General features: G+C 42.7%; 9 protein-coding genes and 2 pseudogenes across 19 annotated transcripts; 9 read left to right on the forward strand and 2 right to left on the reverse strand.

The window, feature by feature from the left end:
* The first annotated feature begins 2521 nt into the window (after nucleotides 1-2521).
* Nucleotides 2522-172016, forward strand: LOC147333804 (uncharacterized; annotated as a pseudogene). The gene is made up of 9 exons (XR_015125898.1): nucleotides 2522-2637; nucleotides 131142-131486; nucleotides 134748-135080; nucleotides 135158-135256; nucleotides 135601-135927; nucleotides 139459-139789; nucleotides 142145-142474; nucleotides 143517-143834; nucleotides 171925-172016. The product of XR_015125898.1 is annotated as an uncharacterized LOC147333804 (transcript).
* On the reverse strand, nucleotides 14769-27785 carry LOC147333805 (protein NLRC3-like). Its single transcript, XM_086287727.1, has 4 exons — nucleotides 27731-27785; nucleotides 25789-27574; nucleotides 15843-15889; nucleotides 14769-15688 (listed from the first exon to the last, which is right to left on the reverse strand). Exons 1-4 carry the CDS (start codon nucleotides 27783-27785, stop codon nucleotides 15141-15143), a joined length of 2436 nt encoding a protein of 811 aa, XP_086143853.1. The 3' UTR covers nucleotides 14769-15140.
* On the forward strand, nucleotides 57952-59612 carry LOC147333806 (uncharacterized). Its single transcript, XM_086287728.1, has 3 exons — nucleotides 57952-58533; nucleotides 59086-59187; nucleotides 59532-59612. The coding sequence occupies exons 1-3, from the start codon at nucleotides 57952-57954 to the stop codon at nucleotides 59610-59612; spliced, it is 765 nt and encodes a 254-aa protein (XP_086143854.1).
* Nucleotides 69251-70853, forward strand: LOC147333807 (nuclear factor 7, ovary-like). The gene has a single exon (XM_086270504.1). It carries the CDS (start codon nucleotides 69251-69253, stop codon nucleotides 70637-70639), a length of 1389 nt encoding a protein of 462 aa, XP_086126630.1. The 3' UTR covers nucleotides 70640-70853.
* Nucleotides 118466-119854, forward strand: LOC147333808 (nuclear factor 7, ovary-like). 2 transcript variants are annotated; one of them, XM_086270488.1, is made up of 3 exons: nucleotides 118466-118699; nucleotides 118886-119152; nucleotides 119186-119854. In XM_086270488.1, exons 1-3 carry the CDS (start codon nucleotides 118466-118468, stop codon nucleotides 119852-119854), a joined length of 1170 nt encoding a protein of 389 aa, XP_086126614.1. The 2 variants fall into 2 exon arrangements, with proteins under 2 accessions (XP_086126614.1, XP_086126612.1); XM_086270486.1 differs by having other exon boundaries at nucleotides 118466-119854.
* Nucleotides 172017-173533: 1517 nt separating the features above from the next.
* On the forward strand, nucleotides 173534-227297 carry LOC147333809 (uncharacterized). Of its 4 annotated transcripts, XM_086270161.1 has the most exons (11): nucleotides 173534-173767; nucleotides 180215-180565; nucleotides 180935-181267; nucleotides 181350-181457; nucleotides 182874-183197; nucleotides 183739-184068; nucleotides 184937-185245; nucleotides 222808-223140; nucleotides 223732-224061; nucleotides 226844-227152; nucleotides 227206-227297. In XM_086270161.1, exons 1-11 carry the CDS (start codon nucleotides 173737-173739, stop codon nucleotides 227295-227297), a joined length of 2850 nt encoding a protein of 949 aa, XP_086126287.1. In that variant the 5' UTR covers nucleotides 173534-173736. The 4 variants fall into 4 exon arrangements, with proteins under 4 accessions (XP_086126287.1, XP_086126298.1, XP_086126309.1 ...); XM_086270172.1 differs by lacking the exons at nucleotides 222808-223140; nucleotides 223732-224061; nucleotides 226844-227152; nucleotides 227206-227297 and adding an exon at nucleotides 185320-186313 and having other exon boundaries at nucleotides 173554-173767; XM_086270183.1 differs by lacking the exons at nucleotides 173534-173767; nucleotides 180215-180565; nucleotides 180935-181267; ... (2 more) ...; nucleotides 183739-184068; nucleotides 184937-185245 and adding exons at nucleotides 218407-218539; nucleotides 219932-220282; nucleotides 223238-223342.
* On the forward strand, nucleotides 187266-191288 carry LOC147333810 (nuclear factor 7, brain-like). Its single transcript, XM_086270484.1, has one exon. It carries the CDS (start codon nucleotides 189716-189718, stop codon nucleotides 191105-191107), a length of 1392 nt encoding a protein of 463 aa, XP_086126610.1. The 5' UTR covers nucleotides 187266-189715; the 3' UTR covers nucleotides 191108-191288.
* LOC147333811 (uncharacterized) lies at nucleotides 200001-207764 on the reverse strand. Of its 3 annotated transcripts, none has more exons than XM_086270742.1 (3): nucleotides 207488-207764; nucleotides 203170-204271; nucleotides 200001-202810 (listed from the first exon to the last, which is right to left on the reverse strand). In XM_086270742.1, exon 2 carries the CDS (start codon nucleotides 204143-204145, stop codon nucleotides 203171-203173), a length of 975 nt encoding a protein of 324 aa, XP_086126868.1. In that variant the 5' UTR covers nucleotides 204146-204271; nucleotides 207488-207764; the 3' UTR covers nucleotides 200001-202810; nucleotide 203170. The 3 variants fall into 3 exon arrangements, with proteins under 3 accessions (XP_086126868.1, XP_086126860.1, XP_086126852.1); XM_086270734.1 differs by lacking the exon at nucleotides 207488-207764 and adding an exon at nucleotides 206247-206313 and having other exon boundaries at nucleotides 200001-202807; XM_086270726.1 differs by lacking the exon at nucleotides 207488-207764 and adding an exon at nucleotides 206247-206313.
* LOC147333812 (nuclear factor 7, ovary-like) lies at nucleotides 213217-214798 on the forward strand. Of its 2 annotated transcripts, XM_086270685.1 has the most exons (3): nucleotides 213229-213465; nucleotides 213652-213918; nucleotides 213952-214798. In XM_086270685.1, exons 1-3 carry the CDS (start codon nucleotides 213229-213231, stop codon nucleotides 214615-214617), a joined length of 1170 nt encoding a protein of 389 aa, XP_086126811.1. In that variant the 3' UTR covers nucleotides 214618-214798. The 2 variants fall into 2 exon arrangements, with proteins under 2 accessions (XP_086126820.1, XP_086126811.1); XM_086270694.1 differs by having other exon boundaries at nucleotides 213217-214798.
* Nucleotides 227298-231732: 4435 nt separating the features above from the next.
* Nucleotides 231733-246187, forward strand: LOC147333813 (uncharacterized). 2 transcript variants are annotated; one of them, XM_086270389.1, is made up of 9 exons: nucleotides 231733-231810; nucleotides 231940-231980; nucleotides 235589-235939; nucleotides 236543-236878; nucleotides 236966-237061; nucleotides 237234-237566; nucleotides 238504-238830; nucleotides 241876-242202; nucleotides 244915-246187. In XM_086270389.1, the coding sequence occupies exons 2-9, from the start codon at nucleotides 231950-231952 to the stop codon at nucleotides 245301-245303; spliced, it is 2190 nt and encodes a 729-aa protein (XP_086126515.1). In that variant the 5' UTR covers nucleotides 231733-231810; nucleotides 231940-231949; the 3' UTR covers nucleotides 245304-246187. The 2 variants fall into 2 exon arrangements, with proteins under 2 accessions (XP_086126515.1, XP_086126507.1); XM_086270381.1 differs by having other exon boundaries at nucleotides 231784-231980.
* Nucleotides 246188-247030: 843 nt separating this feature from the next.
* LOC147333814 (uncharacterized) lies at nucleotides 247031-256100 on the forward strand (annotated as a pseudogene). Its single transcript, XR_015128355.1, has 8 exons — nucleotides 247031-247468; nucleotides 249424-249771; nucleotides 250141-250476; nucleotides 250553-250661; nucleotides 252034-252357; nucleotides 253034-253349; nucleotides 254078-254386; nucleotides 256021-256100. The product of XR_015128355.1 is annotated as an uncharacterized LOC147333814 (transcript).
* Nucleotides 256101-259007: the final 2907 nt, after the last annotated feature.

Here is a 259007-nt window from a genome sequence, read left to right on the forward strand (position 1 = left end):
TAATAGAACTAAATAAGCTCAGAGTTGAAAGGCTGGAGTATTATGTACGTGCTTCACTGTCAGGATCTTCAGGGGGATTCAAAGGGAAACATCAAACTGCTGTAATGAGATAAACTAGTTGGGCTGAACACACTTATCTGTAGTTTGTCTCCATCCAGGATCATCAGAATATAATGAACATGTGTGAAGAGCCACAAAATGCTGCTGCCCTCTCAGCATGATGAGCTCCAGCCTTTGTTAGCAGGACAACAGGAAACATGAGACAACTTTCAGAGACAGTAACCAACTGTGGCCACAAGATGGCAGCAGCTGATCTGAGATCCTTTATTGGACAGAAGGACTCTGCTCTGTGACGTCATCAGAGAGACGGCCTTCACTCTGATAGATCTGACGTCATGTCTGCACTGCGATGATGAAAGCTGATAAACACATTGTTATTGATCCATGAAATCACCTCTGTCCTCTCAAGTGTAGCTGTTTACAGAGCTGAAGAAGTCCTTCATCATCAAAACAGACAAACATGTATTTCCTGTATTAAGTGACGTCATCCTCACTCTGACCTCTTACATACATTCTGTTCAGTTTTCCTGCTGTAAGAAATAAAGTGTGTGAAAATAGAAATGCAGGGAAACATCCATTAATCACAGCTGAGCCGTTTGTTTCTGACTCACATTCAATGAGGCTTCAGGTGTAAATACCTCAGAAGTGTTTGTGAGTTCAGTAGAAGCAGACCCAGTCGACCATCATGGCCTCCACAGCACTACACAATGCAACAGAAAGGCCTTCATCATCTGCTGAACCACCTCTGAACCACAACGCTCTCCCTGCATCTAAAAGCTGTTAGTCAGGATGAGATGCTGCTGTGATCGCTCACAATTTACCTGTGAGACCTTTGTAAATATTGTCTTTGTTTCTGGAGGAAACACCTTTAGTTTGTTTGTATTTGGAGTGCAGATCTGGGCGTCCATCACAGTATATACATGTGTATATAAGCACCACTGAACAACACAGGAAATCTTTCCTGCCTGTGGTCATCTCCCTGTACAACGCATCCACTTAACACACTGGTTACTGCTACAACTACACGCTTCTTTTCCAGCTATTTATTAATGAGTGACTTATGTATATATGTGTATATATTGTACTATTCTTAGTTAGCGTATTGTCTGTCTTGTCTTAATGTTGGTTTATGTTGGTTTATAATGGAGCACTGTAACAAAAAAATAATTTCCCCCAGGGATCAATAAAGTATTCTGATTCTGATTCTCATATATACACTCAACAAAAATATAAACGCAACACCTTTGTTACTGCTCCCATTCCCCATGGGATGGACGTAGAGACCTAAAATTCATTCCAGATACACAATATAACCATCCCTCCCAAACAGTGGTCACAAATCAGTCCAAATGTGTGGTAGTGGGCACATCTGCCATATTGAGATAATCCATCCCACCTCACAGGTGTGCCACATCAGGATGCTGATCTGACATCATGAGTAGTGCACAGGTGTACCTCAGACTGCCCACAACAAAAGGCCACCCTTTAGAGAGTGGTAAGTGGGACCCTTGTGTTCATCATAACGTGGCATATAGTAGGGTGGACCTTGACAACTGTTTCCCTCTTTTGTTGCAGGTTTGCACTATACTGCTGCTGTCTTGTCACATGCTGTTTTGTTTGTTATGTGATGCTTTTATAACGAACAGTACTTTGGGGTGTAATTGTTTTATGTAATTCTTTTATTTATGTGTGTAACGTTTTATGCTCTGTTTTATTGTTTTAGTGGAGGTGCGGCCGCTTGCTGAGGGGCTAGGCACGTGAGGTGGAATCCCCTTCCCGATGCATGCGAGTGTATGCACCGGGCATAGGTAGATTGCACCATTTAGAGTTTAGTGTGAGTGACAGTGAGGTCTGCAGTGAAGTTGCACAGGTGAGTAATTGGTGGCACCCTTGGGCACTCCTCCCTGTAGGTTGCCTCCTCAAGTGGCCGGTCTCCACTATTTTGTTTAGTTATTCTTTTAACATGTTGTGATTGTTTTTAGGGTAGCATCGTGGTAGGGAGTCTGGTCGTTTTGTTAATAAAGTGTTTTAATTATCTATTTTGCCGTCTCAACCCTGCTACCTTAGGTGCCTTTTTGATTTTACAATTCTATGTTTTTAGTAGTAGTTCTTAATAAACTTTGTAAAATTCATCTGTCTCACCTCTGCCGTTAATAACGAGTCTGTGGGCTTTGGTAGCTAGTGTGATACTTTGGCTAGAGAAATCTTTCCTGGGGTGTAACTCCCTCCCCCAGGTGGCATTGTCAACATCTTAGTTACCGTCCCCGGTTATTCCTCATCGCGACACCACATTATGCTGTGGTGTTTGAATGGTTCTACGTGCTGAGAAGCAAAACAAATCCTGTTTGTCCCGTTTTCTAGAATGTAGTCCGTAAATCCGAGGTGTTTTGAACGCAGCAACTGTCAGTACTTACAGCTGGAGGAAAGCGGGGTGTTTCCCCGCATATACAAAACACAAGGAACAGGAGCCACAGTGAGGCGTGTGTGGGAGCTCTGCTTCATCCAGGGTTACCGGACTTTGTGGCTGCTGTGGTTTTTAAAGGAGGATGAAGATGCTGCTGTTTCTCCTCCTGAGCGGTAAGAAACTCTGAGCTCAGTTAAACTGTTTAATCTGCACTCAGTCACATCACAGCGCCATAAATTCACTCAGTGTCGGAAAACAGCGACCTCATGATGTTGACTTTACCTGTGAGAGTGTGAACGATGTCTGAGAGGGTCAGGACTAACGGACTGCGGGCTTTCAGGTGAAAGCTTGAGAGTTTCTACCATGGGGGAGGCTAACTATGTGCCAAAGTAGCTCAATGTGCCAGAGTGCAGGGCTGATAAGTGTTAAGTCACATCAGAATATTAACAACTTTTGGAGAAAATGACATCAGGTCATTCTCAGATTATTACCGCCCACAGTTTAACCCTCTGGATTTGTTCAAAATCAATATCTGTTCGGCTTGTTTTTGGCCACAAACAGATTAGGTCTGTGACCGTTGTGATCCAAGATGGGGCCGATAAGAACGATCACGTTCTCATTGTGGGAGATTTTAAAATCCATGTCTGCTGTCCTGACAAACCTCTGGTGAAGGAGTTTTTAAGCCTTATTGACTTTTAATCTGGTCCAGTCCGTATCTGGTCCCACACACGAATACAGACACACACTAAACCTGGTCTTGTCACACAGTCTGCCTGTGTGTAACGTGGAAATGTCTGACACTGCCTTTCCTGACCATATAATTGTATTATTTGATGCTGTGTTTTAACACACTACCGTTCAAACTACTGTTCGCCGCTGTCAGATCAGTAACTCTTCCACTGCCGCCCAGTTTTCCTCTGCTTTTAGCCTGTCTGACCCTGCTGATCTCACTCCCTTGGACACAGAGGACCTCAGCTCCTGGTTTGAATCTTCTTGCCTAGCTATCCTGGACTCTGAGGCACCATTAAAAACCAGTGTTAAGTACCAACACTTCACCGAGTTCTTTTGATTCCTCAGAGGCATCTGATGGAAGACAAAACACGGCTCAGTAGACCATTTAACTCTTTATTTCTCTTTCACATGACTTCCTGAAGGGAGATGCGTCCTGCATGACACGTTGCTGCAGATCTCAAAATAGTGGTGTGCCCCTGACAGTTTTATTACAGGGCGTCCCACTCTAGTCTAAACAACAGTGTCTCAGTAACTTTCCACTAGAGATGGTCCCTCTTATCTACTTTTTCCCAGGCAAGCGTGAGTGAGAGTCTGCAGCTTTCTACTCCCCAAGGACACATGGTCTCATGCCTTTATTTTTCAGGGCTGTATCCACTTAATACTACACTATATAACTTTATAACACCTATTAATAAAAAGCATAGCATTATTGAGGCACTGCAAATTAGCTAATCTCAACACCAGGCAGCCCAAGGCTAAAACCGAGCCTTGGTTTAACCTCCTAGGACCTGACATGTGGACATCACACTTTGGGTTGTCTAGACCAAAATAATAAATTTTGCTCTAAAGGGCCTGATATCCACTCACGAGGACATTTTACCGCCACTGTTCTATTGAAATTTAAAACGAATGTCCTCACATGTGGATATCAGGCCCCTGTAGAGCAAAATCAGGTAAAAAGATAATTCTTTGTTTTTACATTCATCAAGTCCCAATCAGCCCGAATAGCAAAGAGAAATTAAAAATGCATGACATGGAAGAGTTCGGGTCTTAGGAGGTTAATGACACCACTCGGGCTGTGAGGAGTAGTGTTGTAGAGCTGAACGCAGATGGAAGAGGGACAAACTGCAGGTGTGTCTTCAAATCTTAAAGGACTGCTGACGTATCAGGATATGGTCAAAGAGGCTAAAATAAAAAAACCTATCTAAGATCATTTCCTCCAACAGTAATAATCACGTGTGTTATTTAACTCCATTGACTTCGTTTTAAAGTGACTGTTTGGAGGCCTCTCATAAACTGTCTAATGATTTTATGTGTTTTTTCATTGAGGTTACAGCTACTCTCTCATTTCTTCCCCTGAGTCTGACCCCTCTGTCTATTTCCAATTGATGGATTTTTTTTTTTTTTTTTAAATGAGAACAGTATCTTGGAGGTCTTCCAATCAGGTTTGAAAAACCTCTATAGCACTGAGTCAACACTCTTAAGGGTTTTTCATGATATCCTCCTTTCCTGTGATTCTGGTAATCATGTTGTTCTTGTCCTCCTTGACCTAACAGCTGCTTTTGACATTGTAGACCACAACATTTTACTGTCTCATTTACAACATCTTGCAGGCATTCGTGGTACTGCTTTGAATTGGTTTAGGTCTTAGAACTTTTAGTGTTAACTTTTTAGGGCATGAGTCCTTTTCTGACGCCCTTCAGTTTAGGACCTGCAGGACTCAATATTAGGGCCACTGCTTTTTTCATTATATTTACTAGAGATGGACCGATCCAATATTACGTATCGGTCCGATACTGACCTAAATTATTGGTACTGATTGGTACTGATACTGACGTAAATTACTGGATCGGGTATTGGAGAGAAATAAAAAAATTAATCCGATCCATTAAATATCAAAAAAGCACACACAAAACTTTTGACACGCTGTAACTCGGCTCATAACCGTAGCACGTCGGAGCAGTGTGCTCACGTGATAGAGCGGCTGTGGCGTGGAGACCTGTCGGTGGTCTGGTTCAGTATTTGGAGCCTCACTACCAACCTGGCATTTCATCTCCGAGAAAGTTATCCCAGAGAGAAGTAAAGCAAGTGTGTAAGTTCATCTCTGAATGTTTGTAAAGCATTCCTGCGTTAAGCTTAACAACCGATATATGGAGCGACTGCCTCTTCTCTCTCCCTCCCTCTCCTGCTGCTATTTCAATCATGAAACTGATCAATGATCAGCTGATTGGCTTTTCCGTCGCGAGTCCGTCTCTCTTGTTTGTTTATCGCCCACTTCGCGCCACAAAGAGGAAACCAGCAGCTGAACAACAGCAGCACGTTTAAGCGTGATAATCTGTGGTTAGAATTTATTTAATATTACTTTCTACACCAGGATCTTTTTCTACGTAGCTGACGGCTGTAACTGTGCAGGGGCGGATCTAGCAAAGTTTAGCCAGGGGGGCCGATAGGGCATGAACAGGGAAAGGAGGGCACAAAGACATTTCTTTCTTATTCTCATTTAAAATATCAAGCTTTTAATAAAAAATTATCTGAATCTTACAACCAAAGTTTTAATCTGATGTAAAATGTAGAGATGGACCGATCCGATATTACGTATTGGTATCGGTCCGATACTGACCTAAATTACTGGATCGGATATCGGAGAAAAATAAAAAATGTAATCTGATCCATTAAATATCACGAAAGCACCTCACAAAACTTGCAACACGCCGTAACTCACCTCAGAACGTTAGCACGTCGGAGCAGTATGCATCACATGATAGAGCGGCTGTGGCATGCGGGACCTGTCGGTGGTCTGGATAGCATTTGGAGCTTCGCTAGCAACCCGGCATTTCATCTCCAACAAAGTTATCCCCGAGAGAAGTAAAGCAAGTGTGTAAGTCCATCTCTGAATGTTTGTAAAGCATTCCTGCGTTAAGCTTAACAAACGATATATGGAGCGACTGCCTCTCCTGCTGCTACTTCAATCATGAAACTGCTTAACGATCAGCTGATCAGCTTTTCTGTCGCGAGTCCGTCTCTCTGGTTTGCTTTTGGCCCACTTTGCACCAGAAAGAGGAAACCAGCGGCTGAACAACAGCAGCACGTGATTGTGTTTGGTCCTAGTGGACCTTGTGATCCCTCCACTATTGATTTGGGACCCCTGGCAGAGTATTTTAAAGCTGTTGTTACTAACTTGGGTTTTAAGATGGTCAGTGATTTTAAATTAACTCAAATTAGAACTACTGTCAAGTCCAGTTTTTATCATTTAAGGCCCTTGGCAAAGGTAAGACCTATGTTACTCCATGCTTTTATTTCGTCTCATTTAGATTACTGTAATGCTCTGTATTGTGGAGTTAGTCAGTCTCTTCTCTCTCGTCTGCAGCTGGTCCAAAATGCTGTTGCACGACTCTTAACCAGAACTCGTAAAAGAGAGCACATAACTCCCATCCTCGCTTCAGTCCATTGGCGGCCTGTATATCTTAGAGTTCATGTTTGTTTTTAAATGTTTAAAGGTCTTGCTCCGCCTTACCTCTCTGAGCTTCTTCATCCCTACTCACCCCCCAGGTTTCTCAGGTCAGCTGACCAGCTGCTCCTGTAGGTACCAAGCAGGTCCAAGACGAAGCTCAGAGGGGACAGGGCTTCTCTAATGCTGCTCATAATCTCTGGAACAATCTGCCCCAGCACATTAGAGAGGCCCCTTCATTGTCCACTTTTAAAATGTGTCTTAAAACCCATTTTTACTCCTTGGCTTATGACACTGTATGACCCTGGTTTTATTGTTTTAGCTCAATCTAATGTGCTGATTTTATTAAAATTTAATTCCAATCATTTTATTATTTTTTTCTTTTTATTCAGTGTATCGTTTTTGGCATGTCAAGTGTACAGCACTTTGTTTTCAGCTGCTTGCTTGCTTTTTTTTTTTTTTTGCCAGTTTTACTGCAAGTTTTTAAACTAACATCAGTTCTTTTCACAAGTATAAAATAGTAATTACTTTTTACATTTTTAACCCTTAAAACACCAGTTTGTTTGTACAATGCACTTGTTGGAAGACGGCCTCAAAAATACCCATTTCCTATATTTGCAGTGCTACTGGATCTTGTATTGTTAGTAGTAGAGTCTGGGACATGTAATCGATTAACAACAACATCGATTATTATGCTTTTTTTGTTGTTGTTTTTTTTGTGCAGACAAAGAAAAGTCTTTATTGTACAGTGAGGTGAAGAGGCACTACAGCTTAGTTGTTCCCCCCTCCTTTGTCCTCCTGTTTCCCCTCCCTCTCCCCTCCAGAGAGGAGTTAAACAGTCTGATGGCGTGTGGGACAAAGGAGTTTTTAAGTCTGTTAGTTCTTATCTTTGGGAGAAGCAACCTGTCACTGAACAGACTCTTCTGGTTGTTTATGGCCGTGTGCAGAGGATGCCCAGCATTGTCCATAATGTCCAGCAGTTTCTTTAATGTCCTTTTCTCTGCCACTGTCACCAGAGTGTCCAGCTTCATGCCGACCACAGAGCTAGCCCTCCTGATCAGTTTCTCCAGCCTGGATGAGTCCTTCTTTGCTGTGCTGCTCCCCCAGCACACCACAGCATAGAAAAGTACTCCAGCAACCACTGACTGGTAAAACATCCTCAGGAGCTTCCTGCAGATGTTAAAAGACCTCAGCCTCCTGAGGAAGTACAGTCGGCTTTGGGCTTTTTTATACAGGTGCTCTGTGTTGCATGACCAGTCCAGTTTATTGTCCACCCACAGCCCGAGGTACTTGTTGACCACCTCCACCTCCTCCCCCTCTATCTGAACCGGCAGTGGACCTTCTCTGGACCTCCCGAAGTCCACAACCAGTTCCTTAGTCTTTGAGGTGTTGAGTTGCAGGTGGTTTGTGTGACTCCATGCGACAAAGTTCCTCACCAGACTTCTGTACTCCTCTTCCTGATCATCCCAGATACACCCCATGATGGCCGTGTCGTTTGCAAACTTCTGAATATGGCATAATTCAGAGTTGTAGCAGAAGTCAGAGGTGTACAGGGTGAAGAGAAGAGGGGACAGCACAGTTCCCTGTGGTGCTCCTGTGCTGCTGACCACAGTGTCAGACGTGATGTCCTTCAGCCTGACGTACTGTGGTCTGTCGGTGAGGTAGTCGGAGATCCAAGCCACCAGGCAGGGGTCCACCTCCATCCTGTTCAGTTTTTCCTGAAGCATACAGGGCCGGATGGTATTAAAGGCACTGGAAAAGTCAAGAAACAGTATCCTGACCGTGCCTTTTCCCCCATCCAGGTGTGAGTGGGCTCTGTGTAGGAGGTACAGGATGGCATCCTCCACTCCGACACCCGCCTTGTATGCAAACTGTAGTGGGTCCTGGGCATGTTGTACCTGTGGTCGGAGGAGGTTGAGGAAGAGCCGCTCTAGAGTCTTCATAAGATGTGACGTCAGTGCCACCGGTCGGAAGTCATTCAGCTCATTGGGCCGGTTCTTTTTGGGGACCGGGACGATGCAGGATGTCTTCCATAGGGCGGGCACTCTCCCCAGTCGCAGACTGAGGTTGAAGACTCGTTGTAGCGGCTCCCCAAGTTCAGCAGCACACGCCTTAAGCATCCTAGGACACACCTTGTCTGGGCCTGCTGCCTTTCTGGGGCGAAGCTTCCTCAGTTGTCTCCTGACCTGATCCACTGTGACACGGGAGATGTTTGGAAGGAGGGGAGGGGGGGAGATGTCTTGCTGCTGAGAGAGGGATTGGAGGAGGGGGGTGTCATGGTGTCAGGAAGGGGGGGAAGCGAGGGAGGTAGGAGAGTGGGGAGAGGACTCTGTAGTGAAGGTGAGGGTGAGAGTGGGGGGGTTGTGGGCTGGTCAAACCTGTTGAAGAAGTTGTTGAGTTCGTTTGCCTTCTCCACAGTCCCCCCCACTGTGCTTTTCTTGGTGTTGTGGCCTGTGATGGTTTTCACACCATTCCAGACCTCCCTCATATTGTTCCTCTCCAACTTCTGCTCCACCTTCCTCCTGTAGGTGTCCTTTGCTTCCCTCAATTTAATTCAAATTCAGAACTTATACCCTTCAAATACCAGTTAAATTACATATTACTAACTTTTTAGGGGAAAAAGCAATAAAGTTAAATTTTTTTCAGCGTTTTAATGATGAAACCTAATATCCTTTAATCTTTGCAGGCCAGTAACAATAACAATAAGGTTTTTTTTTTCAAAATTGGGCAGACGTAAAGTACTTAAAATAGCAGTTTACCATTTTGAAAATGTACTTAAAAATATTGTCTTTAAATAATAATAATACAAATTTCCAAATAAAGTGCCAGCTTTTGGAGTTTTACCAGCTCGGATGGAGTTAAAATGACTAGCTTGTGCTTTTGTTTGTCTAAAGCAGCAAAAACAGCCTCTTGACTTATCCAGCATTGAACTCCACCGCATGGAAACATCCTATATGAGTGGCTCTTTCTGTTGCCCCACTCTTGTTTGCTCCCAGTGTAGTTCCTCCATATTAGCAGAGCAGACCATGTGTTGAGTTTAGAATGAAAACAATTTAGTACTATAAATAACAAGGAATTATAAAAATGCCATTTAATGAGTAGCTCATTGTGGCTTGTTGATCACTTCAAAAATTCGTTGCGGCATTTAGTCCAAGAAAATGCAGGTGACGTATTGTTACCTTCAGAATAACATTAAAAGACAGACATTTATGAGGGTTTGTTTGCTGGTTGAAAGTGCATGTAGGTGGACTGATGCAGGTATCAATAATATCGATGCGATTGCTGGTATTTCTATCTGATCGATACTTTAATTGTAGGTTCAGTGTGTTGCTGTTCTTCATTAGAAAGAAGACATGTTTGTGCATCTTCTCCTCCCTGCTCTGCTGTGTGGTGACTCGGCAGCTCAGAAATTTGCCTCAAAAGCGTTCAGATGTAGATGATATGATCCCAAGCGTAAACTAAGATGTACAAATGTGTGCAGCGATGTGTGTGCTATGTTTGAGGACTCACAAGCCCATGCTTCAATCCACACACAGATAGGAAACAGTCTGAGAACACATAAAATTATCTTACACATGCGTACATCCTGCATAAAATGTTACTTTTCATTCGTCATTTAAACTCTGGGTCAAACCCAAAATATTTGATTTGAGTTTCTCTTTGTGTGTCCTCAGTTTCCCAGCATGCTCTGGTTGTGGTGGTGGAGGTGAATGAGGGGGAAAGGTCTGTCCTGCTGCCCTGTCTTTTCTCAGGTATTACACCTGAGGACACCACAGTGATGTGGACTCGCAGTGACCTCGATCCCAAATCTGTACATCAACGACGAGAAGGAGGAGACGATGTTAGAGGACAAAACCAGCGTTACAGCAGGCGCACATCAATGAATCGTTACGCTTTCATCATTAAAGACTTCAGCCTCACTCTGAGGAATCCCACAAAGACTGACCGCGGCAACTACACCTGCTCCATCAGTGCTGGAGGGAAAGAACGGAGACTCAGAGACATCCAGCTGCAGGTCAAAGGTCAGTAACAAACCCAACACCTGCTGTAATTACAGGGCAAAAGGCAATACTGCATTCAGAGGTCAAACTGAAGAAAATTACTTCCTTAAGTGTTTAAAAAGTACTGATGAAACACGCAGCATAATTTAGCACAGATGTAACCTCAGTGGAAACACAAACAACAAAGCAGAAGATGACTGAAGAGAATGATATCTTTTAATGATATAAGTTTGCATATGGTAGAATACTGCATGTAATCATTTGTGTTTAGAAGTATATTGTCATGGTCTGGCTAGCAGAACATGAGGAGTTGGGGAAATAGGACCCAAACGCCGGACTCTTCAGTGCAACAGTGTTTATTTACAAGGTGGTGAAGTAAACAACAATAAATCCCCCCATTTCTCAGACTCCCGTGTAGTGTCTTCTTCCAAAAGTCCCCGTGTAGTGCTCTCTGCCCCAGTGTCCCTGCACTCCCCGTGCTCACTGCTCCTTCTCGTCCCACACTCCTCCTGACAACCCTCATAGATGAGGAGAGAGCAGCAGGACGTGAATTTGGGTCTGGGCAGGTGTTTTTAGTCTTGTCCGCGGCGCTGGGATTCAGTCTGATGATCCGAACCACCAGTGAGACGTCGGAGGGTGAGAAACACCATTTTGGTATATAAAACGGCCACAAAGGTTTAACCCTTTAAGACCTACCATAGAACCAAGTCTGCCAGAGCTTACTTTATACTTTTACATGCTGTAGTGCCATTTTTGGGAGCATTTCAAGTTGATATACATCAATACAACCATTACAGCCCAAATTTTAATAATATGTATTCATTAAGTGCATAGTAATTACATACATTGCAAAAAAGTGCAATAAACTACAAAAAAATTTAAAATCGTTTTTGTGTTTTTAACATATATTTCTAGTTAGAGAAATTTAAGAGGCTTATCCCTCAAAACTGTAAATACAAAAAAGTTGCACAAAATAGTTTCCCACCACAGGAAATTTATTTTAAGTGTCTTCATAGTTTTATTTTTGAAATACACCAATTTTTATATACTGCAGGAAAAACGAAAATAAATATTATAGTGCAAATTTGCAAAATAACAGCATATGCATCAAAATAAACTATTTCCAGCAGTGCAATATGAGTCCTAAGCATCCCAGAAACGACACAGAAAGTCATAAAGTCAAAGATAACTTTTAAAAACACCAGTAGAGGCTCATAAGGCCACGATGGTAAAAAAAACTACATTTCCGCAAAATGACGTCACTTCCTGTTTCGGGCAGGTTATGGCGGACATGCGATAGTTCACGCTGATGGACGTAGGAAGTGTTATGAACAGCTGATCGGATCGGCAAAGCGTGTTTCTGGAATATTATGTTTTTGTTGCTGCAAGTGCTTTTTATGCAGTTTTTGCAAAGCTTTATGTGGAAGGAAACCGTGACCGAGGACAAGCTGATGGCATAAGATGTAAGTACAACTCCGGTTTCATATGCAAAAAAAATTATTGCGCTAGCTCATATGGTTGCAGTGCTACCGGGATTTAAAAATAGTTATGCAAAATGGAGCGTGCCCGCTCCGACCGGCTTTAAAGGGTTAAAGGCTTTAAAACCAAGCTGACGCTGAAAGTACAAACATCACTAATGTCACATAACTTTGCCGACATGTGGCCAACAGTAATGTTTTAATGTTCTTCATTATTAAACATTCACACATAAATAAGTGACATGATATTCAGTACTTACTTTTGACAGTTCACTTTTCGGCCGCTCTGCTTTTGCCGTCTGCCATATTTTGCAGCAAAATTATCCACACCCACCGCCGCGGGATGGGGATATTGTGGGAATTGTGGGATATATGGGACCATGAATTGCGCACCGGACCACGCTTAATATTTGGGGAAAATCGACGGCGCATTTGGAGTACGCATTTGAAGTACACTTCAAATTGGAGCAGCCGTTGTCGCGTGGCGGTGACATAATCGCACTCAAAATGCGTACTTCAAGCTTGCGGTCTCTTAATTTGGACACAGCCACTGAAGAACACACTGATCAGAGATCAAATGGTCACATGACCAAAGAGAAGCATTCAGACTGCAGTGATTGGTTACTGTTCTGTTACTGTTACTGGCAATTTGTCCTGAAACAACAACTTTATTCTCAAAATGATCAATAATATTTGTTTTCTTAATGTGGTCCTAATACTTCTTGGTATGGTTCTATATCTAAGATACATCAATAAAAAAGAACAAAGTGCGCTGTCTGTCTCCTGCTGTGCCTGCAAATATAGAGACCCGGAGCTCAGCAGCTCTCCAGACGTGTTTCTAGTCTGATTTACAGCTCTGTAAATGTATTCCTGCTCGGAAACTGTGTCCAAACTCACATTTGACTATTAAATGTCAACTCCCACGAAAATAAGACCTTTTGTTTATTATTAATGATCTAATGAGTGAAAATGAATCAGATTGAATGTTTCTTGTGTAAACCTGGCTCACAGAGGATGGTGTCCCAGTTAGAAATTAAACCTGACCCCCAAACATAGGTTCTTTCCAAGCTGTGAGACACCATCAGAATAGTGGAGGCATTGGAGTTCTTCACTCAAACCAACCTGTGTGTAAAATGATGGCCCTCGCTACTTTGACTTCATTTGAATACTTAGCTGCTGATTTACACATGAATTTGAATGAATGAATTGAATGAATCATTTACACATGAAACAAAGTATCCTCACTATCCTGTCCTCACTATTAGAAAAGCACCAAGACAAACAGCTTGCCTTCAAGATCAAAATAATATATTTGATATCAAACTTGATTCTGAGTATGATGATGATAGAGTGGTTAAACTGATTCAAGTGACTCTTTTCTCCACTGCAGAACAACAGATTTTATTGAAAACTCAGAGTTTTTTCAAGCTGTTTCCTGGAGCAGGACCCTGAAAATTTTGAAAAAGCAGATTTAAAAACACTTCATGTCATCTGTGTTCATGAAAATGACATCATGCAGTATATCTTGTCACTAGCAGAGGGCCACAAATCACTATCAGTGACGAATTCAAGGAGATGTTAGTATCTTTTTCAGCCATGGAGCATCCACACAGTTCTAAGAGGGTTAGACAGAAAATAAAAGCAAAAACCATGAAAATGTTCTCTTAATGTGAAAATATACTCATTTTGAGAGCTTTCTTCTTTTCCCGTTTCAAAAGCAAGTGAGCACATTTGGAGAGGTTGGTTTAAAAAATTTAAAAAAAAAGAAAAGAAAAAAGAGAAATATAACATTTGGATTCTGTACATCCTCTGCTATGATTTGTCAGTCAGCTAAACTCCTTCCCCACATCAAGACTCTAATGACACAGTTCCTGGTTCAAAGGTTTATTGACAAAGGGAAAGCTGAAACTGCAACATACAGTTCAAGGCATATGTACAGATAAAATGATGAAAATAAAATAACCACTTTTTTAATACAAGTCAACATATATTCCTACAATATTTATGTGAATTTCTTCCATTTCTAACACACATATAAATATTAAATTATGATTTTAAACAACTCTTGCTGTAATTAATTGCTTGCACCTCTATTTTGTTTTTCCGATTGCCCTTTAACTAACTCAGTGATCGATCGCTAGTATAAATTGTAGGAGATTGTTTTTTTATCATTATACTTAGAGAAAATTACCTTCTTCAACAAGAATGATCCATACATGAGCATAAAAAAATAAAACAACTCTGTATATACATACATACCCACAAAGCCACCAAAGGCAATGGATGTATCCGGACAAAGCTGGATTTAACTAGCTGAGTAAAATCTTTCTCCTCAATTTACTGACTACCTTCTTGTTTGCTTATGACATAATTTCCTATTACAGATTCGATTTTAAGGTGGTGGAAGTCAGTTCTGATTACATATTTAACATGTAAGAAATTAAAATAATATACCCACCATCTACCTTAAACTGACTTTTCTTTTAATATCATATATCAATAATAGTTTGTGTGTTCGCTCAGACACATGAAAAATTAGAGGGAAGACTGATGTCAACCCCCCACTAAAGATCTCAGTCAGTAAGCATGAAACATACAAACTTGCTTTCATTTTCAAATGATGAGCTTCCAACAATGAGTGAAACAGTAAGAGCATGTGGAGAGTTTGAAAACATTTAGATTCATTTTAATGAGCTCAGACTTGTTGAAAATGCAGAGGAGCTGGTTGTGAACTGAGCTTCAGAGAAACACAACATACTGAGATTCACTGTGAAGCTTTGAGTGGAAAAAGACAGAAAACAACATGTGGATCCGGGAATAATGGGAGCTTCCATCTTTAAAGGACTGAAGAGGAAGAAGTTTACAAGGAATCATTCAGAACAGTTTCAAACATCAACTGATTGAATCCATGAATCTGGAAACGTGTTTGTGAGTGAAAGAGACAGACATGTACAGACTGAACTATCTGTTCAACAGTCAGAGTGTTTCTCTAACAGGAGACACTCTTTACACTCCACTCAGCACAGGGACACTGAGGCACCAGGAGACCAGAGCCAAAATCCAGGATAAAGAGTTTCAGTGAATGTGGTGTTGAAGGTGTGGAGGTGGATCAGAGTATCAGAGGAGACTCTGTAGAAGGACAGAGTGCCAGCAGGACAGTCCACATACACTGCTACTCTGTTAGAGACAGAGGAGGAGGAGGAGGAGGAAGAGGAGGAGGATATGGATGTGTGGCTGTTATTGTGACAGATATAAAGAGGACCATCCTCAGAGCAGATCAGACTCCAGGAATGATCGTTCCATCCAAACGCGCAGTCCTTACTGCCTCCTTTCCTTCTGATTCTTCTGTAACTCACTGATATCTCAACTGTTTCTTTCCACTCGACCTCCCAGTAACAGCGACCAGTCAGACCATTTCTACACAGCAGCTGTTCACAAACATCAAATCTGTCTGGATGATCAGGATATGACTGAACCTCCTCCACACGTGTCACCTTCCTGTTGTTGTCAGACAGTTTAATGTGTCTGTTCACTGTGTTTGTGTCGATTTTGAGTTGACAGGAATCTGATGGAGAGAACAAACACAATCCAGCTGCAGTTATTGATCCATCATCTGTTCATTGATTGACACTTTGATGATGACTCCTGACATCAGAATGATGATGATGGTTGAATGAGTGCTGCTTTGTTTTCATGAATCACATTAAAAACACACTTACACTTCCTCAGACCTGGTCTCAACCATTGGACTCCAGCAGGCTCCACCCTGAAAGGAGGAGGGGGGTCAGACCAGCACAGTCAGCATGCACACATGGACATTACATTGCTGTCATACACATACTGTTAGACACTGTATAAAAGGCCCCAAAGTTCATAGAATAGTTTTATTGGTGTTTACAAGTTTATTTGCAGTTCATTTAATATTCAGTCTTCTGTCGGTTTGGGTCAGCCCACCGTCTAGTGACATCATCCGGTTAGTAAGGTGGGCAGTTTAATGTCAGATGAGCAGTGTTGGTCCGGAGAGGGTGCACTTAGGGTTGCCAACCGTCCCTTAAAAAACGGAATCGTCCCATATTTAGAAACAAAAGTGCACGTCCCGTATTGAGCTAATAAGGGACGCACTTTGTCCCGTAATACAGTGAGAATCAAAAGTAGTCTATAAATGTTAATGGAATCAACGCTTTGTTTGAAAACATAATTCCCAGCCCCTCTCCTGCTTTGTGACCAATGAGCTGACAGCACACTTATGACAATTCGAGTATGACAATTCAGATTACCGCTCATCTCATTGGTCGAGGAAAGGTCGCTTACGGAGAAAATACCGGAAGACAACAGATGACCACAACAAGAAGCATGGCCAACAGGGAAACAAACGCCGACACGGCGGTGCAAGTCTCGGACGACAGTACACCTAAAGCTGGGCTTACACTGTTTTTTTCAAACTGCACGATTGACTCGCAGGGGTTAGAAGTTCATAGGTCACGATGCAGGGTCTCACACTATACGGCCTGATGCTGTGATGCAACCTGAGTGCTCACACTGTGCCTCCATAAAACGAAGGTTATAACCAATGTTCCCTCTAATTTTTCATGTGTCTGAGCAAACACACAAACTCCCTGAGCGTCCCTTGGACCACTGTGAGCAACAGCAGACGTGTGCACTGTGGTCACGCCAGCATCGAATCCATCCAAGTTACATGATTTATTAAAATAATAAAATTACAGCATTTACATTTATGTTAGACTACTTTTAATTAACTCCTTTAGCCCCACTTACAATGAAAATTAAAAAAATAAAAATCTAGTCATTGACCTGTGTAGTATGTTAACACTATTGGAAGTAAAAATAACTTGAACTCCAATTTTGAAAACACAACTTTCTTTTATTTATTTATTTTTTAAATAAAGCTCTGACTTATTATGAGTCTGAGTCTGTGGTCTGGGAGAGAGTCCTGTAACTCTGTCTGCAAAATACCATATATAATGACCAATGTTGGGCAATTAATTATATAGTTACTACTTCAAAAAAGTTACTGAGTTTTGCAAACAACAAAGTTTTTTGCAGCTGTTTAACTAAAAATGCAGCCAAGGCGTTTTTTAAATAAACATTTCAAACTATTTACAGAACAATCAGCTGTTCTGCATCAAATCTGATGCCACACAAATTATTTGTGCCACTCCAAAAAATAATTTGTGTCCACTGTGAGATAAAGGAGAACAGCCTGATACCTGCAGGCCTGACAATAGGAGATGTATCACTGCTGTAGCACCTGTAACATTCAGCAGTCGCCTCATTGTTCTGACACACACAACAAAACTATTGACTACACTACACACTAACTACACTGGACTGTTTCCTGATTGATCTGTGAGCTATTTCCTGTCTGTGTCAGCAGACCTTGTAGGAGAGTCTGATTGGTCTGCAGTGAAAGACCCAGGAGGAAGCGGAGGAACAAGTCCAGGTGTCCATTTGGACTCTGTAAGGCCTTGTCCACAGCACTCTGGTAGAAGTGAATCGCTGAAGATTCTGTTGTTTCAGGCTTCTGGGAGGTGGTTTGTTGTTCTTGCAGCAGATTGAGTCCAGAGTTGATGAAGGTCAGATGGACATGAAGAGCAGCCAGAAACTCCTGAACACTCAGATGAACAAAGCAGAACACCTTGTCCTGGTACAGTCCTCTCTCCTCTTTAAAGATCTGTGTGAACACTCCTGAGTACACTGAGGCTGCTCTGATATCGATGCCACACTCTGTCAGGTCTGATTCATAGAAGATCAGGTTTCCTTTCTGCAGCTGATCAAAAGCCAGTTTTCCCAGAGACTCCATCATCTTCCTGCTCTCTGGACTCCAGTGTGGATCTGTCTCAGCTCCTCCATCATACTTGACCTTCTTCACTTTGGCCTGAACCACCAGGAAGTGGATGTACATCTCAGTCAGGGTCTTGGGCAGCTGTCCTCCCTCTCTGGTTTCCAGCACATCCTCCAGAACTGTAGCAGTGATCCAGCAGAAGACTGGGATGTGGCACATGATGTGGAGGCTTCGTGATGTCTTGATGTGGGAGATGATCCTGCTGGCCTGCTCCTCATCTCTGAATCTCTTCCTGAAGTACTCCTCCTTCTGTGGGTCAGTGAACCCTCTGATCTCTGTCACCCTGTGAACACAGTCAGGAGGGATCTGATTGGCTTCTGCAGGTCGTGTGGTTATCCAGAGGCGAGCAGAGGGAAGCAGTTTCCCCCTGATGAGGTTTATCAGCAGCACATCAACAGAAGTGGACTTTCTAGGGTCAGTTAGGATTGTAGTTTTGTGGAAGTCCAGAGGAAGTCGACACTCATCCAGACCATCAAAGATGAACACAACCTGGAAGTCTTCAAAGCTGCAGATTCCTGCTTCTTTGGTTTCAGTAAAGAAGTGATGAACAAGTTCCAGCAAGCTGAACTTTTCCTCTTTCAGCACATTCAGCTCTCTGAAAGTGAATGGAAATATGAACTGGATGTCCTGGTTGGCTTTGTCTTCAGCCCAGTCCAGGCTGTATTTCTGTGTTAAGACTGTTTTCCCAATGCCAGCCACTCCCTTTGTCAGCACTGTTCTGATTGGTTCATCTCTTCCAGGTGAGGCTTTAAAGATGTCTTCTTGTCTGATTGTTGTTTCTGGTCTGTCTCGTTTCCTGGATGCTGCTTCAATCTGTCTGACCTCATGTTCATCATTGACCTCTGCAGTCCCTCCCTCTGTGATGTAGAGCTCTGTGTAGATCTGATTCAGAAGGGTTGGGTTTCCTGCTTTAGCGATCCCCTCAAACACACACTGGAACTTCTTCTTCAGGCTTTGCGCTAAATGTTGCAAATTTCTCACATCCCCAAACACCGCCGTCACTCCTAAAACTTCCTCCCGTTTCTTAACAACTAAATGCCATGTTTTGATTGGTCGACATGGTACATTTTTTGACCAATGGGAAAGGGTGGGATGTTTTGGTTTCGTCTTTGCTCACAGGTGGAGAGTGCTTTCAAGCATTTTCCTTATAAAACGCCGTTTTTACTGTTTCTTCCCGCAGTAAATATAAACAACGATGAATAAAGTATTCTGATTATTCAGGAAGAAAACCAAACATTGCAGATATTTTTATCATAACTCTGGTTTTACATGGCCGATCAACACAATTTAAAAACTGGTATAAAGTCCACACTGTTTCCGTCAATTGTTCCGTCTGTCCTGCTCACATCTCCAATGGTTGTACACGTTGTCATTAACGTGGCTTCACCCCACATCAGCCACGCCGCTTTGCTAGCTAGAATACCGGTGTCGGCAGATAAGAGCACTGTCATAGCCTTCTTTATTTTCAATTCAGGTTAGAATTTGTTTTCTGTGCGCAACGCAGATTTTTTCTGAGCAGAGACCGTGCCAACTCACACTTTGACTCACACAGACACACCACCATCAACTTTGCTAAATTGCTAATGAAAAGCATTGATCGGGCAGCTGGGATTGAGCAGCAGTGTAAATCGAACTATTTTCACGGTTGTTGTGGTCATGATAATAATTTTGTGAGGCCGCATCAAAAAGGCTCGGATGAGCTTTCCAAAGTTCTACAAGTTGTGCCTCCATCGCTTGTGTCCAGATCACAGGCTGCACAGCAGTGCTGCTCCATCTTTTTCACTGACGTTTACATGTTTGCGCATGAGCAGTGTGAGCGGCTGTGGTGACACCCTCACGAGCGATTGATGATCGGGAGCTGCTCGAGGTGTTAATCGCTTCTCGTTACCTCACGTATACTACACGATGCACGATGAAGGCCAAAATCGGGCCGATCACGAAATCGGTCGCACGACTCAAAAATCGGCTCAAAATGGGCCAAAAATCGCACAGTGTAAGCCCAGCATTAGAGCAGCAATGTTTGTTCCCCTCAGAGAAAGAAAAAAAGGCGGCAAAAGTACAGGAAGGAATGGGAAAAGGAAAACACCTGGCTGGAAAAGTGCATGATAACACCTTTAAAGCGCACTGCACTGTGTGCCGGCGCACTTTTTCCATAGGCATGCTTCTAATGGTGGGCACATGAAGAACACGAGGGGCGTGAAAGCTCGGGGAACCCTTAACCAATTTTCCATCCACCAGGCCACGGCAGAAGCAGATATGGTATGTAAACATTGGTTTGTTTTTTTTAAACCCTCTGGTTAAGGTTAATATGGGCATGTTCAGTGAATATCAGCGCTATGTGGCCAGAAGTGTGATAATATAATTTATTTGATGAGTTATTATGCGTAATCATGGGAACAAGCAGGTTTACAAATGGGAGCAGCTGATTAGCATTAGAAAAGCTGAAATAATGCCTGAACTGAAGCCAATTGTACTAAAAACACTATATGTGCACTGTTACAAGAATGTTTTTCGTTCTATTGTTTTCTATTAATTTATATAATTTTAAGTTAAGCAGGACAGAGTTCTTTTAAATAAAGATTTACTTATATTCTCAAAAGTTAAGCATGACAGGCTTCTGTTTAAGAAAGAGACCTGTTTTATTGTGTTAATGTTGTCATTTTGAGCTAAAAATAAATGGCTAAATGATCATTTGTTTCCCATATGGTCATATCACAAAGAATATGCATCTGCTTAAATCAAATTCAAGTCAAATGGTTAAAAATATAATTTCACACAAAAAAGAGCTACCACACTGGGAAGGGTGAAGACAACTGGGTTGCCCGGACCTGGCCACGAGGTGTCCATTATTTATTTTTCAGGGAGTTGGCAACCCTAGGTGCACTGATTCCAGGGGGATGTTATGTGTGTGTGAATGGCAAGTAAGTAGTGACCTGTGTTGTATTTTGCCTTTGTTTGTGTCAGTACTGTAGTATGTTACCATTTAGGAGCTAATATAGTCCATAGTTGGAGCGGTAGGCCACGCATGCAACGCGGGAGTTCACTGTCATTTCATATGCTAATTTATGTTGTTAGCCTATCCCGGTTTAGCTTTGTTGATGCTCGTATGTCCATAATGTCATTCCTGTGTTATCGGACCTTCTATGTACAATTAGGTACGAGGATTAATAAAATAGCGATCGTAGTTTGACCGGAAGGATCGCGTTCCCGCTTAGCGTTCACAATAAGAGCATTACGGGTCGGGTGATTATAATGGGCTTTTATTCATTTTTTTTTTATTTAACGCTTTTATATTGTACCACTGCCGGAAGTAGTTCCTATGTCCCCACGGTGACTTAACCTCGCACTAATGCAGTCTAGTTGCATAGTGTGAGCAGTTTGAAGTGTACTAAATTGTTCTGATATATATATATATATATATATATATATATATATATATATATGAGATTATATTAACTATATTGTATTATATCTATATTTGAGTATTTTACTTCTCTATTCTCTTTATTTATCTTTTATTTGTATTGTTTATTTCCTTTGTAGAAAACCACACATATATGTGCTGTGTTTACAGCCCCAGAAATTGAGTGGTGACAATAAAGTGTCTCAAACAGTACCTCAAGCTCCCTTCTTCTGTCATACTCTGGGACAATTTGGCCTTAAGTGGTGTTCTGGCCGACACACCAGGGTGACCGTAGTGCTCAAAGACTGAATCAGTGCCACAGCCGTGCCTATCTTTGATATCTCCACTATAGACACTGATAAAGAAACAGTCCAACATTTTCACAAATACACTTCAGTCCATATGTGGATCGAACTGCTGATGATTTCGAGTGGCTACCGGCTCGGACATTGTCTGGATCGACAAGGCCAAAATCAAGATGGTACGGAGGGAGGTTAGCCAAGTACCGAAGCTGCAAAAAGGTGCAATAATAAAAGTGGCTAAGAAGTACAGCAAGCTGTGCATATCAGAGGAAACTGCCTTGCAAAGACTCACAACCTTCACCAGCCTCTTGAACACTGCAGAAACTCAAAATCTTACCAAGTATATTTGTCTTATTTTTGAGTCAAAATTATCTCATTACTCATAAAATAGAACACAATCAGCTAAAGCGCAACATTTCAGTAGGCTAAAGGAACTTATTTCAGGACAGTGAATCTTAAAGCTAAAATATCTTGTATTAAGTGAAAAAAATCTGCCAGTGAAACAAGTGAAAATACTTGGTCACATTACAGCCACAAACATGAATCAATTTTATTGGAATTCCACGTGAAAGACCAACACAAAGTGGTGCACACGTGAGAAGTGGAACGAGAATCATACATGATTCCAAACATTTTTTACAAATAAATAACTGCAAAGTGGGGTGTGCGTAATTATTCAGCCCCCTTTGGTCTGAGTACAGTCAGTTGCCCATAGACATTGCCTGATGAGTGCTAATGACTAAATAGTGCACCTGTGTGTAATCTAATGTCAGTACAAATACAGCTGCTCTGTGACGGCCTCAGAGGTTGTCTAAGAGAATATTGGGAGCAACAACACCATGAAGTCCAAAGAACACACCAGACAGGTCAGGGTAGTGATGGCCAAATGAAGCTTTCTGAAGCACTGAAGCTTGTATTGAAAAACAGTTCATTACTAGAGGCTTTTCAACATAGTCCTCTCTGGTGACATCTGGTGGCCAAAAATATGAAGAGCAGCTTGAATCCACAAAATAAAACCAACTGCTTCATTATGATTGCCCACTCTACAGAGTGGAATCCTGTCTGATATTGGGCCGCCGTTGTGTTGCTTTGAACGTGTATTTTTTGGTGGTTAAAAAAATGTGTTTTATTTGTTTAATAAATAATTTTGACCTGTAAAATTTCCTTGTTTAAACATGCACCATGGTGTGGTCTTTCTTTGCTTGTGATTTCTTGATGTTGGTAAATGCAATATTTGAAAAATACCACGTTACATATAATAATGCACATTATGGAGTATGCTTCTGCTGTGAGGTCCTGCCTCCATGTACTTTTGCAATTAATTGCTAGACGGGTTAATTTATAAATAATATTATATTAGGGAAATTTTCCTATACATATTTTTGACCTGGGGGTAGAATTGATTGTGAAATGGAAAGGGAAAATGCTTATGAACTTGCAAATTAAAAACATGATGCATTGACGGTAACCCTTTTTCATTTTTATTTAAGAAGAGAATTTGTTCCTCTGTGCGATGGCCGAACCTGTTCCTTTTCGTGGAGATAATTTCTCCTGCCTTAAAGAAAATCTGTTCACATGGAACAGAGGAGGCTGGAGTGCAGAGAAACTGGTAGAGATGCAGTTATACAGTCTACCTGGGCCCCACAAACTATCAGCTAAAGAGAATAAATACATTAAATTGCTGCACATTTTGTAGACTAACATTTTAAGATTATTTTAAAAATAAAATATATGTTTTTATAACATTAAATGTTACGAGTCAAATGGAAGTCTTTCTAAAGTTATTTAATGATATTTATATTATGGAAGCAGATTTTTGACATTTTAAGTTTTTCCTGTTTTCAGATAAAATAAACACGCACAAAACAAAAGCAAACAGCCAGAACACAAAGATGGAAAACCAAAATCAACTCAAAATACTCCCACACAACAGAACCTCCTCTGTCAGTGCGCCCCAGGGTGGCTGTGGTTACAATGTAGCTTGCCATCACCAGTGTGCGAATGTGTGTGTGAATGGGTGGGTGACTGGATATGTAAAGCGCTTTGGGGTCCTTAGGGACTAGTAAAGCGCTATATAAATACAGGCCATTTACCATTTACCATATTCCTCGCTGGCTCCAAATCTCTCAGTGGAATGATCAGTGGTTTGCTATCTGTCACCATCAAAACACTCCACAAATCCCGCGAATGATTCACCTGCTTATAATCCAGTGAATCAGATACCGAAGCAGTTAGGTTCTAAATGAAGCTTCGGACGTCACTGATCACGTGACTCTGGCAATACAAATCAAGCTTCGACACAGTGCTTCTGAAGCAGTGTGTTGATTTATTTGACACACGCACCGGAGCTTCAGCTTCAAGCGAGCCATTACTAGGTCAGGGATAAAGTTATTGAGAAATTTAAAGCAGGCTTAGGCTACAAAAAGATTTCCCTTGAACATCCCACGGAGCACTGCTCAAGCCATCATTCAGAAATGGAAGGAGTATGGCACAACTGTAAACCTACCAAGACAAGGCCGTCCACCTAAACTCACAGGCCGAACAAGGAGAGCGCTGATCAGAAATGCAGCCAAGAGGCCCATGGTGACTCTGGACGAGCTGCAGAGATCCACAGCTCAGGTGGGGGAATCTGTCCATAGGACAACTATTAGTCGTACACTGCACAAAGTTGGCCTTTATGGAAGAGTGGCAAGAAGAAAGCCGTTGTTAACAGCAAACCATAAGAAGTCCTGTTTGCAGTTCACCACAAGCCATGTGGGGGACACAGCAAACATGTGAAGAAGGTGCTCTGGTCAGATGAGACCAAAATGCAAAACGCTATGTGTGGCGGAAAACTAACACTGCACATCACTCTGAACACACCATCCCCACTGTCAAATATGGTGGTGGCAGCATCATGCTCTGGGGGTGCTTCTCTTCAGCAGGGACAGGAAGCTGGTCAGAGTTGATGGGAAGATGGATGGAGCCAAATACAGGGCAATCTTGGAAGAAAACCTCTTGGAGTCTGCAAAAGACTTGAGACTGGGGCGGAGGTTCACCTTCCAGCAGGACAACAACCCTAAACATAAAGCCAGCGCAACAATGGAATGGTTTAAAACAAAACATATCCATGTGTTAGAACGGCCCAGTCAAAGTCCAGATCTAAATCCAATCGAGAATCTGTGGCAAGATCTGAAAACTGCTGATCACAAACGCTGTCCATCTAATCTGACTGAGCTGGAGCTGTTTTGCAAAGAAGAATGGGCAAAGATTTCAGTCTGTAGATGTGCAAAGCTGGTAGAGACAGACCCTAAAAGACTGGCAGCGGTAATTGCAGCAAAAGGTGGTTCTACAAAGTATTGACTCAGGGGGCTGAATAATTATGCACACCCCACTTTGCAGTTATTTATTTGTAAAAAATGTTTGGAATCATGTATGATTTCCGTTCCACTTCTCACGTGTGCACCACTTTGTGTTGGTCTTTCACGTGGAATTCCAATAAAATTGATTCATGTTTGTGGCTGTAATGTGACAAAATGTGGAAAAGTTCAAGGGGGCCCAATACAATTGCAAGCCACTGTAACTAACTGATTTAGGGAAAGCTGAACAAAGAGTGACTTTTTTTTCGAACTTGCAAAGGGAACCCACTGACAACATTAAGAAAATTATTCTGTTCACCACAAACTGCAGAAATTGAGTGATCATACAAGTAACGCCAATTACAGCACATAAGAATTAAAATGTCTTTTAACTTAGCATTGTCACAAAACATTTGGAAAATGCGGGACAACTGAATATAGACAGTGCAGTAACAGAACAATGGTTTGTTCCATGTATTGCATTTTGAAGAGTTGTTTTCACTACAGGCTGGATCTGGGTGTCTCTTTAATAATAATTACACCAAGGAATATTTTAGAAATTCTGAAAATTTATCCTGCTACATGAACATTCACTACTGAAATGAGTATTGACGAACACTTAAAATTGGATCCATTTTCCAGACACTAGCACCCATGACAGTTTTTTTTTTTTTTTTTTTTTTTAAATTGTACACACCAGCTTTTTGCTTATTAGAATAAATATTAACAAAATAAAAGGATGAGAGCATCTTTACTTACAAAGAGTTATTAGAGGCACTAATCACTGGCGGCAGCCTCAGAGGAGTCTCCTCTGCAGAGAATTTCTTCTGGTCAAAAAAATGTAGGTCTTTTCTTGATGACATTAAGATGAACAGCAGAGCTGACCACTGAGCAGGAGAAAGAAGTGAGAGACTTCCTGAACTCAAGTACCGCTGAATCTCCTCCACTAAAGAACAATCATTTAGTTCATTCAGAGAGTGGAACAGATTGATGGTTTTCTCTGCAGACAGATTCTCACTGAGCTTCTTCTTGATATACTGGACTGTTTCCTGATTGGTCTGTGAGCTACTTCCTGTCTGTGTCAGCAGACCTTGTAGGAGAGTCTGATTGGTCTGCAGTGAAAGACCCAGGAGGAAGCGGAGGAATAAGTCCAGGTGTCCATTTGGACTCTGTAAGGCCTTGTCCACAGCACTCTGGTAGAAGTGAGACGCTGAAGATTCTCCTGTTTCAGACTTCTGGGAGGTTATTTGGTCTTCCAGCAGATTGAGTCCAGAGTTGATGAAGGTCAGATGGACATGAAGAGCAGCCAGAAACTCCTGAACACTCAGATGAATGAAGCAGAACACCTTGTCCTGGTACAGTCCTCTCTCCTCTTTAAAGATCTGTGTGAACACTCCTGAGTACACTGAGGCTGCTCTGATATCGATGCCACACTCTGTCAGGTCTGATTCATAGAAGATCAGGTTTCCTTTCTGCAGCTGATCAAAAGCCAGTTTTCCCAGAGACTCCATCATCTTCCTGCTCTCAGGACTCCAGTGTGGATCTGTCTCAGCTCCTCCATCATACTTGACCTTCTTCACTTTGGCCTGAACCACCAGGAAGTGGATGTACATCTCAGTCAGGGTCTTGGGCAGCTGTCCTCCCTCTCTGGTTTCCAGCACATCCTCCAGAACTGTAGCAGTGATCCAGCAGAAGACTGGGATGTGACACATGATGTGGAGGCTTCGTGATGTCTTGATGTGGGAGATGATCCTGCTGGCCTGCTCCTCATCTTTGAATCTCTTCCTGAAGTACTCGTCCTTCTGTGGGTCAGTAAACCCTCTGACCTCTGTCACCCTGTGAACACAGTCAGGAGGGATCTGATTGGCTGCTGCAGGTCGTGTGGTTATCCAGAGGCGAGCAGAGGGAAGCAGTTTCCCCCTGATGAGATTTATCAGCAGCACATCCACTGAGGTGGACGTTCTAGGGTCAGTTAGGATTGTAGTTTTGTGGAAGTCCAGAGGAAGTCGACACTCATCCAGACCATCAAAGATGAACACAACCTGGAAGTCTTCAAAGCTGCAGATTCCTGCTTCTTTGGTTTCAGTAAAGAAGTGATGAACAAGTTCCACCAAGCTAAACGTTTCCTCTTTCAGCAGATTCAGCTCTCTGAAAGTGAATGGAAATATGAACTGGATGTCCTGGTTGGCTTTGTCTTCAGCCCAGTCCAGGGTGTATTTCTGTGTTAAGACTGTTTTCCCAATGCCAGCCACTCCCTTTGTCAGCACTGTTCTGATTGGTTCATCTCTTCCAGGTGAGGCTTTAAAGATGTCTTCTTGTCTGATTGTTGTTTCTGGTCTGTCTCGTTTCCTGGATGCTGCTTCAATCTGTCTGACCTCATGTTCATCATTGACCTCTGCAGTCCCTCCCTCTGTGATGTAGAGCTCTGTGTAGATCTGATTCAGAAGGGTTGGGTTTCCTGCTTTAGCGATCCCCTCAAACACACACTGGAACTTATTCTTCAGGCTAGATTTAAGGTTACGATGACAAGCGGCAGCTTGAAGTTCTAAATTAGAAGAAATATGTAGACTATCACGTGAAAGTGGAAACAAAGACTTAATTCCAAAATGAATGAATCTTTAAAACCTGTTGGTCCGTCTCTTAAGACATTAGAAAACTTTCATTCATCCAAATGTTTAAATCTTTATAGAAATCCTCTTACTGCTCTGCAGACGGTCAGCCAGCTCCCCCTGCTTCATTCTCCTTAGGAAGTCCATTGTGATCTTCACAAATGCCTCTCTGCTGCTCCTCCTCTGCTCCTCCTCCTCCTCCTCCCCCTGACTCGCTAAGCATTCTGGGTAATCTGGACTCAGAACCTTCTGGATCTTCTTCAGCTCGTTCTTCACAAAAGTGATGATGTTGTCCTCTAGCAGCTGGAACAGAATACTTTATGAATGATCCAATCAGAGTGAAATCATGGAGTGAAACATCAGATCCATGTTGGACACAATGACATTCCAATGGTCTACAAAGAGCAGCATGGAGATGACTGTGAACAGAATAGATGTAACAGTAGTTGTTGTACATGTACAGACCATAAATATGGAGTCCAGCTGTGTTTGATGCTGCTTGGCAGACTGACCACTGGGAACCTCTGAGCTCTGCTGGTCCACTCTGTGGAGGAACCATGGACACACACACACACACACACACACACACACACACACACGTTAATTATTGAAATTTGAATTTAGCCTCTAAAAGCTGTGTTCAGTCACTTTTGCTGCTTCCCTTGTTGCATCTGTATTTGTAGTTTTGCTGTCAGAGATCAAAATGATCAATAATACAAATTACACTCCAGAGTCCTTCCACTGTTATCCTGACCACTGACACTTCTTTGTTGGGTTTTTCACTCTACAATCATTTTTGTTTTTTTTCCAAACTTAATAAAAAGTTAAAATATATCAGGAGGTCAACAACAGTTTGTTAAACTCACAGCTGAACTCTGAACATCACACTGCTGGAATCAAAAAACTACTTCCTGTTCAGCTGCTGCTTGCTGTATTTCATTAATAATTAATGAATTGATTGAAGGAATTTTTCTGCAGTCACAGAAATTTTCATTAAACACTTCAGTTCATGAAAATGGCAGCACTGCTAAGGAGCAGGAAGTGGGCATCAGACTGAGTGAAGAGTTTTAGGACAGAGAGTTTGAGAACATCTCCCCTTCCTAAAAATAATCTGAGTTACTGCTGTGTTTGTGGAAACACTCCAACACACACCACTGCACATATGAACATTAGTGATGGGATTTCCGGCTCTCTTTAGAGATCCGGCTCTTTCGGCTCGGCTCACTAAAAAGAGCCGGCTCTTTCGGCTCCGAACCGGCTCTTCAGGTTGTTTTGTTGCTTTAATTAATTTATTATTCACAATAATATAAAATTATGCACAAAAGGAATTACTAACGTTAAAAAAAGTGGTTTTATTTATATATGTTTATATATAAATATATGCGGTGGCCCCTAGAGACAAAACACGTACAAACTCCAAAACACATTTCTAGCATGAACTGAACTTCCAAAGCAGAGCTACTAGATCACTTAAATTACACAATTGAAAGCATGTGTGTATTGTTTGTGTATTTATACACAGGCACTCCAATATATTCAAATAATTAAAAAAAAAGTTCATCTACCTGTTACTATCACACACCAAATCCGGTCGTTGGTACTTGCTGGATTGTGTAGCCACAAGATAACAAAAGCTCAACACTGCGCCCAGCATCCTGGAGCACTTCTGTTGTCTTTTGTAAGTGTTTTGAGTTTTTATGTGCTTCTGAGTTTTTACGTGCTTCGGAGTTTGTACGTGTTTTTACGTGTTTTGGAGTTTGTACGTGTTTTTACGTGTTTTGGAGTTTGTACATGCTTCAGAGTTCGTACGTGATTTGAAGTTTGTATGTGCTTTGTCTCTAGGGACCACTGTAAATATATTTTTATTTATTCACGCCACATAAAATGTAATAAATAAATCATATAATACAAAAATCAACTATTCACATTTCAACTTTTAACTATTTAAATTTTCAGCTGTTTCCTTTTACAAATTTAAAGTGAAAACAACACAAAACACTGCAAAACACAATTAAATATAAATTATAATATGAAAACAAAAAGAACATGCACATTCTCTGTCATATGGGCCCGCATGAATCCGCACTTTCTGAATCCTTTATCATCTGCAACCGAAAATAGTTGTGGATGATTACTATACCGTTTCTAATGTGAAGTTGTTGTCCCTGGCTCTTTTTCTCTCTCTCTCTCCCTCTGGCTCTGTTCCTGTGCTACTGAGTGTAACTACCGCCCCTCCCCCCTCTGCCCAGCGTAAAGCACAAGGCTCGAGTGCAGAGTGAAGCGGAAAAAAAGTGCGAGAGAGAGAGAGAGGGTGAGAGAAAGAAAACAAAAACAAAAACCCACAAGCCGTCACGGCTCGCGATAAGGAGCCGGCTCTCGTCGTTCACGTCAAAGAGCCGGCTCTAAGAGCCATTTCGTTCGCGAACGACCCATCACTAATGAACATGTGTGTGAAACAGAGCTGACATTAAACATGGAGGATTTATTCACAAACACACAACCACATTTACACACACATTACCTCTCTTTAAAGTCAATACCATAACCTTTAGACTGGTCACTCTGTAAGGACGCAGAGCTGGGTGGAGGTCCAGGCTGGTCCCTGTGAATAATGATGGAGCAGTGATGTGAGTGCTGAGCTGTGACATGGAGAAGAGTCATGGACAGTTAGAGATGGTCATCTCACCTCTGAGCTTTGGTCTGGCTCTCATGTTCCCCACACAGAGTGGTTTTAGAGGGAGGGGCTCCCTCCTCTCTTTCCTCACACTGATCCATGCTGCTGAATTCACATCAGCTCACACACAATTTCTGCCTTCACCTGCAGAGGAAACACAAATCATTCATGTGCACATTAACTGAAATCCTCCTTTCCATCATGTGTGCTGTCCAAATATCAGCTGCTTCTTTCCTGCTTCATCTCAGTGTCAGCTGAATGCAGTCAGACAGCAGTGTGAGGCAGAGGAAGCTGCCATCAGCTTCTCTACTTCTACTATCAGTCCACTTGGCTCGAGCCACGAACCACACATGATGCATTCAGGGCACAACCAGGCTCTACCATCAGCCAGCAGGCCACAGCCCAGCTGCAGCATCAGCCACCAGGCCACAGCCAGCCTCCACCATCAGCTAGCAGGTCCAGCCAGCAGGCCACAGCCATGCTCTACCATCAACCACCAGGCCACAGCCAGCCTCCACCATCAGCTAGCACAGACCTTCCCAAAGTGTGGGGCCCGCCCCTAGGGGGGGCACAGAGCCATTGTAGGGGGTCGCGGCATGAAAAAAAAAAAGAACAACAACGTTTGGACACTGCTAGCATGGGGCGCCTACACAAACGCAAAGCAGGAGATGAAGCATGGCTGAATATGTTTCCAAACCAACTTCATTCTAAGCCAAAGACTAGAAAATATGGTGAAGCAAATCTTCCCTTTGGTTTCACCTGCACAAGTGCCGAGGTAGGTCTCCCTGCAGGATTGGTTTTCCCTTTGTCGCGAGCGTGGGCTTGGCTCTTCAAATCATGGACAAACCATATTCCACATTCTTGATTTTTAGTTCACTAACACTTGTTGTAATGACTAACTACTCCTGATATTTTGGAGATGTTAGCTCTTTATACAGTAAAGTTACAGCGGGATATCTCTAAGGCTAGGCGCTATATCCCGCATAAAGATCTCGAAAAGCTCATCCACGCCTTTGTAACGTCGAGGCTAGACTATTGTAATTCACTTTATTGTGGTCTCCACTCTTCCCTTTTACAGAGATTACAGACAGTTCAGAATGCTGCAGCTCGCATTCTAACCAAAACCAGCAAGTTTGCCCACATTACTCCTGTCCTTGCCGATCTGCACTGGTTGCCTGTCAAATATCGTATTCAATTTAAAATTTTGTTGTTTACTTTTAAAATTACTAACAACACTGCACCCAGCTACCTTAAGGACCTTTTAAACCCTTATGCTCCTGCCAGGGCTTTAATGTCATCGTCACAGTTACTGCTGGCTGAGCCCAGATCTCGACTTAAGACTAGAGGTGATCGATCGTTTGCTCTTGTTGCACCTGTGCTGTGGAACAATCTCCCGATTGGCATCTGGGCATCTGATTCTATTCATTCTTTTAAATCACAGCTTAAAACATATCTTTTTAAACTTGCCTTCTCCACCTTTTAATTGCTGGTTTGTTTGTTTGTTTGGTTGCTGTGACCTATTGACCTCTTGTATTAATTCCCTCCTATCTTTCTATTGGTGTCTTTTATTATGGTGGTACAGCTTTTATCTTGCTATTACCCATGTGCTGTAGTCATTCTTATTGGTAGCTTTTATCTATGAACATAACTCGTTATTTTTTATTTATCCGTTATCAATGTTTGAACCTTTTATTGTTTTATGTAAAGCACTTTGGTATGCCCAAGGCTTTTAAATGTGCTCTATAAATAAAGATTGTTGTTGTTGTTACAAATAATATCAGGCTGATCCTTTCTTTTTTTTTTTTTTTTAAATAACATTTTAATATCTAATACATGTAATTAACTCACTTGCAAAATAGTGGATTTCCTTTTTTTGTTTTTTTTTTGGCCTGTCCCGTTTGGCTCTTTTGCCATCAGAATTGTTGTCTAAAGGCGAAGAAAGATGCCCAACGGATTTACTTTACCAAATTGACCATCCCAGCCTTGCCGTAATGGTCCATTTGATTCACCTTTTATTGTTTATTTTATTTTCACTTACTGAATACGGGACAGACTTGACTGGGGGAAAGAAGGGGAGAAAGAAAGAGGGAAAGAGAAACAGCTGAGAAGAAGGACGGGGGAGAAGGGCAAAAGACAAAAACCAACAGAACGGGCAGAGAAAAAAAATGCATATATCAATCACCTGGGTCACCTGCTGAGAAAGAAAAAAGAAAGCAAGCAGAAGAGAACAAGAGTAATAGAATAAACAACATCACAATGATATATGGGAATATGACAGTAAATACTAAATGTTAAACATTATTGTGCAGCACATAAGATCAACAGAACACAGTGTGCTTTGAGGTAGGAGCCAAAAAGGGTGTAGTTTGTGGGTGTGATCACCCGTGTGTACACCTGTGAGCATGGACGTGCTTGTTTTTTGTTTTTTTAAAAGGTTCCTTCATGTAATAATCTGCTAGAGGGTGTGGGGGGGCTGATCCTGCCACGATTTGTTCCCTCGGTTCAAATCACGGACAAACAGGATCCCACAGCTGTTTATGTTTTTAAACCCATTTTGCACAGAGAGGCATTTTTTTGAAAAATGTATTGATAGCAATGTTGAATATTATTACACAGGAAAAAAACAACTACATGTAAAATAATTACACCGTGACGCCTTTGTAAATGGAGGGACAGTAACTGCATGTTTATGTAAGCGTGTAAAACCTGCAGATAGTCAGATTAACAGTATTTTGTCTCTATCTGCCATTCTGCAATTCATCTCATGTAAACAATAACATGGCACACAGTGTGATGTGAAAAAAAGGCACATACCTTTGACGTTGTGTGACGAACTCTGTATTCCTCGTCCACACGTAAACGCAAAAAAAAGGAGTTTTAAAAAATCTCAGTTTTCGGTGATTCGAAACGCCGTTTACGTGTGGACGAAACAGCTGCGTTTTCAAAATCACCCGTGTAGGTGCGGACGTAGCGTAAAAGATTTAGTAGTTTATTTTCTTACTACCTGCAGATTACTTGTATTTGCTTAATTGTTTACTAAATGTTTGAGGTGTGAAATAAACCGCAATGGAGCAAAATATCGGCGTGTGTGGTTGGAGGATGTGTTAGTGCGTACGTGTGTGCGTGCGCGCGCGGGGTGTGTGTGTGTGGGCTTGGGGGACAACATTTTTCTTTTAAAACAAAGGGGGGCCCAGCAAAAAAAGTTTGAGAACCACTGAGCTAGCAGGTCCAGCCAGGCTCCACCATCAGCTAGCTGGTCCAACCAGCAGGCCACAACCAGGCTCTACCACAGGTCTACCAGGTCTACCTTTTTTTTTTTCCTCTTTCAGTCAGCATGTTGTACTCAGTAGCCTTTTTTTCCTTTATTGCTTTTATTGAAAGCTTTTTGTCTACATGAGGTGCAGGAACAGTCTGCAGAGCAAGAGAAACCATACTTCTTACTCCTCTCAAAGGGAACAAGGTGGGATCTTACATCTTTTAGAAGCTTCTCAAATGTGATCATCAGCAGAGATCTCGATCCAACTGATTTAACTGATTTATTTATTCCATATCACTGGTTTATTTCCCAATTCTCTTACCCCCCAAAGAGATCGGGCACTAAGAGAAATCAGTCTGTAATCCTACGAAAAAAATCTGTGAAAAGAAAATGTTTCATTGTTCTTCTGCTTCTTTTATCTGGAAATGTGCAACCTAATCCCGGTCCAGACTGCAAATGCTTAAGTACTCCTTGTGATTTTAAAGCTCGAACAGGTCTTGGTATCACTCATTTAAATGTCAGAAGTCTTCTTCCCAAACTTGATTTTGTGAAAATTTGAATGAAAGAGTTAGATACTGATATTCTTATATTATCAGAAACCTGGCTTACAAAATCAATTACTGACAAAGACATTGCAATAACAGGCTATAATCTTTTCCGTTGCGACCGCCCCAGAAAGGGTGGCGGTGTTGCAATTTAGGTAAAATGCAAATTCCATGTTACTGTCGATTCATCTGTATCTGTTTGTAAACAGTTTGAACTTCTTGCCCTCAAGCTCCAACTTTTCAAGGGCTATTTTATTACCATTTTGGGCTGTTATAGACCCACCTCGGCTAGTAGTGAGGCTTTAGTTTCACTTAGTGAAAAACTATCTACCTTAGATTTTAATGAAATTGTTCTGGCCGGAAATTTCAACTGGGACTGGTTGTCCTCTGCCTCAGACAGTTTTAAATCCATGTGTGATTCATATAATCTCACACAACTAATTTACAGCACAACTCGTCCAAATCTTAACTGTCCAGAAAAGTCATCACTTATTGATTTATTTTTAACTAACATGCCGTATAAATATTCTCACACTGGGGTTTTCACAAATGATATCAGTGACCTCTGTGTGGTAGCTGTAGTCAGACAATTAAAGCTCCCAAAATCAAGGCCACAAATAACTTTTAAACATGATTTTAAACATTTCTGTGAGCAAGCTTTCTTTCATGATTTATGGCACTATAACTGGAGTAGAATCTACCTGATAACTGATCTTGAGCTGGCATGGAATTATTTTTATGACACTTTTATCAAAATTATAAATAAACATGCCCCCATGCGCAAATAGAGTAAAATGCAGAAACAACCCTTGGTTTTCTCCTCAGCTCTCCAGTTTACTCAAAAAAGGGATGCTGCCTGGGCTAAGGCCAGAAAAACTAAATCTGAAGCGGATTGGCTGATTTTTAGACAGCTCAGAAACTGTGTCTGTAAGGTCAGGATTAATGTTAGCAGCAAACAAAATGAAGGCAGATTTTCACAATAAGAAGAGTTTGAATTTTCACTTAAGTCTGCATTTTTTCTGTATGTGTAGCTCTAATTTAAACTAGGGGAAAATAGTACTGAAAAGCAAGCTGTAACTCCTAAAAGTTTGAGGTGTAAGATTATCATTGAAAGAGACCAACAGGGACACAATTAGAAATGAGTATATCAGATGGACAGCTAACTGCAAACACTTTGGAGAGAGAGCGAGAGAAAGACTGGCATCTGCACTTTGACTTAAATCATGTCTTTGTACAAAATGAAATCAATAACTGTCATTTGATATTATCATATAGAATTACACCATTTTATAGTACAAGCAACTGTATTTTTATATCGTCCATCTCATCAATATGATCTTATTAAAACATATTTTGAAAAAAAAAATGTTTTCAAAATCTGACACATGATGTGTCAAGGTTGGCATAGTTTTTTGACATACTCATATGTTAATTTTCTGGGAAGTTAACAGTAATTAAACGACACATGCAAATGTAATATAATATTTTTGGTTGTTCTAATGAAGTCAGTTTGAATAAATAAACGCATAAACCTTTTTGTTATTATTATATAAAGAATGGTGGTCATAATTACCTCTTATTGAAGCAGATCCAACAGTTTGTGACGCAGTATTTTTATTCACACAGAAGCCAATTCAGCTAATTCAGTTCTTTACCACATCTATGCATCCACCTACACTGTAATTATAAAGACCCCCAACCTCCAACAGCTGTTGACACAATAACTGGTAATGGTCAGACAGCGGCTCCTCTACACCTCCTCCACAGACTGAGGGAGGCAGGAAAATCATTCTGGATTCAACTGATGAACACATCAGACCTGAGTTTACAGTCATGCAGCCCACATTTACTGAATCCTGAGATCACACAAATTAAGAATTCCACTAAGAAGTTTTCCTTTATCTAAATGCAGCTTTTTACTGTCTGTGTGCAAACTGATCTTTGTGCCTCACTTCAAACTGGATTTAACTGTGTGTGTGTTGGTGCCACAACTCATGTGTTCACTCCAAAAATATGTCGTCTGACTAGTCAGACTGAGCCAGAGTAAAGTTTCCTTGCTGACGTGCACTGTTGAGGTTATTACTGGAGAAAAGTAATTATTACTGTATTACACATTGCTCATTACTTTCTTAAAATAATGCAGTACATTATTTATCACAGGAGTAAGTATTATTGTTGTTGTTATCATTATTATTATATTAGTATTATTGCACTACCTGTCATATTACATTCATAGACATCAGAGTCCTGGGGGGTCCATGAACCAACTGTTTATACACATTTAGAGGTGATAAAGTCTTTTTTGTGATGGATCCTAATCTTTAAACTACACTTTCATATAAGAGCTGCCCAAACTTTCAATAATTTAATAACACTTTAAAACCAGTTCATTTTTACTGGTATTTAGCTATGTGATTAAAAGTTAAAAAATAATCCTTTATTCTCTTTATTTTAACTGTGTTCATACTCTGTCTGAAAGCCTTTTGGTGTTTTCATCCAAGGAAACATTCTTCATGGAAGTTTAAACTAGAAAAACTAGTAACTGCATGCAGCATAGTTTCAGTTTACAGCACACCTGATCTTTGTGAAGCATTAACAGTAACAGTATGTTATTTAACAGAGCTGTAAAAACACTAACACACGTCAGGAGTTTGTTTGATTATACATTATATGATTTATTTTATGTTACGTAAATAAAAATGTCTCACTTTCTGTTTTGCTCCCAAAGTTCATAAAGACAAACTGTTAAAGGAGGAAACAAAGAAAACTTACAGTTTCTTCACACACACCAACAACAAGGTCCACTCCACACCTGGACAGCTGCTTCCTGGAGGGAGGCAGGACTCCACCTGAAGCTCAGCACAGGTGGGAGGAGGGAGGGGTCAGAGTTTCTGGCTGTTTAACTTTGTCTCATGAGATTTAAAGAGGAATTAAACTTCTCACCACAGTTTAAGTCCACATTGACAAGACTGTCTACTACTAGGGATGAGTACCGATATCCGGTGCCATTATTGCACCAGTTCTGATATAAACTCGTTTCTTGTTTGGCTCTTAGCGAAGGCGGTCTGGTTTGGTATAACCCTACTTGTGAAGTGAAATTTCCCAGCCTGTCAGTCTTAACATGACCCCAAGATCTATGCACCAAGTGGTTTAAGATATTTTTGAAATCTGGACTCAAACCCGAGGTGAGTCTTTAAGTTAGTGGCTTATATGATTTAGACCCGCCCTTTCACATAAGTACTGCCTAATCTGTCAGTAATTGAAAACTACTTATTCTCACTGGCTCTCAGCTTTAGTTGAGCAGGACAGATTTGTTTTTGTTCTGTAAATAGACTCTGATTTACTTCTTTTATCGTTTGATATTTCTTTTGTAACTGAGTGTAACCCAGTGTTAAAAACGGGATTAAAAGCATAAATATTAATACTCTTTTAATTAAAATATGATTTGATAATGGGAATAAATTTTGATAAAATACAACGTACTTTGTCCGTTAGAGTGTTTTTGTTAGATCCACTGAGCAACCAATCATTGGCTGGTCTGACCCTCCCCCAATCTGTGTGCGCTGCTCTAACACCTGTGTATGCCTTTGTGTACTAGTCAGCTACAACAGAGATACAGGCAGAGAGAGATCAATTACTCGGGTTGTGAAGAAGCCAACTGGATTTAAAAGCTTTTCCGGTGAAAATAATAACAGTGATAGCGTATTCCAGAGGCCGTGAGCCAGCATGAGCACTGTGAAGTCCCGTGTAGCATTTGTTGCTTTTGTTGCTTCACATGGTTTTTTTCTTTGCTTATTTGGATTGGTTTTGAGGACTCAAGAAGAATCGAGAATCCCTTTTCCAGTACTGGATGGCGAGCCCAGTTCAAAGAGCTGGTAGATTGTAACCCGACTGGTTACAGACACACAATGACTGTTGAACATTGACAGACTGAAACTGACTTTAAAAAAGGACACAAAAGACAATATATCCTTGGGTCGACTATTTGTGGGTTTATTTTATTTTATTTTCAAGAAGCCCGCTCTACTTTTGTTAATTGTGCATAACCTGCTAATTCCTCTGTTGTCATACACCCTTGGCTTCCCCGAATCTAGAACCTGTCTGATCTGGCCCATATTTCCCTTCTGTCCTCGTACTGCGGTTAAAGGTAACTATACTGCCGTACTACAGGTAAAGAAGGCTAGAAGTAGCGCTAACAGGTCTTACATGCCCACTACCAGTATTACACCACCAGTGCTACATGAGGTTTATATTTCAGTCAATATTTATTGAGAATTTAGTGATTGGAGTAACTCTGTGATTCAAAGTTTAAAAAATAATAATTTCTATGCCCTCTTTAAACTAACTAAGATTCATTCTATCTCATCCTCTGTCTAAAAGCCTTTTCAATTCTCTTCTGCTTGAAGGCTCCATCTCCTCCACCCACTGCAGTGGAGAGTGAATAAAATATATTTGAATCCAAGAAAAAAAACAGATTTTCTCTTTTTTTAAATCCAGTTGGTTTTTTTTTTGTTTGTTTTTGTTTTGCTTTTTTTTTAATGGCATAGAAGAGATTAGAGATAGACCATCTCTAATAGACCAACATCTTTGAACACACCAGAAAGGAGGAGAGAGTGTTTGGTTGTAATTTCTCTTTCATCATCATGTTTTGGATTAAAACACAACCTTTAGTAACATCCCCATTGTGAGTGGAGGAAGCTAAATATTAAGCAGACAGAAAGACCAAGATTAACTATAATACCATCAGAATTAATAGTCTAGACCAAGGGTCGGCAACCCTTCTGATGACGAGTGCCATCTAAAATTTCCTCAGAAGTCAGTGTGCCATATTGCACATATTGCATTAGCAATAAATTTAATAACGCTCTATATTAACAGTTACACACTATATAGAACCACTTTATAGAATTATATTTGTTCACAGATGTTGGCAACTATCAGCGAATAGGTATCAGCTGTTTTGAAACAAAAAAAAGACACTTTTTATCCATAACAAGAACTCAATAACAGCAAATGAACTATACAACAGAAAATACAAATGCTATTTATGGTCTCCTCACAACAATGATAAGAAAAATAAACTGAGCCAATATGGCATGTTTGTTAATACAGGGATACATATGTTAATGTGATCTCTGGTCTCCCACTCATAGACACCGAGTGTCCAGCATTCAGACGTTTAGAAGTTTAACAAGTATCAGTTCTTCTAAATGTACCAATTAGGAACTATATAAATGTCTTTAACATAAAATTATTGGCATTAGCTGGCAGAGGTTTGTAACCCAATCCAGGAAAACTGACTGAAATAAGATCAAGCTTTAATTGAGACTGAAAACATTTCGAAAAGAACAAAATTCAAAGTGTTAAACAAAGAAAATCCAAAGACTTGGGACCTCAAAACAGGGAGAAACACTATTAATGATTAAAAGCTTCAAACACTTAAGAACAAAACTAAAATCTACTGATTAAAAACACAAATTACAAAGTGAACATGACAGCAACACGAAGACATGAAAAAACTGCCAAGGTAAAATACTTTTCTGCACATCTGTGAAGGTTCTCAGTCATTCAGGTCATGCTAGTCTAAGGAGCTTGGAAAGAAAAACGTCTGGACTTCTTTAAGTTGCTTGAAGATGTTTCACCTCTCATCCGAGAAGCTTCTTTAGTTTTAAGGTCAAATGGTGGAGAGTCCCAGACCTCTACATTGGAGAGACCAAACAGCCACTTCACAAGCGCATGGTACAACATAGAAGAGCCACCTCCACGGGACAAGACTCAGCAGTCCATCTGCATCTAAAGGTCAAAGGACACTCTTTCGAGGATGCCAATGTTCACATTTTGGACAGAGAGGACAGATGGTTTGAAAGAGGAGTGAAAGAAGCCATGTATGTCCACTGTGAGTGACCATCTTTGAACAGAGGCGGTGGTTTACGACACCAACTGTCTGCCATCTATAATCCAGTTTTGAGATCCTTCCCAGACGCCTTAACGCCCACTCACATCCTGGGCCATCTGACCTCAGGAAATCACATGATAGGGTGGGGGCCAGGTTTCACACCCGAAACCCTGGCTGATTGTGACCCACACCCGCTTTCACACCTTGGCTCATGTGATTAGGTAGAGGATCATCAGGGGGTGCTTTGTCCCTCTCTGGGGGGGATACTCCCACGGGGTTTAAATCTGGGACTCTTCACCATTTGACCTTAGAACTGAAGAAACTTCTCGGACATTTTCTTTCCAAGCTTCTTAGACCAAGCTACTTTTCTGCACATTATGCATGACTCAAGTAACAGCCTCCACATACAGATACTATCAGCAGGTACAGGATTTAAAACATGCTGTAAATGTTCACGGTGCTTGTGAGAATCTATATTTTCTTCTGACATTCCTTGTAGTAACCCTGAACTGAACTGGAGCTGCTTTGTTTCCTGTTTTTCCAATGGCACTTAAGTAAAACCTGAATGTCAACTTCTTAAGAACAAACTGATTTTATCTAATTGTTTCCAGTTAAAGGGCAGAACAATGTTCCATCAGATCACGGATCAGCGTCTGATGTGTCTAAAGTTTCATACTGATCAATTTAAACTGTTCATCACAGTAACCGGTGTTTTTATGCAGAGTTACTGACTGCTAACCAGTGTGGATTCAGTCAATCAATAATCTATTATCATGTAGATTTGTCTTCAAACACAAGAGTGATCAAAGTTTGTCCTGAAATAAGAGCTGAACATCAGGTCCAAACATCAAAAGAAACAAACAGTCAAACTGTTAAAGGAGGAAACAAAGCAAACTTACAGTTTCTTCACACACACACCAACAACAAGCTCCACTCCACACCTGGACACTAAACACGGACACACGGGTAACCTGCTTCCTGGAAGGAGGCGGGACTCCACCTGAAACAAGACAGGTGGGAGGGGCTCAGCAGGAGCAGCAGCCGAGTTCATTTATCAACATACTTGAAGTTCCTGACAAACAGACTCTGATGTGAAAAGTGAGGCTTCCTTCAGGTCCCTTTCCCTTTTTTCTTTCATCCTTTCCAAAGCTCCATTTACACTGAGCTTTGATTTCAGTGGAGGTGGACGTGTTAAACATAATCATTAGGAGAACTAAGAGACATGATTTGTGGTTATCAAACTGACTTGTTGTTTAACTTTGTGTGTTTTTTTTCTTTTCAGGTTTATAAAGGCAGTTACTTTTCACTCGGTTACATCACCATTCCAACACACTTTTGCACACCAACAACATTGCACACTGTGAATAATCAGGAGTGACTGTCCTCATCACCCTGATGTCCTTCAGCTGTGTAAGCAAACATAAACAAAATGAAATGACCTGTTAGTTTTTTTTATGCTACAGCTCCAACATCCAACTGTAAATACTGAAACCTGATGTTGCAGTTTGAGGGTAAAGGCTATTAAACCCCGATTCATTTGTCCCCATGACAGAACAGAGAAAACCGACTCATAGTGTGTTAAAATATTGATATTTCTTTTATTCAATCATCTTCCGGAAGAGAGAGACCTCTGCACAGCTCAAACGCCAGTTGCAAGAGCTCTCTAACATTAGAATCATAAACTGTGCTTCATATAGGTGTTATTTTGGTACTTTACACATCACACAGTCTCAAACATTGCTTATATGGCAAGTTCCTCATTTCAGTGTCTTATCTATTAATATGGCTGTGCACTAAAACTTCCTGTTTTTCAGTCTGGCTGAGCACTTAGTTTGTGAGTTAAAAGTGGCCTTGCTCTACAAGCCTTTATTAAAGTACATAAAACAATATAATGAGCAGATACACATTAAAAAATATTTCTCTTATCCCTAACAGTCCCCCTTTTTCATTTCTCACTTGAGGAATGAACTAATTCCTAATTTAGCACATTAAGTTTACTTAAATACAATCCAATTCAATTTTATTTATATAGCGCCAAATCACAACAAAAGTCGCCTCAAGGCGCTTAATAGGTATAGAGAAAAACCCAACAATCATATGACCCCCTGTGAACAAGCACTTTGGCGACAGTGGGAAGGAAAAACTCCCTTTTAACAGGAAGAAACCTCTGGCAGAACCAGGCTCAGGGAGGGGCGGGGCCATCTGCTGCGACCGGTTGGGGTGAGATAACAGAGACTTTTACGAGAGAGACCTAATATTTAATAATCCACATTTCACTGTTTTAATCTTTGGTTCAGATGTGGATTCTGTGTTGTTCTTTCTTTGTGATTGTTTAAGTTGTTTATTGCTGGCTTTTAGTTTGTTTTTGTCTGTTTGGGAGCTGAAACAATCTCTATGGATAAGGATTTTTTGACGGGGTAGCATCAGGAGAGAAGGTCCAGACAGGCGTGTTCCATGTTAAAAGCTAAAATATAACCAAAGAGATTATGTTAAACAAACAAAACCTTTCAATTGCCCAACCCTATCTTACCCCTCAATGGGTTGTATGTTTTCAATGTTTCCTTATTATTTTGTCATAAAAATAAATCAAACAATTAAATCAAGCTGTGAGACAGCACCTTGCATCTATGCCAGGCTGTGAGCTGCCCTAAATCTACTTCCTTCACCCCCTTTTCAACTAGTTTAAAACCACTCCTTACTTCCCTCAGAGCTCACTGTAAACTCCCAAAAGATAGAATTAGCTTTTCCTGGTAAAGGGTCCTAGATTATTTTGTCAACCTTTGGAAACATCCTCTAGTTAAACCGTTTCATCTTTAAAACTTAAGCCTGGTTTCTTCGCCCCCTTTAACGGGTAGCGCATATCCGGCCTGAACACTGTGTTTGGGCAATTTACATAACATATAAATCCTGCAACTATTCCTAAAGTCCCTCTCATTACTTTTATGCTCCCATTATAACCTGTGTCTAACAAGCTTTTGATCTTCTTTGCAATGTAAACAACTAGGTGTCTTTATGCTCCGTTCTTCTCCTTTCTCTGGTTGGTTCCGTTCGGTCTCGGGCTTCCTTACTTTTCCTGCCTATGGTGTGCCACAAGGTTCAGTTTTGGGGCCTTTATTGTTCTTACTGTATTTACTTCCTCTTCAACACTTATTGAGCATTTTTAAGGACATTTCGTATCACTGCTATGCAGATGATATTCAGGTATATATCTCCTTTAAGGCCCATGATGTTTCCAAGCTACAGATTTTGCACAAGTGCATAGACTCCATTAGATGTTGGATGGCTGGAAACTTTCTTCAACTAAATGAGGAGAAGACTGAAGTTCTTGTTTGTGCTCCTAAAAATGTTGTACCTAGTGTTATGGAAAACTTGGGTCCACTTGCTACATTTGCAAAACCGTCTATCAGGAGCCTTGGTGTTAGTATTGACTCAGCTCTGACTTTGGATGCCCATGTAAAATCTTTGGTTCGCTCCTGTTTTTATCACTTGAGAAACATTGCTAAGCTGAGTCCCATTGTATCGCGCTCCGAATTAGAAATTGTCATTCATGCATTTGTTTCATCTCGTCTGGACTATTGTAATTCTTTGTTTACTTGTTTATGTAAAGCCTCTTTGGAGCGTCTGCAAGTTGTTCAGAACGCTGCTGCAAAGCTTCTGACCAAGTCCTCCAAGTTTTCCCATGTCACACCCCTGCTGATTCAGCTGCACTGGCTCCCCGTTAAATTCAGAATCCAGTTTAAGGTTTTGACCTTGACTTTCAGGGCTCTGCATGGACAAGCACCAACCAAGTGAACTTTTACATCCATACATTCCCAGCAGGTCCCTGAGGTCATGTGACCAGGGCTTGCTTGCTGTCCAACACACGAGGCTGAAAACAAAAGGCGACAAAGCTTTTGGAACTGTGGCCCCCAGATTATGGAACTCTCTCCCTTTGAGCCTGAGATCTGTGGACTCCGTGGTCGCTTTTAAAAAACAGCTAAAAACCCATCTTTTTAAACTTGCTTTTGGTTGATTTTTATTTTTAGGTTTTAGCTTCTGTGAAGCACTTTGTGATTTTTATCTTGAAAGGTGCTATATAAATAAAGTTTTACTTACTTACTTACTAAAAATGAGAAAAAAGAGAGAGCTGATTATTTGCTCATCAAAGCACAAAACAAAATCACCTGCCAGGTTTTCTGTAAGTGCACTTTTACAAAAATAATGGGCCCCTCTTAGACATGTCCGTGTTCAATGAAACTCCCTCTATTAAAATAAGAAGAACACCCAAAGCAAACTAACCGAATCAACCCATCACTACAACAACAACCTCAAAAATCTTAAACACACAAAAGTTTTGCCACAAGTTCTTCAGGGTCCTGACACTCTCAGGTCAACTGACATAATTTCACCTGCTCAATACACAGAAAATCTTGTTAAACGCCACACAGTCACAGTGTCTCCTCCAGTGCAAGCTTCACTCCTTCAGTCAGACAGGAAACCCAAGTTCCTCTTCTTCTTTTCCTGTCCCGAGACATGTTTAAACATTACCACCTTATTAAATTATTTTATTTCTTTCTACAGTGATCACTTTTTTTTTGATCCATCTGTACAAGAGCACTTCTAATCCGCTATTCTAAAAACTGCTCCACACTAAGCGATTTGGACAAGATGATAAACAGACTCACATGCTCAACATGCTGTCTAGTCTTCATGAGCTCTCTTGTATTTCTAAGTGCAATGCATTTTCTGTTTGTGTGTGAGTTTGTATATGTTTCTTTTTGCAGTGTGTCAGACTCCTTCACAATTTTCCAACTTGAGCAGTCAGTTTTCTCTTTCCCAAATTTTGATTTCCCACATTAAATAACAGCATTCCTCTGTGTTCTCCACCTCCTCCTCTCACTCTGTTGTCCTCTCTCACTTCAACTGTCCAGTACCAGGCAGTTCTCCTTCCGAGACAGAATCCACTCTTGGGTTTGGTCTCCTCTGTGTACACATGGCTGCCGTTAATGCACAGGTTGTTCAGGTCGCTGTTGCTCTGCTTAGAGTGGCCCATCAGTGAGAAAGGACCCAAAGACACCTTGCTGTCAGAGCTGCCGGTTCGTTTGTGTCCTGTGGAGAGCAGGGAAATTATTTTACTGCTATTGTTAATAATCATCAACATTACTATTGCATTAATAATATAATCGGCAGCATTGATATTGCATTCAGATGTTTAAACAGTGTGTGTCTTTCAGAAAGATTAAGTTGCAGGCTGACAGGAAGTTGCAGGCTTTGTAGAAATGAAACCGAGAGCAGAGTCTAAGTTATTCTGAGGAGCTGGTTAGACGAGGCTATTTGAATTACTAGGTTATTCAAATTGTCTGGTATACTTTTATATTCTTTTATTAAGCTTTTAGTAGAGGTTCTTGATTAAAACATTTATTCAATATAGTACATATAGTTTCAGTTAGGTTGTTACACATAAGGATGAGCCTCTGTTCTGGTGAAAGGTCAGAAGTGCAACGGGTGTGATAAGAGAGCATTTGAGGACGACACATACACACACACACACACAAACACACACACACTGAGTTAGAGGGAATAATTTATAGGTGAGAGGTTAGTTATGTTTACTCGCAACTGTGAAAGAGGAACAGTTTCTTGTTGTCTCTGCAAGAAAGAGGAACAGCGTCTGGCAGGATGTGGGGCTCGTGTTCCAGACGAGATAGAAGACAATGTTCTTTTAAACTGTGTTAAAAGTCATTGTGGTTTTGATTTGACGTATGTATATATTCTGTCTGTGACGTATGAAGGGGCGTCATTAATTCAAACCCTGATGCTATAAAAATCTGTGTATGCTTTGATTAAGTTGAAGATCAAACCCTGTCTGCGTACGGACTGGTCTTCCCACGCGTGTATTCATTAAAATCAATTGTTTGACCAAGATCTTCTGGACCTGGTTGTTTGTACTCTCCTTCCTCAATATTTGAACCTCAACAGTCCCAATTTGCATTTCTTCTTAACATCAGGAGAGTTGATACTGAGGAGGCAAGATGAGCGGCTGCCACTCAGAGATGAATCCTTCTCAGGTTGAGTCCCCAGTGTGGACATGGACTGTGAGATGTTACGCTGCAAGTTTGATTTTCGGGCAAAGAGCTTTTGAGCTTAGCTTTCTTTTTCTCATCCATGTTATTGCTCTTTGGAACTGCATTCCTTGTCTTCAGCCAGGGGTGAGAGCTTGCTGGTGAGGTTTAGTAACACATGGCGCTGTAAACAATTCAACCAAAAACTTGGCCTGAACATTTCTAATGATATTAACCTATAACTTTCTTCCGACCGCTGCATGTGGAAAATCGATCCAGATCATGAGTGCTTAACCGACCCGCTTCTCTCTCTCCGGTCAGAAATACCAATTCATGTCATGTCTATAAGTGTAAGCGTGTTCTTCATTGCATTTATGTTATGTGGTAATATTAATTGAAGCTGCTTCTTCATTGCATGTGTATTTTATAATCAGGTTTAATTCATGCCTCTTTGCCTCTTTTTTTTGATGTTGTGGACAATCCTAAACCTCCATGATTCAGCTTCCATTTTCAATCCAATTATATCCTGTATTTTCGCACTCGAGTAGTGATGGTAAATTTGATTCTTTTTACTGAATCGAGTGTTATTGAGTCATTCACCAAAGTGAATCGGGTGTTTTGAGTCATTTGATTCACTGAGTCAGTTGACCAGAGAGCGCAAAAATTTTACATTTTCACTCAAACTTAATTTGTTTCTCTTTTCATGTAAATCCCACTGCTAAGATGAATGATAAAAAAACCCCAAAAACATTTCTAAAATTAAGCAATTTCTTATCAAAATTGCTTAATAAACATTTATTTTGTTTATTTGTATTTTATTAGTATTTTCCTTAAGTGTGTCAAATATATATTTTCTCATCTAAATGTCCACTGCGCTGTGAGCCAGGGGGCGGTAATGCGCCTTAAAATTGGTTGCCAACCAAGAAGAAGAAGAAGAAGCTGTGAGCCAGGAGGGAGGGGGTGAGTGAGTGATTCGTTCGCTCGCTCTATGATTCAGCACAGGAGGGAGGGGGTTAGTGAGTCCTGAGTGATTCGTTAGTGAGTCCTGAGTGATTCGTTCGCTCGCTCTTTGATTCAGCACAGGAGGGAGGGGGTGAGTGAGTCCTGAGTGATTCGTTCGCTCTTTGATTCAGCACAGGAGGGAGGGGGTTAGTGAGTCCTGAGTGATTCGTTCGCTCGCTCTTTGATTCAGCACAGGAGGGAGGGGGTTAGTGAGTCCTGAGTGATTCATTCGCTCTTTGATTCAGCACAGGAGGGAGGGGGTGAGCGAGTCCTGAGTGATTCGCTTATGCTTACGATTCAGCACAGGAAGGGAGGGGGTGAGTAGCTCAAATGTGCTGTTAGCATGTTAGCAGCGCGATGCTACTGTGAACCGAGGAGCTATTTTCTTGATGTGAGCTTCTACTCAGGGGTTTTTCTTCCAGTTCAGAGCACAAATGCTTTTGTTACGAAACTGGCTGTTATTTCCCCCCCCCCCCCCCCACAATTTTAATTATAAGCTAGATATATTTCTACTAGTGGAATTAGTTTGCTAACAGCAACAGGGATGAGTCAGTGAGTCAGTTGGGCTTGTGAATCATGACTCACGAGTCAGTAAAGTGATTCTCGAGTATTGAACGATTCGTTCACGAATCGAACATCACTACACTCGAGCTCGTCCGAGCTTTACCTCTCACTGGTCCCTGTCCCTCTTCTCACAGTGTCCTGTGTGGCCTTCAAATCTTCAAATCTCCAGCAGGTAATAACAGGTAATAACAGGCCCAACTCAGCTGTTTCTTCTTCTCTGTTTCTTCTCCGTTGATCTTTTCAGTCTTTTCTTGTAGGTCAACTCCCAGCTTGGCAAATATCCCGTTCAGTGCCTTCAAACAGTCATGTCACTTGTCAAGTTTCCAGCTTGTCATTCAAAGCTCATGTTCCATCAGTGGTATTCATACATGCTGTTGCTTGACCCTTCAGTGTTATAGGTCAGTTGCACTGACTTTTGCCTGCTGTTAACTCTTCAAGTCCATGGTGTTCTGTCTGTCTTCATCAGGAGATCGACTGTCCTTTAAACTTCTTCGTAGGATTGGGACAAATTGAGAGGTCAAGCTGTAAAATTTTAAGCCAAAGGCTGGCCTGTTTCTCATCCCAATTCTGTTAATCTCTCCTTTTGCCGCTGCACTCATGTTTTGAGGTTGAGAAGACTCCACCTGTATTGTGTTACCTTTCCACAGTTTCACCCGGTTCGTAGATTCCTCAGGCCTCCAGAAAGAACACCGGGGACTCAGTAGTCAATTCACAACACTTTTATTAATCCACACTCATTGATCACACTTATTGATTATACCTATTGATTACACCTTCTAGAAGGGAGATGTACAGGACCCCGGAACTCCTCTGCAGATCTCAACTTCTTTGTCTGTTACATGCAGTTTTGTATCAGTGACCCCCCTTCTAAACCCTCTACAAGGTGCCATAAAACTACGTACTATGTTTACATACTTTCACTTGTGTGTGTACGAACCTGTAAATGCCTACATGTGCGCGTTCCCGCGTGTCTATATGAGTGCTCGTGTGTGACTGTGTACGTATACCTGTGTGTATGTGTGAGTGCACATGAGTGAGTGTGTGTGTGGATGTGTGTGTGTGTGTGACAGTTAAAACACTGTGGGGGTAGGTGACTCCCTAGAGGTCATAAAAACCCATCTCCCTTCCAGACCACAGTTATCCAGTTACAAATGTTGAGACCCCCACCCAAACATCCTCTGGGGAAATTCCACTCAGCATTAACTCCTCTCTGTTTTACTTTCACAGTTCAAGTGGGGGAGGGGTCTCCTACAATCTACTCCTAAGTTCACAACACAATGAGCCCTTTATTATATTAAGGGCAGTATCAGTATCTCTACAATAGTTCGACATTCTATGTTTACACGTTTCTAAACTCTAAATCAGCTAAACATTCCTACAATTGACACACTAAAACATGTAATTAATATCATTTTATTACTTTTTCTTAAGACATTCAGTCTCTAATTCCTCTGTTTTCATGTTGCAACGTCTCTCACCAGCTCACAAGCTATATTCAGACTTGCTGTTTGACACACACACTCTCTTCTCTCAGACTTCCTCTTTTTCCCGCACTATGAACCTACGTAGTGTTATTATTACTTATTTATTATTTTGTACAAATCACAGAATCACTCAAGTCCAGTACTCACAACATTCACCCACTTAGAATCACTTAAAATACGCTTCCCTAAGAGGATTTTATGAAACATGCTTTTTAGAATCAGAAAGAGAAAGTAGACAACACCCAGTAACTGCTTATTCAGCCTTAAACTAAAAGAAAAAACTATTATAAAAATTAAAACCTCACACACCAAAATGGAAAAAAATAAAACACACCAGCATTTATCACTCAAAATCTTCTAAATCACTCTAGATCTTCTGACTGAAATTTCACAGCTTCCTCATTCCTCACATTCTCCCGTGCCTCTCTTATGTTTCCTGTTTTACTTTGACAGTCTTGTGTCCTGGGTTCAGTTTTCAATTTTTCTTCCGCCCTGCCTCATTTTGTCAGATTGGTCCCACCTGTGTTTCCCGCCTGTGTCCCATTGCCTCATCACTCTCTGGTGTGTTAAAACCCTGTGTTTTCCTCTGTCCATTGTCACATCATTATCCTTCGTTGCTGTGTGTTTCTGCAGAGCGCCACGTAATTCCAAGTTGTCTGTCTTAGTTTTCCAATTTCCTAGCTTTAGTTCCACGTTTCTAGTTCCTAGTTTCCTGAGTTTTGGTTATTGGGGCTTTTATATTTGAATGGCTTGCTACACTAATACAGCTGCCTCCCTATCCCCCTGTGTCTTGTGAGTCCTGCATTTGGGTCCTCATCTTGCTTGCCACAGCACTAACCTTGACATATAAGCAGAAATCATATCGATCCAAAGGCACATTTATCAATTCAAGTAGACACAAACCTCAAGCTTATTGTTAGAGTGAATTGTTAAATGTTGTCATTTCTATGCTTGCCAACTCTGATGAAAGAAATTCCACTGTCCTTACCCCCAGATTCTCGAGATTCTGGGTGGGGGGCTGTAGTATTTTATTGCAGATACATCCTATCTGGAAGATCTGTTTTTTGTGATGTTGCTCCTGCGTTTATGACCCTTTGGTCAGCAGGAGGTAACACACACACACACACACACACACACACACACACACACACACACACCACACACACAGTGCCTTGTCTTTGTAACCAAGGGGGGTTACGTGGGGAAGGTACGTGTTGTAAACTATTGTTTATTATGTGAACGTTGTCAATAAAAGGCCGCAAGCGGAGGTCGTAGTCGGGGTCATTTGTGATGAGCTGAGATACCGACAAGACCTCCCTTGCAAGTGAAACGATCGATCGCTGTTGTCTTGTTTTTCTTTCACGGGAATGAGTCCTGGATACAGCGGGGTCTGAGTTTAGACCCAACATTATTTGGTCCTTCGGAGCGGGATCCTAACACATCGCATCCACCGAGGAGAGGGAGAGGACGCCACCGCAGTCTGCTAGCAGCCATCGTCTGGGACGATTGACCAAAGCCCTAGTACTTTGCTTTGCTACCAGGCCGGACAATTTGCGCCTAAACTCCCCTGGGGATGGATGGTGATTCCCATGAATGGAAACAACACGAACAGTGAGTAGAAAAGGCCTTATGCGTCACTGAGACTGTGCGTTTAGGACGCAGGTCCATGAGAGCTGTGCGTGTAGACGCAAGTGATAGGCCTATGTTGTGCGTGTGCGGGCCAGACGTGGTCTGCGTGAGTGTGGATGATTGTTGTCTTGTAATGGAGAATTAACTGTAAGTCTGTCTTGAAAGAGGATGAAATACACTGCAAAGTTTTTATTGGGCAGCATGTGGTGTGTGGATTGTTGACGAATGAAGTGAAATTGTGCTCTAAGCAGAAGCGAGTGTGAGTGTGTCTGACGTCACGGTGTGTGTGAAAAGGTATCCAGCTGGGGCAGACGTGATTATGCAGATCACCTGCCCAGTGGATAAAAAGAAATAAAATAGTTGTGTTGGTGAATGATAGCATGAAGAGTGTTTGGTGTTTCTCAGTCTGAAACAGCTGTAATGCTACTTTCTGTTTTGGAGAAAAGGACAGTTTTAAAAAAAAAACAGAGAGAGAGAGATGTGTGTTGTTTTAAGCAGTGATGAGAATAATGAAAATGTGATGAGAGAGGAACACAAAAACGTACAGAAAATGCATTACCTATACTAACCCTATATGCATACACAAAACATGATACTCATGAAGACCAGACAGCATCTTAAGCATGAGATTCTGTTTGTCATCTTGTCCAACTTTCATCCAAGTAAGATGAAAGTGATACATAGACTAGTGGACTGAATATTATAGGAGGACAGATGGTTGCATCATAGAGTAGAAAACAGAATGCTGATGAGAGGTCTTAAATGAGTGAGCTGATTGTGAGTTTCTGGTGTGTGAAGTTTTACCATGGCACACATTTAGTTACATGAGAAGAAACTTATTATGTGATGAGATAACAGGGTTATGCTGTATGTTGTGTGTGATTGGATGAATGCTGACACAAAAACACACAGGCATAATCTGAAGGTACGACGCGACACCGAGCACAGGAAAACACAGGGCTTAAATACACAGGGTAGTAATGAGGGAATGGGCAACAGAAGGAAGACACAGCTGGGAGAGATCAGGGCTAACGAGACGGGGGGAACCAAGCTGCACACACTAAAATAAGACAAAGACTTTCACAATAAAACATGAATTACTAAAAAAGAACGCAGACTCAACACTGAGAGACAAAATAACATGGAATACATACATGGAACTCAAACAATACATGAAGCAGAATAAAACCAAAATATAATAAACTCAAAATACTGGGTCCAACGGACCCAGAACCATGACAGTACCCCCCTCTAAGGGCTGGCTCAGCCCTAAACAAAAAAAGCACAACAAAACAAAGTACCAGGCCAGGGTGGGCAGAGTGGGTCCAGGACAGAGGGACAGAAACCAAACAAAAAACAAGGAGCAAGAGTCCAGATACACAAAACAAGACCGATGCCAACGGCGGCAATGAACTCTTTCCGGAGGCCGTCCCCGACAGAGGCTGGACCAGGCGGCAGCGGGACGGGACGGCTGCGGAACCTGACGGTGGTGATGCTGCAGGCGGTGATGCTGCAGGCGGTTATGTAGAAGTCACGGGGGATGATTCAGCAGGTGACGGCTGAACAGACCTGTCCGGACCATCAGCAGATGTGAGGATGTGCTGGCTTGGTCCTCTAGGACCCTCAGCTAACAAGGCGTGGTGCTGTGTGGGCTCCTCGAACCTGCCAGCAGACGTGGCATGAGGCTGGACGGGCTCCTCGGACCCTCCAGCAGACGTGGCATGAGGCTGGACGGGCTCCTCGGACCCTCCAGCAGACGAGGCAGGACAATGGCTGGGTTCACCCGAACCCCCAGCTGACGACACTTGAGGCTGGACGGGTGACTCGGGCCCTCCAGCTGACGACACTTGAGGCTGGACGGGCGACTCGGGCCCTCCAGCTGACGACACTTGAGGCTGGACGGGCTCTGCGAGCTACAGGTGGCTGCTGAGCAGCTAGCTGAACTGAAGGTGGTTGCTGGTCAGCTGAGTGAGCTGAAGATGGCTGCTGATTGGTTAACTGAATAAACATAGCCCCAGAATAAAGAGTTCCAGACGAAACAGTCCTAACTCCTGGGTCCGAAGGAACAGTAGGAGCACAGTCTCTTGAGCCAGGGGGAAAATAATCGTTCTCAAAACTAATACTGTTATTTTCCCCAAACAGGAGCAACACGAGCTCTAGGGTTCACGAAGCTGGCATTCACAGCCTTGGGGGAAACAGTCTGTTTATCCCTAGGCACAAAAGGTGAATGAAGGGCAGGGATAGCTCAGTAGGTAGAGTGGTGGCCCCATGATCGGAAGGTCGGGGGTTCAACTCCACTGAACGGCTACCCTGAGGTACCCCTGAGCAAGGTGCCGTCCCTACACACTGCTCCCTGGGCGCTGCATTGGTGGCTGCCCACTGCTTCACTGGGTGAATGGGTTAAATGCAGAGGAACCATTTCCCTATGGGGACTAACACGCACACTTTACTTTACACTTGAAGGGAGACTCTGTCACTCACCCTAGGCGGTTGTTTGAAAAGAATCCCAGGCTCCTGCTGGGGCTGTGAGTGCTGGCGGCGTGTTCGCTGCCTCCCTGTTGAAGAGGGAGCAGCGCTGGCGGAATGTGACGAGGGAGGACTCGGCTGTGGCTGCTCCTGCTGTGATGTGGAAACGCTGGGTGAGTCAGGTGGCACGATAATAATCCCTAAAATCCTGTAAAAAGCTTGTGCAGGTGTAAGCTGATTGCTTGCGGTCTCATAGTAATCCTCCCGGGACCGGCTGGAGCGTTTTCTGTGAGACCAGGGCATCTGGGGGGAATAAGCAGGTACGTGGGCCTAAGGGTAGGCTGCTAGCGAGGAACGGCAGCATGGGGGCCCTCCAAGCGCTAGCCGGGTCCCGTCAAAACGGGAGCTGCGCTTCCTCAGTGAGTCCGCTGGATCCAATACTGGTTGCGTCGTTCTGTCAGGGCTCTGTGTGCGAGCAGGCGGAGAGGAGGATCCAAGCGCAGGACTCAGACACTGAACTGTAACTCAAAAACCTCAGCTTTATTTGCTGGCAGAAAACAAACATAAACTGAGCAATGGCAATGACCGTGAAACACTGACACAAAAACACACATGCATAATCTGAAGGTACGACACAACACCGAGCATGGGAAAACACAGGGCTTAAATACACAGGGTAGTAATGAGGGAATGGGCAACAGAAGGGAGACACAGCTGGGAGAGATCAGGGCTAATGAGACGGGGGAACCAAGCTGCACACACTAACATAAGACAAAGACTTTCACAATAAAACAGGAAACATGAATTACTAAACAAGAACGCAGACTCGACACCGAGAGACAAAATAACATGGAATACATACATGGAACTCAAACAATACATGAAGCAGAATAAAACCAAAATATAATAAACTCAAAATACTGGGTCCAACGGACCCAGAACCGTGACAGTCTTACTGAATCTTTTATTTCACCTAATGTTCATGTTTATTTGATCCTTTTGTGTGAAGCGCTTTGTGACCGCTGTGAAAAGAGCTTAATAAATAAACTTTAATTATTTATCCCTTAAAATCAATCAATCAATAATCAATCAGTGAGTTTGTGCGTTTGAGTTTGTGTGTTTCAAAGATGGAGGCCACGCTGCTCTCAGAGGACTGTGTGTGGTTGTGGTAAACGTGTGAGCTGCTGCTGCTTCTTCCTCACATGTTTGATATGTTTCATGTTTCCAGCTGATGCTGATCACCCTAACCTTAACATCACAGACCATCCTTTGGTTCTTCTTCTGTTCCTCTGAAACTTCCTGTGTGGTGCCTTTCAAATTAAAAGCCCTCCCTGACTGTAAAGACTGGACTGTGCTGCAGCTGGTGGAAACAGTGTGTAGGTGTGTTGTGTTTGATGGAGGACTGAAGTGTGTGTCCAGCTGAGCTCTCTGTGTGCTCATATATACAGATGCTGATAAACAAATGTTTGTATTTGGACCCTGTTACTGATCAGGACCTGCTGTGTGTTTCCTGTCCACATGTCTACAAAGAGTCGCACTTCCTGCTGTGGTTCAGATGTTCAGCGTGTTGCTTTGTTTCTCACATGTTGGCTCCATGGTCTCTGCTGCTGTGGGCTGATTGTTAGGATGCCTGGGTCGTTGACCCAGGGTTTTTGAGTTTATTATTATTATTATTTATAATTTCTAGTCTTTGGGTTTTTGTTAGAGTCATGTCTTATGGTTTGTCTCTGTGTAATCCTTAGTTGCTGTCTCCCATGTCCACTATATCCCCGTGTGCAGTCAGTGTGTGTGTCTGCCCTGGTCCCACGTCTCTGTTCCCTCTGTTGCAGTGCCTGCATGTGAGTCTGTGTCTTTTGTTCAGTCTGTGTTATGTGTTTCCTGTTTTACTTTGAAGGTCTCTGTCTTATCTCAGTGTGTTCAGATTACGCTTCCTTGTCTCATCAGTTCTGATTTGCCCCAGCTGTGTTTCCCTCCTGTTACCCATTCCCTGATTGCTCCCTCTGTGTATTTAAGCCCTGTTTCTTTGTGTCTCTGTCGCGATCTACCTTTAGCGTGCTCTGTGTCTGTGTCTTCTTAGTTTTTGTTACCCTTTTGAGTTCAGTAGTGATGGCCAAATGAAGCTTTCTGAAGCACTGAAGCTTGTATTGAAAAACGGTTCATTACTCGAAGCTTTTCAACAAAGTCCTCTCTGGTGACATCTGGTGGCCAAAAATATGAAGAGCAGCTTGAATCCACAAAATAAAACCAACCGCTTCATTATGATTGCCCACTCCACAGAGTGGAATTCTGTCTGATATTGGGCCTCCGTTGTGTTGCTTTGAACGTGTATTTTTGGGGGGTTAAAAAAATGTGGTTTATTTGTTTAATAAATAATCTTGATCAGTAAACTCTCCTTGTTCAAACATGCACCATGGTGTGGTCTTTCTTTGCTTGTGACTTCTTGATGTTGGTAAATACAATAATTGAAAAATACCACGTTACATATAATATACATATAATAATGTACAACACATTATGGAGTATGCTTCTGCTGTGAGGTCCTAATATAATAAATAATATTATATTAGGGAAATTTTCCTAGACATATTTTTGACCTGGGGGTGGAATTGATTGTGAAATGGAAAAGGCAAATGCTTATGAACTTGCCAATTAAAAACATGATGCATTTAAGGTAACCCTTTTTTCATTTTTATTTAAGAAGAGAATTTGTTCCTCTGTGCGATGGATGAACCTGTTCCTTTTCGTGGAGATAATTTCTTCTGCATTAAGGAAAATCCCTTCACATGGAACAGAAGAGGCTGGAGTGCAGAGAAACTGGTAGAGATGCAGTTATACAGTCTACCTGGGCCCCACCAACTATCAGCTAAAGAGAATAAATAGATTAAATTGCTGCACATTTGGCAGACTAACATTTTCAGATTAATTAAACAATAAAATATATATTTTTATAACATTACATGTAAAGAGTCAAGTGGAAGTTTTTCTAAAGTTATTTAACGATATTTATATTATGGAAGCAGATTTTTTGACATTTTAAGTTTTTTCCCATTATAAGTTAAAATAAACACGCACAAAACAAAAGCAAACGGCCAGAACACAAAACTGGAAAACCCACCCAACTGATCAAAATCAACTCAAAATACTCCCACACAACAGAACCTCCTCTATTCCTCGCTGGCTTCAAGTCTCTCAGTGGAATGATCAGTGGTTCGCTGATCAAAACACCACAAATCCCGCGAATGATTCACTTACTTATAAACCATTGAATCAGACACCGAAGCAGTTAGGCTCTAAATGAAGCTTCGGACGTCACTGATCACGTGACTCTGGCCAAGCGAATCAAGCTTCGACACAGTGCTTCTGAAGCAGTGTGTTGATTTTTTTTGACACAGGCATCGGAGCGTCAGCTTCAAGCGGGCCATCACTAGAGTTCAGCATTAAAGCTGTTTTGAGTTACTTTCTGTCTCCGGAGTCTGCACTTTGGGTCCTTCTCCTGCCTGCACACAGCCGTTCCATGACACTGATGACATGCAGCAATACAGCTGCTCAACATCTGGCCTTGTTTTGCTCCATCAGCAGATATTTGACTTTTAGATCACATGATATTTGCATGCAACTGTAGCAGGTTGAAAAAACTACATGTTTATTTTTGTAAGAAAACCAATTACCCCCTTATTTTTTGTTTATTATTTTGACATTGTTATGTGTTGCCAGACCATAGTCATATTTCATCATGCCAGTAGATGGTGCTCTTGCACTGCTGTGGAACTACCAGAGAGACTCTAGCAATAGGCTCTGCACCTGCGCAGCTCAGAAATAAATGAGCTCCGGCCTGAGCAAGATGCTAACTTCGGTGTCCTCTCTATTAATCCACAGGTACTGACAAACAAACTCTTATGTTACCAAACTGGTTCTAAATGTCATGTAAGTTGATTAACAACTGTTCGGCTATATTTTGAGATGATAGTGATGATGTTGTTTTGTGGCATTTTGTTGTAACGAGTATTAGTGTATCATCGACATAATGCTATAATGCTACGTAGCACTATAAGTATATGCTATGACAGTCGCAACCTGCGGCTTCAGAAAATGTGTTGTAGTGTTTGTTTTAGTGTTAGCCAAGCAGTACTGAGTACATGTATTAAGGGGAAAGCTTTTTGTTGGTGAAACAATGTTTGCAGTCGTCTGCCGCCATGTTGTGTTGCGTTCAGGGGACGCCATGTTCAAAAGTAATAGCGTATATGGTGCGAATGTGGGGAAAGGTTGTATGAATGTGAGATGGGTTATTTTGGTATGTTGTTATGCTTTAACCGTGAGTGTTTTGTTTAAGTTGTGAGTATGTAAAGTCATTTTGAATTAGTTTGTATTTATTTTGCTTTTGAGAGAATGCTTTTTGTAACTTTATTTATGTTTATGAACTCTGTTATTTTATGGGAAGAATGCATGGTCTAGTGTGATTTGTATTGTGTATATGTAGAAATAAATGATCTCCGGCCTGAGCAAGATGCTAACTTCGGTGTCCTCTCTATTAATCCACAGTTGCTCATATTTGGCTACGCAGTGCTCTCTAGCCTGTGTGCCGCTTGCTGCCGGTCCAGATTCCCCTAGGTCTGGTGCCGGTAACAACTGGGGGCTCGTCCGGGATCGTCTAGTGGTGACGTGTGTGCCAAATGACCAGAACTGGTGTCCAAAGTCTCAGGGAAGGCTGCATTGAGTGCGTCATCCAGGGAGCCCAGGTCACAGTCAAAACGTCAAGATGGCCACTGTTACCCCACGGCGGTTGTTGATAGTAAAGATCCAGAAAAGACTTTGTGATTTGAGTGTGATCCAGCTGCGCACTGTTGTTTCTTCAGTGGAGGATGGCAGCATGACTCGCAATCTTGATGGCTTAAGTGAACCAGAACTGTATGACCTGATCGTTGAGTACATCAGAGGTGAAAAGTTGAGAGCGTTGGAGGATGAAGGTATGGCCCAGCTCTTGCTCCTCGACGACATCGTGAGTGACCTGCTGTCAACGGACGTCAGAGGGGCTGGAGATCATCTGGCCGTGCCGCTTGAGATGGAAGATATTCCTAACCAGCAGCAGGAGTGCCCTACTTCACCCCACACTGACCCCACACATCCTGACAGACACCTGGCTATGCCAGCTGACCACATCCCCACTCCACCATCACACCCTAACACAGACTCTCACACACAGCCCATTCTACCGCAGGACAGAGACATCCCCACCTTTCCCTCATCCATGCTAAGAGACACTGATACGCCCACCAAGAACTTCAACATCCCAGCTTCAGTGTCACTGGCGCCTAGTGTCGCTGGGGTTTCCCCTGGCAGGGTGAGTCGTCCGTCCAGAGGATATGACCAAGTTTTGAGTCTCAGTGATGTGGCAGCTTTGTTTCCACACAGAGAATTCAAGTTGCATGGTGGACAAATTTCAGATCTTGGCTCGGATATGTCCTACAGTAGTCTGTGCAAACAAATTGATGAGGGGTTACAAGAAGGGTTTACTGAGTGTGAAATAATCAGAACCGTGCTAAAGATAATGAAGCCTGGTACTCTCAAGGAAATGTTAACCAACAAAGATGATTTGACAGTTGATGGGTTGAAGAAAGTTCTCCGCTCTCATATTCGAGACAAGAATAGCGCTGAACTCTTTCAAGAGCTAAGTAATGCTAAGCAGCAAGACAAAGAGAGTGCACAGCAGTTTTTGTACAGAATTATAGGGTTAAAACAGCGTGTACTATTTGAGTCACGGCAGCCTGGTGCAGACTTTAGCTATGACAAAAAGCTTGTGCAGGGCACATTTCTTCACACACTGTATCAAGGGTTCAATGAAAAAAACAACTATTTGAGACAAGACCTCAAACCTTTTCTTAATGACTTGCAGGTTAGTGACGACTTTTTGCTTGAACAGATTACAAAGTCCACCAGTGAGGAAGCTGAGAGACTGAGGCAACTGGGTACAGCATCTAAAATCAGACCTGTGACTGTAAGTGCCGCTCAGCTTGCTAACACTGAATGGTAATGGTAAATGGCCTGCATTTGTATAGCGCTTTTCTAGTCCATAGGACCCCCACTGACTTGACTGAGCAAGCGAAGGTTGACACTGAGCTACAGGCTAACCGTGCAGCTATTAGAGAACTGACTGCCCAAGTGTCTTCATTGACCAGACAGCTAACTAAAGTGGTGAGCCAGACTGATAGTGTGACATCTGGAGACTCCTGCTCACCCCTGAACCACCCTCCAACACCTCCAGCTGAGAACCGGGGCAGATGTGGTGATTGTGTACAGCAAGGCAAAGTGAGCTGCCCCCACTGCTTTGTGTGTGGCCAGCCAGGACACTGGGCTATTGGCGGCCTGTGGCGTAAGGTGTCGGGAAACAGGGTGAGGTCACTGGAGAGGGGCTGCCAGTGACCGAACAAGCCGAGGAGTCCCCAGCACACACCAGTTTTGCTAAGACTTCAAGTGTGGTGAGATCAAATGCACCCAGTCCTGCACCACCAGTGAAACCCGCTACACAGCTTATTGGGAACAGATGTATGGTCTCATGTGCCATCAATAGAGTACCACTTAAGATGCTGCTTGATTCAGGGGCCCAAGTGACTATGGTATCAATAGCATGGATAGAGAAAAACATCCCCCACATTAAGATCAAGCCACTTGAGTCCCTCCTTTCAGACCAGCCTCTGGAAATAGCGGCAGCTAATGGTACAGACGTTTCATTTGATGGTTGGGCAGACACGGAACTTCAAATTCAGAGTGTGAACTATGGGCATGTCACCATACAAGTGCGAGTGCTTATCAGTCAGCACAACCTTAACTGTCCTATTTTAGGCAGCAACGTAATAGCTGAAATCCTAAAAACCAATAAAGAACAGAGAGGTGGGGCTGACCTTTCTGCGCTCCTCAAAGAAGCTTTAAGTGTCAGCAGCAGTGCAGTAGATGCTCTAGTTTCAGTACTTCAGATGCCCACCCCTGATGAAATAGACCCTGAGTGTAGTGTGAGAACAGGAAAAAAAGGTGTAATAATTCCTGCAGGACAGATTTGTGAAGTAAAGTGTAGAGTCAGAGAATGGCCAAGAGGTGGCCCACGACTCTTCCAACCAAATCTAGAGAACAGCTGCCCTGAGGGTTTGGAGTTGTTCCCAGCTTTGGTAGATGTCCCCAGTGGGTTGACAAAAATTGTTAAGATTCCCATTCAGAATCCTACCAAACATGACATTTTTCTCTCCAAAAGAACAGTCTTAGGTACATTGGAAGAGCTGACTGAAGTAAAACCTGTCAAATATCTCTCTGCTGACGCAGGGTCATCAGCCCATACAAATGTAAAAGTGTGTTCAGTTCAGCTAGGTAACGAAAAGCACCAGACAGAAGTCAATGAAGGTCAGAGATGGCATCCACCTATTGATTTGTCCTACCTGACAGAGGATGAACAAAAGATAGTTAGAGATATGTTGTATGAACAGTCAGATGTTTTTGCCCAAAGTGACTCTGAGATTGGTTGCATCCCAAGCTTGCAGTTGAAAATTAATCTGAAAGACGATACGCCTGTCCAGACATCCTACAATTCGGTCCCCAAACCTTTGTATAAAGAGGTAAAAGAATATGTTCAGAATTTGCTGGACAACGGCCGGATCAGAAAGTCCACATCACCCTTCTCATCTCCGGTGGTGTGTGTCCGAAAGAAAGACAAAAGCTTACGCTTGTGCATTGACTTTCGGGGCCTCAACCGTAAAACCAGTGCTGACCGCCACCCACTACCACGCATCCAAGACCTGCTGGATAATTTGGGGGGCTATTCATGGTTTTCAATACTCGACCAGGGTAGTGCTTACCACCAGGGCTTTGTTGATGAAAGCTCAAGACACCTGACAGCATTCAGCATGTGTCATGAACCGAAGTTCCGAGCGCAGGCAGGACCCAGTAGCAGAACACACACACTAGGGAATGAGCGAATAAAGAAAGTAATTTTTTATTGAAACTAAAGGTGTCCCGTGAGGGTAGCCAGAAAAACAACGGGTGAAACCAGACGAAACCGAGGGACCGCACAGGGAACGCCGAGAGCGGGGCTGTGAGAGGCTGTAAAACAAAAAGAGAGACAGATTACTGGGGTGCGGAAAAAAGGCAGCATACGAGGGAAGGTGGAGTGTGCGTCTCACGGTGATAGCCGGGCCGAGTGAACCAGAGGGGGGTGGAGCTCCAAAAGGGGTCGAGACGGCGAAGCTGAATGTGAACCGAATCTCAGGCGGACAGGTGGACAGGCAGGTGGCTCAAAAACACGCCGAGTTGTGATCGCTGAGAGGCGACTACGGACTGGCGTGGAGCAGCAGGTAGGGCAGGATTAAGTAGTCCACCTGGTGATCGCCTGGGATGGGATGCAGGTGTGGGGTTAGCAGCCACGCTCGTGGGCGTGGACATCCCAGCAGCACCCCGGACGCCGGGCCGCGGACCATGACAGCATGTCTTGGGGGTTGTACGAGTGGATCCGCCTCCCATTTGGCCTTACCAGCGCCCCAGCAGCATTTCAGAGATGCATGGAGGGGGTCCTTGATGGTCTGAGGGATGAGTGCTGCTCACCATATTTAGATGATGTGCTTTGCTTTTCCAAGACTTTTCATGACCATGTTGATGATCTGAGGCGTGTGCTTTGCCGCCTGCGAGAGCATGGTGTGAAGCTACGTCCCAAAAAATGTGAATTGTTTAAGCATCAGGTCAGGTATGTTGGGCGCTTGGTGACCAGTGAAGGTGTCCAGATAGACCCAAAAGATCTCGAAGCAGTGGAACATTTGAGAGACAGAGAGCCAAAGAACGTGGGAGAGGTCAGAGGACTCCTAGGGTTTCTAGGTTATTACAGGACGTTCATTCAGGACTTTTCTAGAATAGCGAGACCACTGTTTAAGCTTATTGAGAGTCCCAGTGATCCTAGCCTGCAATGTAGCTCAACTAGAGCCAAAATCAAGTTAAAGCGCACCAATGGTGGTCAGCTTCCTTCCAAAACACCAGTGCAATGGACAGCAGAACATCGTACTGTGGTGGCACGTCTGGTGGATATGTTAACCAGTCCACCTGTCCTGGCTTACCCAGATTTCAGTTTGCCCTTTGTGCTACACACAGATGCATCAAATGAAGGCCTGGGGGCTGTGCTTTATCAGCAACAGGGGGGAAAGCTCTGTGTCATTGCTTATGGTTCCAGGACACTCACGCCTGCTGAGAAAAATTACCATCTCCATTCTGGCAAGCTTGAATTCCTTGCCCTGAAGTGGGCAATTTGTGATAAATTTAGGGATTACCTCTACAGTGCACCCACTTTCACAGTGTACACAGATAATAATTCCCTCACATACATCTTGAGCACAGCAAAGTTAAACGCTGTGGGACATCGGTGGGTGGGCGAATTAGCTGACTTCCATTTCACTGTAAAGTATAGACCAGGCAAGTCCAACACAGACGCTGACATGCTCTCCCACTATCCATTGCTACTCCAGGAACACCTCATGGAGTATACTGAGACACTGCCCCCAGAAGTGGTTTCTGCAATCTGGCAAGGAGACAAATCCATGAGAGACGGTGATATACCATGGGTGGCTGCACTGCACTGTGTTGATGACACACCCCCTGAAGGTGCCCCTGTCATCACCCCAGAAAACATCAGGGCTGCGCAGAGGGAGGACCTCCCTATCTGTGAGGTGATAAACTTGAAAAAGACTAGATGGAGTCCTAATAGTAAAGATAAGAGACAGCTAGGACAAGAGACACGTAGGCTAGTACATGAATGGAACAGACTTGTACTTGAGGAAGGAATACTGTACAGACAGACTGGACAAAGAAAACAGCTGATTCTACCCAGTAAGCTGAAGCAAACTGTACTGAAACACCTGAATGATGATATGGGACATGTTGGTGCTGACAAAGTCATTCAGTTAGCAAGGGAGAGGTTTTACTGGCCTTTTATGCAGCGTGAAATTGAGGACTATGTCATTCGTCAGTGCCCTTGTATCAAACAGAAACGGCCAAGTGTCCCAGAGAGCGCACCGATGGGCTCGATAACAACCAGTGCCCCCTTTGAACTCATTTCGGTTGACTATTTACATCTAGAACCAAGTAAAGGTGGCTTTGAGCACATTTTAGTCTTGGTAGATCACTTTACCCGTTTTGCCCAAGCTTACCCGACTAAGAATAAATCTGGCAAAACAGCAGCTGAGAAAATCTTTCTTGACTTCATCCCGCGCTTCGGGTACCCTGAAAAGCTGCATCATGACCAAGGCCGGGAGTTTGAGAACAACCTTTTCCAAAGACTCAAACAGCTGGCAGGAATAGGCCACTCTTGAACAACCCCCTACCACCCACAGGGAAATCCTGTTGAGCGTCTAAATAGAACACTTCTACAAATGCTACGGACTCTTCATGAGGAGAAAAAGGCAGAATGGAAGGATCATTTGCCCCATATAGTCCATGCATATAACTGCACAAGATATGAGGCAACGGGCTATTCACCTTTCCTCCTCCTTTATGGAAGAGCCCCACGCTTGCCTGTTGATCTGCTTTTTGACTTAAAACCTGAAAAAGAGTCACAGTCCAGACAGGAGTATGCACAAAAGTGGGCTGCACGCATGCAGGAAGCCTATAAAATTGCTTCAGAAAACAGTGTAAAGTCCTCTGCAAAGGGGAATAAGCATTATGATCAGCACATCAAAGGCATCACACTGCAACCAGGAGATCGAGTGCTTGTCAGAAACCTCTCCGAGCGAGGTGGTCCAGGCAAACTCTGTGCCTACTGGGAAAAGAAAATTCACAGAGTTGTTGAGAAGATTGGAGATGGACCTGTATATAGGGTACAATCAGAAACAGGAGACAAAACCTTTAGTGTCCTGCATCGAAACCTCCTGCTGCTTGTGACTGATTTGCCGGTAGAGCAAGATCAGCAGGGACGTCAGAAAAGACAAACGCAAAGACTGGGAGAGACAAACCCCAATGAAACAGTGGAACATGAGTCTGATCATTCGGATGAAGAGGAAGGGTACACATACAGCCTGAGAACTATACCTGTGTATCAGTGGAGGAGAATTAACCCCAAAAGGCCTCAGCCGAGACCACACAGTGAACTGAGAGCTGTAGCTCCTGAGTTTCAGCCAATAAGACACGAAATGGAATCAGTGGAAGTGCAGCAGGGAAGTGCAGTCCCACCAGCCGGATCTACAGAACCAGCAGATTTCCCAATGCCTGTTGTTTCATCACCAACTGTGGAAACCCAGGAGGAACTTGCAACTCAAATCAAATCAAATCACTTTTATTGTCACATCACATGTGCAGGCACACTGGCACAGCACATGCGAGTGAAATTCTTGTGTGCGAGCCCCACAAGCAACAGAGATGTGCAAAACACAACAACACAAACGAGCAAAATACAAGAATGGCCAACCTGAAACTAATAAATATATGTACAATATATAATAGTGTATGCATTTCTGGATATGTATACTAAATGTTTTTCTACGTGTGTGTGTGTGTGTGTGTATACACATTTTTACAAATTAAATAGTAAACAATAATAAAATAAGATATATAAAAATATAAAAATATACAGAGTTGAATATGTGCAAAACAGCGGCATTACTGTACGGTATGTAGTGCATAATGTTGAAGTTCCAGTAGTGAAGCTGAGGTGTCTATGAAGTGTTCAGCAGTCTGATGGCCTGATGGAAGAAGCTGTCTCTCAGTCTGCTGGTACGGGACCGGATGCTGCAGAACCTCCTTCCTGATGGAAGTAGTCTGAACAGTTTATGGCTGGGGTGACTGAAGTCCTTGATGATCCTCCCCGCTTTCCTCAGGCACCGCTTCCTGTAGATGTCTTGGAGGGAGGGAAGCTCACCTCCAATTATCCGTTCAGAGCACCGCACTACTCGCTGGAGAGCTTTGCAGTTGTAGGCGGTGCTGTTGCCATACCAGGTGGTGATGCATCCAGTGAGGATGCTCTCAATGGCACAGTGATAGAAGGTCCTGAGGATGCGGGGGCTCATGCCGAATCTTTTCAGTCTCCTGAGAAAGAAGAGGCGCTGCTGCGCCTTCTTCACTGTTTTGTTTATGTGTACTGACCACGTAAGATCCTCAGCCAGATGTACACCAAGGAACCGGAAGCTGCTCACTCTCTCCACAGCAGCGCCGTTGATGGTGATGGGGGTGTGTACTTCTCTGCACCTCCGGAAGTCCACTATCAACTCCTTTGTCTTTGCGACGTTGAGGGTGAGATGGTTGTCTTGACACCAGTGGGTCAGGGCGCTGACCTCCTCCCTGTAAGCCGTCTCATCACCGTTGGTGATAAGACCCACCACTGTAGTGTCGTCCGCAAACTTCACAATGATGTTGGAGTTGTTAGTGGCCGTGCAGTCGTAGGTGTAGAGTGAGTACAGGAGAGGGCTCAGTACACACCCCTGTGGAGCACCAGTGTTCAGTGTGACGGGGGATGAGGTGATGCTGCCCAGTCTGACCACCTGGCGTCTGTCAGACAGGAAGCTAAGGATCCAGCTGCAGAGGGAGCTGCTCAGTCCTAGATCCTGCAGTTTCCTGTCCAGCTTCGAGGGAACGATGGTATTGAATGCTGAGCTGTAATCTACAAACAGCATTCTCACATACGTGTCTCTCTTCTCCAGGTGCGACAGGGCAGTATGTAGTGTCAGGGCTATGGCATCATCAGTGGACCTGTTGTGGTGGTATGCAAACTGTAGAGGGTCCAGTGAGTCGGGTAGTGCAGAGCAGATGAAGTCCCTGACCAGCTTCTCGAAGCATTTGCTCACGATGGGGGTCAGGGCTACAGGTCGCCAGTCGTTCAATGAGGAGATGGTGGAGGATTTGGGTACAGGGACCATGGTGGCCATTTTGAAGCAGGCTGGGACTACAGACAAAGAGAGGGAAAGGTTGAAGATGTGTGTGAACACTCCAGCCAGCTGAGCCGCGCATGACTTGAGGACGCGGCCGGGAATCCCGTCCGGACCAGTAGCTTTGCGCGCGTTCACCTTCCTGAAGCACTTCCGCACATCCTCCTCAGACACAGTGTGCGCACTGACGTCATCCGCGGTGCGCACACTGTCCGGTCTCATGGTGTTCGCTGTGTCGAATCTAGCGTAGAATACGTTTAGATCCTCACACAGAGAGGCCGTGGTCTGCGGTGTGCTGGTTTTCCCTCTAAAGTCTGCGATCGTGTTTAGTCCCTGCCACATACTCCGAGGGTTGTCAAACTGTTGCTCCACCCTGTCCCTGTACTCACGTTTGGCTGCTTTGATCGTCTTCCGGAGTTGGTAATGTGCGTGTTTGTAGTCCGATGTGTTCGCGGAGGCAAAGGCGGTGCTCCGTGCCGCCAGTGCCGCGCGAACATCTCCGTTAATCCAGGGTTTTTGATTTGGGAAGGATTTAACTGTTCTGGATGGGACGACATCTTCCACGCATTTCCTAATAAATCCGCAGACTGAGTCTGTGTATTCATCAATGTCCCTAGCGGCCACGCGAAACATTTCCCAGTCCGCGTGATCAAAACAACTGAGGATCTTATGGAGGACACAGGGTCGGAGAGCTATGTGGTAACAGGGACCCTGCCCCAGAGACACCAGAATGGGATGTGCCACCAATACGGAGGTCGACCAGAGCTGTGAAACCGAGAGAGGTTTTTACATATAGCCAAATGGGACAGCCTTCATATCAGCTCTGGAGACCTGGAGCAAACATGATGCTTGCGTATGTTCCCTGCCACATGCCACTTTACCCAGCTGTTCCTGACTGTTATTACCCCACACCAGTATGGACATGTTAGACTGGTGACCAAAAGACCTTTTGACATTACTCCTGGAACTGTAACAGTTTTGACTATTAGACTTTAAAGACTTTGGGCAAACGCCATGAAGTGTGTTAGTTTGGTTCCAGATGTCCGGAGCCATCTCTTAAAGCAGGGGAGAGTGTAGCAGGTTGACAAAGCTACATGTTTATTTTTGTAAGAAAACCAATTACCCCCTTATTTTTTGTTTATTATTTTGACATTGTTATGTGTTGCCAGACCATAGTCATATTTCATCATGCCAGTAGATGGTGCTCTTGCACTGCTGTGGAACTACCAGAGAGACTCTAGCAATAGGCTCTGCGCCTGCGCAGCTCAGAAATAAATGAGCTCCGGCCTGAGCAAGACGCTAACTTCGGTGTCCTCTCTATTAATCCACAGGTACTGACAAACAAACTCTTATGTTACCAAACTGGTTCTAAATGTCATGTAAGTTGATTAACAACTGTTCGGCTATATTTTAAGATGATAGTGATGATGTTGTTTTGTGGCATTTTGTTGTAATGAGTATTAGTGTATCATCGGCATAATGCTATAATGCTACGTAGCACTATAAGTATATGCTATGACAGTCGCAACCTGCGGCTTCAGAAAATGTGTTGTAGTGTTTGTTTTAGTGTTAGCCAAGCAGTACTGAGTACATGTATTAAGGGGAAAGCTTTTTGTTGGTGAAACAATGTTTGCAGTCGTCTGCCGCCATGTTGTGTTGCGTTCAGGGGACGCCATGTTCAAAAGTAATAGCGTATATGGCGCGAATGTGGGGAAAGGTTGTGTAAATGTGAGATGGGTTATTTTGGTATGTTGTTATGCTTTAACCGTGAGTGTTTTGTTTAAGTTGTGAGTATGTAAAGTCATTTTGAATTAGTTTGTATTTATTTTGCTTTTGAGAGAATGCTTTTTGTAACTTTATTTATGTTTATGAACTCTGTTATTTTATGGGAAGAATGCATGGTCTAGTGTGATTTGTATTGTGTATATGTAGAAATAAATTGATCTCCGGCCTGAGCAAGACGCTAACTTCGGTGTCCTCTCTATTAATCCACAGTTGATCATATTTGGCTACGCAGTGCTCTCTAGCCTGTGTGCCGCTTGCTGCCGGTCCAGATTCCCCTAGGTCTGGTGCCGGTAACACAACTTTCAAACAAGTGTGGAGAATTCATTATTTCTTTGAGAGGTTTTTTAGTAAATAACAGAAAAAAGAAAGTAAGAGAAATTGTTATTCTATAAAACAGTAAAAATTCCACACACATGTAACTCACCACTGTGTGAACATCACAGGGGAGAAATCATTTCTCTGAGTCAGAGATGAGTGTCAGTAACACAAAAGTAACACTCAGTGTCATGCAGTGACTTTTACACAACCACATCAGATGAACCAACTCACACTAAAACATGCATTTTGCTGCACTCTTTACACTTATTTCTTTTCTTTCTGCTCTTTTATATATTTTGTAAAACCACAAAAAATATTTTATATCAGCAGCAATTTTCCTCAAACTGCTGCATCACAGCTTTCATGCTCTGACCTGCATGTGAAATGAGATAAAAGCTCTTTATTAGTAACTTTTACAACTTCTGGCAGGTTAATGTCTGAACTTTGGAGTGAAACACACCCTTAGTTACAGGAAATAACACCACTGTCTGTAACTAAGTGAATCCACCTTAACACCACCTGTGTGTGTGTGACTGCATTACACTCCCACTGCTGGGAACCTGAACAAGAACCAGAACAAAGTCTAAAATAGAAGCTGACAAACAGCTGCACCACCGAGTGACACTTTATTTTCTAACCTTCACAACAGGTTTCATGTTGTGACCTGTGGAGGTGAAAAGACACAAAACCTGTTTTACAGCTTTTGAGCTGCAGGCAGGATTGAAACACACCTTAGTTAAAAGTCAAACAGCAACATTTTTCTCCTCCCCTCACGTCACTCAAATGTGACAAACCAGGAAACAGGTAGATCTTCTTCTTCAGTGCAGAGAGACGCACAGACGATCAGACTGAGCTCAGACCAAACTAGCAGCTTCCTCTGAGTGAGTCCAGCTACAGGAGAGAAAAGTGGAAAACTCCAACACTGCTGCTTCAAGCTGCTGACGCTCCACACACTGAATGTGAGTTTGAGCAAAAACACGACTCAAAGGAAGTTTCAGTGAAGGTGGTAGAGGAGGGAGGGGAGCCAGGACTGACTGTACTTCCTGTCTGCTGTTTTCAGCTTCACTCACAGACTCAATGGCTTCCAGATCAGAGGAGGATCTCTGCTGTCCGGTCTGTCAGCAGGTCTTCAGAGATCCTGTTATTCTGTCATGTAGCCACAGCTTCTGTAAAGTCTGTCTGAATAGATGGTGGATAGAGAGACCAACACACGAGTGTCCAGTTTGTAAGAGAAGATCTTCAAAAGAGAATCCACCTTTAAATCTGGCTTTAAGGAACCTGTGTGAGTCGTTCTTACAGGAGAGAGATCAGAGAGCTTCAGGGGCTCTCTGCAGTCTGCACTCTGAGAAACTCAAACTCTTCTGTCTGTACCATCAGCAGCCAGTGTGTGTCGTCTGCAGAGACTCAGAAAAACACACCAACCACAGATGCAGACCCATTGATGAAGCTGCACAACAACACAAGAAGGAACTTCAGGAAACTCTGGAGCCCTTAAAGAAGAAGTTAAAGGTTTGTGAAGAAGTTCAAGTGAAGTTTGATCAAACAGCAGAACACATTAAGGTCCAGGCCCGACACACAGAGAGGCAGATTAAGGAGCAGTTTAAGAAGCTTCACCATTTTCTAGCAGAGGAAGAGGAGGCCAGGCTGGCTGCACTGAGGGAGGAAGAGGAGCAGAAGAGTGAGATGATGAAGGAGAAGATGGAGGCTCTGAGCAGAGAGATAGCAGCTCTTTCAGACACAGTCAGAGCCACAGAGGAGGAGCTGAGAGCTGAAGATGTCTCATTCCTGCACAACTACAAGGCTGCAGTGGAAAGAGTCCAGCGCTGCCCCCTGCTGGATGATCCACAGCTGCCCTCAGGAGCTCTGATAGACCAGGCCAAACACCTGGGCAACCTGACCTTCAACATCTGGAACAACATGAAGGACATGGTCTCCTACACTCCTCTCATCCTGGACCCAAACACTGCTCATCCAGAACTCATCCTGTCTGAAGATCTGACCAGTGTGAGAGGAGGAGATGAACAGCAGCTTCCTGATAATCCAGAGCGGTTTGAGTTATACATCTCTGTCCTGGGCTCTGAGGGCTTTAACTCAGGGACTCACAGCTGGGATGTTGAGGTTGGAGACAGTACAGTGTGGGTACTGGGTGTCTTAGCAGAGTCTGTGCAGAGGAAGGGAAGCATATGGTCTGGATTATGGGTAATAGGGTTTGATGAAGGTAAATATTCAGCATGTTCACCACCAGGTCTTCTCACTGCTCTCTCAGTCCAGAAGAAGCTCCAGAGGATCAGAGTGAATCTGGACTGGAACAGAGGAAAGCTGTCGTTCTCTGATCCTGATACTAACACACACATACACACCTTCACACACACTTTCACTCACAGGATGTTTCCATACATTGAAACAGTTGATGAAGTGAAGGTGTTGCCGTTGAAGGTGTCAGTGTCAGTGCAGCAGATGAGTTGAGGATGATGATGTTTCTAATGTTGTTTCCTGTCAGTGAGTTGAAGCTGTTAAACTGCAGCTGTCCTCCTGCTGCCTCGTTGTTCCAAAGCTCTTTGTTTCTCTTTTAGTTTCACTCTTTCTTTCTGTTTCTGCTGTCCACCTTTTCACATGGAAAATCATTTCACTGTTTCTCACTGAATGACTCCCCAAACTAGATTTGAAATTCTATCAAGTTTCTAATCATTACAAGTGATTCATGTTTCTATTTGATGTGTAAATGGAGATGATTTAGTTTGCTGGGATATGGACTGACATGTGTTGAATGGGAGGAGCAGTTTGTTGTTGTCTTCTTGTCTGTTTATGACAACAATAAATATGTTGTTGAAACAATGATTCATGTTTAACTCCATATATGAAATGTTTCTGATCTTTGAATTCTGTTTGATTAAAGACTTTCTTCATGACACAAATGAGATTTCAGTGTATTATTGGACACTGCTAGCACGGGCGCCTATAGAAACACAAAGCAGGAGATGAAGCATCGCTGAATATGTTTCGAAACCAACTTCATTCTAAGCCAAAGACTAGAAAATATGGTGAAGCATATCTTCCCTTTGGTTTCACCTGCACAAGTGCCGAGGTAGGTCTCCTGCAGAATTGGTTTTCCCTTCGTCCGAGCGCGCTGGGCTATTATCCTGTTTACGTTTTTAAACCCATTTTTCACAGAGAGGCATTTTTTGAAAAATGTATTGATAGCAATGTTGAATATTATCACACAGGAAAAAACAACTACATGTAAAATAATCACACCGTGACGCCTCTGTCTTTGTAAATGGAGGGACAGTAACTGCGAGTAAACCTGCAGATAGTCAGATTAACAGTATTTTGTCTCTATCTGCCATACTGCAATTCTTCTCATGTAAACAATAACGCGGCGCACAGCATGACGTGAAAAAAGGCACATACCTTTGATGTTGTGTAACAGTGTTTATGTGGTATTATTCCACTTGCCACAAATGTCAGTGTAATGGGAAAACAGCGCCCCCCCCCCGGTGTGGCTGGTTAGGTGAGGCTGGCTGCAGTAATCGCTGCCAGTCTGCCGTAGCCATACGAGAGGTGAGTTGTATTGTTCCGCACACGATATAGCTAAGTAGTACAGACACATAAAACATGTTTGATTAGCTGATGGGCACCGAGTGTAATAAGTGCTTAGTGGACACATGTCTAACATCAGTTTTATGTACTTTTCATTTGTTTATTAATGTGTGAAACTGTATGCTAAAGCGGAATGCTAATGGGATGTTCTGCCGCAGTGTGCTGTGCGGAGTGGTGTGTGGCGAGCCTGTGCACTGATACAACACCGTTGTTTCCATTCAGGTACATCATTTGTTGTTGCTGTTATTTTTTTGTATATTAAAAATTTTAATATTGCTGCAGTAATCGCTGCCATTCTGCCGTAGCCATACGAGAGTGTGCTGTGCGGAGTGGTGTGTGGCGATTTGCACTGATACGACACCGTTGTTTCCATTCAGGAAATAAAGTGGCAACGATCGATAAGAGACTCCTTGTCTTTTTAAAAAGCACAACACAACGCAGAGTCGAGGAGTCTGTTTGGGCTGAACTGTTGCAGCGGGATGAAGCAGAAACCGGTTACACTGGTGCCGTGACCCAAGGTCCTGCAATCCTGCGACCGCAACGGGGCCGTCTACTTCCTGGAAGGTGGAAAAGTCGTGGGAGACTGGCTTTTCTTAGTCCCGCCATTTTCTGCGTTCTTTAGAGACACCGAGGTGGGGCTCTGTGCTTTCTGTTTTTTTGGAGAGCAAGAAAAAAAAAGGGAGGGGCACATTGCTGAGCCATGGCAGATTTTCCCAGTTTTGGCAGGGGAAGGGGGGCAGTTGGTTTTACCCCTCTGAATTCATTTGGTAGAGGCAGATCAAGGTTGCTGACAGCCCCAGTTTCATCCACACTTAAGCCTTTCCTTGCTGAGTTAAATGAAAACCCTATTGATGGGAATTGTGATGATCTACAAAATACTAGATCAGAAATCAGTCCCACGAAAGAGAACCTTTATGCAGAGATTGCAACGCAAATTGTGTTTTCTACTGGGGAAAGCATTGCCTCTTGTCAGGTTGCATGACGATTTAACTTTTAAAGGCTACTTTCTGTGTTTGTGAAAGTGTGTACATACCTGCGCAGCGTTAACACTCTCTTTTAATTTGACAAGTGGTTGATGTTTGCTGATATTGTTTTCCTACTACAGGATTTCTGGGCTTATGTGTGAAGAAACGGTGTTTATGGGGCTATGATTTGGTGATGCGATTAAACGGCGGGAGACACATCCTGTCTTGAAAACAGTGTGATTCGTTTTACAGGAAATGTTTTTACAGGACCTCGGGAAGGTGGAGGGCTGACGCCTAACCCGAGATGGTCAAATGTGGTTTGTTAATGTTGGTTTTGCTTTTGTTAAGAAGGCGTGAGGAGGATGCAGGAGAAAACAGACAAGTGACATGAAAACAAAGAGTAATAATAAAACAAGTAATAATAACAAATAACAAATTTGGGGACAGTTTGACATAGAGCTCACTAACTGGCCATTAGGGGGCTCTGAGTGATAAACTAGTGGAGTAACATTGCCCAAGTGTGAATAAAACAAATTGCGGCAATAATAGTGATTTAATGATCGGAGAAAACCTGAACATGATACTTGTCTGTTGTGCTGAATCTTTCATTACTGTTATGATTTACAGGTGGTTGTAAATAAGCTGTTTGATTTAACAGGTTTGCTTTTTAGCTGAATTGGGAGTTAAAGGAGCGTAACAGGTAACTGCTGACTAATGTTTTCACACAGGGTTACAGGTTGGCGGGAGAGTGTTTTAGAGAGGATGTGTAGTGTTCTTGTGCAGTTTGCAGTGGGAAGATTGCAAAATACAACTAGAACGATTAATTGAGACTAATTAAAACTAACCTGAAACTGAGGAGGTTCTATATAAGGAAGAATTAAAACAGGTATAAAGTGCATCTGATCTTTAATTGCAGGTGTAACCATGAAGATTTTTGGTACATATTGCAGGTTGTTGCTCATTATAGAATTGTGCTCAGGTTCATAAAGGCAAAAGCTATATAAGGGGTCTATGATTTAGTTTGTGTCTTAATAATTAGGTATGGCAAAATTAATGGTTTTTAGACAATTTAGGGGACCAGTGAGAAGCATAATTAGATGATCAGAAACTGAGTACTGCCCTTAAGTGGAAGTTAGAAGTAAGAATGCCCCAATTTGTTTTGAGGTCTGTTGTTCACTTTTATACACACATTGCACATGTGCTTATAGGGAGCTGGCACTTGGTCATGTGAAGGTCAAAAGCTTCATCCGACAACGGATCGGATTGATATATTGGAGCTATTGACTTCACGTGCAGAGGGTTAAATGCATGCACGCTTACACAATAAACAAAGTCAACAACATTAGGTGTGGAGAGCCAGCGAGGGAGAGGTGTTGGCTTTCTGTCTCTTGCAGTGAAAGGAACAGACACCAGACGGGGACACGGAGATATGAGGACCCTTCACAGCAACTGGGGTCAAGTGTCATGGCCTTTGGGCTCCTTGAGAAGATGGATCCCATAACCACAGCAATAACCAAGAAGCGGTTGGCGAAAACTAGGAACACCAGAGACCAACGAGGTTCGAGAGGCTCTGGGCAAAAAGGGGGACACGGCGGTGACAACGGACAACAAGCACACAGATCTTTGTTTGAAAGTGGGGCAGAATAATCCCCAGATCTGTGTAACGACTAAAGGGTGGTCTAACCCCGGAAGTCGAAGAAAGAAGCTGAGAATCACCCAACTGGAAGATACTGGTAGCTGCACCAATAAAATAAAGGTTAAAAGCCCGTTAGACAGAGGGGCTATTCTAAGTACATTTGAAGGGTATAAGTGGTAAAAAGGGGGTGGAAAACCGGAGCACCAAAATAAAGCTGTGGGAGAATGGGGGACTGATGGGAGTGTCATCTGTAACTGCTGTCATGGGTGTAAATCTAACTTTGCTTGCATCTGAACTGCGTAAAGGCAGAGGTCATCCCCCATATGGTCCACCCGTTAAAGGGGGACAGAGGGTCTCAGGACCAAGGAGATGTGGACGTTGCAACATTGGAGTGTATGATGTAAGGAATCTCTTTGGGAGAAGAGATTAAAGGGGGAAATGTGAGATTATTTTGTTATCATATGTTACCTTATATGTGAGATCAAAGTAGTTGCATTATGATATGGTATGTAGTTTTAGTTTGCCTTAGACCTCTGACTTTAAAGAGTGCGAAAATCATTAGATCTGTTGGATTGACCTGTATTATGTTGAATGTCTTACATTGTTTCAAAGGAGTTGATAGGATAAAGTATGTTATTTTAATCTCACTGATATCATTTACATGCACTGTTATTATTTCATTATTACTTCATTAGTCTGCATCAGTTTATCAGCAATATATCATTGTATCATTCATCATATCATTCTTAGTAAATCGGCTACAAGGTAATTCTCTACCAGCAATAGCTGTAGCTCCAGGCGGACCCAGTAAGTCAGATAAGGACACTAAACTTTCTTTGGCCTAAACCCACAATTACACAGAGTACACACATTTAAGTCCACACTACACGCACTTACATAGTCATGTAGGACACGCACACACTTATGGAGAACTGTGGGGTCGGCTCAGGACATGCTCTCTGTTTGACATACACACACAATAGACACGAATAGAGATACACACCACACACACACTGTTGTCTCTGAGTGCTGGGCTGAGTGGAAACATCTGGAGGCCATATAAGGTGAACTTTTGGAGGGAACTTCCTGAGTTCTGAGAACTGACTGATACTTAACATGTGACTTGACGTCATCATTGCGATAAAAGCCTTGGGAAGTGATTGTTCGGGGGAGATCGGCTCTAAAAGGCTTGTGATGCTCATCTTCCCCATATGTACATATGTATAATAAAAATCACTATTCTGACATCTACTGAGACCATGCAGTCGTTTGTCTTCTCCTCAAAACTCGAATCATGACATTTCTGGTGCCGAAACCCGGTTTGAGGGGAGACTAATGGAGCTTGGCTGACGGTCTAATGGTGTCAGACGGACGGCCAGGAGCTACACTGAGTGATGGGCCCCGAAATATGAGAGGTAAGCACCGCCTGTTGATGGATCTCCAAAGGTGCCGAATTGGAAATTAAGCTAAATTAAAGGTTCACTCAGTGGGGTTTCTGTTCTGTCCGTGGTGATTTTGGGGTAATTAGTGTTAAATGTTTGGGGAATATTTTACTGATAAAAGTTATGGCTGTTTATTGTGGGAAGCGAATTTTGAGTTAAGAGGTTAGATGTGTTTAAGACAATACGGTTTAAAGAGTTTTAAGAAGAAGTGGGTTGACTGGATGCCAGCCAGTCACCCGGTAGTGTAGGGCATTTTGTTTAATCGATTAGTAGAAACGCGGTTTCGGGCGTCAGATAATTAAACTGGAGGCGGAGACCTCGCAGTGACGCTTATAATATATTGAGTAAACTTGTTTAGGACTGGGGACGCGGTCCCCTAAGGGCGCAGTGGCTCAGCGCTGTGGCGGTGACTCCTGATCGTGGACGCATGGTTAGGCTATTTGCTCGGTTGGTTGCCGGGGGAGGTCGAGCACCCCGAAGAACCAAAGTGGTCGACGGAGATCACTTTCTTTACTGCGCCAGATTGATTGATAAGGTCAGACCTGGCTGCATCCTATCTAACGTTGGGCACACTGTGAGCTTTAAGTAAAGCCAAAAGCGTGATCTGGGATATGTCACGTGGCTGGTGGAGCTCCGTGTTTTCCTGGCGGGGAAGTAGTTATAAATTAATTAGTGTTTAGAAATCTGACGCGGCCGGTGAGGGCGTTCCCGACGCGGGGATTGACCAGCAAGGCGCGGCCTGGGCTGAAAGATGCTTTTAAATTGGTCTAAAAGTTAGGAATATCGGTATAGAAATAGAGAAATAAATAAGATAGCTGTTCTGGCATATAGTGTAGAGAAAATATGATTTGGAGTGTTGTGGAGGAAAATAATTAGTAACAACATCAAGCAGTTTTTGTGTTTGCAGTCAAGAATATATGAAATTTTTACTTGTGGGGGTTTAAAGTTAGTAAAGAGTTAAATCAACCCTCCTCAAGAGTAGGAGTGAGTGATAAATACGGGAAATGAAGCAGGATTATAAGGTCTTCAACTGACCCTTGGTTCAGTTCAATAATATAGGTAGTTATGTTTATACAAATACTAAATGTATGTTTAGTGTCTTTATACAGGTGGTTTTTTCTTAACCTGGAAACCTGAGTATGGCAGCAGACGACAGGCCAAGCTGTGGCTAAAAATTCACGGCTGGACACCAGAGTTGTCCCCACCGGGGAAAAAGAAAGAATGAAGTGTTAGGCAGGTTTTTCTCGCTGAACTGCTCCTGGTGCTGTGTCCCTGAATCTCACCAGTGTTAACCTCTGGCGGAAGACATGGAAAAAAGGAAAAGATGTTCCTGGTAAATGACTGAAACAAATAAAATCACACACAACCAGAGAAAGGTATGAGAAGTGTGAGGAACAGACACATGTGCGTGTTAGGGAAATGCCTCGTTTGAGAAAAAGTTAAATTAACCCAAATACAGACGCACCCACACATGCAATGAAGAAAGCAGCTTACACTCACTGAACATTAACAAAATACATAGGAACTGCAATGAAGACCTGCTTACACTTATACACATGACATAAGCTGGTATTTCTGACCAGAGAAAGGGAACCTGGTAGTTTAAGTGCTCATGAGAGTAATAAAATGTCTCAGTTGTGTTTTTTCAGGGGCGAAACAGACCTGGATCAATTCTCCACGTGCAGCGGTCGGAAGGAAAAACCTACAGGATATGACTGGATATGTTAAGGCAAGTTTCTGGTTGAATTGTTCACAGCGCCATGTCTCGATAAACCTGACAAGTGGGCCCTAACTTCTGGCTGAGGACCAGGAATGTTGTTAATAAGGTGGGAACTTAAAATGTGGGTTAGCAAATTGGGGAAAGAAAACCGACAGCTTAAGTGGAGAAGTGTGCAGGAGTTTGAAACAAGGGTTTGCAAAAAACAATATATGCAAATTAACATAGACAAGCAGAAAATGCATTAACCTTATAAGGACAAGCTCATAATAATTAATGCAGAGACATTGATTAAACCTGGCTAAGAACACAAACATACACAATGAAGAAACAGCTTACATACATGTGCATGTACAAGCAAAGTTAAAGCAGCGACACTTAACATACACCTGTTTTTAAAGGATATAGTTTATCCACTAATGATAAATAAACTCTCTGGGTTGCAGAACAACAACTTAACTTCAAAAGAAAAAGACACTGGTCTGACGATCCAGTGAGGACACGACAAATTTAGTGGTTAAAGGAGTCAAATTGTGACATGTTTTTGTTGATTGCTTAAGACAAAAAGATTACTGAAGGATAGTAAATTCCTTTTTAGGTTTTAAACTTGATCTTTAGAATTTTAACACGTACCTGTGTTGTCCTGCCAACTTGGGGGGGTTATGAGTTGATTATATGGTGAGAAAAAACAAAAAGGGGGGAGAGGAGGCCCCGTTGTTTCTCCCCTCTCCGAATAACACAGCCAACACAACATCATTTTCCTGTTCGCCTGTTTTTGTTTTGTTTTTGTTTTTTCTTTATGAAAAGCCGAGGCTGGCCTGGACTCCTACCCTCCCCTCTACCATCGTTGCCCTTTCCGCTACCATCTTTGACCCTTTGACCCCTGAAGGCCACAGCAGTTGGACTCATAACAACAACTTGAGGATGTCAACAGTGCTGCAGAAAACAATCTCATGCAGCGGAGATGGAGAACGCTAAAGCTTCAGCTGACAGAGCTGTGACGAGACGCGCATGGAGCTAGGAGGAAAAGGGAGGGTGAGCAAAAGAATGCTGACCTCTGAGAAGAGCCGAACAGCAGAGCTGCAGAAGGCCGTGGAGCAAAGTAAGGACAACATAAATAGACTCTGATCTGACGTGGAAGGAAAAGACTCTGAGGTTTTTGCCCTCAGTAAGAGCTTAAGGTATCAGAAGCAGAAACTGAGCATGGCTCCGGAGGAGCTGGCTGCTAATTGAACTCATCAGTCAGATGTGGAGTTTCAAGTACAGGACTTGAAATCAGGCGGCAGCTTGCTGGAGCAGGAGGTCGCCAGACCTGACCTAAAGCTCCAACAGCAGGAGCAAGCCCTGAAGGAGCTACAGGAGCAAAAGGGTCAAGTTACGAGGAGAAGATGCAGGCAGCTGCAACAACGGATGCAAACAGATCCAAAGAGGAGGGGAGGACCCCAGGGCAGGCTTCAGGCTGCTGGTTTACCTAAACAACAGAACAGGAAGGTGATGAACACAAACATACACCAACACACAAACACACACTTCTGCATGCGCCGACTTAGAATGAAGAGAAACACACACATGAATACTTATGCACTCGTTGAGTGAGTGAAAAGTGATACACACCCATGCACCAAAATCAAAATGTTGATTCAATTCACTAAGAAGTGACACACAATGCTCCAGCTGTTGCAATGAAGAATGCTTTACTGACAAAGGCTCAATGCTGCACACAACAAATTCAAATATAGAATCTGTTACAATAATAAGCCCAGAGGGCATTTGTGTGGTCTGGGGAGCAGAGTCCAGAGCGGTTAGGTTATGAAAACGATGCCCGTGCGAGATATCTGGGACTTAAGGCCTCGACTCAATTGTTTACTGTACACTAAAAAAGAGAAGAAGAGAAAGCTCTGTTGTTGAACACGATTGCCTGAGGTATTAAAGATCTGTACTAAATTCTGGTTTCCAGTGTGAGAAAAGTCACGCAGTGCCAGTAGTAGAGCTGGGGTGAGTGATGATTCTAAATTACTGTAAGTAAATCATCGTAGACCCGTTTAAGTTTCATGATAACTAGGATGTAGACTTTGTTGAACCCTAGGCAATTTGAACAGGTAAAATTTGAGTGACCAAGTAGCAGTTGAATAAAAGTTATTGAATGAGTGTTGAGGTAAACTGGCAGAGTTAAGAGCACTAAAACATTTCAAGAGCTCGAATTACTTAATATGGAAATGGTTCAATTTTGTTTCACGAACACAAAAACATATAGGTCAATGGATATGAAAAGGTTGAGGTGGTGTTGAGTTGACTCTGTTTAGGTTTAGGTTTGGCATTTTTACTGATAGGAGGAATATTCAGTGACCAGTCCTAAGACCCGGGCGTCTGCATTTTTGCTTTTGTTATCTTTCATTTTATTTTGATTTATATTTTGAACAGTGCACTGATTTTTGTCTCTGGAATCTTTTCTTTAACCAGATCTACACATCGGAAATTACAAGCATTTTTCTTTTGAAATGAGCTCATTTTGCTGAGGGCGGAAATCTAAATGCGGCGATGGTTTCCACTATCAGCAAAGAAAGAAAGAATGGATGAATGGAAGAATGAATGGATGAAAGACTGGAAATAAAAACAAACGGACTGACTGGTAAAAGATGACAAGACTTGACCATGACTCAAGGTTAACCACCTCCACCTAGATAGGACAAGAGGGTGGATGAATTTATGTGTTTCTTTCTACAGGAGCAGAAAGATGACAGCGACATCTGAGGTTGCATGACGATTTAACTTTTAAAGGCTACTTTCTGTGTTTGTGAAAGTGTGTACATACCTGCGCAGCGTTAACACTCTCTTTTAATTTGACAAGTGGTTGATGTTTGCTGATATTGTTTTCCTACTACAGGATTTCTGGGCTTATGTGTGAAGAAACGGTGTTTATGGGGCTATGATTTGGTGATGCGATTAAACGGCGGGAGACACATCCTGTCCTGAAAACAGTGTGATTCGTTTTACAGGAAATGTTTTTACAGGACCTCGGGAAGGTGGAGGGCTGACGCCTAACCCGAGATGGTCAAATGTGGTTTGTTAATGTTGGTTTTGCTTTTGTTAAGAAGGCGTGAGGAGGATGCAGGAGAAAACAGACAAGTGACATGAAAACAAAGAGTAATAATAAAACAAGTAATAATAACAAATAACAAATTTGGGGACAGTTTGACATAGAGCTCACTAACTGGCCATTAGGGGGCTCTGAGTGATAAACTAGTGGAGTAACATTGCCCAAGTGTGAATAAAACAAATTGCGGCAATAATAGTGATTTAATGATCGGAGAAAACCTGAACATGATACTTGTCTGTTGTGCTGAATCTTTCATTACTGTTATGATTTACAGGTGGTTGTAAATAAGCTGTTTGATTTAACAGGTTTGCTTTTTAGCTGAATTGGGAGTTAAAGGAGCGTAACAGGTAACTGCTGACTAATGTTTTCACACAGGGTTACAGGTTGGCGGGAGAGTGTTTTAGAGAGGATGTGTAGTGTTCTTGTGCAGTTTGCAGTGGGAAGATTGCAAAATACAACTAGAACGATTAATTGAGACTAATTAAAACTAACCTGAAACTGAGGAGGTTCTATATAAGGAAGAATTAAAACAGGTATAAAGTGCATCTGATCTTTAATTGCAGGTGTAACCATGAAGATTTTTGGTACATATTGCAGGTTGTTGCTCATTATAGAATTGTGCTCAGGTTCATAAAGGCAAAAGCTATATAAGGGGTCTATGATTTAGTTTGTGTCTTAATAATTAGGTATGGCAAAATTAATGGTTTTTAGACAATTTAGGGGACCAGTGAGAAGCATAATTAGATGATCAGAAACTGAGTACTGCCCTTAAGTGGAAGTTAGAAGTAAGAATGCCCCAATTTGTTTTGAGGTCTGTTGTTCACTTTTATACACACATTGCACATGTGCTTATAGGGAGCTGGCACTTGGTCATGTGAAGGTCAAAAGCTTCATCCGACAACGGATCGGATTGATATATTGGAGCTATTGACTTCACGTGCAGAGGGTTAAATGCATGCACGCTTACACAATAAACAAAGTCAACAACATTAGGTGTGGAGAGCCAGCGAGGGAGAGGTGTTGGCTTTCTGTCTCTTGCAGTGAAAGGAACAGACACCAGACGGGGACACGGAGATATGAGGACCCTTCACAGCAACTGGGGTCAAGTGTCATGGCCTTTGGGCTCCTTGAGAAGATGGATCCCATAACCACAGCAATAACCAAGAAGCGGTTGGCGAAAACTAGGAACACCAGAGACCAACGAGGTTCGAGAGGCTCTGGGCAAAAAGGGGGACACGGCGGTGACAACGGACAACAAGCACACAGATCTTTGTTTGAAAGTGGGGCAGAATAATCCCCAGATCTGTGTAACGACTAAAGGGTGGTCTAACCCCGGAAGTCGAAGAAAGAAGCTGAGAATCACCCAACTGGAAGATACTGGTAGCTGCACCAATAAAATAAAGGTTAAAAGCCCGTTAGACAGAGGGGCTATTCTAAGTACATTTGAAGGGTATAAGTGGTAAAAAGGGGGTGGAAAACCAGAGCACCAAAATAAAGCTGTGGGAGAATGGGGGACTGATGGGAGTGTCATCTGTAACTGCTGTCATGGGTGTAAATCTAACTTTGCTTGCATCTGAACTGCGTAAAGGCAGAGGTCATCCCCCATATGGTCCACCCGTTAAAGGGGGACAGAGGGTCTCAGGACCAAGGAGATGTGGACGTTGCAACATTGGAGTGTATGATGTAAGGAATCTCTTTGGGAGAAGAGATTAAAGGGGGAAATGTGAGATTATTTTGTTATCATATGTTACCTTATATGTGAGATCAAAGTAGTTGCATTATGATATGGTATGTAGTTTTAGTTTGCCTTAGACCTCTGACTTTAAAGAGTGTGAAAATCATTAGATCTGTTGGATTGACCTGTATTATGTTGAATGTCTTACATTGTTTCAAAGGAGTTGATAGGATAAAGTATGTTATTTTAATCTCACTGATATCATTTACATGCACTGTTATTATTTCATTATTACTTCATTAGTCTGCATCAGTTTATCAGCAATATATCATTGTATCATTCATCATATCATTCTTAGTAAATCGGCTACAAGGTAATTCTCTACCAGCAATAGCTGTAGCTCCAGGCGGACCCAGTAAGTCAGATAAGGACACTAAACTTTCTTTGGCCTAAACCCACAATTACACAGAGTACACACATTTAAGTCCACACTACACGCACTTACATAGTCATGTAGGACACGCACACACTTATGGAGAACTGTGGGGTCGGCTCAGGACATGCTCTCTGTTTGACATACACACACAATAGACACGAATAGAGATACACACCACACACACACTGTTGTCTCTGAGTGCTGGGCTGAGTGGAAACATCTGGAGGCCATATAAGGTGAACTTTTGGAGGGAACTTCCTGAGTTCTGAGAACTGACTGATACTTAACATGTGACTTGACGTCATCATTGCGATAAAAGCCTTGGGAAGTGATTGTTCGGGGGAGATCGGCTCTAAAAGGCTTGTGATGCTCATCTTCCCCATATGTACATATGTATAATAAAAATCACTATTCTGACATCTACTGAGACCATGCAGTCGTTTGTCTTCTCCTCAAAACTCGAATCATGACATCTTGAATCTCGGGTGGGCTCTGGAGTGGGAAACAGTGTTGTTGGGTCTGCCAATAATGTGTTATCTGAACCCTCACTATTGAATGTGATTGTAAAGTCTGATGTTAAAGAACCTGTGTGTTTTAGAGGGGATGGCTGTGATACATGCAGTGTTCAGGAATGGGAGGAAATGATGATGACTTTTTTTAAGAGAAGAGGGGTACCAGTTGCTGAACAAGCTGATGATGTGCTAAGTAAACTGCTGGGGAGATATAGTCAAGGTGGGCATACGTAGTAAGCCATCTGTGTGTCTTGAGAGGGGCCCAGAGCCCATTTTTGAGATCTTAAAGCAGCACTTCAGTCACACTGCCTGTTCAAACATGCCTTTAGCTGACTTTTATGCAACACTACCCAACTCAGGTGAAACACCGTTTGATTACTGGCTCAGGTTGAACAGAGCCATGGAGGTGACAGAAGACTGTCTGAAGAGACAAAATAAGTCCTTTGCATATCTGACAAAATAGCTGACTGCTATGTTTATCCGTCACTGCCCAGACTCAGAACTATCTCTTATTTTCAAGTGCAAGCCCCTGCAGCAGTGGACGGTTGCTGATGTGCATGAGAAATTGCTGGAGCATGGCAAGGACTAGAAGTGCACCCCTCAGTTTAGTGCAGTCAGTGCCTTGAGTTTTCAGCAACAGGAGGTGAGTCCTAATGTGTAGCAGGCAACAGGCAACAGTAAGTGTATTACACCAACCTCTACCTCAGCATCACTTACTGACCTTCATGCAAAACCACCTACTGATCGTCTTGATCATGTGATAGCCCTGTTAGAGAAAGTCTTGGAGGGACAGCCTCGACGAGCAGGCAGCCTGCTAAGGATGATGTAAGGGTCCCCCGGAACCAAACACACAAAATTGTGCCTTGCGTGATTTGTGGTGACACTGAACACTCTACGTATCACCACTGTAGAGCCCCAGGGCCGTGTCTGTCAGAGTGAGGGGGCCTGAATCGGCCACCCAGCAGCTGGGAAACTAGATGGCCTACATGTGGAGGGGGCAAGTGTTAGGCCTGAAATCGCCCCCAAAGAGGATGATTCTGATGATTTAGAATCTGTATTACACACTGTTTGTGAGGAGCGCCAGCTAGGCCGGACACCCATTCTGCAGAACTCACACAGACTAAAACAGCATGATGAGCTGTTCTATGAAAATGTGACCCTGGGTGGCAAAGTGTCTGTTAAAGCCATGCTTGACAGTGGCTCTATGGCCTGCACCCTCAGCACCAATATGATGCCCCAACTATTACATCATGCAGTGCTGCAGACCCCCACCTTGCAACCCACGGATGTCGTCCTGATTGGCTGTGGTGGTTCGAGGACCGCTCCATCAGGTGTGTGTGACATTAGGGTGGAGATGTATGGCTGTAAAGTTGTTGTGCCAATGTTGGTGATTGCAGGGCAGGGTGAGGACCTCATTTTGGGCAGCAACCTAATGAGGTATCTGGGTAATTGCCTGAGGGAAGAGGGACATTTAGGAGAGGAATGCAGCAAGACCCTGAGTGGTGAAGAACAGCCTAATGTCTGTGAAGGTTCTCAGTCATCCAGGTCATCGTAGTCAAAGGAGCTTGCAAAGAAAACGCGTCTGGACAGCCTAATAAAAATCTGCTGAGTTCAATGTCAGGAGTGGTGGCCCCAGGACATGTTGGTGATAAGATCGGAGCTGTCAAGCTAAAGAGAGCTCTAACATTAGAGCCCTTGACAGAACACCTTGTTTGGGGCAGGCTGCAGCTAATGAATAATGGGGAAGTGGGCAGTGCTGTCGTTGTAGAGCCCACCGGGTCAAGGTCTGGACCGAGGTCAGTTATGGTTGGGAGAACTGTAGCGCATCTAAACAGTGATGGGTGGCTCCCTGTGAAAGTGCTGAACCCCTTTGACAAGCCGATAACAATGAAACGGAACATGAAGTTGGCTGACGTGTCCCTCTGTGCAGCAGTGGAGAACTTCAGCCCCACTGGCTCCTACTTGCAACAGAACATGCAACATGCAACGGTCTACTTTCTCAGCTTGGTGCCATGATGAGCAGAGTCTAGTCACTGATGTTTCCACTCTGCCAGATGATCCACCCTCACAGGAGGTGACAAGTGGTTGTAGCCCCTTACATGCAGTGCTGCAAAATCTGGGGCTGTCTAATATCGAAATTGATTCATGTGCAGTTTCGCCGGCTGGCAAAGTAAAACTGGTTGGCCTTATAGCCCAGTTTGAGTCTATCTTCTTAAGAGACAAGCTGGATTGTGGCAAGGCTAACGGCTGCCTACATCGAATTTGAGTTGTAGCCATGCCGACGGGTGCCGCCGATTCATTATGAAAAACTAAGACAGGCTCTGAATGACATGGAGGAACGGGAAATAATTCGGAAGTCTTGCAGTGAGTTTGCATCACCCCTGGTCTTAGTTTGGAAGAAGTCCGGTGAGTTGAGAATCTGTAACGACTTTCGCTGGCTTAATGCTAGAACTGTCAAAGATGCTCACCCACTCCCACATCCGGCTGACGCACTGGCAGCTTTGGGAGGGAACGGATTGTTCTCCACAATGGACTTGACTTCGGGTTATTATAATATGGAGGTGCATGAGGAGGACCGTAAGTACACGGCATTTACGTCTCCATTTGGGTTGTACGAATATAATCGTATGCCACAAGGACTGTGCAACAGTCCGGCCACCTTCATGAGGATGATGCTAGGCATTTTTGGGGATCAGAACTTCCTCAGCGTGCTGTGTTATCTTGACGATGTTCTGGTTTTTGCCCCAACAGCAGAAGTGGCACTGGAGCGCTTTCATATGGTCTCCAGGTTCACAACCTCAAGTTGGCTCCAAAGAAGTGCCATTTTCTGAGACAGTCTGTGAAATTCCTGGGCACATTGTAAATGCTGATGGGATACAGTCAGACCCTGACAAAATAGCATCCGTTACATCCCTTGGAGAGGCAGACCTTATGGAAGAGGGTTTGAGTGTCCCATCCCAATGGAAGGTCCGCTCATTTTTGGGGATGGTAATGTTCTACCAACAATTTATTGAGAACTGCTCATCCATCGCAAAACCTCTGTTTCGGCTGACATCTGGGAATAAAGGCCCTCGTGGTCCACGGCGAAAGCACCGGCTGGTGCATACAAAGCTGTGTGAGGAGGACTGGACAGATGAATGCAGGGCAGCTTTCAATGAGCTGAAGCCGGCCCTGTTGGATCGAGTGCTCCTGGCCCATCCTAATTTTGAGGAGCCCTTTTTGCTCTTTGTTGATGCCTCCAGCAGCAGCCTTGGTGCCGTGTTGTTGCAAGTTCCTGCTGGGGCTTCTACATCAAGACCGATTGCCTTTGCTAGTAAGACACTCAATCATGCACAGTCCAAGTACCCAGCGCATAGGCTGGAGTTCTTTGCATTGAAGTGGGCGGTGTGCGACAAGTTCCATCACTGGTTGAGGGGTCATCAGTTTACCGTATGGACAGATAATAACCCTCTCACTTACATATTTTCTAAGCCAAGACTGGATGCATGTGAGCAGAGGTGGATCACAAAGCTAGCGCCTTTCCAGTTTGACATAAAGTACAGTGGGGCAAAAAAGTATTTAGTCAGCCACCGATTGTGCAAGTTCCCCCACCTAAAATGATGTCAGAGGTCAGTAATTTGCACCAGAGGTACACTTCAGGATGTGAGAGACAGAATGTGAAAAAAAAATCCATGAATCCACATGGTAGGATTTGTAAAGAATTTATTCGTAAATCAGGGTGGAAAATAAGTATTTGGTCAATAACAAAAATACAACTCAGTACTTTGTAACATAACCTTTGTTGGCAATAACAGAGGTCAAACGTTTACTATAGGTCTTTACCAGGTTTGCACACACAGTAGCTGGTATTTTGGCCCATTCCTCCATGCAGATCTTCTCGAGAGCAGTGATGTTTTGGGGCTGTCGCCGAGCAACACGGACTTTCAACTCCCGCCACAGATTTTCTATGGGGTTGAGGTCTGGAGACTGGCTAGGCCACTCCAGGACTTTCAAATGCTTCTTACGGAGCCACTCCTTTGTTGCCCGGGCGGTGTGTTTTGGATCATTGTCATGTTGGAAGACCCAGCCTCGTTTCATCTTCAAAGTTCTCACTGATGGAAGGAGGTTTTGGCTCAAAATCTCACGATACATGGCCCCATTCATTCTGTCCTTAACACGGATCAGTCGTCCTGTCCCCTTGGCAGAAAAACAGCCCCATAGCATGATGTTTCCACCCCCATGCTTCACAGTAGGTATGGTGTTCTTGGGATGCAACTCAGTATTCTTCTTCCTCCAAACATGACGAGTTGAGTTTATACCAAAAAGTTCTACTTTGGTTTCATCTGACCACATGACATTCTCCCAATCCTCTGCTGTATCATCCATGTGCTCTCTGGCAAACTTCAGACGGGCCTGGACATGCACTGGCTTCAGCAGCGGAACACGTCTGGCACTGCGGGATTTGATTCCCTGCCGTTGTAGTGTGTTACTGATGGTGACCTTTGTTACTTTGGTCCCAGCTCTCTGCAGGTCATTCACCAGGTCCCCCCATGTGGTTCTGGGATCTTTGCTCACCGTTCTCATGATCATTTTGACCCCACGGGATGAGATCTTGCGTGGAGCCCCAGATCGAGGGAGATTATCAGTGGTCTTGTATGTCTTCCATTTTCTGATGATTGCTCCCACAGTTGATTTTTTCACACCAAGCTGCTTGCCTATTGTAGATTCACTCTTCCCAGTCTGGTGCAGGTCTACAATACTTTTCCTGGTGTCCTTCGAAAGCTCTTTGGTCTTGGCCATGGCGGAGTTTGGAGTCTGACTGTTTGAGGCTGTGGACAGGTGTCTTTTATACAGATGATGAGTTCAAACAGGTGCCATTCATACAGGTAACGAGTGGGGGACAGAAAAGCTTCTTACAGAAGACGTTACAGGTCTGTGAGAGCTAGAGATTTTCCTTGTTTGAGGTGACCAAATACTTATTTTCCACCCTGATTTACGAATAAATTCTTTACAAATCCTACCATGTGAATTCATGGATTTTTTTTTCACATTCTGTCTCTCACAGTTGAAGTGTACCTCTGGTGCAAATTACTGACCTCTGTCATCATTTTAAGTGGGGGAACTTGCACAATCGGTGGCTGACTAAATACTTTTTTGCCCCACTGTACATTCCTGGTCCTAAAAATGTGGTTGCTGACGCGCTGAGTAGGGAGCCCTTCGTGCACCCCAGGGCCTCCCACCGGTTGATAAGAGTTCCATATAATGAACTTCTTGCAGAAGCAGAGGCATTCGCCACTGGTGGGGTTCAGGAGGCCTTCAGATGGACTGTTCACTCAGCTGATAAGGCCTCAAGCAATGACCAGCCTGTTGTTTTGCAGTGCACGGCTGTTGCACAGACAGGAATGCTGACATCTTCTGAGATGGGAGCTGTCTTCCAAGCCCATAGTGAACATGAGTTCAGGGTGTGGCCACATGCTCTCCTTCTGCCCAATGCTCGCAGCCTGTGCGTACGCCAAACCAGTCTGACTCTGAACCCTTCTCACATGATGACCTAGTGAGACACTGTTTGGGCCGAACTGTTGCAGCGGGATGAAGCAGAAACCGGTTACAGTTGTGTGATGAACTCTGTATTCCTCGTCCACACGTAAACGCAAAAAAAAGAGTTTAAAAAAAATCTCAGTTTTCGGTGATTCGAAACGCTGTTTACGTGTGGACGAAACAGCTGCGTTTTCAAAAATACCCGTGTAGGTGTGGATGTAGCATAAAAGAGTTAGTAGTTTATTTTATTACTACCTGTAATTTATTGCAGATTACTTGTATTTGCTTAATTGTTTACTAAATGTTTGAGGTGTGAAATAAACGGCAATGGAGCAAAATATGGGTGTGTGTGGTTGGAGGATGTGTTTGTGCGCACGAAGGGGAAGGGGGGCAAATTTTTCTTGTAAAACAAAGGGGGGCCCAGCAAAAAAAGTTTGGGAACCACTGGTTTAAACGATGTTAGCACAGAAATATTAGCTTCTGTCATGACTGATGAAGTTACTAGTTAATAAAGTTTCCAGTAAAGTGTTTAATCGCAGCCACAGACTGACAGCAAATATCTCGATTAGCTTCAGTACATCTGTAATAAATATGTGCAAGTTTCAGTGCTTCGTTTAAACTGTATGATACTTATACTGACCCAGGGTCAGTGTAAAATACAATCCTAGCTGTGTGAACAAAGCCTGGCTCCTTTAATCCTGCATGACAAACCTCAGGATGCAGGTTATTATTACTCTTTCCTGCTGGCACACCTGTCACACCTGAGAGTCAGCTAGAAACTTACAGTGACGTGGACATCATGCAAAGACTGCCAGACTCTGTAATACTGCAAATGATCAGTGACTCAGGTTAACACTAAACTTTAAACAGTACCTATGTGTCTCTGTGTGCTGAACATTTAGGATTGAGTCAGGCTGCATCAGCTGAAGCTGTTATTTGTATATATCAGTATTTTTTTATTCAGGTGTGGGGAAAATACTGCAGTGAAGCGATGCACCAGATTAATCCCTGGCCAAAGGTATCGTACTTAAATCAGACTACTGATCCAGCCACATCCACCACATTCACCCAGTGTATATACTATATGTGTGTATATATATATATATATATATATATATATATATATATATATATATATATATATATATATATATATATATATAATGTTCTTCCTCTACACCCCCACCCCCCCCACCCCCAATTTTTGCACATGTCGAGGAGCATGTCAGGCTACATTTCACTGTGTGTTATACTTGTATAACTATGCATGTGACAAATAATAAAGAACCTTGAACCTTGAATCAGCCTTTTGTGAGGTCTGTTTAAAGTTGACTAAAAGTGAACTGCAGGTTCCTGAGAGGTGGACTGTGAGCACAGAAACACATGTTCATACATACAGCTGCAGCAAACTTACATTAATTTTAAATAGATTTGTTACTCTGGTGTCTGTCTCTGTGTTAGTCCTCTGACAGACTGGTGACCTGTCCAGGTGTGCTCTACCTATGACTACTGGGACAGGCTCTAGCCTCTGTAATAGAAATGTTCTGTTATTCTCATTTAAAGTATTTAAGTGCTTATGCATATGCTTAGTTGTGACACTGTTATAGACTGTTCAGTGAAAGTTTCTATAACTAGATGAACTTACTTCAGCATCAGCAGTTTGAGAAAACAACTCCCTTTACAGGTGCTGATAAGGCCAAGGGCACAAAACAGCTTAACCATCGATGCGTTAGGTTTCATAGCGAGACACGTGAAGTGTGGTAGGATCAGTTTGTAACTTCTTCCCTCTTCCTTGGAATGCATAAAGGAGTAGGAGCACCACTTCTGTGGCAGCGCTGACATGACTGAACTGTGATGTTTGATGTGTGTTGGCTCTCCTGTGCGTAGTAATAAATAGCTTGATCACAGCTCTTTCTGTGTTGCAGACTTTATTTACAAAAGGAGCCTGGTCATATTTAATTGTAATATGAATCAATGATTTTCTGATTGCTGATTCCAAGAGAGTCGTGGAAATCCTGTTTGGCTTTTTGTCATATCCTGGGGTCACAGATGTGTCCCCCAGAGAAAGGAACAGGAATGTGTCCCCCTTTTGACCAAGAGCCTCTCGAACCTCGTTGGTCTGGTGTTCCTGGATTTCCGCCAACCCCTTCATGGTTATTGCTGTGTTTATGGGATCCATCCAGGTTCACTAATCGGAGCCCAAACGCCATGACACTTGAACCCAGTTGGTGTCTCGGCAGTCACTGTGTCTGTATCTGCTGCGAAGGATCCTCGTATATCTGTGACCACCCTTGCTTCATGTTAAAACTCAACTCCCCCCCTTTTTTGACACATTCCCATGTGTCAATCCAACGGAGCTAGAAAATTAAAAGAAAAGGTTAGTGACCTCATATCTTAGAAAGTATCAGACTTTCTCCTATCCAGTGTCGTTGCTCCAGTCCTGTCATCCTGTGCCAGGGAATGAAATCAATTTAATTGTCATGTTAGATCTGTTCAACTCTTGGCTCCGCCCAGAGCCTGCATCCGCAGAATTGCCTAGAAACAAAACCTGCATTAATATGAACTTCACTTGAATATGAACTTGTTGACTACTTTTGACAAAGCAAAGGAGCAATCTCTCCTTCTCGAGGACAGGCACTGACTCCCACTTATCTCCTGGGGCCCGTTCTTCGTACTTCGCTAAGTAAGTTAGCTGGATTAGATTGTTGACGATTTCGCGTGATCTTGGATCGTTCGGTTCCCCGAAGCTCATCCGGGACTTGCTGTCATAGCAACAGAGCCGTAAGCGTAAACCTGCTCGGGAGCAGGTTTACTTTATGTAAACAGGATTAGATCACGGCCACGCAGGTATGCCCGCTTCATTTATACGAAAGCAACAGCGATATTCCACCACTGTTTCACCATAAATAAATATTATCAATGTAACTAAAGATAATGCAGCACCTGATCCATTTATTGATGTCACACAGATACATACAGGTCATTTCCTAAAAAAGGGAAATGTACTATTAACATTCTATTACATGTATGTGATTATTACAGATGTAATTCATATTTCAGAGTAGTAATTGCAAATTACTTCGTGTAATCAAGATGAGAGACCACGGCTATAAAAGCGAAGGTGGATTTGGGAAGCCTGTCGCAGCCATGTCCTGTCCGTATACGCGAGCCACCCATTGCGGAAGCTGCAAGATTGATAAGGAGAGTCCTCAGAATTCAGCGTATATTGCGGGACAGACAGGATCCTTTAGCTCAGCGCGACAGTGTGCTCATTGAGAGATATCGACATTCCCGTGAGGGTATTATTTACTTAACCAACTTGTTGACGAGGGGGTGCAGGACCACCACCTGTCTTTTTTTGCTCTGCCCTTTTCTTGGTTGCTGTTATAAACAAACAAACAGATTATTTCAGGGTCTCTTTCCAAGAGACGAAAAGCAATATAAGTGATAAATATTACCATTCTGTAGCTATATTTATAAACTTCACACATACATGTTTATAAATGCCTCTTTTAAATTTTATTTCCCCGTTTTCCCCTCACTGACCACAGCAGGGGAATCTTTGTCTTGATCCAGCCATGAATCCAGCTCACCTGATTCATCAGTGAGCCCCACCATCACTGGCGTCTGACAGGGTGGCGCTGCATACTCTTCCTTTGATGTCACTATTTTCAACCTGTTAATTAGAGTGCTTAAACATGAAGTAGACTGCGTCCACAACAAGTCAATACAGCTGTAAATGTGGCCAATTATCAATCTATTACCAATCAATAACAACAGATAACTTTTATTTTATGCATGCTTTTAGTCAACCACTCACCCAGAGGATCTCCAATCCCAGAAAATTCCTTCTCCTCATTTAATGAGTCCGTCCTCCTTCCATGCCCTGGTAACTGGTCCACCCAGAGCTGTATCATCTTGAAATATGCATACAACAAGCCAAACCACACCTTGGTCACACCAACCCTTTTCCGCCCTGAAGATGTCCAACGCCATCTTAGACTGGACTGTCAAAGGTGACTTTAAAGCTGACTGTTCCGACAATCCATTTTATAACATTTCCTGGTCAGATTAGCCAATCTCTGCACACTGGAATAAACATAAGGATGGAGCATTTGAATCGATAAGATGGTGAAATATCATGCAGGAAAAATGTTGATCATGTTGATCATGTGGTTTGCTACATTATGTTTATCTAGAACTCCACTCTGTCTCTAAATGTTTGAAGAATTTTTCATGTTTGGGGTCAAATTTTAAGAATTTGACCATAAGGGAAAATTTATGGTGTTATCACCCCTATCGGGGCTTACCTTTCCAAGTTTTGATGATATTCCTCCTTATTCTCTATTCTTTGCAAGTACCCCTTTTGGTGGCGAGAAACTGTTGGTGTGGTCAAGTGGGTGCTGTAAAAACAAAAGCTCAGGACAGAACAGTCACCAGTCATGTACTTCATTCAAAATTTGCATATATTGAATTTCATATTGATCCTCTGAGTGTAATGGTACATTTTAATTTGAATTTATCAAAGCTAAACACAATAATTTTGTGCAGCACCATCTCTCAGCACCTGCCCCTGTCGGTTCTATCCTACTTTTAAATTGCTGACTATTTCAAGAAAGCACCTAAACGACGGGGACCAGTGTTTATCATTACATATCTCCATTTTGAATGTGACAAGTCTACCATTTCCCTGTTATCCATAGATATTAATAGAGTTTTTTGGCTTTTTCTTCCTCTATAAAAGTTAATTGACTCTTTACAGTGACCCGCTATGGTTAATAATAACATGTTCAGTCATGAGTGAAATCAAACCTTTTCTTCACTTTAGCATTTAACATTCTGTGATCAGGAGATATTTTATTTTGTATTCTCATAATCAGTTATCATTGATTAATCATTTACCATTGTGGAATCTGATGACAGTATAATCTTTGTTTTATATCTATGGTAATCTGAGTAAAGATTAATGTATGCATATTATCATCATTGTAATCAAGTCTCAAATGGTATCCACAGCATTGTATTCACCGTCCATAACTGGAGGGTCCAGCAGGACCTTGTTCTAATTCATTTGCAGGCCTACATCAGAACATGCACATAGAGAGTTATGTAAACACGCACCCTTATTTACACAGGGAGGTCATGTCAGGACATTCTCTAGTTGGACACACAGGCTCACAGAACTGCACAACATGACATGTCACACACTTGTTTTTCTCTAAAGTATCATCTGATGTTTGTATAAGGAGAACTTTGGACTATGGGGAGACTGTTATCATTTCCAGTAAGGTCTAACTGTGTGATGTCATCAGGGGTAATATAAGGATGGGGAACGGTCCACTCTTTGGAGATTGTTGCTGTACGTCAGTCTTCCCATACTTCTGGTTCAGAAGTGTGTAATAAAGATCACTATTCTGACATCTACTGAGACCATGCAGTCGTTTGTCTTCTCCTCAAAACTCGAATCATGACATTTCTGGTGCCGAAACCCGGTTTGGGGGGAGACTAATGGAGCCTGGCTGACGGTCTAGTGGTGTCAGACGGACAGCCAGGAGGCCGACTGAGTGATGGGCCCCGAAATAAGAGAGGTAAGCACCGCCTGTTGAGTAATGTCCAAAGGTGCTGAATTGGAGGAATTAAGCTAAATTAAAGGTTCACTCAGTGGGGCTTCTGTTATGTCCGGGGTGATCTTGGGGTAATTAGTGTTAAAGGTAGGGAATAGTGAACTGAGTAAATGTATTGCTGTTTATTTTGAGAGTGAACTGAAGTTAATACGGTTTAAAGAGTTTAAAGGAAAGTTGACTGGGTGCCAGCCAGATCAGCAGGTAGTGTAGGGCATTTGGTTTTAATTGGGTAGCAGAGACGCGGTCTTGGGCGTCAGATAATTGAACTGGAGGCGGCGACCTCACAGTGACGCTTATAATATATTGAGTAAACCTGTTTAGGACTGGGGACCAGGTCCCCTAAGGGCGCAGCCGCTCAGCGCCGTGGCGGCGACTCCTAATCGCGGACGCGTGCTTAGGCTATTTGCTCGGTTGGATTGCCGGGGGAGGTCGAGCACCCCGAAGAATCGAAGTGATCGACGGAGATCGCTTTCTTTACTGCGCCAGATTGATTGAGAAGGTCAGACCTGGCTGCATCCTATCTAACGTTGGGCACACTGTGAGCTTTAAGTAAAGCCAAAAGCGTGGTCTGGGATGTGTCACGTGGCTGGTGGAGCTCCGTGTTTTCCTGGCGGGGAAGTAGTTATAAAGTAATTAGAATTTAGTAATCTGACCGTTTTCAAGGCGGCGTACTTGAAACGTGTATTGACCAGCAAGGCGAGGCCTGGGCTATAGGTGCTTTTAAATTAGTCAAAAAGTTAGGTGTAACCTCTTCTGGCATATGACGTCTATGCGGGCCCGTGTGTATATAGATTATAAATTACCTGTGTGTGTAAATAAGTTCTATAAATCTGTTAAATCTGAAACTCCTGCTAAAAACTTCCTCTCTACAAACTCTTTTCTCTTCTCTCCCTCTTTCTCTCAGATGGGATTCTGTGTGTGTATGTGTGCTGGAGAAAAAAAAAAAAGGAAAAGGGTCTCTCTCTCTCTGTGAGAGAAAAAAGGTGAGGGCCGAGTGAGCCCGCGGGGCCGAGCGGGTCCGCGGGAGCGAGCGTGTATGCTGTATGGGGAGAAGGAGGAAGAAGGGAGTGAGAAGGAGCGAGTGAAAAGAGTAACCGAGTGTTTGGTGATTTTTTATTATTTCAGAGGCTCTGGGTAAGAGTTTTGGCTATATTGATTTAATTCTGTGGTTTTGGAGTTGGTGACTTTAGCTGTGAGAGTTGTGAAAAGAGCAGGTTTTTCTTTTGTTGTGATGTTAAGTATAAATTGAATAGACTGTGATTAATCGGTGTTTTTCTGCCTATTGTGCTGCGTGGAAGACACAGAAGTGTAGAAATGTTTGTGGTTTATCTTTGTTTGACGTTTTATATAGAGTGGGTTGATTCAGGGTGATTTCTCCCGTTTAAGGGAGGAGTTGGATTGTGGGTATGTTAAAGCTTTGCTGTAGGGGTATGAGTGTGAATTTGTGCTGGCTTCACATGTTTAAATGGATGCATAGAAGTTTGTGAGTGAGAAATTGTTATGGTGGGGTTTAAAGTTAGTAAAGAGTTAAATCAACCCTCCTCAAGAGTTCAATAATTTAGGCAGTTTATACGAATACTAAATGTATGTTTAGTTTTTTCTTAACCTGGAAACCTGAGTACGGCAGCAGAAGACAGGCCAAGCTTTGGCTAAAAATTCACGGCTGGACACCAGAGTTGTCCCCACCCCTCCCGGAAAAAAAGAGAGAATGTAGTTTTAGGCAGGTTTTTCTCGCTGAACTGCTCTGGGTGCTGTGTCCCTGAATCTCACCAGTGTTAACCTCTGGCGGAAGACATGGAAAAAAGGAAAAGATGTTCCTGGTAAATGACTGAAACAAATAAAACCACACACAACCAGAGAAAGGTATGAGAAGTGTGAGGAACAGACACATGTGCGTGTTAGAGAAATGCCTCATTTGAGAAAAAGTTAAATTAACCCACATACAGACGCACCCACACATGCAATGAAGAAACAGCTTACATACGTGTGCACGTACAAGCAAGGTTAAAATAGCGACACTTAACATACACCTGTTTTTAAATGATATAGTTTATCCACTACTGGCAAATAAACTCTCTGGGTTGCAGGACAACAACTTAACGTCAAAAGACAAAGACACTGGTCTGATGACTAAGTGAGGACACGACAGATGTAGTGGTTAAAAGGGTCGAATTGGGACATGTTTTTGTTGATTGTTTAAGACAAATGACTACTGAATGGTAGAAAATTCCTTTTTAGGTTTCTAAACAGGATCTTAAGAATTTTAACACGTACCTGTGTTGTCCTGTCAACTTGAGGGGTTATGAGTTGATTATATGGTGAGAAAAAACAAAAAAAAAGGGGGGAGAGGAGACCCCGTTGTTTCTCCCCTCTCTGGATAACACAGCCAGCACAACATCATTTTCCTGTTCGCCTGTTTTGTTTTGTTTTTGTTTTTTCTGAAAGCCGAAGCTGACCTGGACTCCTACCCTCCCCTCTACCATCGTTGCCCTCTCCGCGACCATCTTTGACCCTTTGACCCCTGAAGGCCACAGCAGCTGGACTCACAACAACAACTTGAGGATGTCAACAGTGCTGCAAAAAGCGATCTCATGCAGCAGAGACGGAGAGCACTAAACCTAAAGCCCGTTTCACTACACGGGGGAAATTCCCAGACTGCGTCAGCTGACAGAGCTGTGACGAGACGCGCATTAAGCCCGGAGGAAAAGGGAGGGTGAGCAAAAGAATGCTGACCTCTGAGAAGAGCCGAACAGCAGAGCTGCAGAAGGCCGTGGAGCAAAATAAGGACAACATAAATAGACTCCGATCTGACGTGGAAGGAAAAGACTCTGAGGTTTTTGCCCTCAGTAAGAGCTTAAGGCATCAGAGCAGAAACTGAGCATGGCTCCGGAGGAGCTGGCTGCTAATTGAACCCATCACTCAGACTTGGAGTCCCACATACAGGACTTGAAATCAGGCGGAAGCTTGCTGGAGCAGGAGGTCGCCAGACCTGATGCAAAGCTCCAACAGCAGGAGCAAGCCCTGAAGGAGCTACAGAAGCAAAAGGGTCAAGTTACAAGGAGAAGATGCAGGCAGCTGCAACAACGGATGCAAACAGACCCAAAGAGGAGGGCAGGACCTCAGGGCATGCTTCAGGCCGCTGGTTTACCCAAACAACAGAACAGGAAGGTGATGAACACAAACACACAAACACACACTTCTGCATGCGCCGACTTAGAATGAAGAGAAACACACACATGAATACTTATGCACTCGTTGAGTGAGTGAAAAGTGATACACACCCATGCACCAAAATCAAAATGTTGATTCAATTCACTAAGAAGTGACACACAATGCTCCAGCTGCTGCAATGAAGAATGCTTTACTGACAAAGGCTCAATGCCGCACACAACAAATCCAAATACAGAATCTGTTACAATAATAAGCCCAGAGGGCATTTGTGTGGTTTGGGGAGCAGAGTCCAGAGCGGTTTGGTTATGAAAACGATGCCTGTGCGAGATATCTGGGGCTTAAGGCCTCGACTCAATTGTTTACTGTACACTAAAAAGAAAAGAAAACAGCCTGAGCAGTGATGCAGAGTGAAAACGATGAATTAACAGTGTGAGTCTTATTTCAGAGCGCCACATCATTGTGATGGAGATTTAATAAAAGGAGGAACATACGGACAAAGAAGAAGAGAAAGGGGGGGGCAGCCCTTGACCCCGATTGCCTGAGGTATTAAAGTTCTGTACTAAATTCTGGTTTCCAGTGTGAGAAAAGTCACACAGTGCCAGTAGTAGAGCTAGGTTGAGTGATGATTCTAAATTACTGTAAGTAAATCATCGTACACCCGTTCAAGTTTCATGATAACGGGGATCTAGACTTTGTTGAACTCTAGGTAATTTGAACAGGTAAAATTTGAGTGACTAAGTAGCAGTTGAATAAAAGTCATTGAATGAGTGTTGAGGTAAACTGGCAGAATTAAGAGAACTGAAACATTTCAAGAGCTCAAATGACTCAATATGGAAACGGTTCAATTTTGTTTCACGAACGCAAAATATATAGGTTTATGAATATGAAAAGGTTGAGGTGGTGTTGATTTGACTCTGTTTAGGTTTAGGTTTGGCATTTTTACTGATAGGAGGAATATTCAGTGATAAGTCCTAAGACCCGGGCGTCTGCATTTTTGTTTTTGTTATCTTTCATTTTATTTTGTTTTATATTTTGAACAGTGCACTGATTTTTGTTTGTGAATCTTTTCTTTAAGCAGATCTGCACATCGGAAATTACAAGCATTACACGTCGGCGAGAAAATTGTTGTGAGTTTCTCCGCATTAGAATTGGCTCTGGAGGAAACCACTTATGGGGACAATTAGAAAATGAGAGTCCCTGCCCAAAAAAGGATTCAGCGAGGTAATCCGATCTCAAGTTCTTCTTTTTCTTTTTGAAATGAGCTCATTTTGCTGAGGGTGGAAATCTAAATGCGGCGATGGTTTCCACTATCAGCAAAGAAAGAAAGAATGGATGAATGAATGAATGGATGAAAGACTGGAAATAAAACAAACGGACTGACTGGTAAAAGCTGACAAGACTTGACTACGACTTAAGGTTAACCTCCACCGAGATAGAACAAAAGGGTGGATGAATTTATGTGTGATTCTTTTTACAGGAAATGTTTTTATAGCACCTCTGGAATGTGGATGTGCTGCTAATGTTTGCTTTGCTTTGTTAAGAATGTGTGAGGAGGGTGCAGTAGAAAACAGACAAGTGACATGAAAACAAAAGAATAATAATAAAACAAGTAATAATAACAAATAACTAATTTGGGGACAGTTTGACAGAGCTCACTAACTGGCCACTAGGGAGCTCTTGGTAGGGATACACAAGTGGAGTAACATTGCCCAAAGGGTGAATAAAACAAATTGTGGCAATAATAGTGATTTAATGATCAGAGAAATCCTGAACATGATACTTGTCTGTTGTGCTGAATCTTTTATTACTCTTATGATTTGCAGGTGGTTGTAAATAAGCTGTTTGATTTAACAGATTTGCTTTTTAGGTGAATTGGGAGTTAAAGGAGGTTAACATGTAACTGCTGACTAATGTTTTTACACAGGGTTACAGGTTGGCGGGAGAGTGTTTTAGAGAGAATGTGTAACGTTCTTGTGCAGTTTGCAGTAGGGAGATTGCAAATACAACTAGAACTATTAGTTGAGACTAATTAAAACTAACCTGACACTGAGGAGGTTCTATATAAGGAAGAATTAAAACAGATATAAAATGCATCTGATCTTTAATTGCAGGTGTGACCATGAAGATTTTTGGTACAGATTGCAGGTTGTTGCTCATTATTGAAGTGTGCTCATAAAGGCAAAAGCTATATAGGGGGTCTATGATTTGGTTTGTGTTTTAATAATTTAGGTATGGCAAAATTAAAGGTGTTTAGACAATTTAGGGGACCAGTGAGAAGCATAATTAGATGATCAGAAACCGAGTACTAGACTTAAACTTAAGTTAGAATTAAGAATGCCCAATTTGTTTGAGGTCTGTTGTTCACTTTTATACACACATTGCAAATGTGCTTATAAGGAGACGGGATGGTCCAGTTGACGAAGGATCGGATTGATATATTGGAGGTATTGACTTCAAGTGAAGAGGGTTAAATGCATGCACGCTTACACACATAGAATCGGAATCAGAATCAGAATCAGATAAATCAGTCACATAGGCATAGCATAGGATTGGAATGAACAAAGTCAACAACATTAGGTTAGGAGAGCCAGCGAGGGAGACGTGTTGGCTTTCTGTCTCTTGCAGAGAAAGGAATAGACACCAGAACAATGAGGTCTCGGGGAATGCTTGGATGAGACGTGAGCGGAGAGGCGTCAGGGATCATCTTGAGCAGAACAGCGGAAATGGCACAGAGAGCTGTGCTACTGAGCTTCCAGGAGATGGAGGGAGCGTGCCAAGCTCCGGAAGTAATAGTTCTGTTTCCGGTGGTCTCAAGGTGAATGAGCCGAGGGGAGCTCAGGGAAAACTCATTCCAAGTCACAACACGGGTGGTAAAACAGAGGCAGAATAATCCTCTGCAACGTGGCTAGCTCACTCAGTAGTCTACCTGGGGAGCTGAAGAAAGAAGAATCCGAGGGTGTTTCTTCACTCCAAGAGGAGGTGGCGAAGAGGCCTGAAGCGTGACAGGCTGAGACTCGAGTCTGAAGCTAAAAGCTCAGCTGGGTTGTGGGGAAATTGGAAAATAAAGGGGGAGTTGACATGTATGAGTGTTGCTACATGTTTGTTTGTTTTTTTGACAGACGGGTGAATTGCCCAGACGCAGAGGTCTACCCGCTCGAGAGTCCAAATTGATTGAGTCGCCGGATGGGATGGCTCAAATTGCTAAAGAACAGCAAGTAGATGATTGACACAGTTTACTGAGCCCGCTCCTCTGTATCCAGAGGATGACTGGGGTTATCAGTGTATTTTGAAATTAACTAGAGAGGCTGTGGACACAGGTAACTGCATCACCTTATCAGGTTTATATTCGCGAATTGACAAATGTACGCAAACACGTCGATCCACGCCTAAACGAAAATATTTACACATGTGAAAAACACTTTAACAATGTATGTACATCCAAGTGTGAACACGGCGCTGGAGGATCGGATGACGTCTGTTTTTGGGCAATGAAAAGGGAGTGTTTATGTCTGCCATGTTTTCTTTTATGGTTTTTCTAGGAATGTTGATGATCGGGTGTTGTTTCATTCCTCTGCTAAGGCGTGTCTTGGTAAAATTGGTAAGCAGGGCCCTAGACTCTGGTCCAGCTGGGTCAGCTGGTCCGGAACATATGATGCCGTTGCGAGAAGCCGCTTGGACGGAGGAGTGACACAATATCTCTAAATGTTGGCCTTTTTTCTAAAGGCCAAAGAGGAGGAGTGTGATCAGGAGATATTTTATTTTGTATTCTCATAATCAGTTATCATTGATTAATCATTTACCATTGTGGAATCTGATGACAGTATAATCTTTGTTTTATATCTATGGTAATCTGAGTAAAGATTAATGTATGCATATTATCATCATTGTAATCAAGTCTCAAATGGTATCCACAGCATTGTATTCACCGTCCATAACTGGAGGGTCCAGCAGGACCTTGTTCTAATTCATTTGCAGGCCTACATCAGAACATGCACATAGAGAGTTATGTAAACACGCACGTTCACCCTTATTTACACAGGGAGGTCATGTCAGGACATTCTCTAGTTGGACACACAGGCTCACAGAACTGCACAACATGACATGTCACACACTTGTTTTTCTCTAAAGTATCATCTGATGTTTGTATAAGGAGAACTTTGGACTATGGGGAGACTGTTATCATTTCCAGTAAGGTCTAACTGTGTGATGTCATCAGGGGTAATATAAGGATGGGGAACGGTCCACTCTTTGGAGATTATTGCTGTACGTCAGTCTTCCCATACTTCTGGTTCAGAAGTGTGTAATAAAGATCACTATTCTGACATCTACTGAGACCATGCAGTCGTTTGTCTTCTCCTCAAAACTCGAATCATGACAATTCCCAACAATATAATCTGATACATTAATCGAAACACAGCTACTAAAACACAATTTTCTTAATGCAAACATCAGTAACTCAAAATTAGCAACCAAAGGGTTCAGTCTGCAGTTCACATACATCCACACACATTCATACCAGATATTGCTGATAATGGAGTCTCACGCGCAACCTATTCGAGGCTCCATCACCAGCAAGATGACGTCATCAATTTAAAGGAAAACAGTTCCTTGTTTTTTGGACTGGATTGACTCGCTGCAATCCTTTTAGGCTCAGGACTTCTCATGTGATCACTTTCCCCTATAAGTGAATTTCTCCCAAGCCCATTATAATCATGGAGAAAAACACTTTTCCAGTAAGAATATTTTATAGCGCTTTAAAGTTCAATCTTTCAGGTCTGGATTAAAGAGCTGATTTGTTAAATCAGGAACTCACAAAATACCAAAATATCACCATCGGTGGATCACACCTCTCAGATGTTCTTATCTCAGTGCACTGTAACGAAAGCAAAAACAAACATAACCAATAAAACACTCATATAATAACAAATACTGGGGCCCATTGCAAACATGTCCAAGTATAAAACTATCCTTCTTTCTCTTAGAGAAGGAAAACAATCCAAACCTCACTGATAGAATCAACCTAGTGTCAAACAAAACCCAAAAATCAACCAAAGCTTCACCAGAAAGTTTGTCCCTCCCGGGACAATATTGTGTAGGAATACAGGCACCGTAATCCTTTTTGCACTGAAAAAAACCCCATGTTGGATTTACTTGATTCAATAGTGGACACTGGTTGCACACAAAGGTTTTGCTTTGGCAGAAACTTAACTGAGTTAAATCAACACAACCTTTTCATATTCGGTAAACCTGCATTTTGTGTTCATAAAACACAATTGAAACATGTTCAGATAAAGTAATTTGAGCTCCTGGAATATTTTAATCCTTCACCATTCTGTCATTTTATTTCAACACTATTCAATAACTTTTATCCAAATACTACTTGGTCACTTAAATACTACATGTTGTCTTCATATTGCATACGGTTCAACAAAGTCTAGATCCTGGTTGAAGGGGTCTACAACAACTACTGTCCTCCTATCTTTATCCTGGTTGCAGCAGGGCTGGGAAGTAACCCTGAAGTGATAGGCTATGTAGAATGTTTAGCTGATTTAGAGTTTAGAAATGTGTTATCATAGAATGTAGAACTATTGTAGAGATACTGATACTGCCCTTAATATAATAAAGGGCTCATTGTGTTGTGAACTTAGGAGTAGATTGTAGGAGACCTCTCCCCCACTGAGTGGAAATTCCCCAGAGGATGTTTGGGTGGGGGTCTCAACATTTGTAACTGGATAACTGTGGTCTGGAAGGGAGATGGGTTTTATGACCTCTAGGGAGTCACCTACACCCACAGTGTTTCACGCACACACATCCACACGCACATTCACTTATGTGCACTCACATAGGCACATAGGTATGCGCACACAGTCACACACGAGCACTCATATAGGCACGCGGGAACGCGCACATGTAGGCATTCACAGGTTCGTACACACACAAGTGAAAGTATGTAAACATAGCACTTAGTTTTATGGCACCTTGTAGAGGGTTTAGAAGGGGGGTCACTGATACAAAACTGCATGTAAAAGACAAAGGAGTTAAGATCTGCAGAGGAGTTCCGGGGTCCTGTACATCTCCCTTCTAGAAGGTGTAATCAATAGGTATAATTAATAAGTGTTATCAATGAGTGTGGATTAATAAAAGTGTTGTGAATTGACTACTGAGTCCCCGGTGTTCTTTCTGGAGGCCTGAGGAATCTAACCGGGCGAAACTGTGAAAAGGTAACAGTTAACAGGCAGGGTACACCCCGGACAGCTCACCAGTCTATCAGATAGAAACAAACAGCCGTTTACCCTTACATTCATGGATAATTTAGAATCATCAATTAACCTAGCTCTAATAACTGCATGACTTTTCACTGTGGGAGGAAACCAGAATACCCAGAGAGAAACCACTGCAAACTAGCCAGACTGTGGAATTGCACCCAGGACCTTCTTACTGTGGAGCAACAGCACTAACCAGCATACACAGCAAATTCAAAAGTGTTAAATTTTTTGGTGTTAATAGTCTTCTTGCAAAAGTAGAGTTAATTTTACTCTAAGTAGAGTCACATTCTTTTAATGTAACTCTGAGGTGTAAAATGATAGTAGTTAAAATCGAGTGTTAAAAATGAGTGTTTCGCTGTCAAATCTGGAGGTGTTAAAATGGAAACATTAACTCTTGACCTCTTAACTCTGAACTCCTAGAGGGGCTATGACACCAATAGAGTAAATTCACAGACTCCGCCCCCAGCACGGCTCCAATCGAAGCTGAAGTGAAGCCGTTTCAGAACATTTTGCTCTACATATTTGAGTTGTTTGCCATGCTTGGTAAGTCATTTTTTCAAAGATTGTTTCAATTGTTATTAGCTTTTACTTCTGTGGCTCTTTGGAGTTGAGACAAAGCTGTGTGAAAGGCATTAGCCATGTTGCTCGGTGATAGCATAATATTCTGTTTTAGCTAGCTGAAAGGTATTGTTTGCAGGCAAATACCACAGCCTTGAAAAAAAGCTTGCATGTGAATTTTCAGTCAAACCTTTGGTCAAATACACCTAAAACAATGTCTAGAATGTGAAATGTTGGTATAATGGTGCTACTTGAAGCCTGAAAACGATCGCCCATAAAAAACAAACAAACGAGCAAACAGCAGTAGCAGACATCCTGACTGGATTCTACGTTAGCATATTCCCTCCAGAGTTTTGTGCACACGGTTTAGGTAAAAATGAAAAAGGTTGAGGTTTTACATTTAGTTCAGTATTACCTGTTGCCTGTGTCCTTGTCTTTTGGGAAAATACTTTACACAAGTAATGGCTCAAAGAGGATTCCTTTTTTTTTTTTTACTGTGCTGCAATTGTTTACTGGATTATTTGTGCCATTAATTAATGTCAACTAATTTTTATTCGATCTCCGCACAGGATATGCTTGTGAAGATGGAATATGGGGGAGAGCAGAAGTGCGTTGAAGTTCCACAAAGTGATGAATGAAGGACATGCATATTGTATTGAAGAAATAAGTGATGAGAATGCTGTTATTTGCATTTACCATGTCAGACCTTTTGATAAACAAAATTCTAATGAAAGTGAGAACATGTATACTGTTACATCTTTCAGAAAATGTTTTGAAATTGTGGTGCACAGTTCAGAATAAATGTTTTTCAACAACCATTGCATCTTTTTAGTAAATGTTTATTTCCAAAAGAAATTTCTAGAAGTTCAGAACAGTAAAATTCCCACTTTTTAGAATGAATTAGAAGATAACTCTTACGTAGTTAAACTAAAATACTCTTTGAGAGTTAATATATAAACTCTTAACACCAAGTGTTAAATGATCAACTCCAGACAGATTTGGTGTTTAACACTAAATCAGAGTTAACGTACCAACTCTCCAAAAAGAGTTAAATTAACACTCTCTGGTGTGGACCCATATAGACACTTTAATAGTGTTGAAATCAAATCCGACAGTGTTAATTTGGACATGCTGGATTTGCTGTGTACCAACAATGTAGGAAATACAGGAAAGCTATGATTTCCTGTATTTGAGGCAGAATTCTTTTGTTCTTGCCCTTGACAGGTTAATCCAAAATAAATAGCAATAGCATGCATGTGGTGTGTGTGTCGTTGTCTGCCTCTTATAACTCCAGTGATTTTCCTGCAGTTTGAAATCTTATGCGGTGTTGTAAATTCCGTGAGTTCAGCAACTAACCACTCTTATTAGATTGTATCGTGTCATCTCAATGAGAACAAATCGAGTTGTTGAATTTCGTACAGATCTTTAAAGCCTGAGGCAATTGTGTTAAATACACGCGAGATGCTTACGTAAATCCAAGGGCTGGCCCCCTTCTTTTTTTTTTTTCAGTGTGTTCCTCCTTCAATTAAATCTCACTCACAACAATGTGGCACTCCGAAATAAGGCTCACATCGTTAATTCATCATTTTCACTCTGTACCACTGCTCCTTATCAGGCTGTGTGAAGCACAGTAAACAATCCAGTCGAGGCCTTAAGCCATAAACAGACATCACGCACAGACATTGTATTCATAACCAAACTGCCTTAGACTCTGTCCCCTAAATCTACACAAATGCCCTCTGGGTGGCATGAAATGCATTTAACCGATAAACAATCAATGGCTTCTTGTTGTTGTAACAGATTCTGTATTTGGATGTTTGTGTGCAGCATTTGTTAGTAAAGCATTCTTCATTGCATCAGCGTGTGCATATGTGTGTGTGGATCACTTCTCAGTGAATTGAATCAGCATTTCGATTTGTGGGCGTGTGTGTGTCATTTCTCACTCAATCAACGAGTGAATTCTGAGTCAGTGTATGTAGATGTGTGTGATAATGTGTGTTTGTGTTCATCACTTTCCTGTTCTGGTGTTCTGGGTAAACCACGGCCTGAAGCGTGCCCTGGGGTCCTGCCCTCCTCCTTTTCAGTCCGTCCATTGATGCTGCTGCTCAAAGTTCTGTCCATACTGGTTCTGGCCCCAATTGAGGCAGTCCTTTTCTCCAGTGTCCTGCATCTTCTCCTTGTTCCGCTCCTCCTTAACTTGACCCTTTTGCTTCTGTAGCTCCTTCAGGGTTTGCTCCTGCTGTTGGAGCTTTTTCGTCAGGTTTGGCGACCTCCTGCTCCAGCAAGCTCCGGCCTGATTTCAAGTCCTGTGTCTGGGACTCCAAGCCTGACTGATGGGTTCGATTATCAGCCAGCTCCTCCTGAGCCATGCTCAGTTTCTGCTCTGATGTCTTGAGCTCTTACTGAGGGCAGAAACCTCAGAGTCTTTTCTGTACAAGTCAGATTGAAGTCCATTGATGTTTCCCTTGCTTTGCTCCACGGCCTTCTGCAGCTCTGCTGTCCGGCTCTTCTCAGAGGTCAGCTCCTGGCCGAGCCCCGACACCTGTGCCTTCAGCTTATTTTCTTCTGGTGCTTTTGTTCATTCTGAGGTGCCTCCTGACCTCAGTTACTCCTCCTGTCTCTGGCACGCCCTTTTTGCTGCCCGATCATCTGTGTTGGTCCGTCACTGTCCTGCACAGTTTTAATGCAGAGTTGTTAAGGTCAGCATTCTTTTGCTCGGCCTCACTTTTCATCTGGGCTTAATGGGCGTCTCGTCACAGCTCTGTCAGCTGAAGCTGTCTGAGAATTTTCCCCCGTGTAGTGAAACGGGCCTTGGATTTAACGCTCTCCGTCTCCGCTGCATGAGATCGTTTTCCTGCAGCACTGTTGACATTTTCAGGTTGTTGTTGTGGATCCAGCTGCTGTAGCATTTGGTCAGGGTCACATCAAAGATGTTAGAGGGGAGAGCAGGAGTCCAGGTCAGCCTCAGCCTGTAATCAACCATAAAGAGAAAAAACAAAACAAAAACAGACGAACAGGAAAATGATGTTGTGTTGGCTGTTATTCAGAGAGGGGGAAACAACGGGGCCAGGCCCTGTGTCAGCCTTCTCTCCCCCTTTTTTTGTTTTTTCTCACCATATAATCAACTCATAACCCACCAAGTTGACAGGACAACACAGGTACATGTTAAAATTCTTAAGATCATGTTTAAAAGCCCAAAAAAGGAATTTTCTTTCATTCAGTAATCACTTGTATTAATCAGCAGAAAACATGTCACAATTTGAATCTTTTAACCACTAAATTTGTTGTGTCATCACTGGTTGGTCAGACCAGTGTCCCTGTTTTTTGAAGTTAAGTTGTTGTCCTGCAACCCAGAGAGTTTATTTGTTAGTAGTGGATAAACTTTAACATTCAACAACAGGTGTATGTTAAGTTTCGCTGCTTTAACCATGCTGGAAAATCTTCACGTGTTCATGAATGTAAGCTGTTTCTTCATTGCGTGTGTGTGCATTTGTAGGTGGTTAATTTAACTTTTTTCTCAAACGAGGCATTTCTCTAACACGTGCCTTCCTCATACATTTCTCTGGTTGTGTGTGTGTTTTTATTTTGTTTCCCAAAATTTGATTTCCCACCTTAAATAACAGCATTCCTTGTGTTCAGCCAGGAGTCAGAGCCTGCTTGTGAGATTCAGGGACACATGGTGTCAATAACAATTCAGCCAAAAACTTGCCTGAAAATTTCCAGTGATGGTAACCGATAACTGGAGGAGAAGATGTCCTTTAAGCTTCTTTTCAGGGTGGGGACAAAGTGAGGTCAAGCTGTAATTTTGAGCCAAAGCTGTCACGGCCTGGGGGTTCAGCTGGTCGCTGATCGGCTGTCTCTCCCTCTTTCTCTCTAGTCCTCTCTCTCTCTCTCTCGCCAGGGCTGAACTCATTATGGGTTCACGCCCTTGGCCCACGCCCTCAGAGGAAGAAACACCTGTGCCTCATCAGTGTGGTATTTAAGACGGGAAGCAACGGCTGTTCTTCGCTGGATCGTTGTGAGAATTGCGTCAGTGAAAGTCAAGCGCCCCAGCAAGTATTTTCCCATGCAGTGTGTGTTTAGCATTTAACAAGCGTCTCTTTGTGTACAGATTCCCTGGACTGTTTTCCTGGTGTGCGAGTGGATTCGTGTCTGGATTGTGTGGAGAGAGACGAGCGTGTTCCCCTGGATTTTCCCCGGAGCCCTGCCCCCCTCACCTTTTGTACATAGCACTGCCCCGCACCCTTGTAAATAGCACTGCCCCCTATCTGTGTATATACACTCATTGGACATTGTTCTGTAATAAATTCTCTTGTGTGCATCATCCCCGGAGTCCAGCGTGTGAGTCCACCTTGTACGTCGTGACAATAATGATCCAGCCACACCATGGACTCAGCGGACTCAGCCCCCACCCAGCAGCCGGTCATCTCCACGGAAGCTATCTTGGACCGCCACGAACAAATGTTACTGCACATTAATCAGCAGCTGACAGCACTAACTCAAGTCATCGCTCAACGGATACTGCTGGTAAGCTCATGAGCCCTCTGCACCCGGGACCTCCGCTCCTCCACCGCCGGCCCATGCGGAGCCTCCGGAGCGGTCGCTGCCCATACCGGAGCCATTCTCTGGTGAGTTCCGCAAGACCGCGGGTTTTTTAACACAAGTGACATTGCAGTTCAAACAGCTACGGAGGACTTATGAGACCGATGCAGCTAAGATCGCTTTTTTCGTTCAGTTGCTACGTGGTCAAGCATTAAATTGGGCGCAGGCTGTGTTAAGAACGGATCCTGAAATAACCTATGCTGATTTTCTCGCTAAGTTTAAGAATGTCTTTGAGAGAGGCACCGGGGCCGAAGCGGCGGCTCACCGACTGCTTAATTTGAAGCAGGGAAGACGGAGCATGGCCGACTACTCGATTGAGTTTTGGACTCTGGCAGAGGAGACCAGGTGGGGGCAGTCGGCACTAATAAGTACTCTGTTGAATAACCTGTGTGATGAGCTAAAAAGGGAGCTAGTTATGAAGGAATTACCTGTTACTCTTTCTGATGTTATGACCCTGTGTGTGAAGGTGGATGAAAACATGCGAGCGCGGCGCGGCACTAGAGACCAACTCCCAGAAGCCTCTAGGACGAGAGGAGATGGCCTCCGGCGGAGGTACGGCAAGTGGAATGGGAAGATGGGACAGGAACTATGAAGATGAGGGTGAGCAACCCATGCAGATAGGGCGCTCCAAACTAACGCCGGAAGAGCGACAACAGCGTTGGAGAGCTGGTGAGTGCTTCTACTGCGGCCGTAAGGGTCATATGGCTGTTTCCTGTCCTTACCAGCCAAAAGACCGCGCCCGCCAGTAGAGGGGAGAGTACGGGTGGGCGAGGTTTCCTGTTCACAATCTCCCCCTCGCTTGATGCTTGCGGCTAAGCTAATGGTTCGTTCGGTTTCTCATCCACTCCACGCACTAATCGATTCAGGCGCAGAGCAGAATTTCATTGACGAGTCCCTTGCTCAAGACTTAAAACTAAACACTGAACCGCTGCCTCACTCACTCCAAGTTACCGCCCTCAGTGGGCAGCGTCTCCCGGATATCACCCATATTACGGAGCCAATATCATTAACCCTCTCTGGTAATCATTCTGAGACGTTGCAGTTGTTTGTGTTTAAGGCTCCTCTTACACCACTGGTCTTGGGGTTCCCCTGGTTACTTCTACACAACCCAGTCCTGGATTGGAGGAAGGAAAGCATTCTGGGGTGGGGAGAGGAATGTCATATGTCTTGTCTAAAAGCTGCAACTCCACCCGCAAACCCTGTGAGTAACCCCCCACCATCTGAGCCGCCCGATCTCTCGTCTGTACCCTCAGTCTATCACGATCTTAAGCAGGTTTTTTGTAAAGATAGAGCACCTTCTCTTCCCCCTCACCGGCCGTACGACTGCGGAATTGATCTCCTCCCAGGTGCCCCTCTTCCTACCAGCCGCTTATACAGCCTGAACGGGACAGCATGGAGAAGTACATTAACGAGTCACTCGCCGCAGGTCTGATCCGCCCGTCATCATCCCCTGTTGCGGCGGGGTTCTTTTTTGTTGCTAAGAAGGACAAGAGCCTACGGCTGTGTATTGATTATCGAGGTGTCAATAATATCACCATCAAGAATAAATACCCACTACCACTACTAACATCAGCCTATGACCTGCTCCAAGGGGCTACAGTTTTTACTAAGCTGAATCTGCGTAACGCGTACCATCTGTTTAGGATACGAGAGGGGGACGAATGGAAGACGGCTTTTAACACACACTTAGGCCATTTCGAATACCTCGTCATGCCGTTTGGTCTAACCAATGCCCCAGCCGTGTTCCAGGCCTTTGTCAACGACGTGCTTCGAGACTTCCTTAACCACTTTGTGTTCGTCTACCTTGACGACATCCTCATCTTTTCACGCTCCGTCTCTGAACATGAACGCCACGAAAAGCTTGGCCTGTTTGTCGTCCCAATTCTGTTTATGCTTTTGCCGCTGTACCCGGGTTTCCAGGTTGAGAGAAATCCACCTGTATTAACACAATAAAACATTCACTTAGTATTTCTTTTCTGAAAACATCCATTCGCTTCATCTGCCAAGATTTTACTCTCTCTCTCTCTGAGTGCATACTTCACACAGTCAGGAAGTTGTCTTTTATGGGCATGCAAAGTTCCTGTAACACACACACACAGTTACTCACTCCAGCAGCTGCAAAGCCGTCTTCAAGTCCTCTCTCCACACTCTCAGCCGCAATCCTCCATTAATATGAATGTTCAAAACCAGTAATAATTATCCCTAGAAACACACCCTCAAGAAAATTCGTTGTATTTAGTCATCTATTCATACGCACTGTGACCAATGCAATTCATGTAAAGAAGATCCCCTATAGGTGAAATTTTAATTCGGCACGACTCCAAAATAAGCATGCCTTTTATCTAAATAAAATGAAATTACTACACCACATCTAGTGCTGAAATTCGTGCTTGATCACACCCTATATTATGATAAAACCAAATCTAAATCTAAACTGCTTATATTATTGAACTGAACAAAGAACCACTTAAAAATCTTATAAATCCTGCTTCACACCACAAAAATGAAACAAATCACCCTGTATTTATCACTCAAACTCCTCTACTCAATCTTACCCTGAAATGCCGGTCTAAATTGCCGGTCATGGATTGCCGGTCTAAATCATGCACGATTTGTCTCTTCTATATCAAAACCCAGCCAAACATCAAACATTCACCTAGTCATTCAAAACTTTATTTGTAATATTATAATCAGCAAAATCAGCGTATTAATTACAGACATGTATCATTGTTTGCAAATCATAATTATAAAACTCAAAAACACGCTAAACAGGAAGCAAAAGTCCTCTGTGCGCTTCACAGCAGCCACCTCATTTGCATGTTCACGCACCGTCTAAAAATAGCTCGCAGCGCTGCAGTGTGCTGTCGTCACACACAGCCTCGTTTCACACTCAACTCTATTATTTTATATTACAAAGACGTCTTATATTTACAATCACTCTCAGGCCTGACAGCTTTAGTGCCTACACAATTTTGAAAAATTTAAGTTAACGGGTCCAACCGAAGAAAGTCCAACTTTTTTGTAATCAATTAACCAGTATCTGTCCAACAGTTTCTGGCCTCATCTCTTGTCAATGGAAAATTGTACTTAGTAGTCAGTATAATCTTTTAATGATATAAGTTTGCATATGGTAGAATACTGCATGTAATCATTTGTGTTTAGAAGTATATAGTTGGTGGCATATTGAAAGAATGTCTCATCCTAGGAGGTCTGTAACATTCCAAGGTGTTCTGGCGTTCACGTGGGGGATTAACGTGTCAGTTTTAGTCTAAGTGCCTTTTGTTTAGATGAACTGCTGAACTTCTTCACTGTGTTATCTAGGGTGAACCATCTAGGGCAGGGGTGTCAAACTCAAATACACAGTGGGCCAAAACTCAAAACTGGAACAAAGTCGCGGGCTAACGTTAATATTTATTGAAATATATTTAATCCTCCAGATATAAGAATGAATCTTTTCTTATGGACTCAAACACGTTTTGCTGAAAAACTGAATATGGAACAAGCAAAGCTTAATACTAAACAATATATATATTAGCTGTATAATACCAGTAGGCCAGCTAGTAATTTAGTTTGGCTTCGCGGGCCAAATGTAATTAGGCTGCGGGCCAAATTTGGCCCGCGGGCCAGAGTTTGACACCTATGATCTAGGGTGAGGGGAAGACTACCCTCTTTATGACCAAGGATGTTCCTCTTGTGCTTTTATGTTATATGACCCTTTGATCAGCAGGACACACACACACACACGCACACACACACACGTACACACACACACACACACGCACGCACACACACACACGCACACGCACACACACACACACACACGCACGCACACACACGCACGCACACACACACACACACGTACACCTCCACATTCCAATGTAAGGAACAAACGCTCACTGAAGCATATAAATAAAGACCAGGGCAGTCCTCAGGGCGAGTCTCAGTCTGGAGGCTGCCCTTGCTAGCAAGAAGTTCTGTGTGTCTCTTCTCTGAGTCTCTACTGAAGAAGTGTTTTAGAGTATACCTATTAACAAGTCCCTAACTCAATATAAAAGTGTTCAACACCCAAGGTCCAACCTCAAAAAAACCCAAAAAAGCACAGATACCCTTCCAAACGGTAAAGTGATCCAACCACTAGTTATCCTGGAGTGCCCCAAACTCCACAGTGACCAACTGACTATCCCTCAAAGAGGACAAGGCCTAGGCATCCCCGGCCTTGTCAAGTGTTACCTCTGAGCACTGCGCTTCTTAGCGGGTCCACCGCCGTTCTATAATAATTTATAACACTTTGAAACAGCAGTCAACACCCCAAAACAAGAGTATGACTGAGGCAGGTGCAACCCTATGATCAACGGAGCCTCTAACTCACAAAATGACCAATTCCCTATCAAACTACTTCGGCCTCTAACCCAATTTCACTGTTTTCCTTTACCTTGGGCCTCTAACCCAGTACTGTAACTTACAAACTTCAACTTTCAAATCTCATGAGATTTTTTCATCAAAATCAAAACAGGCCATCCACCAGTAATTTCAGTGAGTAGACTTAAATTTTTTTCATGTCCAATTTGGCACACTTTGGAAATAGATTCAACAGCTAGGGCGTTACCTTTGTATAAGCCGGCTTATGCCCACTCACGTCAGACCACTGGCTCGTGCCTGTCCGTTCGACAACCTCGGACCGTCCAAACCTCCATCTTCCACCCCAATACCATAGGACGAGCCCCCAAACTGTCATGGATTCAAAATATTGGGGATGGATACAAGAGGAAAAACCAAAGATAACAACACTGGTCCGGCTGGGTTGTGTCAAACGATGATTTTAATGATCACACGCGTGGGAGATGGACGCCGTACGCAGACAGCATCAGATCTCAAAATGGTGGAGCATTGATCAAACTCTTATAGCCTCTGGTGCCCCCACCTAATCATAAAAGCCTAAACATTCACATTCTTTCTCTCACACGGTGCCTAAGCTATGACCTTGGCTCCCTGTTTATCTGCTCCTGCTGAGATGGGGCAGAAAACCTCTCCAGTATGTTCTGTTCTCTTCTAATCAGACAAATAAGGCGATGACTTTCTGCGAACAGTATTTCTTATAACTCAGCAGTATAATGCATCAAATTCAAATTCAAATTCAAATTCAAATTTTATTTATCATAAAACAATATCATTCATTCACAATAAATCAGCAGTCTAATGTAATGCAAATCAGTTTAACAAATGCAATAGTTATCACCTTCTTCTAATTCAGGAGAATAATGCCAACTAAAACTACATAATAATTCACAATCTTTAATTAGTGGTCTAACATGGCATAAGATAATATTATAATCCCACAATGGCTTTTACTTATTTCATAGGACTCTGTTAATAGAAACAAGTTCACCTCTAACATTGCCTCCCTAACCTGCAGGGTTCAAGAGGGTTTAGTTTGGGTCCATTTTTATTTTCTTTTTACATGCTTCCTGTTCGATGCTAACATAGCTGTGTCGCTAGCGATCACGTAGCACATCATTATATACCAGCTAGCCCAACTTCAGTAACCTTACAAACGTCACTGCTGTTTAGTTGTCTGTCTTCGTTTATGTTGGAGGTGATAGCAGAGCTGTACGTTTGAATTCTTTCAGAAATCTCTCAGTCAGAACATGCTATATCATGCTTAGGTAACTAGGGAGCCAACTTCTAACTCCATTAAATGTAATGAATTCTATTTTCACAGATGCCTGGATGTTAAACATCATAGTTACACTTGGTAAAGCAGCAACGCTGATCGTTTTATTAAAGATGGGAGAATTTAGACAGTTTTTAACTCTCAGTGATGCTGCAGTGTTTGTTTGACTTTGGGACCTGGAGGGGACCTCAAGTGGATGGAGTTTTCGACCCAGATTACTCCCAGATTTACGAGCACCTTAGTCTGACAAATACGTCAATAACGACAGCCCGCTTGCATGTTCTACAAAAAAAATGTGCTTTGTTGTGTATCTGGCGGACAAACACCAAACCAGTTAAGTTACACCATTTTTCTGGTTTATCCATTTCACTCAACAATCTGCTTTTCCCATTCTCCTTCTCCGTTACCGCCGTGCTTTTTTGGCACTGCCCATGCGCGTTTTACCCATATTCTATTGCGATATTTTATTTTCTTATCGTAGCCTAGCATTGTACCGGTATTACCGTGAAAGGTATAATATGGCCCAGCCCTACTGTGACATATGGTCTCCTCGGCTGAACTGGAAAAAACTGTTCATACATTTGTGTCATTGTGTTTAGATTATTGTAATGTCCTGTTTACCAGCCTGGACAAATCACGTCGTTCTCGCCTCCAAGCTGCCAGACTACTAACATGTTCTAGCAATCTCATTCTGGACCCAAACACTGCTGATCCAGAACTCATCCTGTCTGAAGATTTGACGAGTGTGAGATATGGAGGAGAGAGACAGCAGCTTCCTGATAATCCAGAGAGATTTGATAATTACATCTCTGTCCTGGGCTCTGAGGGCTTTAACTCAGGGACTCACAGCTGGGATGTTGATGTTGGAGACAGTACATGGTGGGAACTGGGTGTGTCAGCAGAGTCATGGCAGAGGAAGGGAATCATACTGTCTGGATTATGGACAATAGGCTTCTTCGAAGATAAAAAATGCTACCCAGCAGCTAAAAACTTCTTTTTCAGTAGAGAAGAAGCTCCAGAGGATCAGAGTGAATCTGGACTGGAACAGAGGAAAGCTGTCGTTCTCTGATCCTGATACTAACACACACATACACACCTTCACACACACTTTCACTCACAGGATGTTTCCATACATTGAAACAGTTGATGAAGTGAAGGTGTGTCCGTTGAAGGTGTCAGTGTCAGTGCAGCAGATGAGTTGAGGATGATGATGTTTCTAATGTTGTTTCCTGTCAGTGAGTTGAAGCTGTTAAACTGCAGCTGTCCTCCTGCTGCCTCGTTGTTCCAAAGCTCTTTGTTTCTCTTTTAGTTCTCACTGTTTCTTTCTGTTTCTGCTGTCCACCTTTTCACATGGAAAATCATTTCACTGTTTCTCACTGAATGACTCCCCAAACTAGATTTGAAATTCTATCAAGTTTCTAATCATTACAAGTGATTCATGTTTCTATTTGATGTGTAAATGGAGATGATTTAGTTTGCTGGGATATGGACTGACATGTGTTGAATGGGAGGAGCAGTTTGTTGTTGTCTTCTTGTCTGTTTATGACAACAATAAATATGTTGTTGAAACAATGATTCATGTTTAACTCCATATATGAAATGTTTCTGATCTTTGAATTCTGTTCTTTTGTCTGTTTCATTTACTTTATTTAATTCCAATAAAAAATGATCATTCCAGTGTGGAAGTAAAGACTCAGGTACTTGTGAAAGAAAAATGTAATCATATTCAGGTATAACAATTATTTAATAAACCCATTGTGTAACAAGAAAACAGCTTTCTTTTAATTTTCAGGTCTCTGCTAAGAATGACGTGAACAACAGTGTTATTTACAGTCATGTTGTGATAGCAATATTTACAGGTGCAAAAGCTAAGAATGAGCCTAGGATGAATGAACATGAACTATGAAGTCTTAGACAGAGTCAATTGAGAACCAGTAGGTTAGCAGACATTCTGGCGAAGGCTGGTCTTAAATACAACCGGCTTCATTAGTCTTAGGAGTGATGAAGACTCTGCCTAGATGACAAGAGCAGGGACTGTAGAAAATTACTGTGACTCACCCAGACCATGACACTATTTTTATCTGCTGGATAAACCAGTTTAAGATCAGAACACGGTGAACAAAAACAGCATAAATGAAGATGTACAAAAAGTCTCCATAAAAGGTTGATGATGTTTAAGAAAGCCTTCATACACTTGATGATTTGACAGTAGGACTGCTCTTATGAAGTTATCATGAATGCTTTAAAACATTTTTGAATCGGTGAGCTCAAATGACTAAGCTTTACACACTTATCTGTAGATTACCATCATTTCATGGACACGTACAAAGATTTAAAAAAAAAAAAAAAACAAGAAAAAAAAACAACTTTACTGCATTTTGTTGTGAATGGATTTAGCAGTACTGAGAACATTGGGGGCCCTGGTGGGAAGTGCTTAGGTAACAGAGGTCATGCATAGGCTGATTCAACACAGTCTTCCAAGATGTACAAGTGCAGTAAAATGTACCATCAATACATTTACTGCTGCACTTGCTGTAAAATGTGCTCGTGTGTTAGAGGAAAACAAAATAAAATATTAGAGATGTAGACTGAGTAGTGAAAATATTGTGATGCTTAGATTTTGTATCTGGCTCACCTGAGACAAACCGTCTTTTGTACACGATCCATCATCTGTCACAGACTAGAGGCTCCACATAGGTTTGGACCCAAAGCAAACTCAAAAAAAGGTTTATTTACAGGAAAAAAGCAAGACTGGACTGGAACACCAAGAGAAAAGAAATAAATCTTGAAATCATGAAGCGTACCTTAACACAAGCAGATGTTTAATCAAAGAGTTCATTGTATTTACCAGTTTCCAAAGGACATTCGTGGTCCTCATTTAAGTTAAAGCAGATATTTGTGTTAGAAAAGTCCCTAACAGACACAAGTGTCAAGCATAGTTTTTTGGCAGTTTTTACTGGTGTCACATCTTTTTTAGGTTAAATTTAGCTATGACATCAGCAACCAAACTGTTGATGATAATCACTTTCTGGTAAGTTTTATGTTCCGAAATCCTCCATTATGTCTAAGATTTGGAAAAACAGCAAAATCAAAATCAGGGCTAAAATGAAGAAATCCATCCTAAAATCATACAGAATGTCTCATCACTCACAGAACTTTAATACTGTACTTATTTGTGACCTGAGGTAAAGGGTGTTTTGACTGGCCCTTACTGAGGTTAGCAGTGTGTTTTACCCAAAATTGGTGAGTCAGGTGCACTGATGATTACTGATGAATAAATAAAATCTTTTAGTTATGTGAGAAATCTGATAGTTTTGCTTCAAAGTCTAAATAGATTCTACAAAAGTAATTAAAATTAAGAGTAATGTTGTGACATATGCAGCTGGAATGGAGGAAAACCTGTTTTATAGCTTTTGAGCTGCTGGCAGGATGAAAGTCTAACTCTGGAATGAAGCACACCTAGGCTACAGGTAAAGCAACATTGTTCTCCTCCCCTCACATCACTTACATGCAACAAAACCAGGAAACAGGAAGTTCTTCGTCCTCAGAAAAGAGAGACGCACAGACGATCAGACTGAGCTCAGACCAAACTAGCAGCTTCCTCTGAGTGAGTCCAGCTACAGGAGAGAAAAGTGGAAAACTCCAACACTGCTGCTTCAAGCTGCTGACGCTCCACACACTGAATGTGAGTTTGAGCAAAAACATGACTCAAAGGAAGTTTCAGTGAAGGTGGTAGAGGAGGGAGGGGAGCCAGGACTGACTGTACTTCCTGTCTGCTGTTTTCAGCTTCACTCACAGACTCAATGGCTTCCAGATCAGAGGAGGATCTCTGCTGTCCGGTCTGTCAGGAGGTCTTCAGAGATCCTGTTCTTCTGTCATGTAGCCACAGCTTCTGTAAAGACTGTCTGAAGAGATGGTGGAGAGAGAGACCAACACACGAGTGTCCAGTTTGTAAGAAAAGATCAGTTTATGATCCACCTTTAAACCGAGCTTTAAAGAACCTGTGTGAGTCGTTCTTACAGGAGAGAGATCAGAGAGCTTCAGAGGCTCTCTGCAGTCTGCACTCTGAGAAACTCAAACTCTTCTGTCTGGACCATCAGCAGCCAGTGTGTCTCGTCTGCAGAGACTCAGAAAAACACACCAATCACAGATTCAGACCCATCGATGAAGCTGCACAACAACACAAAAAGGAACTTCAGGAAACTCTGGAGCCCTTAAAGAAGAAGTTAAAGGTTTGTGAAGAAGTTCAAGTGAAGTTTGATCAAACAGCAGAACACATTAAGGTCCAGGCCCGACACACAGAGAGGCAGATTAAGGAGCAGTTTAAGAAGCTTCAGCAGTTTCTAGCAGAGGAAGAGGAGGCCAGGCTGGCTGCACTGAGGGAGGAAGAGGAGCAGAAGAGTGGGATGATGAAGGAGAAGATGGAGGCTCTGAGCAGAGAGATAGCAGCTCTTTCAGACACAGTCAGAGCCACAGAGGAGGAGCTGAGAGCTGAAGACGTCTCATTCCTGCACAACTACAAGGCTGCAGTGGAAAGAGTCCAGCGCTGCCCCCTGCTGGATGATCCACAGCTGCCCTCAGGAGCTCTGACAGACCAGGCCAAACACCTGGGCAACCTGACCTTCAACATCTGGAACAACATGAAGGACATGGTCTCCTACACTCCTCTCATTCTGGACCCAAACACTGCAAACCCAGACCTCATCCTGTCTGAAGATCTGACCAGTGTGAGACGAGGAGGAGAGAGACAGCAGCTTCCTGATAATCCAGAGAGGATTCATTATTCCTACTCTGTCCTGGGCTCTGAGGGCTTTAACTCAGGGACTCACAGCTGGGATGTTGATGTTGGAGACAGTACATGGTGGGTTCTGGGTGTGTTAGCAGAGTCATGGCAGAGGAAGGGACGCACACTGTCTGGATTATGGAGAATACGGTTCTATCAAGATAAATACTCAGCACACTCTCCATTAGCTCCATCAACTGCTCTCTCAGTTCAGAAGAAGCTCCAGAGGATCAGAGTGAATCTGGACTGGAACAGAGGAAAGCTGTCGTTCTCTGATCCTGATACTAACACACACATACACACCTTCACACACACTTTCACTCACAGGTTGTTTCCATACATTCGCACTGTTGGTAAAGTGAAGGTGTGTCCGTTGAAGGTGTCAGTGTCAGTGCAGCAGATGAGTTGAGGATGATGATGTTTCTAATGTTGTTTCCTGTCAGTGAGTTGAAGCTGTTAAACTGCAGCTGTCCTCCTGCTGCCTCGTTGTTCCAAAGCTCTTTGTTGCTCTTTTAGTTTCACTGTTTCTTTCTGTTTCTGCTGTCCACCTTTTCACATGGAAAATCATTTCACTGTTTCTCACTGAATGACTCCCCAAACTAGATTTGAAATTCTATCAAGTTTCTAATCATTACAAGTGATTCAATTTCATTGTACTACTGTACTATGTATGACTGTGCAATGACAATAAAGAGTTATCTTATCTTATCTTATCTTATGTTTCTATTTGATGTGTAAATGGAGATGATTTAGTTTGCTGGGATATGGACTGACATGTGTTGAATGGGAGGAGCAGTTTGTTGTTGTCTTCTTGTCTGTTTATGACAACAATAAATATATTGTTGAAACAATGATTCATGTTTAACTCCATATGTTCTGAAGGCAGGACTGTGATGCAGTTTTCTGCCTCGCCACTAGAGGGCGCGGCCGTTTTGTGAGTAATGTTTTGACTAGGATGGAAAATGGTGTTCATGAAGGCAGTGTGAATCACAAGTTATGCTCGGGAGCAGTTTATGTGGGTTCAATGAGAGTGTGCGTCCATAAGACTGAACCACACACACATACCCACACCCACGCTAAATCTGCCATTAAAGAGCTGAACGATCATCCCCTGTCCTCGTTATTTTCTGGAGGGTCATACTGGCACTTGACCTGTGCACACCCTGCGATCACCACCGTAGAACTGAACCTCATATCAGAAATCATCATAACAAATCATTCTGCCCAGCAACCAGGGGGCTACATTTCAGCTGATAACACTTGGATCTCCACACCTCTAACTACACAGCCGTTTCCCCTGAGACCAGAGCAGCACAATATATCCTACACACAGGATGCAGCTGAAGAATGGCCAGTACCACCACCTCCAGTTTTTCTCCCGAGAGATCATCCTGATCTACCAGAGGTACAGTCTGTTCCACCTCCACCGCTACCAGCCGTTGCACAAAAGCTTAGCCAACGCTTACAAGAGCTACAGTTACAGCATCCCTCAGCCACTGAAGCTCCTGAGTTTCAGCCTCGTGCGCCACAGTCCACTCCCTTATCTCAATCACTAGCTGGACCTAGTTTCGACGCGAACATGCTCCCCCCAGAACAAGTGTTGGCTCCCACTACAGCCATAGGTGTAAAGGAGAAGACCTACAGAGGACCATCGCCCTCCATCCCAGAGTTCACGCAGGGTGATCCCAGGCAGTTTGCTAGATTAAGGCTTGCCCTAGACAATATTCTCCCCTTTGATGCAACGGAGAGGTTCAAATATCAGGTCTTATGTGACCACCTTAAATTTGAGAAAGCTCTTTTAATTGCTGACTCCTACAGTAACTCACCTCACCCCTACTCTGACACGATGGCCTCGCTCATTAAACATTACGGTCAGCCGCACCAGCTGTCACTGCAGAGGATAGCAGAGCTTATGGATGAGCCCAGCATCCGCCCAGGTGACACAACTGGATTCAGAAGGTTTGCACTGAGAGTCCGTGCTCTGGTCGGCATGTTAGAGCAACTTGGGGAAGATGGACACATAGAGCTGCAATGCGGGTCTCATGTTGCTAGACTGACACGAAAGCTACCCCAAGACCTACGTGCTGCTTTCCGCCGTTACCTTTACCCACAGAAAGATGGAATACCATCATTGAGAGACTTTGCAGAGTGGCTGGAGTATGAGCTGGTCATTCAAGAGGGCGGAGGTCACACAGAGAAGGTAGAGGAGAGCTCGAGAGACAGGAGCAGCATGAAAAGAGATAAACGAGCCACCAAAGGGACTACCACCGTGCTGCATGGTGCAACACACAACACTGCCCCCCAAAGGTCCTCAGCCACAACCCCTTCCTGTTAGGATTTTTCCTGGCAGCTGTGTGGTCGGAGGATGAGGAGGAGGTCTCCGTTTCTCCACCGGTTCCTGTTCCCTCATCTAAAAGGAAGCGACGCCACCGTCGCTCCTCTCCTCGGTCATCCGTTCAGCTTCCTGTATCCGCTGGAGGGTCCGAGGGGCCCGTTCAGCTTCCTGTCTCCGCTGGAGGGTCCGAGGAACCGCTTCAGCCACCTGTCTCCGCTGGAGGGTCCGAGGAATCGCTTCAGCCACCTGTCTCCGCTGGAGGGTCCGAGGAATCGCTTCAGCCACCTGTCTCCGCTGGAGGGTCCGAGGAATCGCTTCAGCCACCTGTCTCCGCTGGAGGGTCCGAGGAATCGCTTCAGCCACCTGTCTCCGCTGGAGGGCCCGAGGAGCCCGCTCAGCCTCACGCCTCGTCAGCTGAAGGGCCCGAGGAGCCCGTTCAGCCTCACGCCACGTCAGCTGGAGGGCCCGAGGAGCCCGTTCAGCCTTCTGCCACGTCAGCTGGAGGGCCCGAGGAGCCCGTTCAGCCTTCTGCCACGTCAGCTGGAGGGCCCGAGGAGCCTGTTCAGCCTTCTGCCACGTCAGCTGGAGGGCCCGAGGAGCCTGTTCAGCCGCCATTAGCCTCTGCCTCTGCTACGCCTGGTCCAGCCTCTGCCTCTGCTACGCCTGGTCCAGTCTCCGAGTGTTCAGCTTCGTCTGCTCCTGAGGTCTCCATGCTGTCTGTTCCTGCTCGTCCTGTCCGGCCTGCTCGTCCTGCACATCCTGTCCGGCCTGCACATCCTGTCCGGCCTGCACGTCCTGTCCGGCCTGCCTGTCCTGCCTGGCCTGCTCGTCCTGTCCGGCCTGCTCGTCCTGCACATCCTGTCCGGCCTGCCTGTCCTGTCCGGCCGATGACTGGACGTCGTTGCCGTCATGGACAGCCCTCTGAACTACGCCGCCGTCATGGACGGCCCCCTGAACTACGCCGCCGTCATGGACGGCCCCCTGAACTACGCCGCCGTCATGGACGGCCCCCTGAACTACGCCGGTGCCTCCCGCCCGGTCGGCCTCCTGACCTACTCCGTCGCCGCCGGTGTCTCCTGCCTGCCCGGCCCCCTGAACTGTTTTCTGGGCTCTTGGGCCGTCAGCCTCCGGGCCGCCCCCCTGAACTGCCCGGGTTTGGACTGTTGTGCTGTCAGCCTCCGGGTCGGCCCCCTGAACTTTTTGTGAACTGTTTTTCCTGGCCGCCTGCGCCTGTCGTGAGCCTGTTTTTTTTGTTCTGTTGCTTTCCGGGCTCCATTGTTTGTTCTTTTTTTTTTTGTTTGTTTCTGGCTCCTTGTTTGGTTTTGTTTCGAGCCCTCCATCCTGTTTCCCCCGCCGCCCGTCCTGGTTGGGTTGTTTTTTGTTTTTTTTGTTTTGGTGTTTTGGTTTGGGCTGTCTGGAAGCCAGCCCTTAAGGGGGGGGGGGGGGGGGTACTGTTAGGATGCCTGGGTCGTTGACCCAGGGTATTTGAGTTTATTATATTATTTATACTTTTTAGTCTTTGGTTTCTTTGAGTTCTGTCTTATGGTTTATGTCTCTGTCTTCTTTAGTTGCTCTGTCTCCCCTATCACCTGTATCCCCTTGTCTAGTTCGCGTCTCTGTGTATCCTTAGTTCCTATATCCCCGTGTTCAGTCAGTGTTTGTGTCTGCCCTGGTCCCACGTCTCTGTTCCCTCTGTAGTGCCTGCATGTGAGTCTGTGTTATGTGTTTCCTGTTTTACTTTGAAGGTCTCTGTCTTATCTCAGTGTGTTCAGTTTACGCTTCCTTTTGTCTCGTCAGTTCTGATTTGCCCCAGCTGTGTTTCCCTCCTGTTATTCATTCCTTGATTGCTCCTTCTGTGTATTTAAGCCCTGTGTTTCTCTGTGTCCGTGTCGTGATCTACCGTTTATTTTGCTGTGTGTTTTGCCCATCCACCGGTGTTAGTTTATTTTGAGTTTTGTTCCAGTTATGTTATGTTTGCGTTCAGCATTAAAGCTGTTTTGGTTTAAGTTCTGTCTCCTGAGTCTGCACCTTGGGTCCTATTCCTGTCCGCACACAGCCACACCTAACACTTCCACTTCTGAGGTCCAAGACAAGCACACAGCTTATTGTCCATATTGTAATAACACTCTGCACTTCCTAGATCAATGTGTAAACTTCAAGATGCTGACTAAGGAGCAGAAATCAACTTGGATTAAGTCCAACAATCGCTGCTGGCGTTGTGGGCGGCACCACCAGGCCGCTCAGTGTCGACTTAAAGTGCAGTGTAAGACATGCAGGGGAAAACACCTAGAGGCCCTGCATGAAGTGAATCTCAGACCTGCTGCACCCAATCCACCAATGGAACACGTCGTTGAGCTGGGGAGTAAACCATCTACTGAGGTACTTTATGTAGACCGGCGTGCTGGCTGTAGCCAAGTACTTCTGAAGATAACCAAAGTGCTGCTGCAGAACGATGAGCACACCCTGGAGACATTCGCCATATTGGATGATGGATCTGAGAGGACGATCCTTCTCCCTGAGGCCACTCAAAGACTGCAGTTACAGGGAACGGCAGAGAGTCTTACTCTACGTACGGTGAGACAAGGATTGAGAACCTTGCATGGCGCATCAGTGACAGTCAAAGTCTCCCCTGCCAGCCAACCATCCAGAACATTCACCATTGAGAGAGCCTTCACAGCAGATGACCTAGGCTTGGCTGAACATTCATACCCTGTGAAGGCACTTCAACAGAAATATAGACAATAGAGAAGGCTTCCCTTGCAGCCCTTCACAAATGCCCAGCCACTCCTTCTGATCGGCTCTGACTATCCTCACCTAGTAACGCCCATCAAACCTGTGCGCCTAGGCTTACCTGGAGGACCAGCTGCAGTCAGGACTAGACTTGGTTGGGTACTACAGGGACCAATCCCCTCCCTTAAGCACTCTGCTCAACCGCAACAGTGCCTCTTCCTCTCAACTGCCTCTCCTCAATCAGAGCTTCATAGTCAAGTAGAGAGGCTTTTGCAACTCGACACTCTCCCATATCGAAGTGAGAAACTAGTGACACGGTCTCGGAGGGAAGAGCAAGCTATGAGGCTTTTGGAGGCAAAGACGACAAGACTGAATGTCGAGGGAGTAAACAGATGTTCAACTCCCCTTCTGCGTGTCAGTGATATGCCTACACTCCGGGTGCCACCTGAAGCAGTACTCCCCAATCTACGTGGCACGGAGAAGCGACTCAGTCGAGACCCAGAGAAGGCTAAAGCTTATCAAGCGGAGATGGCAAAGTTGATAGCAGCAGGCTATGTCAGAGAAATCATGGTTCATCCCCCACCACATGGTGACACACAACGGAAAGAACCGTGTGGTGTTTAATTGCTCATTCACCTATAGGGATCAGAACCTCAACGAGTTGCTTTTACCAGGCCCGAACCTGGGGGCCTCTCTTCTTGGTGTGCTGCTACGCTTCAGAGAACGCTCCATCGCAGTTAGCAGTGATATCAAGGGGATGTTCCACCAGGTGAGACTACTGCCTGAGGACCGGCCACTACTACGTTTCCTCTGGCGCGATCTGCAAAGAGACACCCATCCCAAGGTGTATGAATGGCAGGTGCTCCCCTTTGGGACAACATGCTCACCGTGCTGTGCAATTTATGCACTCCAGCGACACGTCCATGACCACAGTGACCAGGGAGATGACGTGCGTGACTCCATTGAGAAGAATTTTTATGTTGACAACTGGTTACAGAGCTTCTCTTCTCCAGATGTGGCCACAGAGGTTGTGGACAAACTACGGTCACTATTATCGGAGGGAGGATTTGAGCTCAGACAGTGGGCCAGCAGCACCCCAGATCTCATCAACCATCTACCAAAGGAAATAAGATCGGAGAGCAGCGTACAGTGGCTGAATCAAACTGATATGGACCCTCAAGAACCTGCTCTAGGTTTGCGCTGGTTGTGCTGCTCTGACACTCTGCACTACAAGTCCATGCAGTTGGAGAGGAATCCTCCTACCATGAGAAACATCTACCGGGTTCTGGCGAGTCAGTATGACCCACTAGGGTTTCTCGTCCCCTTCACAACGAGGGCGAAGGTACTAGTCCAGCAGCTGTGGGACAAAAAGCGTGAGTGGGATGACCCCCTGTTACCAAGTGACCTGCTCTCGGCATGGAACGAATGGGAGGGTGAGCTACAGCATCTGGACGACATTAGTCTACAACGTTGTTATGTAAGCCCAGAGCTGGACAAATCTGACAGTAGGCGTGAGTTGCACATCTTCTGCGATGCATCTCAACAGGCATATGGAAGCGTTGCCTACCTACGGACGGAAGATGCTGCTGGAAAGGTGGAAGTTGCTTTCCTGACTGCCCGCTCTAGGGTGGCCCCTAAACGGCAGATGTCCATGTCACGTCTGGAACTATGTGCAGCCTTGACTGGAGCTCAACTTGCTAGCTCGGAACTCGGATAGCTGAAATCCAGGAACTGACAGACAGCCAGTCTTGGCGTTATGTGACAACATATGACAATCCGGCAGATGATCTAACTAGGGGTAAAAGGCTACAAGACCTCACAGTCCAGTCCCGGTGGGCATGTGGGCCCCCGTTTCTGCAGCTACATCGAGACCAGTGGCCAGAGCACCCAGCCACACCATGTACAGACTTTGCTGAGGAGCAGCGTAAACCAATAACTTGCTTAGCTGTGTCTACTGACTCTATCTCCCTGCCTGATGCATAGCAGTTTACCAGTTTTAGCAAGCTTTTGGAAGAAACAGCCAGGTGCCTTCACGGGGCGGCTGGTGACAATCTCACATCAGAGAACTACAAGGAGGCTGAGCTTATTCTGCTGAGAGCTGCTCAGAAAGACAGTTTCCCTGATGAGATCCAGTGCCTGACCACTGGGAAACCAGTTCTCTCATCCAGCCGTCTGTTTTGCCTAGACCCGGAATTTGATAAGTCGCTTCAACTCATAAGAGTAGGTGGTCGTCTCAGACGATGCCATGATTTGGAAGCTGCTGTGATACATCCAGTAGTATTGGACCCTAAACATCCAGTCACCAGACTACTCATCCGACAGGCTGACAGTGATTTGAAACACCCAGGAGCAGAGAGATTGTTTGCAGAGTTGAGAAGGAAATACTGGATTCTTCGCGGCCGTGAAGCCGTAAGAAGTGAACAGCGCTCCTGCCCTGAGTGCCAAAAATGGAGAGCCCAACCTGCCAACCCAAAGATGGCTGACCTTCCCCTTGCACGCCTACGATTACATCAGCCAGCCTTCTTCTCAACAGGCATCGACTGCTTTGGGCCAATGCAGGTGAAAGTTGGTCGGAGAAATGAAAAACGCTGGGGCCTGCTCTTCAAGTGCTTGACAACTCGTGCCATTCATATTGAGGTGTTGTCTAGTATCAACACCGACTCATTTCTAATGGCATTAAGAAGATTTGTCTCTCGTCGTGGGAAACCAGCTGAGATACTGTGTGACCAGGGAACAAATTTCCGAGGTGGGGATCGGGAGCTCCAGGAAACTTTCAAAGCCCTGCATCCCTCTTTACAAAGCAAGTTAGCAGAGCAGCAGATCAAGTTTCGATTTAACCCTCCCAGTTCTCCCCACTTTGGAGGATCCTGGGAGCGAGAGATCAGGTCCATAAAGGCAGCTCTGGCCTCCACATTGGGCTCGCAGGCTGTAAAAGAGGAAATACTCCAAACAGTGTTGATCGAGATCGAGGGAATACTCAACTCGAAACCTTTGGGGTACGTGTCATCAGACGTGGCTGACCCAGACCCCATTACCCCAAATTTGTTGCTGATGGGGCGGCTAGACCCTTCCCTACCCCAAGTGATATACCACGACTCAGAGCTCATTGGACGACGATCATGGAGGACCTTTCAGGTGTTATCCGATCGCTTCTGGACACAGTTCATACGCCACTACCTGCCTACACTGCAGACACGGTCAAAGTGGCAGAAAGACACTGCTCCGATCCAGCTGGGCACTGTGTATGGGCAGAAATCTGTGCCATCAGAAACTGAATTTGAATAAGTTCAATTTGCATTTGAATTGCTCAGATTGAATCTGAATTGCAACTTGAATAAATGCTTTTGAAAACTGAATTTGAATTAGTCTAATTTGAAATTGAATTTATGGTTTGAAAATGATCATCACTAAATTGAAATTGAATTTTATATTTTGAAAATGAATTGATTTGCTTTGAAACTGCATTTTATCCTTTATCCTTTATCCCTCATCTCACATCTGTTTCATTGTTACACCCAACCACTCTATAATTGAAATGCCTTGGACTGTTAACCATTTCAGGCAAGCTTTTTCTTGAGTTTTGGAGAGAACTCTTCATTACTGATATTATTCAGGTCATGTCCACGTTTGTCCCAGGTTTCTCAGTCAAGAGGAGCTTGAACTCCAGATACGGTGAATCCTTTTCGCATATTGAGATCACTGATAACTTTCAGCAATGACGTGATCTTGTAGAAACAATTAGGGGCCATGGATTCATCTATAATTGCGACTCTTATTTTTACTTTAGTGGAAAACATTTCTGCATTTCACCCAGATTCTATTTTTAACTTAAAATCAAAAATTCCATTTTTCTCTATTACACCTGCCACTGCATCTCGATAATCTTTGTGTAGTTCTTACTGGGGTCTCACCCTCTCCTATTTGGCTCACATGACTCTCATTATTTTCAAAAAAAAAAAAAACTATGCTTGAATCTCGCTCAGTTATTTTGTGAAGAATTCTCTCTGCCTTTGTTAAAGAGTTGTCTATTAGGAAAAAGTGAAATAAATATAAGTACAAAGTCCCGACGTGCACTAGAATACACATTAATAAATTAGTCATGTTCTCTGTGAAACTCAATAAGCCTAATTCTTAAAGACCCCTCAAATTGTTTACTAGATGTTTATTTTTGAATAAAATAAAAATCTGAGTTTAACAAAACATTTTAAATGTAAATATCAAGCTTACCTTTTTTTCTTCCAAAAATGTGCTGGTGGGCACGCCAGCCATTTTGAAAAGGTGGGGGAAAAAAAAAACAAAAAACAATTGGCAAGGCCATACCCCCACGCATGTGATATAAGGTTAAAGGTACTGTTGTCCTCTCTAAGAAACATCAGGACTTAGAGGAGTGGCAAGTAGAGGATGAGAGCTACAAGCAAAAACTAAATGTGTACTGCAGTGCGCAAAAATGAATTACTGGGTCATCAGGGGGTTATGAGGGACATTTATAAAACTAAAAAAATCCCACAAACCTTAAAGTGCACTTGAAGAGCTCATCAGGGGGAGTACACTCCCCCTCCTTGAAGAGCTCCCCCACTCAACCCGCATCCCCAGAGAACAGCTAACCCCAGATAAGGCAGCGTGATGCATCCCGAGACAACAGGACTGGGACATCTAAATAAATGTGTGAAACAATCGCCTTCAAAAGGTCTATTAATTCACTTGAACCAAAATTAGGAACGCCTGGTGTAGCAAGAGCTAATAATCTTAATACCCAAGGATAAGCAGAAGAGCATGATTGATATAATGGAGCTGGGATTTGGTGTATGGAACGCCAGGACTGCCATAATGAATTAATTAAATACACCATTAAATAATTAATTAAATGTGGCGATAATTAATTAAAATTGGAATTAATTAATTAATTAAATAGTTATGACACATGTAATTAATTAATTATTGACACATTTAATTAATTATTTATGTATTTCACATTTTAATTAATTATTGACACATTTAATTAATTAATTATTGACACATTTAATTAATTATTTACGTATTTCACAATTTAATTAATTATTGACACATTTAATTAATTATTGACACATTTAATTAATTATTGACACATTTAATTAATTATTTAATGATATATTTATTTATTTCATTTTGGCAGTCCTGGCGCCTGGCTCCTCATCATGAAATAATTTTATCTGTCAGCCTCACCCATCACGGCAAGGAGGCGGGGTTAACGCTTTCCCTGTAGCTTGTCTGACATCTGATTGGTTAAACTGTAAAGCAAGTCCACACAGATCGATCCCTGATAATAGATTGATGTACTCCCAGTAAATCTCACTCCGATCCTTTAGGTGGTGATATTCATTTTTAACTTTGCTTGGATGCGCTATACAGTTGGAAGCAAGAAGTTGCCGCCATAAAAATCAAGACACTTGACAATAGTTATGTACCTCAATTGATACATTGCACGACGTGTACGAGAAATGTCAAAAAACTGTCCGGAGCTGCTGAGAGAAGCAGCGAATTTAATTGAAGAAGCTCTGAGGACAAATTCCCCAACTCCGTCAGCTCAGACACCGCAGATACCTGCGGCACCATTACACACACCTGTCCAAAGTAAGTAACGTCAGCCACAATTGATGACTTAGCACACAGTTAAATCTTAGCAATTCATATGACCATCTAAATTTCAGTAGGCGGGGGTTGTGCACCTAGGTTTATGTGTGGTAGTTAGCTAATTATGCTTTGTGTGTGACTCACTTTCGTTGTGTGTGGATGGGGCATGAAACTAGATAGTCAGTAAAACGCCCTTATTTTGCAGCACGATGCCTGGTGCTGATGTGTAGCGTTAGTGACGTTTAAAATGATGCTAAGCTGAAAGTTCAGACTGTTGTAGCTGACTGGTGGTCTGTTCCGCTGGGATATTTTCTTTGTGTTGCAGGCGAGCTAGCAAGGCTCTTTGCTCCGTATAATGGTGGGAGTAGAAGAAATATGATAAGACGGTCAGCACAGAGCGTAGTACCTAGAAGAAGCTACACACATACGTTCTGTTGCTTGGCTGATCACAAGGCTAACAAAGTTCCAAACATTCAGCTTAAAGCGGACCTCCATGCTGCAGGACTTGGAGAGCAAAAAGTGACATTTTCAGGTAAGTCTGATAGTAGAAATTTACCAGAGCCCAGTTTAGATTGTGGTTCACTGTAGGTTTTTTGTTTGTTTTTTGTTTTTATAATTTTTACCGTGAATGTGATAAATAAATGGTCACAATATAAATATAATATTTTACAGTGTGGAGTTTGTACCCATGTGAAAACCATATTCTCCTACAGCTGCTTCTCATTCATCTGAATTGCCATGTTCACTTCAGAGAGAAACTTGTAAATTCCACACTTACACTGTGTTATTTTGGTTAGGACATCGTCCCTCATCAGATCTGCTTGTTTTTGACCAGCTAATTAACACTTGTTCCACTGTGGAAATAAATAGGTGTGTCTGTAGTTTCTTGGCATGCAGAGATTTCAACTCCCTTGAACACATTTTTGAAGTTGCTACCTTATTTTGATTTGCCCCACTTAGGAAATGAGGGAGTATTTCTTTTCAAAGATTAGTTCATAACTCTCTATGTGTGTCCTCACAGTTTCCCAGCATGCTCTGGCTGTGGTGGAGGTGAATGAGGGGGAAAGGTCTGTCGTGTTGCTGTGTCTGTACTCAGGTTTTATACCTGAGGACTCCACAGTGATGTGGACTCGCAGTGACCTCGATCCCAATTCAGTCCACCTACGACAAGAAGGAGGAGACAATCTTAGAGGACAAAACCAGCGTTACAGAGGGCGCACATCAATGAATCGTTATGCTTTAATCACAAATGACTTCAGCCTCACTCTGACGAAACCCTCAAAGACTGACAGCGGCAACTACACCTGCTCCATCAGTGCTGGAGGAAAAGAACGGAGACTGGGAGACATCCAGCTGCAGGTCAAAGGTCAGCAACAAACCCAACACCGGCTGTAATTACAGGTCAAATACAATACTGTAATCAGAGATCAAACTGAAGCAAATTATTTCGCCGAGTGTTCTAAAATTACTGATGAGACCAGCAGCATCATTTAGCACAGACCTAACCTCAGTGGAAGCATGAAGAACAAAACAGAAGATAACTGGAGCTTACTGAATCATTAACATTTCTTTTAGAAGTGTGTCAGAATCTGTGATTTTATGGACCTGATTTCAAAAACCTTCAAAATGATTTCTGAGTAGTTTGTAACTGTAGGTCTGTGAAGGTTCTCAGTCATCCAGGTCATCGTAGTCAAAGGAGCTTGGAAAGAAAAGCGTCTGGACTTCTTTAAGTTGCTTGAAGACGTTTCACCTCTCATCCGAGAAGCTTCTTCAGTTCTAAGGTCAAATGGTGGAGGGTCCCACTGTAACTTTGTAACTGTAGCATCATCTCCTCAGTTCCAGTTTAGTTAGCATTCAAAAGAAATATAGTGAAAGATTATTATTATAATACACTGCTCAAAAAAAGTGAACACTTCTGCACTAATGAATTAGACTAACTATTCACTTTAGCTAAAGTTATTAAGTTAGCTAAAGAGTTGGGATGCTGTGTAAGACATAAATAAAGCTAAAATACAAAGGTTTGGACACCGTTTTGCATGTTTCCCTACTGTAGGGGTCTCTGCAAGCATACAGAGCTCTGAGAGGGTACAAGATGACAACTTTGGAATTCTACTAGAAACAGTCGATCATATTTGTTTGTCAAAGCTGAATCCAGGGCAAACTACGCTAAATTTGCGTTTTTAGCTAACAGCGACAATAAGCATAAACGTTACTGAGATTGTGGTGTTCAACAGTAAAATCCCTCGTGCCCAACTCTGTGCTGCCCTGGGTTCCTTTGCTAGCTTTTCTTGTGCCTATGTCAGTAACTTGGGTGTACTGCTGGATAGCTCGCTCAAACTCGATAAGCAAGTGTCTGCTGTAGTGAGATCTAGCTTCCACCAACTGTGCCTTATCTCTAAGGCTAGTAGTGATGGGTCGTTCGCGAACGAAATGGCTCTTAGAGCCGGCTCTTTGACGTGAACGACGCGAGCCGGCTCCTTATCGAGAGCCGTCACGTGGGGGGTTTTTTTTGTCTCTCACCCTCTCTCTCTCTCTCGCACTTTTTTTCCGCTTCACTCTGCACGTGAGCCTTGTGCTTTACGCTGGGCAGAGGGGGGAGGGGCAGTAGTTATACTCAGTAGCACACGAACAGAGCCAGAGGGAGAGAGAGAGAAAGAGCCAGGGACAACAACGTCACATTAGAAAGGTATAGTAATCATCCACAACTATTTTCGGTTGCAGATGATAAAGGATTCAGAAAGTTTATTCATGCAGGCCCATATGACAGAGAATATGCATGTTCTTTTTGTTTTCATATTATAATTTATATTTAATTGTGTTGTGGTTTGCAGTGTTTTGTGTTGTTTTCACTTTAAATTTGTAAAAGGAAAAAGCTGAAAATTTAAATAGTTAAAAGTTGAAATGTGAATAGTTGATTTTTGTATTATATGATTTATTTATTAAAATTTATGTGGAGTGAATAACTAAAAGTATATTTATGGTGGCCCCTAGAGACGAAGCACATATAAACTTCAAATCACGTACGAACTCTGAAGCATGTACAAACTCCAAAACACGTAAAAACACGTACAAACTCCAAAACACGTAAAAACTCCAAAACACGTAAAAACTCCAAAACACGTAAAAACTCATAAGCACGTAAAAACTTAGAAGCACATAAAAACTCAAAACACGTACAAAAGACAACAGAAGTGCTCCAAGATGCTGGGCGCAGTGTTGAGCTTTTGTTATCTTGTGGCTACACAAGCCAGCAAGTACCAACGACCGGATTTGATGTGTGGTAGTAATAGGTAAATGAACTTTTTTAAAAATTATTTGAATATATATGAGTGCTTGTGTATTAATACACAAACAATACACATATGCTTTCAATTGTGTAATTTAAGTGATCCAGGTAGCTCTGTTTTGGAAGTTCAGTTAATGCTAGAAATGTGTTTTGGAGTGTGTACATGTTTTGTCTCCAGGGGCCACCGTATATATTTATATATAAACATATATAAATAAAACCAAGTTTTTTTACATTAGTAATTCCTTTTGTGCATAATTTTATATTATTGTTAATAATAAATTAACTAAAGCAACAAAACAACCTGAAGAGCCCGTTGGGAGCCGAAAGAGCCGGCTCTCTAAAAAGAGCCGGAAATCCCATCACTACTAGTAAAACGTAGTTCTATCAATCTGCGCTCATTACTCTTGAACCGGAACCGGATGTAAGTCCCAAAAAACGGAATTTTGGAACTGAACTTGAATTGTAGAACTGAAACTGAATGGTGAGAAATGAATCTGAAATTATTCGAGAGCTAAATTTTTAAAGAATAAAATACAGTTTCAAAGCAAATGAATTCATTTTCAAAATATAAAATTCAATTTCAGTTTAGTGATGATCATTTTAAAACCAATAAATTGAATTTCAAGTTAGGTTAATTCATATTCAGTTTTTAAAAGCATTTATTCAAGTTACAATTCAGATTCAATCCGATCAATTCAAATTCAAATTTAACTTATTCAAATTCAGTTTCTGATGGCACAGATTTTTGCCCATAGTCATGTTGCATCACAGACTGTCCAGGAAGGAGATCCCTCAGGAGACCATCTGCCACCTCATCAGGACCATGCCCAGGCATTGTAGGGAGGTCCTACAGGCACGTGGAGGCACACACACTACTGAGCCTCATTTTGACTTGTTTTAAGCACATACATCAAAGTTGGATCAGCCTATAGTGTTTTTTCCACTTTAAGTTTGAGTGCGACTCCAAATCTAGACCTCCATGGGTTGCTAAATTTGATTTCGATTGATAATTTTTGTGTGATTTTTGTTGTCTAGGATGTCTTATTTTTGTTCCCTTTATTGTTTTGAGCAGTGTATGTGTGCTCTGGTTACACGACAGAGTCAAAGGTAAGGAATGTAGACATCAAGTGTTGCTCACATTACCATCAATATGACTGCTGCTACTTCAAAAATTGATGTTGTGACATTAGACTCATGTCAGCTCGTGTGCAGAGGGCTGTGTTTACCACACACATTTCTGTAAATATGTAAATGACATTCTATGCATCACCCAGCACAAAACACTCAGAGGAATTTTGCTGCTTCTACAGTTGATGTTATGGTTTCTTGTCCTCTCAGACCAGCAGGTGGAGGTGATGGTGAGGGAAGGGTCACAGTCTGTCATCCTGCCCTGCAACACAACACCTGACCTGCCCAAGAACACCACAGTGGAGTGGACTCGCTCTGAAGTTGGACTCATCACAGTCCATGAGTATTCTAACAGAAATGATAACCTTATGACTCAGGATGGCTTTTACAGAGACCGAACAAAGATGAATGAAGACCTGCTGAGAACTGGAGACCTCAGTCTGACCCTGAAACACCCCACAGAGAGAGACAGTGGAGGATACATCTGCACCATCTACAGGCACAAAGACATCCTGACAAAGAAAGTAGTGCTGCAGGTCAAAGGTCATTGCTCGAGATACAGGTCAGTGGTTAATATTGTGGATACAGGTCAGAGATTAGAAGGTTGTTTTTTTTCACAGAACCATTTCCACCCTGGGCCACAGCTCTCTTGGTTCTCCTGGTTCTTCTTGTGGTTTTTGGAGGTCTTTTATTTTATTTCCGGCACTATTTCATGTCAGGTGAGTGTCTCCTACTACACTACCCATAATGCCGATGGTTAGCAGGTGTCCTCTGGTGGTCTTTTGACTGTGTTCAGAGCAGACACATGAGGTCTTCATGGTTTCTGGTATTCATCAGCCCCAGGCTGAGGCTCAGTCTGTCTGTTCTTCTTCATCCAACATGTCTGCAGCACTTTACAGGACGCTGCAGACTAGTTACCAAAGAACGAGTCAGGAACACATCAGGAACAAACTGAGACACAAGCTGACTGAGACTAGAAGACAAGGAGGGACAGGGAGGTCATGTGACCATCAGTAGCGCTTCTACTAATGTCTTATATTCTTTTATGATTTGTTGTCCTCAGATTACCAAAAGGTGGAGGTGGATTCAGGGGTGGAGTCTGTCCAGCTGCCCTGCAAAAATATAGTTAACTTTCTTAAAGACACTAATGTGGAGTGGAAAGACAGAGACAACAGGATGGTCCATGTGTATGAGAATGGCTCTGACCAGCCTGGAGAACAGCACCAGGATTACAAAGACCGAACAAAGATAAAGAGAAACCTTCTGAAACCTGCAGACTTCAGTCTGACACTGAAATTTCCCACATACAGAGATACAAACACCTACACCTGCACCATCAGCTGGGGGGGAAACATCCAGATAAAGAAACAAGTGGAGCTGAAAGTCAGAGGTCAGTCATGTAGATACAGTTTAGAGCTAAAATAGTATTTCTCTTTGTTTTTCATATGACACCCAGTTGTGACCTTTTCTTTAGTCTGATTTCTTTATTTTTGCATTCACAACTCAACAATGAAACCTCAAAGCCAAGGCCTGTAAAACGCTGTTACTGAATGTATACTAAGTGGCCTGGCTTCAGCTGGTTGTGGCAGATGGTATGAGTTAGAATAATGATAGGTTGTTGAGTGTGTTTTTCTTCTAACCCTGCCACTTTGAGTTAGGGGAATGGAGACATTAAAGTGTTCTCTCAGGTTAATCACATCTGAATTTATTCAGAAGGAAGTACAGGAGAAATCTCTGTCTTTTAAAAAGATTTAATTTGCTTCGGCAATTGGAATTAAAACTTACAGCGCTGGACCTCGATGTGAACACAGCTGTCTGCCTCACATTAGACTAGGGCTGCTCAATTAATCGAATTTTAATCACGATTACGATCTGGGCTTTCAACAATCATTAAAAATGACTGAGCCGATTATTAGCACCTCCCTTGTGCTTTACTCTCGCGCTGCTCCGTGTGGCAAATCGAGCGCACCTCTCTGCATTTCGAACACGCCTCACAACAATTAAGAGGACCCGAGGGAAGCTCGGAAAGCTAAGCAGAAGTTATTTGGAGAGGAGAGTGACTGCCGTTGGTTGAAAAGAGAGGTAAAAAAACTTCAGTGGTGTGGAAACATTATTGGTTCACGGAGTCAGACATGGATCAAGTAGACATAGTGTGTAAACTTTGCTACAGTGTCGTAGCTGCACCACAGAGCAACACTGCATGTCCCACTAGATTTATATCTGGGACTCTCCACCATTTGACCTTAGAACTGAAGAAGCTTCTCGGATGAGAGGTGAAACGTCTTCAAGCAACTTAAAGAAGTCCAGACGCTTTTCTTTGCAAGCTCCTTTGACCCGTGTCTGACTAACAGCAGCGCAGGAAGCCCTGCAGTTACAGAGAAACTGTCTGAGTCGCATTGTTGCTGCAGTTTACCTGCAACTGCTGTGAAGAAAAAGTCTCACTGTGTTTGTGTTTGGTCCTAATCTGCTGCCTGTCTGTTTGACATGCTGGATTTCCAGCTGATAGATGACAGATTAGAAACTGATCAGTCTATTGATCACACAATATTCCATCAATAGAACTGATTTGACTTTGATTTGTGTAACAAAGTGATTTCCACGTCTCCTTCATGATGTGACAGTGTCAGAGCTGAATGCACTGGTAGAGTCCATTACTGCGTTCCTCTCACGCTTACTTGCAGCTCCACTCTTGTTTTTGTATTTTTTGCTGTGATAATTGTCTTCATGAGGGCTTCTAAGCAAAGAAGGTGCCACTCAGTCAGTTTTCTTTGTGCAGAAGAGTCACGTGATGCATCAAATGCCCCTTTTAATGTAAGTGAGCTCAGAGCCTGAAGCAGAAAATCTTGTTAACAGAGAAGGAGGATCTGTCATTGGAGTTTAGAATTTGTTTAATTCAATTAAATTTCATTTATATAATGGTAAAAGTCATCAGTCAACTCAAGGTGCTAACGCCAGTTTGTTTGTGTTGGCTGTTGCCTGGATATGTTGAACTTGTGTCATAGAAGTTTTAAATAAACTGCAAACACCTGGTGAGCATTATTTGAAGTTGGTGACATGCTGCAGCACAGAGAAACGCTCTGGTCAAACACCTAAGCAGTCTCTGAAGATGGGCGTGGTTGCTCATGTCTTATATGCCTCACAGACAAGGAAAATTTCTCAACACACCACGTGAGTCTATACCTTTAGTTCAGCTTATCCTTGAAAACATTCCCTTCAGAGAGAAAGAGAGAGAGGATTACAACCGTGTTTTCTACTTAGCCATTGCCTAACGATTTATATCCCAAGTCCTCCCTCCTTCTTCCCTGAGATAAGGATAAGATAAGATAAGGAGATAAGGAGTCTCGCTGTCTGTTTTACATCTCACATGAACTTATAATGGCCCCGCTGTGAGAGTGTGTATGTGAGCATAAGGCCCATTTGTGGTGCTATTCTACATTCATATAACCACCACACTTGCTTCATAGGAAACCAGTCAAGGAACAAGTTCAGAGTTTCCTGCATTGAACATTTTTATGCTTTTCAAAGACATCAAGTAGGGCTGCTCGATTATGGCAAAAATGATAATCACGATTATTTTCACTGAAATTGAGATCACGATTATTTGACGATATTTATTTAACCCTTTAAGACCTACTATAGAACCAAGTCCACCAGAGCTTATATTATTTTTTTTTACATGTTGTAGTGCCATTTGTGGGAGCATTTCAAGTTGCTATACATCAATACAACTGTTATAGCCCATATTTTAATAATATGTATGCATTAAGTCCATAGTAATTACATAAATTGCAAAAAAGTGCAATAAACTACAAAAAAAAATTGAAAATTGCTTTTGTTTTGTTTACATATATTTCTACTTGGAGAAATTTAAGAGGTTTATCCCTCAAAACTTTAAATACAATAAAGTTGCAAAAAATAGTTTCCCACCACAGGAAATTTATTTTGAGTGTCTTCATAGTTTTATTTTGGAGATACAGCAATTTTTATATACTGCAGGAAAAACAAAAAACAATCCTATGATGCAAATTTGCAAAGAAAACAGCAGGTGCATCATTTCACTGTGGGAAGTGTTACGAACAGCTGATAGGAACGGCAAAGCGTGTTTCTGGAATATTATGTTTTTGTTCCTGCAAGCGCTTTTTATGCAATTTTTGCAAAGCTATATGTGGAACGAAACCGTGACCGAGGACAAGCTGATGGCATAAGATGTAAGTACAACTCCTCCGGTTTCATATGCAAAACAAATTATTGCGCTAGCTTACACGGTTCAGGTTCTACAGGGATTTAACAATAGTTACGCAAAACGGAGCGTGCTGCTCTGACCGGATTTAAAGGGTTAACAATGACTTTAAAAAATAATATAAAATAGTGTGCAACACCACTGAAGTTTGTTTTTTTTAAACTCTCTTTTCAACCAACGGCAGTCACTCTCCAAATAACTTCTGCTTAGCTTTCCGAGCTTCCCTCGGGTCCTCTTAATCAGCGGTCTCCAACCTTTTTTGCGCCACGGACGGTTTATGCCCGACAATATTTTCACGGACCGGCCTTTAAGGTGTCGCGGATAAATGAGGGAGGGGCTAATAATCGGCTCAGTCATTTTTAATGATCGTTGAAAGCCCAGATCGTAATCGTGATTAAAATTCGATTAATTGAGCAGCCCTAACATCAAGTAAAGCTTTGACTCTGGAAATGTGAAAATAACATCTAATACTCCTTTAAGAAGTGGTCAGCTCTGCTGCTGATTGGACAGAAACCAAAGACAACACTGTTTCTCTCTGCAGTGGAGCATTGGGGCATATTTCAGAGTAAACCCAGCCCAACATGTTTTCAGAGTAAATATTTAACTTCATCAAGTCAAAGAAAATGGTCTCAGTGCTGCTGTTGTCTGTACAGCTCATGTTTTGCTTTTTTGTCCCCTCAGTCCCTCAGGTGGAGGTGGATTCAGGGGTGGAGTCTGTCCAGTTGCCCCTCAAAACCACAATTCACTTGCCTGAAAAAGCTAAAGTGGAGTGGAAGAACAGTTCAGGCAGGATAGTCCACGTGTATGAGAACGGCTCTGACCAACCTGAAGAACAGAACCACTGTTACAAAGACCGAACAGAAATTAATATAGACCCACTGAAACCTGGAGACCTCAGCCTGACCCTCAAACACCCCACAGACAGAGATAACTCCACCTACACCTGCACCGTCTACAGCACAGATAAAAAAAACAATCCTAATGAAGAAACAAGTAGAGCTGAAAGTCAAAGGTAAGAGCATACTTGGTTTTCACAAGTATTTAATATAATGACTAGCTGTGACCTGCACTCTTGGTTTCTGCTTAGAAAAGAATAGAATTCCATTTATTGTCACTTTACACATGTACAATGAGATACAGAGCATCTCCTACTCAGTGCAGACATGTGAGAAAAGAAAGGGGGTGAGGTGCACAGTCCTGCAGCACTAGATACATATGAAGTGTATTAAAAAAATAAATACCTAATGTACAATTATACAAATCTGGGATTTTTGTTGTGGGTCAAACTGCAGTCGTGGGTGTAGAGAGAATACAGGAGGGGGCTCAGCACACAGCCCTGTGTGGAGCCGGTGCTCAGTGTGCGAGTGGAGGAGAGATGAGGGCGGAGCCTTACAGTCTGGGGCCGGTTTGTGAGGAAATCCTTTATCCAGGCACATGTGAGAGGAGGGAGGCCAAGAGTGACCAGTTTGGTGATGAGGATGTCCGGGATGATTGTGTTGAAAGCTGAGCTGTAGTCCACAAAGAGCATTCGGACGTAGCTTTGCTGCTGTTCTAGGTGACTTCTGTGGATCTGTTCGTGCGATATACAAACTGGTAGGGGTCGATGTGCTGAAGGGTTAGTCTCCCGAAGCATTTCATGATTACCGGTGTGAGGGCCACAGGGCGGTAATCATTCAGGCTGGAGATGGGAGACTTCTTCGGCACTGGGATGATTGTGGCTGATTTTAGACAGGATGGGATGGCTGCCTGATCCAGTGAAAGGCTGAAGATTCTGTTGAAGATAAGGGTGAACTGGTGGGTACATGCTCTTAGTACCTTGCCAGGTACTTCGTAGTGGACCGGCAGCTTTCCTGCCGGTCCACTACTAGGAACACATCTGAACGATGTGGGAACCAGGTGAGGATGAGGATGGGAGCAGGGCTGAAGCAGATGTTGTAGTGTTTCAGAGTGGGCAAAGAAGCTGTTTATTTCCTCTGCCAGCTGCACACTCAGGTTTTCTGTTTTCACAGTGCAGCCTCTGTGGTTTGTGACGTCTTGTATGCCCTGCCACACACCCTGTGTGTTGTTGCTGGACAGGTGGGACTCTATGCTTCCTTTATGGTCTGTCTTGGCTTTTTTAATTCCCCTTTTCAGATCAGCGGAGCAGCCCTGTACAGAGCTCTGTCACCTGACCTGAAGGCAGCATCGCGGGCTTTGAGGAGTGTGCGGATCTCGCTGGTCATCCAGGGTTTTTGGTTTGGGAAAAGCCAAATGCTTTTGTCCACAGTCACATTCCCAATACAGAACTTGATCCAGTACTGATCCTGTGAAATTTTCTAGGTCCTGGTGTTCAAATATGTCTGTGTGAAGCAGTCCTGCAGTTTGGAGAGTGCATTTTCAGGCCAGGCTGTCTTTGTGGTGGGCCTGGCTGTGCGTCTGAGGGGGGTGTAGGTTGGGGAGAGCAGGAGGGAGAGGTGGTCAGACTGACCGAGGTGGGGGAGGGGTATGGCTCTATATGCATGCTTGATGTTGGAGTAAACATGATCTAGAGTGTTTTCTCCTCTGGTGGCACAGTTGACATGCTGATAGAACTGTGGGAGTACAGTCTTCATGTCAGTCTTATTAAAGCCACCTACAATTATGTGAACACTGCCAGGGTGGCCCCCTGCTGTTCATAAATGGTGTTCAGCAGGATGGAGAGCGCCGTGTTTACATTGTCGCTGGGTGGAATGTACACAGCCGTGATGATCAATACTGTTAGCTCTCTTGGTAGAAAAAAAGGCCGGCATCTTACCGACATGAACTTGAGGTTCGGGGAGTATTGACTGTTTATTATTGTCCCGTTGTTGCACCAGCTTTCATGCACATAAATACAAGACTGGTGCTGGGTACCGATGTCTATTAGGTCCTGGCAGGTGTAGCGAATGTTACACTCGCTTGAGTGTTACACTGGGAAGTAGCCAGATATTAAGTATTCATAGGTCAAATGGAGAAATGTGCCTTTTTATTACTGCATTTGATCAGATTGAGTGAGATTAATAGCTCTGTTCTAAACATCTGAGGTGAGGACTTGAGGACTGAGTGAATTCTTACTGGATGAAGCCAAACGATTATTCTCCCCATTGATTCACACACTCAGATCCTGGATAATGGAGAAAGTTGATTATCTCAGTCCTGGTATTACTGATAATGACTGATGATTACTGACATATCTACCCTATAATATAAAGCGCTTTGATGCGACTGATGTTATGTTAAGCCAGCTAACGCAAAGAAAGTGGAGCATGTCAGAGCGGAGCCAGTCAAAGATAATTCATTCAAAGAAAACCAAAGAAAATGTGCTCAGTGCTGGTGCTGTCTGTCACATTATGCTTTGTTGTCCTCTTAGTCCCCCTTGTCGAGGTGGAGGATTCAGGGCTGGAGTCTGTCCAGCTGGCACACAAAGCTACACTTAACCTGCCTAAAGACGCTAAAGTTGAGTGGACGGACAGTTCATACAGGATGCTTCACGTGTATCCAAGCAGCTCTGACCAGCCTGAAGAACAGGACCGCCGTTACAGAGGACGAACAGAGATGAATGAAGACCTGCTGAAAAATGGAGACCTCACCCTGACCCTGAAACACCCCACAGACTGGGACAGAGGCCCCTACACCTGCACCATCTACAGCACGGAGGGAAACATCCTGATGAGGAAGCAAGTGGATCTGAAAGTCGGAGGTCAGTGCTGCTGCTCTGTGTGTGTGTGTGTGTGTGTGTGTGTGTGTGTCTTAATCTGTTATATTATTTAAAGCATTAGTACTTCTGTTGGTAGTGTGAATCCAAATAGAAAAAAGCCATTGGTAGGCTGTAGTTGTGGTAGTTACTCCTCAGTGGGCAACATGAAGGAACCTTTAAGGAACAATGTAAAGGTAGAAGAACTTGACATGAGACAAACTGAGCTTCAGATTCAGAGCAAGCAACAAAACACTACCAGTAAACACAATCTGACCAACCAGTTAGTGTCACACAGCTCAGTTGGAGCAGACAGTCTTGTGTTTTTCGCGCTCGATGTGTGTAAGAGTCCAGCAGACAGTCTGATCCAGTCTGGATTTCTCATGGAGAGATTTCTCACTTCAGGCTCTGATTCTGTTCTCAGACACTGAATTTTTGTCCCGTTTTCTTCATCCTGCAAAGCTGTTCGTGTTCAACACGACTGATGGAACAGATCCACACAGTCATTCAGTCAGTTTGTTTGGAGGAAGCAGCTCATCTGAGGTCATGTGATTATCAGCAGGTTTCAGTGGAGCTGATTTAACTCTTTGGTCCAATAGAGCAGCTCAGACTGAACTGTAGAGATGAGTTGTGTTGATCCTAAGGACTTAGTGATGTGTAGAAATAATGAAACCTTGATATGTGACAGGTTCTGTGGCTCCAGGTTGAAGATGTGCTTTGTTGAGAGTCATATTGTCCTACAAAGAAACCGATCTTGACAGAAGACAGGATCTGTAATTAGAACTCTTTGAACTCTCTAATGTTTCATTTTAGGTCCACAAACACTTTCAGCAGTAAGTAGATCCACACCGACAGGAGACATGACTGTGAAGCAGCACCATCAGACTCTGGTCGTCTCCAACATCTTTAAAAACTGCTTTGACTTTTTAGATCTCTGTCGTGTTACCTCCTGCTGTTGTCTCCTTCTCTCCTTCAGCTTTCTCTATAACTCTGCTGCAAACTGCTGCTGCCATCTGTTTAGCTCACGGTGTGTTTGTTGTCCTCTCAGTCTGTCAGGTGGAGGTGGAGGAGGGGGCGGAGTCTGTCCAGCTGCCCTTCAAAACCACAGAAAACCTGCCTGAAGATGTTAGAGTGAAGTGGAGGGACAGATGCAACAGGAAGCTTCACGTGTATCAGAACGGCTGGAGGGCTGAAGAACAGCACCAGGTTTACAGAGACCGAACGAAGATGAATGAAGACCTGCTGAAAACTGGAGACCTCAGTCTGACCCTGAAACAGCCCACAGTGAGTGACAGCGGGAGATACAACTGTGTAGTCGACAGCAGGAATCTCTACAGATACAAAACGGTGCTGCTTAAAGTCAAAGGTTTGTTTATTTGTTTGTTTCTGACTGTCTTGTGATTTGAGTTTGACTTGTTAGATATGTTGGATTATGTTTCAACAGCAAAAACAAGTAAAATTAAAGCTGCAAGCAGCGTTATGAGGGCCCTCGCACCCCGGCGTGTCGAGCCACACCCAACACCTAAAACCAGCACGTCCGATCTGATGTCACATTGATGGAATTCATGCATTTAACCAACAGCTAACATTTCATCTCATTCAATCATGATTATAGTCATCCCACTAGGTGGCGCTCTAACCATTAATGACAAATGGCATAACAAACATTTCCGAGCTTGAGTCTCATCATGCCTGCGACCTTTGGGAGAGATTGGACATTGTGTTTTTGAGTGACAGCAGATTACTGCTTTTTGGCGAGTGATTCAAACTCCACGTGGCGCCATGACCATCCCGTTTCCCTGAACGTAAAAAGCTTCGCAATTTAACATCACAAAGGTCTTTAGATTCCACACACTGGAGAATGGTTCAATATGATGAAATCCCTTGGAGGAGTTCGTCAAAGTATGAAGCCTGAAAAGAGGGGAAAATGTCGCCAAAATTACACATTAATTTTAAAATGGCTGACTTCCTGTTGGATTTGGGATATTGCTCCAAGAGACTTTTTTGTACATCTTAATATCTTCCATAAGCTTACCAGGTTTCAGACTCATAGATAAAACACAGAGCAAGGGCTGATGTTTTGAAATATTGTAGGGGGCGCTGTGGAGCCATTTCGCGCTATTCAATGAAAATGATCACATAACAACAAAGCCTTCATCACATTGGAGGTGTGTGCCAAATTTCAAGCCTCTATAAACTTTCCAAGCCCCTCAAAAGCCACTTCATCTTTCATGGTGGACCGCGTTGCCACCAGGGTGCACCGTTCAGTATAAAGTCACAATTTTCGCACTGCAGCATCATGAAGGACTGACGGTGATATTCACCGCTTTTGAGGTATCCACAATGAACCTGTGAAAATCAGTACAACAAAGTGTAAGACATGACATTTCCTGTTCCCACTAGGTGGCGCTCTTCATATTCCTGACAATGGGCACATCAATTTGTTCAGGGCGGGTCTGACATCATGCCTGTAAAGTCTGGTACTAATCAGACTGGATTTCATGGAGTTATACTAATTTGTTTCTTCATGGCGAGATATCAAAGTTCGCCATGCTGCTGAGGTCAAACCCTTTCGTGAAAAGTCACAGTTTTCACTGTACCCCAAGACCAACTCCTTACGCCTTTCCTGGAGAAATTTGAGGCTGCAGATGTCACCCATCACAATACTGTACCCCAAAGTGTAAAACATGACATTTCCTGTTCCCACTAGGTGGTGCTGTTGCTGACGTCAAATATGGCAGTTGAAATATGTTCAGGGCTGGAGCCTTATCATATGTGTGCTCTTTGGTCCAGATCGGACAATGTATGACAGAATGAGATGCAATAAGATTTTCATTGCGAGTCATCGAAATTCGCCGTGGCGCCACGGCCTCATGGTATTGTGAAAACTCAAAAGCTCCGCAATTTAACATGGCACAAGGGTGTAGTTGGCACTGACCAAATATGAAGCTTATACGACCAATTTCCAAGGAGGAGTTCGTTAAAGTTCGAGGCATGGAAATGGCAAAATTAGAGCCAAAATGTCACCTTCTCTTCCAAATGGCGGACTTCCTGTTGGGTTTGCGTCAATGGGCCCACAGACTTTTTTGTTCGTCTTGGCATGATACACATGTGTGCCAAATTTCATACATGTAGCTCAAACGATGTGGTCGTAGGGCTGCATTTAACAAGGCATAGGTGGCGCTGTAGAGCCATTTCCCAGTGCTCATATGTAAAACCATTAAAATACAAAATTTTTCACCAGACCTGGCATGTGTGCAAAATTTCATGAGTTTTTGAGCATGTTTAGGCCCTCAAAAAGGCCCTTGTTTTGCCTGAATAATAATAATAATAATAATTAAAGCTGCAAGCAGCGTTATGAGGGCCCTCGCACCCTGGCGTGTCGAGCCACGCCCAACACCTAAAACCAGCACGTCCGATCTGATGTCACATTGATGGAATTCATGCATTTAACCACCAGCTAACATTTCATTTGGTTCAACCATGAGTATAGTCGTCCCACTAGGTGGCGCTCTAACCATTATAGACAAAGGGCATAACAAACATTTCCGAGCTCGAGTCTCATCACGCCTGCGACCTTTGGGAGAGATTGGACTTTGTGTCTTTGAGTGACAGCATATTACTGCTTTTTGGCCAGTGATTGAAACTCCACGTGCCGCCATGACCACCCCGTTTCCTTGAACGTAAAAAGCTTCGCAATTTAACATCACAAAGGTCTTTAGATTCCACACACTGGAGAATGGTTCAATATGATGAAATCCCTTGGAGGAGTTCGTCAAAGTATGAAGCCTGAAAAGAGGGGAAAATGTCGCCAAAATTGCACATTAATTTTAAAATGGCTGACTTCCTGTTGGATTTGGGATATTGCTCCAAGAGACTTTTTTGTACATCTTGATATTTTCCATAAGCTTACCAGGTTTCAGACTCATAGATGAAACACAGAGCAGGGGCTGTTGTTTTGAAATTTTGTAGGGGGCGCTGTGGAGCAATTTCGCGCTATTCAACGAAAATGATCACATGACAACAAAGCCTTCATCCATTTGGAGGTGTGGGCCAAATTTCAAGCCTCTATAAACTTGGAAGCCCCTCAAAAGCCACTTCATCTTTCATGTTGAACAGCGTTGCCACCAGGGTGCGCCGTTCAGTTTAAAGTCACAATTTTTGCACTGAAGCATCATGAGGGACTGATGTTGATATTCACCGCTTTTGAGGTGGCCACGATGAACCTGTGAAAATCAGTACAACAAAATTAAAGCCATGACATTTCCTGTTGCCACTAGGTGGCGCTGTACGTATTCCCGACAATGGGCACATCAATCTGTTCAGGGCGGGTCTGACATCATGCCTGTAAAGTCTGGTACTGAACAGACTGGATTTCATTGAGTTATACTAATTTGTTTCTTCATGGCGTGACATCAAAGTTCGCCATGCTGCTGGGGTCACACCCTTTTGCGAAAAGTCACAGTTTTCACTGTAACCCAAGACCAACTCCTTAAGGCTTTCCTGGAGAAATTTGAGGCTGCAGATGGCACCCATCACTATACTGTACCCCAAAGTGTAAAACATGACATTTCCTGTTCCCACTAGGTGGCGCTGTCCCTGGTGTCAAATATGGCAGTTGAAATATGTTCAGGGGTGGAGCCTTATCATATGTGTTCACTTTGGTCAAGGTCAGAAAATGTATGACAAAATGAGAGGCAATAAGATTTTCATGGCGAGTCATCGAAATTCGCCATGGCGCCACGGCCTCATAGTATTGTGAAAACTCAAAAGCTCCGCAATTTAACATGGCCCACGTGTGTAGTTGACACTGACCAAAGATGAAGCTTATACAAACAAATCCCAAGGAGGAGTTCGCAAAAGTTCGAGGCATGGAAATGGCAAAATTAGAGCCAAAATGTCACCTTCTCTTCCAAATGGCGGACTTCCTGTTGGGTTTGCATCAATGGGCCCACAGACTTTTTTGTTCGACTCGGCATGATACACATGTGTGCCAAATTTCATACATGTAGCTGAAACGATGTGGTCGTAGGGCTGCATTTAACAAGGCATAGGTGGCGCTGTAGAGCCATTTCCCAGTGCTCATATGTAAAACCATTAAAATACAAAATTTTTCACCAGACCTGGCATGTGTGCAAAATTTCATGAGTTTTTGAGCATGTTTAGGCCCTCAAAAAGGCCCTTGTTTCGCCTGAATAATAATAATAATAATAATAATAATAATAAGAAACGGAGCAGATACAATAGGGCCTTCGCACTCTCGGTGCTCGGGCCCTAATTAAAGCTGCAAGCAGCGTTATGAGGGCCCTCGCACCCCCGGCACGTCGAGCCACTGCCAACACCTCAAACCGGCACGTCCGATGTGATGTCACATTGATGGATTTCATGCTTTTAATCACCAGCTAACATTTCATCTTATTCAACCAGGATTATAGTCATGCCACTAGGTGGCGCTCTAACCATTATTGACAAATAGCATAACAAACATTTCCAAGCTCGAGTCTCATCACACCTGCGACCTTTGGGAGAGATTGGACATTGTGTTTTTAGTGACAGCAGATTACTGCTTTTTGCGAGTGATTGAAACTCTACGTGCCGCCATGACCACCCCGTTTCCCTGAACGGAAAAAGCTTCGCAATTTAACATCACAAAGGTCTTTAGATTCTACACACTGAAGAATGCTTCAATATGATGAAATCCCTTGGAGGAGTTCGTCAAAGTATGAGGCCTGAAAAGGGGGGAAAATGTCATCAAAATTACACATTAATTTTAAAATGGCTGACTTCCTGTTGGATTTGGGATATTGCTCCAAGAGACTTTTTTGTACATCTTGATATCTTACACAAGCTTACCAAGTGTCAGACTCATAGATGAAACACAGAGCAGGGGCTGATGTTTTGAAATATTGTAGGGGGCGCTGTGGAGCCATTTTGGGATATTCAAGGAAAATGATCACATGACAACAAAGCCTTCGTCACATTGGAGGTGTGTGCCAAATTTCAAGCCTCTATAAACTTGCCAAGACCCTCAAAAGCCACTTCATCTTTCATGGTGAACAGCGTTGCCACCAGGGTGCGCCGTTCAGTTTAAAGTCACAATTTTTGCACTGAAGCATCACGAGGGACTGATGGTGATATTCACCGCTTTTGAGGTGGCCACGATGAACCTGTGAAAACCAGTACAACAAAATTAAAGCCATGACATTTCCTGTTGCCACTAGGTGGCGCTCTTCATATTCCTGACAATGGGCACATCAATTTGTTCAGGGCGGGTCTGACATCATGCCTGTAAAGTCTGGTACTAATCAGACTGGATTTCATGGAGTTATACTAATTTCTTTCTTCATGGCGTGACATCAAAGTTCGCCATGCTGCTGGGGTCACACCCTTTCGCGAAAAGTCACAGTTTTCACTGTAACCCAAGACCAACTCCTTAAGGCTTTCCTGGAGAAATTTGAGGCTGCAGATGTCACCCATCACTATACTGTACCCCAAAGTGTAAAACATGACATTTCCTGTTCCCACTAGGTGGCGCTGTCCTTGATGTCAAATATGGCAGTTGAAATATGTTCAGGGGTGGAGCCTTATCATATGTGTGTTCTTTGGTCCAGATCGGAACATGTATGACAGAATGAGAGGCAATAAGATTTTCATGGCGAGTCATCGAAATTCGCCATGGCGCCACGGCCTCATAGTATTGTGAAAACTCAAAAGCTCCGCAATTTAACATGGCACAAGGGTGTAGTTGACACTGTCCAAATTTGAAGTTTATAGGACCAAATCCCAAGGAGGAGTTCGTTAAAGTACAAGGCATGGAAACGGTAAAATCAGACCCAAAATGTCACCTTCAATCCAAAATGGCGGACTTCCTGTTGGGTTTGGGTCAATGGGCCCACAGACTTTTTTGTTCGTCTTGGCATGTTACACATGTGTGCCAAATTTCATACATGTAGCTCAAACGATGTGGTCGTAGGGCTGCATTTAACAAGGCATAGGTGGCGCTGTAGAGCCATTTCCCAGTGCTCATATGTAAAACCATTAAAATACAAAATTTTTCACCAGACCTGGCATGTGTGCAAAATTTCATGAGTTTTTGAGCATGTTTAGGCCCTCAAAAAGGCCCTTGTTTGGGGTGAATAATAATAATAATAATAATTAAAGCTGCAAGCAGCGTTATGAGGGCCCTCGCACCCCCGGCGCGTCGAGCCACGCCCAACACCTAAAACCAGCACGTCCGATCTGATGTCACATTGATGGAATTCATGCATTTAACCACCAGCTAACATTTCAACTCATTCATTCAAGATTAGTTAGTCGTTCCACTAGGTGGCGCTCTAACCATTATGTACAAATGGCATAACAAACACTTCCAAGCTCGAGTCTCATCACACCTGAGACGTTTGGGAGAGATTGGACATTGTGTTTTTGAGTGACAGCAGATTACTGCTTTTTGGCGAGTGATTCAAACTCCACGTGCCGCCATAACCACCCCGTTTCCCTGGACGTAAAAAGCTTCGCAATTTAACATCACAAAGGTCTTTAGATTCCACAAACTGCAGATCGGTCCAATCTGATGAAATCCCTTGGAGGAGTTCGTCAAAGAACGATGCCTGAAAAGAGGGGAAAATGTTGCCAAAATTGCACATTAATTTTAAAATGGCTGACTTCCTGTTGGATTTGGGATATTGCTCCAAGAGACTTTTTTGTACATCTTGATATCTCCTATAAGCTTACCAGGTTTCAGACTCATACATAAAACACAGAGCAGGGGCTGTGATTTTGAAATTTTGTAGGGGGCGCTGTGGAGCCATTTTGGGATATTCAATGAAAATGATCACATAACAACAAAGCCTTAACCACATTGGAGGTGTGCGCCAAATTTCAAGACTTTTTAAACTTTCCAAGCCCCTCAAAAGCCACTTCATCTTTCATGGTGAACCGCGTTGCCACCAGGGTGCGGCGTTCAGTTTAAAGTCACAATTTTTGCACTGAAGCATCACAAGGGACTGATGGTGATATTCACCGCTTTTGAGGTGGCCACGATGAACCTGTGAAAATCAGTACAACAAAATTAAAGCCATGACATTTCCTGTTGCCACTAGGTGGCGCTGTCCGTATTCCCGACAATGGGCACATCAATCTGTTCAGGGCGGGTCTGTCATCATGCCTGTAAAGTCTGGTACTGATCAGACTGGATTTCATTGAGTTATACTAATTTGTTTCTTCATGGCGTGACATCAAAGTTCGCCATGCTGCTGGGGTCACACCCTTTTGCGAAAAGTCACAGTTTTCACTGTAACCCAAGACCAACTCCTTAAGGCTTTCCTGGAGAAATTTGAGGCTGCAGATGTCACCCATCACTATACTGTACCCCAAAGTGTAAAACATGACATTTCCTGTTCCCACTAGGTGGCGCTGTCCTTGATGTCAAATATGGCAGTTGAAATATGTTCAGGGGTGGAGCCTTATCATATGTGTTCACTTTGGTCAAGGTCAGAAAATGTATGACAAAATGAGAGGCAATAAGATTTTCATGGCGAGTCATCGAAATTCGCCATGGCGCCACGGCCTCATAGTATTGTGAAAACTCAAAAGCTCCGCAATTTAACATGGCACAAGGGTGTAGTTGACACTGTCCAAATTTGAAGGTTATGAAATGAAACCCCAAGGAGGAGTTCGCAAAAGTTCGAGGCATGGAAATGGCAAAATTAGAGCCAAAATGTCACCTTCTCTTCCAAATGGCGGACTTCCTGTTGGGTTTGCGTCAATGGGCCCACAGACTTTTTTGTTCGTCTTGGAATGATACACATGTGTGCCAAATTTCATACATGTAGCTGAAACGATGTGGTCGTAGGGCTGCATTTAACAAGGCATAGGTGGCGCTGTAGAGCCATTTCCCAGTGCTCATATGTAAAACCATTAAAATACAAAATTTTTCACCAGACCTGGCATGTGTGCAAAATTTCATGAGTTTTTGAGCATGTTTAGGCCCTCAAAAAGGCCCTTGTTTTGCCTGAATAATAATAATAATAATAATAATAATAATAATAAGAAACGGAGCAGATACAATAGGGCCTTCGCACTCTCAGTGCTCGGGCCCTAATAATAATAATAATAATAATTAAAGCTGCAAGCAGCGTTATGAGGGCCCTCGCACCCCCGGCACGTCGAGCCACGCCCAACACCTAAAACCAGCACCTCCGATCTGATGTCACATTGATGGAATTCATGCATTTAACCACCAGCTAACATTTCAACTCATTCATTCATGATTAGTTAGTCGTTCCACTAGGTGGCGCTCTAACCATTATGTACAAATGGCATAACAAACATTTCCGAGCTTGAGTCTCATCACGCCTGCGACCTTTGGGAGAGATTGGACATTGTGTTTTTGAATGACAGCATATTACTGCTTTTTGGCCAGTGATTGAAACTCCACGTGCCGCCATGACCACCCCGTTTCCTTGAACGTAAAAAGCTTCGCAATTTAACATCACAAAGGTCTTTAGATTCCACACACTGGAGAATGGTTCAATATGATGAAATCCCTTGGAGGAGTTCGTCAAAGTATGAAGCCTGAAAAGAGGGGAAAATGCCGCCAAAATTACACATTAATTTTAAAATGGCTGACTTCCTGTTGGATTTGGGATATTGCTCCAAGAGACTTTTTTGTACATCTTGATATTTTCCATAAGCTTACCAGGTTTCAGACTCATAGATGAAACACAGAGCTGGGGCTGATGTTTTGAAATTTTGTAGGGGGCGCTGTGGAGCAATTTCGCGCTATTCAATGAAAATGATCACATGACAACAAAGCCTACATCCATTTGGAGGTGTGTGCCAAATTTCAAGCCTCTATAAACTTTCCAAGCCCCTCAAAAGCCACTTCATCTTTCATGGTGAACCGCGTTGCCACCAGGGTGCGCCGTTCAGTTTAAAGTCACAATTTTTCCACTGAAGCATCACGAGGGACTGATGTTGATATTCAACGCTTTTGAGGTGGCCACGATGAACCTGTGAAAATCAGTACAACAAAATTGAAGCCATGACATTTCCTGTTGCCACTAGGTGGCGCTGTCCGTATTTCCGACAATGGGCACATCAATCTGTTCAGGGCGGGTGTGACATCATGCCTGTAAAGTCTGGTACTGATCAGACTGGATTTCATTGAGTTATACTAATTTGTTTCTTCATGGCATGACATCAAAGTTCGCCACGCTGCTGGGGTCACACCCTTTTGCGAAAAGTCACAGTTTTCACTGTAACCCAAGACCAACTCCTTAAGGCTTTCCTGGAGAAATTTGAGGCTGCAGATGTCACCCATCACTATACTGTACCCCAAAGGGTAAAACATGATATTTCCTGTTCCCACTAGGTGGCGCTGTCCCTTATGTCAAATATGGCAGTTGAAATATGTTCAGGGCTGGAGCCTTATCATATGTGTTCACTTTGGTCAAGGTCAGAAAATGTATGACAAAATGAGAGACAATAAGATTTTCATGGCGAGTCATCGAAATTCGCCATGGCGCCACGGCCTCATAGTATTGTGAAAACTCAAAAGCTCCGCAATTTAACATGGCACAAGGGTGTAGTTGACACTGACCAAATATGAAGGTTATGAAATGAAACCCCAAGGAGGAGTTCGCAAAAGTTCGAGGCATGGAAATGGCAAAATTAGAGCCAAAATGTCACCTTCTCTTCCAAATGGCGGACTTCCTGTTGGGTTTGCGTCAATGGGCCCACTGACTTTTTTGTTCGTCTTGGCATGATACACATGTGTGCCAAATTTCATACATGTAGCTCAAACGATGTGGTCGTAGGGCTGCATTTAACAAGGCATAGGTGGCGCTGTAGAGCCATTTCCCAGTGCTCATATGTAAAACCATTAAAATACAAAATTTTTCACCAGACCTGGCATGTGTGCAAAATTTCATGAGTTTTTGAGCATGTTTAGGCCCTCAAAAAGGCCCTTGTTTGGGGTGAATAATAATAATAATAATAATAATAATAATAATAATAATTAAAGCTGCAAGCAGCGTTATGAGGGCCCTCGCACCCCCGGCGCGTCGAGCCACGCCCAACACCTAAAACCAGCACGTCCGATCGATGTCACATTGATGGAATTCATGCATTTAACCACCAGCTAACATTTCAACTCATTCATTCATGATTAGCTAGTCGTTCCACTAGGTGGCACTCTAACCATTATGTACAAATGGCATAACAAACATTTCCGAACTCGAGTCTCATTATGCCTGCGACCTTTGGGTGAGATTGGACATTGTGTTTTTGAGTAACAGCAGATTACTGCGTTTTGGCGAGTGATTGAGAGTCTACGTGCCGCCATGACCACCCCGTTTCCCTGAACGTAAAAAGCTTCGCAATTTAACAACACAAAGGTCTTTGGATTCCACACACTGAAGAATAGTGCAATATGATGAAATCCCTTGGAGGAGTTCGTCAAAGAACGATGCCTGGAAAGAGGGGAAAATGTTGCCAAAATTGCACATTAATTTTAAAATGGCTGACTTCCTGTTGGATTTGGGATATTGCTCCAAGAGACTTTTTTGTACATCTTGATATCTCCTATAAGCTTACCAGGTTTCAGAATCATACATAAAACACAGAGCAGGGGCTGTGATTTTGAAATTTTGTAGGGGGCGCTGAGGAGCCATTTTGGGATATTCAATGAAAATGATCACATAACAACAAAGCCTTAACCACATTGGAGGTGTGCGCCAAATTTCAAGACTTTTTAAACTTTCCAAGCCCCTCAAAAGCCACTTCATCTTTCATGGTGAACTGCGTTGCCACCAGGGTGCGGCGTTCAGTTTAAAGTCACAATTTTTGCACTGAAGCATCACAAGGGACTGATGGTGATATTCACCGCTTTTGAGGTGGCCACGATGAACCTGTGAAAATCAGTACAACAAAATTAAAGCCATGACATTTCCTGTTCCCACTAGGTGGCGCTGTCCGTATTCCCGACAATGGGCACATCAATCTGTTCAGGGCGGGTCTGACTTCATGCCTGTAAAGTCTGGTACTGATCAGACTGGATTTCATGGAGTTATACTAATTTGTTTCTTCATGGCGTGACATCAAAGTTCGCCATGCTGCTGGGGTCACACCCTTTTGCGAAAAGTCACAGTTTTCACTGTAACCCAAGACCAACTCCTTAAGGGTTTTCTGGAGAAATTTGAGGCTGCAGATGTCACCCATCACTATACTGTACCCCAAAGTGTAAAACATGACATTTCCTGTTCCCACTAGGTGGCGCTGTCCTTCATGTCAAATATGGCAGTTGAAATATGTTTAGGGGTGGAGCCTTATCATATGTGTTCACTTTGGTCAAGGTCAGAAAATGTATGACAAAATGAGAGGCAATAAGATTTTCATGGCGAGTCATCGAAATTCGCCATGGCGCCACGGCCTCATAGTATTGTGAAAACTCAAAAGCTCCGCAATTTAACATGGCACAAGGGTGTAGTTGACACTGTCCAAATTTGAAGGTTATGAAATGAAACCCCAAGGAGGAGTTCGCAAAAGTTCGAGGCATGGAAATGGCAAAATTAGAGCCAAAATGTCACCTTCTCTTCCAAATGGCGGACTTCCTGTTGGGTTTGCGTCAATGGGCCCACAGACTTTTTTGTTCGTCTTGGCATGATACACATGTGTGCCAAATTTCATACATGTAGCTCAAACCATGTGGTCGTAGGGCTGCATTTAACAAGGCATAGGTGGCGCTGTAGAGCCATTTCCCAGTGCTCATATGTAAAACCATTAAAATACAAAATTTTTCACCAGACCTGGCATGTGTGCAAAATTTCATGAGTTTTTGAGCATGTTTAGGCCCTCAAAAAGGCCCTTGTTTGGGGTGAATAATAATAATAATAATAATTAAAGCTGCAAGCAGCGTTATGAGGGCCCTCGCACCCCCGGCGCGTCGAGCCACGCCCAACACCTAAAACCAGCACGTCCGATCTGATGTCACATTGATGGAATTCATGCATTTAACCACCAGCTAACATTTCAACTCATTCATTCATGATTTGTTAGTCGTTCCACTAGGTGGCGCTCTAACCCTTATGCACAAATGGCATAACAAACATTTCCGAGCTCGAGTCTCATCACGCCTATGAGCTTTGGGAGAGATTGGACATTGTGTTTTTGAGTGACAGCAGATTACTGCTTTTTGGCGAGTGATTCAAACTCTAAGTGCCACCATAACCACCCCGTTTCACTGAACGTAAAAAGCTTCGCAATTTAACATCACAAAGGTCTTTAGATTCCACACACTGGAGATTGGTTCAATATGATGAAATCCCTTGGAGGAGTTCGTCAAAGAACGGTGCCTGGAAAGAGGGGAAAATGTTGCCAAAATTGCACATTAATTTTAAAATGGCTGACTTCCTGTTGGATTTTGGATATTGCTCCAAGAGACTTTTTTGTACATCTTGATATCTCCTATAAGCTTACCAGGTTTCAGACTCATACATAAAACACAGAGCTGGGGCTGTGGTTTTGAAATTTTGTAGGGGGCGCTGTGGAGCCATTTCGCGCTATTCGATAAAAATGATCACATGACAACAAAGCCTTCATCAATTTGGAGGGGTGTGCTAAATTTAAAGCCTCTATATACTATCCAAGCCCCTCAAAAGCCACTTCATCTTTCATGGTGGACCGCGTTGCCACCAGGGTGCGCCGTTCAGTTTAAAGTCACAATTTTTGCACTGAAGCATCACGAGGGACTGATGTTGATATTCACCGCTTTTGAGGTGGCCACGATGAACCTGTGAAAATCAGTACAACAAAATTAAAGCCATGACATTTCCTGTTGCCACTAGATGGCGCTGTACGTATTCCCGACAATGGGCACATCAATCTGTTCAGGGCGGGTCTGACATCATGCCTGTAAAGTCTGGTACTGAACAGACTGGATTTCATTGAGTTATACTAATTTGTTTCTTCATGGCGTGACATCAAAGTTCGCCATGCTGCTGGGGTCACACCCTTTTGCGAAAAGTCACAGTTTTCACTGTAACCCAAGACCAACTCCTTAAGGCTTTCCTGGAGAAATTTGAGGCTGCAGGTGTCACCCATCACTATACTGTACCCCAAAGTGTAAAACATGACATTTCCTGTTCCCACTAGGTGGCGCTGTCCCTGGTGTCAAATATGGCAGTTGAAATATGTTCAGGGGTGGAGCCTTATCATATGTGTTCACTTTGGTCAAGGTCAGAAAATGTATGACAAAATGAGAGGCAATAAGATTTTCATGGCGAGTCATCGAAATTCGCCATGGCGCCACGGCCTCATAGTATTGTGAAAACTCAAAAGCTCCGCAATTTAACATGGCACAAGGGTGTAGTTGACACTGTCCAAATTTGAAGTATATAGGACCAAATCCCAAGGACGAGTTCGTTAAAGTTCGAGGCATGGAAATGGCAAAATTAGAGCCAAAATGTCACCTTCTCTTCCAAATGGCGGACTTCCTGTTGGGTTTGCGTCAATGGGCCCACAGACTTTTTTGTTCGTCTTGGAATGATACACATGTGTGCCAAATTTCATACATGTAGCTCAAACCATGTGGTCGTAGGGCTGCATTTAACAAGGCATAGGTGGCGCTCTAGAGCCATTTCCCAGTGCTCATAAGTAAAACCATTAAAATACAAAATTTTTCACCAGACCTGGCATGTGTGCAAAATTTCATGAGTTTTTGAGCATGTTTAGGCCCTCAAAAAGGCCCTTGTTTGGGGTGAATAATAATAATAATAATAATAATAATAATAATAATAATAATAATAATAATAATAATAAGAAACGGAGCAGATACAATAGGGCCTTCGCACTCTCAGTGCTCGGGCCCTAATAATAATAATAATAAGAAACGGAGCAGATACAATAGGGCCTTCGCACTCTCGGTGCTCGGGCCCTAATAAGAAACGGAGCAGATACAATAGGGCCTTCGCACTCTCGGTGCTCGGGCCCTAATAATAAGAAACGGAGCAGATACAATAGGGCCTTCGCACTCTCGGTGCTCGGGCCCTAATAATAATTAAAGCTGCAAGCAGCGTTATGAGGGCCCTCGCACCCCCGGCACGTCGAGCCACTGCCAACACCTCAAACCGGCACGTCCGATGTGATGTCACATTGATGGATTTCATGCTTTTAATCACCAGCTAACATTTCATCTTATTCAACCAGGATTATAGTCATGCCACTAGGTGGCGCTCTAACCATTATTGACAAATAGCATAACAAACATTTCCGAGCTCGAGTCTCATCACGCCTGCGACCTTTGGGAGAGATTGGATATTGTGTTTTTGAGTGACAGCAGATTACTGCTTTTTGGCGAGTGATTCAAACTCTAAGTGCCGCCATAACCACCCCTTTTCCCTGAACGTAAAAAGCTTCGCAATTTAACATCACAAAGGTCTTTGGATTCCACACACTGGAGAATGGTTCAATATGATGAAATCCCTTGGAGGAGTTCGTCAAAGTATGAAGCCTGAAAAGAGGGGAAAATGTCGCCAAAATTACACATTAATTTTAAAATGGCTGACTTCCTGTTGGATTTGGGATATTGCTCCAAGAGACTTTTTTGTACATCTTGATATCTTACACAAGCTTACCAAGTGTCAGACTCATAGATGAAACACAGAGCAGGGGCTGATGTTTTGAAATATTGTAGGGGGCGCTGTGGAGCCATTTTGCGCTATTCAAGGAAAATGGTTACATAACAACAATGCCTTCATCCATTTGGAGGTGTGTGCCAAATTTCAAGCCTCTATAAACTTTTCAAGCCCCTCAAAAGCCACTTCATCTTTCATGATGAACAGCGTTGCCACCAGGGTGCGCCGTTCAGTTTAAAGTCACAATTTTTGCACTGAAGCATCACGAGGGACTGATGGTGATATTCACCGCTTTTGAGGTGGCCACGATGAACCTGTGAAAATCAGTACAACAAAGTTAAAGCCATGACATTTCCTGTTGCCACTAGGTGGCGCTGTCCGTATTTCCGACAATGGGCATATCAATCTGTTCAGGGCGGGTCTGACATCATGCCTGTAAAGTCTGGTACTGATCAGACTGGATTTCATTGAGTTATACTAATTTGTTTCTTCATGGCGTGACATCAAAGTTCGCCATGCTGCTGGGGTCACACCCTTTCGTGAAAAGTCACAGTTTTCACTGTAACCCAAGACCAACTCCTTAAGGCTTTCCTGGAGAAATTTGAGGCTGCAGATGTCACCCATCACAATACTGTACCCCAAAGTGTAAAACATGACATTTCCTGTTCCCACTAGGTGGCGCTGTCCTTGATGTCAAATATGGCAGTTGAAATATGTTCAGGGGTGGAGCCTTATCATATGTGTGCTCTTTGGTCCAGATCGGAACATGTATGACAGAACGAGAGGCAATAAGATTTTCATGGCGAGTCATCAAAATTCGCCATGGCGCCACGGCCTCATACTATTGTGAAAACTCAAAAGCTCCGCAATTTAACATGGCACAAGGGTGTAGTTGACACTGTCCAAATTTGAAGCTTATAGGACCAAATCCCAAGGAGGAGTTCGTTAAAGTTCGAGGCATGGAAATGGCAAAATTAGAGCCAAAATGTCACCTTCTCTTCCAAATGGCGGACTTCCTGTTGGGTTTGCGTCAATGGGCCCCCAGACTTTTTTGTTCGTCTTGGCATGATACACATGTGTGCCAAATTTCATACATGTAGCTCAAACGATGTGGTCGTAGGGCTGCATTTAACAAGGCATAGGTGGCGCTGTAGAGCCATTTCCCAGTGCTCATATGTAAAACCATTAAAATACAAAATTTTTCACCAAACCTGGCATGTGTGCAAAATTTCATGAGTTTTTGAGCATGTTTAGGCCCTCAAAAAGGCCCTTGTTTGGGGTGAATAATAATAATAATAATTAAAGCTGCAAGCAGCGTTATGAGGGCCCTCGCACCCCCGGCGCGTCGAGCCACGCCCAACACCTAAAACCAGCACGTCCGATCTGATGTCACATTGATGGAATTCATGCATTTAACCACCAGCTAACATCTCAACTCATTCATTCATGATTAGTTAGTCGTTCCACTAGGTGGCGCTCTAACCATTATGTACAAATGGCATAACAAACACTTCCAAGCTCGAGTCTCATCACACCTGAGACGTTTGGGAGAGATTGGACATTGTGTTTTTGAGTAACAGCAGATTACTGCTTTTTGGCGAGTGATTCAAACTCTAAGTGCCGCCATAACCACCCCGTTTCCCTGAACGTAAAAAGCTTCGCAATTTAACATCACAAAGGTCTTTAGATTCCACAAGGTGCAGATCGGTCCAATCTGATGAAATCCCTTGGAGGAGTTCGTCAAAGTACGGTGCCTGAAAAGATGGGAAAATGTTGCCAAAATTGCACATTCATTTTAAAATGGCTGACTTCCTGTTGGATTTGGGATATTGCTCCAAGAGGCTTTTTTGTACATCTTAATATCTTCCATGAGCTTACCAAGTTTCAGACTCATAGATAAAACACAGAGCAGGGGCTGATATTTTGGAATTTTGTAGGGGGCGCCATGGAGCCATTTTGCGCTATTCAAGGAAAATGGTCACATAACAACAAAGCCTTCGTCACATTGGAGGTGTGCGCCAAATTTAAAGCCTCTATAAACTTTCCAAGCCCCTCAAAAGCACCTTCATCTTTCATGGTGAACTGCGCTGCCACCAGGGTGCGCCATTCAGTTTAAAGTCACAATTTTCGCACTGAACCATCACGAAGGACTGATGGTGATATTCACCGCTTTTGAGGTGGCCACGATGAACCTGTGAAAATCAGTACAACAAAGTGTAAGACATGACATGTCCTGTTGCCACTAGGTGGCGCTGTACGTATTCCCGACAATGGGCACATCAATCTGTTCAGGGTGGGTCTGACATCATGACTGTAAAGTCTGGTACTGATCAGACTGGATTTCATTGAGTTATACTAATTTGTTTCTTCATGGCGTGACATCAAAGTTCGCCATGCCGCTGAGGTCACACCCTTTGGCGAAAAGTCACAGTTTTCACTGTAACCCAAGACCAACTCCTTAAGGCTTTCCTGGAGAAATTTGAGGCTGCAGATGTCACCCATCACTATACTGTACCCCAAAGTGTAAAACATGACATTTCCTGTTCCCACTAGGTGGCGCTGTCCCTGGTGTCAAATATGGCAGTTGAAATATGTTCAGGGGTGGAGCCTTATCATATGTGTTCACTTTGGTCAAGGTCAGAAAATCTATGACAGAATGAGAGGCAATAAGATTTTCATGGCGAGTCATCGTAATTCGCCATGGCGCCACGGCCTCACCGTATTGTGAAAACTCAAAAGCTCCGCAATTTAACATGGCACAAGGGTGTAGTTGACACTGACCAAATATGAAGGTTATGAAATCAAGCCCCAAGGAGGAGTTCGCAAAAGTTCGAGGCATGGAAATGGCAAAATTAGAGCCAAAATGTCACCTTCTCTTCCAAATGGCGGACTTCCTGTTGGGTTTGCGTCAATGGGCCCCCAGACTTTTTTGTTCGTCTTGGCATGATACACATGTGTGCCAAATTTCATACATGTAGCTCAAACGATGTGGTCGTAGGGCTGCATTTAACAAGGCATAGGTGGCGCTGTAGAGCCATTTCCCAGTGCTCATATGTAAAACCATTAAAATACAAAATTTTTCACCAGACCTGGCATGTGTGCAAAATTTCATGAGTTTTTGAGCATGTTTAGGCCCTCAAAAAGGCCCTTGTTTGGGGTGAATAATAATAATAATAATAATAATAATAATAATTAAAGCTGCAAGCAGCGTTATGAGGGCCCTCGCACCCCCGGCACGTCGAGCCACTGCCAACACCTCAAACCGGCACGTCCGATGTGATGTCACATTGATGGATTTCATGCTTTTAATCACCAGCTAACATTTCATCTTATTCAACCAGGATTATAGTCATGCCACTAGGTGGCGCTCTAACCATTATTGACAAATAGCATAACAAACATTTCCAAGCTCGAGTCTCATCACACCTGCGACCTTTGGGAGAGATTGGACATTGTGTTTTTTAGTGACAGCAGATTACTGCTTTTTGCGAGTGATTGAAACTCTACGTGCTGCCATGACCACCCCGTTTCCCTGAACGGAAAAAGCTTCGCAATTTAACATCACAAAGGTCTTTAGATTCTACACACTGAAGAATGCTTCAATATGATGAAATCCCTTGGAGGAGTTCGTCAAAGTATGAGGCCTGAAAAGGGGGGAAAATGTCATCAAAATTACACATTAATTTTAAAATAGCTGACTTCCTGTTGGATTTGGGATATTGCTCCAAGAGACTTTTTTGTACATCTTGATATCTTACACAAGCTTTCCAAGTGTCAGACTCATAGATGAAACACAGAGCAGGGGCTGATGTTTTGAAATATTGTAGGGGGCGCTGTGGAGCCATTTTGCGCTATTCAAGGAAAATGGTTACATAACAACAATGCCTTCATCCATTTGGAGGTGTGTGCCAAATTTCAAGCCTCTATAAACTTTCCAAGCCCCTCAAAAGCCACTTCATCTTTCATGATGAACCGCGTTGCCACCAGGGTGCGCCGTTCAGTTTAAAGTCACAATTTTTGCACTGAAGCATCACGAGGGACTGATGGTGATATTCACCGCTTTTGAGGTGGCCACGATCAACCTGTGAAAATCAGTACAACAAAGTTAAAGCCATGACATTTCCTGTTGCCACTAGGTGGCGCTGTCCGTATTTCCGACAATGGGCATATCAATCTGTTCAGGGCGGGTCTGACATCATGCCTGTAAAGTCTGGTACTGATCAGACTGGATTTCATTGAGTTATACTAATTTGTTTCTTCATGGCGTGACATCAAAGTTCGCCATGCTGCTGGGGTCACACCCTTTCGTGAAAAGTCACAGTTTTCACTGTAACCCAAGACCAACTCCTTAAGGCTTTCCTGGAGAAATTTGAGGCTGCAGATGTCACCCATCACAATACTGTACCCCAAAGTGTAAAACATGATATTTCCTGTTCCCACTAGGTGGCGCTGTCCTTGATGTCAAATATGGCAGTTGAAATATGTTCAGGGGTGGAGCCTTATCATATGTGTGCTCTTTGGTCCAGATCGGAACATGTATGACAGAATGAGAGGCAATAAGATTTTCATGGCGAGTCATCAAAATTCGCCATGGCGCCACGGCCTCATAGTATTGTGAAAACTCAAAAGCTCCGCAATTTAACATGGCACAAGGGTGTAGTTGACACTGTCCAAATTTGAAGCTTATAGGACCAAATCCCAAGGAGGAGTTCGTTAAAGTTCGAGGCATGGAAATGGCAAAATTAGAGCCAAAATGTCACCTTCTCTTCCAAATGGCGGACTTCCTGTTGGGTTTGCGTCAATGGGCCCACTGACTTTTTTGTTCGTCTTGGCATGATACACATGTGTGCCAAATTTCATACATGTAGCTCAAACGATGTGGTCGTAGGGCTGCATTTAACAAGGCATAGGTGGCGCTGTAGAGCCATTTCCCAGTGCTCATATGTAAAACCATTAAAATACAAAATTTTTCACCAAACCTGGCATGTGTGCAAAATTTCATGAGTTTTTGAGCATGTTTAGGCCCTCAAAAAGGCCCTTGTTTGGGGTGAATAATAATAATAATAATAATAATTAAAGCTGCAAGCAGCGTTATGAGGGCCCTCGCACCCCCGGCACGTCGAGCCACTGCCAACACCTCAAACCGGCACGTCCGATGTGATGTCACATTGATGGATTTCATGCTTTTAATCACCAGCTAACATTTCATCTTATTCAACCAGGATTATAGTCATGCCACTAGGTGGCGCTCTAACCATTATTGACAAATAGCATAACAAACATTTCCAAGCTCGAGTCTCATCACACCTGCGACCTTTGGGAGAGATTGGACATTGTGTTTTTTAGTGACAGCAGATTACTGCTTTTTGCGAGTGATTGAAACTCTACGTGCCGCCATGACCACCCCGTTTCCCTGAACGGAAAAAGCTTCGCAATTTAACATCACAAAGGTCTTTAGATTCTACACACTGAAGAATGCTTCAATATGATGAAATCCCTTGGAGGAGTTCGTCAAAGTATGAGGCCTGAAAAGGGGGGAAAATGTCATCAAAATTACACATTAATTTTAAAATGGCTGACTTCCTGTTGGATTTGGGATATTGCTCCAAGAGACTTTTTTGTACATCTTGATATCTTACACAAGCTTACCAAGTGTCAGACTCATAGATGAAACACAGAGCAGGGGCTGATGTTTTGAAATATTGTAGGGGGCGCTGTGGAGCCATTTTGCGCTATTCAAGGAAAATGGTTACATAACAACAATGCCTTCATCCATTTGGAGGTGTGTGCCAAATTTAAAGCCTCTATAAACTTTCCAAGCCCCTCAAAAGCCACTTCATCTTTCATGATGAACCGCGTTGCCACCAGGGTGCGCCGTTCAGTTTAAAGTCACAATTTTTGCACTGAAGCATCACGAGGGACTGATGGTGATATTCACCGCTTTTGAGGTGGCCACGATCAACCTGTGAAAATCAGTACAACAAAGTTAAAGCCATGACATTTCCTGTTGCCACTAGGTGGCGCTGTCCGTATTTCCGACAATGGGCACATCAATCTGTTCAGGGCGGGTCTGACATCATGCCTGTAAAGTCTGGTACTGATCAGACTGGATTTCATTGAGTTATACTAATTTCTTTCTTCATGGCGTGACATCAAAGTTCGCCATGCTGCTGGGGTCACACCCTTTCGCGAAAACTCACAGTTTTCACTGTAACCCAAGACCAACTCCTTAAGGCTTTCCTGGAGAAATTTGAGGCTGCAGATGTCACCCATCACTATACTGTACCCCAAAGTGTAAAACATGACATTTCCTGTTCCCACTAGGTGGCGCTGTCCTTGATGTCAAATATGGCAGTTGAAATATGTTCAGGGGTGGAGCCTTATCATATGTGTTCACTTTGGTCAAGGTCAGAAAATGTATGACAAAATGAGAGGCAATAAGATTTTCATGGCGAGTCATCGAAATTCGCCATGGCGCCACGGCCTCATAGTATTGTGAAAACTCAAAAGCTCCGCAATTTAACATGGCACAAGGGTGTAGTTGACACTGTCCAAATTTGAAGGTTATGAAATGAAACCCCAAGGAGGAGTTCGCAAAAGTTCGAGGCATGGAAATGGCAAAATTAGAGCCAAAATGTCACCTTCTCTTCCAAATGGCGGACTTCCTGTTGGGTTTGCGTCAATGGGCCCACAGACTTTTTTGTTCGTCTTGGCATGATACACATGTGTGCCAAATTTCATACATGTAGCTCAAACCATGTGGTCGTAGGGCTGCATTTAACAAGGCATAGGTGGCGCTGTAGAGCCATTTCCCAGTGCTCATATGTAAAACCATTAAAATACAAAATTTTTCACCAGACCTGGCATGTGTGCAAAATTTCATGAGTTTTTGAGCATGTTTAGGCCCTCAAAAAGGCCCTTGTTTGGGGTGAATAATAATAATAATAATAATAATAATAATAATAATAATAATAATAATAATAATAATAATAAGAAACGGAGCAGATACAATAGGGCCTTCGCACTCTCGGTGCTCGGGCCCTAATAAGAAACGGAGCAGATACAATAGGGCCTTCGCACTCTCAGTGCTCGGGCCCTAATAAGAAACGGAGCAGATACAATAGGGCCTTCGCACTCTCAGTGCTCGGGCCCTAATAAGAAACGGAGCAGATACAATAGGGCCTTCGCACTCTCGGTGCTCGGGCCCTAATAATAATAATAATAATTAAAGCTGCAAGCAGCGTTATGAGGGCCCTCGCACCCTGGCGTGTCGAGCCACGCCCAACACCTAAAACCAGCACGTCCAATGTGATGTCACATTGATGGAATTCATGCATTTAACCACCAGCTAACATTTCATCTCATTGAACCATGATTATAGTCGTCCCACTAGGTGGCGCTCTAACTATTACTGACAAATGGCATAACAAACATTTCCGAGCTCGAGTCTCATCACACCTGCGACGTTTGGGAGAGATTGGATATTGTGTTTTTGAGTGACAGCAGATTACTGCTTTTTGGCGAGTGATTGAAACTCTAAGTGCCGCCATGACCACCCCGTTTCCCTGAACGTAAAAAGCTTCGCAATTTAACATCACAAAGGTCTTTAGATTCTACACACTGAAGAATGCTTCAATATGATGAAATCCCTTGGAGGATTTCGTCAAAGTATGAAGCCTGAAAAGAGGGGAAAATGTCGCCAAAATTACACATGAATTTTAAAATGGCTGACTTCCTGTTGGATTTGGGATATTGCTCCAAGAGACTTTTTTGTACATCTTAATATCTTCCATGAGCTTACCAAGTTTCAGACTCATAGATAAAACACAGAGCAGGGGCTGATATTTTGAAACTTTGTAGGGGGCGCTGTGGAGCAATTTCGCGCTATTCAATGAAAATGATCACATGACAACAAAGCCTACATCCATTTGGGGGTGTGGGCCAAATTTCAAGCCTCTATAAACTTTCCAAGCCCCTCAAAAGCCACTTCATCTTTCATGTTGTACCGCGTTGCCACCAGGGTGCGCCGTTCAGTGTAAAGTCACAATTTTTGCACTGAAGCATCACGAGGGACTAATGGTGATATTCACCGCTTTTGAGGTGGCCACGATGAACCTGTGAAAATCAGTACAACAAAATTAAAGCCATGACATTTCCTGTGGCCACTAGGTGGCGCTGTCCGTATTTCCGACAATGGGCACGTCAATCTGTTCAGGGCGGGTCTGACATCATGCCTGTAAAGTCTGGTACTGATCAGACTGGATTTCATTGAGTTATACTAATTTGTTTCTTCATGGCGTGACATCAAAGTTCGCCATGCTGCTGGGGTCACACCCTTTTGCGAAAAGTCACAGTTTTCACTGTAACCCAAGACCAACTCCTTAAGGCTTTCCTGGAGAAATTTGAGGCTGCAGGTGTCACCCATCACTATACTGTACCCCAAAGTGTAAAACATGACATTTCCTGTTCCCACTAGGTGGCGCTGTCCCTGGTGTCAAATATGGCAGTTGAAATATGTTCAGGGGTGGAGCCTTATCATATGTGTTCACTTTGGTCAAGGTCAGAAAATGTATGACAAAATGAGAGGCAATAAGATTTTCATGGCGAGTCATCGAAATTCGCCATGGCGCCACGGCCTCATAGTATTGTGAAAACTCAAAAGCTCCGCAATTTAACATGGCCCAGGTGTGTAGTTGACACTGTCCAAATTTGAAGGTTATGAAATGAAACCCCAAGGAGGAGTTCGCAAAAGTTCGAGGCATGGAAATGGCAAAATTAGAGCCAAAATGTCACCTTCTCTTCCAAATGGCGGACTTCCTGTTGGGTTTGCGTCAATGGGCCCACAGACTTTTTTGTTCGTCTTGGCATGATACACATGTGTGCCAAATTTCATACATGTAGCTCAAACGATGTGGTCGTAGGGCTGCATTTAACAAGGCATAGGTGGCGCTCTAGAGCCATTTCCCAGTGCTCATATGTAAAACCATTAAAATACAAAATTTTTCACCAGACCTGGCATGTGTGCAAAATTTCATGAGTTTTTGAGCATGTTTAGGCCCTCAAAAAGGCCCTTGTTTCGCCTGAATAATAATAATAATAATAATAATAATAATTAAAGCTGCAAGCAGCGTTATGAGGGCCCTCGCACCCTGGCGTGTCGAGCCACGCCCAACACCTAAAACCAGCACGTCCGATCTGATGTCACATTGATGGAATTCATGCATTTAACCACCAGCTAACATTTCATCTCATTGAACCATGATTATAGTCGTCCCACTAGGTGGCGCTCTAACTATTACCGACAAATGGCATAACAAACATTTCCGAGCTCGAGTCTCATCACACCTGCGACGTTTGGGAGAGATTGGATATTGTGTTTTTGAGTGACAGCAGATTACTGCTTTTTGGTGAGTGATTGAAACTCTAAGTGCCGCCATGACCACCCCGTTTCCCTGAACGTAAAAAGCTTCGCAATTTAACATCACAAAGGTCTTTAGATTCCACAAACTTCAGATCGGTCCAATCTGATGAAATCCCTTGGAGGAGTTCGTCAAAGTATGAAGCCTGAAAAGAGGGGAAAATGTCGCCAAAATTACACATTAATTTTAAAATGGCTGACTTCCTGTTGGATTTGGGATATTGCTCCAAGAGACTTTTTTGTACATCTTGATATCTCCTATAAGCCTACCAGGTTTCAGATTCATACATAAAACACAGAGCTGGGGCTGTGGTTTTGAAATTTTGTAGGGGGCGCTGTGGAGCCATTTTGGGATATTCAATGAAAATTATCACATGACAACAAAGCCTTCGTCACATTGGAGGTGTGTGCCAAATTTCAAGCCTCTATACACTTGCCAAGACCCTCAAAAGCCACTTCATCTTTCATGGTGAACAGCGTTGCCACCAGGGTGCGCCGTTCAGTTTAAAGTCACAATTTTTGCACTGAAGCATCACGAGGGACTGATGGTGTTATTCACCGCTTTTGAGGTGGCCACGATGAACCTGTGAAAATCAGTACAACAAAATGAAAGCCATGACATTTCCTGTTCCCACTAGGTGGCGCTGCCCGTATTTCCGACAATGGGCACATCAATCTGTTCAGGGCGGGTCTGACATCATGCCTGTAAAGTCTGGTACTGATCAGACTGGATTTCATTGAGTTATACTAATTTGTTTCTTCATGGCGTGACATCAAAGTTCGCCATGCTGCTGGGGTCACACCCTTTCGCGAAAACTCACAGTTTTCACTGTAACCCAAGACCAACTCCTTAAGGCTTTCCTGGAGAAATTTGAGGCTGCAGATGTCACCCATCACTATACTGTACCCCAAAGTGTAAAACATGACATTTCCTGTTCCCACTAGGTGGCGCTGTCCCTGGTGTCAAATATGGCAGTTGAAATATGTTCAGGGGTGGAGCCTTATCATATGTGTTCACTTTGGTCAAGGTCAGAAAATGTATGACAAAATGAGAGGCAATAAGATTTTCATGGCGAGTCATCGAAATTCGCCATGGCGCCACGGCCTCATAGTATTGTGAAAACTCAAAAGCTCCGCAATTTAACATGGCACAAGGGTGTAGTTGACACTGACCAAATATGAAGGTTATGAAATCAAACCCCAAGGAGGAGTTCGCAAAAGTTCGAGGCATGGAAATGGCAAAATTAGAGCCAAAATGTCACCTTCTCTTCCAAATGGCGGACTTCCTGTTGGGTTTGCGTCAATGGGCCCCCAGACTTTTTTGTTCGTCTTGGCATGATACACATGTGTGCCAAATTTCATACATGTAGCTCAAACGATGTGGTCGTAGGGCTGCATTTAACAAGGCATAGGTGGCGCTGTAGAGCCATTTCCCAGTGCTCATATGTAAAACCATTAAAATACAAAATTTTTCACCAGTCCTGGCATGTGTGCAAAATTTCATGAGTTTTTGAGCATGTTTAGGACCTCAAAAAGGCCCTTGTTTCGCCTGAATAATAATAATAATAATAATAATAATAATTAAAGCTGCAAGCAGCGTTATGAGGGCCCTCGCACCCCCGGCGCGTCGAGCCACGCCCAACACCTACAACCAGCACGTCCGATCTGATGTCACATTGATGGAATTCATGCATTTAACCACCAGCTAACATTTCAACTCATTCATTCATGATTAGTTAGTCGTTCCACTAGGTGGCGCTCTAACCATTATGTACAAATGGCATAACAAACACTTCCGAGCTCGAGTCTCATCACACCTTAGACGTTTGGGAGAGATTGGACATTGTGTTTTTGAGTGACAGCAGATTACTGCTTTTTGGAGAGTGATTCAAACTCTAAGTGCCACCATAACCACCCCGTTTCACTGAACGTAAAAAGCTTCGCAATTTAACATCACAAAGGTCTTTAGATTCCACACACTGGAGATTGGTTCAATATGATGAAATCCCTTGGAGGAGTTCGTCAAAGAACGGTGCCTGGAAAGAGGGGAAAATGTTGCCAAAATTACACATTAATTTTAAAATGGCTGACTTCCTGTTGGATTTGGGATATTGCACCAAGAGACTTTTTTGTACATCTTGATATCTCCTATAAGCTTACCAGGTTTCAGAATCATACATAGAACACAGAGCAGGGGCTGTGGTTTTGAAATTTTGTAGGGGGCGCTGTGGAGCCACTTCGCGCTATTCAATGAAAATGATCACATGCCAACAAAGCGTTCATCCATTTGGAGGTGTGGGCCAAATTTCAAGCCTCTATAAACTTGCCAAGACCCTCAAAAGCCACTTCATCTTTCATGTTGAACAGCGTTGCCACCAGGGTGCGCCGTTCAGTTTAAAGTCACAATTTTTGCACTGAAGCATCACGAGGGACTGATGGTGATATTCACCGCTTTTGAGGTGGCCAAGATGAACCTGTGAAAATCAGTACAACAAAATTAAAGCCATGACATTTCCTGTTGCCACTAGGTGGCGCTGTCCGTATTTCCGACAATGGGCACATCAATCTGTTCAGGGCGGGTCTGACATCATGCCTGTAAAGTCTGGTACTGATCAGACTGGATTTCATTGAGTTATACTAATTTGTTTCTTCATGGCGTGACATCAAAGTTCGCCATGCTGCTGGGGTCACACCCTTTCGCGAAAACTCACAGTTTTCACTGTAACCCAAGACCAACTCCTTAAGGCTTTCCTGGAGAAATTTGAGGCTGCAGATGTCACCCATCACTATACTGTACCCCAAAGTGTAAAACATGACATTTCCTGTTCCCACTAGGTGGCGCTGTCCTTGATGTCAAATATGGCAGTTGAAATATGTTCAGGGGTGGAGCCTTATCATATGTGTGCTCTTTGGTCAAGGTCAGAAAATGTATGACAAAATGAGAGGCAATAAGATTTTCATGGTGAGTCATCGAAATTCGCCATGGCGCCACGGCCTCATAGTATTGTGAAAACTCAAAAGCTCCGCAATTTAACATGGCACAAGGGTGTAGTTGACACTGTCCAAATTTGAAGCTTATACGACCAAATCCCAAGGAGGAGTTCGTTAAAGTTCGAGGCATGGAAATGGCAAAATTAGAGCCAAAATGTCACCTTCTCTTCCAAATGGCGGACTTCCTGTTGGGTTTGCGTCAATGGGCCCACAGACTTTTTTGTTCGTCTTGGAATGATACACATGTGTGCCAAATTTCATACATGTAGCTCAAACCATGTGGTCGTAGGGCTGCATTTAACAAGGCATAGGTGGCGCTCTAGAGCCATTTCCCAGTGCTCATAAGTAAAACCATTAAAATACAAAATTTTTCACCAGACCTGGCATGTGTGCAAAATTTCATGAGTTTTTGAGCATGTTTAGGCCCTCAAAAAGGCCCTTGTTTGGGGTGAATAATAATAATAATAATAATAATAATAATAATAATAATAATAATAATAATAATAATAATAAGAAACGGAGCAGATACAATAGGGCCTTCGCACTCTCAGTGCTCGGGCCCTAATAAGAAACGGAGCAGATACAATAGGGCCTTCGCACTCTCGGTGCTCGGGCCCTAATAAGAAACGGAGCAGATACAATAGGGCCTTCGCACTCTCGGTGCTCGGGCCCTAATAAGAAACGGAGCAGATACAATAGGGCCTTCGCACTCTCGGTGCTCGGGCCCTAATAAATCTAGTTTCAACCACTCTGGGCATCAACAAGTGGGAAAATTAGATTTATGAAACTGACTTAGTAGCCTTGATGCTGTTTTATTGGTGATACTTTAACGCAATGTTTCCATAAATTAAATTTCTCTCACTTCTAAACTCATCATCATACACAGACACTAATAAGAGAGCTCCAGGTACCACAATTTACATTAGCAACAGCTTAATCTTTAAGTACCTTCTATCCATTTCTTCCTCTTAACCGGGGCAGCAGCCTAAGCAAAGAAGCCCAGTCCTTCCTCTCCCTCCCCAGCCACCTCTTCCAACTTGACTGGGGAGCACCAAGACGTTCCCCGGGGCCTCCTCCCGGTGGGACATGCCCAAAACACCTCACCCAGGTTAAAGCTCATTTCCACCACTCGTATCTGCAGTCTTGTTCTTTCAGTCACTACCAAAGCTCACGACCATCGGTGAGTGTAGGGACATAAATTGTTTGAGAACTTCACTTACATTCAGCTACATTCCAGTGCGAGTCAGTGATGCTGTTTGATTCTGACAGTCTGGAAAAATGAAGTTGTAAATTTTCTTCTCACATGTAATTCTGATGTGAATAAAATACCGCTTCAGTGATTCCGTTTTTAGAGGTGCTTTGACTTGAAATGATCGACTTCATTGTCTGACTGTGTTGTGTCTCCTCTGCAGGGAGAGTTCAGGTCCAGGATCAAACAGGGGACATCAGGAACAGAAGCAGCTCCATTGATCCGACTCCTCTGATGGCTGATCAATCAGTTTGATCTGTGTGTTCTTTGATTATTGATCAGTGATGTCAGAGTGGAGTCAGTGTGATGTTGTTGTTGTGTGTTTGAGACTTTTAGTGTCCATGAAGGTCTCTGCTGCCGTAGATCCTCTGAACTGTGACAGAGGTCTCACTCTGGAGGAAACTCTCAGCACTTTCCAGCAGCTCCTCCATCATGGAGGACGTTCCCTCACTGTAACAGGTGGAGGAGAGAGGAGAGGAAGCACAGGTGGATCCTCTGAGGAAGAGGAGCGTCCTACAAACCACATGATCACATGACCAGAGTTGTTTATGATAAAGTCACATTGATGGGTTTTCAGAATTGTCTTTTACCTGTTATGTCACCATAGTAACTGACTGAAAACATCCATTTCTGTTGCTTATTATTATTTCTGTTTTTCTTTATTTCCAGCATGTAAATAATCAGTAAGTGACCATGACGGTATCACAGGAACATGTTCCAGTTTGAAGGTCGCTCTCTACCAAAGCAGACCTGTGATCACTTTAAGAACGTGACCTGTGGTCTGTATGTCGTTTGTCTTTGTCCTGGTCCTCGGGTTTGGGGCCATGTTTGAGTTTTGGTTTGTATTTATTTGATTTATTTGTAATTAAATTATAAGTTATTCAAATTTGACAGCCAAGTTTAACCGATTCATAATTTTTTTCCATGTTTGTTCCTGTTCATGTTTTTGGAAAGCACTTGGTAACAATGGCTTTGAAAATGTTTTCTGAATAAACTTTTTTATTATTATTTACTTTTTATAGTGTTTTTTGTTTAACCGTTAGATTTGTTTTCCCAGTCGATGTTTTCCTGGACGTTCCCGTCTCACCTTGTTGTTCATCTCTTTGTCCTCGTCTCTGTTATTCTCTTCTTGTCTCTGAATTCATTTTGTTTTGATTTTACTTTTGTTTCCTGTCACTATTCATCCCGTTACTGTCTGCACAGTAACGGGACTTCCTCTGTAGTTAATTTATGCTTTCTATTTCGTGTTGCATTATTTTATTTTTAGAGCACGTTACCTGACTGGTTTTGTCCCTGCACTGTTCTGTGTAGCATCTTCAAATGTCCACTAGATGTCACAAAGACACAGTGAACGTGGAACATGCGTGAACCTGTCGTGTGGATTGTGACATGCTCTGAATCCACAGACACGCACAACAACAGGAAAATTACACAAAATGCACTCAAAAGATTCAAGAGTTCGTTTTAACCTATGACATAACAGGATAACCAACTTAACCTTTAATAACTATTCTTGAGCCAAAACGTCCTGTAAAAATTTGAACCTGAAACTTCCCCATAAACTCAGATTTCCAAGTCGGAGCAGCCCCACCAACCCCGACTTAACCATCAAAGACGGCAGCAGTGAATGTAAGGAGCGGTTCTGAATCAGGCCTGCATCAGCTGCGTGAGTCGCTGTGTAAACCACACACAGCAGTGCTCAGTCTGTGACTGTGCTGCAACAAACAAAAGTAAAAGTGTTCTTATGCATTTAGGCGTTTGGATGGTTCTACGTGCTGAGAAGCAAAACAAATCCTGTTTGTCGTGTTTTTCCTGGAACACACCAGCAGCTGTCAGTAGTTACAGCTGGAGGAAGACGGGGCGTTCCCCTCACATACAAAACACAAAGTTCCAGGAACAACAGTGAGGCGTGTGTGGGAGCTCTGCTTCTTCCAGGCTTACCGGACTTTGTGGCTGCTGTGGTTTATAAAGGAGGATGAAGATGTTGCTGTTTCTCCTCCTGAGCGGTAAGAAACTCTCTGAGCTCCGTTTACCTGTTTAACCTGCACTCAGTCACAGCACAGCGCCACAAATTCACTCATTCCCGGAAAACAGCGACCTAACGAGGTTTGACTTTACCTGTGAGAGTGTGAACGATGTCTGAGAGGCTGAGGACCAACAGACTGCGGGCTTTCAGGTGAAAGTTTCTAGCAAGAGACACTAACTAACCACAGTAGCTATGTGCTACAGTAGCTCAGTGACTGCGGTCAAGTGAGCCCTCACTTACGAAGTCGCAGTCAAGCTAGCCGCCCCGCCAGCCGCACCTAAAATGTTGTTGCACTACTCTTACGCATATTACGGTATAGGTGCCGACCGGCTTAGAAACGCAGTGTTTTCTGTCCTGACACTATTTTACTTCACAATCCACTCCCAGTTTTGGTTAATCTCCACTTTCACCCCTGTGATCCACAGCCCAAATTACTGTATGATTCAGAGAAAATTAACAATAAAATTTACCCAATTTACTCAACTATACTTTTAATGTCCTCATCTTTGACCTCAGATTACAGGAAAACTGTAAGAGGTGACGCAGCTATTTCACTGGATTCTGACTCTGGGTGACCCCCACTCTGCACCCTGTGATCCACAGCCAAAATTACTGTACAGTTTTTGAGAAAATTGATAGTAAAATCTTCCCATTTTGCTTTACTGTACTCTACATATTGACATCTTTGATCTCCGATTACAGGAAAACTGTAAGAGGTGACGCAGATATCTCACTGGATTATGAATCTAGGCCATCTCCACTCTTCACCCTGTGATCCACAGCCAAAATTACTGTACGGATTTTGAGAAAATTGATAGTAAACTTTGCACAATTTACTCTACTGTACTCTATATATTCTCATCTTTGAGCTTAGATTACAGGAAAACTGTAAGAGGTGACGCAGATATCTCACTGGATTATGAATCTAGGCTGTCGCCACTCTTCACCCTGTCATCCACAGCAAAAATTACTGTACGGATTTTGAGAAAATTGATAGTAAACTTTGCACAATTTACTGTACTATACTCTATATATTCTCATCTTTGAGCTCAGATTACAGGAAAACCATAAGAGGTGACGCAGATATTTCACTGGATTATGAATCTAGGCTGTCGCCACTCTGCACCCTGTGATCCACAGCAAAAATTACTGTACGGTTTTTGAGAAAATTGATAGTAAACTTTGCACAATTTACTCTACTGTACTTTTAATATTCTCATCTTTGACCTCAGATTACAGGAAAACTATAAGAGGTGACGCAGATATCTCACTGGATTATGACTCTGGGTGACCCCCACTCTTCACCCTGTTATCCACAGCCCAAATTACTGTACGGATTTTTAGAAAATTGATAGTAAACTTTGCACAATTTACTGTACTATACTCTATATATTCTCATCTTTGAGCTCAGATTACAGGAAAACTGTAAGAGGTGACGCAGATATTTCACTGGATTATGAATCTAGGCCATCTCCACTCTGCACCCTGTCATCCACAGCCAAAATTACTGTACGGTTTTTGAGAAAATTGATAGTAAAATCTTCCCATTTTGCTTTACTGTACTCTACATATTGACATCTTTGAGCTCAGATTACAGGGAAACTGTAAGAGGTGACACAGATATTTCACTGGATTCTGACTCTAGGCTGTCGCCACTCTTCACCCTGTGATCCACAGAAAAAATTACTGTACGGTTTTTGAGAAAATTGATAGTAAACTTTGCACAATTTACTCTACTGTACTTTTAATATTCTCATCTTTGACCTCAGATTACAGGAAAACTATAAGAGGTGACGCAGATATCTCACTGGATTATGACTCTGGGTGACCCCCACTCTGCACCCTGTGATCCACAGCCAAAATTACTGTACGGATTTCTGATAAAATTAAATCCTATTCCATTACCAAACAAAATGAGTTCATTGAAGTATTTGCTTAGCTACAAGAAATGTCTTTCCACACACAATTTAAATTTTTCAAAATGTCATTCACACACCACCTCAAGTATCAACTTCAGTTTTAGACATTATTTATTCAGTGCTTAATCACAACAATAGTCAACTTAAGGCACTTACATAATAAGTTAAACCTTACAATAATACATACAGAGAAAAACCCAACAATCATATGACCCCCTATGAGCAACAGTGGGAAGGAAAAACTCCCTTTTAACAGGAAGAAACCTCCGGCAGAACCAGGCTCAGGGAGGGGCGGCCATCTGCCTCAACCGGTCAGGGTGAGAAATTACATTTCTCAGATTACTGATTTCTCATATTACTACTACACAGTTTAGATACACTCAACAAAAATATAAACGCAACACCTTTGTTACTGCTCCCATTCCCCATGGGATGGACGTAGAGACCTAAAATTCATTCCAGATACACAATATAACCATCCCTCCCAAACAGTGGTCACAAATCAGTCCAAATGTGTGGTAGTGGGCACATCTGCTATATTGAGATAATCCATCCCACCTCACAGGTGTGCCACATCAGGATGCTGATCTGACATCATGAGTAGTGCACAGGTGTACCTCAGACTGCCCACAACAAAAGGCCACCCTGGAATGTGCAGTTTTTTTGCGCTATTGGGGGTCTGGGGACCCAGAACCGGTCAGTATCTGGTGTGACCACCATTTGCCTCATGCAGTGCAACACATCGTCGCATGGAGTCTATCAGATTGTCAATTGTGGCCTGTGGAATGTTGGTCCACTCCACTTCAATGGCTGTGCGAGGTTGTTGGATATTCGTGGGAACTGGTACACGCTGTCGTATACGCCGGTCAAGCACATCCCGAACATGCTCAATGGGTGACATGTCCGGTGAGTATGCTGGCCATGCAAGAACTGGGACATTCTCAGCTGCCATCTGCCCTGAACAATGTGAACCATGATTCATCCGTGAAGCGCACACCTCTCCAACGTGCCAGACGCCATCGAATGTGAGCATTTGCCCACACAAGTCTGTTACGGCGACGAGCTGGAGTCAGGTCAAGACCCCGATGAGGACGATGGGCATGCAGTTGAGCTTCCCTGAGACGGTTTCTGACAGTTTGTGCAGAAATTGTTTGGTTGTGCAAACCAATTGTTCCAGCAGCTGTCTGGGTGGCTGGTCTCAGACGATCTTGGAGGTGAACCTGCTGGATGTGGAGGTCCTGGGCTGGTGTGGTTACACGGGGTCTGCGGTTGTGAGGCCGGTTGGATGTGCTGCCATATTCTCTGAAACGCCTGTGGAGACGGCTTATGGTTGAGAAATGAACATTCAATGCACGGGCGACAGATCTGGTTGACATTCCTGCTGTCAGCATGCCAGTTGCACGCTCCCTCATTGCTTGTGGCATCTGTGGCATTTTGCTGTGAGACAAAACTGCACATTCCAGGGTGGCCTTTTGTTGTGGGCAGTCTGAGGTACACCTGTGCACTACTCATGATGTCAGATCAGCATCCTGATGTGGCACACCTGTGAGGTGGGATGGATTATCTCAATATAGCAGATGTGCCCACTACCACACATTTGGACTGATTTGTGACCACTGTTTGGGGGGGATGGTTATATTGTGTATCTGGAATGAATTTTAGGTCTCTACGTCCATCCCATGGGGAATGGGAGCAGTAACAAAGGTGTTGCGTTTATATTTTTGTTGAGTGTATCTAAACTGTGTAGTAGTAATATGAGAAATCAGTAATCTGAGAAATGTAATTTCTCACCCTGACCGGTTGAGGCAGATGGCCGCCCCTCCCTGAGCCTGGTTCTGCCGGAGGTTTCTTCCTGTTAAAAGGGAGTTTTTCCTTCCCACTGTTGCTCATAGGGGGTCATATGATTGTTGGGTTTTTCTCTGTATGTATTATTGTAAGGTTTAACTTATTATGTAAGTGCCTTAAGTTGACTATTGTTGTGATTAAGCACTGAATAAATAATGTCTAAAACTGAAGTTGATACTTGAGGTGGTGTGTGAATGACATTTTGAAAAATTTAAATTGTGTGTGGAAAGACATTTCTTGTAGTTAAGCAAATACTTCAATGAACTCATTTTGTTTGGTAATGGAATAGGATTTAATTTTATCAGAAATCCGTACAGTAATTTTGGCTGTGGATCACAGGGTGCAGAGTGGGGGTCACCCAGAGTCATAATCCAGTGAGATATCTGCGTCACCTCTTATAGTTTTCCTGTAATCTGAGGTCAAAGATGAGAATATTAAAAGTACAGTAGAGTAAATTGTGCAAAGTTTACTATCAATTTTCTCAAAAACCGTACAGTAATTTTTTCTGTGGATCACAGGGTGAAGAGTGGCGACAGCCTAGAGTCAGAATCCAGTGAGATATCTGCGTCACCTCTTACAGTTTTCCTGTAATCTGAGCTCAAAGATGTCAATATATAAAGTACAGTACAGTAAATTGTGCAAAGTTTACTATCAATTTTCTCAAAATCCGTACAGTAATTTTGGCTGTGGATCACAGGGTGGAGAGTGGGGGTCACCCAGAGTCATAATCCAGTGAAATATCTGCGTCACCTCTTACAGTTTTCCTGTAATCTGAGGTTAAAGACGAGGATATTAAAAGTACAGTAGAGTAAATTGTGCAAATTTTACTATCAATTTTCTCAAAAACCGTACAGTAATTTTGGCTGTGGATCACAGGGTGCAGAGTGGCGACAGCCTAGAGTCAGAATCCAGTGAGATATCTGCGTCACCTCTTACAGTTTCCCTGTAATCTGAGCTCAAAGATGAGAATATATAGAGTACAGTAGAGTAAATTGTGCATATTTACTATGGATTTTCCCAAAAACCGTACAGTAATTTTGGCTGTGGATCACAGGGTGCAGAGTGGAGATGGCCTAGATTCATAATCCAGTGAAATATCTGCATCACCTCTTACAGTTTTTCTGTAATCTGAGTTTAAAGATGAGAATATATAGAGTATAGTACAGTAAATTGTGCAAAGTTTACTATCAATTTTCTCAAAATCTGTACAGTAATTTTGGCTGTGGATCACAGGGTGAAGAGTGGCGACAGCCTAGAGTCAGAATCCAGTGAAATATCTGCGTCACCTCTTACAATTTTCCTGTAATCGGAGCTCAAAGATGTTAATATGTGGAGTACAGTAAAGCACAATGGGAAGATTTTGCTATGAATTTTCTCAAAATCCGTACAGTAATTTTGGCTGTGGATCACAGGGTGCAGAGTGGGGGTCACCCAGAGTCAGAATCCAGTGAAATATCTGCGTCACCTCTTTCAGTTTTCCTGTAATCTGAGCTCAAAGATGAGGACATTAAAAGTATAGTTGAGTAAATTGGGTAAATTTTATTGTTAATTTTCTCTGAATCATACAGTAATTTGGGCTGTGGATCACAGGGGGGAAAGTGGAGATACACTAAAAATGGGAGTGGATTGTGAAGTAAAATAGTGTCAGGACACAAAACACTGCGTTTCTAAGCCGGTTTTCACCCATACCGTAATATACGTAAGAGTAGTGCAACCACATTTTCGGTGCGGCTGGCGGGGCGGCTAGCTTGACTGCGACTTCGTAAGTGAGGGCTCACTTGACCGCAGTGCTCAGTGTGCGTGGGCGACGCTGATATGAGACATGAGTGCAGATAAGCGTTAAGTCGCATGTGATTATTAACAATGTTTGGAGAAACCGACACGAGGTTAATGTGTTGCTGTCGGTCATCAGAAAGCAAACACCTCTTGTCTTCCCTGCTCTGCTGTGTGGTTTTCCTGCGATCTAAAACTATTTTACAAATGCGGACAAACCTGAAAAAATACTAATTACACAATATATTAAAAACCTAAATGCATGTGAGGAACCTTGGAGTCATTTTTGACTAGCACATGTCCTTCAACGCACATATTAAACAAATATGTAAGACTGCTTTCTTCCATTTGCGCAACATCTCTAAAATTAGAAATATCCTGTCTCAGAGTGACGCTGAAAAACTAGTTCATGCATTTATTACTTCCAGGCTGGACTACTGTAATTCATTATTATCAGGATGTCCAAAAAACTCACTGAAATGCCTTCAGCTAATCCAAAATGCTGCAGCAAGAGTCCTGACAGGGACTAGAAAGAGAGAGCATATTTCTCCTGTTTTGGCTTCCTGTTAAATCCAGAATTGAATTCAAAATCCTGCTCCTCACATACAAGGTCTTAAATAATCAGGCCCCATCTTATCTTAATGACCTTGTAGTACCATATCACCCTATTAGAGCACTTCGCTCTCGCTCTGCAGGCCTACTTGTTGTTCCTAGAGTATTTAAAAGTAGAATGGGAGGCAGAGCCTTCAGTTTTCAGGCCCCTCTTCTGTGGAACCAGCTTCCAGTTTGGAACATCTGGTTTCTGACTATAATGTCACTTTTCATTTATCTTAAACTCTGGGTCAAACCCACAACATGTATTTGACTTGAGTTTCTTTGTGTGTCCTCAGTTTCCCAGCATGCTCTGGCTGTGGTGGTGGAGGTGAATGAGGGGGAAAGGTCTGTCCTGCTGCCCTGTCTTTTCTCAGGTATTACACCTGAGGACACCACAGTGATGTGGACTTGCAGTGACCTCGATCCCAAATCTGTTCACCTACAAGGAGAAAAAGGAGGAGACGATGTTAGAGGACAAAACCAGCGTTACAGCAGACGCACATCAATGAATCGTTACGCTTTCATCATTAAAGACTTCAGCCTCACTCTGAGGAAACCCACAAAGACTGACAGCGGCAACTACACCTGCTCCATCAGTGCTGGAGGGAAAGAACGGAGACTCAGAGACATCCAGCTGCAGGTCAAAGGTCAGCAACAAGCCCAACACCTGCTGTAATTACAGGTCAATACTCTAGTCAAAGGTCAGAGGTCAAACTGACGCAAATTAATTCCCAAAGTCTTGTAAAAATACAGATGAAACCCGCAGCATCATTTAGAACAGATGTAACCTCAGAGGAAACACAAACAACAAAGCAGGAGATGACTGCAGAGAACTGCTGCAGCCTCTGGAAAATGTGAGATTAGACTTATGTCAGCTCGTGTGCAGAGGGCTGTGTTTACCACACACATTTCTGTAAATATGTAAATAAATGACATTCTATGCATCACCCAGCACAAAACACTCAGAGGAATTTTGCTGCTTCTACGCTTTATGTTGTGGTTTCTTGTCCTCTCAGACCAGCAGGTGGAGGTGAAGGTGAGGGAAGGGTCAGAGTCTGTCATCCTGCCCTGCAACACAACACCTGACCTGCCTGAGGACAGCACAGTGGAGTGGACTCGCTCTGACCTCGGACTCATCACAGTCCATGAGTATTCTAACAGAAATGATGAGCTCATGACTCAGGACGAAGTTTACAGAGACCGAACGAAGATGAATGAAGACCTGCTGAGAACTGGGGACCTCAGTCTGACCCTGAAACACCCCAAAGTGAAAGACACGGGACAATACATCTGCACCATCTACAGGGACAAAGACATCCTGAGACAGAAAGTAGTGCTGCAGGTCAAAGGTCAGTGCTGTAAGTTGAGGTCAGAGGTCAGTTTTCTAGATACAGGTCACAGGTCAGAAATCTTTTTTATGCTTCTCCACAGAACCATTTCCATCCTGGTCCAAAGTTTTAGTGGGTCTCCTGGTTCTCCTGGTTGTTCTTGGGGTTTCTGGAGGTCTTTTTTTTCATTTGCGGCAGTATTTCATGTCAGGTGAGTTTCTTCTACTACACTACCCATAATGCCGAGCGTTAGCAGGTGTCTGCTCATTTTTCAAACCTCTTTTCCCCACTCTGCGACACACCTGCCGGGGATCAAACACTGGTTTGTGGCTCTATAAAAAGGAACTCCGTAAACCTTTGACATCTGACAAAAAGTCAGAGCACTCTTGAGACAACCATTCATTTAGTGTTAATGGTGATAACTTCATCAATTTCTTCACAAATACAATTTTAACCATTAGAGAAAGAATTACCCACAAGATCAAGGTGGCACGGAGGGAGGTTAGCCAAGTATCGGAGCTGCAGAAAGGTGCTACAAGAAGGTGCCTAAGAAGTCCAGCAAGCTGTCGATGTCTGAGGCCTTACAAACTGCCAACCAAATACTCACAGACTTGACCAACTGCCAAAAAATGTAGTCAGATGATAACAAATAGAGAAGGTCCTACCAGTGGCTGGACAAAGCTGGACAGAGGCACTAATCATGGCAGCACAGGAACAAGCTCTATGCACAAGATCCATAGAGGCTGGGGTCTATCACACCAGGCAAGACCCCAGGTGCAGGCTGTGTAAAGATGCTCCAGAGACAATCCAGCACATAACAGCAGGGTGCAAGATGCTAGCAGGCAAGGCATACATGGAACGCCATAACCAAGTGGCCGGCATAGTGTACAGGAACATCTGTGCCGAGTATAACCTGGAAGTCCCGAGGTCAAAATTCTCCTAGGGTGGTGGAGAATGACCGAGCTAAGATCCTGTGGGACTTCCAGATACAGACGGACAAAAGGTTGGTGGCCAACCAACCGGACATAGTGGTGATAGACAAACAGAAGAAGACGGCTGTAGTGATAGATGTAGCTGTACCGAGCAAGCTCAGGGTACGCAGTGTTATTGTATATGCATGTTTCTGCTTTAATCTGCTGATGCTGCTTTGGGCTTGGTGGAATTTAAACACAACAACATTGCTGGCAGAGGTAATGTGATTTCACTATAGTGTAAATTGCATAAACCAGCACATCAAGCAGGAAGTCTAGATTGATTCTCTCTTTAACAAAACCTAAACTCTGATCCAATTCAAAGCTTAGACAGAGCTGATAGTTGAGTGGATTTGACATGTTCTCATTGCCTTGAAGCCTTCTAAATGTCTTCCTTTCTTCTTCTGATGAAAACCCAGAAGTCCTGAGTAGTCTTTCAGGCATGGTATTCATCAGCCCCAGGCTGAGGCTCAGTCTGTCTGTTCTTCTTCATCCAACATGTCTGCAGCACTTTACAGGACGCTGCAGACTAGTTACCAAAGAACGAGTCAGGAACACATCAGGAACAAACTGAGACACAATCTGACTGAGACTAGAAGACAAGGAGGGACAGGGAGGTCATGTGACCATCATGTTGTGCTTTGTTGTCCCCTCAGTTTACAAGGTGGTGGTGGATTCAGGGGAGGAGTCTGTCCGGCTGCCATGCAAAGCTATGGTCAGATTACCCAACGATGCTAAAGTGGAGTGGACGGACAATTCCATTTCCAACAGGAAGGTCCACGTGTCTGACCAGGTTGGAGGACAGGACGAGGTTTACAAAGACCGAACAGAGATGAAGAGGAACCTGCTGAAACCTGGAGACTTCAGTCTGACCCTGAAATACCCCACAGACAAAGACACACACATCTACACCTGCTCGATCTACAGCCGTGAAGGAAATCAACCAATCATGAGCAAGAAAGTGGAGCTCATTGTCAAAGGTTAGTCGTGTGTTTATATTCAGAACTCACATATATTTCATATAATCCAAATTTGTGACCTTTTACACACTAATTTCATTTTATATATGTATGTATGTATGTATGTATGTATGTATGTATGTATGTATGTATGTATGTATGTATATATATATATGTGTATATGTGTGTGTATACATACATACATACATACATAGCGCAGGAAGCCCTGCAGTTACAGAGAAACTGTCTGAGTCGCATTGTTGCTGCAGTTTACCTGCAACTGCTGTGAAGAAAAACAGGCTTTAGATTTTGTTGATCCAGTTAAAACAAAGAAAGTATGGATATGTCGATCTTGTTTCATAGGACACCTCTGTGATAACAACTGCAGTATCATTGTCTTTCAATAACTGCAAATAAAGCTTTTATTCTAAAATAACCAGCTCTGCTGCTGATTGGACATCAAAGGCAACTTCAGGGGAATCAGTCAAACATGTTTTAATTGCAAATATTTAACTTATTCAGTGCAATGCTTATTGTGCTCAGTGCTCTGTTGTTGTTTCAGTCCCCCAGGTGGAGGTGGTGGATTCAGGTGTACAGTCTGTCCAGCTGCCCTGCAAAGCCACAGTTAGTCTGCCTGAACACACTAAAGTGGAGTGGACGGACAGTTCACACAGGAAGGTTCACATATGGCAGGACAGACCTGACAACCTTGAAGAACAGTTTGTGTTTTACAAAGATCGAACACAGATGACTAACAACCCGCTGACAACTGGAGACCTCAGTCTGACCCTGACATACCCCACTGACTGGGATGGAAAGACCTACACCTGCACCGTCTACAACGGACAGGGAAACACCCTGATGAAGAAACAGGTGGAGCTTAAAGTTAGAGGTCAGATAATACTTTGTTTTTCACATGTGATGTACATAATATGGACGTTTCACCTTTTTAACACTAATTTATCGCCATACTTTGTCCTTCTAACTGCTAGATTTCCTCAGTGAGCTAGGAAAGGTAGAGCTTACTGATCAGCAACAGTTTGGAAATCGATCAGCATGAAGCTGAAGGAGAATCTGTCAGAGCACAATCTTAAAGTGAACTCTGAAGTTGATCTGCAGTCATCCCAGCGAGGTTGTACAACAATAATCGAGACAAGGACGCACAACACAAAGAAAGTCTACTTGGAAATCTTTCTTTAGTGAAAAAAGCAAGAGCAAACCAGATTTACACAAACTAAAAGCATCAAAAGTCAACAAAAGGTTCCTGATTGAAAAATTAGAAAATGTGGAAAAGGGACTTACAATATCATTTCCATTACCTTAGCTTCAACTCTGTTTGTGCTTTGTCTTTATTCAGTTGGAGAAGATTCTCAGCAATCCTGCTTTTAATGGTGTAAGCATCAGTTCCACATCTTTAACTTAGAAACATTTTGGGGCTTCAAAAAAAGAGATGTACAACTGATTGTCATCTGCATTGTGTAACAAATAATGTCAAAGTGCCTGAACTCTGGTGAAGAGGGAATGGATATAACAGAAATAGTAAGGGTAAACTGCTTGTCTTGCCTATGGTGTGTCACAAGGTTCAGTAGAGGACCTGTGCATCCACGTAATCATCAGCTGTGAACAACAGAACAAAACACTGAGACATGGACAGGCAGTAAAGTCCAAGCTTTATTAATCTCATATGAGAGGGAAGAATTACAGTGTCAACTCAAATAGAAATTTTCCCTCACAGCTTATGTTGTTTGTTGTCCTCTCAGTCTGTCAGGTGGAGGTGGAGGAGGGGGCGGAGTCTGTCCAGCTTCCCTTTCAAACTACAAAAGACCTGCCTGCAGATGCTAAAGTGGTGTGGTGGGACATTCATGACAGGAAGGTCCACGTGTTATCAGACCAGGCTGGAGAACAGGACCAGGTTTACAGAGACCGAACAGAGATGAATAACAACCCGCTGAAAGCTGGAGACCTCAGTCTGACCCTGAAACACCCCACAGAGAGAGACAGTGGGACATACAGATGTAAAGTCTACGGGAGAACCAGCAGATACAAAAAAGTGCAGCTCAGAGTCAAAGGTTTGTTTGTTAGTTAGTTAGTTAGTTAGTTAGTTAGTTAGTTCCTGTCTGACTGTCTTGTGTCTCCTCTGCAGGGAGAGTTCAGGTCCAGCATCAAACAGGGGACATCAGGAACAGAAGCAGCTCCATTGATCCGACTCCTCTGATGGCTGATCAATCAGTTTGATCTGTGTGTTCTTTGATTATTGATCAGTGATGTCAGAGTGGAGTCAGTGTGATGTTGTTGTTGTGTGTTTGAGACTTTTAGTGTCCATGAAGGTCTCTGCTGCCGTAGATCCTCTGAACTGTGACAGAGGTCTCACTCTGGAGGAAACTCTCAGCACTTTCCAGCAGCTCCTCCATCATGGAGGACGTTCCCTCCATGATGGAGGAGAGAGGAGAGGAAGCTCAGGTGGATCCTCTGAGGAAGAGGAGCGTTTTCAGGCTATGTCCACATGTGCATGGGTACTTTTTGGACTTTCATCCACATGATTAGCGATCCACATGGATCCCTGACAACCAAGGGTTTTTATTTATTTATTTTTTTTACAACTGCTAAGTGAAGATTCTCAGATTCAGAAGATTTTCTGTATTTACATGAGGACAAAGAAACAGATTTTGTCTCGCACCTTCAGAGGTTTGTGTGTCTTTATCTATTTGTTAGATGTCAGTCTGCATCCTGTTATTGTTTGTGGGCTTTTGATTGGCCAACACTTCCTCACAGTTATGGTTATGTTGCCGCCTGGTGCTTCTGCATGCTCTTGGCAGCAGTTGAGTTTATTTATTATTGAGATTTTAAAAAAATACTTTGAAAATGTGTTTGAAAAGATATCTTGTATCATGTAATATATTAATTTTACTACATGAAAGAAAAACACAAGCGTGCCTTCACTTCAGTTATAAACCCAATCATAGTGTTAAAGTATTAAAGTTGTTTGTCTCAAACTGACCTGTGACCAGCTCCACTCAGTATGAGCTGTTCACTGTTTCTCTTTGCTTATTGGTTGGATCTGCACACAGAGGTCAAGACTGATATTTTTACATTTTGTATTTATATAATGATAAACTGTGAAATAAAAACTTTGTAAGGTTTCATTTGATCAGTGTTGTTCTTCTTCTGTGGTGTTTCTGATGCTCCTGATGTGTTTGGGGCTGAATGTGGGCTTCAGGAAAGTTCGATTTAAGACTTTTTTTAAACCTCATAACATCACAGAGAATTAAAATTTGGGCATTTTAAAAAAGTTAGATGGAAACTTTGGTATCTATGTCATTGTGTTGATTCTGTCCTGAGGGCATTAAACACCTCTTTGCCTGCAGAAACAAACTGTCTCACACATATGAAGTTGTTTGCACACAGACAAAAACATCTTCCTCCTCTACACCGATTTAACAGGAGAAATTGGATCAGATTAAAACGGTATGTGCTGCCTATAAAAATAAATAACTCTCATTATATTCAGCAGTTACTCTTTTTACTTATAATAAAGAGAAACTAACTGCTTATGCTTAATAATCCAGAGTTATATTTGCCTTTAATCAAGGGTGAAATGTACCGTGGTACTCCTTTTCCCACTCCACAGGTTATCAGGTATGTTGGAGTTTCTCCACCTCAGTATCAGGCTCAGAGCTGCTGAATCCTGTCATAAAGGCCACCTGGTGAATAATTCCTCATATCCTGTATCTGATTGGTCTGTGGGAATGTGGTGATTTTAAACTTTAAAGATCAGCAAATATCTGAGCTCACAGTTTTCTCCCTCTCTTTTCAGACACGCAGTGTTTCAGATATTTATAAATACAATCTTCTGAATATTAACTTCTGCTAATTAGGCTAAAAGTAAAGTCTGATGAAACTAAGTCTCTTTCATTTTAGTAAAAGAACATCAACAAACTTATCTGATAAGAGGAGGAGTGCAGTTTCCTCATACTTTCCATCCTGTTCATCCACTTTTCTGTTAGCCACGCCCCCACAGGTAAACCAGCAAATCACTGCCTCCGTTCTCACAAACGTCTGATCTGTGGCCGGTCAGACTTCATTCCACAGATGTGCTTTAACAAAGTGTGAAGCTGAACTCTGAGCTGTGACAGTGAAGCAGTGTGAGAGTGTCAGTAGATGATCAGCAGAGGAAAGTGAAGCTGCTGTGAGCTGATGTCCTGAAGGGCTTTTAAAGAGTCTCTGAGTTTGACAGGAACATGAAGATGTTTGTGGTGTTTGTGATCCTCCTGCACGGTAAGTACACCTTCCTCTCTCTGCTCTCATCATCAGCTTTTCTTTCATCTCTCTCTCTTTAATGTGTTGAAGTGCAGCAGGAGGAGATTTCCATCAAACACTGGATTCTGATTCAGATCAAACAATACGACTGCTGGAAGTTTCAATAACTACGTACTTTATCAAAATTTTTCATAGTTTACCATGTTTCTGTTTTTCTCTTTGTTCATTAAGTTTAGTTTGTTCACACGTTTGGTTACAGTGTTGTACTGTGCAGTTCAAGAGGATGTATTCTCTTTAATAGAACTTTTTCAGCTGTTTTACTTTAATTCCTCTTTAACTTTTCACACATTAGCTTTAATTAGCTTCGTGAGTCATTTCAAATGAAATATACATATGGAAAATAAAATGTGCCCATTAGAAACAATTAGGCACTGATAAGATTCATCTGGTTCAGAGACATCGTTTCTGTGGACACCGGCAGCTGGAGACCTGATGGTTCAACAGTCGATCCTGTTATAGTTTCTTAAAATGTGAAATGTAAATTGTCAGTGGACATCCGTGTGTACTCCATGTGATGAAGAGAAGAGATTTATGTCAGGTCTGAGTGGACCTGAGAGGCAGGATTAGAGGTTTAGTGAAGTCCTATCCGGTTTAACTGAGTGATATGAAGTGATCCACTTCTTACCAGGATCAAGTAAAAAAACAAACAAAAAAACAGTGAATGTCCATCAACCTGCAAACAGTGAGAGCCTCTATGGTTTTTATATAGATTCCACACTGAAAAAATAAAGATAAGAATATTTTTATACAAAATGTAGATTCTTAATAACATCTCCAGAAGTCGATTCTGTTCATCTGGACGTAGAGTTTTGTGGGAGAAACGTTTCATTACTCATCCAAGTGACTTCTTCAGTCTCAGCTGACTGCAGGTTTCCACAACCAGTACATTTGCATAATGACTGAAACCAGCCTGCTGAAGGAACAATGGGCTGGGAGGTCAGTTCCTTAATCTTAATTATGCAAATTCTCATGACCATTAATCAACAACCACTGATCAATGGCCATGAGTGCCTTTCACAGAGTTGGGGAATGGCTGCAATCACAGCATTGTAAGATGGTGACAGATGTACCCTTAGGCTCCCTCCTTGATTCAGAGATGGTCTTTCCCTTTTCACGTAAATGGCCTCAGTACTGGAGTACTTACAAGGTTTATTTACAGGAAAAAAGCAAGACTGGACTGGAACACCAAGAGAAAAGAAATAAATCTTGAAATCATGAAGCGTACCTTAACACAAGCAGATGTTTAGTCAAAGAGTTCATTGTATTTACCAGTTTCCAAAGGACATTCGTGGTCCTCATTTAAGTTAAAGCAGATATTTGTGTTAGAAAAGTCCCTAAAAGACACAAGTCTCAAGCATAGTTTTTTGGCAGTTTTTACTGGTGTCACATCTTTTTTAGGTTAAATTTAGCTATGACATCAGCAACCAAACTGTTGATGATAATCACTTTCTGGTAAGTTTTATGTTCCGAAATCCTCCATTATGTCTAAGATTTGGAAATACAGCAAAATCAAAATCAGGGCTAAAATGAAGAAATCCATCCTAAAATCATACAGAATGTCTCATCACTCACAGAACTTTAATACTGTACTTATTTGTGACCTGAGGTAAAGGGTGTTTTGACTGGCCCTTACTGAGGTTAGCAGTGTGTTTTACCCAAAATATGTGAGTCAGGTGCACTGATGATTACTGATGAATAAATTAAATCTTTTAGTTATGTGAGAAATCTGATAGTTTTACTTCAAAGTCTAAATAGATTCTACAAAAGTAATTAAAATTAAGAGTAATGTTGTGACATGTGCAGCTGGAATAGAGGAAAACCTGTTTTATAGCTTTTGAGCTGCTGGCAGGATGAAAGTCTAACTCTGGAATGAAGCACACCTAGGCTACAGGTAAAGCAACATTGTTCTCCTCCCCTCACATCACTTACATGCAACAAAACCAGGAAACAAGATGTTTTTCTTCTTCAGTGCAGAGACGCACAGACGATCAGACTGAGCTCAGACCAAACTAGCAGCTTCCTCTGAGTGAGTCCAGCTACAGGAGAGAAAAGTGGAAAACTCCAACACTGCTGCTTCAAGCTGCTGACGCTCCACACACTGAATGTGAGTTTGAGCAAAAACACGACTCAAAGCAAGTTTCAGTGAAGGTGGTAGAGGAGGGAGGGGAGCCAGGACTGACTGTACTTCCTGTCTGCTGTTTTCAGCTTCACTCACAGACTCAATGGCTTCCAGATCAGAGGAGGATCTCTGCTGTCCGGTCTGTAAGGAGGTCTTCAGAGATCCTGTTATTCTGTCATGTAGCCACAGCTTCTGTAAAGACTGTCTGAAGATATGGTGGAGAGAGAGACCAACACACGAGTGTCCAGTTTGTAAAAGAAGATCTTCAAGGGATGATCCACCTTCAAATCTTGCTTTAAGGAACCTGTGTGAGTCGTTCTTACAGGAGAGAGATCAGAGAGCTTCAGAGGCTCTCTGCAGTCTGCACTCTGAGAAACTCAAACTCTTCTGTCTGGACCATCAGCAGCCAGTGTGTCTCATCTGCTGTGCCTCAGAAAAACACACCAATCACAGATTCAGACCCATCGATGAAGCTGCACAACAACACAAGAAGGAACTTCAGGAAACTCTGGAGCCCTTAAAGAAGAAGTTAAAGGTTTGTGAAGAAGTTCAAGTGAAGTTTGATCAAACAGCAGAACACATTAAGGTCCAGGCCCGACACACAGAGAGGCAGATTAAGGAGCAGTTTAAGGAGCTTCACCAGTTTCTAGCAGAGGAAGAGGAGGCCAAGCTGGCTGCACTGAGGGAGGAAGAGGAGCAGAAGAGTGGGATGATGAAGGAGAAGATGGAGGCTCTGAGCAGAGAGATAGCAGCTCTTTCAGACACAGTCAGAGCCACAGAGGAGGAGCTGAGAGCTGAAGACGTCTCATTCCTGCACAACTACAAGGCTGCAGTGGAAAGAGTCCAGCGCTGCCCCCTGCTGGATGATCCACAGCTGCCCTCAGGAGCTCTGATAGACCAGGCCAAACACCTGGGCAACCTGACCTTCAACATCTGGAACAACATGAAGGACATGGTCTCCTACACTCCTCTCATTCTGGACCCAAACACTGCTCATCCAGAACTCATCCTGTCTGAAGATCTGACCAGTGTGAGAGGAGGAGGAGAGAGGCAGCAGCTTCCTGATAATCCAGAGAGGTTTGATTATTCCTGCTCTGTCCTGGGCTCTGAGGGTTTTAACTCAGGAACTCACAGCTGGGATGTTGAAGTTGGAGACAGTACAGTGTGGGAACTGGGTGTGTTAGCAGAGTCTGTGCAGAGGAAGGGAAGCATACAGTCTGGATTATGGACAATATGGTTTGATGAAGGTGAATACTCAGCACGCTCACCATCAGCTCCTTTCACTGATCTCTCAGTCCAGAAGAAGCTCCAGAGGATCAGAGTGAATCTGGACTGGAACAGAGGAAAGCTGTCGTTCTCTGATCCTGATACTAACACACACATACACACCTTCACACACACTTTCACTCACAGGATGTTTCCAATCATTAACATTGGTGGTAAAGTGAAGGTGTGCCCGTTGAAGGTGTCAGTGTCAGTGCAGCAGATGAGTTGAGGATGATGATGTTTCTAATGTTGTTTCCTGTCAGTGAGTTGAAGCTGTTAAACTGCAGCTGTCCTCCTGCTGCCTCGTTGTTCCAAAGCTCTTTGTTTCTCTTTTAGTTTCACTGTTTCTTTCTGTTTCTGCTGTCCACCTTTTCACATGGAAAATCATTTCACTGTTTCTCACTGAATGACTCCCCAAACTAGATTTGAAATTCTATCAAGTTTCTAATCATTACAAGTGATTCATGTTTCTATTTGATGTGTAAATGGAGATGATTTAGTTTGCTGGGATATGGACTGACATGTGTTGAATGGGAGGAGCAGTTTGTTGTTGTCTTCTTGTCTGTTTATGACAACAATAAATATGTTGTTGAAACAATGATTCATGTTTAACTCCATATATGAAATGTTTCTGATCTTTGAATTCTGTTTGATTAAAGACTTTCTTCATGACACAAATGAGATTTCAGTGTATTAATAGAACTAAATAAGCTCAGAGTTGAAAGGCTGGAGTATTATGTACGTGCTTCACTGTCAGGATCTTCAGGGGGATTCAAAGGGAAACATCAAACTGCTGTAATGAGATAAACTAGTTGGGCTGAACACACTTATCTGTAGTTTGTCTCCATCCAGGATCATCAGAATATAATGAACATGTGTGAAGAGCCACAAAATGCTGCTGCCCTCTCAGCATGATGAGCTCCAGCCTTTGTTAGCAGGACAACAGGAAACATGAGACAACTTTCAGAGACAGTAACCAACTGTGGCCACAAGATGGCAGCAGCTGATCTGAGATCCTTTATTGGACAGAACGACTCTGCTCTGTGACGTCATCAGAGAGACGGCCTTCACTCTGATAGATCTGACGTCATGTCTGCACTGCGATGATGAAAGCTGATAAACACATTGTTATTGATCCATGAAATCACCTCTGTCCTCTCAAGTGTAGCTGTTTACAGAGCTGAAGAAGTCCTTCATCATCAAAACAGACAAACATGTATTTCCTGTATTAAGTGACGTCATCCTCACTCTGACCTCTTACAGACATTCTGTTCAGTTTTCCTGCTGTAAGAAATAAACTGTGTGAAAATAGAAATGCAGGGAAACATCCATTAATCACAGCTGAGCCGTTTGTTTCTGACTCACATTCAATGAGGCTTCAGGTGTAAATACCTCAGAAGTGTTTGTGAGTTCAGTAGAAGCAGACCCAGTCGACCATCATGGCCTCCACAGCACTACACAATGCAACAGAAAGGCCTTCATCATCTGCTGAACCACCTCTGAACCACGACGCTCTCCCTGCATCTAAAAGCTGTTAGTCAGGATGAGATGCTGCTGTGATCGCTCACAATTTACCTGTGAGACCTTTGTAAATATTGTCTTTGTTTCTGGAGGAAACACCTTTAGTCTGTTTGTATTTGGAGTGCAGATCTGGGCGTCCATCACTTTAACCTGCACACGTTTAGTTATTGAGTGTAGTTGATGTTTGGCAGCATTTTATAAGTGACAGTTCATGAACGGTGAAGGAACAGAGGACGCCTGACCATCCTACCTGTGTCAGTAAGAAGACTTTCATCACAACTTCACAACTTAACACAACTGAAACCTGAATTCAGTGTTGCATAGTTTACTAACAGTGTGTGCTGACACTGAAGTTAGCAGTTTGTTTCCTAAGAGCTGCTGGGACAAACCACAGTGAGCGGCTACAGAGTTTAGTTAAGGTGGTTCTAACATGTGACCTGTTGAATTATTTACAGGGATTTATTTTTCATTTAAAGCATCATTTGTGAAGTTTTTATGAAGTTTACTTCTTTTATGTTCTTTGTGTAACGTTTAGATTTTCTTCTCTTGTGTTTTAACTCTTCAGGTTTCCTGTAACAGAGATGTAAACCACCGTTTTCTGATGCTGCTGCTCTGTGACATAAACACGGCCACTTTATTAGGCACACCTTGCTGGCTGCAGGTTATAACCCCTGCTGGAAACATGTTCGGAGGCAGCAAGACAGAAGGAAGGACGGGACTGTGGAGGTGAGAGTAGGGACTTTAAACACAAGGACTAAGGTTGGTAAAGGGAGTGCACTCGCTGCAAAGGTAAAGAGACAAGACTGAGACGGTGTGGACATGTGCGTGGGAGGGACAGTGGATACAATGGACAAAGGATGTTGAAGATTGATCTTACAGGCAGCAGAAAAGAGAGACCACAGGGAAAACTAACCATGCCATTAATCTGGCCTCATGATTCTGAACTTGAGCTGCATTAAACCCTCCTCTCATTTAGTCCCATTCATTTCATTGGTGTGTAAAATCCTGTATTTCCATCCCAAAGTTTAGTCCTTTGTTTGGTTCAGAAGTATCGTTTTCCTCTCAAGTCTAAAGTTGAACCATCTGAACTTCTGAATTCAGTCCCAGAGTTTGTTCTTTTTCAATCAAGAAAGAGAGTGTGTGAAGGTTAAAGGGTTAAACGGTCGAAGAGATAAAGAAGGTAGACAGGAGTAACGGGATGTTGAAAGCCAGGCTTTCACATGACTGAGCTTCTTTTCAGTCTCTTGAAAGGAGAAGAAAATCCCAGGCCTCATGTCACCAAGGACTCACTCAGGGCGAGAGCTCCATTTACTCCTATCAGCAGAGAGAGAGAGGAGGCTGTAAACGAATTTTATTGAGAATTTCAGCATCTCAATAAAAACCTGCTCTCTGCTTTCAGGAAGGAAATAAAACAGTGACGTCATCCTCTCTGTAACCCGACACTCACACACTGCACCGCCAGAAAGAAAATAATCTGTAAAAAGAAAAGTTTCAAAAACACATCCATTAAATACAGGTGATCTACTTCTTAACTGTTTTCATGGCAAATTCGTTTTTTCCTTTTTAATTCCCCTTTTTAATTCCCCTTTTTAATTAGGCACACCTTGCTGACTGCAGGTTATAACCCCTGCTGGAAACATCCCACAGATTTGGATCCTTATTGCCATGACAGCACCACACAGCTGCTCCAGATGCTGCAGGATGCTGGTCAGGGCTCTAACAGTGAAACTTTACTGAAAGTAACAAACCTGAGAGGAAATAAACTTCTGATCTAGCGGCTACAAGGAAAGAAGAAACAGGAAAACATGGCAGAGGCAACTGTTTCTGTTAGTTTCTGTTAGTTGGACACTGCTAGCACCACAGCACCCATGCTATCTTGCATAGATGGAGCGCTTTAGGTTGAAGTTGCAAAATGTTGCTTTTTTTTTGTTTCTTTCTTTGTTTTTTGTTTTGTGCAAAGCAGGAGATGAAGCATCACTGAATATGTTTCCAAACCAACTTCATTCTAAGCCAAAGACTAGAAAATATGGTGAAGCAAATCTTCCCTTTGGCTTCACCTGCACAAGTGCCGAGGTAGGTCTCCCTGCAGGGTTGGTTTTCCCTTCATCAGAGCGCGCTGGGCTGTTTAAATCACGGACAAACAGGATCCCACAGCTGTTTATGTTTTTAAACCCATTTTGCACAGAGACATTTGTTGAAAAATGTATTGATAGCAATGTTGAATATTATTACACAGGAAAAAACAACTACAGTAAAATAATCACATCATGACGCCTCTGCCTTTGTAAATGGAGGGACAGTAACTGTGTGTGTATGTAAGCGTGTAAAACCTGAAGATGGTAAGATTAACAGTATTTTGTCTCTATCTATCATTCTGCAATTCATCTCATGTAAACAATAACGTGGCACACAGCGTGACGTGAAAAGAGCCACATACCTTTGACGTTGCGTGATGAACTCTGTATTCCTCGTCCACACGTAAACGCAAAAAAATACTTTTAAAAATCTCAGTTTTCGGTGATTTGAAACGCCGTTTACGTGGACGAAACAGCTGCGTTTTCAAATATACCCGTGTAGGTGCGGACGCAGCGTAAAAGAGTTAGTAGTTTATTTTATTACTACCTGTAATTTATTGCAGATTACTTGTATTTGCTTAATTGTTTACTAAATGTTTGAGGTGTGAAATAAACCGCAATGGAGCAAAATATGGGCGTGTGTGGTTGGAGGATGTGTTCGTGCGCACGAGGGGGGGGGCAAATTTTTCTTGTAAAACAAAGGGGGGCCCAGCAAAAAAAGTTTGGGAACCACTGGTTTAAACGATGTTAGCACAGAAATATTAGCTTCTGTCATGACTGATGAAGTTACTGGTTAATAAAGTTTCCAGTAAAGTGATTAATCACAGTGTGAACAAAGCCTGGCTCCTTTAATCCTGCATGACAAACCTCAGGATGCAGGTTATTATTACTCTTTCCTGCTGGCACACCTGTCACACCTGAGAGTCAGCTAGAAACTTACAGTGACGTGGACATCATGCAAAGACTGCCAGACTCTGTAATACTGCAAATGATCAGTGACTCAGGTTAACACTAAACTTTAAACGGCACCTCTGTGTCTCTGTGTGCTGAACATCTAGGATTGAGTCAGGCTGCGTCAGCTGAAGCTGTTATTTGTATACAGGGGTGGGTTTTTATATATATTTATATGGTTTCTTGTGTTCTGGGGGCCTCTGGATGTCTGGAGTTTTGATCTCCTCCATACCTGCTTCACACCCTGGAGGACAGGGCTGTGGCCCCCCCACACTCCCTAGCAGATCGTTACATGGAGAAACCTTTGGAATGCAAGCGTGTAACTCCCTCCAAGTTGAAAAACGAACACAAGGCGTTCTTGATTTACTGGCATTTATTGCACACGGGCGCCACCAACGATGCCACCAGAGATGCCGTAACGATGCCGTGAGAACTGTACAACAACATAAAATAATCAATTTCCACCGTACATTGTTCTCATAGAGAATAAACAATAAAGTACATTATTAAACAACACAAATGCTTACAATTTCACCTTCACAAAATGCTAACATATACACGTGGTTACCATAACTCGCTCGCTCTATCACAAACAAACATCTTATTTTCTATCACAACATATACAAATTGCATACCTCATTGGCCGCATTAACTTGCAGGGGTTAAATGAAATGCTTCTTGTAGTGTCACTCTTTCCCATGGTCGAACACTCCGTTGCATGCGTCTACATATCTCTACCACCACCAGGGAGAGACGAAAGCATGCTGCGCTCTACCGAGTGTAGCGTGTACCAGAATATACCGTCGACCTCAAACAACAGACTAAACATTGGTTCCACCCCGGAAACATTCTGTAAACCCTTGTAAATGTATTTACACCAACAACATACATTACATCGCACATATATTAACAATAAGGTATTTCACTTATTCATTGTAACTTGAACCATAAAATTGTCTCAAATTGCATAACTGCTGCTGACGGCAGCCACAAAGCGCGCTGATCCACACAGGTATGCACACGGGTGTTCACTGCTCGTAGACCCAAATTACACCTTTCTTGGCTGCTACTTCGAAGCACATCTGTCCTGCGTACTGCACAACAACATTGAATATTTAGTATTTACTGCTGTTTACACTTAGCTAGATTAATGCGATGGTGTTGTGTTTAGTATGTTGCTTTGTTTTTTGGTTTTTTTGTCTTTTTTTGCTTGTTTTCTATTCCTCTCTCAACAGGTGATCCAGGAGATTTTTTTTTCTCCCCCCCTTTCTCACTGTCCCTCTCCCCTTCTGTTTTTCCCTTCCTTCCTCTTTCTTTCTCCCTTTCCTATCTCTCACTCATGTCTGTCCCGTCTGTAACATCTGAAAATAAAATATAATAAATAATAAAAACAAAGATCGACCAAATGGACCAATATGGCAATGCCACGATGATCCATTTGGCAAAGTAAATCCATTGGGTATCCTTGTTGGTCTTCAGACAACAATTCTGATGGCTAAAGAACCAAATGGGACAGGCGAAAAAAATAAATAAATAAATAAAAAAAATAAATAAACTGTGTCTCTGTGTGCTGAACATCTAGGATTGAGTCAGGCTGCGTCAGCTGAAGCTGTTATTTGTATACAGGGCTGGGTTTTTATAATCGATTTCTCGATTAATATCGTTTCTGGCTTGGATAACGTAAAATCGATTCATTAAAATCCTGAATCAATTTTTTAATATAAATTTATTTTGCCCGAAATGCCAGAATCTCAGGTGAAATCTCACAAAATTTCAACAACCACCAAACAGCTAAGACAGTAAATGAGAGCAGGAACATGGACTCTGCACAAAGACGTAAACACACAGCGCGACCCGCGGATCAGAATCAGTTAGATGTCGCCTTTCTCACGGTCGGGGCTGAAAGCCGACAGCTGGCTGATTCTGATCTGTCGGCGGGTCCGCGCTTTGTGTTCACGCCCTTTATGTGCTGATTCTAAAGCAGATTCGGGACCTTGTGAATCGGAATTGAATCGATTCTAGAAATCAGTGACGATACCCAGCCCTACTATATAGAAAGGCCCGAGGATCACTGGAGAGACCCCAAACTTCCTCAGTTGTCAAAGATTATATTTGTTCTTGTGTGTCTGACTGTCTTGTGTCTCCTCTGCAGGGAGAGTTCAGGTCCAGGACCAAACAGGGGACATAAGGAACAGAAGCAGCTCCATTGATCCGACTCCTCTGATGGCTGATCAATCAGTTTGATCTGTGTGTTCTTTGATTATTGATCAGTGATGTCAGAGTGGAGTCAGTGTGATGTTGTTGTTGTGTGTTTGAGACTTTTAGTGTCCATGAAGGTCTCTGCTGCCGTAGATCCTCTGAACTGTGACAGAGGTCTCACTCTGGAGGAAACTCTCAGCACTTTCCAGCAGCTCCTCCATCATGGAGGACGTTCCCTCACTGTAACAGGTGGAGGAGAGAGGAGAGGAAGCACAGGTGGATCCTCTGAGGAAGAGGAGCGTCCTACAACCACATGATCACATGACCAGAATGGTATAAGTACAAAGTCAGATTAATGGGTTTGCAGGTGTCCTTAAAGTCAGATTCCTGACATCATGTTCACCAGGGAGGACAAAGGATAACTGTTTGCTGAGCTGAGCACTATATGCAGTCCGCCTTTGTTTCCGCGTCTTCATTCACTTTGAATTAGTTCCACACGGCTCACTTGTTTCTCCTTCTCCCAGCTCTGACCTGCAGCCGGGGCCTGGGGGCGGGCACTTGGCGCCTGTGATTAACCCCTTACATGCCGCTCAAACATAGACAGGTCTCAGACCGTGGTATCGATCCCCGGTATCGGGGGACTTTTAACGAGTACGAGTACTTTAGAAAATGTGGTATCGAGGCCGATACCTGATACCGGTATCGGTAACGGTGCATCCCTAGTGGTGACGGCAATAAAAAACACATTTCCTGTTTGTATACATTTTTTACAAATAAGACATTATGGGAGAAGGAGGGAGGAGTGTGCACAACACAGGATGAATGGACTCAAATGTGGAAAGCACAATGGAAATGCACTACCTCACAAAGATGGAGGGAATTTGGATGGAAAATTTTGATTAGGTTCTTTATCACCTCTTACCAAAAGATTTATTATGATAGGAATCCCCTGTATGCTGGAGAAAATATGGACACAGATGACTACACGTCTGATATGTGCAGGCAGAATTTTAAAGCTTGTGTGAAATGGGGTCAATGCAGTTCTTAAGCATGCATGCAAATGTTCATTAGTCAGCTGTGAGCGAGTCTTTTCCATTCATCTTTAAATGCCAGATTTTCACTTGGTAAAATGGACTGATTCTTATATAGCTCTTTTATACTCCCCCAGAGTTGTAAGTGCTCTATACAACACATTCACCCAGTCACACCCATTCTCACAAGCAATACCTCTATACTGAGGGCTTTCTAACTACACTCACACACATTCATACTCCGATGGATGCATCGGAGAGCAACTTGGCGTTAGTATCTTGCCCAAGGATACTTGGCAGACTGGAGGAGCCTGGAATCGAACCTCCAACCTTTCAATCAATAGGTGACCTGCTCTACCTCCTGAGCTACAGCCACCCCATCCTTGCACATTCCCCACTCCCGCCACAACAAAGCAATTAATGCTATGAAAGACTTCACCCACAGGAGCCCCCTCCTCACTTCACACCTATGAGGGTTTCACACCACCTTCTCCCACTACAACCCTTCATATTCATGAAGCAGATGTGAGGAAGCAGTTTAACCCTTTAGAAATACTAAAGAACCAATTCAATTCAATTGTATCTATTGCGCTTTATATTGTAGTAGATACAGAGAAAATGTTTGTTTAGGTCAGTTATATTTCTTTGTGCAGTCATTTGGTTTGTTAAGTTTGCAGTTCTTTGCCTGAGTTCAGTTTTGTTTCTTTGACATTTTTTTGAGCTTAACATTAATTACTTTTGTAAATGTAATATTTGGGTTAAATGAATGAAAACTGTTTTTCTAATAATTCTTGTGACTCCTTCTGCTTTTTCAACTTGGTTCATCACACAGCCCTAAATATTTGTTTAATGTCCTGGTCAAATATTACTCCAAGGTGTTACTGGAGGCCAAGGTAATGCCATCCAGAGCAAGTATCTGGTTGGATACCATATTTCTAGGTATTTTAGGGCCAAGTATAATCACCAGCATAAAGTTAGTTGTCACCCAGGCTTTTATATCAAGCTCTGCTCTGTTCAAGCTATTAATTACTGCACGCAGGAGAGCCAAAACACATCAAACATTAAAGTTCAGTTATGCCAGCTTTAACCTTGGGATGCCTCAGCTTCTCTTTTATATCCCCCCACACTCAACTCTCTGCATCAGGAAGCTCCTGCCACTGGTCACCCTGGGAGTTTCGTCCTTCTACACCCGAACAGTTAGCAGATAACATAGTGAAGCATCGCCAAGAAGTTTTTACAAGGTCATGCTGACACAAAATTTGACTCTGACTTTAAACACTGGTCACTTCAGGTGTTGCTCTGATATACAGAAAATGACATCACGGCTCAAACTCTTTGTCAGTAAACCATTTCTTTATTTAACATATAAAATTTTGGTTTAATTGTTGCAGGATTTCATTACACAAACAAGCTGAAAAAAAACTGCAGAACACATGGATCAATGCATTCTTTAAAAATATAACAGGAAACAGATTTCTTAATCAAACTGCTGGAACAAAGCGAACCACTCAACACAAACACTACAGTGGAACAGTTTAGAAAGCTTAAAATGTAACAAGAGGCACATTTTCATTCATAGGGGCCTAATCAGATCTTTACAGAAGACTCCACCTGAAGTCTGTGGAGCTTGATCTCAAGGGTTTAAGTCTGACCCTGAAACCAGAAGAGGATCTTTCTGTCTCTGCAGATTCACTGCGATCCAGAGATGGCAATGATTTCAGTCCTGCATCACGCTGATGTTTGCACAGAGAAGATAATTTAGTAAATGTTTTTGAACATTGGTAACAGTAAACTTCATAATCATTATGCAAATTTTTACTCTGTGAATGTACTCGTGGCCATTGACCAGTGGTTGTTGATCAATGCTCATAAGAATTTGCATATTAATGATGAAGAAATTGACCTCACAGCCCATTGTTCATTCATTGGGCCGATTTCAGTCGTTATGCAAATGTACTGTTTACAAGATTAACGTAAAAGCGGGAATCAAGACGTAACAGTTTATTTGTAACATGGAATCGTTTGTGAGTGGAGTATGAACTGAGATTACTCAAACTCTTTCACAGATGAAGTTCTCTTTAATGGGTCTGCGCTCATGCTTAGTATGATCACATGATTGTGAAAAGGTTTTGTCACAGTGTCTGCACTTGTATGGTTTCTCTCATGTGTGGACTCATTTATGCTTTTCAAGCTGACGTGCACGGATGAAAGATGACCCACACTGATCGCAGACATGCTTTTTAACGCCACTGTGAAGGAGTTCATATTGTTTGAAGTCCTTTGAAGTGGTGAAGCCTCTCCCGCATTCTTTACAGTACCGTATTTTCGCAACTATAAGGCGCACATAAAAGCCTTAAATTTTCTTTAAAAAGTGCGGCGCGCCCTATAGTGCAGTGCGCCCTGTGTGTGTTGTAAGGAGGACGTAGTAGAGAACACCATGAGAACACTAAAGGGTGAAGTGTGGGCGTTGATTGTATATACCGGGACAATCGCACATACCTGTATAAAAGGTCAGGTATGTGCGTTATGCAGAACATCATTGTTTTAACAACCCTGAAAACGGCAAAGAGACACGCTTATGAAGTGCAGTTTAAACTGAAGGCCATCAGCTACGCGGAGGAACATGGAAATCGAGCAGCCGGGAGAGAATTTAAGATTAATGAATCGATGGTTCGCAAGTGGAGGAAGCTGGAAAACAAGCTCTGAAAGGTCAAGAAAACACAGCTGAGTTTCCGCGGACATAAGGCGAGGTGGCCCGAGTTGGAGGAAAGACTCGAGCAGTGGATCATCGAGCAAAGAACAAGTGGGAGAAGCGTTTCGACGGTCACCATTCGACTAAAAGCAGTTTCGCTAGCAGAAGAAATGAAAATTGAACATTTCCAATGAGGTCCGTCTTGGTGCTTTCGTTTCATGAAACGGTGCCATTTTTCCATCCGGACCAGGACTACGGTAGCGCAGCAACTTCCAGCGGATTATAATGAAAAGCTGGCCATCTTCCGCTCCTACTGCAGCAAACACATCGGCAACAAAAACATCCAGCCCAGCCACATCACTAACATGGACGAGGTGCCGCTCACTTTCGACATCCCGGTGAGTCACACTGTGGAGAAGAAGGGGACCAGCACAGTAGCGATACGCACAACGGGGCACGAAAAGTCTTCTTTCACTGTTGTGCTTGGCTGCCATGCTAATGGACAGAAACTGCCGCCTATGGTGATTTTTAAGAGAAAGACTTTGCCTAAAGAGAAGTTTCCAGCAGGAATCATCATTAAGGCAAATGAAAAGGGCTGGATGGATGAGGAAATGATGAGAGAGTGGCTGAGGGAGGTGTATGTAAGGAGACCAGGTGGTTTTTTCCACGCATCACCATCGCTGTTGATCTGTGACTCTATGCGTGCCCATCTCACAGCCGATGTGAAAAAACTAGTGAAACAAATGAACTGTGAGCTTGCTGTCATTCCGGGAGGCCTGACAAAGGAACTCCAACCGCTGGGCATCGGTGTGAACCGGCCGTTCAAAGTAAGGCTGCGAGCGGCGTGGGAGCGATGGATGACCGATGGAGACCACAGTTTCACTAAGAGTGGAAGGCAGCGCCGGGCGAGTTACGCCACAATTTGCGAATGGATTGTAGATGCTTGGACTAACATGTCTGCTGGCACTGTTGTTTGAGCTTTCGCAAAAGCCGGCATCATTTCCGAGGAGCCGCACGGCACTGAAAGTGACTTTGACGGTGAAGACCGTGAACCTGGAATGTTTGATGGAGATTTAGCGCAGCTGTTCAATTCAGACACAGAGGATGAGGACTTCGATGGGTTTGATTGATGACAATTACCGGTATTAAAAATGTGAGTACTAAACTCAGTTTTGCTTCCGCTTAATTGTTAAATACGCATACTTGTATGCGCCCTATAACCTGGTGCGCCTTATGTGTGTGTTAAATACAGTAATGGCACACACAACTGAGACTGCGCCTTTTAGTATGGTGCGTCTTATGGTCGTGAAAATACGGTAGTTCATTTTGTCTCCAGTGTGTCTACGTTGATGTATTTTCAGAGTCCTTCAATGACTTAAAGTTTTTCCACAAAGGTCACAACAAAAGTCTTTCCCACAGCGATTACAGGGTTGAGAAATTGATCCATTTGTGTCGCTCTGCTTCTAAACAAAAACACAAAGACAGTAAGTCAGTCCTTCAACATTTTTCTCCTGAACGTCACCTGAAATAAAGAGCATCTCTGCCAAAGTCCAATTACATTTTACTGTTTACATTATCACACTCAGATCAATTTAATGTGCTATAAAAATGATAAGAGTAAAAACATTAAATTAAAACTAGTTTAATGCTACAATAACAATAACGATTCTCAAACACTATCCCTAAAAACCTGTGATTAGAGTCTGAATAATCATTCAGAGCTGCCTTTCCATGCAGTAGAATTGCTAACATGCTAACACAATTTGATGAGCAGAGTTGTTTCAAACAGTCGGGCTGACAAGATAAAAATATAAATACATACCTCACAGTAACCGCACTTGTAGAGTCTTTCTGGTGTGGATCTGTTGGTGTGCTTTCAGGTAATGTGGAGATTTAAAAGTTTTCTCACACAGGTCACATTTATAAGGTCTCTCCTCGGTGTGGGTAAACATGTGACGTCGTAACTCTGCGTTTGTTGTAAACTGTTTACCACACTGATCACAGCTGTACACGTCATGTCTGGTGTGAATGCGTAGGTGTGTATTTCGGCTCCCTATCCGGCTGAAAGTTTTTCCACAAATGTCACAGCTGTACGCCTTAATTTCAGAGTGGGTAACTAGATGACTCTGTAAGTTGCTACTGTGAGTAAAAGCTCTGCCACACTGATCACAGGTGTACGGTTTAACTCCATTGTGGATGAGTTGATGTGATTTTAAGTTTGAAATGTGCGTAAAAGACTTTCCACACTCGTCACAGCTGAATGTTTTCTCTCCAGTGTGGATCAGTTGGTGTGTTTTTAATGTTTGAGACTGGGTAAAAGACTTTCCACAGTCTCCACAGCTGAACGGTCTCTCTCCAGTGTGGATGAATTGGTGTGTTTCTAAGCTTCCAGACTCGGTAAAAGACTTTCCACAGTCTCCACAGCTGAATGGTCTCTCTCCACTGTGGATGAGTTTGTGTGTTTTTAAGTGTCCAGACTGCGTATAAGATTTTCCACACTCGTTACAGCTGAACGGTCTCTCTCCAGTGTGGATGAGTTTGTGTCTTTTTAAGTTTCCAGAATCGGTAAAAGACTTTCCACAGTCTCCACAGCTGAATGGTCTCTCTCCACTGTGGATGAGTTTGTGTGTTTTTAAGTGTCCAGACTGCGTATAAGATTTTCCACACTCGTTACAGCTGAACGGTCTCTCTCCAGTGTGGATGAGTTTGTGTCTTTTTAAGTTTCCAGAATTGGTAAAAGACTCTCCACAGTCTCCACAGCTGAATGGTCTCTCTCTGGTGTGCATGACCTGATGCATTTTTAGGGAAGCTTTCACAGTAAAATCTTTCCCAAACTCGTCACGGTTGTATTTTTTTCTTCCGCTTCTTTCTTCAACGAAATTGTCGGCCTCCTGAGAGCGTTGACTTCTCGATCCACGTTGATCCTGCAGTGACAGAGATACAAACAGAGGCAGTGATTTGTGGGAAATGCATTATTCTAACCGGCCTTTTAGTAGTGGTATTTTGTGAGCATATATATATATATATATATATATATATATATATATATATATATATATATATATATATATATATATATATATATATATATATATATATATATATATATATATATATATATATAAAATTCACGGTTCGGTTCGGTTCGATACTTTGGTGTCACGGTTCGATATTTTTTCGATACAAAAAAAATGTTCATGCCTTTTTAATTTGTCATTATTAAATTTTCACGGCACATTCCGCACCACATCTCTGTGCGTTCATCATTTGTTTGAAGCCAGCTCACCTCCTGCAACTACTTTTCCAAGAATACGTGCTTCTTTTGTGGTTCGGACTCCTTCTGACATTTCTTTGGAGGTGGAGGAACATCACAGTAATTGCTTAAAGGAGCTTCTTCGACATCTTTAAGAGTTCTAAACAAATGTCTGTCCTCCTCCTGAAAATCTTATGTATGCAAACACGCGTTGCAACTTCTTATCTTGTGCCCGTTTTTTATTTTGACAGCGAATGCGCACCTGCGGACCACTTATGTGCAGCCCTGGTTATTTCGCTTGTCATATTGCAGCCACAGAAATTCTTTTGTCCATGAAACCATAAAGCTGCACTTTCTTTTTGCCTTATAGTCTGATTTGTCATAACTTCTCCGTTTTGTGGTAAGTTTTTCTTTGGCTGTCACTTCTTCACCCTGACCTGTCTTATTTGGCTCAGCAGAACTAAAATATTGTGGCGAGCTCAGACAAGGAGGAGACGGAGGTATCGTTTGGTCTTGCTTCCCGTGAGCTAGCCAGGGAGCACAGCCGTTTATTGACATCTGCAGAAGAACACTGCCGCTAGCTAACTGCTCAGCGCGGCAACAGCACAGCAACAACAACAACACCACACAGGGCGCCCTCTGACCCCGGAAGGACACACCGTCGCAGCGAGAGGGCGTCACCCGTCACTATGGCAACATAAACAAAACATAACTGTACAAACAGAACCCCGAACAGCCCTGACCCGCTACAATATATATCCTGCTGCTTTTACACACGCACTCACATAATGCTCAGCGATTCTCTGCACGATCAACCTCTCACATGTTTAAGCTTGCTGCGGGAGATTTCACTTGTCATGTTTGCATAGTAAGCTAACGATTAATAAGACGATGTCAGAGGAATTGGTGCACAAATTATCATCACTCACAGATCAGTGCTGTCGCTCTCTATACACAGTTCGCGCGATTGCAAAGTGAAAGCAAAAAAACAAGCGCAAATTCAAACGCGATTTCAATATGTCACATATTGGCAGTGGCTCACCGATGCCAATGACATAATTACCCAGCTACATTTCCGAAAGAATGCAAAAGCATTGACATAGATTTTTCCTTCCTACAATAGCCCGACGGGCAGGGTAGCCCATCTGAAAAAAATCGCTAGCTCCGGGACGTCGGGCTAGCGATTTTGCGAGCCCTGTATCTGATTGAGGAATCACTCATCTTTGGAAAAGAGAGTTTATTACAGAGAAATGCCTCTTTCCAAAATAAAAGCTATACTATCCGCTTCTTCTGGGCTATATTCTCAGCAGCATAAGGAGAATCATGTGCTAACAGCTGTCTAAATGACTCGGCTAAAGTTAGTAGCATGCTTGTTGTTTTTGTCTTTGCACTAGGATGATGTAAATGTGCAGTCATATTCGTTGTGTTCCCACTAGTGCTTTCAGGTTAATCTCGTTGAAATGACCTTAACGCCACAACACGGCAAATCTCCGTTAACGAGCTACCACCGATCGCCCTGTGCATGGGGCTAGACGGCCAACACGTTAACGAGCTAACTGCGCTAACACACTAGTTCCCACCTATGTAATTGAGCATTGCATGGCACATCCAACATACTGTTTTACTTTAGTCCATGACTCGCTTACCTTCAGGGTCATACGTCACATGAAAACCAAAATAATTCCAAACGCCAGATCTGAATGGGGGGGGGGGGTCCATGTTGCAAGGAGAGCTTAACTTCTGTCTTGCTAGCTTGCCCTGCGCTCTTCCTTCTGACTATGCTGTCTGTGTTGAGCGCTCAGTGGATCTGCGCTCGACAGTGCAGCCTAGGCGGAGTAGTCGAACGCAGATTCACTGAGCGCTCAACACAGACAGCATCGTCAGAAGGAAAGTTGATAAAATAAATTACAAATTTTGTATTGTTCGATACATATGCGTACCGAACCGAAAGCACTGTATCGAACGGTTCAATATCGATACGAATATCGTTGCACCCCTAATTAATTATATATATATATATATATATATATATATATATATATATATATATATATATATATATATATATATATATATATATATATATCCCCCAACTCCACATATATATGTTGGAGATTTGTGTTCATACTGGAGTGCAAAATTAGAACCAATGGAAGATGGACAAGAAAAGTTCAAAGCCATCATGTCTTCAGTTCAGAAAAAGGAGAAAAGAAGAGGAGAAACGAGCAAAAGATGCAGGTAAGCAGATGTGTGATTGGATAATGGCAGGTCATCCTGAACCAATCAGAGTCAGAATACTTTATTAATCTCTAAGGAAATTATGTGGGTTACAGTTGCTCCAAAAAGAGATGGTAAAAATAGCAACAGTAACAGACCAAACTCCAGACAATACATTATGTTACAGATTTTAATATTAAATAGTCATTGTCAGTTGTTGATTTGTCCTGTTCTCAATGTATGATAAATTATGATGGCTGTTTGCATACTCTCTCTCTTCATGTGTGTGTGTGTGTGTGTACGTACAACAGCTTTATGTTAATGTACAATCCTTAATATGTTTTGTCTGTGTGTGTGTGTGTGTGGGGGGGGGGGGGGGGGGGGGGGGGCGCCAGAGGGAGTTTTCGCCCAGGGCACCAAACTGGCTAGGACCGCCACTGTTTGTATGTGTGTGCAAAAGCAAATGTGCCAGGCCTCAAAGACAATGGGTGGTTTGCACAACAAAAGCAGGATGTGAATCGAGCATATGACCCGTACAAATCTCAGCAGGGGTGATTAACTCACCAGAAAATAAAAAAGTCAGTGATTCTAGTAGGTGTTGGTTTCAAGGGATTTCTGCAAATTTGCGCAGGGTTAGTAAATGTAGTGTTGAAGTTAGCTCGGTGCTTACCTTTAGATGAGCCCACAAACCGAGAGATGAAGCTGGAACTCTTTCCAAACACAGGAAACAGGTCAGGGAGCAGAGACCCACGTGGTTCACGCTGATCGCAGCTACGATCCAGGAGACAAGGGTGGGCAGATCGATGCAGATATCGATCCAAACGTTGGTAGTGGTATATGATCGATACTTTAGTTTGTTTCTCTCCTGGAGGCTCACTATTTACTCGCTCTGGATGAAAAAGCAGCTCTGTCTGTGTGAACACCTCTTCTTATGCGGCAGACGCACTTTGCTCCGCCCCCTTCTTCCTGCCCTGCTGGGATTTGTTACTGTGCCGTCACGTGACTCAGATGCGCTCAGAGACGCATTTGGACTGCAGAGAGAGAGAAAGAGGAGCAACATGTGGAGATATTTTCTGACTGTAAATGAAAATGCTGGAGAACAGCTGGAAGGCGTGTCAAGCCACAGGGGACCACAACAAGCTGCAGAGTTCAGCTTATTTTTTCACACCTCAGTTAAACGCTGTGACTGAAGTCTCACTGCACACACTCAAACTTAGTGTTTGTGTACACCTTGGTCATTATAACCTGACACTGATCAGCGCTGCTCTGACGACCACACTCACATCCATGTAAGCATTTAACTGGGATGATCTGGATTTACTGCACAATGCTGAACGTGTCCTTACAGTACAGGGAATAACTCTGTGTGTTCCTGTAGAGAAACTCTGGGTTTGTGTGCTGACGAGCATCTCTCACAGTATGATACAAAGGCTCACTCATACCTTTCCACACATGTGACAAATTCAAAAAGATGCTGAAACCTTTAGAACATCATAAACTACACATTGTTGTACTCTTTTAGGATGGAACAGCTTTCAGATTTATTTACTCTTGAAAGGATAAAAGATGTTTTTAAGAATTTTGCATTCAAGAGGAGAATGTTTAAATAAGTCATGTAAATGAGAATGTCAAAGTTGGTGGCTGCAGTATATACAAATTGGTGTATCTCAAAAATAAAATTATGAAGACACTCAAAATTAATTTGGAAACTGTTTTATGCAACTTTTTTACATTTACAATTTTCAGGGATGAACCTCTGAAATTACTTTAACTAGAAATGCGTGTAAAAATACCACTATTGCAATTTATGTAGTTACTGATGACTTAATGCATACATATGATTAAAATTTGGGATATAATGGTTGTATTGATGTATAGCAACTTCAAATACTCCCAGAAATGGCACTGCAACATGTAAAAATATAAAGATAAGCTCAGGCGGACTGGGTTCTTTAGTAGGTCTAAAGGGTCAAACTGCGTCCTCACATCTGCTTCATGAATATGAAGGGTTGTAGTGGGAGAAGGTGGTGTGAAATCCTCATAGCTGTGGAGTGAGGAGGGGGCTCCTGTGGGTGAAGTCTTTGATGGTGGTGATGGCTCTGTGCTGGTGGGAGTGGGGAGGTGGGGGGATGATGGACCAAAGTGTCTATTGTTGGGGAAGGTGGAGGTGTCGAGGCTGCTTGATGTCTCATCAAACCAGCAGTAAAAGTCGTTGAGGGTGTTGGCCAACAGCAGGTCGTCAGTGGAGTGGGGCTGTGTGCTTATATCCTTACTCTCATTTCCCTTAGCGCATCTGTAACATGCAACTTCTGTCGGTGCTACTGGAAACTGCATTTCCATCACACTATATGTTGTGATGATCTCAGTTCAGTCATGGTGTGTTCTGCAATCCTGCTGAATTGTGTTCCAGTCCCATCGACTGTGTATGAGCGTACAAACAAGCGTATGGCGGGGATGAATCGGAATGTCGTGAGCCTCGGCATCACATCATCATAGTGGGTGTCACAGTAATACTCGGGCAATTCGGAGTCTGGCGAGTCTGAGAGGTCCCATGCTTGTATGTCTCCCTCTGAAAAATGAGAGCAATAACAAGATGTTATATTTTGTTGCATAGATACTCACACACACACACCCACACACATTTAACCTACCATTTGGTTTATTTAGTTGTCAGACGCCTTATGATTTTAGGTTTGCACAGGGTAGAATGCATGCCAGTCTTCAGACAAGTCGCAAAATCATCAAAAACAAGGCGTTTTCTAAGATCCTCGTACGCAGTGTTGAGCCTATCCCTCTTGATGGTGTCGTCAATCTGGCTAAAGAGACGCAGCATAGCTCTCCAGTCGCACCACTGTATAAAAACATGTCCTTAAACCATGTAGTGCGCTCTTCTATGTTATTCTATGAATGTTATTTGTGACCATCTGTTGTGTTAAAACTAGTAACCCCTGTCTCACTCTTAGTTCAACATCCCGAAATCCCGATTTTTAAATAAAATGATCTCATCAACCCGTGAAAGAAACCCCAGTAGATGCGTAAAAACTAGTTAAATTAAAACTAGTGGTTTGATTAAATGAAACGCTTGTGAACAAGCTGACTTTACCCATTCAGAAGAAATTCCCACTTGTGCCGTTTTTAAAATGAAATGCATGCATCGCTGCAAGCTGAGATATTGTCAGGATTATAAAATTAGTGTGATTAAAACACTATTACCAACACGTTTGACTAGATGTAAATAAAAAGCATCCCCTCTTTGTTAAGGTGCACTGTGAAGCAACACGGCTTCCAAAACAAAGAATTGCTTTTAAGAACACACACGTCTGTATAACTGAATGTTGAGATACACCAAAGTGATGAAAATAGTTTCATTAAAAACCCTATGGTTTGTTTAAATTAAAACCCAGTTAAAAACACATAAACTCATACAACCCCTCTGACGCCCTGTGTGTTTCCACACATGAACTCGCATGCCCCCGAGCGCACCTGAACGCGCATGCGCACACGCACGAAACCGGTCAAACCGCTTTGGTTGGCCGCCAACTTGGACTAATGCCCCCTTATTACCACTGTGGGGAAAACACGTAAGACTGCAGTGAAGCGATGCAGCAGATGAATCCCTGGCCAAAGGTATCGTACTTAAATCAGACTACTGATCCAGCCACATCAGCCTTTTGTGAGGTCTGTTTAAAGTAGACTAAAGATGAACTGCAGCTTCCTGACTGTGAGCACAGAAACACATGTTCATACATACAGCTGCAGCAAACTTACATTAATTTTAAATAGATTTGTTACTCTGATGTCTGTCTCTGTGTTAGTCCTCTGACAGACTGGTGACCTGTCCAGGTGTGCTCTACCTATGACTACTGGGACAGGCTCTAGCCTCTGTAATAGAAACTTTCTGTTATTCTCATTTAAAGTATTTAAGTGCTTATGCATATGCTTAGTTGTGACACTGTTATAGACTGTTCAGTGAAAACTAGATGAACTTACTTCAGCAGTTTGAGAAAACAACTCCCTTTACAGGTGCTGATAAGGCCAAGCGCACAAAACAGCACAACCATTGATCCGTTTTTGTGGATGGATTGATCCGATCCACAAAAAAACATTTGTGTCATCGTGTTTAGATTATTGTAATGTCCTGTTTACCAGCCTGGACAAATCACGTCGTTCTCACCTCCAAGCGAGCTCACATTACTGCTATTTAATTTTCTTTATATTGGCACCAAATAAATTTCAGGATTTGTTTCAAAATTCTTGTTTTAACACACAGAACACTAAATGATCACGTCCTAGATTATTTATCTCAGCTTCTTACAAAGTAAACTGCTGCTCGTTGTCTCCGTTCAGACTCATGATGTGTCAGTTGTTCCCTGTACACGACTAAAGACTAAGTGTGACAGAGCCTTTCAGTCTGTGGCGCCAAGGCTGTGGATCAGTCTGCCTCCACAGCTACGTTTAGTCGACTCTGTGGATTCTTTAAAAAGCTGTTCAAATGTTTCTGTTTTACAGACTTTCTAATGACAAACATTTTATTGAATTATTATTAATTTATTTTAAAACTACCTGTTTATTTTACTGTCTTATTGAATCTTTATTTTCACTTAATGTTCATGTTTATTTGAGCCTTTTGTGTGAAGCTCTTTGTGACCGCTGTGAAAAGAGCTTAATAAATAAACTTTAATTACTTATCTCTGAAAATCAATCAATCAATAATCAATCAGTGAGTTTGTGCGTTTGAGTTTGTGTGTTGATGGAGGCCACGCTGCTCTCAGAGGACTGTGTGTGGTTGTGGTAAACGTGTGAGCTGCTGCTGCTTCTTCCTCACATGTTTGATATGTTTCATATTTCCAGCTGATGCTGATCACCCTAACCTTAACATCACAGACCATCCTTTGGTTCTTCTTCTGTTCCTCTGAAACTTCCTGTGTGGTGCCTTTCAAATTAAAAGCCCTCCCTGACTGTAAAGACTGGACTGTGCTGCAGCTGGTGGAAACAGTGTGTAGGTGTGTTGTGTTTGATGGAGGACTGAAGTGTGTCCAGCTGAGCTCTCTGTGTGCTCATATATACAGATGCTGATAAACACATGTTTGTATTTGGACCCTGTTACTGATCAGGACCTGCTGTGTGTTTCCTGTCCACAGGTCTACAAAGAGTCACACTTCCTGCTGTGGTTCAGATGTTCAGCGTGTTGCTTTGTTTCTCACATGTTGGCTCCACGGTCTCTGCTGCTGTGGGCTGATGTCATGCAGCAATACAGCTGCTCAACATCTGGCCTTGTTTTCATCAGCAGATATTTGACTTTTAGATCACATGATATTTGCATGCAACCTTCAAACACGTGTGGAGAATTCATTATTTCTTTTTAGTAAATAACAGAAAAAAGAAAGTAAGAGAAAATTTATTCTGTAAAACGTGAAAAATTCCACACACATGTAACTCACCACTGTGTGAACATCACAGGGGAGAAATCGTTTCTCTGAGTCAGAGATGAGTGTCAGTAACACAAAAGTAACACTCAGTGTCATGCAGTGACTTTTACACAACCAGATCAGATGAACCAACTCACACTAAAACATGCATTTTGCTGCACTCTTTACACTTATTTCTTTTCTTTCTGCTCTTTTATATATTTTGTAAAACCACAAAAAATATTTTATATCAGCAGAAATTTTCCTCAAACTGCTGCATCACAGCTTTCATGCTCTGACCTGCATGTGAAATGAGATAAAAGCTCTTTATCAGTAACTTTTACAACTTCTGGCAGGTTAATGTCTGAACTTTGGAGTGAAACACACCCTTAGTTACAGGAAATAACACCACTGTCTGTAACTAAGTGAATCCACCTTAACACCACCTGTGTGTGTGTGACTGCATTACACTCCCACTGCTGGGAACCTGAACAAGAACCAGAACAAAGTCTAAAATAGAAGCTGACAAACAGCTGCACCACCGAGTGACACTTTATTTTATAAACTTCACAACAGGTTTCATGTTGTGACCTGTGGAGGTGAAAAGACACAAAACCTGTTTTACAGCTTTTGAGCTGCAGGCAGGATTGAAACACACCTTAGTTAAAAGTCAAACAGCAACATTTTCTCCTCCCCTCACGTCACTCAAATGTGACAAACCAGGAAACAGGAAGTTCTTCGTCCTCAGTAAAGAGAGACGCACAGACGATCAGACTGAGCTCAGACCAAACTAGCAGCTTCCTCTGAGTGAGTCCAGCTACAGGAGAGAAAAGTGGAAAACTCCAACACTGCTGCTTCAAGCTGCTGACGCTCCACACACTGAATGTGAGTTTGAGCAAAAACACGACTCAAAGGAAGTTTCAGTGAAGGTGGTAGAGGAGGGAGGGGAGCCAGGACTGACTGTACTTCCTGTCTGCTGTTTTCAGCTTCACTCACAGACTCAATGGCTTCCAGATCAGAGGAGGATCTCTGCTGTCCGGTCTGTCAGGAGGTCTTCAGAGATCCTGTTCTTCTGTCATGTAGCCACAGCTTCTGTAAAGACTGTCTGAAGAGATGGTGGAGAGAGAGACCAACACACGAGTGTCCAGTTTGTAAAAGAAGATCTTCAAAGGAAGAACCACCTTTAAGTCTGGCTTTAAAGAACCTGTGTGAGTCGTTCTTACAGGAGAGAGATCAGAGAGCTTCAGAGGCTCTCTGCAGTCTGCACTCTGAGAAACTCAAACTCTTCTGTCTGGACCATCAGCAGCCAGTGTGTGTCATCTGCTGTGCCTCAGAAAAACACACCAATCACAGATTCAGACCCATCGATGAAGCTGCACAACAACACAAGAAGGAACTTCAGGAAACTCTGGAGCCCTTAAAGGAGAAGTTAAAGGTTTGTGAAGAAGTTCAAGTGAAGTTTGATCAAACAGCAGAACACATTAAGGTCCAGGCCCGACACACAGAGAGGCAGATTAAGGAGCAGTTTAAGAAGCTTCATCAGTTTCTAGCAGAGGAAGAGGAGGCCAGGCTGGCTGCACTGAGGGAGGAAGAGGAGCAGAAGAGTGCGATGATGGAGGAGAAGATGGAGGCTCTGAGCAGAGAGATAGCAGCTCTTTCAGACACAGTCAGAGCCACAGAGGAGGAGCTGAGAGCTGAAGACGTCTCATTCCTGCACAACTACAAGGCTGCAGTGGAAAGAGTCCAGCGCTGCCCCCTGCTGGATGATCCACAGCTGCCCTCAGGAGCTCTGATAGACCAGGCCAAACACCTGGGCAACCTGACCTTCAACATCTGGAACAACATGAAGGACATGGTCTCCTACACTCCTCTCATTCTGGACCCAAACACTGCTCATCCAAACCTCATCCTGTCTGAAGATCTGACCAGTGTGAGACGAGGAGATGAACAGCAGCTTCCTGATAATCCAGAGAGGTTTGATCATTACTACTCTGTCCTGGGCTCTGAGGGCTTTAACTCAGGGACTCACAGCTGGGATGTTGATGTTGGAGACAGTACATGGTGGGAACTGGGTGTGTTGGCAGAGTCTGTGCAGAGGAAGGGAAGCATACTGTCTGTATTATGGACAATATTTTTCTATAAAGGTGAATACTCAGCACACTCACCATCAGCTCCTCTCACTATTCTCTCAGTCCAGAAGAAGTTCCAGAGGATCAGAGTGAATCTGGACTGGAACAGAGGAAAGCTGTCGTTCTCTGATCCTGATACTAACACACACATACACACCTTCACACACACTTTCACTCACAGGATGTTTCCATACATTCGCACTAATGATACAGTGAAGGTGTGTCCGTTGAAGGTGTCAGTGTCAGTGCAGCAGATGAGTTGAGGATGATGATGTTTCTAATGTTGTTTCCTGTCAGTGAGTTGAAGCTGTTAAACTGCAGCTGTCCTCCTGCTGCCTCGTTGTTCCAAAGCTCTTTGTTTCTCTTTTAGTTTCACTGTTTCTTTCTGTTTCTGCTGTCCACCTTTTCACATGGAAAATCATTTCACTGTTTCTCACTGAATGACTCCCCAAACTAGATTTGAAATTCTATCAAGTTTCTAATTATTCCAAGTGATTCATGTTTCTATTTGATGTGTAAATGGAGATGATTTAGTTTGCTGGGATATGGACTGACATGTGTTGAATGGGAGGAGCAGTTTGTTGTTGTCTTCTTGTCTGTTTATGACAACAATAAATATGTTGTTGAAACAATGATTCATGTTTAACTCCATATATGAAATGTTTCTGATCTTTGAATTCTGTTTGATTAAAGACTTTCTTCATGACACAAATGAGATTTCAGTGTATTAATAGAACTAAATAAGCTCAGAGTTGAAAGGCTGGAGTATTATGTACGTGCTTCACTGTCAGGATCTTCAGGGGGATTCAAAGGGAAACATCAAACTGCTGTAATGAGATAAACTAGTTGGGCTGAACACACTTATCTGTAGTTTGTCTCCATCCAGGATCATCAGAATATAATGAACATGTGTGAAGAGCCACAAAATGCTGCTGCCCTCTCAGCATGATGAGCTCCAGCCTTTGTTAGCAGGACAACAGGAAACATGAGACAACTTTCAGAGACAGTAACCAACTGTGGCCACAAGATGGCAGCAGCTGATCTGAGATCCTTTATTGGACAGAAGGACTCTGCTCTGTGACGTCATCAGAGAGACGGCCTTCACTCTGATAGATCTGACGTCATGTCTGCACTGCGATGATGAAAGCTGATAAACACATTGTTATTGATCCATGAAATCACCTCTGTCCTCTCAAGTGTAGCTGTTTACAGAGCTGAAGAAGTCCTTCATCATCAAAACAGACAAACATGTATTTCCTGTATTAAGTGACGTCATCCTCACTCTGACCTCTTACATACATTCTGTTCAGTTTTCCTGCTGTAAGAAATAAACTGTGTGAAAATAGAAATGCAGGGAAACATCCATTAATCACAGCTGAGCCGTTTGTTTCTGACTCACATTCAATGAGGCTTCAGGTGTAAATACCTCAGAAGTGTTTGTGAGTTCAGTAGAAGCAGACCCAGTCGACCATCATGGCCTCCACAGCACTACACAATGCAACAGAAAGGCCTTCATCATCTGCTGAACCACCTCTGAACCACGACGCTCTCCCTGCATCTAAAAGCTGTTAGTCAGGATGAGATGCTGCTGTGATCGCTCACAATTTACCTGTGAGACCTTTGTAAATATTGTCTTTGTTTCTGGAGGAAACACCTTTAGTCTGTTTGTATTTGGAGTGCAGATCTGGGCGTCCATCACTGTAACCTGCACACGTTTAGTTATTGAGTGTAGTTGATGTTTGGCAGCATTTTATAAGTGACAGTTCATGAACGGTGAAGGAACAGAGGACGCCTGACCATCCTACCTGTGTCAGTAAGAAGACTTTCATCACAACTTCACAACTTAACACAACTGAAACCTGAATTCAGTGTTGCATAGTTTACTAACAGTGTGTGCTGACACTGAAGTTAGCAGTTTGTTTCCTAAGAGCTGCTGGGACAAACCACAGTGAGCGGCTACAGAGTTTAGTTAAGGTGGTTCTAACATGTGACCTGTTGAATTATTTACAGGGATTTATTTTTCATTTAAAGCATCATTTGTGAAGTTTTTATGAAGTTTACTTCTTTTATGTTCTTTGTGTAACGTTTAATGTAATTTCCAACAAGCAGACCTGTGATCACTTTGACTCAGTATGATGGATTGTTTGGATTTGTCTTTGTTTCTCTGGCTTTTCTTGTGTGTCTTTGTATGTTGGATAGAGTCATGTGACCTGCCCATGGACGACACATGGAAATGAGCAGTTTAGCTCAAATCTGGCAAGTTTCCATCTTCTACTGTTTCATATTGATTTTATTGAAATGAGCCATCCTGTAAATAAGTGAAAATAAAAACAACTGGCTAACTTTTAGTCTGATCCAGTTTTTTCTTCTTGAGTGAGTGTTTACATCTCAAAACGCTCGCTCACAGCTTTTCATCATCCTGTTTCAATGAATAAAACAGGGGTGAGGTCACTTCCTTTGGGTGGAGTCAGCTGCTGGTCACCTTGAAACAAACACACAGCTGTTCCACTTGTCAGCTAATCAGCTTGTAGCATATGCACAGTTTACAGAACCCCTTTTCTGTCAATTTAATTAATTAACCTGCTAAGCAGATAGCATATGATATGAATACCACTGTACTTTCAAAATATAGAAAGTGATTTGTAGAGGGACAAGCAAAATTTACTCTTTTAAACTCTGCCAAATTAAAAAAAAAAAGACTAGTTTGTTTGTTTTTTAAAGTACAAGCTTACTGGTCAGAGCTAAAGTCCTACACAAAACTTTTTGCTTTGTCTTAATTTGAGGCTAAAAGCTGATTATCTGAGCACCAAAGATTTGTTTCTAAACCTCAAAGTAGATGCAACATGTCATCAAGGTTAAAGAGTTTTAGGGGGAAGAAAACTATTAGAACCACAACGCAGAGCGACTTTCCTTTTATTGAGTGGTTGTCTTTTTTAAACACTCGTATTAAGAGGAAATGCAGCTTCTGTTGCGACGTGTGAACATCTTTCTGTGTGCAGTTTAACCTCTCCACTACTGCAGACCTGTGCAGTCTTTTTTAGTTTCTCTCATTTTACGGATACAGTTTGTTTTTTTAAATAGAGCTAATCTCAACATCGCCATCACACATTCAGACTGTTTGACTTTCATTTAGAACTCATCACTTCCTGTTTTTCTAGGATTCTTTGTCCTGGGCTCAGAAAGAACAGCCTTCATTATTTTGACCATTTAGCGAGACCAACAGGAACATCACAAGTCCTTCATTCCTTTTTTAATGTCTTTATTTGAAGTTTACTGATGTGTTTATTCTTTCTGGCTGTGTTTTTTTCCTTTGTTTAAGAAAAATAGAATTGAATTAATAATCTTCATAACTTCTTTTCAGATGTAGTCTGAACCACTTTCAGTTTGTTGAAAATTGATGGATCCTTAATGAATGGGCCTCAGAGCCGCCCTCAGTGTCTAATGTGGACACAAAGTTTCAGGTTAAATGCACAAATGAGGTAAGTCCTGTATTCATCCTCGTCCTCTGCTTCTGTTATTATTCATCCAGTCTGGCTGCAGACCTTAGGTTTAGTAGTGCAAAGGATAAACATCCTAAAGGTCAAAGTTCAGTTCATTTTATTGATAAAGAGATAAGAGTGTGTTTTACAGGAGAATGTGACATGTCATAAAAGTTGGTGGCAGCAGCTGAACTCACAGTGTTAGTCCTGTAAAACCCTCATATACAGTATTATTATTATGAGTATTTATTGTATGGACTCTAACTGTAAACTCAGTGAAGGGAAAATATTTTAGCTCAAACACCAAAATTCATTCAAATTAGATTTTTCCTCCACAAGATTCAGATTTTATTGCTGGCTTCTTCATAAAGTTGGATCTGACTTCAGTGTAAATGACCTTTGTCTGATGTCTCTTATTTAATGAGCTTGTTTCTCCTGCTTTTCCTCACTTTCCTCACAGTCTGCCCTGATCTGATCGAAGTTGAAGTTTCTGTTGGAATGATCTGAGCAACAGACGTCCTCCCTCACTGAAGTGTGAAACTTTGTGTGGTTCACAGTGTCAGTGTGAGCAGTGTGAGAGTGTCAGTAGATGATCAGCAGAGGAAAGTGAAGCTGCTGTGAGCTGATGTCCTGAAGGGCTTTTAAAGAGTCTCTGAGTTTGACAGGAACATGAAGATGTTTGTGGTGTTTGTGATCCTCCTGCACGGTAAGTACACCTTCCTGTCTCTGCTCTCATCATCAGCTTTTCTTTCATCTCTCTCTCTTTAATGTGTTGAAGTGCAGCAGGAGGAGATTTCCATCAAACACTGGATTCTGATTCAGATCAAACTAACGATCCAAAGCAGCAACTTTCAAATCTCTGGATTCTTCTTGGTGCCTTTCAGATGAGCTCATGTTACAACTGGTTTTCCAGTCAAAGTACACAGATCAGAATACACAGCACTTGGACTCTCGCACACTCTTGTTGGTAGCTGTTTCATTCAGCCTGATCTGTATATATAAACTTTGTCAAACACCTGTGATATAGTTATTTCTAATCATCCCTGTAAAAAGAACAGTTGGCCCACTCTGCTGTACAACATTGCTTCAGTTCATTGAGGTTTTTGGACATTTGTTTATGCAAAGCTCTCTCTTAGTTCCACCACAGCATTTCAGTTGGGTTATGGTCTGGACTTTGACTGACCCATTGCAAAATCTTGATTCTTTTCTCCTTCAGAGATTCAGACATGTAGATTTGCTGGTGCGCTTCCTCCAAAGGACATTGTTCCAGAAGTCATGTGACCTGTACTGCCACGTTTAGAAAAGAAGCTTTGTCCTCGTAGACTTCTGCAAACTGTGTTTATTTGTAATACAATTTAAGAGGCAGTTGTTTGGTTTGCTTGTGTTTGTATTTGTGCCAGGACCACCTGTACATTTCACTAATAATGTTTTGTGCATGAATTGCACATCAGCTTTAAGGGTTTCTGTGCAGCAGCTGTTACAGCTGAACTGTTTGATCATTACTTTTGACCTTTTCAGCTGTTTAATTATACATTTCTGATTCAACAGGATATTTATTTTTTTATTTTTTCTCCTTGCACAGTGGTCATCTGAGTGGCATCTCAGACTTCAGAGCTCAGAGTGAACGTTGAACGTCGCTTCACTCAGACATTTACATCAAAAACTGTTGAACAAACCAGGAGAGAGAGAAACCGAATCTTTTCACACTAAATTTTTATTCTCTGCTTAACGTTTTGTTGATCAGGAGAAGCAGGATTAGGATCTTGGGCAGAGTTTAACCCTCCGTTGTGCGTTATGTGAAGGAGCTCCACTTGTTTCTGTGGTAAATTAAGCTGCAGACCTTCAGATTTTCCAACATTGGCTTCGTAGGTTAGTTTTCATGAACCCTGTTCATTTTTGTGGTTGGTCATATGCTGCCATCATTACACCAACACTGCATCAAAAGTCTGGTCCCTTTCAAAGGTCCCTCAGGTCCCGCTTACATGGATAGACTGAGTGTAGAAGTTGCAGATAAGGTAACCTGCATTCCAGCACGTGGATGCTGACACAAACTCAAAGCATGCTGTTAATTTGTCTTTCTGCTTGTGTGTCCTTACAGTTTCCCAGCATGCCCTGGCTGTGGTGGTGGAGGTGTATGAGGAGGCAAAGTCTGTTCTGCTGCCCTGTCAGTACTCTGGTATTGTTCCTGAGAAAAATCCCACAGTGATGTGGACTCGCAGTGATCTCAGTCCCACGTTTGTCCACCTGCGACGAGAAGAAGGTGATGATCTCAAAAAGCAGAACCTCCGCTACAGCGGGCGCACATCAATGAGGCCTGATGCTCTGGAGACTTCAGACTTCAGCCTCACTCTGAGAAAACCAGACCTGATTGACAGCAGCGTCTACACCTGCTCCATCAGTGATGGGAAAGAAGAAACAGGACAGAGAAATGTGCAGCTAAAGGTCAAAGGTCAGCAACTGATTATTTAAAAACAACTGCTTACCACATTTATGAGAAAATACAGGGATTTAATACAGTTATTATTAAAAAAAGAATTTCACACTGTACTGAATGAATTAGCTTTTCTGGTTTACGTTATTTTCACTCATTAAAAGGTATAAAATATCAACTGCACAAAAATATACTGCTTTAATGCATCATGTTACTTTCTCATATTATTTGTGGTTTGGCCACTGAAATGATTTAGATTTTGCTTTGCTTTGTTTTGGTGGGGTTGTTGTTTTTTGCTTTTTATTTCTTTTCCAAACACCTGATAATAACCTACACTCCTAGAGAGCTAAAAGCATTTACATTGCACATCATGCATCCATCCTTGGAAAGCACAGCTGGTTGGTTATTATCATGGTTATGGTCTGTTTATACTGTAGGTGAACTGCTTTCCATCAAACACCAGGATTTGGTACTGGAAGACCTCCAACTGAATAAAATACATATGCTTTCATTAATTTTGAATACTTATCAGCAGATTTAACCACAAAAACAGGGGGCAAAATATTTTGTGTATGAATTGCCATTTCTTCTTTTCACCTCGAGATGGTCCAGGACACCCAGGCTCAGGCGACCGAGGACCCTCAGGATTGGGTTTAGACAGATCGGTACCCTCATTTGGTCATGCTGTCTCCTCTGACAAGCAGGGCTTGCAAGCAGAGACTTGGGCAGGGCAAGACCAAAAAAAGTTTTTGTGTTGACCAGGGCAAAAGCTGACACCAGGGACCCAGCATCAGCAGACAAAATCTGTTACTAGCTTGGACCTAGATGCACCTGATTCTCAGGTTACACAAGTTTCTCAGGGATCTCTGATTGCTCCTGCTGGGGCTACACAGGGCTCATATCCTGTTTCTGTTCCTCACCCTGAGCACCTGCTGATGTTAGCACAGGCAGGGCCCACCTGTAGCCTTGGGCTGTCTATGAAAGAAGCTGGTGAATTGGTGCAAGGGTGCGGAAGGAGACAGAGGGCAGCCTGGCTATTGGTCTGGTGAGAGGGTGGCTGGCCACAGGTTAAGCCAGCCCACCCTCTTTACCAGAGACTAAAGTGGAGATGGGGCACAGTTGTAAGGATGTGGAGCCAGCGATGACAGGTGAGGTGTGTCTAGATGGTGGGTGGAAGCTGGGATTAGAGTCTCTGGAGATGGGTTTCCATAATAATCCCCTCATGGCAGAAAGTTTCACATATAAAACAATGATGTGCACTTTAAACTTCAGTCCTGAAGTTTTTCAGAAATCTTGAAAAATATTTTTGTGGCCCCCATAAATATTCACCCCTATGGAAAAATTCTGGAGGTTCCCCTGTCCTTAGCACGTGCCTCTAAGATCTGTTACAAACAAACTGCATATTACATAATCGGCTCTCAAACCTGGTCAGCAATTCATTTTGATTTGATCAAAAATAATTTCAAACAACTTCAATACCAATTAAATTAAATGGTACTAGTGTTACAGAGTAAGCTGGTGAGTAACATATTTCCAAGAAGTACAGTAACCTAAGCAGAAAGTTAGCGGCCATCCAGATCTTTATGTCTTTTAGACATTCCTGCAGTTTTTCTAATTGGTGTGTGTTATCTGGCTTCATAGAGCTGGGTGTCATCTGCATAGCCGTGAAAATGTATGCTATGTCTTCTGATGAAACTGTCTAAGGGAAGCATGTGTTAATAGAACTGGTCCTGGGACTGAACCCTGTGAAACTTTGCATGAACAAATGAGTGACTATTAGATAGATATGATTCAAATATGATTAATAAATGGTAGGACGTCCTTGAGCACTCTTGCAGAAATTGTGTCTAAAGACACGTTGATGGTTTTGAGGAAGTAATTAAAGATATATTGGAGGAAAAGAGTCTAAATAAATATCTCCCCCTGACTATAGTTCTTCTGATCTGGAGGAGATTAGTGCCTTGTTCAGCTCCTTCTTCCAAACCATCTTGAAGTGTCGCAGAGCAGAATGGAGGTGGAAAAAGGACACTTGTCTGTTTCAAAACCTCCCCTGATATGTGTAATGCAGTTTCGATTGATGAGGTTGCCACCACAAAGGCTCCCAGTTGATCTTGTGTTTTTCATCCATCTGCCTCAGCCAGTTGTTCAACTGTTTTGAACCAGTTTAAGCAAGTGACTCTGGGATTCATACAGGATGTGGTTCATCACATTAAGCCCTCAGGTTTCCCTCAAGATGCTGCTGCTCCTTGATTTTAATAAACAGGTTTTTCCTAGTATAGGTCAGTTACTGTTGGCCATCATGAATACCAGTTTGTCTTTTGGTGTGGTTCCTGCAAACTTTAAACATTCATCAGTGCAACCTTTATTTAAGAAACCTGATATTGATCAAATTATGTTAGCTAATTTTATGCCTATCACTAAGCTGCCTGTCCTTTGAAAATTTTTAGAAACAATTGTTTGTACTCGTTTGAAGTCTTATTTGGAAAAGCATGATAGCCTGGACGTTTTGCAATTCAGATAGTTTTGTTTTCTTGTCCTCTCAGACCAGCAGGTGGAGATAAAAGTGGAGGAAGGCTCAGAGTCTGTCATCCTGCCCTGCCAAACAAGACCTGGCGTACCTGGTGACACCTCAGTGGAGTGGACTCGCTCTGATCGAGAACTCATGACGGTCCATGTGTATCCAAACAGAAGTGAGAACCTTAAGAAACAGGACGACCTTTACTGTGGTCGCACAAAGATGAGTGAAGACCTGCTGAGAACTGGAGACCTCAGTCTGACCCTGAAATACCCCACAGAGAGAGACAGTGGAGGATACATCTGCACCATCTACAGGGACAAAGACATCCTGAGACAGAAAGTAGTGCTGCAGGTCAAAGGTCAGTGATGCATAAATAAGTCAAAGGCCTTAGGTGTAGATGCAGGTCAGAGATCAAAGGTTATGTTGTTATTTTTTTTCCTTATGTTTCTCAACAGAACCATTTCCATCTTGGGCCATAGCTTCCATGGTTCTCTTGGTTCTCCTGGTTCTTCTTGTTTCTGGAGGTCTTTTATTTAATTTCCGATACTATTTTAAGTCAGGTGAGTGTCTCCTACTACACTACCCATAATGCCGTTGCTTAGCAGGTGTCCTCTGGTGGCTCCTTGACTGTGGCTCACACAAACTTGTTCCAGAAGCTGAAAGAGTTGAGAGTTACATGAGACACATGAGATCTTCATGGTTTATGTGCTGATGTGTGTGAGACATGGCCGACTGTGGAGGCTCAGTCTGTCTGTTCTTCTTCATCCAACATGTCTGCAGCACTTTACAGGACGCTGCAGACTAGTTACCAAAGAACGAGTCAGGAACACATCAGGAACAAACTGAGACACAATCTGACTGAGACTAGAAGACAAGGAGGGACAGGGAGGTCATGTGACCATCACAGCTGCTGCTGATGTCATCATGTTGTCCTTTGTTGTCCTTTCAGTCCCCCGGGTGGTGGAAGTGGTTTCAGGGCAGGAGTCTGTCCAGTTGCCCTGCAAAGCCAAAGTTCACCTGCTTGAAGACACTAAAGTGGAGTGGATAGACAGTGATAATGACAAGGTCCACGTGTATCAGAATGGCACTGACCACCACAATGAGCAGGACCAGGTTTACAGAGACCGAACGAAGATGAAAGAAGGTCTGCTGAAAACTGGAGACCTCAGTCTGACTCTGAAATACCCCACGGAGAGAGACACAAAGACATACACCTGCACTGTCTACAGCACTAAGGGAAATGTTCTGATGAAAAAACAAGTGGTGCTTCAGGTCAAAGGTCAGTACAGCCTCAATAATAGAAATGTGGTTAGTTCATTTATGGACCCTTCAAGTAGAATGTACATGAACTGCTGAGGTTTTTAGGGCAAAAGTATTCATATACTGTGCTTTGCATACAGTATATCTAGAGGTACCCCTAGTTTCTTTATATTTTGCTGCCAATGAGCCAAAGTTTCTTCTAATTTTATAATTTCATAAAATGGTCTTGAGCAATAGTTCTCCGGGTTTTCTGAAGTTCTTTCAATGTTTTACTTTGGGCACTGGCTGCTTTTTCACCCATTTTCATTCACACAAATACAAATTGAATATTTAAATAGAACTTTGCATTTAAAAGATCAATTTTAGTACTTAGACTGGTCTTTGTACATTATAAACTACAAAACAGAATTAAACACAGTATTTGAGTTTCTGCCAAGGGTGCAATTGCAGTACTACAATTGCTTACAAGAATAGGCACATTCATGTTCTCTACTTGCGCTTTTTTGTGTTTTAAATGATGAACACAAATGCATCAGGGACTTCAGTTCAAACCTGGTCCACAGATAGCTGTCTGTTCACTGTTTTTGTCAGTCATCATTCTTTTAGTTTAATTCAATTCAGTTTTTTTATACAGCATCAAATCACAACAACAGTGACCTCAAGGTGATTTACATATAAAGGTAAAGACTAACGATTAAATACCGATTGGTAGATAGACACATAGTGAGTGAAAAAAGGTCAGTGAAGAAGAAAAACTCAATGCATCATGGGAATCTCCGGCAGCCTACGTCTATTGCTGCATAACTAAGGGAGGATTCAGGGTCACCTGGTCCAGCCCTAACTATATGCTTTAGCAAAAAGGAAAGTTTTAAGCCTAATCTTGAAAGTAGAGATAGTGTCTGTCTCCTGAATCCAAACTGGAAGCTGGTTCCACAGAAGAGGGGCCTGAAAACTGAATGCACCTCCCATTCTACTTTTAAATACTCTAGGAACAACAAGTAGGCCTGCAGAGCGAGAGCGAAGTGCTCTAATAGGGTGATATGGTACTACAAGGTCATTAAGATAAGATGGGGCCTGATTATTTAAGACCTTGTATGTGAGGACTACTTCTCAGGCTTTTCAGAGAGTTTTTAGGACAACCTCTGACTGCATAACAATGAAAATGTGCCCTGTAGTGACACTGTCTAAGGGAAGCATCTACATTGTGTTGGTCCTAGAACGGAACCCTGTGGAACTCCATAATTAACCTAAGTGTGTGAAGAGGACTCTTGTATCTAACAATCAGCTGCAGTTGAAGCAGCAGCATTGTGAGAAACAACGTTTCTGAGGAACTCTTCAGAAATGAAAGCACAATATGGACCCACTTCAACACCTCTCTTTATGTTTGATTGGAGTGTTTGATGTTATATTTGTTCATTAATTTTGCTGGAGACCTCCCTGCTGGGATGTCCAAATACATTAATTTATCTAAAGAAAATGTGATCACTACCTTTGCTGTCTGTACAGCTCATGATGTGCTTTGTTGTTGCTCTTAGTGCCAGAGGTGGAGGTGGATTCAGGTGAGGACTCTGTCCAGCTGCCCTGCCAAACCACAGTTCACTCACTGAAAGAAGCCAGAGTGGAGTGGACGGACAAAGAGAACAGGAAGGTCAACGTGTATCACAACACCTCTGACCTGCTTGCATTACAGCATCGTTTTTTTCAGAAACCGAACAAAGATTAATGATGGCCTATTGAAAACTGGAGACCTCAGTCTAACCCTGAAATACCCCACAGACTGGGACAGAGGAATCTACACCTGTACTGTCTACAACAGGTATAGAAAGATCCGGATGAAGAAACAAGTGGAGCTGAAAGTCAGAGGTCAGTGCTGATTGACTGGTTTGAAAAACTCTCTAATGCGTTAAACCAAAATAATTAACTTTTAAATGAGTGAACCTGTTTTGAAAATGTTAAGAATACAACGTAGAGACATTTGTGTTTAAATGTAGAGCACAAAGTAAAAAATTGTTAGAAACATAAATACTCAAATAAAGCACAAATACACAAACACTATTAAACTAAAATACAAAAACAACGTATTTGTACTCTGTTACTTCTCACCTCTCAAGATGTTTCACTCGGATTTTGTTCTCAGATATTGAAGTTGTGTCCCGTTTTCATCATCCTACAAAACTATTCATGTTCAGCATGACTGATGGAACAAATCCATTTAGTTTGTCTCATGCCATCTGATCATCAGCAGTTTTGAGTGGGATTAATTTGCATTCATTGAACATCGTTTTCGAGTCAACTGCATCAAACTTTGATTCCAGCCAAAATCAGTGATGCTGAAAGGGAATACATGAGGCTGTACAGCTTCTTTAGAAATGAGAGATGAGCTGAGTCGATCCCAAGGATTCAGTAATGTTGCAGCAGAAACAAAAACATTTTGATTTGATGAAGGTTTCTGTGGCTTCATGTTGCAGATGTGTGTGAAAATCTGATCTGTAAAATACAATTAAGATTCATTGGCAGAGAGGATTGTTCTGGACAGAAACAAGATCATGACAGAGGGCATGTTTGATTTAAACTCCTCTTCAATGATACATTTTAAATCCCCCCAAAAAACAGCAGACAGCAGCTCTACAATGACAGGAGACATTACAGACACTGATCACCTCAAACGTCTTTAAAACCTGCTTTGACTTTCTACATTTCTGTCCTGTTACCTTCTGCTCTGATCTTCTTCTGTCCTCCAGCTTTCTCTGCAACTCTGAAACCTGCTGCTGTCTGTCATGTTGTGTTTGTTGTCCTCTCAGTCTGTCAGGTGGAGGTGGAGGTGGAGGAGGGGGTGGAGTCTGTCCAGCTGCCCTTTATGAATACAGAAAACCTGCCTGAAGATGCTAAAGTAGAGTGGAGACACTATGAACCATTTAGGATCGTTTATGTGTATCAAAACGGCCTGACAAACAGGACCAAGTTTATGTGGATGAATGAAGACCTGCTGAGAACTGGAGACCTCAGTCTGACCCTGAAACAGCCCACAGATGGAGACAGTGGCGAATACAGATGTGAAGTGGACAGCACACAGATCTACAGATACAAAACTGTGCTGCTCAAAGTCAAAGGTTTGTGTGTGTGTGTGTGTGTGTGTGTGTGTGTGTGTGTGTCTCCTCTGCAGGGAGAGTTCAGGTCCAGGATCAAACAGGGGACATCAGGAACAGAAGCAGCTCCATTGATCCGACTCCTCTGATGGCTGATCAATCAGTTTGATCTGTGTGTTCTTTGATTATTGATCAGTGATGTCAGAGTGGAGTCAGTGTGATGTTGTTGTTGTGTGTTTGAGACTTTTAGTGTCCATGAAGGTCTCTGCTGCCGTAGATCCTCTGAACTGTGACAGAGGTCTCACTCTGGAGGAAACTCTCAGCACTTTCCAGCAGCTTCTCCATCATGGAGGACGTTCCCTCACTGTAACAGGTGGAGGAGAGAGGAGAGGAAGCACAGGTGGATCCTCTGAGGAAGAGGAGCGTTCCTACAAACCACATGATCACATTCAATTCAATTCAATTTTATTTATATAGCGCCAAATCCCAACAAAAGTCGCCTCAGTGCGCTTTATATTGTACAGTATAACCTGTAATAGATACAGAGAAAAACCCAACAATCATATGACCCCCTATGAGCAAGCACTTTAGTGACAGTGGGAAGGAAAAACTCCCTTTTAACAGGAAGAAACCTCCGGCAGAACCAGGCTCAGGGAGGGGCGGCCATCTCCTGCGGCCTGTTGGGGTGAGGGAAGGAAAACAGGATAAAGACATGCTGTGGAAGACAGACAGAGGTTAATAACAGATATGATTCAATGCAGAGAGGTCTATTAACACATAGTGAGTGAGAAAGGTGACTGGAAAGGAAACACTCAATGCATCATGGGAATCCCGGCAGCCTACGTCTATTGCAGCATAACTAAGGGAGGATTCAGGGTCACCTGGTCCAGCCCTAACTATATGCTTTAGCAAAAAGGAAAGTTTGAAGCCTAATCTTAAAAGTAGAGATAGTGTCTGTCTCCCGAATCCAAACTGGAAGCTGGTTCCACAGAAGAGGGGCCTGAAAACTGAAGGCTCTCCCTCCCATTCTACTTTTAAATACTCTAGGAACAACAAGTAGGCCTGCAGAGCGAGAGCGAAGTGCTCTAATAGGGTGATATGGTACTACAAGGTCATTAAGATAAGATGGGGCCTGATTATTTAAGACCTTGTATGTGAGGAGCAGGACAATAATGAATTACAGTCGTCCAGCCTGGAAGTAATAAATGCATGAACTAGTTTTTCAGCGTCACTCTGAGACAGGATATTTCTAATTTTAGAGATGTTGCACAAATGGAAGAAAGCAGTCTTACATATTTGTTTAATATGTGCGTTGAAGGACATGTCCTGGTCAAAAATGACTCCAAGGTTCCTCACAGCGTTACTGGAGGCCAAGGTAATGCCATGCAGAGTAAGAATCTGCTTAGATACCATATTTCTAAGATTTTCAGGGCCGAGTACAATAACCTCAGTTTTATCTGAATTAAGAAGCAGAAAGTTAGCGGCCATCCAGGTCTTTATGTCTTTAAGACATTCCTGCAGTTTAACTAATTGGTGTGTGTTATCTGGCTTCATGGACAGATAGAGCTGGGTGTCATCTGCATAGCAGTGAAAATTTATGCTACGTCTTCTAATGATGCTGCCTAAGGGAAGCATGTATAATGTAAACAGAATTGGTCCTAGCACTGAACCCTGTGGAACTCCATAATTAACCTCAGTGTGTGAAGAGGACTCTCCATTTACATGCACAAACTGGAGTCTATTAGATAGATATGATACAAACCACTGCAGCGCAGTACCTGTAATACCTACAGCATGTTCTAATCGCTCTAATAGGATATTATGGTCGACAGTATCGAACGCTGCACTGAGGTCTAGCAGGACAAGCACAGAGATGAGTCCACTGTCAAAGGCCATAAGAAGATCATTTGTAACCTTCACTAAAGCTGTTTCTGTGCTGTGCTGAGCTCTGAAACCTGACTGAAACTCTTCAAATAAGCCATTCCTCTGCAGATGATCTGTTAGCTGTTTGACAACTACTCTTTCAAGGATTTTTGATATGAAAGGAAGGTTGGAGATTGGCCTATAATTAGCTAAGACTGCTGGGTCTAGAGATGCTTTTTGAGTAAAAGTTTAACTACAGCCAGCTTGAAGGCCTGTGGTACATAGCCGATTATTAGAGATAGGTTGATCATATTTAAGATTGAAGCATTAATTAATGGCAGGACTTCTTTCACCCCTGACCAGAGGGGTTTACTATGAAGTCACATTGATGGATTTTTGTGTCAGGAAGTTGTCTATTTTTCTTTATTTCAAACATGTAAATAATCAGTAAGTCATCATGACGGTATCAAAGGAACATGTTCCAGTTTGAAGGTCGGTCTCTACCAAAGCAGACCTGTGATCATTTTAAGATTGTGACCTGTGGTCTGTATGTCATCTGTCCTTGTCCTGGTCCTCTAATTTACTACATGAACTGAACTACTGAACTGCACTGAAACAGGAAGATCACCCTGTTGGCTGTAATGTTAGGGTTTATAGAGCACATCACATCACATTCTGTACTGAGACTAAACATCTTTTAAACACTTATTTATTAAATCCATGCTATGCTTTACAGAGAGCGATAAATCTAAGTTTTTTAGAGCAAGGCTCCATGATGTAAATCAGCCTTAATACATGTAGTGTAGTGTTTCATGCCCACTTTGTGTTGTTTTGAGTTCGTCTATGGACATTTCACAAATCGCTACAGGCAGGACTATGTGAATAAGCACTCAACATGTTTGACATATATTTTTATAAGGATGCTTACAAACATGCACTATTCTTCTTAAATCCCAATAAATGTATCTTGCTAACGTTTAATGTTCTTCTTCTGTGGTGTTTGTGGTCTAAATGACATACATCACCCCTGAACCAGGATTTGAGGCTTATTGAGAAAACTTCAACTTCTCTATTTTATTAAGGTCGTACACATCTTGTTGGAGTATATCGCCATGGTTACTGAAGCTGCAGCGATAATATGATCTAGAGAGGTTAACGTTTGAGATTAGACATCAAGGGGTTCAAAACCACAAACTGGACTCAGATCTCTGGGAAAGAGTCTCACTCTTCCTGGGGGAGGGTCTGCAGGTTTAAGAGCATCTAAATTCTTTATCTGATGAGGATAAGGAAGAAATACACATTCTCAGAGAGAATTTATTTTTGATTTTTTTTCCCCCGATGGCTACAATTTTAAAGCATTTTTGTTGTTCATGAACATCAGGAAGAATTGCAGAATGTGAAACTGAAATTACTGCGTCCAGATGATCAGAAATCATTTGTGGGATTTCTTTACCTGGGTTATTGAGCATGCATCGAGTTTTCCTGTAATCCAATGTTTTTCATACAGTTTGGTGCATCCGAATCATTTGATGGTAATGAGGTAAATAATGAGCCGACATTTTCCTCATGACACCAGCGATAAGCTCTGAACCCTCATTTTACCTGAACACGCCAACTGCTGATTCAGGAAAAATGTCCACGTTACCTGGTGAAAGTCACACTTTGTAACATGCGGTGGAGACGACGCCAGCTGCAGATGTGTGCAGGTGGATAGCGAATGAGCAACAACTTCTAACTTTCCACAAGTACTCATTTATTTCAAATATCAAAAATAAAAGCGCCAGCTCTACCACACACGAGAGCACACTAGTCCGCGTACACAACGAAGAAGAATAAAAAAGAGGGTAACCTACCAGTCATGACACAAGAGACGCCACCATGCGGCGATACACTGCATTACAACACGCCACTGCTGAGTAAGTGTATTTGTAATGTTTTATCGTAAGTTTAATCAATAAACAAGTTCAGGGCGCTGAGAGTTTAGTTTGGAGATAAGAGGTATAATACATAATATTATACCTCTGGCATAATACATATGCCAGTGAAAGTAATAACCAGTTAACCTGGAAGACAGGACACTGTTGTTAGAATAGAATAGAATAGAATTCAACTTTATTGTCATTGCACATGCACAGGTACAGGGCAACGAAATGCAGTTTGCATCCATCCAGAAGTGCTTTAGTGATATAGATATATTACAATATATATTAGCAATAGTATAGATATGTAAGTATATTACAGAAATGGGTCTATTATGGTATGTTATAATGTACACGGTATGAAGTATGTTGTGAATATTCTATAACTAAGTATGTACAGGCTGTAGTGAGTACAAGCTATGTACAGGATATGAACAGGATATAAATATGAAAAACTATACAGAATATGAAATAAATAACTTTACAGAAATCTGAGATATACAGCTATACAGAAATGGGAACTATGCAAGTTGTAAACAGTTGTAGGGTTAAAAATTATCGAATGTACAGAATGATTATTTACACAGAGCTATACAGTAGTGCAGTTAAGATAAGTGAGGGTGTAGATAGTTTCTACAGAGGCTATATAAAGTGCTAGTGGTTGTGAGTGGTGGTTCAGTCCATGTTATTATTGTGTGTTTGAGGGTACAGTTGTCCATTGTGGGGGTGTGTATGTCCAGTCCATGAGTTTAACGTGGGTCAGATGTCAGGAGGCAGAGTTCAGGAGTCTGACAGCTGTGGGGAAGAAGCTGTTCCGGTACCTGGTGGTCTTAGTCCGGAGGCTCCTGTGGCGCCTCCCAAAGGGCAGGAGGGTGAAGAGTTGTTCACGTGAAACCGAAAGTAAACAGTATAGCTGGTGTTACTCCCTCCACTGTCTTTTATCGACGGCTCCAAATGAGATATAAATCCCCAAATATTAAGAGCAACAATGAGAAGTATTTGGATTTAACTGGTTGCTGTTTCTTGCAGGAGTTTGAAGATGCTGCTGTTGCTCCTGCTCCTCACGAGCGGTAAGAAACTCTTATATACTTTATGTAAACAATGTTTATCTTGCACTCAGACCGAAGTTTTATCGCACAGGTATATACACGCAGTGTGTGAAATTACCGATGTAATGATGGCTTTATTTGTAAGAGAGCGAGGGGTGGTGTGAGAAAGTCTGGACCGACTTTGTGTTGAAAGTTTGAGCCTGGGAGAGGCTAACTAGCCGTGCTAAGCTAGCTCGGTGACACAGGTCATGGCTGCAGATCTGAGATAAAAGGCTTTATTGACAGGTCCGATAATCCTTTATATCACAACATCATTCTCAGACAGGTGACAGGAACATGCAATGAAGTGGCCATCTATATCTGCTATTGTTACCAAAGTGTGACTGACTGGAATGTTAAAATCGAAAGCTTTTCTTTTTTTTGTTCAGAACTGTGAGGATTGTTTATTTCCTGTTTAATCTCGCAAACTACCACTGATGCGGAACTGATTCCCTCTGAAAAGTTTGATTTCACCGCAGCGTTTCACTAACTTCCCAGAAAATAAAACTAAGTTGTTTAAGTAAAAATCTTTTTCAAAGAAGCACCGTCAACGTGCATAGTTTAGCTGGGCAGGAAGTCAGAAACAGTAACAGTCTAAAACAAAACGACAACAAAAACCCAGTGCAGACTAAACTTCACTTAAAAGTATGTTGGAGAGTCGTGGACACACTTGCAGATTTGTGTCTGGGCTCTGTCAAAAAGTCAGATAATATAATATAGAATACAAATTAATGATTACTGAATTGATTACTGGTGAAAAGAGCAGAAAAGAGAGTTTGATTAACAATTTCATGGGGTTGTTTATGGTCTGCCTCCTGAAGTCAAACATAAACAGACAGTGACAGAAGATACTTGACCACATGAGTTATTTCGGTGTTACATACCAGTGATTTACAGTAAATACTACTTTGACACTGTTCCAAATGACACAGAACAAAAGTAATGCTCATAATAAAGGCTGCTATATAAGAACAGACATAAATAATGAAATCGGGATAAACTTTAAAATCTCTTTAAAGGCATCTTGATGCATTCTTAATCATCCAGGAAAGTAAATCTCCAAAAGTTGATTCTGTTCATCTGGACGTAGCGTTTTGTGGGAGAAACGTTTCGTCACTCATCCAAGTGACTTCTTCAGTCTCAGCCAGAGATGGGCAGTAACGCGTTACAAGTAACGCGTTACTGTAATCCGATTACTTTTTTCAAGTAACGAGTAAAGAAAGGGATTACTATTGCAAAAACGGTAATTAGATTACCTTTACTTTCCCGTAGGAACGCTGCGTTACTGTGTTACTAAAACCGTGATTTTTTTGCGAGAATGTCTCATGACAGTGACGTAAGCGAGTGCGACGGTCATGACAACAGCTGTGTGCAGATCAACAATGGATCACATATCGAGTACGGGAGAGAGTATGAGCGTGCAGCGTTTAAAGTGTGGAAGTACTGACCTTACTTTGAGTTTGATTCCATAAAAAGTGACAAAAACATTAGCGTCCATCGTGCGTGGGAAGAAAACATCTTTTTACAGCGAAAAACCCCCTAAACTTCCAAGCAAGCTCCGAGTAGCTACGACGTAATGGGAAATTCACAGAGAAACTGCCGTATCCTTCCACTGACCGCTGCGGCACACCTGCACCAGGGTAAACCTCCGCCTACCCAACTCCTGCTTTACAGGTGAAAATAGAGCAACAGGACCGCTGAGTCTTTGATTTTATTTATTTTCTGCTGTGTTTTACTTGCATCTATTTGAAAGACTGAGTGTAAACACAAAAAAAAATATTTTATGTGCTGGAATGTGCAGAAAATAGGTTTAAATATTAAACAAATTTCTTCCAGTCAGAGAATGTTGCATATAATTAAATTTTTGCTTGATGCATAAAGTTAAAAGATTAAAATTAATAAAACTATAAAAGTTTTAAAAAGAGACTTTTCCATTTGATTACATTTTGTATGATGGATTATGCAGAAAAAGTAGAATTGGGCTGAAAGATCTATCGCTTTATCACCTATTCAGGTTGTAAATCGTGTTTTTAAAAAGTAACTAAGTAACTAAGTAATTAATTACTTTTGAAAATAAGTAATCAGTAAAGTAACGGGATTACTTTTTGGGGGAAGTAATCAGTAATTAGTTACTGATTACTTTTTTCAAGTAACTTGACCAACACTGGTCTCAGCTGACTGCAGGTTTCCTCAATCTTATTTCCCCAACCAGTACATTTGCATAATGACTGAAACCAGCCCACTGAGGAACAATGGGCTGGGAGGTCAGTTTGTTAATCTTAATTATGCAAAATCTCATGACCAACAACCACTGACCAAAACCCACTGATCAAAGGCCATGAGTAGCATTCAGAGTTGGGGAATGGCTGCAATCACAGCATTGTAAGATGGCGAAAGATGTACCCTTAGGCCCCCTCCTTGATTCAGAGATGGTCTTTCCCTTTTCACGTAATTGGCCTCCTTGACTCTGCGCTCAAACCAGCGTTCCTCCCTGTCCAGGATGTGGACATCATCATCATTGAAAGAGTGTCCACTGGCCTGTAGGTGTAAATAGACTGCAGAGTCCTGGGCTAAACAAACAAACAAACAAACAAATAAGAAAAAACCCATTAATATTTCCAAAAATGTAGTGTTTGTTTTTTAAAATTTCAAATATTGTAGAACAAGACAAAACTGCAAACGTGAACGCATTTTTATTTTCTTCTCACTCTTAACTGAAGCTGCGAGTCCTAGTTCTGCCCTGGTCCTCCTCCATTAGGACATGCCTAGAAAAACCTCAGTTTGGAGGCATCCTTGTAAGATGCATGAACCAGCTCAGCTGCCATCTTTTGATACGGTAGTACTCTAAGCCTAAATCATAATATAAAATGAGTAACAGTAGGGTGGACATTAGGTAAGGCTGCACTTTTTGCAGCGATCTTGTTTAGAAAACTATTTCTGTATCAGTAATATGTTTTCTTTTTGTCTGTTAATAATCATGTGAAACTGCACATGATTATTTGCAGCTAACAGGTTGTTAATGCTATCCACCAAGTCTAAAAACAGCATGTTAATACTTGGAGATCCTGAAGACATGCTCATCCAACTGAGCTAAACCTGCGCCCGAACTTGTTACCTGATAACTGATTACCACCTATTTAAACGTTAACTGTAACGGAATAGAGTTTCTCATATTGTGTATTTTAAATGTGTCAAGCCAGTACATGTATTCCATTACTCCCCAACACTGACTACATCTCTGCCTGTTGGAATATTTTTAGTTGATCATTTAAAGCTATTTCTGCTCCTAGTGGTCCATTTTTGCAGCTGGGACCTAACCCAAATTCTTCCTTAGGAGTGTTTTGGGAGAATGTGTTCATCCATTCAGGACAGAAAAGGACACTTGGATAATCTGTGCTGAGGAGCATTAAACTGTTCTTGATACATCGAGAGGTCCTTCAGACACAGCAGCCTTTTCACTCTATTTAAATATGTAAAGATTAACATTCTTTGTAAAATGTTCCCTAAAGATAATGTTACTTGTCATCTATTATTTCAACACTAAACCAAACCCAAACATTCCTTTGATTTCTGTTTTTGTGTCTTCACAGTTTCCCAGCATGCTCTGGCTGTGGTGGTGGAGGTATATGAGGGGGAGAATTCTGTCCTCTTGCCCTATGTTTACAAAGGTTCTATACCCGAGGACAATCCCACAGTGATGTGGACTTGCAGTGACCTCAATCCCAAATCTGTCCACCTACAAGGAAAAGGAGGAGACGATCTTAAAGGGCAAAACCAGCGCTACACTGGGCGCACATCAATGAGTCGTTATGCACTAAACACAAAAGACTTCAGTCTCACTCTGAGGAAACCCAAACTGACTGACAGCGGTATTTACACCTGTTCCATCAGTGCTGGAGGAGAAGAACATAGACTGAGTGACATCCAGCTGCACGTCAAAGGTCAAATCTGCTGTTATGAAAGAGTAAAAGTCAGTACAGTAGATAAAGCTCAAATAGTCCCAAAAGCAAGGCAAGGCAAGGCAAGTTTATTTGTATAGCACAATTCAACAACAAGGTGATTCAAAGTGCTTTAAGCAAGAAGAAAAGCCACGTTTTTTCTGAATAGTTCTGAAAGTCTTGATTAACCTAACAGAAAGATTTACAATGGACCTAACCTTAAGATGAAACAACAAAACATGAGCAAGAAAGTGAACTCAAATAAGATCTTATTGATACAGCCTCTGTGGTATATGGCATTACATTCTTTTAGGTCTGCAGAGTTGTCTTCTCTTCTCAGGGAGACAAATCTCAGTAGACTTTTTACATATTGTCCATGAGGAAAAATTCAAGATTTCTTTTAAAACACTGAAACATTCATTATGATCCCTCAATTGTCTGTAGCTGTAGCATCAGTTCATAAATTCTAGTTTAGTTATCACTCAAAGCAAAGAGTAGTGATCCTCATTTTTAAAACAGAGGTCAGAAATGCAGAAACTTGTCATTTGCCATGAGTGTGACTGCTATTGGTCCTGTATTTGATATTGTGGTTTCTTGTCCTTTCAGATCACCCCATGGAGGTGAAGGTGGAGGAAGGCTCAGCGTCTGTCATCCTGCCCTGCAAAACTGAACCTGACCTGCCTGAGGACACCAGAGTGGAGTGGACTCGCTCTGACCCAGAACTCGTGATAGTTCAGGAGTATTCAAACAAAGGTGGCAAACCTATGAAACAGGACAAGTTTTACAGAGACCGAATGGAAATGAATGAAGACCTGCTGAAAACTGGAGACTTCAGTCTGACCCTGAAACAGCCCACAGAGAGAGACAGTGGGAGATACATCTGCACCATCTACAGGGACAAAGACATCCTGAGACAGAAAGTAGAGCTGCACTATGTCAGAGGTCAGAGCTGGTGGACAGTGGCTCAGATTAACTTCAGAATTCAAAGGTCATAATTTATTTATGCATTTATTTTTTGTTTCTCCACAGAAAAACTTCCACTTTGGGCCACAGCTGTCGTAGTTCTTCCTGTTCTGGTGTTTTTTGTGGGTCTCATATATAGTGTAAAACCCTATTTCATGTCAGGTGAGTCTCTCGTGCCAGACACACTAATGGTTAACAAGTGTCCCCTGGTGGCTCCTTAACGGTCACTCAAAAGTCCAGAGGCTGAAACAATTCCTGTCCTTCAGCTTTCTTTAAAACTCTGAAAACTTGCTGCTGCTGTTTGTACAGTTCATGTTGTTTGTTGTCCTGTCAGACTGTCAGGTGGAGGTGAAGTCAGGGGTGGAGTCTGTAAAGCTGCCTTTCAAAACCAAAACAAAAAAAATACCTGAAGATGCTAAAGTGGAATGGAAGGACAGATACAACAACAAAGTCCATGTGCACCAGAATGGTCGTGATAGGATTGAAGACCAAAGCCCAGCATACAGGGAGCGAACAGAGATGAAGCGCAACCCGCTAAAAACTGGAGACCTCAGTCTCATCCTGAAATACCCCACAAACAAGGACAGAGGCACCTACACCTGCACCGTCTACAACAAGGAGGGAGAAAAAATCCTGAATGACACACACGTGGAGCTTAAAGTCAGAGGTCAGTGTGTACTTAGTTTTCACTTGTATTTCATATAATATTAACTTGTGACCATTCACTGATGATAATGGGAAAATGTTGTGCTTCTGCAGGAATCTTTATATTGAGACCAAGTCGTGCCATCAAACTGCCTTTGTTCACTTTGACTCTCAGTTAAATGTGGCACTTTGTGTCTGTGCCAGATCTTTTTCGCTGAATGAATATACTGAGGCTATACACGTTAATTAATTACCTAGATTAGATTACTTTGTCTTCATTTGGCTGCTCATTTTAAAGGTTGCCACAGCAGGTTATCTTCCTACATCTCCCCCTCTTCCAGCATCCACCCCTAACAGTCTTGCTGTCACCTTTGATATTGATCTCCACCCAATCCACCCCGCCTGCATTCTCCTTTATCACCTCCCTTTGCACTGTCCATTCCTTTCAAGGGCTGACTCCAGGTAGTTAAACTCATCTACTTGCACTACTTCTGCTACTTCCATGTTCACCTTTCCACCTGTCTGCCTCTCATGCATGCACTTGTATTCTGCTATGCTTCTACTGACACTGCACATCACCCTTGTTTGTGAAAATCATCTCTCTCTAAAGTTAGAGGATACTTGTTAAACAACAGGAAGTGTTAGAAAGACTGGTGTGAGCCTGCTTGTTGCTGCAGATCTTCTGAAACCTGGGGGTGGAGTTTTAAGACTGTCACTCTGATTTTCAATGTCCAACTTTGTTCTATATTTTTTTTTATTGATTGAAGCCACAGCAGAAAAGACATAAGTAGGATGTGATAAAAGAAGTATCACCAGCCTCACTTGCCCAGGAGTGTGTAATCTTTCTCCACTCCAATCCAAAATGCAGAAAGCTTCTGCTGTAATCTATCTGCAACTGGTGAGGAAGAAAAACCTGCTGCTGCCTGTACAGCTCATGTTGTGCTTTGTTGTCCTCTCAGTCCCCCAGGTGGAGGTGGATTCAGGGGTGGAGTCTGTCCAGCTGATCTGCAAAATCAGAGTTCGTCTGATAAAAAAAGACCTTATAGTGGAGTGGACGGAGAACAACAAGAAGGTCCATGTGTATCAGAACGGCTTTGAACAGCCTGAAGAACAGCACCAGGATTACAGAGACCGGACAGAGATGAATAAAGACCTGCTGAAAACTGGAGACCTCAGTCTGACCCTGAAACAGCCCACAGACTGGGACACAAACACCTACACCTGCACCGTTTACAGCAGGGAGGGAAACATCCTGCTGATGAAACAAGTGGAGCTTAAAGTCAGAGGTCAGAGCGTACATAGTTTTGCCTTGGATTTGATATCATACTCATTTTTGACCTTTGTAAACAATTTTTTTAAATTTTTTAACTAGAAATGCAGCAATGAGAGTTATTGCAATACAACAACTAAAAATAATGGGTCAGTTACTGATGATACTAAAAACATTTTATCCGACCGTTTTGGAAAGCCATATTAAAGCCATATTAAAGCCATATTAAAGCCATATAAAGCCATATAAAGCCATATTAAAGCCATATTAAAGCCATATAAAGCGATGGCTGTTGAATAACCTTTTGCTTCGGTGCACCCAGATTTTTCAACCACATCAATTAACACCGCATTTTCACATTTGCACTTTTTCAGGGGGAAATTGCCATCCATACAGACAATATTGATTTGTAAATGATTAACTAACAATCTTGTCAACACAAAGTTCTTTATTTGAAGAACATTTCTACAAGAAAGATAAGTTACTGAAAAAGTGGTTGTGCTTAAAGTGCTTTGGCAATATTGTTGACAATGATAAACTTAATCATCGTCTGACGCTTAAAGGCAGTGGGAAGAGGGGACACTTGGGCCTTTATCACAGCATTCTGGATACACTGTGTATCGTATTAGCAGCAGTCACAAATGCAGTATTGCCGGCCATGGTCTTTCCACACTCACCATAGTAAATGCAGTGCATCATGTTGCCAGCTTTATAACAGATAACCGCCTTAAAAATATTCTGCAGAAGAACAAAGACTGAAGAAAAACATGAATCAACATATGAACATTACCTGATGCTGCTTTTAGCCTTTAGACTTTAGACTTTTAGCCCCGATGGCACAAACATGCCAGAAAGCTCTGTGTTTGTCTTTGTGTAGAATCTGTTTACCTGCTCTCATTTACTGTTTTAGCTATTTTGGTGGTTGTTGAAATAGTTTTGTGAGCTCCTGGAGCTTCTGGCAAAATTAATTTACATTGAAAAAAATGAATTCAGGATTTAATGAATTAATATTGCTTTATTCAAGCTAAAATAATTTTAAATCAATTATTGAAACCCAGCTTACTACTCACCTCTGTCTATCCGCCTGCACTTTCAAACATGTAGGCTGACAGGACTATCTGAACCACGACCAATCAGAGAGGTCCCACCCCTGACTACCTTTGATTGGTTTAGACCACGATATGGGCATAATGTGTGTTTGTTGTTGACCACATGGAGATTTTTCAGAGTTGCTGAGACTTTAAAAAAAACTTTTTTTCTTTTCCTTTTTTTTTTTTTTACTCAAAAGGCTGGTCGACCTACGATTTTCTTTTAGTTGCACCACTGAGAAATTAAGTCGCATATGTGAACAAATTGATCACACTCTAGAGCCCTGAAAGGGAATGGGTTTTTTGTGTGTAGCTCAGTCTATTTCAGATTTCCATTACACCAGCTTAGTCTTCATGCTTCAGGTGAGTTTGGGAGAGGTCAGTTCTTGGCAGTCTGAGGCCTGCTTTAGTCCCTGATCTGAAGACTGCATCCCTAATTCTTAGATGTTTTTAAAACCTGATATATTGTGATTCATATATTCAAATGTTTTAAGTTGGAGTTGATTATATTCAGCAATCGTCTGAGTGATGCAGCTATTTTCTCCAGATCACTTATTTTAATTGTGTGCTTTAAGTGTGGATACGTGTCACCTTGTTTATAGTCCAGTTCATGTTGCTCACTGGTATTTTTCCACATCTTCCAGTGTTACATTTAGCTTAGTTTTAGTTTGCAGTGCTTTGAATTTTACCCAGTTTCTTGAGGCTTTCTTGGCTATGCCAACATTGCATTTGTTACATATATATTCATGAAGACATGAGATCCATTTAGCTTCCTGTTTACAAACCTTAAGATCACTGCTGGGTTCTTGTTGGTGTTGGTGAAACAATGACATTGTTTGTCCTGGTGCGTTGTTCCAAGTCTGCAATCCTGCTCTCCAGGTACGCTATCTGCTTCTTCTTCCTCACATTTTTAATACAGAGCAACTTTAACTTAACAAAGTCCAATATACTTTTCTATTACATCCCAACAGCAGATATAAAAAAGACTTTTTCTGAAAGACTATTGTCAGCTTCCTCATCTGTGTCCTCGTAGGCCCAACGTTATCTGGTGAACAAGCTCAGTTAGCTGTGAACTTGTCAGCTTAAAATTGATTTTAGTTTGAATATCACAATATCGATTCAGTAAAATCCAGGATTGGTTTTTAAATATGAATGTATTTTACCAGAAACGCCAGAATCTCAGCTTAAAGCTCACACTGCTGTTTTAGCTGTTTGGTGGTTTCACAAACCACCAAACAGCTAAAACAGCAAATGAGAGCAGGTAAGCGGATTCCATACAAACAAGTAAACACAAAGTGCAGACGGCACATACATGGACACACTGTCTGTGCTTAAAGATGACAAATTATACTATTTCTGACTGTTTGAGTCAAAATTGAATTGAAACGAACCAGAATCAAATCGATTATAGAAATCAGTGATGATACCCAGCCCTACTGCCGACTAGCCAGCTTCTTGGCTAGTCGGCAGCTACTCTGCTACTGTTCTGCTACTCTGAGTCCAATATCCAGTATCAGAGTCATAATCCAGACAGGGTCATACCAGAGGTTTTGGACACTTGATTATTTTTCAGATTGAAAATCAATCTCAAAAAAATTGCTTGCATTTTATCACCTTGCATTGTCTATTGTTTTGTTATATTGAGTGGTTTTCACTTTGACAATTTTGCACTTACTTGGGCTAAGAGAAACATTTCATCCCATAAAGGGAAATTGAACTTGAAAGTCTAAATATGTTTAACTTCTTTCATAGGACACCCTTCATGGAACAAGTTCTTGATTCTCTTTCGAAGACAGCAAGTAAAGCTTTGAGTCTGGACATGTGACAATAACACTTCTTTTAGCAAATGGTCATCTCTGCCACTGACTGGACAGAGAAGAAATGCAGCACTGTCTTTGTTCAGTGGAGAAGTCGGACATATTTCAGACTGGAACTAGTCAAACAACTCATGTTGTGCTTTGTTGTCCTCTCAGTCCACCAGGTGGTGGCTGATTCAAAGGCGGAGTCTGCCAAGCTGCCCTTCAAAACCAGAGTTAACCTGTCTGAAGAGGATAAAGTGGAGTGGAAGGACAGAAACATCAGGAAGGTCCATGTATATCCAGAAGTGTCTGACCAGCCTGAAGAACAGGACCAGTTTTTCAGAGACCGAACGAAGATGAATGAAGACCTGCTGAAAACTGGAGACCTCAGTCTGACCCTGAAATACCCCACAGACTGGGACACAAACGCCTACACCTGCACCGTCTACAGCAGGGAGGGAAACATCCTGCTGATGAAACAAGTGGAACTTAAAGTCAGAGGTCAGTGCTGCAGTGTGTGTGTGTGTGTGTGTGTGTGTTAGGGACTGTGGGGAATCTTTGTGCATTAGTTATTTGATACGATGTCTTGCACTATCCTACTGTATATTACTGTATACTACTATTCTTATTGTATATATTGTATATCTTATTCATCTGTTCCTCTGTCTCTCCTGCTGCTTTGAGCATGTACATGACCAAAGAATTCCCCTCGGGATAAATAAAGTTATTCTTTCTTGTAGAACTGCGGTTTTAAGCAATGTGGTTGAAAAATTTGGGTGCACCTAACTTTTGTGCTGGTGCACCTAAGAAAAAAAGTTAGGCACACCAGTGCAACCATGGCAAAAAGTTAATCTAGAGCCCTGTATAAAATATTTGATCAGATGATAATGGTAGAATGTATGTATATATTTATTTATTAAAATAGTTTATTGTAGAATGGAAGTTCAGAAATTAAAAGATAAGATAAGATAACCTTTATTAGTCCCACACGTGGGAAATTTGTTTTGTCACAGCAGGAAGTGGACAGTGCAAAAGTTATGAGGCAAAAATTAGAATACAATAAGAATAAATACAGTACACAACTGTACAGAATAAAATAAAATACTATATACAGTAGAATAAAATAAAATAAATATACAATAAGATAAAAATAGAATACAAATACTATATACAACTGAGTAAAAATACAACGATGACAGAAAAGATTATTGCACTTAGTATTATTGCACATGTGTGGATATGTGTGTTTGTTCAGTTAAAGTCTTTATTATGGAGTCTGACAGCAGTGGGGAGGAAAGACCTGCGAAATCTCTCCGTCCCACACCGTGGGTGCCGCAGTCTCCCACTGAAGGAGCTGCTCAGTGCTGTCACAGTCTGCTGCATGGGGTGGGAGATGTTGTCCAACAGTGATGACAGCTTAGCCGCCGTTCTCCTGTCACTCACCACCTCCACTGGGTCCAGAGGGCATCCTAGAACAGAGCTGGCCCTTCGGATCACCCTGTTCAGTCTCTTCCTGTCCCCAGCAGAGATGCTGCCGCCCCAGCAGACCACGCCATAAAAGATAGCAGAAGCCACAACAGAGTCATAGAAGGTCTTCAGGAGTGGGCCCTCCACTCCAAACGACCTGAGTCTCCGCAGCAGGTACAGCCTGCTCTGCCCTTTCCTGTAGAGGGCGTCTGAGTTATGAGTCCAGTCCAGTCTATTGTTCAGATGAACACCAAGGTACCTGTAGCTGTCCACAGCCTCAATGTCCATACCTTGGATGTTCAGTGGTTGCAGTGGAGAATGCTTGTGCCTGCGGAAGTCTACCACCAGTTCCTTGGTTTTACTGGCGTTGATCTGGAGGTAGTTCAGCTGGCACCAGTCCACAAAGTCTTGGGTCAGACCTCTGTACTCCTTGTCGTCCCCATCAGTGATGAGGCCGACTATTGCAGAGTCATCAGAGAACTTCTGCAGGAAGCACTGGGTGGAATTGTGGGAGAAGTCTGCAGTGTAGATGGTGAAGAGGAACGGAGCCAGAACCGTTCCCTGTGGGGCCCCCGTACTGCAGACGACCCTGTCCGACACACAGCCCTGAGTCCTCACATACTGTGGTCGGTCGGTGAGGTAGTCCAGGATCCAGGTAGTGAGGTGATGGTCCACTCCAGAGTTCTCCAGCTTGTCCTTCAGAACTGAGGGAAGAATGATGTTGAAGGCACTGGAGAAATCAAAGAACATGATTCTCACAGTGCTTCCAGCGGTCTCCAGGTGAGCGAGGGAACGATGTAGGAGGTGAATGACGGCATCATCCGCTCCAATGCCAGGCTGGTAGGCAAACTGAAGTGGGTCCAGTGATGAGCTTATTAGGTGCCGAAGCTGAGCCAGGACCAACCGCTCCAGGGTCTTCATCAGGTGGGATGTCAGAGCCACCGGCCTGTAGCTGTTGAGGTCCTTGGGGCGTGAAGTCTTTGGCACTGGTACAACACAGGAGGTTTTCCAGAGCTGTGGGACTCTTCCCAACCTCAGGCTCAGGTTGAAGAGGTGCTCCATCACCCCACACAGTTGGTCCGCGCAGGACCTGACGACCCTCGAGCTGATGCCATCTGGGCCCGCTGCCTTCTTGCCATTAATCCTCCTCAGTTCCCTCCTAACCTGGGTGGTTGAGAGAGACAGGCTGGAGCCTTGTGTTGAGTGTGTATTGGATGCTGCAGTTGGGGGTGGGGGGGAGTGAGCAGGGTGAATAGAGGAGGTGTGAAGTGTCTGAGGTGGAACAGAAAACTCACCTAACAGTAAAATAATGGTTTAGTCCTTAACAGCTAGAGTATTTAAGGCTGCCAGTTGTCATTAGACAGGAGAGTGATTGTGCTGTGAGAAAGCTTAATCTGCCAGTGATTGTCATGGCCTTAAAGCTATATGGGCAAATAAACACTTCTTGCTTACACCATACTGTGTCTCAGTCTTCCTTTCTGTAAATCCAGCCAAAAAAGGCAACCCTTGGCTGTGAGCCAAGACCAGCTGTGACAGGAGAGTTTACTCTGATGCACATAGACCAAAGATATAAGTTAAAAGAAACCACAGCACCATCAGACTCTGATCATCTCCAATTGCTCTAAAACTCTTTAAAGATTTCTGTCCTCTGCTCTGATCTGCTTCTATCCTTTACCTTCCTCTATAACTCTGAAAACAAACCTGCTGCTGTCTGTACAGCTCATGTTGTGTTTGTTGTCCTCTCAGTCTGTGAGGTGAAGCTGAAGATGGCGGCGGAGTCTGTCCGGCTGCCCTTCAAAACCACAGAAAACCTGCCTGAAGATGCTAAAGTGGAGTGGAAGGACAGATACAACAGGAAGGTTCATGTGTATCATAATGCATCTGACCAGCATGAAGAACAGGATGAGGATTATAGAGATAAAACAGAGATGGATGAATGCCCGCTGAAAACTGGAGACCTCAGTCTGACTCTGAAAAACCCCACAGAGGGAAACACTGGGAGATACACATGTTACATCCGGAGAAAGGAAGACATAATCAGATTGAAAACAGTGATGTTAACAGGAAAAGTAAAAGGGGGGTTGCATGCTCCCTCTAGGTGTGATCTTTCAGAAATACAATATCGCTTTTCATAGTTATGCTGATGATATACAGATCTACTTTGAACTAACTGATGATCTCTGTCTCTGCACTGTTTGTGTGAGGTCAAATAATGGCTCTTAGGAAACTCTCTTAAATGATAAGAAAACGGAAATCGTGGTATTTGATAGTAATATCCCTCACGGCCAACTTCATGATGCCCTTGGTTCCCTTGCCAGTTCCATCTCTGACACTGTTAGCAATTTGGGTGTGTTGCTGGATAGCTCTTAAATTTGATAAACAAGTGTCTGCTGTAGATAGATCTAGCTTCTACCAACTGTGGCTAGGCATGCCCTCTGACTGGAACTGGGAGGTTTGCCTCTATTATCCCTGTTCTTGCTGATCTGCACTGCACCCATTAAATACCGTATCCAATTTAAAATACTGCTGCTTACTTTTAAAATGATCAACAACACAGCGCCAAGCTACCTTATTGAATTCCTTAGATTGTACATCCTTGTTAGAGCACTAAGATCAAATGGTGCAAAATCTAGAGGTGACTGTGCGTTTGCCTTGGCTGCACCTGATGTGTAGACTTATTCTGTTTCTCTTTTATACATTTCTTTTATGGCTTTGTGCTTTTACCATGTTTTTATTTGATATGCATTTCATTGCTACTTAGGTAACTGTTTGTACAGTCATTTGTATAAAGAGTAAACAGGACTGGTGAACTAGCGCAGCAGTTTTTCTGGACCTTTGCTGCCCTATTATGTTGTTTTTTTTCTGAATCTTTGGTTTTTATTCAGCCTTTTCTCTATTTTTTTTCCAATGAGTCTTAGCTGCACACAGCCTTTGAAACACATTTAACACGAAACCACCGAAGACTTACATTAAAGTCTCATTGTTTCTGTACCTATTTTTGTGTATTCTCATTTGTTTGGCTCCCTGAGTGTCAATTCCTGCTTCTGTCTCATCTTCCTCTGTTCCCTTGTCTTTCACTGTTAGGGTGATATTCTGCCAAGTGTGAAGTTGATGAGCTTCACAGTTACAACAGGTTAACATGTCTGAATAACATGATGAAAGTACAAGCATGAACATTTTAAACATGTTTTTTATATTTATTTATATTTCAATAATATGTTTTAATCCAGCACTTTAAGGTCGCGCCCAATTATATCAGTCTCAGACTAAAGTCTGTGCTAATCGACACCATTGCAAAATGTTCATTTTCAGAGGTGGGCTTTCTGCATCATTATCCTGTTGCATAATCTGAGTGAGCTAAAGAGCATGAACTGATAGCTTCATATACTGTATTACTGTGTCATACAGTAACAAACGGCGCCTTAAACCATCTACAACTGAACAGATGTACCTAATAAAGTGGCTTCTCACAAATGTAGTGACGAAACCCCTGTGGCTGAGACTTTGTTATCGAACTTAAACTTTATGTGAGCCCTTTATTATTCAGTATTGAACGTAGCCAGTCTGCTCTTTATTCCAACTGCTTTCTTTCCACATCTGTCTGCACAGTAACGGGACTTCCTCTGCGGTTAATTTATGCTTTCTATTTCGTGTTGCATTATTTTATTTTTAGAGCACGTTACCTGACTGGTTTTGTCCCTGCACTGTTCTGTGTAGCATCTTCAAATGTCCACTAGATGTCACAAAGACACAGTGAACGTGGAACATGCGTGAACCTGTCGTGTGGATTGTGACATGCTCTGAATCCACAGACACGCACAACAACAGGGAAATTACACAAAATGCACTCAAAAGATTGAAGAGTTCGTTTTAACCTATGACATAACAGGACTTAACCATCAAAGACGGCAGCAGTGAATGTAAGGAGCGGTTCTGAATCAGGCCTGCATCAGCTGCGTGAGTCGCTGTGTAAACCACACACAGCAGTGCACAGGCTCAGTCTGTGACTGTGCTGCAACAAACAAAAGTAAAGGCGTTCTTATGCATTTAGGCGTTTGGATGGTTCTACGTGCTGAGAAGCAAAACAAATCCTGTTTGTCGTGTTTTTCCTGGAACACACCAGCAGCTGTCAGTAGTTACAGCTGGAGGAAGACGGGGCGTTCCCCTCACATACAAAACACAAAGTTCCAGGAACAGTGAGGCGTGTGTGGGAGCTCTGCTTCTTCCAGGCTTACCGGACTTTGTGGCTGCTGTGGTTTATAAAGGAGGATGAAGATGTTGCTGTTTCTCCTCCTGAGCGGTAAGAAACTCTCTGAGCTCCGTTTACCTGTTTAACCTGCACTCAGTCACAGCACAGCGCCACAAATTCACTCATTCCCGGAAAACAGCGAGTGTGTGAACGATGTCTGAGAGGCTGAGGACCAACAGACTGCGGGCTTTCAGGTGAAAGTTTCTAGCAAGAGACACTAACTAACCACAGTAGCTATGTGCTACAGTAGCTCAGTGTGCGTGGGCGACGCTGATATGAGACATGAGTGCAGGGCTGATAAGCGTTAAGTCGCATGTGATTATTAACAATGTTTGGAGAAAACGACACGAGGTCAGTGTGTTGCTGTCGGTCATCAGAAAGCAAACACCTCTTTTCTTCCCTGCTCTGCTGTGTGGTTTTCCTGCGATCTAAAACTATTTTACAAATGCGGACAAACCTGAAAAAATACTAATTACACAATATATTAAAAACCTAAATGCATGTGAGGAACCGTGGAGTCATTTTTGACCAGAACATGTCCTTCAACGCACATATTAAACAAATATGTAAGACTGCTTTCTTCCATTTGTGCAACATCTCTAAAATTAGAAATATCCTGTCTCAGAGTGACGCTGAAAAACTAGTTCATGCATTTATTACTTCCAGGCTGGACTACTGTAATTCATTATTATCAGGATGTCCAAAAAACTCACTGAAAAGCCTTCAGCTAATCCAAAATGCTGCAGCAAGAGTCCTGACAGGGACTAGAAAGAGAGAGCATATTTCTCCTGTTTTGGCTTCCCTTCATTGGCTTCCTGTTAAGTCCAGAATTGAATTCAAAATCCTGCTCCTCACATACAAGGTCTTAAATAATCAGGCTCCATCTTATCTTAATGACCTTGTAGTACCATATCACCCTATTAGAGAACTTCGCTCTCGCTCTGCAGGCCTACTTGTTGTTCCTAGAGTATTTAAAAGTAGAATGGGAGGCAGAGCCTTCAGTTTTCAGGCCCCTCTTCTGTGGAACCAGCTTCCAGTTTGGATTCAGGAGACAGACACTATCTCTACTTTTAAGATTAGGCTTAAAACTTTCCTTTTTGCTAAAGCATATAGTTAGGGCTGGACCAGGTGACCCTGAATCCTCCCTTAGTTATGCTGCAATAGATGTAGGCTGCCGGGGGATTCCCATGATGCACTGAGTGTTTCCTTTCCAGTCACCTTTCTCACTCACTATGTGTTAACAGACCTCTCTGCATTGAATCTGTAGCGACTTCCTCAGTCGCTAGAGGCCGGGGACTGAGCTTGCCTATTTGCCTGATGCGCTGTCAACTTTACGCAATAATGCGAGAGGTGGAATTGCTTACTTGTTTATTAAAGTGCTTGAAAAGTTTACAGAGCAATAAAACATCACAGGCTCTAACGCAACAATTAAGGGGAAACTCGTTGTGCTGCGGTCAACAAAAACTACGGCTACCCAGCCCTCTGTCAAAATCAAACCAGTGAAAGACAGACTGACAACGCTCTCTTAATGCCACCGCTAGCACCCATGTGACTCCCATTACACATCACCATAGCAACCAAACAAATGAAAACCCAGTGATCATCAAAAATTCAATACATTTAGTTATGGCTCCTACAGAATCAAATCTGTTATATGATTGTTGGGTTTTTCTCTGTATCTACTGTACAATATGAAGCGCCTTGAGGCAACTTTTGTTGTGATTTGGTGCTATATAAATAAAATTGAACTGAATTGAATGTGCACCAATGGCCTGATACTCACAGATTATATCAATTTCTAATTATGTTTGAATTAACAAATTTCTAGTTATTTACAAATTGAAACAATAAAGGGCAATTAAGTTCTAGATTTTATTTATGTTTTGGTCATTTGTGTATTTGTACATCTGGTTTCCGGCTATAATGTCACTTTTCATTCATCATTTAAACTCTGGGTCAAACCCACAACATGTATTTGATTTGAGTTTCTCTTTGTGTGTCCTCAGTTTCCCAGCATGCTCTGGCTGTGGTGGTGGAGGTGAATGAGGGGGAAAGGTCTGTCCTGCTGCCCTGTCTATTCTCAGGTATTACACCTGAGGACACCACAGTGATGTGGACTTGCAGTGACCTCGATCCCAAATCTGTACATCAACGACGAGAAGGAGGAGACGATGGTAGAGGACAAAACCAGCGTTACAGCAGACGCACATCAATGAATCGTTACGCTTTCATCATTAAAGACTTCAGCCTCACTCTGAGGAAACCCACAAAGACTGACAGCGGCAACTACACCTGCTCCATCAGTGCTGGAGGGAAAGAACGGAGACTCAGAGACATCCAGCTGCAGGTCAAAGGTCAGCAACAAGCCCAACACCTGCCATAATTACAGGTCAATACTCTAGTCAAAGGTCAGAGGTCAAACTGACGCAAATTAATTCCGAAAGTCTTGTAAAAATACAGATGAAACCCGCAGCATTATTTAGCACAGATGTAACCTCAGAGGACACACAAACAACAAAGCAGGAGATGACTGCAGAGAACTGCTGCAGCCTCTGGAAAATGTGACAGACTCATGTCAGCTCGTGTGCAGAGGGCTGTGTTTACCACACATATTTCTGTAAATATGTAAATAAATGACATTCTATGCATCACCCAGCACAAAACACTCAGAGGAATTTTGCTGCCACTTTTACAGTTGACACTTTGGTTTCTTGTCCTCTCAGACCAGCAGGTGGAGGTGACGGTGAGGGAAGGGTCACAGTCTGTCATCCTGCCCTGCAACACAACAACATCTGACCTGCCTGAGGACAGCACAGTGGAGTGGACTCGCTCTGACCTCGGACTCATCACAGTCCATGAGTATTCTAACAGAAATGATGACCTTATGACTCAGGACGAAGTTTACAGGGACCGAACGAAGATGAATGAAGACCTGCTGAGAACTGGAGACCTCAGTCTGACCCTGAAACACCCCAAAGTGAAAGACACGGGACGATACATCTGCACCATCTACAGGGACAAAGACATACTGAGACAGAAAGTAGTGCTGCAGGTCAAAGGTCAGTGCTGTAAGTTGAGGTCAGAGGTCAGTTTTCTAGATACAGGTCAGAAATCTTTTTTTATGCTTCTCCACAGAACCATTTCCATCCTGGTCCAAAGTTTTAGTGGGTCTCCTGGTTCTCCTGGTTGTTCTTGGGGTTTCTGGAGGTCTTTTTTTTTCATTTGCGGCAGTATTTCATGTCAGGTGAGTTTCTTCTACTACACTACCCATAATGCCGAGCGTTAGCAGGTGTCTGCACATTTTTCAAACCTCTTTTCCCCACTCTGCGACACACCTGCCGGGGATCAAACACTGGTTTGTGGCTCTATAAAAAGGAACTCCGTAAACCTTTGACATCTGACAAAAAGTCAGAGCACTCTTGAGACAACCATTCATTTAGTGTTAATGGTGATAACTTCATCAATTTCTTCACAAATACAATTTTAACCATTAGAGAAAGAATTACCCACAAGATCAAGGTGGCACGGAGGGAGGTTAGCCAAGTATCGGAGCTGCAGAAAGGTGCTACAAGAAGGTGCCTAAGAAGTCCAGCAAGCTGTCGATGTCTGAGGCCTTGCAAACTGCCAACCAAATACGCACAGACTTGACCAACTGCCAAAAAATGTAGTCAGATGATAACAAATAGAGAAGGTCCTACCAGTGGCTGGACAAAGCTGGACTGAAAGACAGCACAGAGGCACTAATCATGGCAGCACAGGAACAAGCTCTGAGCACAAGATCCATAGAGGCTGGAGTCCATCATACCAGGCAAGACCCCAGGTGCAGGCTGTGTAAAGATGCCCCAGAGACAATCCAGCCATAACAGCAGGGTGCAAGATGCTAGCAGGCAAGGCATACATGGAACGCCATAACCAAGTGGCCGGCATAGTGTACAGGAACATCTGTGCCGAGTATAACCTGGAAGTCCCGAGGTCAAAATTCTCCTAGGGTGGTGGAGAATGACCGAGCTAAGATCCTGTGGGACTTACCAACTGGATATAGTGGTGATAGACAAACAGAAGAAGACGGCTGTAGTGATAGATGTAGCTGTACCGAGCAAGCTCAGGGTACGCAGTGTTATTGTATATGCATGTTTCTGCTTTAATCTGCTGATACTGCTTTGGGCTTGGTGGAATTTAAACACAACAACATTGCTGGCAGAGGTAATGTGATTTCACTATAGTGTAAATTGCATAAACCAGCACATCAAGCAGGAAGTCTAGATTGATTCTCTCTTTAACAAAACCTAAACTCTGATCCAATTCAAAGCTTAGACAGAGCTGAGTGGATTTGACATGTTCTCATTGCCTTGAAGCCTTCTGAATGTCTTCCTTTCTGATGAAAACCCAGAAGTCCTGAGTAGTCTTTCAGGCATGGTATTCATCAGCCCCAGGCTGAGGCTCAGTCTGTCTGTTCTTCTTCATCCAACATGTCTGCAGCACTTTACAGGACGCTGCAGACGAGTTACCAAAGAACGAGTCAGGAACAAACTGAGACACAATCTGACTGAGACTAGAAGACAAGGAGGGACAGGGAGGTCATGTGACCATCATGTTGTGCTTTGTTGTCCCCTCAGTTTACAAGGTGGTGGTGGATTCAGGGGAGGAGTCTGTCCGGCTGCCATGCAAAGCTATGGTCAGATTACCCAACGATGCTAAAGTGGAGTGGACGGACAATTCCATTTCCAACAGGAAGGTCCACGTGTCTGACCAGGTTGGAGGACAGGACGAGGTTTACAAAGACCGAACAGAGATGAAGAGGAACCTGCTGAAACCTGGAGACTTCAGTCTGACCCTGAAATACCCCACAGACAAAGACACACACATCTACACCTGCTCGATCTACAGCCACGAAGGAAATCGTCCAATCATGAGCAAGAAAGTGGAGCTCATTGTCAAAGGTTAGTCGTGTGTTTATATTCAGAACTCACATATATTTCATATAATCCACATCTGTGACCTTTTAAACACGAATTTCATTTTATATATGTATATGTATGTACATATGTGTTTGTGTGTAATATAAAAATAGATCTCCATGGTAACTGAACACATCAGCTGGTCTGCAGCAGGTCATGTTCAGAGTTTGAGGCTCAAAGTGTCCCATTTTCACTGATTGTTTCCCGACGACATGCTTCACGTGTGATATGGATCCTCTGCTGAAGGAATCTGCTTTCTATCCACAACCTGTTGATCCGTGTCTGACTAACAGCAGCGCAGGAAGCCCTGCAGTTACAGAGAAACTGTCTGAGTCGCATTGTTGCTGCAGTTTACCTGCAACTGCTGTGAAGAAAAACAGGCTTTAGATTTTGTTGATCCAGCTAAAACAAAGAAAGTATGGATATGTCGACCTTGTTTCATAGGACACCTCTGTGATAATAAGTGCAGTATCATTGTCTTTCAAAGACTGCAAATAAAGCTTTTATTCTAAAATAACACTGAGTTCATTAGGAACCAGCTCTGCTGCTGATTGGACATCAAAGGCAGCTTCAGGGGAATCAGTCAAACATGTTTTAACTACAAATATTTAACTTCAGTGCAAAACTTATTGTGCTCAGTGCTCTGTTGTTGTTTCAGTCCCCCAGGTGGAGGTGGTGGATTCAGGTGTAGAGTCGGTCCAGCTGCCCTGCAAAGCCACAGTTAATCTGCCTGAAGACGCTAAAGTGGAGTGGACGGACAGTTCACATATGGCAGAACAGACCTGGCAACCTTGAAGAACAGTTTGTGTTTTACAAAGATCGAACAGAGATGAAAAACAACCCGCTGACAACTGGAGACCTCAGTCTGACCCTGACATACCCCACTGACTGGGATGGAAAGACCTACACCTGCACCGTCTACAACAGACAGGGAAACACCCTGATGAAGAAACAGGTGGAGCTTAAAGTTAGAGGTTAGATAATACTTTGATTTTCACATGTGATGTACATAATATGGACATATCACCCTTTTAACACTAATGTATCGCCATACTTTATCCTCCTGGTGAGTTAGGAAAGATCGAGCTTACTGATCTGCAACAGTTTGGAAATCGATCAGCATGAAGCTGAAGGAGAAACTGTCAGAGCAAAATCTTAAAGTGAACTCTGAAGCTGATCTGCAGACATCCCAGGGAGGTTGTACAACAATAAATACAACAATAATCTAGACAAGGACGCACAACACAAAGAAACTCTACTTGGAAATCTTTCTTAAGTGAATCTGTTTCTGCTTTCTCGTTATTACATTGGAGAAGATTCTCAGCAATCCTACTTTTAATGGTCTAAGCATCAATTCCACATCTTTAACTTAACTTCAAAAAAAGAGATGTACAACTGAATGTCATCTGCATTGTGTAACAAGTAATGTCAAAGTGCCGGAAATCTGGTGAAGCGGGAACGTATATACCAGAAATAGTATGAGTCTCCAAAACTGAACCTTTTGGCACACCATAGGCATGATAAGCAGAAGAGGACCTGTGCATCCACGTAATCATCAGCTGTGAACAACAGAACAAAACACTGAGACATGGACAGGCAGTAAAGTCCAAGCTTCATTAATCTCATATGAGAGGGAAGAATTAAAGTGTCAACTCAAATAGAAATTTTCCCTCACAGCTTATGTTGTTTGTTGTCCTCTCAGTCTGTCAGGTGCAGGTGGAGAAGGGGGCGGAGTCTGTCCAGCTGCCCTTTCAAACCAAGAAAGACCTTCCTGCAGATGCTAAAGTGGTGTGGTGGGACATTCATGACAGGAAGGTCCACGTGTTTTCAGACCAGGCTGGAGAACAGGACCAGGTTTACAGGGACCGAACAGAGATGAATAACAACCCGCTGAAAGCTGGAGACCTCAGTCTGACCCTGAAATGTCCCACAGAGAGAGACAGTGGGACATACAGATGTAAAGTCTACGGGAGAACCAGCAGATACAAAAAAGTGCAGCTCAGAGTCAAAGGTTTGTTTGTTTGTTTCTTGTATAGCTGTACTTGTACTGTATAGCTCTGTGTAAATAATCATTCTGTACATTCAATAATCTTTAACCCTACAACTGTTTACAACTTGCATAGTTCCCATTTCTGTATAGCTGTATATCTCAGATTTCTGTAAAGTTATTTATTTCATATTCTGTATAGTTTTTCATATTTATATCCTGTACATAGTGTTAAGGTTCAAATATTGAGGAAGGAGAGTACAAACCACCATTGGTCCAGAAGATCTTGGTCAAACAATTGATTTTAATGAATACACACGTGTGGGAAGAACACTCTGTACGCAGACAGCAAGTGGTCTTCGACTTAATCAAAGCATACACAGATTTTTATAGCATCAGGGTTTGATTTACTGACGCCCCTTCATGCGTCACAGACAGGATATAGACATACGTCAATATCAAAACTACAATGACTTTTACCACCGTTCGAAAGAACATCATCTTCTATTTTCATGGCTGGCACTTCCTGTCTACCTTTCAGTTCTTGTCTTGTTCCTCTTTTACCGAGACACTTTCGCCGTTACAATCCAGACATGACTAATCTCTCTCTCCTCTAAATAAATCTAACTCATGTGTGTGTGTGTGTGTGTGTGTGTCACGACCTCACATGCTCTCTGTGTCACCTCTTCACCTACTAACTGTCTGTGTCTCGTCCTCAAATGCTCTTTCTCAATTCACCTGTTGCACTTCTGACCTTTTACCAGAACAGAGGCTCATCCTTATGTGTTACAACCTAACTGAGACTATGTATATGTCATCTACTAAATAAATGTTTTAACCAAGAACCTCTACTAAAACCTTAATATAAAATGACCTGATATAAATGTTTTGTAAGCATGTACGCAGTTTTAACCTTCTATAGCTCCAAGTCACTTGCACAATAGATTGTCCGGACATCGCGCCGAACAAAGCTTACAACCTCCAATTAATTGACCGAGCTCCAACTCTTTAATAAGCACAGATATGCAATATGTATAAAATAGTTATAACTGCACCTGAAATACAAGGTTAACATAATAACTGTATGCATAACATCTTAAGGCCTTCTTAAAGCTATCTGTTACATTGTTAAAGCCTCGTCTTAGCCTGCTGCTCAAAATAACTTTCTGCTTTCACTTCTGCAAACTCTCTGCAAGCCTGTTTCCTGTCAGCCTGTGACTTAGTCTTTCTGAAAGACACACACACTGTTCAACCTCTGAATGCAATATAAACTCCAGATTATATTATTAATGCAATGGTAATGATAATAATTATTTAACAATAGCAGTAAAATAATTTCCCTGCTCCACAATAGCCTGTACATAGCTTGTACTCACTACAGCCTGTACATACTTATAGTTATAGAATATTCACAACATACTTCATACCGTGTACATTATAACATACCATAATAGACCCATTTCTGTAATATACTTACATATCTATACTATTGCTAATATATATTGTAATATATCTATATCACTAAAGCACTTCTGGATGGATGCAAACTGCATTTCGTTGCCCTGTACCTGTGCATGTGCAATGACAATAAAGTTGAATTCTATTCTATTCTATTCTATTCTTAGTTCCTGTCTGACTGTGTTGTGTCTCCTCTGCAGGGAGAGTTCAAACAGGGGACATCAGGAACAGAAGCAGCTCCATTGATCCGACTCCTCTGATGGCTGATCAATCAGTTTGATCTGTGTGTTCTTTGATTATTGATCAGTGATGTCAGAGTGGAGTCAGTGTGATGTTGTTGTTGTGTGTTTGAGACTTTTAGTGTCCATGAAGGTCTCTGCTGCCGTAGATCCTCTGAACTGTGACAGAGGTCTCACTCTGGAGGAAACTCTCAGCACTTTCCAGCAGCTCCTCCATCATGGAGGACGTTCCCTCACTGTAACAGGTGGAGGAGAGAGGAGAGGAAGCACAGGTGGATCCTCTGAGGAAGAGGAGCATCCTACAAACCACATGATCACATCAACACAGTCGTTATCTATAAAGTCAAATTGTTGGGTTTTCAGAATCAGAAAGTTGCCTTTTACCTCTTATGTCACCATAGTAACTGACTGAAAACATCAATTTCTGTTATTATTATTATTTATATCTTTTGTTATTTTCAAACATGTAAATAATTATGATCCAGAGAAGTCTGAAGTGAACTAAACACAAACATGTGTGTTACGAAAAACAAAGAGAAAAGTTTATGTCTCTTATTTATTATTTATTTTGGTCAAACTTGCTTCGGAGGCTGACAGCAGCAGCAACTACTTTTTCTCTCGTAGTCGTGGCTTTTATGGTGGTGCTGTTGTTTATTTCATGCAGTTTGGTACATCCAAATCGTGGGATGTGGATAAAAGAATGAATGCATTTCATCAGTTTCATGGTGTTATAGTGTGATGATATCTGTGCTTCTTTATGTGCTATGGAGCTTTTGTTTTCTCCTCATATTGACTCCCTTTTGGGGGATCATTATGAGTCGAAATTCAAGATTTGTCAAGATTATAAAAGTCTCTGTATCCAGGCCCTACAAATGCATACACGCATCAATATTACCTTCAGACACAATGAAATTATTTTCATTAAAACTCCTGTTTTGCGGATTCATTTGCAGTGTTTTGTTTTTGTATAAATTAAAAGTTATATTAAAATGTTAAACAGAAATAAGAATGCCTGCATTTGTAACAGAACAAATACACAGCATTAGGCAATTATAAGGCTTCTCATAAAAAAACACAATGCAAAAGGGTTTATCAACACACAAAGCACTCGTATTTGCCAGGTAAGACTAAAATATGAGGCCACGAATGATAATAAAGAGCCATTGGGAGACAAAAGAGCCGGTGTTCCAGATTTGCTCGTCTTTGGGAGCCGTGGGACAGAAAACAGGCGAGCTTCTCATCACTAACACATATGCCGGTGTTGTGCCAAAAAGTGATTGTCTGCCAGAAACTGATTGCCGTCCGCGGGAGCGCGCGCAGCTGCTTAAAGCTGCAGCGCCCGGATTACTTGCGTTGCCAGCTACTTCCGTGCAACTGATATAACGTGGGGGGAACCCAAACACATTTATGCCTTTGTTATTAGGCAAAGGTATGCATTTATGGAGCTTTAACGTTTCTTGAAACCGAATTATGACGCTATCAGAAGGTTGCTTTCAGTGTGTAGCGCAGTCACGAATGACTACACGGAATAATTAATGCCTACAGGTTTAGTATGTCTACTCTCGTTGTTCATATTTGTTATAAGACTGTCGAATAGTAGTTAAAACAATAAAGACCTATTGTGCCAGTATCACCATGACTCTTTCTTGTTTGTGCAGAATAACGACTGAGAACATGGCATTTTAGCGCTACCAAAAAGTGATTGTGGCCTATAACTTGTGATATATTATATCCCAAAAACTCTTCAAGAACTGCTGAATAACTTGTACAGGAACAATAAAACAATAAATAAAACTGACAATATGCCATTTTCAAGCTGCCAAAAAGTGATTGTGGCCTATAAATTGTCACTGAAACAATATTTCTGCTTCAAACTTGTTGGGTATCATCCAAAAGGATGATATGTGGCACATCATATCCCAAACAGTCTCTAAGAAATGCTGAATAACTTTTAAAGGATCATTAATACCTATAATGTGCCATTTTAAGCCTGCCAAAAAGTGATTGCCACCTAAATCTTGTCACTGAAACAATGTTTCTGCTTCAAACTTGGTGGATGTCATTCAGAAGGGTCCTATGTGACATATTATATCTCAAACACTATCCAAGAGCTGCTGAATAACTTTTAAAAGAACATTAATACCGATAATATGTCATTTTCAACCTGTGCATAAAACGTCAAATTTCAAAAATGTTGTAATTTAAAAATAACCCAAAAAAAGGATAATGGCCAAATGGAAACAGGTGGAAGGAGAGCTGCTTAAACACATTAGGAACACCAAGTAATAGGAAAGACAAAACAAACGGTAATAAAAATGTCTTTCCAATACAGCAATTATTAATTGAAACGAAAACCAAAAACAAATAACAATTAAATCCAATTAAAGAAGAAACCACCAGTTAAAATAAACCAACAAATAGACCAGAAACAGGGGGTATAGCGGAAGCTCAACACCAATTAACCATGGAACAACAATATTAATTCTTTGCATACAGTAACTATGGTAACATGTTAGGAAACACAAAATAATTGAATAATCCTACAAACAAATTGCAATCAAAGCTGAACTCTAATGTTGTGAACAACACAGAAACACACACAGCAACACAAACATAAATTAATGAATTACTAAACAAATAAACAACCAATAAATATTATAGGAGACAACGATACAAAACAAGAAACATTTCAAAAACGTTGAAAAATTGACAGCGACCCTCTGACCAGCATGCTTCACAAACAAATGGGTTTTTTTTGGTCTTGCAGGGCTTCTTGGCACAGCTCCTGTGGTACCACCGTGGGTAAATCTTGCAGCCAGTATGAATTAGACAAAACAAGGTAACATGAATATTTTGTTAAAAGTGTTATACAAATAAGTATGTAAATAACAATCTTGCAAAATACTCAGTCCACCATTCATTACAACTTCTGAATGACATGCAGCAAG

This window comes from Aulonocara sp. 'chitande type north' Nkhata Bay, linkage group LG3, assembly GCF_057382095.1.
Source record: "Aulonocara sp. 'chitande type north' Nkhata Bay isolate Kocher_YH1m ecotype deep benthic linkage group LG3, A_spYH_male_GT1.1, whole genome shotgun sequence".
Lineage (NCBI taxonomy): Eukaryota > Metazoa > Chordata > Actinopteri > Cichliformes > Cichlidae > Aulonocara > Aulonocara sp. 'chitande type north' Nkhata Bay.

Excerpts from the sequence above, each read along its gene's own strand:
- LOC147333805 (XM_086287727.1), bottom strand. The coding sequence starts at position 27,785 with ATGGACTTCCTAAGGAGAATGAAGCAGGGGGAGCTGGCTGACCGTCTG. Across the intron at positions 27,575-27,730 it reads GGCTGACCGTCTGCAGAGCA|AACTTCAAGCTGCCGCTTGT; the intron begins GTAAGAGGATTT and ends CTTCTAATTTAG. Across the intron at positions 15,689-15,842 it reads GAGACCAGGTCTGAGGAAGT|ATTCCTGTCAACTCAAAATC; the intron begins GTAAGTGTGTTT and ends TCTCTCCATCAG.
- LOC147333806 (XM_086287728.1), top strand. The coding sequence starts at position 57,952 with ATGGCCACTGTTACCCCACGGCGGTTGTTGATAGTAAAGATCCAGAAA. Across the intron at positions 58,534-59,085 it reads CTGGGGTTTCCCCTGGCAGG|GTTAGTGACGACTTTTTGCT; the intron begins GTGAGTCGTCCG and ends AATGACTTGCAG. Across the intron at positions 59,188-59,531 it reads CTAAAATCAGACCTGTGACT|CCAGGACACTGGGCTATTGG; the intron begins GTAAGTGCCGCT and ends GTGTGTGGCCAG.
- LOC147333807 (XM_086270504.1), top strand. The coding sequence starts at position 69,251 with ATGGCTTCCAGATCAGAGGAGGATCTCTGCTGTCCGGTCTGTCAGCAG.
- LOC147333808 (XM_086270486.1), top strand. The coding sequence starts at position 118,466 with ATGGCTTCCAGATCAGAGGAGGATCTCTGCTGTCCGGTCTGTCAGGAG.
- LOC147333809 (XM_086270161.1), top strand. The coding sequence starts at position 173,737 with ATGAAGATGTTGCTGTTTCTCCTCCTGAGCG. Across the intron at positions 184,069-184,936 it reads GGTGGAGCTTAAAGTTAGAG|TCTGTCAGGTGGAGGTGGAG; the intron begins GTCAGATAATAC and ends TTGTCCTCTCAG. Across the intron at positions 227,153-227,205 it reads TGTGCTGCTCAAAGTCAAAG|GGAGAGTTCAGGTCCAGGAT; the intron begins GTTTGTGTGTGT and ends TCTCCTCTGCAG.
- LOC147333810 (XM_086270484.1), top strand. The coding sequence starts at position 189,716 with ATGGCTTCCAGATCAGAGGAGGATCTCTGCTGTCCGGTCTGTAAGGAG.
- LOC147333812 (XM_086270694.1), top strand. The coding sequence starts at position 213,229 with ATGGCTTCCAGATCAGAGGAGGATCTCTGCTGTCCGGTCTGTCAGGAG.
- LOC147333813 (XM_086270389.1), top strand. The coding sequence starts at position 231,950 with ATGCTGCTGTTGCTCCTGCTCCTCACGAGCG. Across the intron at positions 231,981-235,588 it reads GCTCCTGCTCCTCACGAGCG|TTTCCCAGCATGCTCTGGCT; the intron begins GTAAGAAACTCT and ends GTGTCTTCACAG. Across the intron at positions 237,062-237,233 it reads AAAACCCTATTTCATGTCAG|ACTGTCAGGTGGAGGTGAAG; the intron begins GTGAGTCTCTCG and ends TTGTCCTGTCAG.